Source organism: Lissotriton vulgaris, chromosome 4_1, assembly GCF_964263255.1.
Source record: "Lissotriton vulgaris chromosome 4_1, aLisVul1.2, whole genome shotgun sequence".
Classification (NCBI taxonomy): Eukaryota; Metazoa; Chordata; class Amphibia; order Caudata; family Salamandridae; genus Lissotriton; species Lissotriton vulgaris.
In genome coordinates this window covers 1,865,173,171-1,865,461,528 of record NC_141691.1, presented here as the reverse complement: position 1 = coordinate 1,865,461,528, position 288,358 = coordinate 1,865,173,171, and the positions used below count along the sequence as shown (strand labels likewise).

Below are 288,358 nucleotides of genomic sequence, written 5' to 3'. Positions count from 1 at the left end.
GATAGTTGATGCAAGAGTGTGTTGTCTTTTGTGCTTTCTGTCTGCCCTGTTGTTCTATTTTCTCTACTGTCATTCTATTTTTATTTTTCTCTATTAGTCTCTTGACGCTTTCACTTGTTTCCAATTTTCATTGTACCTTGCCTAGCATGTTCTCTCTTTTCAATTTATAGGAGGGAGATGTTGTAATATGTTGCATTATAACTTGCCTTATTAATTTCTCCCTTTTCTTTGTAAAGGAGGGAGATGTTGTAATATGATGCTCAGCATTGTGATTGTAGTTTAGAATGTTAGTATTCAGAACGTTAGTGAGAGAGTTAGGTCAGTTCTTGAAGGGGCTGAGCATGATACAGGCTGCTCCTGGTGGGGTTCAAATTTATATACTTAATTATCTAATAAACATCTTGGAAACATCTTCTACTGAATTCTACTTGTTTGTTCATCATACTACACCTAGGCTGCCCAAGGTGCTCTCCCTTTCACTTCTCCCACTCCTGGGAGCGCAGATTACAAACTGCGTAAGGGAGAAGAGAGCAAATGCAGGCCTGTCAGAGCAGCAGCGGGTGTCGGTAAGAAAGGTAAATAAATGTAAAAAATCTTTCTTCATGTGCATACGTGGTAGGTTCCCGTCTGAGTGTTTGTGCATCTGTAAGTGGTGCATGTGTATCTATGTATGCCTCGGATGCAGGTTTGTGTTTAAAAAAACGTGAATATCTGTGTGCTGGCGAGGACAGTTTTACCCTTTGCCCTCGCCTGAGAAATGCTTGGTCTGGTACAATGATGGCAGATTCTGGTAAAATGCTGACTCTAGCAGGTTGCTGGTAATCCCTGATAACGTACTGGTCCTGGCACAAGGGTGGCAATTCCTTGCGGCATACTGGACCTGGCATGACTGTGTTCATCCCTGACTTACTGTTTCTGGCATAGTGGTGGTAATGCCAGGCAAAATGCTGGTCCTGGCACAATAGTGGTAATCCATAGTACAATGCTGTCCCTAGCACAATGGTGGTAATCCCTGGGCACATGCTGGCCTTGGCACAATTATGGTAATGCTTTTTAAAATACTGGATCTGGAAAAATGTTTGCCCTGGAAAAATTATGGGGAGCCCAAGCAACATGTTCGACCTTGAACATTGAGGTTAATAGCCATCAACATGCTCTCTGTAGAATAATGGTGATCATTCCTGGTAAAAAGGTGGCCCTGTGACAAACTTTGAAATCACTAGCAACATGCTGACTCTGGCACATTAGTGGTAATTCTTAGCAATATGCTGGCTCTGCTAAAAATGGTAATAATACTCCAAAAAACAAACAGAACCTGTTTGTATATAAGGGCGCACTAGTCACATGCCCTTACGGTGCTCTTTTAAGTAAATGATAAATTCAAAATAATCTATGTTATTTGTAACCTATCAACAATACTTATGCAAATATGTGGTTGCAAATATATTTCATATGAGTTTTCACATGAAGTTTTACACAAAGTAACACAATTTAAAAAAAAAGAAAATCTATATTAAAAAAAATATATATATATATATATATATATATATATATATATATTTTTTTTTTTTTAAAGCAGGCCTCTAATAATGTTACTAGACCTGCAGGTCTAGTTACTTAAATAATCTACTCAACCATAATGCTCTTGACCCATACACTGGTTGCAAATTATGTGATCCTGGGCAAGTATTTTAATTCAATTGAGACTCTTTTTTCTTCTTTATCACACATGAGAGCACCTTTAGAATACGCGAATTCAGCAAGTCTGCTGTACAGAATTTTTTTTAACAGACTAAACTTTTCTTCGATATATCATACGATTCTAGCCACATATAGGATACACATGACCACTGACTTGACTAAATTCATACTTGTACTATTCATTTACAAGCTGTTTAAATGTTGTGTTAGAAAATAAAATCCAACATTTTACAGCCTTTTGATTCACAATTATTGCCGGATAACTCACTTGACAAAAAGCACTAACTATAAAAAAGAGAATAGAAATTAAACACCATTTTCCAGGAACAGATAAGCAACAAGTAATAAAAAGATAAACTGACATCTGACCTGACCTTGAACAGACAGCAAATGTGTCAAGACAAAAACAAGATTTAAAAGCTTCTTTAGTGCTCATTCACTTTGACGATTAAATGCTAAAAATAGCTCGACCTGATAAAATCTAACTCTGCCTAGCTATTGTGAGTGGATTTTTCGAAGCCTAAAAATAAAGATTAAAAAAAACACACACCATATAGCTGCCTTCACCTTCATGAATGCCCTCACTGCCAGTTTTAAAATGTTCGTATTGATGCGAGTTTTCTACTCAAGTATCTTGAATGAAGATAGAAATGTATTGTTTTGATGATCCCAAAAAGCAGTAAATTAATTGTTACTTTAGTGAGCATTCATGGTGGCCACTTTATCACACGTCATTGTTAAAGATTATGCTTAGCTGTTCAGAGTAACGTAGTGTTGTGACTCATCACGACCTGCTCTAGTGGTCACGATGAATTGTGGGAATTTCCCACACTTACTGGTAGTCCAGATGTGCACTCAATATAGTTAAGTGAAGTGGGCTGCAGAGCTTCAGTTTCTTAGCCAGCGGTCTCAAAAGATTGACGGGACTGAGATACTTAGTTGCCAGGCAATGCTGGAAGTTGCGAGCAGTCAGGTATATTTAATACAGTTTGTTTTTTTCTATACAGGCATGAATGGTAGCAGTTTGTTTTTGAGTGCTGCAAGAATTGAGTTATTCCTTACCCTGCTGTTACATAAGTGAGCTAACAGAGGGTAACGTGTCTGCCTAAAGACACCATTTGGCGGTAGGGCCCGGTGTTGACGGTGTGGGGCCTAAAACCCAGCAAGCATCACAGTGGATACAGCCCTTAATATGACAGAAATGGTTGTAGAGGAGACATTTGCAGCATGGGAGAGTCTTCCTTCCGCTAAAATTTCAAGACTGGTGGCACCTCATTAGGGCTCTATGGAGAAAAACATGGAGGACATTTTTCGTGCCTGTTTTTTTCAGATGTCTAAAGGCCTGCAGCATATGAGAGAATCTTTTTTGTACCTTGTGCATCAGATCCTTCTGAAGGGGAGCAATATCAAAATAAAGAACCTGAAAGTTTACAGTTACGTTTAGCAGTCACAAAAAGTTCTGGACTATGAATGGAAGGATGCGGAGAAGCAAAATATTCTGAGATCTCTTTCAAAGCATTGTGCTCTACACAAGTTGGCAGAAGAGTTTCCACTAGTTGCTAATGTGGATTCTTTGATGGCTGGGTTGTCCTTTCAAATGGTAATCATTTCCGAGGAGGCGACCACACCAGATGCCATGGATAAGAAAATGGAGGCAGAGCTGAAGAAAGCTTAAGCAGACACTAATTTTTCTATCAGAATCAGTGCTTATTCCAATTACCCGATTTGCGGGTTACTGAACTAGATTTTCAGACTCAAGCCAATCAAGTCCAGCAGCAAGTGGACTTTTCTAATACTCTTTTGATCACTGTTCAAGTCTATTTCCTATCAGATATCTCATTTGATGCTATGGAAACATGAGCAGCGTAAGGAGCTACAAATGCAGTTAGGAGGCACCTATGGATGTGATCAATAAAGGCAGATGCATCCCAAAACACCATGCAAATAAATTAGCCATCTTCAGGGGCCAAGCTTTTAGTCATTCGCCGGAGAGGCTGGTAAAAGAAGTCAGCACAAGATAAAAAGCTGTTGGCACCAGTCAAGTCTTCCTTTAAACAGAAAAGCATTGGGTTTCAAGATCCCATTTAGTTGAAACTACAGCAGAAAAAAATGGCCAGTTCTTTTGAGAAAAGAGTCCTAGTCGGGGGCCCCTATGGCCGACAAGTCTCAGATCCAGCCAATGCCTTTAACCACCAATCCTCAGCCCTCGAAAGCAAGACTCTGTTGCCAAGCCCTAGGCCAAGTAGAAGACCATTTAAAATATTAGGCAGCAATCTAGGAATTGAAAATTCTGGACAGATGGGAGGTGGAAGTGGTCTAGCGGGGGGGGGGGGACAGAATGGAGTTTGGGCCCTACACAATACTTTTTTTTTGCTGCACCAAGTCAAGTCAAGTCAGAGAATTTATATAGCGCACTACATACCCAGAGGGTCTCAAGGCGCTTAGGAAGGGGAGGAGGATTACTTGTCAAATATCCACGTTTTAAGTTGCTTTCTGAATGCTAGGTGGTTCTGGGTGAGGCGAAGGTAAGTGGGAAGTGAGTTCCATGTTTTAGCAGCCAGGTATGAGAAGGATCTGCCTCCCATGGTGGTCTTGTTGATGCGAGGTACAGTGGCGAGGGCTTGGCTGGAGGAACGTAGTTGGCGGGGGGGGGTGTAGAAGGACAGTCGTGAGTTGAGGCATTCTGGTCCAATGTCGTAGAGTGATTTGTGTGCGTGGGTTAGCAGTCGGAAAGTGATTCTCTTATTGACGGGTAGCCAGTGGAGGTCTTTCAGGTGGCCAGAGATGTGTTCGTTGCGCGGGATGTCTAATATGATCCTGGCTGAGGCGTTTTGGATTCGTTGGAGTTTCTTCTGGAGTTTAGCGGTAGTACCTGCGTAGAGGGTGTTTCCGTAGTCCAGTCGGCTCGTGACCAGAGCATGGGTGACTGTTTTCCTGGTCTCGGTGGGGATCCAGCGGAATGTTTTTTTGAGCATGCGAAGAATGTTGAAGCAGGATGAGGAGACGGCGCGGACTTGTCTGTTCATTGAGAGTGAGGAATCCAGGATAACGCCTAGGTTCCGTGCGTGGTCTGTTGGGATGGGTGCTTTTCCAAGGACTTCCGGCCACCAAGAGTCGTCCCATGTAGTGGGGGATGTACCTAGGATGAGGACTTCTGTTTTATCTGAGTTCAGTTTCAGACGGCTGTGTTTCATCCATTCAGCGACTTCTTTCATTCCTTCGTGTAGGTTAGTTTTGGCGGTGCTGGGGTCCTTGGTGAGAGAAAGGATTAGTTGAGTGTCATCCGCGTAAGAGATGATGTTGAGGTTGTGTTGGCGGGTGACCCACAATATCCAGTCCGGCAGAGAGCTCTTTAAGATGGCACTCTGACATAACTTGACAAAATTAGCAATCGTCCTGGTTCCAAGAGAGGGGCATGGATTGCTGCTCCATCATCTTCTATGTGCAAACGCGGTTCTGTGAGTTGTAACTAGTGCTAGGTCTCAAGAATGTAAACAAGTGCGTTCCCTGCCAGTAATTCAAGATGTTAACATGGCAATACTATCACTTGTAACGAGGGAGGACTTTCTCAGATCAATCTATTTGAGAGATGTTTATTTGAATGTACCAATTCACAGGAGCTCCCAATGTCGTAGCAAGGGATTCGCTCTTCCTTGCTCAGAGTCCTCAGACCAATAGTAAGAAGTTGGCACAGAACCTGGAATAGAAATCAAAGTATTTATTAAACCTCAAGAGGTGGAACCACAACCATACAACACCCTTCGGTAGTGTATGAAGTAGCACACTGACTAGAAGGAGCTTGGTCCTTTTATACCCACACAGGGGGTGAAATGAAGACGGTACAAGGCACGGTGTGTTGGTTTCAAATACATATAAGGTCGGGGGCGTGGCTAGCAGCCGATCATGGCGGCAGCATAAGGGACGAGCTCCGCGGCTGAAGCGGCCTCTTCGTCGATCCGACACAAAATCCGTCACTTCTACAAGCCCTACAGGCAGGTACCAGAACCCAGGACCGGGTGGAGTAAGCAGCGACAAGCGGCGACAAGATCCGACGTCCGCTGCCCGAGATACATCGAAGCCTCGGATCGGCCTGCCACAACCTCCTGAGCCGGGACCTCCCCTGGCTGTCGACCCAGCAGGAAGTGCACGCTGACCAGTGGATCCAGACCGGAAGTGCCCATGAGGCGGAGGAGCAGATAGACCGAGTACGTCCTGGAGAGTCGGATGCAGAGATCCGCACGGACCGAGGGAGTGGCGATTAGCGAAGTGGTCTCTGGCACCCCGACCGACTCTGCGATCGTCACCAGCAGCACCGAGAGTCCAGGAGACGGGATCGAAGTGGGCGTCCGCCATCTTTTTGATCGGAGTCGTCGCTACGCGTCTGGCGGCAATCGGCGCTTCTCGCCTCCCGGAGGACGCCGCTGAGACCTAATCTTTGCCACACCGGACTGGACAAGGGGTCCACACCGCTTCTCACATCCTGGAACGTAGGGGCACGAGGAGCACGACTTTTAGCGGCATGGCGGGGAAAGGCCCCAAGGGCGGCGTCACACAGACCCGTATTGACCGATTTACCTCCGACAAGCCTACTGTCTCCCCAGCGGGGAAGGAGCAAGGTGGCAAGGCGGCCGACTCTCCGGGAGGAAAGAAAGCGACACTAGACGACGTCATGCTCGCACTGGCCCAACTGCAAACGACCGTTGGCGGAATCTCCACAGATGTCACCCTACTTAGAGCGGACCTCCACAAAATGTCGGAGAAAGTTAAGAGCATGGAGGTGGTCACAAAATCCCTTGTAGAGGACGTTTCAGAACTTCAACGAGAAATGGGGAAGATGGCGCAGGACAATAGAATGCTCCGGGAGAAGCTGGATGAGCAGGAGGGGCGTTCTAGGCGAAACAACATCCGCATTATAGGGGTGCCTGAATCAGAAGGCGTAAAAGCTATGGATCTCTTCGTAGAGAGCCTGATAACGAATCAACTAAAGCCGAAGGGACTGTCCAACTTTTTTACAGTGGAAAGGGCCCATCGAGTCCCGGGAGGTCAACCGAAACCGGGGGCTACCCCACGACCCATAGTGGCACGCTTGTTTAATTTCCGCGACCGGGACGCAATCTTGCAGGCAGCCAGAACCTCCCCTCCTCTCAAGATTCCGAACGCCACCGTTGCCATTTTCCCCGACTACACAGCGGAAGTCGCCCGTCGGCGGCGATCGTTCTTTGAGGTGAAAAAAGAACTGAGGTCCAGAGAACTGCCTTACTCAATGCTCTTTCCTGCGAGACTGCGGGTGGTGGCGGAGAACAAAACGTGGTTCTTCGACAACCCTGAAAACGTACAGGAGTGGCTCGAGGGATGGAGACCGGGTCAGAACCACAGACGGACAAATCGTTTCAAGAAAGATCGAACTGGAGGCCAACGCCAGGACTCCCAGGCTTCGGGAGGGGGACCGGACAACAGCGACTCTTTGGGAGCGGAAGGTGGCAGGGAAGAGTTCGAGGAACAATGACCATCTGGACAACTTTCATATTTGTTTTGGTAATGAGACTTTAATGCTGCACAAGCGCTTCCCGCCATTGGACACTGGGTGAAGGGCCTCCGAGGGTGTGAATGAGAGACTGCCGGCTGCGGAGAGTCCCTCACCCCAACGCGCAAGTACACTGTTTGGGGGAATGGGGTATGCACTCTGCTCAGTTGGGGGGGCGGGCAGTTTTGAGTCCGTGCAGCAGGGGGGCAGGGAGGGGGGGGGGGGATCAGGAGTTGGGTAAGTTTGCACTACGGGACTTTTTGGTCCTGCAGGTTCAAGTTCTAAGCACACATATGTTTCTAGGCATGTTTTACGTAACTGAAAGCATCTGGTCTATTCGGGGCACTGGGGGAATGGACTGTGAGATACAGTCACGCCTGCCCTACACCTGCCTCTACCTGCCACCTCGCCAACGGCGAGGGGGCTTCATGGCAGATCACTGTTTCTCTTATGGCCGCAACGGATAGTCACACCACAGCAAACCCACTGCTTGTTATGTCCTGGAACGTCAGAGGTCTAGGGGATAAGATTAAGCGGGGGCTGGTGCTGCAGGGGATAAGGAGACGGGGGCCCGCTCTCATTCTCCTACAGGAGACACACTTGACAGGGGCGGCCACAAAGGCCCTAGATAGGAGAGGCTATCACATGATAGTACATGCTGAGTTTACTTCGGGGTCCCGTGGCACGGGTATCCTGCAGAAGAAATCGTCCCAATTTATTGTAAAGTCTACAGCAACCGATGCTCATGGCCGATTCACGGCAGTTCATGGCCAGTGGGAGGGGAAACTTCTAAACGTAGTTTCTGTTTACATACCACCAGCGCTACATTCTGAGGCTTTGCCAGATCTTGGCAAATTCTTGTTGACCCTCCCTGATAGAGACCTGATCATAGGTGGGGACTTTAACATGGCACTCACGACCACTTTAGACCGTTTCCCCCCACGCACACACACAGAAGGGCCCAACAGGCTCCAGACGTTTCTGATTGCACAGGGGTTGGTGGACATATGGCGTACACTACACCCTAACCAGCAGCAGTACACGTACTACTCGGCCACACACAACAGCCTCTCTAGGATAGATTATTTTTTCGTTTTGATTAACGGACATCTTACTGTAGCCGAGACAAGTATTCAGCCACGGGGTGTCTCAGATCATTCACCACTCACTTTGACGATCACCACCACGTCCACGAAACGACAAAGGTTATTTCCGATCTTCCTGTTAGGGGTGTTACCGGTCGTCTTAATTAGATTCAGACCCAGTTTAGGCTCAGTGTACGCCTTGTGAATAAAAGGGTTAATTTAGTTTTGAGGGTACATTTAGTTTATTATTTAAAATGTTAAACTTTAGTTAGAATCCTTTTAGTAACTTTAATTTCAATAATTGCCTTTGGCAATGCTTGTTTGTTTTTAAACTAAGTTTTGAGCAATTCCCAGATTGTGCGCTCAATTGAGACAGGCTCGTGTCAGCCCTCGCGCTTGGAGTAATGATGTGTGAGACTCGCGCTGGGTCTCGTGGCTGAAGCTATAAATACATGCTTCTGCCAACTGCCAAACGCTTTGTCTCTCGTTGTACTTGGCGAGAGCTTCTGCCCCCGCGTTGGAATTCCTCAGGTCATGTTAATTCCTGTTCGCCCCTTGGTTCATCTTGCCCCGTTATTCCTTCCCTGAAAAAACCTGTTCTGTGAGGTCCCGGAAGTCCTGGCTGTCATTGTCGCTGATGAATGTATTGAAGACGACGTGACTGGATTCTCCGAGACAGCCGGGAGGTTTGTTTACCCGCTCTCCTCTGCCGGCTGGCAGTTCGAGTCTCCTGTCAGCACATCGCTGCTACTCGAGAAAAGGAAAGTAAGGAGTTTATTTATTTTCTTTCAATTGCCACGAACATTCGGCTCTATGTGGAAGTGGCAAGGGTTATTACAGAAAGACGCTCTAGACGCTAAAAGGGATTAGCGCGTCTTGGAGAGCAGATCAAAGAACAAGCCTTTATCAAGGCAAGTCACTCTGAAAAGCGAGCTGGGACTAATATCTTTAGCGCGTGATTCACGGAGAGTTACTTAACAAGACTTGAAGAGACATTGTCAGCAAACGAACTGTGCAAAATATAGAACTGACTTATGTGCTCATTAAGCGGATTGTAGACATAAACAAGCCTTGATAAAGGCAGCGTGTTTAATAGACAATCTGAATCTATCTGAACTTTTTGGTGATAAGTTTATTTAATAATTTAATTTTTGAAGGAAGGTTTACACATTTATAAGTGTTGTCTGGAATAACAACCTTAGATAGTTTTGAGAATTTAGATAGGCTGTTATTTCCTGTCTTCCTACTGCAGAACCACCAGACAGAAGATTTATTTAAAGACTCAGGTGTCAAGACTCAGAACCAGAGCTAAACTACTTAAAGTGCGAACAAGGGTCAGACGAATTAATGGTCAGTAAGCACAATGTATTGTTAATTTGAGTAGTTAGCCTTAAAGTCGTCTGCTGAGTAATTGCTGTTAATATTGCATCACAGTGTTGCGTGAAGTCAGCGCAGAACTTTCCTAACTGAAGGTCCACGGCCCGGAGCACTTTCAAGAGAGAGAGACAACTGAAGATTTAATCTTGTATAATTTGTTGTGAGTCTCTCTGTCCACTTCCCCTTTCCCTGGGGGAGAAGTCAATCCAGTCAGTGTCAAGTTCCTGACTGGTTGGTTGATCCTTGAGGGAGTTGGGAGCTTGCAGCTCGAAAGGAAACGTCAGAAGAGTCTCGCTGGACTCCTCAACAGTAGACAAAGCCAAAACTTCTCTTTTTTTTAAAAAAAAAAATCGTTTCCTTTCGAGTCTGTAAACTCACCCTCATGGATGCTACTCAGTTGTCACAGCTGGTCCAGAAGTTGACAGTGGAAATGGAAAATTTACGTTTGGAGAATCAATCGCTTCGTCAGGAGCTAGATGAGACTAGGGCAGGTTTCTCGATTTGGAGGGATTCCTCTAAGGAGAGGAAACCGGTTTTAGCGCCAGCTAGATTTGGAGCTGACGTGGTTCAGCCTCATACCTCAGAAGATGGGTCTGAAAAACAACCAGTTCAAGTTACTGTAGTTACTCCTACACCTGTCCCTTTGGCCAACCCTGAAAGGTTTACTGGAGATAATAGCAGATTTGCAACCTTTTTTAGTCAGTGCCAATTGCATTTCATGTGTAAACCTCAAATTTTTTCTTCTGATTCTGCTAAAGTTGCATTTATTATTTATTATCTGGGAGGGGTGGCTGCGAATTGGGCCATGCCTTTAGTAGACAATAATGACCCTTTGCTTCATAATTTGCAGAATTTTAAATTGGCTATGTCCAATTTATTCGCCAAACACACTTTAATTCAGCCTTCTGATAACGAGTTATTGAGTCTTCGTCAAGGGACCAAGGATCTTATCTCTTATATGACTACCTTTAATAGACTTCTGTCCGAAACTCATTGGCCTGAAGAAAAGAGAATTTCTTTATTTTATAGAGGTCTAAAAGATGATTTAAAGGATTCTCTTGCACACATAGTGAATTTGCCTGATGGGTTTAAGGAATTTCAGGATCTAGTGGTTAGACTTGATCACAGATTAGGTGAACGTAGAAATGAAAAAACAAGGAGTGATTTTAAAAGTCCTCTAGTTAAAGTTGAGAAAAAAGAGTCTGAAGTTAAGAATGTTTTTGTTGAACCTGTTGTACCGAGTGGGTTCAAAGGGCCTTTAACTCCTGAAGAGAAAGAAAGGAGACGTAAGGGCAATTTATGTTTGTATTGTGGCAAACCTGGGCATTTTGCCAAGGATTGTTCTGTAAAACCTGCTAAAAAGAAAGTTCTAGCTATTGAAACCCTTCCTATTAAGCCGTCGGAAAACTAAAATTCTCGAGGGAAGCAGAGATCGTTTCCTCGAGTAAAATTTCTTCAAAGATCTCCAAATTTGTCACCAATGTAACTACACATATTCCCAAACATTTTACTATTCGGATGGTTTTTATCTTAACTACTCTTCAAAGACATAGTATTCCTGTACTTTTGGATTCTGGGGCTACTGGGAATTTTTTCGATATTGGATTTGCCCATAAATTGAATCTGAAATTTGTTACTAAGGAGGAACCTGAGTCTGTGAGAGCTGTTGATGGTTCAGTTTTGTCTTCTGGCATGATTCAATTTAACACTGAACCGTTGACTTTGGTAGCAGATAATGATCATACTGAGAAAGTGGTTTTTGATCTTATTGATGCACCAAGTTTTGGTGTCATCTTAGGCATTCCTTGGTTAGAATTACATAATCCCAAGATTGATTGGATTAAGAGGACGGTTACCTTGGAGTCTTCCTTTTGTAAGTTACATTGTTATCAAGAAACCCAAGATCCTGTGATGCCCCTTTTTTGTGCTGCTCTTACTGCTGAAGATAGTAAACTCCGTGTAGAGTATAGAAATTTTTCTAAGGTTTTTGATCCTGTTGAAGCAACCAAATTACCACCACACAGAATTTTTGATTGCAGGATTGATTTAGTTCCGGGTGCTATTCTACCATGTAGTAGAATTTACGCCTTAACTGAACCTGAAAATGTTTATTTAAGGAACTATTTGGATGAGCTTTTGGAATTAGGTTTTATTCGACATTCTACTTCTCCTGTTTCGTCTCCTCTTTTCTTTGTTGCGAAGAAGTCTGGGGATTTGAGGGCTTGTATTGATTATAGAGCGGTGAATAAAGCAACCATTAAGAATAGGTATCCGTTGCCCTTGATTCCAGTGCTTCTTAATCAAATTAAAGGTTCTAGTGTTTACACCAAACTGGATCTTAGAGGTGCATATCATCTAATTAGAGTCAAAGAAGGCGACGAGTGGAAGACCGCTTTTCGTACGAAATTTGGTCTTTTTGAGTATACGGTTATGCCTTTTGGTCTTTGCAACGCCCCAGCGGCCTTTCAATACTTTATTAATGAGGTCTTGCATGATCTATTGGATGTCTGTTGTATTGTTTATATTGACGACATCTTAATTTATTCTAAAAATATGGAAGAGCATATACAACATGTTCAGTTAGTATTACAGAAATTGAGAGATAATTCTCTTTATGCTAAATTGGAAAAATGCGTTTTCAATGCTTCTCAAGTGGAATTTCTTGGCTATTGTTTATCACCTGAGGGAATTCATATGGATCCAAAGAAAGTTGAAGCAATTTTAACTTGGCCAATTCCTGCTTCAATTAAAGACACACAAAGAATTCTGGGATTTGCACATTTTTATAGGCGATTCATTTCTAAGTTTTCAGAAATTGTTACTCCTATTACCCAGTTATTGAAAAAAGGGAAAGTCTTTTCTTGGACTGAGGAAGCCGACCTAGCTTTTTCTTTATTGAAGAAGGCTTTTACCTCTGCTCCTATTTTGGTTCATCCTGATCCTGACAGGCCTTTCTTTGTGGAAGCAGATGCTTCACAGACTGCTATTGGTGGTGTGTTGCTTCAAAAGGATACAAATACTGGTCACCTTCATCCAATCGCTTTTTTCTCTAGGAAATTACTTTTGGCTGAGCAGAATTATACAATTGCAGAACGAGAATTGTTAGCCATTAAAGATGTTTTTCAAGAATGGAGGCATCATCTTTTGGGGGCTAAACACACTATTACTGTTTATTCTGACCATAAAAATTTACAATTTTATTCCACTGTTAAGGCTTTTACTCCTAGACAAATGAGGTGGTTACAATTCTTTAGTGAATTTGATTTTTTGATTATGTATCGACCAGGGAAGAAGCAGCTGTTATCTGATACACTTTCACGTTTAGTTTGTGAAAAGATTTAAATTCTATGAAGGATCCTCCCAGCATTTTGCCTTTAGAAAAAATTGCTGCTGAAATCCATTCAGAAAGTTTCTTGGATTCCGTTAAAAAGGAATTAGAGAACTTTGATGTTCACGAATGGTTATTAAAGAAAGGTAATTCCATTAGAGATGGTTTTTTTTATCACAATGACAAATTGTTTATTCCCACAAGAGATTTACAGAATAAGGTCATGCGATGGAATCATGAGTTGGCAATTGCTGCACATCCAGGTATTAACAAAACCCTGGATTTATGTCAACGTCATTTTTGGTGGGAAAAAATGATTTCTATGATTCAACAATTTGTGAAAGCCTGTCCAGTTTGTTCACGTCAAAAGGCTTTACATGAAGTTCCAATGGGTTTACTTCGTCCTATGACTATTCCCCCTCATCCCTGGCATACAATCAGTTTAGATTTTATTACTGATCTCCCTAAGTCTAATGGTTTTACTACAGTTCTTGTGGTGGTGGATCTGTTATCTAAAATGGGACATTTTATCCCGTTACACAAGATTCCCTCTGCAACTGAATTCAGTACTGTATTTTTATCTAATATTGTGAAACTTCATGGTCTGCCCTCAAAAATTATTTCGGATAGGGGTCCTCAGTTCATTTCTAAATTCTGGTCACAACTCAGTAAAATGTTGGGAATCGAGTTGGCTCTGTCTTCTTCTTTTCACCCACAGACGGATGGTCAGACAGAGAGATTGAATCAGCATGTTGAACAGGGTTTAAGATGTTTGTTAACTACATCCTCTTACCCTTGGGATGAAGTGTTACCATGGGCAGAATTTTCTTATAACAACACGACTCATTCTGCTTTGGGTTGTTCTCCTTTTTATTTTCTCACTGGTCAACATCCAAGATCTATTCCTATACTCTTACCTGATGAACAATTGTCTATGCCAGCAGTTACTGATAGGTTGACTCATCTGTTGGATATCCAAGATAAGGCTAGGAAACAATGGGTCAAAAGTAAGTTATCCATGAAAAAGACTGCTGATTCTCATCGTAAAGCTGCTCCTTTGTATAAGGAAGGTCAGTTGGTATGGTTATCCACTAGAAACATTCAGTTGGAGGGTCCCAGGAAGTTGAAGCCTAGATATATTGGGCCTTTTGAAATTAAGAAAGTTTTGAACCCTGTATCTGTGAAATTAGTTTTACCCGAGGAATATGCCATTCACCCTGTTTTTCATGTTTCTCTGTTGAAACCTTTTGAACCTTCTACTCGTGCTGATAATCCACCACCGCCAGTAATTGTCGGTGACCATGTTGAGTACGAGGTTAAATCCATTCTTGATTCCAAAAGGATTCGGGGTGCCTTGTTTTATTTGGTTGACTGGAAGGGTTATGATCCTTCTGAGCGATCTTGGGAACCTGAAAAAAATGTTCATGCTCCTAGACTTGTTAGATCTTTTCATGCTCTGCATCCTGATAGATTTTAGTAACTTTAATTTCAATAATTGCCTTTGGCAATGCTTGTTTGATTTTAAACTAAGTTTTGAGCAATTCCCAGATTGTGCGCTCAATTGAGACAGGCTCGTGTCAGCCCTCGCGCTTGGAGTAATGATGTGTGAGACTCGCGCTGGGTCTCGTGGCTGAAGCTATAAATACATGCTTCTGCCAACTGCCAAACGCTTTGTCTCTCGTTGTACTTGGCGAGAGCTTCTGCCCCCGCGTTGGAATTCCTCAGGTCATGTTAATTCCTGTTCGCCCCTTGGTTCATCTTGCCCCGTTATTCCTTCCCTGAAAAAACCTGTTCTGTGAGGTCCCGGAAGTCCTGGCTGTCATCGTCGCTGATGAATGTATTGAAGACGACGTGACTGGATTCTCCGAGACAGCCGGGAGGTTTGTTTACCAGCTCTCCTCTGCCGGCTGGCAGTTCGAGTCTCCTGTCAGCACATCGCTGCTACTCGAGAAAAGGAAAGTAAGGAGTTTATTTATTTTCTTTCAATTGCCACGAACATTCGGCTCTATGTGGAAGTGGCAAGGGTTATTACAGAAAGACGCTCTAGATGCTAAAAGGGATTAGCGCGTCTTGGAGAGCAGATCAAAGAACAAGCCTTTATCAAGGCAAGTCACTCTGAAAAGCGAGCTGGGACTAATATCTTTAGCGCGTGATTCACGGAGAGTTACTTAACAAGACTTGAAGAGACATTGTCAGCAAACGAACTGTGCAAAATATAGAACTGACTTATGTGCTCATTAAGCGGATTGTAGACATAAACAAGCCTTGATAAAGGCAGCGTGTTTAATAGACAATCTGAATCTATCTGAACTTTTTGGTGATAAGTTTATTTAATAATTTAATTTTTGAAGGAAGGTTTACACATTTATAAGTGTTGTCTGGAATAACAACCTTAGATAGTTTTGAGAATTTAGATAGGCTGTTATTTCCTGTCTTCCTACTGCAGAACCACCAGACAGAAGATTTATTTAAAGACTCAGGTGTCAAGACTCAGAACCAGAGCTAAACTACTTAAAGTGCGAACAAGGGTCAGACGAATTAATGGTCAGTAAGCACAATGTATTGTTAATTTGAGTAGTTAGCCTTAAAGTCGTCTGCTGAGTAATTGCTGTTAATATTGCATCACAGTGTTGCGTGAAGTCAGCGCAGAACTTTCCTAACTGAAGGTCCACGGCCCGGAGCACTTTCAAGAGAGAGAGACAACTGAAGATTTAATCTTGTATAATTTGTTGTGAGTCTCTCTGTCCACTTCCCCTTTCCCTGGGGGAGAAGTCAATCCAGTCAGTGTCAGGTTCCTGACTGGTTGGTTGATCCTTGAGGGAGTTGGGAGCTTGCAGCTCGAAAGGAAACGTCAGAAGAGTCTCGCTGGACTCCTCAACACTTCCCTGGCTATCTAAAGGTTCCCCAGATCAATAAAGACCTGAAGAAGGCAACGCGGCTCTACTTCGAGGAAAACCGGTCCTCGGTAGACTCCCCCTCTACACTATGGGAAGCGTACAAGACAGTGTTCAGGGGTCAGGCCATAGCCGTAATTGCGAATCATAAAAAGGCGCACAGAAGAGAGGCCTTAGACATAGAATTGGGCCTCGAGAGGGCCAACACAGCCCATATGGCTAACCCCTCGGGTGACACTCTCCATGATCTCCAAATCCATCAGCGTCGCCTCACTGACCACCTGCGAAGGATCACGGTGTCGGACATTGCGGCAACGCGCCATAGGGTCTATGACATCGGGGACAAGGCCAGTAAACTGTTGGCATGGTTGGACAAGAGGCAGGGGGGAGGGAAGAACATCCTACAACTTACGGACCCACATGGCAACAACCACACCCGCCCCGACGAGATAGTGGAAGTCCTCGCGGATTATTTTACCGAGGTGTATACCCCAGAGACGGTGGTGGGAAAAGATGAGGTCCGGATTGCCCTTGAGCACGTTCCCCTGCCGGAATTAACGGCAGAAGCGTCAAAAGACATAGATGCGCCCCTGACGGTGGAGGAGATTCAGTTGGCTATCGGCGCCCTTCATCCGGGCAAGGCTATGGGCCCCAACGGGATCCCCATTGAATGGCTTAAACTTATGTCGGAGTCCCTGAGCACACCCCTACTTAACATGTACGAAGAATCTAGAGTAAAGGGCACGCTGCCGCCGGATCAACGGATGGCAACTATCGTAGCAATACCGAAACCTGGTAAACCCCCCAGCGAATGCTCGTCTTATAGACCCATTTCCCTGCTGAACCCAGAGGCCAAAATTATCGCTAAGGTGTTGGCGAGCAGACTCCTGCCGTGTTTACCCCAATTGATCCACCCGGACCAATCCGGCTTCATGCCACATCGTAGCACTGCATTGAATCTCCGCAGGGTGCATGGTGTAGTGGCACGAGTCCCACTGCTAAGGGAACCGGCCGCGATCCTTTCACTGGACGCCAAGATGGCGTTCGACATGGTGGAGTGGAACTATCTCTTTGCAGTGCTAGCACGTATGGGTTTTGGCCCGGTGTTCATTTCATGGATACGCTTGCTATACAGAGACCCCGTAGCCAAGGTGGTAGCCAATGGCCACATTTCCAGAACCATATCCCTAGGCCGAGGCACGCGACAGGGGTGCCCGCTTTCACCCCTTCTCTTCGCTTTGGTTTTGGAACCGCTGGCGGTTACGATTCGCACCACGCAACTCCTAAAAGGAATTCAATGGACCCCGCAATGGGAGGACAGAGTGTCCCTCTACACGGACGACATGCTGATTTATCTTACAGACCTGGGAGAGAGCCTCCCTAACCTCCTGGCTCTCTGTACGGCACATGGGTGAATCTCGGGATACACCATTAACTGGGCTAAGTCCATAATTTTCGAGCTACGGGGACCACTTCCGCCACTCCCGGACTCCTGCCCGTTAGAACTAGCACGCACGTCATTCAAATATCTTGGGATTCATATCACCCGGGACGAGGCCGAGTTCGCACGACTGAACTTGCAGCCTCCCTTAGTCCGTCTCCGTGGTGATGTACAACATTGGAAAGAACTCCCCCTAACACTACTAGGACGGGCAGCGCTCTTTAAAATGATGGCTCTGCCACGCTTCCTGTACGTCCTTGAAAATGCTCCGCATTTGGTGCCAGATGGCTACCTCCAGAAAATAACGGCACAGATTTCAGGCCTGCTATGGGGCAACCAGCCAGCCCGAATCTCACACGCTAAATTGAACCGGGGGTGGTATGACGGGGGCATCGCGCTACCCAACACGCAGCTGTACTACTGGGCGGCTCAGCTCAAAATCATTAATCAATGGTTACACGCCCCGCAAGAGGATCCAGCATTCAGGGCAGACAGGGCGCCACTGGGTACGAACAGTTTTCTGGCCCCACTGTACCACCGGGGTGTGGCGGCAAAACTTACTGGGCCTACGAAACACACAGTTCGAGTATGGTACAAGGCACAGGCAAAGTTGAAATGGGATGGGATCGTCACGAAGCTCACACCTCTGTGGGACGCAAAGGCGTTGGGCCACCTGCGGCGCTCCAAGGGCTTCACGCAGTGGGACAACATCGGCATCTCCACAGTGGGGGACATGTGGACGAGGGAGGGAGTAATCTCCTTTGCGACTCTGCAGGAGCAATATGAGCTGGGGGACACAGAGCTGTACAGGTACATTCAGGTCAGACATGCACTACACGCTGCGATCCCGCCCGACACATCCCCACCCGAATCCTCCCCGCTGGAGGACCGTCTACTCACTGACTACTTGCAGGAAGGGGCGACATCGATGACATACCGCAAATTGGTTAACAATATGCCTGATCCACTGGGGAAACTGAAAGACAAATGGATGCTGGAGGTGGGTGATCTAGACGAAACCGAGTGGAACGCAGCCATGGCATCCCCAGGTGAAGCAGGCATATCTTCCAAATTCCGCCTGGTGCAGTTAAAAATTCTACACAGGATTTATTACACTCGCACGACGCTACACAAACTGCACAGGGCTGATCATCCGTACTGTCTTAGAGGTTGCGGAGCGGAAGACTCTTTCCTGCACACGGTCTGGGAATGTCCACTGATTGTGAGTTACTGGCAACGGGTATTACGCACCATGGCCCAAGCACTACACACCTCCCTCACTCTAGACTCACGACTGTGCCTGTTGAATATCTGGGGGCCGTCCGACCTCACCTTTTATGCAAGAACTTGGGTTACGGTGGGGATGGTGACAGCGAAACGAGATATAACCCAGAAATGGGGGTCGGCTGAACTCCCCACACTGGCCCAGTGGATCCGCAACATGGACATGCTCATGCTGACGGAGAGGGCGGTGTACAAACTGAGGGATAATCCACGCAAATGGAACGGGGTATGGCGGCCCTGGAACTCCTATAGAGGGGATATATGTGAACCACTGGAAGAGGACGATCTCGAGGGATCTGAGAGTGACGAGGACCTCTGATTGGGTGTGTGGATGACTGCTGGGTGATGTACACGGGAGCGGGCGGGACCTACAGGGGGTTTAGGAACAACTGATTGGCCCCTTTATAGATGGACTGTGATGCGAGATACTGTTGAAACTACCTCATGTACGTGCCGAACTATGTGTGCTCTTTTTACTGTTTAAGTTTCTTAAAGGCAAAACACAGACAAAAGACGAAAAACGGAAAAAAACAAAAAATGCAAACTGTATTTTCACGATACATGTATATTCCTTTTCATCATGTCACCAAGATGGCTGGACTCGCATCAGGACCTCAGAGGGTTGTTACATCTTCTATCTTTTTACGTTTACTATGTAGTTTCAGAAGACCCTACGAATGTATATGAAAATGTGACTGATGATGATGTTGATGCTATCTCTGTTTTGCACCAAAAATAAAAATTTAAAAAAAAAATACATATAAGGTCATACAGAGAATGTGCTAGAAACAAGTGGGAAGGGCTGACAGTAAGCTAATTCTGGTGGGCACATCTTGGCAGTTACAAGTTAGGAACAGCTGTAAGCTTTACTGGGTATGTGCAAAGCAAAGGAGGATAAATATATCTTGTCTCTAGGCAGATTTCAAGAGCAGTTAACAGGAAGGCAGGACAGTGCACATGGTGAGCACATGGCGAACAAAATGGCTGACAGAAATACAAAATGGATTTCATAAACGGACAAGATAATCTCTAAATACAGAATGTCTTCTGCTAATGCTTAATTCAATAGCTGTTAATTTACAACAGACGACCCTTTCAGCATTAGCTGAAGACATTCGTCTTTCTATAGTAATTTAGATCTGCATCCTGTACATTATTGTTCATCATCTCAGTAACTTCACTATTTAGCATTTTCAGTGGCGGATCCTCCATGGGGGCGTTTGGGCGCTGCCCCCCTGCTTTCTCGCTGTGCAAGAAGGCAGAAACAATGGTGGTTATTAACTTCCATTGTTTCTGCCTGCTCGGCGAGAAAGCAGAACTTCCTGGTTTAGAGTGGGGGTGTTCCTCGAGGGCAGGGGGAGTGGCTTGCCCACTGTTGTTAATACTGACTGTTTGGGCAGCCTGAGGCCGCCCAAACAGACAGTATTAACAACAGTGGGAAAGCCACTCCCCAAAGCCACTCCCCCCTGCCCTCGAGTAACACCACCCACTCACTCTCCCTGTTCTCTCTGTATGCTGCTGCAGCAGCATACAGAGAGAAAATGACGTAGCCTGGGGCAGCCGGCTGCTGCGGTGGAGAGGGAGGCTGCCTGCCGCGCCGCCTTCCTGATGACGTGCTGCCTGCAGGACTTTAACCAGGACGGCAGGAGTCGGGACGGAGTCTCTACGGACGGTAAGTTTATTTTATTTTATATATATTTGTTGTTTTGTTTCCAAACCCCTCCAGCCTCCCCCCCCCCCCCATCCCCTCAGGTCGTCGCAACATTACCACTGTGCTGCAGCAGTAGAAGCACAAGGAAAAAGTATTCATTTGAAACGTTTCCACTGCTCCTATCCTTTCATTTCTTGCTGCCCACTCAGCATGCCCTCCACCCCTTCTTTCGCCGTTGCTCCTTGCTCGTGCACAGCCGTCTACGGAGTTTTTTACCGGCTGTGTCTGCCGTTATCTTCCAGATGAGATAAGGCTTTATCGAGCCCCACTCTTCTTTTCGTCCTCCACCCGGGGTTTCTAGGCCACTCTATCCTTGGAGCACGAAACATGGTGTCACATTTCTGTGCATCACGCGCCCCCTCCTCCGCGTCTCCAGGCACCCTCGAGCGACAGACCGCATATTATTTACCTTATCTTTCCCTTTTCGAGGACATGAAAATTATCCTCGGCTCGTCCTCTAGACCACAACCCCAAAATGTTTTGCTAGTATCAAGGTTTCCATGTATTATTTTCCGTTGTCTTCTCAAAAATCATGCTGAAAAAGTTTATATGAAGAACAAGGAGGGGTTTGGCCCAGTAGGGAAGAGGGTAGGTAGGGCCCGTTAATAGCGAAAAAAGAGAATTTACCTAAGCCTCTATGCACATATTTACAACATTTAATGTCATTAAAGAGTAAACCACACTGTTAGTCAACTCAGACAATGATTTATGTCAGTTATTTATCAAAACTCATGAAAAATTTATACTTTGTGGCAAGAGAAAAATACATAGTCAACTTGACATTGAACACACAAAAAGAGATTTTTGCAAGGGATAAAGCAAGAATAAACAACATATGAACCAAAATTGTGTAAATTATCGTGAACAAATCGACAACAAGTGCAAATACATTATACACAGTGAGTAAATATTGTCAAAGCAACAAACAACAGTTATACAAAAGTTTGTGTTAAATTCACAATAAACTACGGGGATACGTCTTATTCAATGTTTGCCCCGTTGCCTGTAAAATTGTTAATTATAAGTACTGTGTTGTTTACAGGACAGAAACTTGTTATAGAACCAAAGATAAATTGGGACTAGCCCAGAGGTTTGGGCGAATCAATGTTGATAAATGCCAACGCGTTTCGAATGCCAATGTGTGGGTCATCGGATTCTCATCAGGGCGTGGATTGAATCCATTTGTAACTGTTGGGTAAAAGGAACAAGGGGGTTTTAATTAAAAACTAGGATTTTGACTTGCGAAAGCTTGTCCCATGTCAATGCTTCTGCTGTCACATACCTTATGCGACCAAATTGTTTTGGTCGGTTGGGTCTTTATTTATGAAGCCAGTTATCCTAAGCCGTGGAAGTCAACCTGTAATTTAGTGACAATGGCATAATCAGTGTTTGTGCACTTAAGTACAAGCAAGCACGGGCATGTGCATGCATTATGAGCAAAAGTTACCTCTCTGTAAGGAGCAGCCGCTCCGAGGTTGAGGCTGGGGCTTTAATGATTTCCCTTTGATTGTAATCTGCAAACACAAAGGGATGGTGTGCTTAGCGAGGGAAAATTCTTTTTTATGTAGTGACCAGAAGAGTTTGATGAAAAAGATATTCTTACTTGTGTCCGTAGGCAAAAAAACGACTCTTGATCGAATTCTGTAAAAAAACGGGAAGGAAACGGGGAGCTGGTGAGTGCCCTGCGTTTAATTTTAATTGCAGAAACAGAGTGAGAAGGACGTGCGCCGGTTGGCGTCTTACCGTGGCCTGGGACCCTCAGCGCATCGGGTCCACCGTCTGTGAGGACGGAAGCGTCTCTTGTTTGAAATTGATTCTGAGGAAAAGACGAGAAACCGAGCGAATCAATATCGCGGTCATATTCAAAAAGAAGCGCGTGTGTATGCGCTGGTGGCAAAAAAAGGGGTCTTACCTTGTTTGTAATGAAAGCGTTTCATCTGTTTGGGTTCTGGGAAGACACAACAGCTCGCCGTTGTGATTGAGATGGACTAAGTTGAAAACTTTTGTCACATGATGCCAGGAGCCAATCGGTTCCAGGGGCCCCCTCGCTAAGGATTGTGGGACATGTAGTTCCACATGCATGAATTATATCCTGGTAACTTCACTAAGGACATTAAGTCCATTATTAACAGTGTTAAACTTCATGATCAGATAAGCCTCCTTGCGTAGTAATGCTGCCTCAATGTCCTGTACATATTGTTTAGGGTCCATCCATGCAAGGACAGTCCATTTGAAATCAAGTTCCCCATGGTTATGGCTCATGAAATGTTCTACCATGGGTGCAGAGCACACCTTTTTCTTTATTCTGGATCGGTGCTGTGTGATACGTGAATTAATAGGTTGACAGGTTTTACCTATGTACACTTTGTCACAGGGACAAACCACGGCGTAGATAACATTTTTTGTACGACAATTGGTGAAACTATCATGTTTCCACGTGACCCCGTCATGGTCAAATGTACTACCTTCCAAGGTAGAGGAACACGAAATGCAATTGCCACACTTGTGATGCCCGCTAATCGGTTTTAGTTTCCATTGTGCAAGTAAATCACTTTTGGGTTTCGGAATGTAGCTGTCTGCTCGAATCAGTTGTTGACCAATGCTTTTATTCTTGCGCATGGCGAAAATGGGCTTTTGTAATGGACTTGGTAAATCTTCCAATAGATGCCAATTGTTCAATATGATTCGTTTGAACTGGTTAGTGTGTGCTCCAAAAGTTGTGACACACACCAACTCAGCCTGTTCATTTTTATCCTTTTTCACCAGGAGGTTTTCCCTGTGAGTGCATCTGGCACGTTTTTTGGAATGGTTAAGGAGTTTTTTGGGATAGCCCCTTTTGGCCATTTCTGCGCAAAAGTTTGTGGCATGTTGATCAAAATCCGATATCTCAGTACAATTTCTTCTTATTCGTAACAGTTGCCCAAAAGGAAGGTTTTCTTTCAGGCACTGTGGGTGCGAGCTTTTAAAGTGCAGAATAGTGTTTCTGTCAGTGATTTTTTTATGTAGGGTCGTGGTTAGGGTGTTTTCGCGGACCCCCACTGTGATGTCCAAAAAAGTCATTTTGCTTGTGCTGGATTCAATAGAAAAACTGATGTCTCTATGCCTGGAATTAAGCCAATTGTAGAACTGGTCAAGTTCTGCCTGGCTCCCCTGCCACAGGAGCCAGACGTCATCAATGTATCTTAGCCATTGGGTGATCTGGCCAGAAAATGGATTGTTCTCGAATATGAATCTTTGCTCATATTGTGCCATATACAATACCGCCATCTCAGGTGCATATGGACAGCCCATGGCGATGCCCTTTATTTGGATAAAAAAAGCATTCTCAAACTTGAAATAGTTGCTGCGTAGTGTGATTTCAGCAAGTGAAAGGATGAAGGAGGTGGGAACCCGGTGCGGTCTTTCACGTTGTTCAAGATATATTTCCAAGACCTGCAATGCTTCGTCCTGAGGGATTTGAGTGTATAGTGAGGTGACATCTAGTGTCACCATCAACTGAGTTGTTTCATCAAATGGTTGTCCCTCTACCTTATTGATGAAATCTGTTGTATCCCTGAGATACGACTTGACCTGCGGTAAGAAGGGTTTGAGAAAGAAGTCAATGTATTTTGAGACCGGTTCCAGTGCGGAATCGCACCCCGACACAATGGGTCGGCCAGGCGGTGTTTTGTCATTTTTATGAATTTTTGGTAAGAAATACAGGACCGGTGTCCTTGGTGTCTTTTTGTTTAGGAACTCAAATTCCTTAGGGCCTAGGAATCCCTCATCAAGTCCTGTCTTGGTTATGCTGGCAATTTTAGATTGGATTGCATGAACAGGATCCTCTTTGAGTGGTCTGTACCAGTCTGGGTTGTTAATGTGCGCTGATCCTTCCTCAAGGTACATGGTGCGGGGCCAAATCACGACTGCCCCGCCCTTGTCTGCTTGCTTAATTAGGATGGACGTATCAGATTTAAGATTTTGAATAGCAGATATTAAGCCTTTGTGCATGTTCTTATTAACAAACTGTTTTTGTTTCTCAAGTTTTGAGAGGGAGGAAAGGACGGCTTGTTCGAAGGCCGTGACCTGTTTTGGAATATTTTGGGTCGGAGTAAACCTAGATTTGACCCTAAGCCCAGTGGTTTCTGAATTAGACATCACTTCTGAGTCCGCGAAAAACACCTTCAACCTAATCTTGCGGCAAAAGTCTAATGCCTCCAGTTTAAGTTGGGTGAAGTCTGTTCTTTTATTGGGGACAAACTTGAGGCCCAGGGATAGAAGTGTTATTTCATCCTGAGTCAATTGCTTATCTGAAAGATTAACTATGGCTGATTTCTCTAGCTCTTGTAAGTTTTGTTGCGCGTGCGCATCTCCCATGGCTGTTTGAAGCGGACCCGTGACTGTCCGCCTCTGGCTAAAAAAGGAGTTGATGCAGCAGCCCCACGTCTTTTGGGATTGTCTTGTCGAGACTCAGATGACGAGTCAGACGATGTTGTGTCTGAGAAAGTGAGGAACCTGTTCCTGGATCTACCTTGGAACGAAGTTAAAGCTCCTCGTGATTCACCTGACGTGTAAAAGTCCTCCTTCAAGAATGGATAGACTTGCTCCAATTTGAAGGATTTCGAGTCCCTTTCAAATTGGGCTACTTTAGCGTTAAGTGTGTTGTCTTTAAAGAGTTGTATTTCTTTTTCAATCTTCTCTAAAAGATTCTTAGCTTCAGTCACAGTTTGGTTGTCAGATATGGCCTTGATTAGCTCCTCTATTTCTTTTTCCTCTTGGCTGCAGATACGTTGGGCTGTCTGTATGGTGTGGACCATGAGGTCCCGACTACATTTGGTATTGATCTGACTAAATCCCTTTTTATATTCTGCGTCCTCGTTGAAAATCACCGGGATGTTCTTTACCTGGAGTCCCCAAGGAATAGTCCCAGCTTTCAGGTGTTTGAGTAAAAAGTGGCCATGTAATTCGGTTCGAATGTGTTTCTTTTGAAGACGGGTCAATTTGTCTGCCTCATTTTGTTGTTTGGCTGAGGTACTCAATGTTATGTTGGAAAAAGGAGATGATTCAATAAGACTCGCAATGTGGCTCTCCGTGAAGGACAGCGTGTCTTTCTCTGCCATACTATGCAGGAGACTTGTCCCCCGCAATGGAGTGAATCAGTTATAGATAAGGATGACGATCAATGTCAACCCCTACCCACTCGGGTAAAAACCCGCACTAGTAAATGAAGAACAAGGAGGGGTTTGGCCCAGTAGGGAAGAGGGTAGGTAGGGCCCGTTAATAGCGAAAAAAGAGAATTCCACGGCTTAGGATAACTGGCTTCATAAATAAAGACCCAACCGACCAAAACAATTTGGTCGCATAAGGTATGTGACAGCAGAAGCATTGACATGGGACAAGCTTTCGCAAGTCAAAATCCTAGTTTTTAATTAAAACCCCCTTGTTCCTTTTACCCAACAGTTACAAATGGATTCAATCCACGCCCTGATGAGAATCCGATGACCCACACATTGGCATTCGAAACGCGTTGGCATTTATCAACATTGATTCGCCCAAACCTCTGGGCTAGTCCCAATTTATCTTTGGTTCTATAACAAGTTTCTGTCCTGTAAACAACACAGTACTTATAATTCACAATTTTACAGGCAACGGGGCAAACATTGAATAAGACGTATCCCCGTAGTTTATTGTGAATTTAACACAAACTTTTGTATAACTGTTGTTTGTTGCTTTGACAATATTTACTCACTGTGTATAATGTATTTGCACTTGTTGTCGATTTGTTCACGATAATTTACACAATTTTGGTTCATATGTTGTTTATTCTTGCTTTATCCCTTGCAAAAATCTCTTTTTGTGTGTTCAATGTCAAGTTGACTATGTATTTTTCTCTTGCCACAAAGTATACATTTTTCATGAGTTTTGATAAATAACTGACATAAATCATTGTCTGAGTTGACTAACAGTGTGGTTTACTCTTTAATGACATTAAATGTTGTAAATATGTGCATAGAGGCTTAGGTAAATTCTCTTTTTTCGCGAAAAAGTTTATATAGCACGGACCAGGACCCAGGAGACCCCAAAGCGCTACAAAGGAGATATTAGAATATACTGCATAGTGCGAACACAATACAATCATTAACTCAGAAATCAACATTTAATACAGTTCCTGGACTGTTAAACTTCAGCAAGAACAGATAAATTAGTTTGAAAACAAATTTCAAATCTGGCACTTTTGAGAGTGCTTTTGTGTCCCCGGCGAGTCTATGAAACAGGCGAAGCCTTAGAGAGCAATGTAATACCTCCAGCGATTAATGGCACAAGTTTAGCTGCAGTAAAATACTTACTTTTCTCATGCACTATAGTTTTTATGCATCTGCTCTCGCTTTTTCCCATGTTTGACAGAAAAAGTAAACCATCAGAATAGAAATGGAGAGCTATTAGTTGGCCAGAAACGTGATCTGTGTTATTTTAATCTGAGTGACCTTCATGAATGTGGCTGTAGTAAGCTTGCTGCCCCATTTATTTCCAAGATCATGGATGCTTATGAGCAGTTTGCTCATGCTCCCAGTGTGGTTTACTTTTCAGGGAGTGCTTCATCGTAATTTCAAGTAATGTGTTCTGGGACTGTAGGCACCTCTATTCCATTACTCTCCGAGGGGCATACCAGACAGTATAAAACACCAGGCAGTCGAGAAGATGTTTGAGAGGTGATATACCATGAGGGCTATGGTGTTTAGGAGGTATCTCCTGGGTACCTCCCGTAGGTGGTTCAGTCTCGCGAGCTTGCCGCAGTGAAGTACGACAATTGTTTTATGCCCCAACTCTTTCAAATGTCACCAGCCGCCAACTAATCAGAGCTGCTCTCCCTAAAAAACCAAACCCAGACTTGAGGACCATGCTAAATTTTCCACCTATCCAGGGACACCACAAATGCGGTACATGTACATGCTGTGACACCACAATCGAAGGTTCTGTGTTTACCTACAACAACATCAGTTGGAAGCACGAAAAATTTTCCAACTGCAAATCACGCAATGTGGTGTATGGGATTCTGTGTCCTTGTAAATTGGCATACATTGGGAAGACTAACCAGGAAGTCCGCCTACGGATACAACAGCACAAATCCAGAATTCACAACAATGTAGCCACGGCTCCCTTGGTAAACCACTGGAAAGAGAAACAACATAATGAGACAGACCTAATCTGGACAGTCATCGCTAAAGTGGAAAGCGACACGAGAGGCGGCAATCTTGAGGCGAAACTGACAAGGATGGAAGCAATTCTAATAGTCAAATACAACACAGCATTCCATGGGTTGAACGAAATGTCAGAAATGTATAAACTCTAATTTTCCACAGTTACTCAAAACACCAGCCAGTACAATCGTATAAACCACATCAAACCAACATGACACCTAGCTCTATCATGCTAAATCTCATGCGACAACTTTCCACGCCACCTTGGACTAACGACTTTGTCCTGATAAATATCCATACAATAGAAAAAATAATCGCCCAGTGACATGTCCAGACATTGGATGACGTCCCGACTTCCTCACACCCACACACCGTCACAACGTGTGGCAAGCTGAAACTTCAAACAAATCAACCCTGTGCATACGATCGCAAAAGATCACAACTAAGCCGATTGTTCTAAACTGGAACACCTTAAACACACTATTGAAGTTCACCGTGTGCTCCCTCCAAGCCATGTCATTTCTAGCTATGCCTCACCCGGCTGCCATTCTCATAATTCTGAACTACTATGGACTTTGAGTCCGCTGATATGCATGACTATCTCGTAAACAATCGAGTAACGTGATAAGTTTGAGCGCCTAACCAACTAGCCGCTTAGCCCTTTAAAAGAACGTAAGCATTCCACATCAGGCATCCGCCCACACTCCCGGGATCCTTTGCGGACCCGGAAGCGCCGCGCAACACTGACGACCGGCTAGGGAAACGCTGCTCGCGCTCTTCACACAACTGAAAAAAGGAAACGCTGCACGGCAGCAGGGCATCTGCGACAAGGTAAGATTCACTCCAGCCACGCGCTCGCCTTTTGACGAAACTGATCGCACCCATTCTCCTTCTCTAAACAAAGTCTGCTTTCTTCGGTCCCCCAGACTCAGTCCTTACGCGCAGACGACGCGTCCCAACGAGACTTTGCATCTAATCATTGGGATAATTCTACGGATCGACGGCTACACAGGTGAGATTACTTTCTCTCCTTCCAGCCACATGTTGTGCCCTGAATATAAAATAGCACTCAGATTACTTACAATACCCCTCCGTTTTTCACAAACAGCCGGACCACATCACCTCCCATCAGTACGGAGCTCGGACCCATTCATGTAAGCATGATATGAATATTTGTGGCATGATTGTGGTGAAACATGGCTTCATATTGATAGATTTTGATGAAATTATCATCATTTTTTCAGACGTTTTTTGGTGTCAAGACAACTTTACTTGTACTTCTGGTCCCTCCAGTGACTGAGAGGTAAGAGATGGAAGCTAGCAGTAGGGGTAGTCAGTGAGGTCATAATAAATAGCATACCAATAAGTTTCCCCTTCTCTCTTCACAGACCTTGGTCCTGACGAGAACTCATCCATCTATATGAGTTCGAAACGCGTAGACTTTTCAAGCCTTTAAAAAAACAAAAAACCGGTGTTATCTATTTTTGAAATGTTTTGAAAAATATGATTGCTCTCTAGGCTTCTTTGTAAATCAAAGTGATTACATTGTAGATACGATTTATATGTTCTTTGTTGTGTATGTATAAATGTAAATAGTGTGGTTTGTGAGTGGTATGATTGAATGTATGTTGTATATATTGTCCAAAAAAGTCAAAAAAATTTCATTCATGACAAAAAAAGTTTTTTCCTTGTTTGAATAGTAAATCTTTTGTTGTTGTACATAAGGTCTTAAAAAAAGTTTTTCATTAAATTTCCAAATGGGTGAGATCTAAAAATATAAAATAACTATTTCTAAATAAAAGAACTCAAATCAAAAGGACACATCTTGGTCTTTTGCAACATTTGCTTTATGGTCAGATGTTCAAATTAAAATAAGAGAGTAAGTGATAGGCAGCACCTGTAATTTCTGTTGTTGTTTATATAAACTTTTTCAGCATGATTTTTGAGAAGAGAACGGAAAATAATACATGGAAACCTTGATACTAGCAAAACATTTTGGGGTTGTGGTCTAGAGGACGAGCCGAGGATAATTTTCATGCCCTGTGAAAGATAACGAGGTAAATAATATGCTGTCTGTCGCTCGAGGGTGCCTGGAGACGCAGAGGAGGGGGCGTGTGATGCACAGAAACGTGACGCCATGTTTCGTGCTCCAAGGATAGAGTGGCCTAGAAACCCCGGGTGGAATGGAATGGAATGAGGATTTGTAGAGCACGTTGGCTACCCAGGGGCGTCCCAGCGCTGTAGGGAACTTGAGCTAATCCGGAGGGGTAGGAAGAGGGAGGCTAGTTTTCGTTTTAAACAGAGGTTTTGCTGAATAACCAGGTTTTGAGAGTTTTTCGGAAGGTGAGGAGGTTGGGTTCGGATATGAGATTGAGAGGGAGGGAGTTCCAGATCTTGGCCAGGTTGTAGGAGAGCGAACGATCACCACATCTGGCCTTCCTGATGCGTGGTACTGAGGCGAGGTAGGAGGTCGCAGATCTGAGAGAACGAGTGGGCTGGTAGGTTTTCACAAGGGGAGAGTTAATGGGGGGCCTGTTCCCCAGTAAGAGCGGTGTGCGATGCACATGCTCTTAAACTCAATTCTAGATCTCACCGGGAGCCAGTGAAGATCTCTCAGTCTGGCTCTTACTGACGTTCCGCGGGGGATGTCCAGAAAATTTATGCTGCGCAGTTTTGAATAACCTGGAGTCTGTTGATTGTGGATTGGGGTGCTCCAAGATATAAGGCATTTCCACAGTCGAGGCGGGAGAGGATCAGTCCTTGAACCACGATTCATCTCGAGTGGAATGGAAGCAAAGGGAGAATTTTGCGGAGCAGTCTCATCAGGCCAAAACAGGTCGCAGCTAGCTTAGTGGCCTGATGGTTGAAGGACAGAGTGTGGTCAAGCCAGATGCCAAGGCTCTTGATTTGCTCCTTGGGTTGTGGGAGTTTGCCTAAGCAAGAAGGCCAGATGGGGTCAATGGTTTTGGCGATGTTATTACCCAGGAGCATTATCTATTTTTTCCCCGTTAAGCCTAAGACAAGAGCTGGACATCCAGGTGGCGACTGCTTCCAGACATTTGTGTAGGCTGTGTTGAGAGTTTAGGGGGGGGGGGGGGTCCAGAGATACCACTAGCTGCGTGTCGTCCGCATAGGAGACGATCTTCAGGACGAAAAGAAGAGTGGGGCTCGATAAAGCCTTCTCATCTGGAAGATAACGGCAGACACAGCCGGTAAAAAACTCCGTAGACGGCTGTTCACGGAGCAATGGGGAAAGAAGGGGGGGAGGGCATGCTGAGTGGGCAACAAGAAAGGAAAGGATAGGAGCAGTGGAAACGTTTCAAATGAATACTTTTTACTTGTGCTTCTACTGCTGCAGCACAGTGGTAATGTCGCGACGACCTGAGGGGATGAGGGGGGATGAGGGTTTAGGAAACAAAACAACAAATATATATATAAAATAAAATAAACTTACCGTCCGTAGAGACTCCGTCCCGACTCCCGCCATCCTGGTTCAAGTCCTGCAGGCAGCACGTCATCAGGAATGCGGCGTGGCAGGCAGCCTCCCTCTCTACCGCTGCGTTTTTTATTGGTGCAGCCGGCTGCCCCAGGCTACGTCATTTTCTCTCTGTATGCTGCTACAGCAGCATACAGAGAGAACAGGGAGAGTGAGTGGGTGGTGTTACTCGAGGGCAGGGGGGAGTGGCTTGGGGGAGTGGCTTTCCCACTGTTGTTAATACTGTCTGTTTGGGTGGCCTCAGGCTGCCCAAACAGTCAGTATTAACAACAGTGGGCAAGCCACTCCCCCCTGCCCTCGAGCAACACCCCCACTCTAAACCAGGAATTTCTGCTTTCTCGCCAAGTGAGAAGTCAGAAACAATGGTAGTTAATAACTACCATTTGTTTCTGCCTTCTTGCACGGTGAGAAAGCAGGGGGCGGCGCCCAAACGCCCCCATGGAGGATCCGCCACTGCCCCTGACCAACCAACAGGTAATTGGTAATATCCAAATGTATTACCGCACACAAAATAGGTGTTGTGCGAAGATATAAAACTACTATTATTTATGCCCTCAATGTTCAGTACAGAAATACATTCACTTCATCCTACGGGAATTCTCCCAACACTGCCAATACATAAATCTGCTTTTGCTTCGGTTACAGAAATCACAAAAGGTCCAATGTTCTTCATATTCCTCACATTTGTGAAGACATATGGTGTCGAAATATTGTCCGGTTGGTATTCATCCCATTCCCATTTAGTCCCTTTAGCTTGAGGGTAACCATCTTTATCTTGGTAACATTCTTTATTTAATTTGAAAAGTATTCCACCTACTGAAGGTTTTCCATAAGCAAACAACAGGGCATACCAAGCTTGACATGAGCCATTATGGGAAAACGGTAGAGGAGTAAAAGGCGTTCCTCCTTTCTTTTGGTGTGCAGGTATCATCCCACACACCCAACAATTGGTGGTATTCGTGGCATTATGTGTATGATGCAACATCTGGATATAGGTGTTACTTAGGTAGGATTGTCGATGCTTCTGTTCATGATAGAGAACCGTAAAATAGTTATGCTCCACTGGAATGGGCGTAGTGGCAACAAAAAGCTGTCGAGCAGGAGCCACTTTCTCAACAAACCAGGTGATTATCGCCATAACCACCAAAGCAACAAAAACCCTACAGCACAAATGATTCGCTTGTTGAGCAGTGATAATTTTAATATTTCTGCAAACTCGTTGAAACACTCGCTGGAGCTCTTATCCCGTGGGCAGCCTCTGATTTCTTCACCGAAGATCAAGACGGGTGTCACTACACTGCGCAGGGCTGATTCGCCCCCCCCTCCCTTGTCATATCGGCATTCCGTTTCCGCTAGCCCAGGGCAGTAGATCAACCTGTCTTTTTCAAAACTGCAGAGTCTTTTCTTGGTCTCAAGTCATATCGCGATGCTCCAGGAATCGTGTGGTCTGGGAAGACCTCCGCAGATTCGTACGGTGAGATAGCTTGACCTTTCTCCGTCTCCAAAATCTCTCGATGATCAGTCAGCACAGCAGGTTCCACCAAGGCGGGCGATACACGCTTGCAGTGCGTGGTATGGAGCTAATTCTTTCTGTTCATCACTCGAACAGCAGTCCTTGTAGCCAACAGCACCTGCTCCGGACCTCGTCACCAAGCTGTTCGATCTGTCGAAGGCTTTGATCATCACCAGGACGGAGGTCATGGGTCTCACCTGTAGATCTGTCTGGAAGAGCTTCTCGAACCTGTTGATGAATAGAGATCAAACTGTCCGTTAATTGTGCCAAATAATCATTCAACAGAACACAAGGTACATCATGTATGGGGCGCAGCTTAGGAACTCCCCAAATGTTCATTGGTCTTCCAAATACCACTCAGCTTGTGATTTTACTACGTACATAGATGTAGAGTTTCGCTGTATTGCAGTTTCACTAGCTACACGATCTGCAAAGGCATTCCGTTGTCCTATCTTGTCAGTGATCTTCTTTTGTGCGCTACACTTCATAATGGCAATTTTCTTCGGATATGTAAGTGCAGTCAAAAGATTATATACTAATTCTCTGTGCATTATCTGCATCCCATGGGATGTAAGAAAGCCTCTTTCCTTCCAGAGTAGGCCAAAATCATGAACCACTCCAAAAGCATAGCGGCTCTCTGTGTAAATGTTCACACATAAATCAGTACTAAGCTCACACGCTCATGTCAAAGCTATTAGTTCAGCTGCTTGAGCAGACTTCTGTGGAATGCAAGCTGTTTCCACTACCATTTCAAGAGTGGTGATAGCATATGCAGCTGAGGTTGTGCCATCCGGTAACTTTAAACAGGACCCATCAACCCACAGCTCCCCATCTACATCGGTCAGGGGTGTATCTTGCAAGTCAATGCGACCCTTTGTCTGTTCCTCAGTTAGGAATATACAATCATGAGGCTCCTTTGATTGAGATTGAGTCGCAGGATATGACAACAAAGTGGCTGGGTTTAATGTTGCACACCTCTTCAATGTAATATGAGGTGCTAACAGTGTCAATTTGTATCCTGTCAGGAGAGCACTAGTTAAATGTTGCGTTCTAGTCTGATTCAAAAGGGCATCTACTGCATGGGGTACTAGCACCAACAGTTTGTGTTACAAAACTATCCCTTCACTCTGACGTATGGACACAGCTGTCGCTGCAACTGAACGGAAACATCCAGGCAACGCACGAGCAACAGGGTCAAGAACTACAGAGAAATATGCACAGGGACGCTGCTTGTCACCATGTGTCTGTACTAAAACTGACAATGCACATCCATCTTTCTCGTGTACACAGAGTGTAAAGGCCTTCATATAATCTGGTGTGCCTAACACTGGTGCAGAGCAAAGAGCTTGTTTCAACTGACGAAAAGCTTTTTTACATTCATCTGTCCAAGGAAGAGGAATCGGAGTGTTCTTAGTCAAGAGTGCTAGCAATGGTTTAACAATGGGTGAAAAACCCAATATCCATTGCCTACAAAATGAAGTTAAACCAATAAATGCACGGACATCTTTCTGTGTGGACGGTACTGGAGTGTCTAGAATTGCTTGAATTCGATCTGATGTCAATGCACAGCCCTCCTTAGACAGAAGGTGTCCTAAGTAGGTCACCTTCGGTCTACAATATAGTAATTTCTTCCATGATACTTTATGGTTATATGTGGCAAGGAAAGAAAGTAAGGACAAGGTACATTGTTCACACTGCTCAGGTGTATCAGCTGCCAACAATATGTCATCGACATATTGTATGAGGGCCACTCCTTCAGTCAAAGTAAAGGAATCAAGTTGTCGTTTCAAGGCTTGACTATAAATACTAGGACTCTCAGTATAGCCTTGAGGAACTCTACAAAATCTGTATGATCGATAATTCAAAGTAAAACCGAACAAATATCGGCTATCGGGATGAATAGGAATTGAGAAGAAAGCGTTCTTTAAATCCACTACTGAAAATTTAGTGGCTGTTGGAGGGACCAAGGTAAGCAATGTTGTTATGTCAGACACTACAGGGTACTGTGGTACTACAATCTTATTGACTTCTCTCAAATCAATGATAAATCTATACATTTTAGTGTCAGTATCTTTTTCCAAAATGGGAAGAATCGGACTAATGCAGACATTATAAGGAACTTCTTCCACCACCCCCACTTCAATCAGGTCTTGTACAATATGTATAAGTGTTTCTTCTCCTTCTCGAGAAATGTTATACTGAGGCAATCTCTGCAGTATAGCACCCTCCTTGACACTAATATGTACTGGCGGAATAACCATTTGTCCTACATCAGTATGTGAAGAAGCCCACAGAGTTCTAGGGAGTGAAGCTAGGGCAATGTCCTCTTTAACAATACAAGATCTCTCAATCATGGGGTGGTTGTCATTTAAAATAACCCGTACTCCTTCCGGAGAACATCGTATTTTGGCCCTGAAATCTTTGAGCATGTCAAGACCCACAATATTGTCTGGTGTATTTAGATAAAGCAAAAACGGACATGGAGCAGTAAACTTATCAACATGAAGTGGTAGTGGCTGTGACAATGGGCTAAGGAGTGATGTTCCATCGAAACCTATTGATGTAAAAGTTAAGCCAGACAGGGGAGCCCTTGGAATCAAGTGTTTAGACAAGGCGCTACGAGTAGCTCCTGTATCAACCAGAAACTGATCAGCAAAACCCAAAACATGTGCTGTAACATAGGGACCCTTCTGATCTACTGGAACTTCAACTGATTCCTTACCTTATCATTGGCAATCCTATGCATAAGCAGAATCTTGCAAATTAGACGGCTCATAGTCGTACATTTGATATTGATTCTGTCTGTCAAAAGTATTAGCCCCCTCTTGTCCACGTGTATTGGCATCAAACCTAGCACGATCATTTGTATTTCCTCTAGGTCCTGAATATCCTGACCGATTTCTCACTTGTCCCCGACCACGTAAACTCTGCTGAGCACGTAGCACTGGACAATTAGAAATCTAATGTCCGAATTGTCTACAATATGCACACTGATCAATAGACAAATCTACACAAGGATAGGGTGGAAAAGACGAACCATAAGATCCACGTCCTCCTCTATTATTACCTCTAGATGGTGGGCCATAAGCTTGAGCCATCATAACCTTTGTTTTTAACTCTTTAGATTTTTTATCCTCTTTACCTTAAGCTTCTAATTCTTGTAGTTCATAATACTGAGCCATAGTTAAGAGAAACCGGAGAGGAGGTAGTCCATGAACTTTCACTCGCCTTTAGGCGACTAGCTATTTTTGGCAAAAGGTTTGTGACATATTTATCGACAAACAGATGCCTACCCGTGTCATCTGTCAATGTCTGACCACTAAAATCGTGGAATGCTTCTTCAAAGCATGTGAAGAAGTCTGAAACTGATTCATCTATTTTTTGCTTACAAGACGCTAACATAGTCCAATCTATCTTTTTAGGGGGAATAATCGTCTTTAATTTAACCAAGATAGCTGCTGGAAGATCTAAAATTAGCTGACATGGTTTCTGTGCAGGTCTCCTATCTTTATCTAATTGTTCTATATCTGACCACAATGCCCCAAATACCGCACAATCATCGACTTTACACACAGTTCTCCACATATCAGGCGGTAAAATTAACCTAAAAAACAAATCAATGTCAGACAAAGACATTGTACAAGAACTAATGGCACCCTCAATTTCTTCATAAAAGGCTGTCGGATTCTTTCGCGGATCAGGCAATGCATTTTTAAGAGCCATGACATCTGCTTTATTCCATGGAGTGTAAACCCAATTATAAATGAAATACCCTTTTGCGTCAGCAGAAGTCTCTTCGTCACTCATACCCGCTCCTTTAGGAGGAACTTATAAAGGCGCTGCTTCCCGCATGGGTTTCACATTTACAACTTTATCTGTTTGAGCGTCGGAGCTCGTGCCATGTTGACTCGAGATGTTTGTGCAGCTGCGTCGGCTGCCTTTTTCTCCTCCCGCAAACGGACTGCCTCATCACGTTGTTTAACCAGGCGTCTGATCGTGTCAGCCACCTGGGAAAAGACAAAAGAACCTTCACGTAATTGCTTACAATCAGCTGCTATATCATCTGGCTCTAGGTCCACCAAATGTTTCCTAAATCGCTCAACAACCTCTGTAGCCAATATCTCCGTAAAATATTTTAGTTTTTCCACCCAATTCTTAATAGTATCTAGAAGTTCAGAAGCAGTGAGAGTACCACAAACTGCTTTTCTCGCCGCAGATCTAATCTCAGAGGAACGTTCGGTAGTTAACATTGAGCGAGTGTCTCAGGCTTTATCCTGATCTGTAGGAGAGTCCTCATCTGACTCATTAGGAGCAAAAGGGAAAATATATGGAGGTGGAGAACGCTCTAATAACAAGAACGGTACAAAAGGGGGTGGTAATGGACGGAGCATCTGAACCAAGGGTCAGACTGATTTGCATATAGCCATGTCTGAACTGGGGTGGCAGAGTGGGCTAAAGAATGGTGATGGATTAAACCCAGATCTTTTGACTGGGTGTGAGTGTTTGATTGTTTCAGATGCTCCGTCCATCACCACCCCCTTTTGTACCGCTTTTGGCCGCCATAAGTGTGACAGGGTATGCTCAGACGTGAGTCCCTTGCTCACTTTGCCACTGGTTTCAAGCAAGCCGGGCTGAAGACGGCTGGAATGCCAGAAACCGGTCCTCGGAAGCTTGTTTCCGGTCCAGGGAAGACATGGCTTGGCAGTTCGGGCTGGACTGTTCCCATGAGGCACAGGGTCAGACTGATTTGCATATAGCCATGTCTGAACTGGGGTGGCAGAGTGGGCTAAAGAACGGTGATGGATTAAACCCAGATCTTTTGACTGGGTGTGAGTGTTTGATTGTTTCAGAGGCTCCGTCCATCACCACCCCCTTTTGTACCGCTTTTGGCCGCCATAAGTGTGGCAGGGTATGCTCAGACGTGAGTCCCTTGCTCACTTTGCCACTGGATTCAAGCAAGCCGGGCTGAAGACGGCTGGAATGCCAGAAAATGGTCCTCGGAAGCTTGTTTCCGGTCCAGGGAAGACATGGCTTGACAGTTCGGGCTGGACTGTTCCCATGAGGCTCAGGGTCAGACTGATTTGCATATAGCCATGTCTGAACTGGGGTGGCAGAGTGGGCTAAAGAACGGTGATGGATTAAACCCAGATCTTTTGACTGGGTGTGAGTGTTTGATTGTTTCAGATGCTCCGTCCATCACCACCCCCTTTTGTACCGCTAATAACAAGAAATCATCTTGAGGTTTATTAAGGCTAGGATAAAGAGGCCTACGAGTAGCGTATTGGAGCTCCCTATCTTCCCTTTCTTTAATTTCTTTAATCTCTTTATCTTTCATTTCTAATGCTTTTGCAGGCACACTTTTACGCTGTTCTTTTTCAATCAAAGCCTGTTCATGCTTCATTCGCTCACGCACTTCTTTCTCCCACTTTCGCACACAGTCAAACATGTCTTGCCTAGCCTTCCGCTTGAACATCCGTTGCTCCACATACTGAATCTTTCACAAATCAAATGACCCATGCATAGGCCAACGCAACTCAGGATCCTTACGGGTGTATTTATTCCACAATGTGCTGTACCTTTTGGACGAAATACCATAATTAATATACATATCCCTATTAGGGGTCCCCTCCGGGGGGGGTGGGGGGGCGGTTGTCTTTCATAGAGTTTAAAACTGGTACCACTACAAAAGCAACACATCTTACGAAGTGTGCTGGAAACAGGCATGCCAAAAATAGTGCAAAATATGCAGTATTATAATCAAAGTAATGCTTAAAGTACTCTTCGTACGTTGCGCCATTCAAATATTCTTAGAAGTAGAGAAAAATCTCCTCATTACCTGCCTATATGTATTGCAACACATATATGTTCATAATCATAGAACAAGTTAAATATTTGGCCAATACAAATACCACAGTGTTTCTAAACTACCTTACCAATCCAAGGCTTCAAACTTACAACAAATGCCGTAAAACGGCTTTTGCCAATCAAATGGTGTCCAGGTTCCTACTGCCAAGTTCTCAAATCAACCAAACGGTCACTGCACGGCGAATCAACAGAAGAGATCTCAGTCGAGGACCGGCACCACCTGGATGGTCAGATCAGAAAGAAAGGAAAAACGCCGTGGGTACCAAGATTTGGGTCTCCTCAGGCAGCGATCGCGTCCAAAGTGAGATTCCAATCCTTCGTCGCGACCAGTCATTCGGACATCCGAGTCGCCGATGAGCACCACGTTGGAGCGCCAATTTGTCGTAGCAAGCCTCAGCAAGGCCTGCCAGTGCTAGGGATTCGCCCTTCTTTGCTCAGAGTCCTCAGACCAATAGTAAGAAGTTAGCACAGAAACTGGAATAGAAAACAAAGTATTTATTAAACCTCATGAGGTGGAACCACAACCATACAACACCCTTCGGTAGTGTAAGAAGTAGCACACTGACTAGAAGGAGCTTGGTCCTTTTATACCCACAAAGGGGCTGAAATGAAGGAGGTACAAGGCACAGAGTGCTGGTTTCAAATACATATAAGGTCATCCAGAGAGTGTGCTAGCAACAAGTGGGAAGGGGTGACAGTAAGCTAATTCTGGTGGGCACATCTTGACAGTTACAAGTTAGGAACAGCTGTAAGCGTTACTGGGCATGTGCAGAGCAAAGGAGGATAAATATATCTCGTCTCTAGGCAGATTTCAATGCAGTTAACAGGAAGGTAGAACAGTGCACATGGTGAGCACATGGCAAACAAAATGGCTGACAAATACAAAATGAATTCCATAAACGGACAAGATAATCTCTAAATACAGGATGTCTTCTGCTAATGCGTAATTTAATCGCTGTTAATTTACAACACCAAAGGTACATATGTTTCTGCATGGAAAACAAATCTTATTTTCAGGTTCTACCCCTTGGTTGGCATCGGCTCCAAGAGTTTTCACGAAGCTGGTGGCTTCTATAATGGGTAAAGTTAATTCCAGGGGGATTTGGAGTTTTTGTGTATTTGGGCGATTGGTTAATTGCCTCTCCTTTTCTTAAAGGATTTTTATTTATTTATTTTATTTATTTATTTGAAGGGTTTTATATAGCACTAGCTTCCTCCGGGGTATCAGAGCGCTTTACATCAACAACGGTAATAAACAAGAAAACCAACATAGCTGTAGAAGAAACAAGTTAAACAAATGTTCATACATAAATAAAAGGAATAATTAAGATAACAGATTGAGAGAAGTGCATATAAGATAAGCAGGAATCCAACTGAAAGAACCAGAAAAGTTATACATAGTATTTTTACAGTATGCCAAGGAGGACTTTGTGGACATAGTATGGAGAGGGAGGGTATGGTGGTGGGGGGGGGGGGGGGGAGGTGGTGTGAAGGGTGTCGGGAGGGGGGTGATAGGGGTAGGTAGGGCTGTCTAAAGAAGGGGGTGTATTCAGAGAGGAGAACAGGGTTTAATTGCCCCAAATGTGGAGAAAAGGTGAATTTTAAGGTTACTTTTGAAGCTGTCAAAGGAGGGGTTGCATCGAAGGTCTTTGAGGAGGGCATTCCAGATGGTTGGGGCCGTGCCAGAGAAGGAGCGGGATTTCAAGGTTTTTTTTTTTTTTTTAAGAAGAGGGGGTATGGGAAGAAGAGTGTTGGTGCTTCTCAGCGTTCGGGCACAGCCCGCTTTTTTGAGTTTAGTTGTGAGGTAGGTTGGAGTGTTCTGATAGAGGGCTTTGTGAGTAATACATGCAATTTTATAGGAGGATCTGCCTTCGATGGGGAGTCATTTGAGGGTCTTAAGGGCAGGGAGATGCGGTCAAAGCGTTTACAATTTGTAGTTTGTCTAGCTGCGAGGTTGAGGATGGATTTGATGGGGGCAAGGTGGATTTTGGGAGTACAAGAGAGAAGGGCATTTCCGTAGTCTATTTTGAAAGGACCAGCGATTGGATAATTATTTTGAAATCATCAGCTGGGATAAAAGGTTTGATTTTTTTGAGATGCCGGAGTGTGAAAAGTGCACTTTTTGCTGAGTTTTTTTACATGGGAGTGTGTGTTTATTGTTGATGGTGATGCCGAGTGATTTGACAGATTCGGGGAGGGAAAGAGAGCAGTTTAGGGCATTAAGGTCATTGATCCATGTTTGAATGGGGAGAGTGTTGTTTTTGGGAGAGAAGAGGATGATCTCAGTTTTGTTAGGGTTAAGTTTAAGATAGTTGTTTTGGAACCAGGTTTGGTTCTTGGTTAGTGCAGTGTTAAGATGCAGGATATCGGCATGGGATTTTATTTTATAGTGTAAGTTAGTCAGTCATTGCACACCCTCTTTTTAAAGAAAATCTATAACCTCAATCTATTGTTTAATTAAGAAGCGTGCAGCTCAGTTGTAAGGCAGCCAGCCTATGAAATGCACAATGTATCTGGAGAACAATCACCAGTATACCGAGCGCACAGCAAAAATTAAAGTATATGTTTTTTACAATGCTCACTCAAATTTAAGCAAAACGTACTCAAATGTTCAAAAATGAATTTACTTTTCAATTTGTTGACTCCGTAAGATGCCAAATGTACTCATAAAAAACACAAAAATTTCAACAATGCATTAGCTTGAACATGAGATCAAAAATGAAGATAATACAGAATGTTATGAACAATGCATGTTAAAACGAGCACTACGTATTCATATCCATGCCCAATGCATTTCGGGATCGAAAACAAATCCCTTCAGGGGCCACTGTAAAAAAAATTTTTTTTTAAAAAAATCAATATGCTGTTCATTCGAAAATGTATCCAAAACATTACTCGATACACCGTCAGTGTTGGACTTGGCCCTTCTGGCAGGTTCACCCCTGAACTTTTTGCTTTTTATATGTGAATTGGTGGTAGTGATTTTTGGTTTCTGCGCACTTTCACTGTGTCCCAGGGGAAAGTACGTGCGCACTCTGAGTGCGTGGAGTAAGGTTGGCCTGTCCTCCTGTAGGAATGCATGGGGAATGTCTGTGTCCCTGGTTGTTCCTGATGAGTGAGGTGTGCAGGCTCGAGTTTGGTATGTGCGGACTCGTGTGATTGAATGCTGCGCAATGATATGTGTGGCGTGAATGCGTCTAGTGTGGAAGTGCTGCTTCTAGACATGGGTGTGCGTGTGTAGTGAGTGTGCTGGCACATGATTGGCTGGAGCTGGCTGATGAGCCTGGCTCCAGGAGTCTGGATGGGTCTGCCCGGTGGTGAGTGTGGAGATTAGCATGTTGATGGCTGGGGAGGAGTGCACCTGGGTCCTGAATAGGGCTGGGCTTTCCCCACACAATGCTGACTCTGCCCCCTGTGGTGCGACTGATGTCCCTAGCCCTGCCAGTGAATAGAGTGAGGGGCTGAGCCCATCACAGTGCTCACAAACCAGCTGAGACTGGTTTTTCCCCTCACCCGGAATCCAGACAAAGGATTTTCTAGTATAAGAAGGGTCTGTGTCCCCTTACAATTTGTTCTCTTCCCCTCACCCTGAATCCAGACAAAGGATTTTCTAGTATAAGAAGGGGCTGTGTCCCCTTACAATTTGTTCTCTTATTGATCCTATCTAGAGGGGGGCTGCTGCTGTGGCTGGGTGCCAGGAGGACCGCCACTAGGGATTGCCTTCCTGCCTGGAGGGCCCAGTGAGCTGGCTCTGGTCCCAGCCTTGCCCCCCTGCCTACCTGAAGGACTTTGCTGCTGACTTTTTGGCCTAATAGCGCCTGGGAGCGCTTTCTTTTGGCCCCTAGCGCTTGAGAGCGCTTTATTTGTACCTCTAGCGCCTGGAAGCGCTATATATATATTCCTCTGGCGCTGGGAGCGCTTTTAGTTGCCTCTAAGCGCAGGGAGCGCTTCATCTGCTAAAAGCCGGTGCCCACCCGGCATTGCCCCGTGTCTGCGAGCGAAATCACACCCGCCGCAAGTCAGGCAGGCCGAGGGCGGGGCAAAGGGACATCCGGAAGCCCAGGCAGGAGCCTACCCCGCACTGGGAAGTGCTGCGAGAGGAGTCCGGGACCTAGCGAGGCTCCCCTGAGGAAGGAGCCCCGCCCGCGGCACCAGGGGAAGCGAGAAGAGCCGCCGCAGAGCCGGAGACGAGACCTGCCTCCACAGCCTCGTCACCGGAGAGGGAGCCCCGCCTCCGCCTTGAAGAGGAGCCGGGAGAGAAGCGAAGTCCCCGGAGAGAACAGCCCGGTGAGTGACCCGGGCTAGGGGGAGTTCTGGGCGTGAGCCTGAGTGACTAAAGAAGGCACAGTTCTTTCTCGAGTTCCCCAGAGGGGGAGGCTCCAATGGCTGGCCTCCTTTCTTCTAGAAGCCAGAGAGGCTTTCAGCGGCATCAGCATTTTGAGTCCCCGGAGAGGGAGACTCCAACAAAGGCTTCCGGGCACATTTCGTTATGAGCCCATGAGGCTCGCAGGGGCGCATTCTTGCAGAGAGCCCAGAGAGGCAGCAGGTTGCTCGAGCCCACGAGGCTCACAGGGCCACGAGTGTTCCTGGCCAGAGCCTGCAAGGCTCCCACGTATCTTGCCCATTGGATTCAGCTGCCCAGCACTTAGTGGGCAGCTGCCACGTGTAGGCTTGGCACATTTCTTCTTGGCTGCCTACAGCCTGCCCCAACTTTGGGACACAGGGCGTCCTAGCCCTAGAGAGGCCAGTTGGCCTAGGGACTGCCAAATGTTGTGGCTCATGTGAGTTTTGCGCAATTGTGATCTTTCCCTGCACCTCTGAATGTGTTTTGATGCGTCATGTGCCTGGTTCTTACACCGCTGAATGTATGTTATCCATCATCCTTTTAATTTTTCGCGCACAATCAAGACTTCACATGCACAAGGGTGGCTTCTATCAATCACGTGATCATCTGTGTCTTTATTTGCCTTCAGTAAGATGTATATAAGGTATTTCACCATAAAGTCCTTTGTTTACAACCAAGTAGTTATGATGACATTCTGACGGTGTATCGAGTAATGTTTTGGATACATTTTCGAATGTACAGCATATTGATTTTTGTCTTTTTTTACAGTGGACCCTGAAGAAGGGATTTGTTTTTGATCCCGAAATACATTGGGCATTGATATGAAGGGCATGGATATGAATATGTAGTGCTCGTTTTAACATGCATTGTTCATAAAATTCTGTATTATCTTCATTTTTGATCTCATGTTCAAGCTAATACATTGTTGAAATTTGTGTTTTTATGAGTACATTTGGCATCTTAACCCCTTCCATGCTCATGACGAGCTCAGCTCGTCATGCAGCACAGTGCTTCTATGCTCATGACAAGCTGAGCTTGTCAGGACCACACCAGCTTTTATTGCTGTCCAGCACAGCAGGGGAAAATCTCTAGCAGCGATGTGGTTAAGGAGTCAACAAATTGAAAAGTAAATTCATTTTTTAACATTTGAGTAAGTTTTGCTTAAATTTGAGTGAGCATTGTAAAAAACATATACTTTAATTTTTGCTGTGCGCTCGGTATACTGGTGATGGTTCTCCAGATTCATTGTGCATTTTATTATATATTACAGTTGGGTGTCGTTAGCGTACAAGTGATAGTTGATTTTAGCTTGTTTAAGTATAAGGGTAAGGGGTTCCATAAAGAGGTTGAAAAGGGCGGGAGGATGGATCCTTAAGGGACACCTATGGAGACAGAAGTGGGTCTAGAGAGGGTGTTTTGAATTTTAATTTGTTGGGTTCTATGTTGGAAGTAGGATGTGAACCAGTTAAGGACAGTGCCATTAATGCTGAAGCGATCTTTGAGTGCATTGAATAAGGATGGGTGGTAGACAGTGTCAAAAGCAGCGGAAAGGTCGAGGAGGACGAGTAGGTAGGTCTCGCCCTTGTCCATGGCTAAGCGGATATCGTCAACTATGTTAAGCATTTCCATTTCAGTGCTGCTACTTTTGCGGAAGCCAGATTGAAGGGGATCTAGAAGGTCGAATGTGTTAATGTGTTTGTCCAATTGTTGTTGTGGTGCTGTATCTGAAGCTCTGGTAGCATTTGGGTTTCTGATAAATACAGAGAACTCCAACCACATTATTTCACAGTACCATCAATTAATCAGAGGCAAGCTAGACACCTCTGTGGGGGAAAGTATTTTTGACGGAGCACAGGAGATATATGAATCCGAGTAATCAAGAATACTGGATGTAACCGAATCATTCAAGAGAACATACTATTTCTTAAGCTTACCAGACTCCCCACAACACTTTAAACATCTTACTGCCCACCTGCGCATGGGCATCCGCAGAAATGTTTCGAGGGGAGGGGGGGGGGGAACTAACCTGGCAAATGAAGGGGCGTGGCTGTTAATCAATAGGGGTGGGGCTAAAATGGCAGACAATCAGGATCAGGTAATACTCAGGCCAAGCTGGGGGAAAAAAAGTGGTGAATTTTGCATTGGAAACTGGACAACAATTAGAGCACATTTATGAACCCTAATATTACCCCACTGGCCCCTTAAATCTCATACATTCCCTGATCCCTAAAATTAGCCCCCTGGCACCCCAAAGCCCATACCCGCCCTGACCCCCAAAACCCATACTCGCCCTGAACCCTAAAATGTCCTCCCTTGCAACCCAAAACCCATACCCACCCTGAACCTTAAAATTACCCCTGCCCCCCAAAAACCCATACCTGCCCTGTACCCTAACATTACCCCTGGCACCCCAAAACTCATACCCACCTTGAACCCTAAACTTATCACTGCCACCCCAAAACCCATACCCACCCTGAACCCTAAAATTACCCCACTGAAATCCCAAAAGCTGAACATTACGGGGCAGATTTACAAGCCCTTTCCGCCACTTTTGCGTCACTTTTAACACGGGAAAAGTGAAGCAAAAGTGGCCCAAGGGGCTTGTAAATCTGCCTCAACAAGCTTACACTACATTTGCATATTCGGAGGGGACTGTCGTCCTTGACGTTTCCATGCATGTAAGTCTAAAACACCGTAACCTAGATATCCCGCCAGTAGGTAATGCTGTAGAATGCATTAAAGTTACTGGAACTTACTTAAAAAACTGCTGCCTGCTCTTCTGATACTATTCAGTGGAGTCGGACTGATCAGCAGCACTGTCGTCCTGGCATCCAGCCCCTCCTGAAGGTCTCACTTTCTAGATAGATGTGGGTAAAATGTTTCCTGGATTCTCCTTGACTGGGCCTCCTCTGCTTCTTCATCAGTGCCCTTGGATGCAAAAAGAGACAGATCCTTGGCCCTGTTCACCATTTATCTAGGGACGAGCTGCTCGGGTGCTTTTCTTCCTTCATGTGGTGGTGATGAGTGGGTTGCAGGGTGCCTGCACTTGTTGCCTCGGTCATTGGTAGCCCCATGCTTCCATCTGATTGCAGAGGATCACCGCCTCCCCCTCCTCAACCACGGCACCTGGAGGGGTTACCGTGATGTCTAGGGTGGCCAACTGACATGGGTGCAAATTCAGGACAGTGAGTGTAAAAATTCAGGACAAAAATTCAGGACAGCGTGTCAAAATTCAGGAAAAGGTAAGGTTTACAGACACGTCGGAGAAGGTTGCGCAATAGTATATAAGTAAGTAAATAGACAACCACTAAAGTACAAGTGAAAATAAGTTTATTTTAGGTTGAGACAATTGTGCACTTTATGGTTTATCAGTATACACGCAGCTTTAAGCAAATGTGCAGGTTTTTTGTGGTAACAAAACCACCCCCACCTTTCCAGCACACAGAAAAAACACCTGATGCCCGGTCCGGCCAGTCTGGCCTTGATACCACCCTCCAATGGCGCCCCCATCTTCACATAGAACCTCTCTCATGTGTATTTAATTTCTTCTATAGTGCTACTCATCCCAAGTATGTGGGGCAGAGTTTTGAGTGTGTTACAACACACTCATATCATAAAGAGACAATCACTCATATAAATGGGAAAGTCAATGTATAGGAAATGTTGCTTAAGATAATGGGGCTTACAATGTGTAATCATACTTTCATCCATCATTCAGTCTTTCACCATTCATTCTGTCCTTCCATCTGTGTGCCCATCCATGTCCATATTCACCCATTTACAAACCTATCCATCATGTTTCCTTCCATCCATCATTTCACTTATCTATCCCTCAATCCACCCTTTTACTCATCCATCATCCATCCACTGTATCCATCCATACTCATCCATCCACTCTTCCACCCATTCATCCATTAACACATCCATCCATTCACCCGTTCACCCATCCCCCTTTCAATTCCTCTTTCACTTAGCCATCCATCCTTCCATCCACCCATCCATCTACTCATGAATCCATCCACTGAACCTATCATTCATCCATCCATCCTTTCACTCCTTCACTCATCCATCTGTCCATCTACCCGCCCTTTCACTCTCATCCAGCCTCACATCCACCCTTTCACTCATCCATCCACCCTTTAACTTATCAATTCATCAATCATTTCACTCATCCACCCACCCATTCACTCGCCCGTCATCCACCCTTTCACTCATCTATCCAGCATTCCATCCACCCATCCCTTCACTTACTTACTCACCTTTTCACATTAATTATGAGACCTATCAAGAACTCCACCCTCGCTGTAGTTCCTAAAGCAAGGGGTAGGGTGGAGCAGGGTTCACTATGCCCCTGCACATAGGCAATCTGAAAAAGTGGAAGGCATGAGTCATGCATGATGCACAGTGCCTTGACGTGGGGCGACTATGACATGGTGTTGTTTCCAGAGCTTTAAGTGGGATGAAACAACTAGGGGGGGGGGGGGGGTCCTCTCCAAAACGGTGTTTGATGTAATAAAATACGTGGCTTAAAACACATGAGCTAAAAATCTGTGCTTCATATAATGTGCCGCCCGACTGGTATTTTTGTTGCTTCTGTCATTGCGTCCAGATATATAATACAACAAGTAACGTTACACTTAGAACAAGTAATTTTACACCTACAACAAGCCAGAACTATTGGCTTTGTCAATGGTTGTTAGTTGAATAAATAAAAAACACCAACCATGTCTGCTATTCTAGAACTATTATCCGTTCCTTTGAACTTCTTTCACTGCCTTCCTTTGGCTAACTGTGACAGAATGCCCTGCCCTGAGGCTGTAGGCCGCCACCACATGTTGTGCCAGCCCAGACTGACCCATTGTCATTCTGTATGTGGCAATCAGCCCCACACAGAACGATAATGGGCGGGGTGGGCTGCTCTCGTGCTCAGAGGAGTGCGAGGTGGCCCCATCAGGGAGCTGAGGGTGAGGCCTTTTGCAGGGGGGAACACCTCTGTTCCCTGCAATGGCTAAAATTAAGGCGGATGAGCCCGGTGTCAGGCCTTTCTCCGAAATGCTTTTGCGCACATGGGCGTGCACGGGGGGCAAGAAGAGGAGCTCCAGGGGCGGGGGGGGCGGGAAGCACCCCTCCTTGCCCCCCCCCCCCCCCGCGGACGCCCATGCGGTGACCTGCGTATTACCGCAACTGTGCTAACTTGCATCTCTCAACGTTAAGAAACAATACAAAATCAATCAAGCTAACGCAAGATACCAACCTTTTGCTACTTGCCGACCTGCTGCCATTCTTTGCTTGTGGAGCACCTGGGATTGAGAGCAACACCTGTGGACGTCTCGCTGCTTGTCTCCCGCCGCCCTGCGCTCTCCTACCATCAGAGCGGGGCCGCCGAGCGGAGACGAGCGCGGTCCAAACTACAATCCCCAGCAGCCCCAGTGTCCTGCCTCGTCACCTGCAAGCGCCAGGAGGCGCTCAAAAGCAGCAACCCCACGATCGAGTGGGGGAAACCTTTTGCTACTTGCCGACCTGCTGCCATTCTTTGCTTGTGGAGCACCTGGGATTGAGAGCAACACCTGTGGACGTCTCGCTGCTTGTCTCCCGCCGCCCTGCGCTCTCCTACCATCAGAGCGGGGCCGCCGAGCGGAGACGAGCGCGGTCCAAACTACAATCCCCAGCAGCCCCAGTGTCCTTCCTCGTCACCTGCAAGCGCCAGGAGGCGCTCAAAAGCAGCAACCCCACGATCGAGTGGGGGAAACCTTTTGCTACTTGCCGACCTGCTGCCATTCTTTGCTTGTGGAGCACCTGGGATTGAGAGCAACACCTGTGGACGTCTCGCTGCTTGTCTCCCGCCGCCCTGCGCTCTCCTACCATCAGAGCGGGGCCGCCGAGCGGAGACGAGCGCGGTCCAAACTACAATCCCCAGCAGCCCCAGTGTCCTGCCTCATCACCTGCAAGCGCCAGGAGGCGCTCAAAAGCAGCAACCCCACGATCGAGTGGGGGAAACCTTTTGCTACTTGCCGACCTGCTGCCATTCTTTGCTTGTGGAGCACCTGGGATTGAGAGCAACACCTGTGGACGTCTCGCTGCTTGTCTCCCGCCGCCCTGCGCTCTCCTACCATCAGAGCGGGGCCGCCGAGCGGAGACGAGCGCGGTCCAAACTACAATCCCCAGCAGCCCCAGTGTCCTGCCTCGTCACCTGCAAGCGCCAGGAGGCGCTCAAAAGCAGCAACCCCACGATCGAGTGGGGGAAACCTTTTGCTACTTGCCGACCTGCTGCCATTCTTTGCTTGTGGAGCACCTGGGATTGAGAGCAACACCTGTGGACGTCTCGCTGCTTGTCTCCCGCCGCCCTGCGCTCTCCTACCATCAGAGCGGGGCCGCCGAGCGGAGACGAGCGCGGTCCAAACTACAATCCCCAGCAGCCCCAGTGTCCTGCCTCGTCACCTGCAAGCGCCAGGAGGCGCTCAAAAGCAGCAACCCCACCATCTCACGGGACGCCGGGCGAAGCCCGGGCCAAGGGCGGGCCCGTTTTAGCCCGTTCTAGACTGTGATAGACTGGACTAGGCCATCCCTCTTCGCCCTCAACCCCAAATGCACCTGTGGTAAGGCGATATATACATCTGTGGACACTTCATAAGTTGTGTACTACCTCTGTTGTAATTCTATTCAGTGCTGTGTTACACAGAGCTTTGATCGGTTACTATGTCGAGACAAAAAACCCCTGTCACCCCGGCCAATACAATGGACAATTATTTAGTCCAGGTGGTGGCCAAAATCAATAATGAACGGAGGTCTTCCCTGGGACTTATGGACTCTCCACCTTGTGCTCAAATTGATCCACTAGGTGTATTCCATCCTGCCTGTGATGATACAAACATTACTGACCTTATCGGGGAATCTAATGATTGTTCTTCGACAAATGTTTCCATGGTATCTATTGTTCACCAACCCGATCCTGTTGCCGACCTCTTAACCGTAGAAGAATTAAATAATTCTGATACAATCGTAGAGTTAGACACAGAGTATTTCCCCTCCTACTCCTGTCCCCGCACCAAGAGTTAAAAGAGGGACCACTAAGGTTCCGCCTAAAAGAGATGGATTGCGTTCCAGCAAGAATAAACCCGCAACCCCACCTAGAAGAGCAAATAGAAGGGCGGTAGAAGGAATAAGGGAGGAAGAGAATGATAGTATAGCCTGGGAGGACATGTTTTCAAACAAGCTTATGGGTATGCTGGAGTCCAAAATATCAGGGTTAATGAAACCCCTTATATCCAAAATAGACCAGCTTTCTAATAAAGTCAATAAATTAGAGACCCTCCTGAAAAAAACAAATGAGGGTGTGGGGGTAATACCAAATCTAATAATAAATAAACTTGAGGAAATGCATGCCACAGGAAACATGCTTGGGGGGAACCCGAATGATGGAACAGTAGACATACCTGCCCCATCCCAGCAAGCTAGCTCCAGACCCGGTGATATCCCTAATATCCCTCCAATCACAGAATCAGTGCAAATTCCAGGCAACACTACAAGAGATAATTTCAATTCAGAAACCAGTCCTGTCGAATTAATTGTCGAAGCTTCACCACTGATTCTAGTGCTTGCTAATACTCCTCCACTGAAAATAGGGCAGATTGAGTCTCCAGATTCTTTACGAAACAAGGCTCTACAGTGGCTGAGTAATAATATGCATATATCTCCCTGGGGCAAAGAAAAGTTATCAGACGATCTGCTTACAGCGAGACGGGTAAAGTGGATAGGGACTAAAACAAAGAAATTCCAAGGGGATTGTGTGGTTTTAAATTTCAAAGGCCCCGAGGTATTACCAGATGTCTTGCGGAATATCTTTCCACCCCAGCATAGAACAGCAGAAATTATACCACTGACACTGGACTTCTTTTATAGTAGAAGAGGTCTTGTGGCAAAACCAAGCATACTGAGAACCAAGTGGACAGTTGTGGGAAACAGAAGGGCTAGGAATGGCCCAATATGCGAGTGGGGGCTAAACTTGGAAAACCACTATTCTGCCCTATCCGACCTAAACGAGTGCGACTGACTCGTGGGCTGTGTTTCTGCCCCCCCTTAAAGCCAGTTGCTCCTTGGGTATGGTAGGACAGAAAATCTACATGAGCACCTATCAGGAAATCTGATCTTGGCCCCTAAGGAATCCTAAACCCCGGTTCCTGAAGAACTAAACACAGTTTTAGAGGGTCAAACTAGAGCATTAAAGGCGACCGAGAAGATCCCAATCCCGAGGGAAGGACTAATATTAAGCGTAGAAACTGAAGAAGTAGTAAAAACACCTGAAAAGGGCCAGTTACATCACCAACAAGAGACGCCATCAATGTCACTTGTTTCTTGGAACATAGCCGGTATTGTAAACAAGCTAAGTATTCCAGAATGGGTCGATTTCATTGACCATTATGATATTATTATGTTGCAAGAAACTTGGTCACTCACCCCAACTTTCCTGCAAGGGTATTTGAATTTCCATGTGCCTGCAGTTAGAAATCGAGTGGGCCGCCCCTCTGGGGGCCTGCTAATTTGGATACGCCAGACATTGAATTGCACAATCAAGCAAAGGTCCATACCTTCTAATGACATCTTAGCCCTTGATATCAGCTGGCAAAATGGACAACAACTTGCCCTGTTTAATGTCTACGCCAGGGGAGTTGGTGGGGGTAAATCGTCAGAGGCTATATCAACTTTAGAGCATCATATTGAAATGTTACCTCATGTAATAGTAGGCAGGGATTTTAATACCACCTTTGAATCCTTGGGCGAAGAGGATAGGATCCTGGCCGAAGAGGAGGATGCCAAGTGGAGAATTCCTCACCTAGAGGTACCAGCCATTAGGAAATGGAGCACAGTAGCAATCCAGTTAAAGAGTCTTTGCCTCTCAAGAGGGCTTAGAGCAGTAAATGGACGGACACCCTCTGATTTAATGGGGAAAAACACTTTTTTTTTAATTTTTTTAAATTTTTATTTTTGTTGTTGCTATCACATGTTAAACAATGGCAAGCAATCGTTCTGTAGAGCAGCGTCAACATTCAGCTGTCTACTATCAATAGAGCAACTTTTTACATTTTACCCCCCCCCCAACATAAAACTTGCTACTTCAAGGGTTGTAATGCATGATCATGAGTTGTATTCTAGTGCAACATCGGTGTGTATCTAGGCGTTCAGCAGCCCTAAGGACATTCTCTGGTGATTACATTCTCTCCATCATTTATGTTCCCCAGGTCCCGGGTCAAACTGCGCATCTGGGCCTCCCCCCGCCCTTCGCTCATTACTCCAGCTCCTCGTCTTCCCCTGAGCTGTCCCCATCTTCCTCTTCGGGCAAAGGCTCACAAATGTCCCCCCTGTATGTGTTCCATGGAGTCCAAATTCTGTTCCATTTACGTGGATTACGTCTCTGTTGATACACTGCCCTCTCTGTCACCATGAGCACATCCATATTCCTGCACCATAGCGCTAGCGTCGGTGCCTCTAGTGCCCCCCAGTTTTTCGCGATATCACGTTTTGCCATCATTACGCCAATGGTCACCCAGCCTTTTGCATGCAATGACAAATCTGTTGGGCCCCATATATTTAGGAGACATGTTCTGGGGTCAGGCGTAAACGGGTTCTGGAGGGCCTGACTGATCGTGCGTGTGACACGCCTCCAGTATTCCTGAATGATTGGGCAGGTCCAAATAGTGTGGAACAGTGTACCCTCCTCCCCACAGTTTCTCAGGCAATACGGGTGTTCTGCTCTGTGTATTTTGTATAGTGTGGTGCGGGTGTAGTAGACCCTATGAAGTACTTTGAGTTGTATCAGCCTAAATCGGGTGGAAATACCTGCCTCCCTGGGCGATGCTAGGGCTGCGTTCCAGTCCGCCTCATCTAGGTCTCCTATCTCGTCCTCCCAGTAGCCCTTCAGCTTTCCAAGGGGATCCGGTAGGTTGTTCATCAGCTTGCGGTAAGTGAGGGAGGTTGCACTGGACTCCATATAGTCCGTAAGCAAACGGTCCTCTAACGGGGCCGATTCCGGAAGCGCCACACCTGGTTCCAACACTGACAAGAGTGCGTGCCTAATTTGAATATATCTGTACGTTTCGGTCACCTCCATGTTATACTGCTCCCTCAGGGTCGCAAAGGAGAGCACGCCCTCTCCTGTCCATAGGTCGCCCACCGAGGAGATCCCAATGGTATCCCATTGATCAAACCCCTTGGAGCTGCGCAGGTTGCCGAGGGCTTTGGTGTCCCATAGTGGCGTGAGTTTAGTGATCACTCCCTCCCAGGCCAGTCGCCTTTGCGCTTTGTGCCAGATGGCTACCGTGTGTTTGGTGGGTCCCTCCAATTTTCTCACTATTCCTTTGTTGTAGAGTGGGGCCAGAAGGGTGGACGTGCCCAGCTGGTGCCTATCTGCCTCATACGCCGGGTCGTCGTGTGCCGCGTGTACCCATTGGTTGATCACCTTGAGGTGAGCGGCCCAGTAGTACAGTTCGAGGTTGGGGAGGGCTATCCCCCCACTGTACCAGTCTCTGGTTAACTTCGATTGGGCAACCCTAGCCGGTTTGTCACCCCACAGTAGGCCAGACAATTGTGCTGACACGTGGCGGAAGAATGATACGGGGACCACTGCCGGCGTGTTTTCCAAGACATAGAGGAAGCGAGGCAGCGCCATCATCTTAAAGAGCGCTGCTCTACCTAATAGAGTTAAGGGGAGATTTTTCCAGTGGCGCACGTCCGCCTTCAGCCTGTCTAGCTGGGGTTTAAGATTCAGGTCGAGGAAGGTTGAGTGATCTCTCGTGATCCGTATCCCTAGGTATTTAAAGGAGACGCGTTCTATGAGTAAGTGGCAATCCTCAGGCAAGGCTGGGGGGTCACCCTGGACCATGAAGAGTATGGACTTGGACCAGTTAAGTTTATATCCCGAGGCTGTACCGTGGGTTTCGCACAGTGCCAGTAGGACCGGGATGCTGTTCGTGAGGTCCATGAGGTAGACGAGCATGTCGTCGGCGTATAGGGACACTCTATCTTCCCAGCCACCTCCCCATTGTATGCCTTTCAACAGCTGGGTGGTTCTGATAATTGTGGCTAGGGGTTCCAACACCAGGGCGAACAGTAGTGGCGAGAGTGGGCACCCTTGCCTCGTGCCCCGTGCCAGCGGAAACTCCCTGGATACGTAGCCGTTTGCGGTTACCCGCGCCATGGGTTCGATATACAGTAATCTGACCCACGAAATAAACTTCGGGCCCATACCCATGTGTTCCAGGACCGCAAAGAGATAGCGCCACTCCACCATGTCAAACGCCATTTTGGCATCTAATGAAAGTACCGCCGCTGGTTCCTCCAACCGCGGGGCTCGGGCCAGCACCCCGTTCAGCCGTCTCAGGTTCAGCGCCGTACTCCGGTGCGGCATGAAGCCCGATTGGTCCGGGTGTATCAAATACGACAGGTGAGGCAGGAGTCTGGTGGCCAACAGTTTTTCCAGGATTTTGCTCTCGGCGTTAAGGAGGGAGATCGGGCGGTACGATGCGCAATCCTCAGGGGGTTTGCCGGGCTTGGGTATCGCGACAATTGTGGCCGTGCGTTGATCAGGAGGCAGTCGCCCCTGTTCCCGACATTCCCGGAACATATCGAGCAATGGTGTGGATAGTGTTTCGGACATAGTCTTGTACCACTCTATCGGCACACCATTGGGGCCCAGTGCTTTCCCCGGGTGTAGTGCTGCTATGGCTAACTGTATTTCTTCCGCTGTCAGGTCGGAGTCAAGCTCATCCCGTTGGTCGGGGGCGAGAGTGCGAGTCGGCACTCCGTTGAGCGAGCTCTCTGCCATCTCCCGTGTGACCTCATATTCGGGGGTGTACACGGAGTGGAAGTGGTCTGCCAGGAGTTCCACTATTCTTGCCGGACTGGTATGCATCTCGCCAGTAGGGTCTTTCAGCTGGAGTATGGCCCTCTGACCTCCCCTTGCTTTCTCCAGCCATGCCAGGAGTTTCCCTGCTTTGTCGCCTATGTCATACACCCTACTCGTGGTTGCCGACATGTGTTCCCTCACTTGGCGGCGCAGAAAATCGGTATGGCGTTGCTGGGCCATTCGGAGCGCGTGCTGTGTGTCCCCGGTTGGGTTCCTTTCGTGGTCCTGTGTCGCCTCAAGTTGTCCCTCCAGACCTGTCAGTTCCTGACGCTGTGTGTGTTTGTGTCGTGCGATCACTGAAATCGCCTGTCCGCGGAGCACCGTTTTATAGGCCTCCCACAGGATCGTAGGCGACGCCACTGAGCCCACATTTTCGGTGAGGTAGGATCGTGTAGTTCTTTTCAAGGCCTTGGCTATGACAGGCTCCCTAAGGTAGCCCGGGTAGATAGGGAAGAGTCGCCTACGGGTCCGTTCCTGACTGGAGAGAGTCAGTGTTAGTGGGGAGTGGTCGGAGACCCCTCGTGGTCTAATCTGAGAGTCAGTGTAAGTGAGGAGACCCCCTGCCAATGTCAGGAAATAGTCAATCCGCGACATGCTGTCGTGGACCGCTGAGTAGTATGTGTATTGCCGGTCCACCGGGTGGAGCCGCCTCCATATGTCCACTAAGCCCTGCGCTTCCACGAAGTTCTGCAATTTGGAGTGTGCCTGTGTTTGTGTACGCATTGGGTATCGGTCTAGAGAGTCTTGAGCCACTGCATTAAAATCCCCTCCCATTACGAGCGCCCCCTCTGGAAGGTCCAATAGGAATTTACCTAGTTCCGGGAAGGCTATGGTGTGCAGTGCCGGCGGGATGTATACTGATACTACATTAAGTGGTTTTCCCTCCCACTGTCCATGCACCGCTGCGAAGCGGCCCTGTGTGTCCACTGCTACTGATTGGACTACAAACCTGGATGAGCGGTGAATTAGTATCCCAGTGCCCCGGGATCCCCTTGTGAACTCAGAGTGGGCCACCATGCTATAGCCCTTCCTGTCTAGGGCCTTTGTGGCCGTGCCTGTGAGGTGTGTTTCTTGTAGTAGGACCAGGGCGGGATTCAGTCTTTTTATACTGTGCAGGACCAACCCTCGTTTAATTTTGTCGCCCAGACCCTTCACATTCCAGGACATAAGGCTCAACGGGGACGCCCGCCCTACATCAGTGCCCTCCCCCATTGTGTTCGGGTATGCGGAATGAAAAGTCGTGCTCGCGGAGGACCCGGAGGTCTGTGTATTGACTCCGCGTGCAGTATCGTAACATTACCATTCTGTGTTCATGCGCCCCTATGTAGCAATCTTGACCCCGAGTAGAAACTAAGAACCATAACCCCATCCTACCCCCAACTCCCCCCCTCCCTGCCCCCCTGCTCGACGGACTCAACACTGCCCGCCCCCCCAACTCAGCAGAGTGCTTGATCCCAACCCATAACATAGTACTTGCTCGCTGGAGTGAAGGTGTCTCCGTGGTCGGCGGCTCCCTTCCTCAGTTGCGGAGGCCCTTCCGCCCAGTGTCCAAAGCGGCCTTGTCAGTCTATGTTGTTCATCGATTCTTCCATTCAGCAGCCGCGATTCATAGCCCTCCGTCAGCACTGTCCTCATGATGATCGGTCAAAGGAGAATGTATCTCTGCGTCTTCGTCGTTGGCTTGTGGGCCCTGTCGAGAGCCGGCAGTACGGTGCTTGTTCTGTCTGTTGGACCGACGGGGGAGGCCTGTCGTTCTCCATCCCTCCAACCAATCCTGCGCCACCTCCGGGGAATCAAAAAACCAGGTCTTGTTGTCCGCCACGACCCGGAGCTTGGCCGGGAAGAGCATGGAGTACGGGATTTCCCTGGCCCTCAGTTCTTTTTTGACTTCAAAGAAGGTTCTTCTCCTCCGTGCAACCTCGGCCGTGTAGTCAGGAAAGAATGCCAGCGTCGCGTTTTGGATCTTAATGGGAGGTGAGTTCCTCGCCGCCTGTAGGATGGCGTCCCGATCCCTGAAATTGAAGAGTCTAGCTATTATCGGTCTGGGGTTGGCGCCCGTCTTATGACGTCCTCCCGGTACCCGGTGTGCCCTTTCCACTGTGAAGAAGGCAGAGAGTCCTTTGGGCTTCAGAGTCTCTTTGATCAAGTTTTCCACGTATAGGTCCATCGCCCTCGTGTCTTCCGATTCTGGCACACCTATTATACGGATGTTGTTCCGCCTCGAGCGCCCTTCCTGGTCATCCAGCTTGTCGCGAAGTTCTTTATTTTCTTTTGAGATGCGCTCCATGCTGATTTGTAGTTCTGACACGTCTTCAACCAAGGATTTGGTCACCACCTCCATATTATTCACCTTCTCCGTCATTTTATGAAAGTCCGCCCTTATAAGTGTAATCTCAGCTGAGATCGACCCCACCGTGGCTTGCACCTGTGTGAGGGCCCGCATGACGTCGTCAATTGTCGCCTTCTTGCCACTGGGCACGTCGGCCGTCTTGCTTAATTGCGATTTGGGTTCTTGCGAGGGAGAGCCGGGCTTTTCATACGCAAACCGGTCCAGGCGTGATTGGGCCGCTCCGTTTTTAGGCCCTTTGCCGGCCATTTTGGCGTCCCTTGGGCCGGCCTGATGTCGTGAGGTCGCTTCACCCCAAGTTCCACTGGGGGCCGTGCCTGCCTGACCTCCTCAGACAGGTATTCGGGGATTGCCTCGGGGTTTTGAGGGCCAAGCTAGGTGCTGCGTCCCTTAGGGGTACCAGGCTGGTCAGTGCTTCGGGCGGTCGATAGTGTGAGGCTGCCAGTAGGGTTTCGGGCTAGTTTGCGTGATAGGCAGTCAATCGGCGGCGCCCTGAGGGAACTGTCTCTGCCCTCCGTTATGTCCACGTGTGCCACCTCCTGCTCGTGGCCGTCGGACCCACTGCTCGGGACCTCTGATGTAGGTGTGGGGCCCCGGGCGCCCGACCCCACCGGGTAAAAGATGAGCGCCTCGTGTAAATGTCCGTCAGGTGTCAGGGCCCCAGCCTTGCGGGGGTGTCTCGACGTCCCTCCTGCACGCGGGCTCTTCGCCGCTCACTGCGCCTTCGGCGGCGGGGGGGAGTCACTGGATGGTGCGGTTTCCCGATCTCCTGCCCCAGCGCTCAGGCCGCCGCCGGCCAAGATGGCGGTTGCCGGCTCTGTGCGCCTGTCTCCACCCTCGTCGGGTGCCCGCAATTGTGTCTCTCTCACCTCTGATGCGTCCCACTTCAGGAGTCGCGGGCCCCCGATGTCCGGTGCAGGCGACTGGGTGCTCCGGTTCGTCAATCGCTGTTCTCCGCAGCCGTGCACTTCCGGTGGATTTGGTGCCCACGACAGGTCACTTCCTCCCGGGCCCGTCGCTCACTGTGGTCCCCGGTCTGTATGCCACGTACAGGCCCCTCCTGGATTTTGTCGGAACCGTACTTCCCGACCTCGGATTGAGGTCCCGCTGGTTCGGTTCGTTGCCGCTTGGTCCTGGGTGTCTGTGCCTTCCCGCCCGGGAAGTTTTGAAACACGGATAGTTGATCGGATTGATCCGGGAGCCGCCTCAAGCACGGAGCTCTCCTTCTAGGCTGCCGCCATCGCCGGCTGCTAGCCACGCCCCTGGGGAAAAACACTTTTGACAATGGCCGAGCAGTCAGCAGAATAGACTACCTACTACTGGATGTAAGGGCTTGGAGCAAATTGGTAGATATGGAAGTGAAAGACAAAATAGAAAGCGACCATAATCCCTTATGCCTGACACTCCACTCCTACCAAGAAGTCTCCGAGCACTCAAGCAAAAATGAAATGGTGACGCAAGATGTTGTGTGCTCAAATAACCATCGCCACCTGAAGTGGAATATGCTTCTAGAAGATCTATCTAAATTAGAGGTTCTTAAAGAATTAGTAGTGGATGAAGTCTCTAAGATCAAGTCCTACTGTGGGAAGTCTGACTTTAAACACTACATGATCGAGGCCCATGAGAAGCTATTCTGTAAAATCCAAAGCTTCTTTATTAAAACTGTAGATCCTAATAAAAAGAAAAAGGTTCAAGAGAGCCAAAGATGGTACGATAAGAGTTGCAGGATAGCACAACATAATCTTAGTACGGAGTTGAGAAATGGAAACGCAATAACAGTTAGGTTGGCGAGAAATCAGTATAGGCAGACCCAAAAACAGGCCAAGAAGCGATGGGACGAGGACTGCTGGCATGAACTTAAAGAGGCCTGTGCTGCAAAGGACTCCAAACGTTTCTGGGCTACAGTAAAATGGGAAAAGGGGGGGTATAGCTGCCCAGCCTCTAAACCATGTTCCGAAGAATAACTGGATAGAATTTTTCCAACCGCAGTATGCCCGAAATCCAGCCTTCACCCATGATCGCCCCCCCCCCCAAATGTTTATTACAAATTTCCAATATTTGTTGAAAAGGATGTATGCAATGTATTGGATTGTGTAGCAGGGGGCAAAGCACCGGGTATGGATGGAATTCCGGCTGACATATTCCTATCAGACCGGAGCTCCTGGTGTAGTTATTTTACAATGTTGGCCAATGCGGTGGCAATGGGAGGGGAAGTACCTGCCTCATGGAAGGGAGCTGAAATTATTCCCATATTCAAAAAAGGCGATAGAACTCTGGCTAAAAACTATAGACCCATTAGTCTGATTGACACAGCGCAAAAACTAATGGGCCGTCTAGTCCAAAATAAACTGCAACAATGGATTGATGAAAAGAATATACTGTCATCATACCAAGCAGGGTTTCGCCCTTTAACTAGTAGCGTTGATCAAGTTTTGCATTTCTTAACCATCTACTGGAGAAACGTTACACTAAAGAAGGGGACATTGTATGCAGTTTTTGTGGACCTAAAAGCCGCTTTCGACCTGGTCCCCAGAGAAAAACTCTGGCAGACTCTGGCGGATGCAGGCCTAAGCCAGGAACTCCTTACCCTCCTTGTTCGTCTCCACGAAAATAATTTTGCCAGAATCAGATGGGGCAAGCAAGGAGAAGTAACCGATCCATTTCCGATAGAACGTGGGGTGAGACAAGGGTGCGTCCTAGCCCCGACTCTATTCTCAATCTATATAAATGGTATTGTGGAATATCTACAGAAAATTCCTAGTGACGCCCCAATTATTGCAGGTTCCCGTGTCCCCGTCCTGATGTTCGCGGACGACACGCTTTTACTTTCTCGCACCCCCAGCGGTCTCCAAAAAGTGGTTGATGCCTTTGGTGAATTCTGTGATGGTAGGGGCCTTGAATTGAATACCACCAAAACCAAATTCATGTGCCTTAACCAGCAGTCCACCTTCAAAGGTGTAATAAAATATAAAGGCACTCCCCTAGAAAGGGTGGACTCTTTTTCTTACCTAGGCATCATCCTTCAGGAAAATATGAGCTGGAAATCGCACATTAATACAACCATACTGAAGTTTAGACAGCTAGCAGGTGCAATTGCCTTAAAACATCGAGCCTCGCTAACTAAGCCGGTAAACTGTGCACTGGAAATTTACAATATGAAAGTACTGGGGGCCTGTTTATATGGATCTGAACTATGGGGGTTTTCCAACCTGAGAGAACTGGGACGTGCAGAAAATAGGTTTCTGCGAGGGCTCGTAATGGTCCCTCAAAGCACACCTACAACTCCACTAAAACTGGACCTCGGTAGAAAAAGTATAGAGGACATAGCTAGGCTGCGGCCTCTTCTATACTGGAGACGGCTCATGGTGACCCCAGAACTAAGCCACTATGCGGCGGCTTTGATGGACGTTATTAAGTTCGATTGTTTTCATTGTATCCCATGGTTAAAGGAACTCCGGAAACTTCTTGTAAAACTGAACTTGGAATATCTATGGGATACTAAAGATGTGGCTAGTTTCCCCACGAAAACAAAGCTGAAAGAACTATACTGGGAAATGGTGTATCTTACAATGTTTTGTGAAGGCTCCAGTTCTAGACTAACAACTCGCTTTTTGGATGTAAAAATGTACCCTTTATGCGAACCATTTTGGGACGTTATTGAACGACCATATGATAGAAAATTATATTTCCAATTTCGCATAGGTACACTTCCGGTGAATGCCTTCAAGAAACACTAGTCCCCAGCTTGGGACGAACATTGCCACCATTGCAATGAACAAACTGAGCACATTTCCCATTTGTTGTTCTGTTGTCCATTGTATTCGAGTCCAAGACGCAAATGGCTAAAACCAGTGTGCCTAAATATGGGCACTCGTAGTCAATCTGTAGCCCTTAGGATACTTGAATCCGATTGTTCCACTGTGTTTGTGGTTGGTGTAGCAAAATTTCTGGCCTGGGCATGGTTAATTCGTACTCGTTCGCTAATGGCAATTACACCTTAATGAATTATGTTTATTACTACTCCTGCACCTCGCTACATGAATTATCATATTATATATTTTTTAAGATCAATATTTTATATGAATTGCACTAATGCTTTGTATTTTACTATGTATTTATTCGACAACCCATGTTTAATATGTTTTTTAGAAAGTATTTTTATCTGTAGTATTTATTGTATTAGGGTTAGGTGAATGCTTTTATGACAAATGTCGAATAAAGCTTTGAAACAACGATACCATGCCTCACACTCTCTGTGTACGGTACATTACACTGCACAACCTAGTAAACTTTAGGATCACTGTTCTTTAAAGATCAACACTTAATCTTGAATCTCAGTCACTGACAACTTAGCGTAGGAATTGGTTAACGTTCTAACAAACAAACATGTATCAGAACAAAGAAGCTAGGGCGAGACCGTTCTGTAAACCTTGGACACAAATATGCTTTTTTATGAGGCTTTATTGGTCTCATACCTTAAAATAACATTAGTAAACAATGCTAACATGAAGCACATCTAAACTAACGTATTGGCCAATTAAGATGCTCTAAGCACAGGCACGTTCTAGCTCAGAATGTAAAACATTTACTTTCTCACACTGGTCTGGTGATTGCCATTCCGGCACAAATTAGCCTGTTCGCGCTACTGTGTGAATTTGCGGCGTGCACCTTTTCCCCCTAAGGCAGCAGTTCCCAAACTGTGCGCCGCGGCGCCCTGGTGCGCCATCAAAACTAGCCTGGTGCGCCGCAAGCACTAATTGGAACTCAGTGCTTTGACGTTTGAAGGGGTTATTGAGGCGCGTGCATGACTGAAAAGAAATGGCCTAGCAACAGTTCTGAGACGGCAGCAACTGAAAACTCAATAAAACCACAGGAAAGGACTGGGTGCCTGGAGCCGGCAAACATAATCTGAATTCCTGGACTAGAAAAATCGCCGAGTCGTCTGCTCATCGACGAGGCCACACACATAGAATCTGCTCGTATACTTGCGGAGACACACTGCAGAGCAGCAGATACCCCAGCAGTCGTGGAAAAGCACAAGTAGTCCCTCATCTCAGGACGCCAGGTGAAAGGAAGACCTTCACCCTTGCCACATGCCCTCAGGCATCAGTGTATGTCAAACGGCATGAGTCATTCGTCTAACAAAGTCATTTAAATCCCGGTAACAAATGTTTGCAAAATAAAAGGGCAACATAGGACACTGAAGCTTTGCTTCCTTCAATAACAGAAATAAGGAAGTGCGAGCTCTTTGAAGTGTGCACAGGTGGTAGAGTTCAGGGGAAGGCAGGGTATAAATGCATTTGAAGTGTGGCCAAGCAGAGAGTGGCCATATTTTACTCAAAGGCTGCTAGCCTGTCTGGCACACAGTAAGTACAAGAAACCTTTTTCTTTTTTTGCAGTTTTTTTTATATAGTGCTTTACATGGAGTACCAGTTATGCTAAACAAGGATACATTTATTTTTCGATAGGCACAGGGAAATTAAGTGATTTGCCCAGGTAAGGAATGGACTATTGCTGTGCCTCCTTCAAACGTAATGCATTAACAACCCTTCTCATCAGCACGTAGTGATGGCACAACTCTAGCCAGAGCAGCCAGTAATCAAATATGCCTCATAACCAATAGAGCGTACTGCAGTACCTTAACTGAGGAGACCACATTCCCCGGCTTACAAAGAGAACATAATGAGGACTTATACGAGACCACTTACAGATGGGCCACAAGCTGAGTCAAGGTATGTGTGCAGCCACCTTTTATCTTCCAACTACTACTTGCTACATCACCCAGCGCTCATCTACCCAGACACTCGATGCGCGTTTCACCCAACACACAGACATCTCAATAATTTTCAGGGAGAACATTTGAGGTCTCTTGAGGCTGGGCTTACACCCCACTACCCACCCACAAAAAGTAACGTAATGGGGAGTCACGGCCAACGTCCAATAAGTCTAGGGAGCCGCTGGTCTAAAACGTTTGGGAACCACTGCCCTAAGGTACAGCAGCGGTCGGGGAATATTCAGTCCATCCTCTCTTTAGTCTCGAGCACTGCACATGGCGCATTCGTCCACTTTAACCAATGAAACAGGCTAGCGGCTGTACACTCAGTCTCCTTTGTTCAGCCCAGTTAAGTCTCGTTGAACTATTTCATATAATAACCGGCAATTGATCAACAGAGAGTTAATGTGCTGTCGCCGCCCGCTAGGATTCAGCGCCTTCGGCCGCTTCGGTGTCCTCCTCGGGGTCTCCCGGCAGCAGGGTGCTGGCGGTCTCGATGAGCTGCTCAATCTGCTCCTCCGTCAGCCGCTCCTCGCTCTCTTCCACCATCAGCTGGATCTCCACCGCGGTGCGCGGCCGGTGGTTGAGCAGCTGCAGTTTCTCGGCCTTGGTGAGCCGGTGCGGCCGCAAGCCTCCCAGGAAGTCTCGCACCACGGCCGGGCTCTGCAGCCGGCAGGGAGTCCCGGACAGATACTTGAGCGTCTCGTACATGACGGTATTGAGGTTCTGCTGCCCAGCCCGGGGCTTGTGTTTGCCGCTCTCCTGGCGCTGCTCTTTCAGGTCCGTCAGCAGCTGGAATACCTCGTAGTTACTCAGCATTGCTGCGTTCGCGTCTTTCACCTCCATGGTTGCTAGAGCTCTGCTTCAATGCTTTCCTGTTCCTGCCGTTGGTCCTTTTTTGATACCAACTACCACGACACAGATACTAGAACATTACCAAATTCGCACAAAAAAGCAAGACCCATGTCCTCTAAAAATACGTCGAAACAAGTCCAACACCACACAACAATAACAGTAGTTAGCAAAAAATACAAATTCCCCCTTCATTTAAAACACTAGCCAATGCCTTTAAAAACCTTTACCGAGTAACCGTTAAGAGGAAATTGATGACCCTACAACAGGGGTCTCAAAACCGGTGCCCTACAATATCTTTTTTGAACGATGAAGTAGGCGTTTGTAGTTTCTTTAATCCGTGATTTCTTTGTTTTATTTAAAAAGTGAATGTTGTCCATTTGAAAACGATGTCGACGTCGTTATGAAGCTGTTCGGATATTTTTTACAACAGCTTTGGCTTATATTTGGGGCAGGATCCGAGCACGCTGCGCAATGGAGATCTTGGGTGGGGAGTTTGAGGACTCTGTGTTCATCCAAAGCAGGGACCGGAATGCTACCAAGTCCGAGCCATACAGCGCCAAACAGTGCGAACCCCAGGTACCGCCCACTAGGGTGTTCCATTTGCGTGCATATGAGAAATTCTTAATTGTTAGAGGGGGACGAGCCACCAAAAACATAATAATGAGAACTGAGACAGAGCCGAGCCAAGGCAATGGGTTGGTTGTTAGAACAAGTGCATAAGCCAAGTATTAACATTTTGGTACGCACATCTTGCAGGCAAAGTCACGTAAAATATGATAACATAGGAGATAATGATCTATCTTTAACTCTTGGAGCATGCATGCCGTTAGAGCTTTGGTAAAAGACACGAAATTGATGAGGGGAATGCAGCACAAATCAAAACATTCACCCCCAGTCAAGAGATCTGGGTTAAATCCATTATTCTTTTGCTCACCATCTCACCCCAGTTTAGACCTTGCTATATGCAAATCAGTCTTGACCCTGTGCCTCATGGGAACAGTCCAGCATGAACTGCAAAGCCAACCGGTTTTGGGGTTTCACCCCTCATCAGCCAGGATAGCTTGAATCAAGTGGCACAGTGAGCCCATGACCCACGTCTGGGCATACATGGCGCACTTTGGGCGAGAAAGCAAAAAACACACACAGTTGATGGATGGAATGCAGAACAAATCATAATATTCTCCCCCAGTCAAGAGATCTGGGTTAAATCCATTATTCTTTTGCTCACCATGCCACCCCAGTTTAGACCTGACCACATGGCTTTAAGTGGGATGAAAAAACTGGGGGTATCTTAAAGGGGCAGGTCAATGTAATTAAGGGCGCTGCTTAAAAACACGTAAGCTAAAAATCTGTGTTTAGCACAGTGTGCCTCCCGACTTGTATTTTGCTGTTCCTGCGTCCAGATATATGATACAAGTCACATCATACCTACAAGTCAGAACTATTGGCTTTGTCAATGGTTGCTAGTTGCATAAGATAAATAAGCAGCAACTATGGATTGTATATAATATCGAAAAAACTTCCACTTAAAGCCCTGGTGACACCACAACAATGTTGCTGCTCCTGAGTTTCAAAAAGAGAAGGGAAATCCAGTGAGAAAATGACTCTCTTTAAAGGATTTCCCTTCCTTTACAACGCTCACCACACACACATTATGTGCCTCCTGTCACCGCAGTCCGGAAAAAAAAAACGGACCGCCTGTGCCAGGGCACAAAGCAGAGCCTGATAGAGACCCATTTAGAGGCCCCCTTAAAAAAACTATTGGTGCACAGACCCAGCAAGACCCGGCTGACTTAAAGCTGTGCCTGGCTATATGCAAATCAGTCTTGACCCTGTGCCTCACGGGAACAGTCCAACCCGAACTTCCAAGCCAGGTTCTCCCTGGACCAGAAACAAGCCTTCTAGGACCAGTTTCGGGGTTTCGCGACTCCTCAGCCAGAATAGCTTGAATCCAGTGGCACAGTGAGCCCGGTGACCCACGTCTGGCATACCCGGTGCACTTAGGGCGAGAAAGCAAAAGACACACAGTTGATGGACGGAATGGAGAACAAATCAAAACATTCACCCTCAGTCAAGAGATCTGGGTTAAATCTATCATTCTTTTGCTCACCATGCCACCCCTGTTTAGACATGGCCATATGCAAATAAGTGTTGACCCTGTGCCTCATGGAAACAGTCCAGCCCGAACTGCCAAGCCAGGTCCTCCCTGGACCGGAAAAAAGCATCCTAGGACCAGTTTCGGGGTTTCACCTCTCATTACTCATTAGCCAGGATAGCTTGAGCTTTGGTGGTAGGTAGAAACCATAGTGTTCAAGGGCACAAAAGACATCAAGATGAGCCACAGCCAGATAACTGGCTCCAGCCTTCAGTGGCTCGCTCACCTCTACTAATTGCGCAGACCCTTCTTGCTGAAGAGACACAGCATATATTTAAGGAAAACATGAATTCAAATTACTTGTTTAAAATCAGGTGAATTTGTATTTAATAAGTTGAAATTGGAATATAATATTAAAGTTTAAAGTCTTTTTTCTTAAAGCCGTGCTACACTGATTTTCAGATTGACATATTGGCGCGCCGACGCTTGCATGTTATTATGCAGGATTTTTTATTTAACCTAAATAGCGAAGGCCACAATTAACTACACTAGTGTAGCTCACTTCACAAAAAGAAGATGGGCACAAATATCTAAAAGTTATATGTCAGAATGAGCGGGGCCACTGGAATTATGTGATTGAGCGGCTGTAGCAAATTTCACATAATCCGTCATCTGCCACATAATCTGCAGATTTTAACTACACATTTTTTTCGTTTGAAGCTCAAACGGTTCAGAAGTTACTAAAAATGCAGCAACATGTGTTGCCGCTCAGTGGCAGGCCGTTTGCAAAGCTGGGCTGGTAAACTTACTACTGCTTATTGCCATATCTCCAGACAGTGTTACCAAGTTTAAAAATACCAAATAATGAAGTACAACTGTTACAAAATGTGCTGTATTATGCCACATAATTTAATCAACCCGGACGCATAATTTAGCCCTCTGCTGCTGCATAATTCTAGTGGCCCTGACAATGAGCTACAGTCCCTCTATACTAACATTCTGCTTAATACTTACGTTCGTTCTGTACTAACAATCTGCTAATACTTTGAACATAATAGTGTTTATATTGGTATTTCATAACAATAAAGTAGATTAACCCCTCCCATGCTGGTGACGAACCCCAGCCGTCACGCCCCGCGGTGGGCGTGTGCTGATGATGGCTGGGGTTCGTCACGGGCCGCCCTGTTCTTTTGTTTACCGCACAGCGGTAAAATCGCAGCTGCAGCGAAGGGGTTAATATGGAAATCATAATGATTTTCATAAATAGAGACATAAACATTTTAGTATATTTTCTATATCCCATGTTGAGAGTAGCTTAAAAGCAACAAAACAAAAGAATGAAATCATTTTTTTCCTATCTTCATAACATATTTGATAGTTGATCATCTAAATAGATGCATTATTGTATTCTTCATGTTGGAAAGGAGGTTCAGTTGTTGAATTTAGTCCCCTTCTGATTCTGAAGGGCCCTGTATAGTGTTGTTGTTCGTAGCGCTAGTGAGATGGTGTTCCATAGTTTTGGTTCAGCTTCCAGGAAGGACCGGTTAAAGGTTTTTGGTTTTTGGTTTCTTAAATTTAGGTACGTTAGAAAGCATTTCTTTGTTCTAGAGTTTCAGTTTTTCCCAAGAATTTTTAATTTCTGAGTTGCATAAACATGTTGTGATGGGGCTGGGGCTATGATACAGGCAGTGCTATTTTTAGGTCCCAACTACCAGACAGCTTGTGACAGTTTGGTTGCAAAAGACCTATTGTGGGTTTATCAAAACCATGTAGTGGACTTAAAGGTCACCCATTGCTTACCATTGGTTGGCTTTATTGTTCGTTTCATTTGCTTGTTTCTTAAGTGATGGCTTGTCTTGTCCATTGTGTGTTTGTCCCTCCCCTGGAGCATAGCGTCTGTCCCATGTTTTTGATAGACTGACTTGTATTCTTCCTCTACCCACTTTTAGGAAACTACATAATTACTTTTTTTCTTTCAGCACTCCATTTAAAAAAAAATATATATCCTTTATTTGGTTCACAGGATAAAACAAGCATGTATCATACAGTATTTTGTTACATTAAGGCTCAGAAAAAGAAGAAGTGTGTCCATGGATCACGGAGCGAAACATAAAATACATTGTAATCTTACACAGAGAAATACAAAGGCTGAAGCATTGCTCAATCATGCCGCCCATGTTATCTTGTCGTGTTGGATATGTAAGGATAATAACAACAGGGAGGAACAGGGTTACCAAACTTGGGGGTGTATGGCGTGCGGTGAGATGGTCATGGGATCCTGCAGGGGGGAGGGGGTGGGGGGGGGGCCCAGTGGTGGTGTCATGATTGGTCCGTGCCCATCTCCGCAGGACGGAGAGGGCGGCACGGGGCCAGCGGTGGGCGCAGTGCACAGGCGAAGCGGGGGGAGAGGGGGGGGAGGGCGCGCAGGGGGCAGTGCCCGTCTCTACTATGCGTCGGGTGCATTGGCAACCTGTCTAACTTCTGCGGTGTCTGGTGTGGGGCATCGATCTCTGTGTTCTCCGCCTGGGGAGGCTTGTCCCTCGGATGCTTCTGGCGTCTGGAGTCCGTTGTGGAAGGAGTGTAGAATTTCGTCCCAGAGCGCCGCTATGGGGAATTTACGCAGCCCTGCCGTTTCCTCATTATGGAGGGATATGCTTTCTGCCTTTGCCTAGTTGTCCAGTGAGGTGCGCCAGTGCTCTACCCTGGGCGGTTCTGCACGCTTCCAGTGTTTAGTAATGAGTCGCTTTGCAGTGATGAGCCCGAGGTCCCAGAAGCGGGAGGGCACCCTATTGTGTTTAGTTCTGTGGAAGAGGCCCAGCAGGCACGCCTCCCACGTGAGTGGGATCGGCATCGCTGTGCTACGCTCCAGTAGCGGCAACACCGACTGCCAGTATGTCCGGATCTGCGGACATTGCCACAGCACGTGTAGGAGGTCCGCTCCCTCTGTGTTGCATCTCGGGCACCCAGCTGCCGCACCTGGAAAGTATTCTTTCAGCACTCCATGAGTGCATATTTTTCCTAGCTCTGTTATTCATATGCTGCTTTCCTGCCCCTAACACCCAACCCACACGCAATCTCATTGTGGGAAGGGGTAAGGTGCAGGACCTTGAAGGTGCTGGAAATAACGGTAGATTCCACACCGCAGTTGGTGGCCCTGAGAAACTGGGAGGAGCAAACATTGGTCAGATACACAATGATTTTCTGTATTGCTGCTCTCATGGTAGCTAGCCAAGATTTGATCCACAAGTGGAGTAGCGATATACTCCGACAGCCCAGAAATGGGAATCCAATATGGATTGATGCATGAGAGCTGAATGATTAGTGTGTAAAACCAGAGATTGTCCCGAAAAATTGACAAAGTGTGGGGCCCCTGGAGGGTGACTGCGGAAGCAGACTTGTAATGCAAGACAAGAGCAGCTGAACATGAGTGGGGGTGAGGGACGCAGGGAGGGAAGCGTTAAACTAATTCTGATAGTTTGATATGTAGAGGTTAAAGTTCACCAGATAATGTATTCATGATAATGCAAACATGTGATTTATTGACAATGGGATCATTATGTCTGAAGTTTTTTGTTTCTGGTTCCAAGGTTATGTGGGGTTTGATGTATTAAAATGTACTATAAAAGTATGTATAAAAAAACACACGCAATCCATGTTTTTCTCGCTTGTGTATGTTTCTCTCTCTCTCTCTCTCTCTCTCTCTCTCTCTCTCTTGTGCTCTCCACTCATCTCCTGTGCACTCTGTGTTGCTTTCTCTCGTGTATGCTGCTCTCTCTCACACATGTGCTTCTCCCCCATGCTCTATATTCCTCTCCTTCTTTTTTGCTGTCCATCCATCACTTTGATCACTTTTTTGATCACCTTTCTTTTGACAAATCTAAGTGGCGCCTGCTATCTTTGATCGGTCAATTAAAATAAACCAAAAATAAAAATCCACCGTGGCGCCCATAGCATCCTGTAGACATGCGCCTGCTTTGTGAGACATGTGCACAACTACAGAATGATTGCAACCACGACTGCATCATTTCACTTTTGTTTCTTTTTGTTTTTTGTCTGATATATTGAGTTTTGAAAATAGCACTGGCAAAGCAAATAAGCAAAAAAGGCGAGACTTATTGATTTCAACAATATTTGTCTCCATTGGGAGCCAGTTCAGAGATGTTAAAACTTTATAGATATGCTCTAGGGAGAGTATATATCAAAATATGCATCCCAAGTCAAGACGTTACTGGTGATTTCTACATGCAAATTACTTATAATCCAACATATATCTTTCAGTTGGCAAAGAAAATAAATGCTTCCATTGCAATACTTGGAGTTCGGCATTCGATGTAACGGAGTGTGCGTTGATGCACTTTGTGCATGAGAAGTGATGAGCTGAGTAGCACAGTGCTGAATGGTTGTCTGCTGTCTCCTCTGTCCTCTCTATCCCACTCCATTTACTAAATACTTTGGGCACCTCCCACCTAAGCCTTTGTCAAGATGGGTCAAACTACCTTTCCTATTGTGTCCCAGCTTTCCTTTCTGTGTCTCATTCGGCATTTCCGTACCTCTGCTCCACTCGGCCTGTGTCTCTTGTGCCATTTCTGTATGCCCCCATTTCTTTTGACAGGCCCTTTTCGTCTCGCTGGCACTATGCCCCTTCTCATGTCAGGCGTTCACATTAGCCTTCTCTGACCCGACTCTGTGCTGCCCAGCATTTCCATCCTCCTCATGTGCTGATTGCCTTGTTCAGCACCTTATTTGAAGTCCTCTGTCTTCTTGTTGTGACGGTTTTAAAAACCCCACCCTCCTGCATCATATGTCTCATTTAGCAGTCTTTTAATTCCTGCTTGTGTCCAGTTAGCCCTCCCTGACCACGCCCTCCCTTATTCTGTTCTATTTTGAGACATTCACCCTACCGTCAGCACAGTGCTGCTCTAAACTCACCTGTAAACTGCAAATTGAAGAAACTCTCCAGGACTTCTCGGCTGTCCTTTTTAGGTTTTGCCTGGCGAAAGCTGCGCACTGCGCAGCTTTTTCGCGCAGGCGAAAACCTAATCAGTATAGTATGGGGCTTGGAATCCGCCCCCGTCTTCCATTGGCTAGCTCCATAAATGGAGGCTAGCCATTGGAAGACACGTTTGTCCGTCAATGCAGGACCAGATTCGGGGGCGTTCCCGAGAATTTTTGGCTTTTGGCTACGTCACGCTACGTCAGCCGAAAGCCAATTCTCGGGAACGCCCCTGAATCTGGTCCGGCATTGACGGCACCTGCCTTCGGCTACTAGATCCCTTGCCGACCACACCCACAGACTCCGACAGAGTGGATTTCAGCTCTTGTCTAACACTCGGGCTTTAAAACATTTCTCTACAAACTGGGGTAACGTAATATGGATTTAGCAGGGGGAGGTGAGCGAACAACGCTAGCCGGAGAGGACAGGGGGAGGAGACCAGAGCAGCAGCCGGAAACAGGAGCCCCGAGGGAGCCGAGAGCAGGGGGAGGGGACGAGCAACAGCACCAGCCGGGCCAAGGCCGCGGGAGGCGGAGGCAGCCGTACTGAGGAAGCGGCTTGCAGGGGAAGCAGAGCAACCGAAGCGAGGACGGGAGGGGAGGCGGCTTCAGCAGGCTGAAATACGGAGGGACGAGAACCGACCACAACAACAGACAGGGGAAAGAAAAGCACGAGTTACGGAGAAACGGGAGAAGGTGGCAGCCAGAACGACTGGATGACCGAGGGAGACCAGGCAGCCGTAGCCGTCGAGGGCACACCGAGGGGCTGTGCTTCACTGAGGTAAGGAGACCGCTGCGCATGGAAGGGCAGAGGGGGCCGCGGGCAAGGGTTGAGGGGGCCGCGGGCAAGGGTTGAGGGGTGCGCATAGACGGGCTGAGGGGCCGCGGGCAAGGGTTGGGCTGAGGGAACCGTGGGCAAGGGTTGAGGGGTGCGCATGGACGGGTTGAAGGGCCACGGGGAAGGGTGGTTCTGTGAGGTAATGAGCTCCGTGAGCAGGGGAACGGGAAGCCCCGGGGACGGCGCTCGGGGAGGCCTCGTGGGATGTAAACGAAGCCGTTGCGTGCTGCGTGAGGCAGCCGCGGGCGCGAGGCTGTGCTCTGGCGGGTCGCTCTACCGGTCCCACGATGCAGGCCTCGGCCCGACTCGCTCTCTCTTACACCGCGCCTCTCTTCTTCACTTTGTATATTTTTTTGGCTCCCTGGGCCATATCTCTTTGGTGCCAGCACACCAGAGCTGCTGGGTAGACTTTACGCTCCCTTGCTTAGGCTTGCCCACACTCGTCGCTTGCACGGTTTCCTCTTGCCCACAGACCGGACCTCTGAAGACGGGTTCGCACTAGGAGTCGGTGTTCTGCCGGTATCCGCACCCCGGCTGTATGTGTAACACCGGCGTCCACCCGTGCCCCTCTCATTTCCCCGCGGAAGGTGTTTCCGCCCAGGTCCCTGCCTTTCACACAGAATCGTCCTCTTCTGAAGTACATGACGTTCAACCGTCGTTAGAGGGGAGGAGGCGTCCCTCCCTCTCTTTAAATGTACCAGAAGCACCGCGGTTTCCGTCTACCACGACCCCCCGGGTCTCCCACTGACAAGCCTCCCTGTTGGGCCCCGGTCGGGACCAAGCGCAGCTCAATCCTGGCAACGAATACGGAGCGCCGCTGTTCCCGGTCGACGCCCGGCCCTCTCCTCCACAGCCCGGTTGAGACTTCGCCCCTTTCTTCGGTCGACATTTCCTTCCCGTACCCCAACCATCCCTAACCCCGGGCTGTGCAACGGGCTGGGCCGGAGACGGGGTTTGTCCCGCCCCCGCCTGGCAGAGCCTGTACGGATAGGGGACGAGGACCGGGCGGGAGGCGCGTCGAAGAGGCCTTACCCCTACCGGGACCTTTAACCCTGCAGGGCCCAGAGAAGGGACATGGGGCACCCAACTCCAGGGGTCAAGAGCGGGCTAAACACACCTAGGTTAGACGAGAGTGCAGAACAGCCGCTTCACTGAATACCCATGAGGCAGGGGCAGATTGGCAATGGAGAAACGGGGCTTCTCAGAGCACAAGTTAATAGGCTGGCGCTCATTGTGGCAAAGGCTAAGTAAGAGTATAGCATCCAGCTCACCATAGGCCCACGACAAACCATACCACCATTCCCGAAGCCATTGAACCTCCGAGTCACGACCCAGCACAGGAGCCATAAGCTAGACAAGGAGACGCTCTTTAGGAGAGGCCAGGAGAGAGGTCGCCCATCTTCCGGGCAAGGGGATAAGGTACCCATGGCAAAGACTAGGCGAGACCCAGACAAAAATAACACCGGCACTACTAAAGAACTACTCCGCATAGGAACGAGTAGAGAGATCAATGCACGCAGGTCATGTTCAGCACAGGAGCCACACGAGAGACTTCGGCTCTTCTCCCAGCACAGGAGACATAAGAGAGGTTAAGGCACCCACCCAGAACAGGGAGGAGAAGTGGCTAGAATAAATACCAAAGATATTCACCTTACGGACCAGAAGAAGGTCATTCTATACAGGTCAATGAGAGAACAGAGGCAAGCAGTGGTTCCAGATTAAAAGAGAGGCCATGCATGTTTGAGCATGGAGAAAATTAGAAGACTGGTGACACTCGAAGCAGGAGTGGCATGGACCTGAGTCATACCAAACACAGCCAACTAGGGACCAAAATATCCAGCCCAGGAACTATGAGACACAAGGGACGTCTATCTCAGATGGCAGATGCATTAGTGCCCAAGCAACGCAAAACTGGCCTGGAAAGACAGTAGGGACTACTGAAAAAGCCAGAAGGGCATCCGCAAGCACAACTCTTTCAGGGACACTTGGCACAGGGGTCAGAGGAGAGGTTCACAAGAGGACAGCAGCTTGGATAGTACATCAGCGAAAGCATATAGACATCTGAAGTGCTCTGATGAGAGTTTAGTACCCCATAAAGGGCTGGAAGAGAGGGTGGCCAATGACACCCTGACGCTCATGGAACCCAAATAAAGTCTGAGTACTGAGCTTGTGGCCCAAAGAAATATGAGGCACTCCGCTTGGGGACCCTGATGAGACCTCCAGCTTAGGGTCCCAACAAGATATTGGGGACATGCGATAGTATGTCTCAGAAGTGTCCCAAGAGCCCAACTCGGCCTAATCAGAAAATCCATTTAAGGAGTCGAAAAAGATGGTGTAGGGACAATCCTAAATCAGTTACCCAGCTCAACGGCCAGAAGATGTTAGGGGCCCAGAAGACCAGATGGACAAAATACCTGGGGACCCAGAAGAGACCAGCTCAATGTAAATAAACAAGCTATGACCAAGCAGCCTGGTGCCCAGAAGAAGCAGCTGCTCAAGGGCCTAGAAGAGATGATTGTGACACTAAGATTAATTGATTAAGAGGGGCTAGGAACACCAGAGTAAGGGGCACAGGAGATCAAATTTTGAGGTCGAGAAGAGATGGTATGGATGAGGTCTAGAAGTTACTGCAGCCATCCAGCTAGGAGGACCAGAGTGCTTAGTGTCATCCAGCTCAAGGGACCAGAAGTCCTGAAATAATTTTGGGGTAGTTAAAAGAAACAACATTTCCAGATTGGGGGGGCGGGGGGGGGGTCGGGGAGGTGTTGAAAGGTGCATTATTTAGCATTGACCAGTGCTGTGCTGAGAGCATCAGTGCTGGCCAAAAACAAGTGATACTTTCCTTGACTCTCTGCAGCAATTTGTATTTCGTGAAACCAAACTGGTGTCAGTCTATTTAGCATTTCATGTGTTTCTTTTTTACAAATCGGCGTCCATGTCAAAAACTAAATTCAACTTCTCCGGCTTGTGTTTCATACCACAACATTTCGGGCTCCGGTGTAGTGAGGGCTGCCGCGCTGCAAATCCTACAGAAAGTGGGGGGCATGTAGGCTTGCTGGCAAGGCCTGGCGGACTTTATTTTGCGGGGGGGCTTTCATGTTTCACGACCGGCACCCGTTTCAGAGGGCGGTCCCCTTTCCCCCTCCTCTACCCTATCGGGTATGGACAGTTGTGCCAGGTATGCGCCTGCCTGTCCTTCCCGGGGACCCGTGCATCTCAGGCTGCTAGTGAGGTCCGCATGGGGTGCCCCGGTCCTTCATCAGCGGATAGTGGCCATCTTGTGGGGCCGCCATTGCTGGCCACCTGGGTCATTTGCCTGTGCGGCCATTTTTGGGGGTCTCGACCTGCTCGGATAAGGGGGAGGGGCGGTGGGAGCAGCCATTTTGGTCACCTCCACCTCTGGCCTTCCAACTGTTTTTCAATCTAGTGAAGTCACTGTGCAAGATTGTGCCTATGCATGCTTCTGTGTGTCATCCTCATGTGCCTTATTGATGTCTTACAACAATACGTGCACTCGCATTCTAGGACCTTGACCTCACTGTGTATGTGGTTTAAAGAAGTTTCTAAGCAGCTGCCTGCGTCCATCTGAGAGTGGCTTGTATGAGATATATTGTCCCCCATAACATTTGTAATATGAGCAATTCAAGTCACCAAGGAGCATTGTGACCTTCTAGAGGAAAGAGTCCGAAAGCGGGTTACTTAAAAAGGTCTTGGAACTGCAGGTATCTTGCAATATCATTTTAATGTATAGTTGTGAACGAATATATTCTTTATAATGAACAGTTGCAGAATAACTCTCTCCAAAGCTGTATAGAACTCTGAGGGCCTGATGTACATTGCCAGACAAGGGGGGGCTCTCTGCGTGTGGGCGGGGGGGCTCTCTGTGTGTGGGGGGGCTTTCAGTGTGTGGGGGAGGGGCTCTCAGTGTGTGGGGGAGGCTCTCAGTGTGTGGGGGAGGCTCTCAGTGTGTGGGGGGGGCTCTCAGTGTGTGGGGGGGCTCTCAGTGTGTGAGGGGCTCTCAGTGTGTGTGTGGTGCTCTGTGTGTGGAGAAGGCTCGCAGTGTGTGGAGAAGGCTCGCAGTGTGTGGAGGGAGCTTGCAGTGTGTGTGGGGGGCTCGCAGTGTGTGTGGGGGCTCGCAGTGTGTGGGGGGGCTCGCAGTGTGTGGGGGGGCTCTGTGTGGGTGTGTGTTGGGGGGCTCTCTGTAGGTGTTTGTGGGTGTCATTTGCGAAAGATAAAGCTAGTGGCATTGCAAATGACAATGCCATTTATTTATGTTAAAAAAAACATATATAAAAATAATGTCAAGAGCCTTGCCAATAGCTCAAACTTTAACAAAGGCAAAACCATTGCATTGTAAATGCTTGTCTTTGAGAGCAACAGAGAAAAAGTGCTATCAGTAGTTCAACCAATCAATCAATCAATCAGGGAATTGTATGCGCACTACTCACCCATGAGGGTCTCAAGGGGCGAGTGGGGGGGTGGTTGGACGACACAGTAGTTCTGTTCAGTCGAACGGCTAGGACTTGAGCACCTAAGCTTGCTGTGTGCTGTGGAAACATGGTTCCAATATTTGCTGCCCTTCTACTCCGATTTTGTGACACTGAGCAAACTATGTTGCTTATTAGCCCTCGTTAACTGTAAAAAATAGACACTGCTCAGAAAAGAGCCAACCCCATTGAGTGCAGTTTAAAAACTGCGTTTTATATTTAACGCTGTTTATTTGATGAAAATTGTGTCTATATTCTTGTTTCTTTTTCTTATTGATACTTACCCATATTTATTTGTGAAAATATTTAGTTGAAACTAATTTATTTCCATATTTATTTAACCGATAATAACTGATTAGATTTCAGTGTGCTAAGTAGCTACATTCACCCGAAAATATATGCCTTGTAGTGCTAGCACATGTTCCTATCTGCAGCTTGTGCATCTCATGCCCTAAAGAAGAAACTATTTAGTCTCTTTCTTGTTTTAGACATAAAGACTGGAAAACAGATTGTTTGCCATCTAGATTTGTATGTAAATGTCAGTAAACATGGAAACTGAAAGATCTATTTATACTAAACCCAATGTCTTTGATCTTCCTGGCCTGAATTGTTCACCGTTTGATTTCTCTTTTTTTTAACATTTGTTCAGTAACTTAGAAGAGTTTACAGATATGCACAAAAGAGTGTACATAAAAGAGTGTATATATAAGAGTGTACAGATATGCAAATATCCAGGCAAATTCAAATTTTCTCCATCGTGTGCAGAGTGGCATTACAACACAGGGCAGGACTAGCCCTCAGCAAGATTAGTTAAATCATTCAGCTTTAGATTTTGGTCTCTCCCATGATTTTTCAATTTTAACCCACTTACTAACTTCGATTTTAGGGAAGAAGTTTCTCTGGTACTTTTCTATAGAAATAGCTTCTTCTACACTTTGCAAAGATACATGCACATTTTTTAGAGGCTAAATTACAAGGAAAAATATATTCCACAATTAATGGAATCTATTTTCTTCTATAATTTATGCAGGATAAATAAAAGTGCACATATACCTGTGTAAAGTGAAAGCAAAGCCACTTCTGTAGAAAATAATCAGCAAAGTTCCTTCACTAAAACCCAAGTTAGTAATCATGTTAATACAAATAATATGAGAAATAAAATAAAAATAGCTAGCAGAAATCCCTCAGTCAGTCATTCATTCAAGGATGCAATATTTCTTAAAGAGGTTTTTAGGTCTTACCAAGTCAGCGCTTGCTCTGTCTCCACGAGACATGCTGTATTCAGAATATGGGCTTTATGCTCCGCCCATCTTCTGCCCATGTTTTTAATTGGCCTCTTTGTCTATCTTTTGGAAATGCTTAGTTTTCTTTGCTTAATGTGTTTAGTAGTCCATGCTTTTCTGCTGTTGTAACCTCCCATGAGTACTGCCCCTGTTACATGTGACCTTACTCTGTACGTTTTATTTACAGTTTCAAGTACTTTTTAGTTAATGAGTTTTTCGTCGTAGGAACGACAGTTAGCACTTCCCTGACCCGGACTCATCAGATGCTTCCGAGAACGTCTGTTCCGTGTACTTCCCCCTCCCGCTTGTTTTTATTTGCTTCAGGATGGTTTGTTCAGCGATCGTGTAATTGTACATATTCAACCATTGTTTAATTATATTTATTATGACTTAATAATTTTTTTTTTACCATTGGCATGTTTTTTGTACAGTTTTCGCCGAGACTCAAACCCAGCTCCCCAGGCCCAAAGTCAACATCTCTGTTTGTTACGCCACATCGCTAAGGGTCTCCTGTCTATCAGGTGCATTAGGCCACGCCCAGTGTCCTGGCAAAGCGCCTGCTTCATGGACACCATCCTTGCATTTCTTTTTTTATTATCAGTGCGACTGCCGCCGCGCTTTATCTTTAAGTTCCAGTCCACATGTAGATCCTTTCCAGACTCACTGGTCTACCCATGATATATGTCTTTACGTTTAAATAAAACCATTGCGTGCGGCGTGACTCTGTGCTCTTTAAGCTTTAATAAAACCATTGTGTGCAGCATGACTGTTTTCTTCCCCTCTTTTCCTTCACTCATTCCCTGGGGGTTCCTAGCTCCTCTTCTTCTCCTGATTACCTACGGTCTAGCTCTTGACTGTCGGGTCACACCACTTAACTTCCAGGTTTGTTCCCCAGCTGGGACGCTCCCGGGGCAGCCATGCGCTATATAAATCCCGCTTTCATTTCATTTCATTTCATTTCATTTCATTTCAAGTGTGAGTCATAACGCTTTCGGCAGTGACTTCCTACACGCCTGATGACCGGCCAAATGTGCCCTCTACTCGAAGATTGGTTTCCTTCATAGTATGCCCTTCCCCACACAATTGCACTCCTCCTGCTCTCCCCCTTGTAACTTCCTTACATGAATGCACTACTATAGACCTCCCTGGGAAAACCCTCCCATCTTCCAAGAGCCCTGGCATGAATTCTTAATGCCTCTGCAGATGTAGGCACTGCGCACATCTTCATCAGTGCCTCACAGGACTGCACCCGCACCGGTCAGATTATGGTGTTGCAGCCTTCAGGTACCTTGCTCGCTCTCCTAGGGTTCGTGAGCCCCTGGCATTGGATCTTGTCGCTAGATATCAGATGGAATAATAGTGCCCGACGCAAATACACATGCACCGGTTGGATTATGGTGCCACTACCATGAGATACCTTGGTCACTCACCAGGGAGGGGGCGGAGCGGGGAGAGGGAACAGACAGAGGGAAGGCCAGATAAGGGGAGGGGGGAGGAGAAATGCGACACGGCGGGCAGGGGAGGGGGCGGAGCGGGGAGAGGGAACAGACGAAGGGAAGGCCAGATAAGGGGAGGGGGGAGGAGAAATGCGACACAGCGGGCAGGGGAGGGGGCGGAGCGGGGAGAGGGAACAGACGAAGGGAAGACAGATAAGGGGAGGAGAAATGCGACACGGCGGGCAGGGGAGGGGGCGGAGCGGGGAGAGGGAACAGACGAAGGGAAGACAGATAAGGGGAGGGGGGAGGAGAAATGCGACACGGCGGGCAGGGGAGGGGGTGAGGGGGGAGGAGAAATGCGACGTGCGGATGAGGGAACTGATGTGCACGCGCTTTTAAGCTCAATGCGCATGCGCTTTGAGCTTAAAAGTCACGGGCACTGCAAGGAATCGCCACGATTCCTTGCAAGTTGGATAAAGAGTGGATAAGCCCCCATAGTCTCGCTTGCTCAATGCGCATGCGCATCGACAGGCGAGACCTAAAAAAGTAGTGCTGGAAAATGTAGCAGTGGAATGACCCCCGTTATGCGTCCATGCTCCAGGGGAGGGACAAACCCAGAATAGGAGAGAATTCTACTACAGCTGAGCAATAGCAAAAAAACAAATCAAAAGGAAGCCAACTAATGGTAAGTAATGGGCTCCTCTAAGCCCACTGTCAGTTAACAATATGTCTTGAATAGGCAGCGCGGGCTCTCAAGTCAAGACCTAAAAAGAAAGCTGTACGCAAAATGCCTGAAGTGCTTTGTTTTTCTACATCTTTGTATTGCAAAATACAGCTTGCTGCTTCTTGTCAAAGCCAAGTTACCACTAACCTATAAATCCAAATATTGCTGCACCCACCAACCTCCTTCCCATTAACAGTGCTGAACATGTCTCAGCGCCAGGAAGCCGTTTGGCCACCGTGCGCTCTATAAATACTTTCATTCATTCATTCATTCATTCATTCATTCATTCATTCATTCATTCATTCATTCATTCATTCAATGTGCTTGAAACTGATGGCAAAGAGGGGCTAAAGGCAATAGGGATGTGAGAGGAGGCACAAAAGTAACATTGTCTGATTGTAAACACTCATTTCGTCTTATCAAATGGAGGCACTGTCACATGTACTGCAGTCTCTCACGAGTGACTGCTCTTTTATAGTAAACAAAACACAAGACTTCTGTTAGTCTATGCTATTACATCAATTTCACTTGTATGCAGATCTTTCTTTGACACGGATTTCACAGAACAGTAACATTCTACAGAAACTGAAACAGAAACGGAAAAATACCAAAGAAAGTCTAGCACCAGGTGTATTGTTCAAATTCTGAAGATATCGATGCCACAGTACCTTTTTCTTACTATCTTATTATTGTGATACTGGTACTTTTCTGATGTCCTTAAGACTGTTGTCATGACTGGAGGCACGCAGGATTTGTAAATAACTCTGTGACGGTAGATGAGAGAATTGTTACAATGCAGTGTACAAGGTAAGGCAGAGGTCCGCTATGTAGTCTCATGGTACCAACTGTAGTTTCACAATACAAACAAATGTAACTCTGCCTAGGTAATCAGTGCTGAAAGAGGTCGAAGAATTCCAAGAATAGTATGGAATTCTCAGAAAAATTCCAAGGATGCTAGGAAATTCTTTCACGTGATACTGTACAAGAAGTCCCAAGATGCACCACAAGCCGAAAACTTAGAAGATAAACTTACTGTCCAGCTTGAAGATCGTCTCAGTTAGAACCAGGAACCCATGTGGAAACGGATCCGAAGCAGAGGCTTCATTTCAGCAACAGGGAGGAAAGTCAGGCTCCTGCCACATCCTGGGTGTGGCTTTTATAGACTCCAGGGACCTTGAGTCTTGGAATATATTGTCAAATCCCGGGATCCTTGAAGCCCTGTGGTGGATCCTCGAATCCCACCGATGCCTGCCTCCTACGACGTGGGTTATATTGTCATAGCTTTTGGGGTACCAACAGGATTGGCGGTGCTGTGGATTTGGGGAAAAGGAGGTATAGCAGATGGGCAGCACACATGTGTCAGTCTCTATTCTGGGAGGCATGACTTCTGGCTCCCCAGCATGGTTAACATCATGACTGACACAGTCCTGAGCACGGGGTGGAACGGGCGGCAATTAATGCTCAGGACTTGAGGTTTATGGGAGTGGGTGGCGCATCTTTTGGCAAGCCATTTCACTTGTAGTTTAGACACTTTATTACTAGATTGGCCAATAAAAGAGGGGTTAAACTAGATCCCTGGGTACCGTAAAGACCCTGGGGAATGTGATCAGACCCTGAGAACAATCTTTATGAATTGAGATCACCAGTCCAGGAAGGAAGAACACTTCCAGAATTCGATCTTACTGGATAAGATTTGAGGGCCCCCATATCAACAATAACAAAAGTAGCTACTTCATTCAAAGGAACTTGGAGATAAACCCTTTCACCTATTAGTGTCTTGGTGTTTCAACTCGATCGGAACCCAGATAGATAGGAGCTTGCTTAGTGGGAGATGGGTTAGGTCCTTTCCGTTTCATATTAGGGCACGAGTTTGCAAGATCAAGTAGGTAAAGAGCATACTATTTCAGAATTGGTTGAATGATGCATTCTGAAACACAATACGACTATTTTAATCACTAATTGTATAGGCAATCAATAGACTGTTGGGTGATTTACCAGCTGTCTGTCTGACTGACGATCATCCGAACTGTCGAGATGGTTGTATGTTTTACCTAAAACGTTAGTTGCAAGAGCAGTGTTTCCCAAACTGTGGGAAAGCAAGGAATAAAGATGCCTTTATTTGCTGCATTTCAGACACCGAGGTCAAACATCATGCAATGTCTTCCTACAAATTGCTGCACCATGAGGATTGGTGTTTACAAACTCCTCTCACTTTGCAGTCAGAGAAAGAAAATTAAAGTGATTTATAGTTCAAATCTGTTTAATTGCTTTTCAGTAGCACAAACAAGAAGAGACCACACAACTAGAAGTGAGAAATCGCTCAAAAATAGTGCCAAACCAAAACACAGAGAGGAACAACCAACCCCCTCCCACCTAAACCCTTCCCCTGGGTACTCACTCCAGAAGTCTACGCCTAAGAAAATCTAGCGCCCCCTGCTTGTAAGCCTTGGGTCTGCACCCCGTTCCTCTGTGAGGTGTCAGGCGCTGTCATGCGCAATAAGTGGAGGTACCAAGGGCAGGGCAGTTCGTGGAATTCGGTAAAGACAACAGCAATGTATGTGTGTCAAAGCTCCCGGTATAAGTCCATATGGTTAATCAGTGTAAGGGTTACCCGCTCCATCCCTATGATATGCCAAAGTCTGTGGAACCATTCAGTGTGTGACTGGAGTTTCTCCGTGCCCCCGTTGGAGAGGATGGTGTTAAGGGCCGCTTCTAGCGCTAGACCAGTCTGGCGCCCCTTGCAAGATTCAAGTAGGAATGTTAGGACATTCGGTAAGACCAGGATAACGTATGCCTGAAAGCGCTGTAGCTGCGTGTCAAAGTGGGTGTCAATGTCCAACAGGATTGTGTCCCAGTAGCGTGTACGCTTTGGACAGTCCCACAGGAGATGAAGTAGAGTCCCAGGGGATCCACACCCTCTCCAGCAGTCAGTACAACGCAAAAGATTTCCCCGGTGAAGTCGTGCAGGGCGAGGTACCAATAGGTAGCTATTTTAGTAGCGGTTTCAGTGCTTGCAGTGTTGGGCACCATATGTTTTGCTCTGTATCAAACCTCTTCCCGTTCTCTTTGGGACAATGTCTGCCCCAGTTCTAGCTCCCATCTTTTCTGTCCTGCTGTTTAACCGCTGGTTTGGCCACTGTAGGATAGCGTATAGATTTGTCATAAAGCAGTGGTCATTACTTTTGGATGCAAGTAATTTTTCAAAGGGTGTAAGTGGCTGATGTGCCCCCTTGCGAGTGTTTGGATGGGTAATCCATTGGTAGACATGAAGATAATGCATCCTCTTCGGCAGCTCAAAATCCCTCTGGAGCTGCCCAAAAGAGACCGGGCCTGTGGCGCCAAAAAGGTGGCGTATAGATTGGCAGCCTGCCGTTTGCCAGGCCACAAAAGTGGTCTGAATCATCCCTGGGGCCAATTCTGTATTGCCTACAGTGCTCGAAGTGGGGCAAAAAAAGTAGGGGAACTGTGGGTGGAGAATCAAAGGGTGGGAATAACCCAAGAATTGGATCAGTGGGCGGAGCCAGTGGTGTGGTCAGAAAGTGCAAACATCCCAATTTTTAGTATTTGTTTGGCATTCCACCGCCCAGTTTAATCAACCAATGGATACACATGATTATTTAAGATCATATTGAGTTATTGACATTAAAACACATTCACAAAGTGGGATATGCTTCTAATCGCAGAATGTCCTAAATACGATAAAATGTGGAAGCACAAGCCATTTGTCGCCAAGTCATGGAGTTTGTCATCAGCACTTCTCCCTATTTCCACAACAGCAGTTCAAACACGAATGGCAAAATATCCTAGTTTGCAAATGTTTTCTATATAATTATGGCTCTGCCATATTTGCCTCATAATGCAAGATTTGCTGCATGATCTGACCATTTAAACTAATAAATTGTTTATAGCTCAAACGTATCAAAAGTTAATACCAAATGTGACTTGTTTTGCTGCGGTGTGGATGGCTTATTGGAAAGGTTGACTTATCACCTTACTCACTGTTGCATTTGTATGTTAAACTGGTACTAATAAGGCAAAATCTTTCCAGAGACTGTTAGCATGTATACGCATGTCAAAATAATAAAATATCAGAAAATATACTACATTACGAACAGCCTTTTTTTAATGCATAATTTAATCAACACTGCGGCAAAATTTTGTCCTCCTTTGCTGCATAATTAATTCCAGTGGCCCCACAGCAAGCATCACATGTTAAAAGTGCTTGTGAATGAAGCAGAGAGACTGTGAAGTTTGCGAACTTAGTTCGGTGTGCTTGCAAATCCTGCATTGCCAATCCCTGGTGAGTTGCAGCTACTACTTCTGAAACAAGGCGAATGGAGGTACATATGGGTGTGGCAGACTGGCCTCAAGGGCAGGGTTGGCCTTAGCAGTGATGGTGCCCTGTGCATTAATGTTTGTTATTGCCCCCCAATGACCACCTCTGCCATGGATTGCCTCACTACCACCCTTTAACAGTGCCCCTCAAGTCTCCATAACCACACTCTCTCTCAGATGCATTTAATTTGATTTACAGCACCACTCATACCAGTGTAGGGTGTCAGAGGACTTTACATCACACACATTACTCAGAGACAATCAATATGTGTGTAAATCACTGTATAAAAAATGTTACATAAGACAAAGGACTACAAGGTGTAGGAGTCACATGACAACCATACTAGTAGGCCGTATAGTTTAATAGTGATTGGTCTGGAGAAACACAAACTCAGAATTTAAAACGTAATACCTATGGTTGGGGGTTCTCTATAATAATCAGAATTGATTTATGTGCAAAAGAACACTTTTTACAACATTAGGATAATCAAAGACTGGGGGAAAAAACAGAACTCTCTAATTTATACCTTGCAGATTGTATGTAGCTCTTAGATGAAAGTTATTAGCTCACTGTTCTATGTTAGGATTTTAACTTATAAACTGCAAGTAACAAAAGAATCTCTCTGACAAAAGCAGTAGCCCACTGACCTATTTACATTATGTGCACTTTGTGATCTGCATGGTACATGTTCATTGCAGCAGGCACATTAACCCTCTGAGCTACCTTCACATGAATCAAAACTTCCACTAGACAAAATGATCTCTCTATAAAGAACATTAAACACCAGAGTCATCATGGCATTTTTATTAGTGCGGAAAATTGCTGGAGGCCAGAAGGAGGCATCGAGCGATTTTAAAACCTTAATATACTTGCAAACATAATGCCTCCACCCAAAGTCAGCACCCGGTGCGGTCACACCTGTTGCACTGCCCTAGAGCTGGCCCTTCTCAAGTGTCCTGTGACCACAGTGACCGAGTCACTGTTCTGGCTGTGCTGCTTCATAGGCCTGTCCACAAGACTGGAGGTGAGCTTCATTATGGATTGTGGTGTTCAAAACCCACACTTGCCACTGCTAGGGTCCAGCAGCTGGTGCCACGATACCAGGGCTTCTAAGGTCTTGCGAAGCCTTCTAAGGTCTAGCATGGGATTGTGCTCTCAGGAGAGTGGTCTGGTGGACTGGTTATTAAGGCTGAACCTGGTTCCCCAGATCGAAATCCGGCAGCTCTGTCCATAGTGCCACATCTCCCCCCCCTCCCCCCCCCCCACCGAACACCATACTGCCCCTCTAAGAAAAACTCACACTGCCTTCAACTACAACCCAATTGTTGCCGGCTATAAACACCTGGATGTGGTTCAATTTAAATGACGCACTAGACGAGCAATATGCGGCCTACAAAAAAAAGTAACATCATCATGGAAAAAGCAAACGCTCCTAGGGAATGCAAAAATTAGAAAACCATGTGAAATGTTAGCAGGAACAACATGGTTACCTTAACGCTTTTACACTCACTATTCAGAAATCAGTGAGTGCTTTTGCCTGAAAAGTTAAGGACATGACTACGGGGCTCTGAATGGACCCATTCCAATGTCCATTGCTTCTATTCTTACAAAACGTAAGCAGTATGGTAAAAATACCACATCACTGGACACAGAGCAATGTGTGGATTGGAAAGCAAAATGTGTACTGCGGCTCTGCGTCCAGGGATGTGGTCTTTTTACCATACTACTTACGTTTTGTAAGGATAGAAGCAATGGACATTGAAATGGGTCCATGCAGGGCACTAATTGCAAGCCCAGGAAAAATAAAGACAAGAAAACAAAAATAGCGCTTCACTGGCAAACTCTGTAAAAGTGGTGCTAATGTGTTTGGGTGTGAATAAAATCAATCTTTGCTACCACTCTGTCTTACTTTATTTAGTTATTTTTCATAATTTTAACCTTTTATTCCTGATGCTGCAATGTCAGAAAAATAAGGCATTTCCAGCAACAATGTTTATCTTTTTTGGATCTGTTTGAGGGGAGCAAATAAAAATAAGGTGAGGAAAGAGAGCGAGAACCCCGTCTTGAAGTCACAGTTTTCAGTATGAGAAGAACAGCTAGACAGAAAGAGGGAAGAAGGAAAGAGTGGGGTGGGGGAGCGCAGCTGAAGAGGCAGAGCAGAAGTGGACACTGTTTTTTTCTTCTCTGGGCATGAAGGAAAAGACAGAGTCCTGTTACTTCTCTGCCGCCGTCCTTGGACGCCAGGAACGCCCAGCTTTATTTATAGGTGATGGCGATTTCTTCGACCTGGGACGCATTTTCAAAATAATAAAGTAGGGGAACGGAATCATTGGAATTGAAGAAGTAGGGGCACGCCGTGCCCTGACGATCCCACCCACTTTGACCACTGATTGCCTAGAATTGGGGTCAGCGGTCATGGAAGTGATGTCACGGCCGTTCGTGTAGCCACCCAGTCCCAGACATCGAGGATGGCCCTAGTGAAGGGGGAAATTAAGTGAATTATGGGACAGTCTTGCTGAAGTACAGGCAGTGTTTAAGGGAAGGCTGTAAGATGTAATGTTTTATGCACAAGAAAATGTAAATATCTGTAAACAAGCATTTGCAATGCAATAGGTCTCGCATTAGGAAAGTTTGAGCTATTGGTATTGTAAATGACAATTTTTTTATTTATGTGTTTTTGAAAATAGCAAAATTAATAGCTTTGTCATTTACAATGCCAATAGTTATAACTTTCGCAAATGTGACACCTATAGCATTTGTAATGCAACATGTTTTGTATTTACGTGACTTAGATATAATTGATATTACAAATAACAATGGCTTTTAATTTTTTAAAATAATTAATACTTAAATAAAAGTGATTGTGATTTATAATGGCAATAGCTTAAAGTTTTGTAAACAACTTTTGTGAAGATATGTTCAGTGTTTTTTTATTGTGACGAAAATCAAAGAACAGAAGTGAAATATTAACATCTTTTTGTGACATTTGTAATAAAGCTTGAAACATTGAGAGAACATATTTGAGCCAGTGATGCTGTGGGGGTGCTGAGTGATGCTATGGTTGCGCTGAGTGATGCTGTGGTTGCGCTGAGTTGATGCTGTGGTTGCGCTGAGTGGATGCTGTGGTTTCGCTGAGTGGATGCTGTGGTTGCGCTGGGTGGATGCTGTGGTTGCGCTGAGTGGATGCTGTGGTTGCGCTGAGTGGATGCTGTGGTTGCGCTGAGTGGATGCTGTGGTTGCGCTGAGTGGATGCTGTGGTTGCGCTGAGTGGATGCTGTGGTTGCGCTGAGTGGATGCTGTGGTTGCGCTGAGTTGATGCTGTGGTTGCGCTAAGTGGATGCTGTGGTTGCGCTGAGTGGATGCTGTGGTTGCGCGGAGTGGATGCTGTGGTTGCGCTGAGTGGATGCTGTGGTTGCGCTGAGTGGATGCTGTGGTTGCGCTGAGTGGATGCTGTGGTTGCGCTGAGTGGATGCTGTGGTTGCGCTGAGTGGATGCTGTGGTTGCGCTGAGTGGATGCTGTGGTTGCGCTGAGTGGATGCTGTGGTTGCGCTGAGTGGATGCTGTGGTTGCGCTGAGTGGAGGCTGTGGTTGCGCTGAGTGGAGGCTGTGGTTGCGCTGATTGGATGCTGTGGTTGCTCTGAGTGGATGCTGTGGTTTCACTGAGTGGATGCTGTGGTTGCGCTGAGTGGATGCTGTGGTTGCGCTGAGTGGATGCTGTGGTTGCGCTGAGTGATGGCAACAGGGGAAACAGCAGACCTTATAACACGTGGGAAAAGAGTCCAACTAGTGTGGAAACGAGCGTGATGTGCATGCGGATGAAAGGCTACATGTATTTTGCAAAACATTACTATTTGATAATATCCAAGTTTTTCATGCCCTTGTTTTTACAATGTTGCTCCTTAACATTTGCGCTCATGCACTTCCAGATCAAACACTGCAATTAGTACAAAAGCCCCCAGAGCGCCACTGCGGGATTGGGGGCTCAGGAATCCTACCACCATCCCGGGTTTGCACCTGCCACAGACCATGGATTCTGTAGTTTTAGTCTGGTCTGACAGTTGGTAAGTGTCCCACTTACACTATGACTTTGTTTACACCATCGATCACTGGCATAATCATTGGCGCTGCTCGCCCATCTGGGATGGCATTTTGCGGACCACATCTACTTGAAAGGCTGGGCGTTGGGGGGGGGGTGGGGTGGCGGGCGTAAGCATTTTTAATTTGCTACTTTCAGACCTTCGGTTTCCAAGCAACTGGGCTACTATATTAAGGCAACTTTTTTTTCGTTTTTAAAATACACATTCGCAACAGTCGATCGAGTACAACACTAACAGCTTGGCAAGGTCCAGTGAACGCTTGATTACAGTCTCAAGTATGTGCCAATTACATTTTTGGTGTGGGGGGTGGGGCGGGCAGAGAATCGAATGCCTAACATGGTTTGAGGCTGTCTGAGCCCGGTATAGCATAAGCACCTTGGGGGTAGACTCTTTAGGGCTCTACAAGTACCAGAATGCTTGGTGTTACATGAAACCCTAGCCTGCATATCGTCCCCTTTACAGGGTTGATCGATTGCTAGGCCATTGTAATATTAGACTGGCTCAGCAGACTCCGTATGGAGCAGGGAGGGGTGCGTTAACAAGGACCCACACAACCCACTAAATTAGTTTTTTAAAATCCAACAGCACCTTTGCCAAATACGAGAAGTGGGAATAAAATGAGGCATAACTCATTATGCACAGATCTAGATCGGTTTTGCAGGTGGAGTTTACGAGTTTTGTTGTTGTGCCCCCGGGTGACATGCAAGGTAGAGAGGCACGTGGAGCACCGCAGGCTGCCTGTTTACGGACACAGACACACGCCCACAAACATCTGTATACAGACAAACGCACACAAACACATCTACATACTGAGACACGCACACAAACACTTCTATATACGGACACAGACAGGCTCACGGAAACACATTAGTATACTGACACACTCACACAAACACATCCGTATACTGACACAGACACGCTCACACAGATTATCAGATGCACACATCAACACGTTCAGTCTGACACTCAAGCACATCTGTACCACTTCCAAACCAGCATCCACGCATAATCATATCTACACACCTACAATCTGATAGGCACGTGCCGAAAAATACACCTAGATTAAAAAAAACACTCCTTGACGCTGAAACCTAGACAAAAGCACATGTGTAATGTCACTGAGAATTACAGTTTCCAAAAGACACACACACTCATCTGCACACAGATATCTGTTTGGACACAGACACTCACAACTCCACGCACTAACACACCACACAGTGCTAAGAGGGTACACAGAAACACACAGTGACAGACACGCCCTGGTGCGGACAGGCGTCTGCTGCCTGTCACCCATCTGTTCACACACACATGCTACAGTCATATGTGCTCACGCTCTGGCTGCGAGGTGAAAGCTTGCTGTCGGCATCCGTGCCAGAGGGGGCTGCTCCCTGGCACCTACAGCCAGTGAGCCCCGAACTGCATGCACTACACAGAGGCTCCCGTGAAGGAGACGCGCGCGCACGCAGGTCTGGATGTAACGACAGAGCTGCAGAATTGCGGAGGGGAAGGGAGGGCTCTATGCTAAGCACAGGGTTGTAGCTTAGGTGTTTTATGACATGCCCTTATTAAATCAGCCACGCCCCTTTGAGAGACTCCGAAGTTTTTTCATCCCACTTAAAGCCCTACCTTTACTGATTACTGACGCCGCATTTCTTCACAGATGAAATGCTGAGTCTCTGGCCTGTAACTAGACAAGGACGGAAGAAGCGCAGCCCAGTGCTAGTCTGCTTCTGCTACGGCTGCCCCCCACAGAAATGAAGAGCAGAAGCGAGGCACAGTTTGATTTGCCCGTTCTCCCTCGAACACAGTGAGGCCGGTCTGCGCCCCAGCCCCTCGATTTAAAAAAGAAATTAAAAAAAAAGCTCACTGAAAGTCTGTGCTTTTGATTCTGCGACTGTCCGCAAACCAAAAACAAAGAACAGCAAAGTTTAAGACTTATGGGAGTAACAGCATGCTATCAGACAAACACCGGGACCGGGTAGCGTGTTCAGAGCGTTCGGGACTTCGGGTTGAAAGAAATGTTAAAACCAATTTAAACAAGTACTCTGCTGTATTTTATTTATTAACTTAATCCAAATGTTCTTGTAACGTGAGGTTTGTGACGTACTTTCCAGAAGGCAGTCAGAATTTTAGCTCCGAGGCGTGGAACGCAGGCGAGAGAGGCGGGCTCTACTTCGATAGGCAGGAGCCTGCGAAGTTCCGGCAGATTCCCCGCCTCTGTAGCAGGGTAGCGGTGACGTAGGTCGTCCGGAGCGCGGCACCTTGGAGGCAGAGGGAGCCCACAAGCAAACCGGGATTCCGGGAGAAGAAAGCATGGATTCCAGGAGTATTGCGGTTCTCGGTAGGAAATGCATAACGGTGCGAGGAAGCAAGAAGAGCCCGGTGAGTGGGGGGGTGGGGCGCGTGTGTGGGTGTAACTGTGTGTGTGCGCGTGTGTAGCTGTGCGTGTGTATGTATATGTGTGGCTGTGTGTCTGTTAGCTGTGCGTGTGTATATGTGTGTCTGTGTGTCCCGATGGATTGTGCCTGCGTGGGTGTATGTGTGTGTGCGCATGCGTGAGTGTGGCTGTGTGTGATTGAGAGAGGCTGTGAATCGGAGGCAGGCAATGTGCACGGCGCCGTGCGCGCCCACGACGACAAATGTGAGACAGGAGAGGCGCGTGGCCGAACGCTGTCTCAGATTCCCAAGAAACTGAATGCAATAGTTGTCGAGCTAGACCGCATGCTACGCATGTGCAACTCTAGCTCGACCTAATAAACTGTACACACTCAGCACTTAGGAAAGCACAAATGAAGTCATTTTTTTGTAATTCTGAAGTCTGAGAGAAACAAAGATTTTAAAAGGTCAAAACAAATTAAGACACTTTATCTGGTGATGCACAAATGATAAATATTTAAGAAAACCTAATTTCCACACATTGTAATTTGTGTGCAATAAAGTTTTAGCAGTAAAACTGTATGTCTGTAAAAAGTTATTGCCTATTTGAATATAAAATGTGCTGACTGTAAATTACAGTGTGCTGCTACACAATGCTTTTGTTACATTACAAAAATCGCTCTCCTCATGTCCATTAAAGCTAGGTGGGCCGCCAAAGTTTGTTGTTCTAAAAATGTGTTTGTTGTTCTAAAAAGTTTGGGAAGCAGTGTGCTAGAGTAATGGTGGACGTTTTTGTAGAAATAGATAACGCATAGTCTGTACCAATGTGGCATATAACAGGCATACATTGAGTATCACAGTTTAAACCAGTTCCTATCGACAGAATTAATTTGTTTTTCCAATGTGAGAAAGGAATCATCCCATGCTCTTACTCTTATTTCAAGTATTTCCTAAGAGGTGTGAATTTATTGCCCCACACCACGTAGAGTGATTGTAACGCAACAATGTAATTTATGAAAAAAGTTATTTACGGATATTATATTTTCATAAAATTAATGAAAAACTTATCTGAAGCAATGGATTTTAACATGAAGCTGAATTTGTTTTATAAATTCTCTTTATTTGCATTATACCGCCATCTAGTGGGTGCAGTCGGATTAGCAGTCTATTTATTGTACGTTAAACATTTTGGTATCTGCAAATAGTGAAGTCGAAGTGGCTCGTGGGAAACTACACTGCCTCATACTGTAGATGCGATCTTCAGGTTTTATTTTCCGTGCCACTGTGTATTTAGTTTTTTTAACAAACAAGGGAACCCGTTAGGTCACTGAGGACCACGGGTATTAAGTATTTTTTAGAAAACAATGGTCCTAAGTAAACAATTATATTCAGAAAAAAATCGATATAGACCTTGTTGGGTGCTATATATATTCAATGCCCAGCCGGACAAAGACTTTTTAATGTGACAATGTATCAAAATGGTAAAGAATACACAAAAAGAGCATTATATCGGCACGCAGTCCTGCACCCAACATAAGAGGGGAAGTGAGGGGAAACAAAATACAATTACACAAGTAAACAAAAAGATGTTACAGGCAAAAACTAGGAGCTTTGGTAGCTTGCATTTAATATTACAATAAGGCAAGCTTAACCAAATAGTAACCACAATAATTGCACACATTGGACCATAGTGGTACTATTTTGAAATGTCGACGACGTTTCGATCCCAAGCTCCTTAATTGGAGGGATCATCATCAGGACTGGAATTAAACAATTGCCTGGTGTATAACAATGACGCCACAATGCGGATGAAGATTGTGACACGTAGGTTTAACGCTGAGTTAAGGAACGGCAGGTTCTCCAAGGCTGTCAATGTTACTTGTTTCCTGAACACACCATGAAACAAAACACTTCCAGTTCACGGAATAACAACTTCTGGCTTATTTCGAAATGTGGACCTTTCAAACAAGAATACTCTAAAACCTCAAGAGCCCCCCACTAAGGTTTACTGAATATGGGGGTCTAACTTTTTTTTCTAGTTAAAGACTGGTGGACTGTTAGGAACATCCTACATGTTTGCCTTACATGTCCTCCAAGTGTAAAAACGATTTCTGTCTGGCACGTGTCTGTGGTAACAAAACAAGTGTCATGTGGCAGTGGCTGCCATTCTTGATGACTTGTGGTATACTTGAGAGTAGGGGAAAAGTTAAGGCAAATGTCCAATAACAAGTCATTTGTATCCATGTGATCCAGAAAGTGCTTTCCTTGAGGCACAGCCTGAGCTTTTTTTGCTTTCTTCTGTTGCAAATAAGTTGACCTCTGTAGATCCTCACCATGAATATATTGTGAATGGCTGTATCTAACTTCCACTTTTCAGTATTGCCCTTTTCCCTGCCAAGTGTATCTACAATGTTATGCTCTGCTGGCGTGCAAGTAAGTGCCACTTATTCTTGATTGCCTGCTGCTAAATTATGTAATGCGGAACAGAAGAATCGATCTTATGTTTTGCTTTTTGAATTAAATAATATAATTGCCGTATTGTCTCTCTTTTTATCTAAGATGGTGCCAACCCCACCATCTTCAGGTCAAGGACATCAGTGTGCATTTCTTTGCTGTTATTGTCCTCTGATTGTCATTTCTTTGCTGTTATTGGCCTCTGATTGTCATTTCTAACTGTCGACGATTGCACTATCTGGCAAAGAGAAATTGTATTTTGCGATGACGGATTTCTCACTGTTCGATTTGACACCATTTTCACAATATCTGCCTTGGCATATACAAGTGTCAATTGCTGTTACAGGGCTTGGGAGGACTCCTGCAAACTCACTGGAAGCCAAGCAGCACTAGAAGCTCAATATATATCTCTTTGCTGAGCTAACCTGGTTGAAAATGATTCTTATTCACGAAGATTGCTGAGGTGGAGATACACTTGTATGGCCCCTTTCAGCATAAACAGTTACTACTCTAGAGGGTCTGTTTACTAATATTTAACTCAGTGGTTGCATTACAAAAGTGACGCAAAGCGATGCTAAAGCTTTTTTTAAACTAATTTACTTTCCAGTGCTAAACTTGTTTATGCTGGAAAAGACAGGAAAGTAGCGGATAGCACTGCTTTGCATTACTTAGTGCCAAAGGGGCGTACTATGGGTGGTGCACAGGCATTCCCATGCAACCATCCAAGGTTTCTGATGCTAAACCCGGTTTACTTAAAAAAACAGGCAGACTTTAGCATGAGAAAATAGCACCCATTTCAAATAGGCACTGGGAAGGAGAAATGCTCTCATATCTCCTTTTTGTTCCTACTTTGTATGTGTGCTGCACTGTAGAGCATGCATACAAAGTGGGGAAAGGTTTCATGTTCGTCTAAGCATGGTATTTTGTACTGGAATTGTTTCCTTCCAGTACAAAATATCTACTAGACTCATGGAGACAACCTTGCACTGTAGTGCAATGGTTAGTCCGTGGCGCACGGCAGCATATTTCTGTCCAGGCCCAAGTGAGAGGGGATGGAGATTGCCATATTTCTGTAAATATGGTTCTCTCCTGCTCTCTCCTCATGCCGTGCAGCAGTTGCGGCTACTGCACTGCGCCGCATGAGAAACTGGAAAATCTACCCCTTGGTGTTGATTTGATACGAAAGGCAGCACAATGAATTGGTAATATCTGCTTCTTATGGATTTGGAAATATGCATTGTAGAGATTGATTGTGCAAAGGAAATCCCCACTGCCTAAGTGTAGGATTACCTCCTCCTTTGTGGATAGATCTGTGATGATCTTATCAGATTCAATTATGGCCCCTTCCCAATGGCCAATGAAATGTTTAATGCTCACATCTCTGTTGCGTTCTTGAATCTGTATATATTTCAGTTTGCTTTTTCAGCTGTTACAGTAGGTTCATTCCGCAAAAAAATGTAAAAAAAGTGCTTTATTGTAAAAAAAAAAGTGCAGTACAAATGGAGCACCCGTGCAATTCAAACAGCCTAAGACCAAGGTGCAGTAGAAACAGTGACCTTTCAAAGCACGGATGAGGATACACCACAAGAGGTGTCAGGCCTTCGAAGCTTGTGACCACTTTACTTTGTCTCCTCTTAACCGTCTGTTGGCGAAGGACTGAGAAGATGTGATAAAAAATAGGACGTAACCTCAGGCAAGTGGTTCCCTAAGGAAGCGCAAAACTCGCAGGCCAAAACACTCGAACCAGGAGGGAAGATCGTCTAGTCCTGTTGAATGCGTTGCAAGCGTTACTGAAGCTGGGGAAGTGGTGGTTCAAGAAATGGACAAGGAATGCACACTTGCTGTGTTGAGTAATCACACAATTCTGATTCAAATCGCTCATGGGAAAGAGTGCATACTTCAGAAGAAACTTAGGTCCTTGATATGGAATTCAAGAATAGATAGTGCGCATGGTCGAAAAATCAAGTCACTGACAAACACATTATATAAGGTTTTCATCTGCAAGAATATTTGTGTGAAATGAAAAACGAAATTGATTAAATTTTTAGTGTACATACTCCAGAGTTTAATTAAGTATATTTATGATGGGCGTTTTCACTTATTTGGCCTGGTAATCTGAGGCAAAATCTGTCCACAAAACAACTGTGCAATTTAGTCACTTTATTTAAATGTCTCCTCCCCAAAACTGAAAAGAACTACACCCAAGTTCCCTTAATTGTCTTCATTGACTACACCAGCTCCAACATATATCAAGCGGTTTACCGCACCATTGGAGCACTATTCCTATCTAACATCCTGAGGGAAGGGCAGCCTTTATATCAATTCTTAAGAGGACTGTTTCCTTGCAAGGATGACATATTCCTGGGAACTGTACTAGTCCAGCCAGGCTGCCTCACCTCGCTGCTGCTGTTTTCTGGGAAAGTTTGCTGAATTTTAATATAAAAAGAACAATTGATGGACAGAATGCAGAACAATGTCATACATTCACCCCAGTACAGAGATCTGGGCCTAAATCCATCGTTTTTTTGCTCACTCTGCCATTCCAATTTGGACCTAACCGTATGCAAATCAGTCTTGACAATTCGCCCAAGGGGAACAGTCCAGCCCGAACTGCCAGGCCAGGTCCTCCCTGGAAAGTGGAAACAAACATCCTAGGACCGGTTTCGGGCTTTTAGCCCTCATCAGCCAGGATAGCTTGACTCCAGTGGCATGGAGAGCACAGGACTCACGTCTGGGCATACCCGTCCCGCTCGGGGTAACAATTGATGGACAGAATGCAGAACAATGTCATACATTCACCCCAGTACAGAGATCTGGGCCTAAATCCATTGTTTTTTTGCTCACTCTGCCATTCCAATTTGGACCTAACCATATGCAAATCAGTCTTGACAATTCGCCCAAGGGGAACAGTCCAGCCCGAACTGCCAGGCCAGGTCCTCCCTGGAAAGTGGAAACAAACATCCTAGGACCGGTTTCGGGCTTTTAGCCCTCATCAGCCAGGATAGCTTGACTCCAGTGGCATGGAGAGCACAGGACTCACGTCTGGGCATACCCGTCCTGCTCGGGGTAACAATTGATGGACAGAATGCAGAACAATGTCATACATTCACCCCTGTACAGAGCTTTGGGCCTAAATCCATCGTTTTTTTGCTCACCATGCCATTCCAGTTTGGACCCAGTCATATGCAAATCAGTCTTGTCCCTAGGCCCAATAGGAACAGTCCAGCCCGAACTCCCTAAATCAGCCTTGACCCTGTGCCTCATAGAAACAGTCCAGCCGAACTGCCAAGCCATGTTTTCCCTGGACCAGAATCAAGCATCCTAGGACTGGTTTCTGGCTATCAGCCGTCATAGCTTAACTCCAGTGGTGTGGAGAGCACAGGACTCCCGTCTGAACATACCCGTCCCACTCGGGGTGACAAATGCAAAAACAACAGTTGTATGACATTGTTCTGCATTCTGTCCATCAATTGTTGATTTTGAATTTTAATATAGGTTCCATAGTGTGTTGTTGGCCGACGCTGTGTGCACCTGCATAGTCTTCATGGATAGGTGTGTTTGTGATGCGGCATCTTGCTGGTCTGTTGTAGCAGGGTTGGGGTGGTGGTGTTATATGATCATAGTCTTCTTGTCAGCCTCCATTATGTGGATTCTTAGCAACCCCGCTCATGGGACCATCTGTCGGGGTTGGGCATACCAAAGTCCTGAGTTGATTAGTTTTAACTTGTTTCACTTATTAAATCAAGCATAAAGTTGCCAACACCCCAACATGTGTTACATTTCTGTTTGATTATTGAAAATAAAGAAGGATGTTAGTATTTGTCCTTCTCTTTCCATTACCAACCCTTACTTACTCAGTAGCTCTCTTTTAAATCTAGTTCACCTCTTAGCCTTCTCTCCTCCTTCCAGATCTCTACTAGGGATAGGATGGGAAGTGTTACTAGGAAGTGCTGGACCAGTCATCCTCAGAGGTGTGCCTGGGTTAGGGAATCACTGAAGTCTCTGCTTCTTCCTCGAGCACGCTCACCTGGAAACATACAGAAACAACACAAGTTAACCTGAAAGTTCACCCTAAAAGCTGTTTGTTCCCAAGGATTCTGTTGATATGGCACCTGACCAGACAGGTGAAGCCTGTGTGAGTGGCCTGGGACCAGAAAGAAGCACAAGAATTCTCATAACACAAGAAGCCTCTTGGGCTTGACTCACTTATAAATGCATTGAAATTTACCAACAGGCTGATGGTACTCACCTCACTGACAGTCTCCTCCACTCCAGACGTACAATGCCTCAAATACTACCTGCACTTCATTCAGTCCTGGAAGTCAGCACCTAACTGAAGCTCAAACCCATCAAGATTAAATTTGTTATTTGCCAAGAACAGCAAGCAATAGATAGACCAAACCTGGCTCAAAGTGATGTCAATGTCATGTCTTTAAACCACAATTTTCAACCAATTTATCCTGGATACCAACCTCACACTCAAGGGACACATTGAAAAAAATGCAAAGACAACTTCGTTTCCGCCCTATCAACTGAAGGCAAGCCTCGACAAATCTACTTGCCCACTCTTTCTGGCGAGTTAGTTTTTATCAGTGCGAGCTATATTTAAGGCCTACTCGCCTCTTCTGGCGAGTTGACACCCAGCAGGCATTTGTTCACTCACAAAGTGAATGAGCATTAGAAATGCCTTTAAATCTTGTTCTTATCTTGTCACATTTATTCTGTGTTTAGAGACTGAGGTTAAAAGTCAGTTCACATCTACAATTCCTTAATTTTTCTGACTGCAAAGTTTGAGTATTTTGTAAAGTGAACCGTCTGACAAATATGCTGTACAAAAGGTGTAAAACGATAGGCTGTAGGCTATCATGTATTATTCTAACAAACATTTCTCATTTAAATAGCCAAAAAATTAACTTTACAAACATTTCAATATACATTTCAGTGGTTATGAAAGCCCTTGTTTTGTTAATCTGCATGGTGCAAAAAAATATTTGAATAGGATGAAAATAAATTAGAACACTTTACCTGGTAATTTGCAGATGATAAATATGTTTACTGAAACACAATTTCCTCTGAAACACAATTCCCACAGACTGATTAAACACTATGAGCCTGATTATGATATCGGTCGGAGTTGCCTCCGACCGACATCTCTGCAGTTTTCAAATAGACCGACCTCCAGTCGGCTTTCCAAAACCGCAATTGCGATCGCAAATGGTGTAGTTGCAAACTCCCATTTCCCTATGGGAGCTTGTGCGGTGGTCAGACACTGGCCGCAGCACAAGCTCCCATAGTGAAAGTGGAGTTACTGTAAATCCCTGCACCGTATGGCAGGCACCTCATGGTTTACAAGGGGGCACCATAGGTGCTCCCCTGGCCCACAACTGGAGACCGCAGAAGGAGGGGGACCCTGCTAGGGGCCCCCAAAGTCGCTTCTCGGCAGGCTTTCCATGTCGAAAAGACTAACATGGAAAGCCTGTGGGAAGCTGACATCATAATCCCGTTGGCGGAAACACCGTCCGTAAGAGATTATGTGGCGGGTCCAACTGGCCAACGGGCTGCTTGAGCCAGTCGGCAGCCTGTCGGATTGACCGCCTGGTTTAAAATCGGACCGCCGTCATTGAAATATGGCGGTCGGACATCAAACCAATGATGTCGGTCGGAATCCTCCAACAAGCGGTCGGAGGCTTACCGGCCGACATCCTAATCAAGGCCAATATAGTTTTATACGTAAAACTGCATTTTAGTGGGAAAGCTTGGTGCCATTTTAATGGAAACTAAGAGGCAAGTCAGGGGTCATGTGTACCCTATACGAGGTCTAGATTCTTATTATGCTTAGAGCAAACATTTAGTCTATTAAATCATACCAAATATTTTTTTTATGTTGAGCAGGAATGCTGAACGTACACACATTGGAAGGTGCTCTCATATGTGATAATGAAGAAAAAGGTGATTGCAACACAAATTTTTTCCTGGGATGACATAATGAGAACAGTTTATGGGTCAAGTACATTACAGTTAGGTCGAGTAGATTATTCAACTGCTAGACCTACAGGTCTAGTAACATTTTAATGATTTTTCAAGGCCTGTAAAGTGCAACCGTTCTTCCCAGAAAGCGAATTCTCCTCTCTACACAACTCTCCTCCCCTTTTTTCTCTCTTTGCTCTTTGATACTTTATTTCTCCCTCTCATTTTCCTTTCTTCCCATCTATCGTCCCTTTCCTCCTCCACTTTTTTCTCATTCCCTCTCACTTCTGTTCTCTCTTTATCCATTTCTGCTCCTCTCTATTCCTCTGACTTTTATTCTCTTTTGTTTGCTCCTGTCTCTCTTCTTTTCTTACCCTCCTTTCTTCCCTTATTCTCTCACACCTATTTCTTTTTTCTTTTGATTTTCTCCCAAACTCTTGTGCGTTTCACCCTTCCCACCTATTCTCTCTCCCATGTTTATCTTTCCCTTGTTTCATCTTATTTCTTCTCCTCCACTTGATCTCACATCTTCACTACTCCCCTCACCTCTTCTTTTTGTCTCTCCCCCCCCCCCTCTTTTGGCTCATTTTACCAATTTTACTCTTCTTCTTTTTCTTTTTCTTCTGTCTTCTCCTCCTGCTTTCTTTTGAAAGTGACTGAAGATCTGTGGAGATTGTTATTCATTAGAAGAAATAATGCGAAATAATTGTGTTAATGTGCTTTTTAATTTATTTACATTAATAGACTGAAGTGAAGTAAACCCGAGTGATTTATAATTAAGTGGCAGTTTATATTAACCTGTTTAAATACCTTCATTTTGTTTGTTGCCTACAACTCATTTTTCTGTCATTTTGCTTGCGTCTTAAAGCCAAGGTAGTCAGCTCAAGCTGAGATCTTTTTTCAAGTAGTAGATTCTTTCCAACATAAACTCTTGCTTTCGTCGAAACCTGTTGACTGCCTTTGATACCTTTTTAAAACCCTGTTAAAAGGTATTTTGACACAGTGTCACTGCTCTGCCTTTGAAGGATATTAGTGGTATTAGTATCTGGCCTTCCAGCTATGCTATTATCACTCGTCTATTTTCATGTTTTTACAGATCATAAGTTGAAAGGAAGTGGAAGACTTTTGACTGCAGTTTAACTCTTCTGTATGTTAATACACCAGTCTTTCAACTGATGTAGAACCATGCACAGAGACAAAGCTGATAAGTTTGTTTACCTTCGTATTTTTCCAGCTCCACGCTGTGACATACCTTATTGTTCTTTCGTTGGGAGAAACTTGCCACAGCTCAATTTCTTTACTTGAAGGAATGTGCATCAGACAGTGTCTTTTGTTAATACTGAGAGACCCCTAACTCAGGAAGTGCTAATTTATTTAATACCCAAGATCACTGTGGTCCTTGGGTCGTGGGTTGTGCTGGAGCTGCGAAGGACTCAACTGGTCTAGAAGGATGAGGGCGGCCTATGCTGCAAAACAGACTCGGATTAATAATGAATTAAACAAGCATTGGCATAACCAATGGGTCTCGCCTTTGGGACCTTATAAGTGTTTAGTTATCTAGCACAATATCCTTGGTGCAACAACATCAAGTGTTGCCTGACTAAGCACTTATAAGGTCCCAAAGGCGAGACCTATTGGCTATGGCAATGCTTGTTTTGAGTGAGTGGCTCGTGCAGGTATGCCACTGTGAGGTAGAGATACTGCGAGTGCTTTTACAGGAGCCCCTGTGACATTACGCCTCTTTAAAATGTATCTTGGGTCTGGTGTAATACTTCTAGCTCCTATTCCCGTCTTCTCGCATCCAATGCATTCTTAAATGTCCTACGTACAGCCGGTATGGACACTCCTATTACCCCTGCCCTCCAGTGACACTTTACCTGTCACAGGTAGTGGTGGTGGTGGTGCTGGACGTGGTGGTGCTGGACGTGGTGGTGGTGGACATGGTGGTGTTGGATGACGTGGTGGTGGTGGATGTGGTAGTGATGGATGACGTGGTGGTGGTGGACGTGGTAGTGGTGGACGTGGTGGTGGGGTGGACGTGGTGGTGGGGTGGATGTGGTAGTGGTAGACGTGGTGGGGGTGGACGTGGTGGTGGACGTGGTGGTGGTGGACGTGGTGGTGGTGGACGTGGTGGACGTGGTGGTGGTGGACGTGGTAGTGATGGACGTGGTAGTGATGGACGTGGTAGTGGTGGACGTGGTGGTGGTGGTGGTGGACGTGGTGGTGGTGATGGACGTGGTGGTGGATGTTGTGGTGGTGGACGGGCTGGTGGTGGTTGTGCTGGACGTGGTGGTGGACGTGGTGGTGGTGGACGCAGTGGTGGTGGATGTGGTGGTGGTGGTGATGGACGTGGTGGTGGATGTTGTGGTGGTGGACGGGCTGGTGGAACTGCTGATGGTGGTTGTGCTGGACGTGGTGGTGGACTTGGTGGTGGTGGACATAGTGGTGGTGGGTGTGGTGGCACATCTTTTCTTATACCTCTTCTAACCTCCCTAACACCTGAAGCGCAGTTGAAAGGTTGTCATTATTTGCAAATATTTGAATCCCATACTATTAAGCTTTCAATTATTGAATTGTTGCACTTCTATCATATCCTATCCCATATGAATAGCTGAACAGTCATGGCGCCACACATCAGGGAATGTTTAGTTGAAAAGATGTTGGATTGTAATGTGATGTATGGATGAAGAGTTTTGATATTGTGTATTACGACTAGAGTGGTGCTCTTATGCTGTCATCTCTTGATGTAGTGGAGAAAAGGGAGCTGAGGAACAAATCTCTTCAACTTAATTTTATTGTTGTGTCCAGTTGGATGTGATCCCAGGCCATATGAAGCCTACGCTTACCTTATGTGTAATATGGAGCCTTGTTAAGTGGTTGGTATGAACCTACATAATCTATTTGGGAAAAAAACTGGACTTAAATTCTTTCCTGCATTCCAAGACTTTTTGGATATTTTTTTTCCAGGGCTAGTGTAATTTAGTACTTGTATGAAGAATATTTCCCCGATGGGTTTAACCGATCAATAGTCTAGAGCAGATGGCTGTGTTCTGTAAGTATCTTTAGAGCCTTTATTGACTGATGCATGGGCCCTTGCCATGGATGGCCCAGTGTACAATGCAGAGTGTTAAAGGCTGAGCTTTTGAAGCACTAATGTGATGCATTCTTATACACAAATGTTTGAGAACTGTTTTACTGGCACGTTTTTGATCCTTTGCAATCGATCGTTATATAAAGAGCAGGGCCATATGAAAAATCTAGTTAGTACATAGCAAAGGTCATGCTGGCCTGTAGAAATTATGGAAATGTAGATGAGGGATGATGTGTCAAACAGTATACATGGTGTAGAATACATTTCTTGTTAGTAGAGAGAGGCTGGAGTCCATGTTTACTCTCAAACTTTAAATTGAAAGCTGATTTTGCTGGCAGAGTCAAGTTCTTGTGCCAAGATGGTTCTTGGTTGGTAGTTCGAATTAAAGTTACATTTAGGGTGCTTACTCTATATTTGATGATTGTCTCCTGTAAGGAAGTGGTCACATTCTCAGCATGTAGATTCTTCAGGCTGTGCAACTTTAGGGTGAACTACATATTGTTGGCTTAGTTAAGCAAATTCGTTTTGAAGACTTGTTGAGATCTGATAGCAGGATGAAGTAGATGTTGAAAAGGAGTGATGAGATGAACATGGGTGAGATATGTTGAAGTTGGTGCTGGAAGGAGCTGACATTCAGATGGGCAGAGAGATGACGCTGGACCTTCTGTATATGTAGGAGACCAGTTGAATGTTTCCTCTGACGGCAAGTTCATCTAGTATCAGTAGTGTGCATAAGTAGTGTTTAAGTGTGGGAAAAGGCCCCACCACCCCAGGTAGGATTCAGGCATGTGGAAAAATGTTTACTGTATGGGGTGGAAAAAAGAGAATCGTGCTCATGTACATCATCCCGACTTGCCGCCACTGGATTGAACATTCTGCAGAAGTGTTGGGGGAAACAGGACTGCACAACAGAAACCTTAAGTCTTAAGCTTTCCCGGGCTGTGTCTCGAACTATGATTTGTTTCCTGCAGCTCACCCCAAAATACCTTTTAGAGATGACAGTAGCTCATGCATCAGTGGTCGCTGGGAAGGCGTTCGTGTTCAACAACATGGAAACGATAGTAAGGATTTGAAAACTAGAACGATGCATCTCCTTTGAAGTCTTACAAAAAACTAAGACATTAGTTACAAAATTAAAACTAGGTGAACCATTTGAAACCTCTTGTAAGTCATCTTTACTAGTTAAGACGTCTAAGCTGTATAAGCCTGGTTGCTCATGGATATCATTTATGCTTGTTACTTTATACAAAATCTACTTGTGCATGAATCAGGACTGTATCATTGATACTTATTTTGTTTTTGAATGTTTTGTTGTTTTGGATTGTGTATTTTTGTTTCTGTAAATTTGAACTATTGAACTTCACGTGGCTCCTCTAGGAACTCAGTCCCACAACAAGTTAACTGTGATGCTTCAAATAGTAAAGCTATATTTCCAAATGTTTATGAAAAATAAGATGATCTGATTTCTTCTTATATTAAGATGAAGATTGTAGTCAACGTGCTTGCTTCAATCGCGTATTGTACTGACAGACAACCTAAAGCACAGTTTACTTGCATGTCAATATTTTCAATGTTTACCACAGTTGTTACCTCAATCTTAATTTTCAGTGGTTCTGCGAAGAAATTAGCAGCAAAGACTGCACAGAGATAAAGTTTTGTGGAGATCTGGCATACCGGCAAAAGGACTTTCAGGTACCAAAATATCTTTGCCCTACTAAATAATTTGCCTGTAAAATGGTGGAGGATGTGCACTGCGGGTTAACTGTTCCTTTTGGTGAATTAAATGCTTGAACACCAACTCTGTGACGTTGCTGTGGTAAGAAAGCGATGTGGTATCCACAAACGGAGGTTAAATAGGCTCTGCACATAGGTCCTATAGTCCTCTATTTTTCAGCTATTTAAATTATAGCCCTTCCAACAACAGCGCTTTTTGAGCACTGAGGCTGCTATTTAAACCTCTAAAATTAGTAACCGCAAAAGGTTTGCGAATGGCCCTGTATATTGATAGCCAAAGCTTAATTTGCTAGTATAATAACAATAAAAAATTGCATCCCTTTGGGACACGAGTATTTAATAGATATGTCGATATGTAGCAAATGTTCTAGTGAAATATTTAATAAGGGAAGAAATTCAATGCTACACATCAATCAATTTCAGCCTTTTCAAATAGTTTAGAACACGCAAAATTTCACATATGAATGCGCGAAGCGCCCATATCGCACTACAGCTCAACCAGGCAGGGAATGCCCCTAAAGTCCTATATCAGATTCTCAAATCCTTCACCAACCCAAAGGCTTGCGACGATGAGAAGGCTCCCTCTCAAGTACTCTGTGATAAAATAGCAATGCATTTTACACAGAAAATTGAGCTGATCAATGTTAAAATCACCTCAGCTGGGAGCTCTCGGCAGGTTCTTACATCTTATACCCCACTTACACTCACATTTAAAGGCCCCTACAGAGGAGTTATTCGACTTCCGACTTATTTTTCTACTACCCCTCCTGAGCAAGTTACTGGAAAAACACATTAATACACACCTGTCTGACCATGTCGAATCTACTGGAAGCCTTGATCTTTCTCAATCTGGATTTAGGCCCAGGCATAGCACTAAGTCAGCCCTGATTGCTGTCACTGACAACATTATGCTATCCCTGGACAGCAGACAATCATTATTACTCGTGCTGCTTGACCTCTCTGCGGCATTCGACACGGTCTCCCACCAAATCTTGCTCAGGTAGACTGAAGGAAATTGGACTCTGAGGATTGGCTCTTCAGTGGATGGCGAGCTTTCTCTCCCTCCACTTCCAGACCATTAACCTAGGTGCTTTTCTTTCAAAGACCATGGCTCTGACCAAGGGAGTGCCCCAGGGCCCTTGCCTCAGCCCTACCTTGTTCAACATTTATGTCGCTCCCCTGGCAGACCTACTTAGGACATTAGGTTTCACACCCATTTTATACGCTGGTGATACTCAGCTTTTATTCTCGTTTAATAAGTCCACTCTTAAGGCCCAGTCCACCTTCTCAGAAGGTATGATAGCCATATGAAACTGGATGAGGAGCAATTTCCTTCAGCTTAACTCAGGGAAGACCGAGATTATGCTCTTCGGAGATGCACCATTGTTGTGGTCACCAGATTGGTGGTTGGTGGATCTAGGTGACTCCCCTGTAGCTAAGACTGTTGTCAAGAACCTTGGCATATACCTAGACCAGGCACTGACTATGAAAGAACATGTGGCCAACACTGCTGGCTCCTGCTTCCATGTGGTAGGACTTTTACTGCGAGTCATTAATTTTTTCCCCTTGTCTACACCGAAACCTCTTATTCAGGCATTGATTGGTACTAAGCCGCCTAGACTACTGCAACGCCCTTCTGGTCTCGGCTAATAAGTCCTCACTGAGCAGACTGCAGGTAGTACAAAACACTGTGGCGCGCCTTGTCTCGAATGCTCCACCCAGAACGGCCTCCCTTGCCCTCCGACAACAGCTTCACTGGCTCCCGGTACGCTAGCCAATCAAGTTTAAAATTTGCTGCATCGTCCACAAGGCCGTGAATGGCAAGGGCCCCATCTATCTTGCAAGAAAATTCAACCACTATACACCTACTAGGTCTCTTCACTCCGGAACTAAATCTCTTCTACTTGTTCCTCGGTTCAAAAAATCGAGGATGGGTAGGAAAGCTTTCTCTCACCCTGCCCCCCTCTACTGGAACCAGCTCCCTACCTACCTGCGGCAAAGCCTTAACCACTTCAATTCAGAATGCACTGAATGTATGCACCTTCAGGATTGTGGTAATACTTTTGTGCCCCTGCAACATTTCTCAGAGACTGAAACCTCTCTTTCCACTCTTTTATGGTATGCACATCTGCCTGAAAGCTTCTTTCCAGGAGGCCACTTCTCCTTGATCTCCTTGAACCTTGCCTACATCGAATAACTGAGAAGCCTCCTTATTTACTTACTTCTCGTTATGCTAACAGGAATGTAGGCCAGCATTGAATTATTCCACTTCCATCTTTCTTGGGCACATTTCTGTACTAGCTGTGGTTCAGTGTATTCATTTCCATTTCCTCAGTTCACATCGCCAGGATGTTCTTTGGCCTGCTTTTGTTCCATTTGCCTTCTGGGGTTTCTTGGAGAGCTGTTCTTGTGATGGAGCCATCTCCACTTGTAACTTGGTCCCACACCTGCAGACCATGCCAAGAACATTGGAATCATCCTGGACACCAAACTCTCCATGAGCAGACAGATCAACTCTGTCTCCTCATCATGGTTCCCCATCGTGTGAATGCTACACAAGATTTTCGAATGGATCCCACTAAACACCAGATGGCTGTAAATCCCTGAGTAACATAACCAGATGCAGGCGGTGTAACTATAGGGCAGAATTGTTGGCACATCTAATATGTGCTGCCCTGCTCTACTCCAACACCCCTGTAAATTGTTAAAACCAATATTTCTAAGGCATGGTATCAGAAAATACATTGATTCAGTTGCCTTGCTCCAGTCCCGCACAGTGCCCTCGGACCTGGCCGAATTTGGCAAATCCATGAACATGGATCGAAGGGATTTAATAGAAGGCAATACAGACGCAAACTGTGTGGCCACAACTGCGTGGAATCCTGTTGGCTTAGAGTACAAACATTGAGGCTTCCCACAACTCCCAGAAACAGAAACATGAGGGGCCCATGAAAACTAACACATTACGTTGAATCTTTCGCTCACAGTCAATGATCATATAAGGGACCCGGACAATTTTTTATCCGCAATTTTAACCCACTCATTTTGTAGGGCAAAACCCCATTTCACAAAAGGTTTGAGACCAGTTTAAATGTTATTTTTGATACAGGATTTGGTACATGAATAACAAAGGTGTGAGGCATGTTTTTAAATATTAACTTTGACACTGTATGACAATTTTGCAATGATTTTAAGTAATTATGTAATAAATTATTTAATTAATTCATACTTGCAGATTGATGAGGTCGGGATAAGTAACGGGCCCCCATCCATGTTGTCTCTAATGCAGTAGCACATGTGGAGATACTTCCAGTTTTGTGATTGCACTAGGCAGTATACCAAACTTCGATCATGGAATGACTTAAAAGTGGCCCCCATGTGTATCTGTTGATTGTCTGGATGGCACTTTGCTTCCACTCCAGCCATTTAACCCAAAACCCCTTGATTTATAACCCTGCATTGTTCCAAACTGGCACTGAAACATATAACCATAGGTCTACCTTCAATATAGTTTAAGCTGTTTCCATATTTGGTGATGGGAGGCTGCTTGCAATAAGTCTAATCACTGGCATTCTCTCAGTATAGAACTCCAACCCATCGTTCTTTTGTTCACCATGCCACCTTGGTTTGGACCCAGCCATGTACAAATCAGTCTTGACCCTGTTGCTCATGGAAACGGTCCAGCCTGAACTGCAAAAGCCAGGTTCTCCCTGAAACGAAACATTAGCAGCCAACGACCAGTTTCGCCCTAGTTATGGTCTCATCAGCTGAGTACACATTAGTTCTAGTGAAACAGTGAGCATGGCACCCACGTATGGGCAGACCCATGCCACTTAGGCCGGTTCATGAAACACACAAAGGGTGATGGGAGGCTACTTGCAATACGTTTAACCACTGGCAATCGAATTGCTCCTGGTAGCACTCCAACCCATTGTTCTTTTGCTCACCATGCCCCCTCAGTTTGGGCCCAGCCATATGCAAATCAGTCCTCATGGAAACAATAGAGCCTGTACTACAAGCCAGGTCCTCCCTGAACCGTAACATAAGCAATCCATGACTGGTTTCACCCTAGTTATGGGTCCATCAAACCGGTACAGCCTGGTTCCAGTGACACAGTGAGCATGGGACCCACCTGATGGGAGTCAGTGGCGGAGATTAATTCAAGCATGCCATCCATCACCCTTTTGTTTTTGTGTTTTCATTTTTGAAGCATGGTAAGAACTATCGGGTTACTGACTGGCCGGTGGTCAGTCCTGTAATTTTGCCACAGTAGTGTCATCCTGATCTTTTGATGTATTTCTGAGCTTCGGCCTCACAAGAGCGGTCAGCAGATGGTGATCACTGCCGACATTCACTCCCCTCCTCATTCATCTTGCATTGAGCGTCTCCAGGTGCTGCTCATCACCATGTGGTCAATTTGGTTCCTGTCTCTGCCATTGGGTGAGCCCCAAGCTAGTTTGTGAATATAACAGTGGAGAAAGAGGGTACCTCTTTGAGTCTTCTAATGACCCTACAAAAGAAAATCCTTATTTTCTGTATTTTGCTTCTCCTGTGGTCTAACCTGCACCCTCTCCCACCCCTTTTCCGCCCAACACCCACTTTCATTTGGCTCCTAAGGCAAGAATAATGTGTCTAACTCGAGAGCAACCTGAGCGAAGAATGTCTTTTGCCAACTATTAAAAGGGGGAATGAGGTTGAGGGCTTTGGGATGCTGTTACTTTTGTATTGGGATCGTTGCAGAGGACTACCAAGAGCTTACCAAAGACCTTTTTGTTCAGAAGGTAACAAAAAGCTAATCTCTCCTGGGTGTAACCAAATTTACCTCAGTATAGGCTCAACAATAGTGGCACTGCTCACTATTGGAACTTGAATTGTCTTTGTAAAGCATACAAGCCCAAGTTCTCATAGGGTTATTAAGTTTTCCCCCTACTTTATTGCATGGGTTCCGACAGAGAAGCAGCGTTCTATATGATCTCCATCACTCCGTTATCTGGCATTGCGCTCAGTCTGAAGTGTCGTGTGAAACGAGTTTTTGGCGTTTCCTCACTTGTTGTGACATGTATGGGATTTCCGTGAGCCGCCTGGAGCTCGAAGGTTGGGCATGCAGTATGTCAAAATTGGACTTCTTCATATCCAAGCTCCATGATCTGGAAAGGGGCCGAAACAAACTTTGCCATTATGGTGATCTGTCCATTGGAGAATGTCTGTGTATTCCACTCCAAACTATTGCAAAGTCTTTTACTATGATGTCCGTTCCTGTTTGAACAATATATGTACAGGAAGCTATGTTGCACTGCATTAAATTCCCTGGCACTTCATCTCTGCTACTATTTTTGTTTCTGATTTTTGCTTGTAGCAGGTCGGATCATTTTCCTTCTGGATAACCTGGGATTTTTCTTATTTCATTTTAGGAGGATTTAGAATGGTTTGCTGTTTTTGCCAACACTATTTTAATCTACAGTCAGAAATAACAAAATTGCAAAAGGAGATTTTTGTTCCACTTTGTGAGGTTTTATTCCTACCTTTGTCCATCGAAAAGAGATACTTGACACCATTCACATATGTTATTCTTTGCTGGGTGGCGTTCCACTTTCCTTGGGCAATCTAAAAGACAGACTTTATCACTTTTCAGTCGTTGACCAATATAAGGGAAGCTCATGCACAGGGAAAAAGGTTACAGTGAAAGACTTGGTAGGAATGCAAAACATTCAATAGGATGGGCCTTCCAGTAGGTGGAGGAAGATGTTGAACAGGAGGTACCGAAATGGGAGTAATACCCCAAAAGAAGGGCATGGGGTTTAGAATCATCCAAAAAACAAAAACTAAAAAACAGGAGTAATAAGCATGCAGTATTTGGCAGAATACCTACCAAGATCAATCTAAAGTAGAAGTCGCAGACAAAACCAGAGGGTAAAAAACCAATAGCAGATGTTTTTCAGCAAAAAAAGCTTTCAGCAGGTTGATTTAGTCAGCCTGGTTATTGTAATGGTGAAAATTATGAACAGACTAGATCCATGAAAATAGATAGTTGAAGCCGGTTTAACCGGGTTTCTTTTTTTCGCATTTCATGTGCATCCATTATCAAGAGTTTTTACATGCAACATTTCGGCCCTCCTTTCTTAAAAATAGGGGCCCAGATAGTTCCTATCTTTGGGGATTTTCATTACTGTTTCCTTCTCTAAAAATCATAGTCTTGGGATGTATTAAGCTATGTAGTTCTTTTTTTACTTGATAACTCTCTTGACTCTTGTTTAAATTCCTGTTGTGCAGTGAGATAGACCTGGCCTCTCTATCCTATTCTGACAAAGCTAGGACATGGTTCCGTTCCTCCCAACCCCACAATGTTGAACCTATACTCAATGATTGGTAAGATTTAGTCAAATTGTTGAAGTAAATACACATACCATAATACTGTGCAGTAATACCAGAATAGTCAACGATGAATTCATATTTCCCACCTAAACCATATAGTTTTCCTGGAATATCACCCATTTCTCTCCATTTAAGCACCACAAGGTGATAACAATAAAAGCAGCAAAGAATTGCCAATCAAAAAGTACGTGGAAGACTTGATTCCATTCTTCAAACGTGATAACCTGTGCATTGTATACTGAACATTTAGCTTTTGTGTCCCAAGATTAGTGCCACCTAAAGCAAAAAATAAAATTCACCAATTGTACTGTGATCCTGCTATTTCCTTCACTGCTGGAATCAGTTTAAGGCTGTCTTGGGGAGAGGCATACACAGTAACTAAATAAAATGCAACCTAGAGGGGGAGGAGACACGCCAGCGACCAAGATGGCCGCTTAGAGACCGGCTCCGGCCGACCTCGTCCACCTGACTCGCCATCCTGTCAATAATCCTTGGCCCCGTCCCACCCTCCGGGTGGGGGAACTGATACAGCGCCTTCGGGCGAAACCCCGGATCGTTTTGGGGCTTCGGTGGCCGAGTTACGCCGCCCAAGGGTTTGCGGCCTACTGAGATCATAAGCCGGGACCTCGGCTCAAGTGCGTAAACATCGGCCGCCATGCAGTCTCGAGTCTTTCCGGTCGGAGGTTGTGGGAGACGCGGACTGGAGCTGAGGCGGGCGCTCCACTGGTGATTGTCGGCCCCTCCTTGCCTGCCGATTTGCAGGGGGCGGCGCCCTGCTGTGTACATCCTGCCGCTTCCTGGTTCTGCCTGTCGGTCGAGGGGGAGACCAGGCGGCCATACAGACAGAGAGGTGTCTCCCTAGGAGCAAGAGGAGGGCCCCACTGGTTGCACACGCTGGCGCACATATAAACAGCAGTGACAGAGGCGCGGTGGCGTTGGGGGAGCAGCTCAGTGCTGGGAACATACTGGGGTCCCTCTTAGCGCCCCTGTGCAGTGGACTTGCCGGAAGCACCACAATAAGAAGAGGTGAGGTTTGACTATATTGCTGCCTGCCACAGCGGCCTGCCTGACGGTGTCTCGTGTCCCAGGGGGTGCAGAGGAAAGTCATGACTGCCCCGCGGAGACAGGTGGACCCATGGACGCAACAACAGGGCCGGGTAGCTACGGTGAGGCTCCTAGGCTGTGTAGACTTCTGGAGCTGTGAGACCGAGGCTCCCGGAAGCACCCCAATAAGAAGAGGTGAGGCTTGAATATATCACCACCTGCCACGGCGTGTCGTGTCCCCGGGGGTGCAGATGGGAGCCGGGGCTGTGTGACTGGGGCTCCTGGTGGATTTCAGACATCCTGGGCACCGTCCAACTGGTTCACGAAGAGGTCTGTTGCCTGCGCCCTATTGCAATTGCCTGTCGGACGGAGCGCAGCTCTTTAGGGGACGAGATGGCGGCGAAGGTGGATCCGGATAAATCTCTGCCTAAATTGACTAGAGGTGCCAGGCAAGTCCAGTCAAATAAATTGGATAGATACACGCTGCCTATAGAGTCTCCGATTGATTCGAGGAGGGGCCCAAGGGGAATTTCCGAGGACCCACCTGCAGGGTAAGAGCAGACGCTGAAGGACCTTATGGTGGCCATAATTGGGGTTCGGACCTCCCTAGGCCAGAAAATGGAGGCCTTGGACGGCAAACTGGACACTGTCACGATTGAAATGGGACTGATCAGAGCGGATCTCACAAAAGCAAGTGAGAAAGTCAAATCGCTGGAGGTCAAAACGACTAGCCTCATAGATGATGTCAATTTTCTGCAGCAGGAAGTGAGTGATCTTAAGGCCTCCAGGGAATCTACTGAGCGGCGGCTCGAGGAATATGAAGGGCGGTCACAACGCAATAACATCCACATCCTGGGAGTGCGGGAGAAGACGGAGGGTCCGGCGCCGGATCTGTTTGTCGAAAACCTTATCCTTAACCACCTCAAGCCTAAGGGTCGCAGCAACTTTTTTACAGTTGAATGGGCCCACAGAGTCCCGGGAGGTAGGCCTCGGCCGGGGGCGAACCCCCGCCCAATGATCGCTCGGGTCCTCAATTTCCGGGACCGGGAGGTAATCCTCCAGGCGGCTTGGGCTGCGGATCCCTTGGAGTTCGAGAATGCGACCCTTTTGTTCTTCCCAGACTTTACCCAGGCGGTGCATAAGCAACAACAGCTGTTTTTCGCGGTTAAAAAGATGCTGCGGGACAAGGTTATAAGATATGCTATGATATTTCCGGCTTGCCTGCGAGTGTAGCTCGACGGGAAAGCCTTGTTTTTTGATAAGCCTGAAGTGCGGCGGACTGGTTGGATGGGGTCCAGCAGCCGGACTCTGAGACTCGAGACCAAGGGGAGGTGGATAAACAATGACGTTGCTGAGTGTGGGATCGATTGGGGGCAGTGACTTGTGGGGTTTGGAAAGCGGTCCAAAGGGGGGCAAGTAATGGGTTTCCCTGCCTGGATACGTTTATAATGCTTATTGTTGTGACTGGGAATGCGCAGGGATATCCTCATTGAGTCGGGGGGGGAGGGGTGGTGGGCCCACGGATAGGTCCTCCTCTGTTTTCTACTTTTAGTTAATTGTAGACTAGTTGGGGGCGACAGGCACACTGCTAGTTGGGGATGATAGTAAGCTACACGCAGGGGTGCAGGGAGCGAGTGCGGGGGTTTCAGTATTCGGATTGTTTATTTTTTATTGTGTGTGTTTTTCTTTTGCATTGGGTGCCATCACTTGCTTTGGAAATGTCGCATTATCACAATGTCTATTGGTAAGCGGGGATTGGGGATTTCCGATCTCAGTTGGAATGTGAACGGGCTGGGGGATAAGATAAAAAGAGGTATGGTTGTCCAGTTTAACCGGAGGCATTCACCGGATGTGGTCTTATTACAGGAGACGCATCTCATGGGTAAGCGTTGTATGGCACTACACAAAGGGGGGTACAAACTGGTGGCGCATGCTGGCTTCACTACTGGATCGAAAGGGGGGCGTATTCTGGTCAAGAACTCCTTTCCTCTAGCCGTACAGGCCACATGGGCTGACAATAGAGGTAGATATGTTGGTATTTCGGGGCTGTGGGAAGGGAGAATCGTTACCTTTTTGTCTATTTATGTTCCACCGGCTCTTCAGATTGACACCTTTCATGATTTGTGCAAGATTTATTTGACGTTGCCTGTTGGGGTGCTGATTGTGGGGGACTTTAATGCGGTGATGAATGGGGACACGGACAGACACCCAGCCCGGGCTCTGCCGCCGTCCCGCAGGTGGTTGTCTGATTTTGTGTAAACTACTGGCCTGGTTGATGGGTGGAGGTTGAAAAATCCTGGCGAACATCAGTACACACATACTTCGGCGGCTCATAATTCCCTCTCGAGGATAGATTATGTCTTGGTGCCAGTGTAACAGGCGGTATGGGTCCGGGAAGTGCGACATTTGGCTAGAGGAGTCTCTGATCACTCGCCGGTCTGGCTTGGCTTGGAGCTTGGTGGGGGGGATGTGGCTAGGATGGCCCCGATTAGTGCTTGGCGATTGAGGGACCCGGATACTAAGAACGAGATTGTACAGATTGCTGACAGGTACTTCCAAGATAACATGGGCACAGTGGACTCACAATGTTCCCTATGGGAAGCTTACAAAACTGTTGTTAGAGGGGAATTGCTGTCCATCATTTCAGGGAAAAAGAGGAAGAGTATGGCCGAGGTCGGTAGGGTGGAGGCTGACTTGCTGGCCTTGGAGAGGGAGGTGTTGACAAATGCCACTTCGGAGGCAATGCACCGCCTCCGACTCCTTAGAGACGAGTATAAAATCTGGCCAGGGATAGGGCCAAGATGCAACACGCAGATACCCAGAGTAGGGTCTATGAACACGGTGATAAGGCTGGGAAATTGATCGCGTGGCTGGGGAAAGGGGAGTGGTCGTCGCGATTAGTGCCGGTTTTGCAGACTGCTGGCTCGGGTAGAATAACGGATCCGTAACAAACAGTGGAAGAATTTGCAGACTATTATAAGGCGGTGTATACAGCCGAAAGCAGGTTCACTGAGTCTGAAAACGCAGACATGATACGTGATATTCCGATGCCCACCCTATCAGATGAGGACAGGGTTTACCTGGATTCCCCATTCACGATCGACGAGGTGGCGCAGGCCATCAGAGGGGTCCATTCCGGGAAGGCCTCTGGCCCAAACGGGCTCCCCATTGAGCTCTATAAGGTTAATGTAATGCTAATAAACTGGCACCCTACATTAGAGCAATGTTTCTTGAGAGTAGAGAGAGGGGTTGGCTTCCTTACGATCAGCGAGTCGCCAATATTGTAGTTATACACAAGGACGGTAAACCAAAGGTGGCGTGTTCCTCTTATCGGTATGGAGGTATGGAGAAATGCCACAACTGTGGCCATTGCAGCAATGTTATGGTTGGGAATGTTTTCCCACACCCACACACAGGCAAACAAATACAATTGAGGCGCACGTCCGACTGCAACACCAGTATGGTAGTGTATGCCATTAAATGCCCCTGTGGGCTGGTATACGTGGGGAAAACCACTAGGAAGGTAAAAGTCCGTATCACGGAGCATAAGAGCATGATTAGAACTAGCAACCCTAAGTCCAGCCTGGCTATGCACTGGAAAGAGAGACAGCACACCATTCCACAATTGCGATTCACTGTATTGGAGAGTATAGATGAAATGTTACATGTTGACACTAACCGCCAATTGTCTCAAAGAGAAACATATTGGATTCGGAGTCTGAATACGCTTGAACCATGTGGTCTTAACAATAAAATGGAATTTACGTGTTTTTTATAATCTGTTAGAATTATTAGTGATGTAATGTGTACAATTCAGATATTGTATTCAATTTGGTCATGTAATGTAACTTTGTCAAAATCAGTACCGATTGAAATGTGCTAGTCAGACATCATCACTCACAGCCACTGTCTACACTTATCATTATGGGCCAGTCAGTAGTTTCACATAACCATCATTACAGGGGGGTGAGTCCACCCTGATTATCACCTGAACAGTTTACCACACAATAGTCCAGTTTTCATTTTCCCTAGCCGGCACGGTCGTGGAAGAACCACACTGTTTTTTCACGATCAGGTCATTTTAAGATGGCGCTCGCCACTAGACCAGAAGATTAGTCCGTTTACAGTGTCTAGTAAGAGGGAGATGGCCACATATAGGAAATAGGGAGCTGTTCTACGACAACGCGGGACGGAGAGAGGCCGGGCGGAGCTGGTGAAGCTAGGTAAGCGGCGGCTGTCGCGTTACTGCACCAAGCGCCGATGTGAATTTGGGCGTTTCAGAATAGGGTTTAACACAGTTTCTTGGCTTGTAGGACACAGAAGAATTAGCGGCGAGTGGAAATTAAGACACAGGGCAAACGGGACATCTAAGGACAGTGGGCTCGACAGGTAGGCGGTACATTGATACCATAGTTTACTTCAGAAACGGTAATCACTGTCAGCATATATTGCTACCATTTTGTTTTCCAGATAGGAACTTAATATATCGCATAGAGTGGCCCGCAACCGACTCAGCTGTTCAGGTATGAAAACCTGTGATATTGACCGGCATGAGGTAGTATGGTGACACTGGGCAGGTTGGCATGCTAATAGTCACAGAGATTGCACAATAGGAGCACAGATACATAAGCACGTATTCTGATTCGGGACTTGTTATGACAAAATTACACAACGTTTGCATGTACACGGGGTTGGTTCCAAAACTTCCTAATTTCTAAGTTTAGATAATTTTCGTTATGTTGGTTTTAATTACAGTATTCCCCTGACGAAGGTATTTCTATACCGAAATGCATTGGGAGTGACTGGATATGTTGCCGTGACGAACATATGTACATGATGTAATGTACACAAGAGAAATATTCAAGAAAGAAAATTGTCATTAAAATATGACATCTTCAAGGATTTGAATTTTTGAATTTTCGATTTTGTGGTTACAACAGATTGTTGCACGAACATTGAGTTTGAAAGTGAACATTTGGTTTATCTTTGTATCGATTGTGAATTTAATAAGCTGTGCTTAACATTAGCATCCCACGGGGGCTTGTGAATAGTGCACCACTCTCAAACAGTATCTGTTTGTTAGTTTAGTAACTTGATGCCCCCATTGGCTAGGCTCCGGAGGGATGTGGTAAGATGGAAATCCTTGCCTCTCTCCCTGGTGGAACGCGCCGTTCTGTTTAAAATGATGGCCCTTCCCCGCTTCCTGTTTGCCCTTCATAACTCCTTAGATCCGGTACCCTTATCATATTTTAATAAAATTGAGTCCCTCCAGAGGCAGCTTCTTTGGGATGGCAGGCCGCGTATTGCGTTTTCAAAGCTTGTGCTGCCATGGTATGATGGGGGGATCGGCCTGCCAAATATCCAGAAGTATTATTGGGCGTCCCAGCTGGCGGGGATCAATCAAGGAATTTATGGATCACAGCTTGACCCCGGATACGCCATGGACCGTGGCCAGATGCCCGGCGGTGAATATATGAGGGCTTTGTACGCCAGAAAGGGGCGCTTAACCCTGGTTGGACCTAAGTCGGTTGCAGTGCAGGGGTGGCATGAGGCTAATCGCTCTCTTAACTGGGATGGGAAAATAACCTTGGCTACGCCACTGTGGAGCGCTGAATGTCTGGAAGGCCTATGGAAGACAAAAGGTTTTGACAGGTGGGATCTCATCGGGATTTCACAGGTCAAGGATATGTGGGGGAAGGACGGGCTCCTAACATTTGAGGCTCTGCAGGAAAGGCATCAATTGCGGGAGAGCGAGCGATTTCGGTACATGCAGATTAGGCACGCGTTGCTGGCCAAAATCCCCCGTGGAGTTACGCCCCCTGAGGCCTCCCCTTTGGAAGATCGAGTGTTGGACGGACATCTTCCGACTAAAACAATTTCCCTGATTTATACAAAACTCATTAACCATACGGAGGATCCACTAGTAACTCTTAGGGCACAATGGGGAGCAGATGGCCTGGTTTTGGATGACGAAGACTGGAGGGAGGCCTTATCCTCCCCAAGAGTGATCGCAATCCAGATGAGACTCAGGTTGGTGCAGTTGAAGGTCCTTCATCGCTCTTATGTTACGGGACCGCGGCTGGTGCGAATGGGTCTTGCTGTGAGTGGAGAGTGTCGGAGGGGATGTGGTGAGGCCGGAACGTTCATGCATATGTTGTGGGAATGTACTGATATACGGAGTTATTGGGTCAAAGTCCATGACAAGATGCGTGAAGTGTGGGGTGTGGACCTGGGGTTGGAGGCACGCCTTTTGTCTCCTGAATGTTTGGGAGCCCGCCGACCTCACCGCACATGGGAAGATATGGGTTACACTGGCGTGTGCTGTGGCCAAGCGCAATATCGCTCAGCTGTGGGGGGCCAGTCAGACCCCCCAGATTAGGAAATGGATGGAGGATTTACACTGAGCGTTCTCCAAACATGCACCAGTCTATGTTGCCAGGGGGAAGCCCGGAAATGGGGGAAAATTTGGGGTGCCTCGAACGGATACAGAGGTGATATTTTTGCTCCCCCAGTAGCAAGGGAGGACGTTGTTGTGTCGGAAATGCCCTGAACTCTATTATTATAGTCTGTTTATTATTCCGCAATTTGGAAGTTGTATTAACAAATATTGTATGCTTGGATGTCACCCATGCCTCTTTTTCTTTTTTGTTGTTGTATGTGTTAATACATTTTTATTTTTTTTAAACTGCAACCCAGAATGTTTCGTACTAACATGCAATATAGAGACCAATAAATACTTACTAAAAAAAGAAGTACTGGACACAAATCTAAACAGGAGCTTGTGGAGAGATGGGTTAAAAGAGCATCACTTGGTAAATGTATGCATTCTTTAGACGTAGTTTTAAGTCATAAGCTTGCCTTTTTCTCAAGTTTCATGGAGAAGCATCGCCTTTAAAAACCAGCAAAGGCTTTTCACCATCTGATACTGGTACATGATGAATTAATTCAGTAACATTCCAGAAAAACAAGGAACAGAAAATCTACTCCTGTGTCGAGGTCTAACTAACCGTGGTTGAAATGTCCCTGTAACTGAGGAACACTGGTGATATTCACTCAAAGAACCATGGACCTCTCATTCAGGAACATCTTTTCATCCCTGCTCTAGAATTTAAGCTTCAAAATCCTTCTGGCAACTGATTGAATAGTGGATACCCAGGCTGTTTCTCTTTGTTGCCACAATCTTTATCCTGACAAAAACAGCACTAGTTTCCTGTACTGGTTTTAGAGTTGTGTCGGATGTGGATTGTTATTTTTATATTCTGGATCCCTAATTTTTTTTTTAAAGGATTGAGCTTTACGGGAAGAATATGAATCCCAAGAACCAGTAGTCTGTCCTGGAATTTAACTCACGGAATCCATGACATGGTCTCTTGTGAAATCAGTCCTGGTCATCTGTCCTTTGCCCTTTAGATCAGGAGTCACAAACGCAATCTGGCCAATATCCGTAGGTGCAATTGCTTTTAGTTTTTGACCTTGGCGTAACATTTGCGTAGCAGTGACATTTAAATCATGATCATTTGGAGAGTAAAAGACAGAACTCAAAAACACTACCTTGAGTCTACTGTTTGAGGCTTCAAGAACTTTGAAATTGTCTTCATCAGTCATGATTTTATCATTAAAAGCTTCGATTTGATACCTATCCCCTTCCAAATGAATGATATGCTCTAAAGAAGCCAAGTTGTTTACATTTTACAGCATTCTAGGTTGGGACACTGTTCTCTTTTTGGTCTTGGATTCCTTTTCTCACTGTTTCCAGAGATCAGAATAAAGCGAGTCTTCCTTCTTATTCTCCTTCTTATTTTGCTTTTTTCTTCTCTCCTATTTGCCTTGTCTAGGTCCAAGAGGCTATTACTACTAATTTCTGCATTGCCACTATACTCCTTTGCCACCCTGTTCAGGGTTCACCTCGGATGCCTTCCACAACCTTACGTTTCCTATTACTTTCGTCAAGTGGTGGCTTTCACTGTGTTTGCTGCTACAATTTACATTTTATTTCATTCTCTTTATAGAAAGCCCTCCAGGAGTACACGACCTGCATTATGCTGTTGGCCTCGAATAATCTTGCCATGAGAAGAGATGTACAGGAGAGCCAGGCTAGATGTTTGTGTCATCTTGGAAGACATGGGGAAGCACTCGATATTGCCCAGAAATTGGTTAGTTTTCTCCATGCTTCACTTTGCTTAATGTCCATCTCACATATCAGAATAGATTCATTCTTTATTTCCATACACTGATACTACCAGCATGGGGGTAAACTCTTTAGGATTGGGGGTTCTTTCACTCACTTTACATTCACTGCTCAACCCCATATATTATTGGAAATTCTTGGGAGAAATGCTACATGTTAAGTACATTAATCCAATAGCATAGCATCCTTCCATTAGTACTTCTAGGAAGTCATCAACAAAGTAGCCACAAAATGTAACACTGCATAAAACACAAAACATTGTAAAAACACAAACAGTAAGTCTGGTCCTGTGCTAAGCATAGGATGTGTAAGATGGAGCAGAGTCCCTGAGTGGTGCACTTGAGGGTGGGGCCAACTGATCTAATAAGTCCAATGGGTCCAGGAATGTTTGAAGGGGATTGCTAGCTGAAAGGTGCATACAAAACTGTGGTATGCTGTGTAAGTGCCACGCTATGGTGGTCTTGTATCCTTACTGGCATTGCATTGGAATGCAAGATGCAGATCATCCCAGGCGGCTGCAATGGGGTGTTTCTGGAATCCTCGTATTTCCGCTAGGCGCAATGCCACAGACTCTGTTGCAGCCCAGTTGAGAACTGTAGCTTGCCACTGAGGCTGCCAGCAGCGATGAGGCTTTCCATTTCATTGCAATTGCGTGCCTGTCCAACAATAGCGCCAAGTCTATAAAGGAATTGGTTGCTCACCCAGCCTTCTGGCACCTATAGAGTCCCAGTATACAGCTGTTGACTCGACATTTAGATCCTGACCACTTGTGGTGCATGAGAGAATCATGCATACTTCATCCCAGAATGCACATGCGATTAGGCAGTCCCAAAACATGTGAAGCGTGTCCTCCCATGAAGTGCGGCATCTAGGGCAATCTAGCAACGCCACAGGGAAGGTTTTGTGGAGTCTAGGCAGTGTCAAGTAGGCTCTGTAGTGGATATTTTGCTGTACGTACTGAAATTGAGCGTTGCAGGAGACCTTACATGGGTATTTGAGTGCCCATTCCCTTTCCTTGGGGGATCAGGGGCTTTCCAATGTCTAGCTTTCAGTTCTGTCTTATCTGGTATGGCTTTAGCAATCCATGAGACGAGTCTCCGCTCAGAACCCATTGTGTACATGACTTGGGAAACTTAGAACTGAGCAGTGGACCTGAGCACAGCTGAGACACTTGCACCGTAATTTCCTTTTTAGTCTCAATAGCGAGTAGATAATATTCTATATCCTGTCTGCACTAGTCTGTATGCACTTTCTGCCCACAAAGTGCTTCCCACCGTGGTGGAAAAATTCATACAGATACAAGGAACATAGATGCACCACATACAAATGAAAGAACAGTGTTAACAAATCAATGTTTCATAATAACAATAAGTCTCGAGTGGTTCAGTGGTATTCTTAATTTAATATTGTTTCATATAAAAAGTTCATAGTAAACCAGCCAACGCATTTGGTCCAATAAACAATAGACTTCTTCAGGGCAGAAATTCATTGGCATTGGATAATTCCAATCATGTCATAGTTGTAAAGGCAATAATGTTTCCTACATGTGAGCCTTTTCTGGTGTGGCAACTCTATAAAATAAATTATTAGATGTGCACTTTAAGAGCAAGGTTTTCAAGTAGACCCCCAGGTATGGAGCTCGGATTATCACAATGGTTAGTTAGTGTATCTATAGATGGATGCATGAGTACAAAGGTCAGTGAAGAGTGCATGTATGAGGACTTATGGAGTGTCTAAAGATATCAATGAACAAAATAAATTTTCATTGATAAGCCAGAAAGAACAAGTAGCATTACCAATGCTTTTTATGTTTTTAATAGCACTCGTTAAAAGGTAATAGAATTAAACAAAACTGCATAGGGACTAGTCCTCAATAAATATTTATGGAAAGAAATTTCACAGAAATCAAAGCTTAGCAGCATAGTAGTGCTTGTCAAATACATTGGGTGGAATTGGGCTGGGAATGGTTCCTTTTGCAATGTACAAGAAAGCTCCAACTTGGGCTTGATTGTCACAAGTCTAACTATTGCCCCTGTTCACAAATTCCTCTATAACAAAGTTAGCATACTTTACAACTTTCCATATGGTCTCAGTGATTATGGATTGGACTTTTAAGTATTCTTCCACATGCTCTTGCATCCAAGTTAGCATATATTTCAGCTTCCATGATGCCTTTTCCAGTCTGCACAGTTTCCTGGTTTAAACATCTCACCTGAATCCTGTAACTTCTGAAGTTTCCTTATGCCAGTGGCCTTCACCCAGCTAGCATAATTTCCATGTACCAACATGCCCGAGCCCCAGGCTCGATCAAAATGCATACCTAAATTGTGTGAACCTTGTGAGCAGATCTGGAGTCCTCTTTGGTCTTCCTTTATAAGTCGACTGCCACTTTTCCATAATATTTATGGCAGTCCTCTTTGGTCTTCCTTTATAAGTCGACTGCCACTTTTACATGATATTTATGGCAATGTAGCTGCTTGCTGGTGTGCACCATTTTTAGGAACACCGTCGGCCAGTGATAACCATCTGACTTGGTATTTCTTTTGTTGGAGCATTGTTTTCATCACATCATAAATTGCTTATAGAGATCAAGCTCATCTGTCTCTTTGGTGAAAGCTTGGTGAAATAGTCTGGCACTGGTTAAGGCACCTAATACAGGAGCTAGCAGCTTGTGACACCTCTGATATGACAAAGTGAAACAGATATAAGGTTTAAACCTTTTACTGAGGCACTCATCAGTAGACAGTGCCGCAGAAAGGCTTGGGCAAGCGGCTGCTGACCAACTGCCACCACATGGAATTAGGTATATGAGGTTGCTCTTGTGCACAGTGCTAGCATTCCAAGCCTATCTGTGCAAAACAAACTTCACAACAGGCACATTGATCTCCTAGCTGAACATAGTGGAGGCAACACCCCACTTGGTCGTCCTCCCGGATCGCACAAACTCAGACCACACCGGTTATTCGTTTTGGAAGAATTGAGGCTGAAGTTTATTAGGCAATTTCCAACTTACAAGAGATTTCTTTTCTTTACTCACTGAGCCTGTGCGTTCCTTAACATACCCATGAGCACTGTGTCGTACATTCAGTGCTTCTTACCATACTCATAAACACTGTGCCCTACATTTAGTGCTCTTTAATTGCCTTGGCCCACATGCCAAGGGCAAGCATATCATCTGCTTCCAGTCATGTCAGATGACCTTTTACCTCTGATCTAACCTTTTTACCTTCTACTTTTGGGCAAGTGTCTGCTTCCAGCCCATTAAGTGACCATTCAATTCCAATGTACCATTTTACCTTCTTGTTCCAAACAAACATATGCTTCCATTCCTTCCAGCCGGTGGGTGTCCTTTCACTTCTAGCATAACCTTTTAACCTCTACTTCTGGGCAAGCGCTTGCTTTCAACCCAAAAGATAGCCAAAGGGGTATTTTTTTTATCATTTATTCGGCCAGTGCTGTACCGGGGCAGGAATTAAAGAATGTGTATACCATTGTTTAATCCTGACTTTTCAATTTTTCTATTTGTATAAAACAATGTTATTTTGTATTACATAGAAACTGTTAAAACTCTACAGCATTTTTCATGCCACAGAAAGACTTTAATGTGTATGTCCTTTAAAAAAAAAATATTTATATATAACTGTACTCTCTTTTTGTTTCTTAACTAGAGATATGGCTCAACAAATACAGATCATTTGACATCTGTACTAAACTTGCAGATTTCTATTTATCATAGTACGAAGAATGTGCAAAGGGTCAGCTCTTGCCTACAGCAGCTAATAACTTTGCACCCTTTTAATCCATGGTATTGGAAGATGCTCGCCGAGGCATACATGGACATCCTGCAAGCTACCCAGGCACCTTTTAATGCAAAGAGTAACTTTGAGGATACAGTAGGCCAGACTGAGAGCAGCCAAGGCGAAAACATTATGTCAGTTGGATTATGTAATGGCGAAAGGACTGATTCCCAATCTCATAAAGAGCACCTCAGTAAGGAATCCTCTGGCTCAAGCACCTCCTTCTCGACCTCTAGTTGTAAGAATGACCAGCAAGCACCAGAAGCTCCATTCCATCCTTCTTCGAAGAATGAAAGTACTCCTCTACCTTTAGAAGCCTGTGCACAGAAGGATGGTAAAGAACTGCGGATGAAAGCTTGTGCTTCTTTAATCAGGACAAGGTAATATTATTTAGATTTCATTAAGCAAATAATAGTCTTAATGGCATTTTGGCTTGTTAATAATGAAAGTGAGCCGGTACCTACCAGTTGGTTTTAGTTGGTCTTACCAGAAACTTTAATTTTGTATATTTTATTTTTTGCCTGCTTAAAAAAACACGCATTGGCGTAGACTGGAGTGTGTGTTGAGAAGGGTAGAATGGAGTGGGGTGGATTGCAGCAGATAGGAGTGGGGTAGATTGGAGTGGGAGAGTTGGATAGATTAACATGGAAGATTGGGGTCATCTTTGTTCGCAACACTATGGACACTTCTAATGTCTAGTATCATGTCTTTAATTTTTTCACAGTCAACTTTAACATTAACCTTTTCACCCACCTGTGCCACTTGTGTTTTGGGATTATACTTTGTATTCTTACATTTTTGGCAAAATAACCAAGATTACCACACACTTTGCATTAATTGCCGACAGTCGAACAGTTCTTGAAAAATGCAACGTGAAATGAACTGCCACATCGATAACAAGCTAACCTACTTCCACTATTCCTTTCACCACTCATGTCTTTTTTCGATCCCTCAACAGACACGGTGCATATATCCAGTATTTCCCCCCCCCCTTTGTCTTCATTAGCTTCTCTGACCCTTGCATGACATTGATTTTTCAATGACTTTTGCTGTTTTAATAGTCACCTCTAATTTAGGATCACCCAAAATCCACAACTGTTACTGAATCCTTCTATAATTAGTATTGACTATTAACTGATCTCTAATCATTTCTTCCTCTGCAAAAACCAACATTATATGACTTGGCCAGGACCCTCAAAGCAGTGAGAAACTCATCAAAAGATTATCTGTGCTTTAGTATAAAAGTGGCACCTTTATAATGTCACACTACTTCTGTGTTTTACCATTTCTTTCTAATCTTTGCATGATTTCATCATACTCATAAAATCTGTTTCATCTGCTGGCGCACTGGGAGGTAGTGGTCTAAAAACTGCTTGACCACCTGAACCGAGGCAATGTAATAAAATGCATTTTTCTGTCACCATCATGACAAATAGTGCTCCTTCCGCATCTTCCAAGGAACAGGTGGATCACCTTTTGATTGGAGGATTTTTTAAGGTGGGTCAATTGGCATGTTGACAGGGAACTACAATTTTGCCATGAAATTATAATAATTAAATGATGAAAAATATATTAAATTAACAGTGTGAATGAGTAATACACAACCTCAAATAGGTAAGTGTATCAAATTAAAGAACATTGTACAAAATTGCATGTAGATATTGAAATAATAATAAAGCACTTAATGTTCAAGATATGAATGACCCTTATAAATGTGTATATATCAACAAAGGAAGAGTGTCCGTCAGTGTGGCGTTAATATAGTGGAGATAGCACGTAAAAATATGAAGCCAGCTGTGGTTGTTCACAAAGCTGGCCCAGCTTTCAAGAAAAAATTCATGTTTTTTTCAGGAAACCCTCACTCACCCTAGTGGTGACATGCTTCATCATCGGGTCCACTAGGGAGATCGAGTACCTCCCCAGTGTGCTACGACGCCAGGAGACTGCGGAGCAGGTTTTGTGAGAGTGAAGAGTGAAAAAGGTGTGGTTAAAAATGTCAGAGGTTGTCCCAAAAAATCATTTATTCGCTGGTCAACTTGACATATTAAAATTAAGAACTATGTGCAGGGAAACTATCCAAAAGAAATACTGGTGTTTCCCTGTTAGGGGAAGGTCAACATGTTTCTGCCATTTAAGTGTGTGAATTTACAGGGCTTTCGTCAGGACCAGTAAGCGAGTGTTGCCTCAACAGGTATAGGCGCGCTAAGGCCTACCCTGCCGTAGGCAGTGAAAGTTAAAAAGTTGTACTATGTGTAAAAATTGGTGCGTGAAATACAAACCAAAAGGCTAGGGGATTTACCTCTATTGCGAGGAGCCCAGAAGTTTGTATTCAATGTGAGCCACGCCCCATAGATTCAGGGGGGGGGGGGGGTGGGAGCGACAATGGCACACCGCCCGCAACGCTCTGCACCCTCTCGGCACCTAGCTGTCCCCCGCTGGATCTCGTGGATAAATGTGTGACAATGATGATGATGATGATATTAGTGTGTGTGTCCGTTATAAATAAAATGTGTACATTGATGAAGAAAACTCGAAACTAAGTCGAAAATTAAATCATATATTAATGTACATAAATTATAGAAATGTCTTCAAATGCCAATTATTAAGCAAGTGAGCACATCGCTGAAAAAAATAATTGGAGGCACAGGGAGAATTTAATAAACAACCTAAAAAGGGTGGAGGGTACAACATGGGTGTGGAGCTGGGAGGATAGCTCTCAGGGCTATGAAACACCCAAATTGTTTAATAAGCCAGCTTGTCGCCATTTGTAATGATAGATCTGAGAAGAAAAGCAATAGATTCATTCAGAAAATTATATATAGCTCTATCCTTCCCCTGACATACATCAGTATCCTTCTCCAACTGGCTTACAATCCCCATCACCAACAATTCATCAGATGGTGTAAACTAAACAGACTCGAATGAGAGTTGCGTGGAATTGCTCAAAACAAAACTTAAAGTGAACGGGAAACAACCTTTACATCCCGGATTTTACACCGTAATACATTCACAACGCGGTCGTTACAACGACTCCGTTGTTACAACGCAGTTCCATTACAACGCAAGTCGTTATAACGACTTGCGCTAGATGGCGCTCTAGACTAAGGAATAGTATGATTTACTATTCCAACACCTTCCCTACTGTTGCACACACTGGAGTTGGAATAGTAAATCATACTATTTCTAAGTCCTGCACACCATCTAGCGCAAGTCGTTCTAACGGCTTGCGTTGTAATGGCACTGCATTGTGAATGTATTGCGGTGTAAAATCTGTGTTGTAGAGTGCTATATTCAAAATGAACACTGTTTTTATACATTTAAAGGATTACATATAAATATTAACAAATAATGCTTCCCTGGTTGCCAGTTGAACTGTGGTAAATTAAATTTACTTATTACCTCATTTCTGAATTTCTATGCTTAATAAATCATAATTTCTTGTCTATGCAAAGCGAGGAGTCCGTGGTGCTCAAATGAAGGAGGAGGAGACCAATAACTCGAGTTAAGGGGAGCGCTTCCAGCACCAAGCGGGCACAGGAGCAATCTCTCAAGTCCCTCTCTTGAAGTGGGGGTTTTATTTTTAACAGCAGAACATTTTATACAGTCTTGGTCACGAGGCAAAATAGAGGAACAAACAGGGCGTGGCAGATAGAGGAACAAAGATCAGCAAGAGGAGCAGAGTGTGAAGAAATGGGGGCGTGTCTTAGGCTTCGTGAGGGGACTTGCGATGTGAAGTAGTCTGACAGTTGGAAGGGGGAGGCTTCCTCATTTGGGGTTTGTGCTCGTGCTTCATGTCAAGAACAGGAACCATCTTGTGTAAAACTGTAGCTATCTTGCTGGTTCTGGGAATTGGCTGAACCACAAGAGTCAAAAAGAGGAACTATCTTGTGTAAAACAGAGACCATCTGCTCTCTGGCTTGCAGTAACTATTTCTTAAAACAGGAACTATCTGCTGGTTCTGGGAATTGGCTGAAGCACAGGAAGGGGTGGTCAATGAACTAAGATGCCAGGTGCAGGGTGTCTTACAGTTAAGAACAGGAACTATCTGCTGCTGGTTCCCAGAATTGGCAGAACCACAGAAATGTGTGGTCAATGAAGGGGGTGCCAGAGGCAGGGTGTCTTGCTTGTGGGTCTGAAGACAAAATGGAGGATACACACAAAATGGGTGCTTGTCTGAATGAGAAAAATGGCTGTGAGGCAGAAACAGGGAAATGATGGGGCACAATTGTCAATTTTATTTCCACATTCCCTCCTTGCCCCAGAGTGTACCTACATTATATCTCAATTTGCATGAGATCATTTATACATTCTTGTAACATGATTCTTTCCCTTTCTCTCTGCTGGACAAGTGGTTTAGGAATGCATTTTGCAGCGCATAGACCGCACAGGGCAGGGCCACATTGGATGCAAAGGCAGCATCCAGTTATTATCAGGAATATTATACCTGCTGCTGACAGCAGTTGCCATCCCCAGGACGAGATTATCTTCCAGAACCAGTCAGACCACGTCCAAGTGCCAGGTTCTTGATGTAAACGTACGGCTATCTTTTGTAATTTTGTTATGGCCGTGTATACAGATGGGGAATTATCAGGAATAAATATACAGCAGCTAGAGCCTATAATTTTACAGGCTCCGCCTCTGTCGGCCAAGATGATGTCAAGGACAAGGCGATTTTGGAGAGTAACCAATCGTATGGCAGACTGCTCCTGGGTTAAGCTCCCCAGGGCAGACGCCATCTGGTTTACAACAGCCTCTAAGGTCCTTGTCAACCTGCGTATAAGCTTGCTGTTCTGTACAGGGCCAACAAAGAAGAAGAACCCTTTGTTAAAATCTGTATACTGTTCCCATGAGGTTTCCGTTTGGTCAACCAAGGAGGTATCGATCGTTCTTTTATGTCTGACATGGGGCACTAGGAGGTCTCGGTGGTAAGTGGATAGTGCCACAAAGACAGGGGGTAACAGAAATGCTATATAGCAAGTTCCCCCCCAGTTCAAGGGCAGCTGCACATAGGCCGTTTGGCCACAGACGAAATAAGTATGGCGAGATGCTAGAAATGAGGACTTTCCTCTGTCTTCAAAACTTATAGTGGTATGACAGTCACTGTGTCCTAATGGAACAGAGCCATTTTTCTGGATGCACAGGTGTCCTTTTACTGGTGAGACCGAGATGGAAGGGGGACCAGCATTCTTTTTAGGTTTGGTATTTAACATCTTGTAGGACATGGTCATGTTCCCTTGCTTGTATTCTTTACTTTCTAGGACTGTACCTGTTGCCTGAGGATCTCCCTCCTTATTAGGGTAACAGGCAGTATTGAGTACCTTGTTTAAATCCCCCCAAGGCCACTCATTCTTGCATGAAATATTTCAGTCAGGGCAGGAGGTGGGGGTAGTATCGTCAGCTGTTATTAGGGTGAACCAGGCTTCACAAGTTCCATTATAAGAGAATGGGAAAGGAAAAAGAGGCATCCCTCCCTTTTTCTGACGAGGTGGGATGCGGCCACATATCCAACAATTGGTGCTATTACTGGCCTGCTGAGTGTGGTGTGACTTTGGACATCCTGGATGTCAGAAAAGGGGTCTCGTATTGTATATTGGCTGGGTGGTATACTTAATTCTGTGTTTGCTGCTAACTTGGCTGCACTGTCTGCAGAATCATTTCCTTTTGATATTTCATCTGTTCCTTTTGTGTGCGCTTTACATTTTAGCACGGCGATTTTCTCTGGTAACTGACTGGCCTCTAATATGGCAGTGATGAGTGTAGCATGCTGTATTCTGGACCCATGTGATGTGAGAAATCCTCTCTCTTTCCACAATGTACCGAAGTTGTGTACAATTCCAAAGGCATATCGTGAATCAGTGCAGATGTTAACTGACTTTCCTTTTGCTAAGTGACATGCTCGTGTTAGGGCTATGAGTTCTGCTGCCTGTGCCGACAGTATCTCTATCTTGTGTGCTTCTAAAGTATCTGTACCATTTGTGACGGCATAGGCTGCTGCTAATTCTCCTGTGGGGAGTCTCATACATGAACCATCAACAAAGAGTGTCATTTCTGCCTTAGCAAGGGAAGTATCTTGTAAATCTGGTCTTGGTTTGGTCACTAAATCAATTATGTCAATGCAATCGTGAATTTCTTCAGTAGGAGAGGTCAGTGGCAACAGTGTTGCTGGGTTTAAAATGTTGCAGCGTCTAATCTCAATGTGTGGCTGAAAAAGTGTCATCTCATATCCGGTGAGTCTGGCTATTGTCAGATGCTGTGTTTGTGTTCTGTTTAACAGAAGTTCTACAGCGTGTGGGACCTGAACTATCAGATGATGTCCCAATACAATAGAATCGCTTTGTCTAATAGCTTGTGCAGTAGCTGCTACTGATTTTAGACATGCAGGCAATGCTTGTGCTACTGGATCTATTGTGCTTGAAAAATAACCATATGGTTTATGTTTGTCTGCTTGAAGTTGGGTCAGAACTGATAGTGCTGTACCTGAGTTTTCTGTTACAAATAATGTAAAATCTTTGGTGTAATTAGGTGTTGCCAGCACTGGGGCTTGACACATAGCTTTTTTAAGAGACTGAAAGGCTTGCGTGTGTTCATCTGTCCAGGGTAATTGTGGAGTAGCGCCAGCTTCGAGTGTTGTCAGCTGCACTAACGGTTTGGAAATGAGTGCAAATTGTGGGATCCACTGTCTACAATATGAGGTGAGACCAACAAAGGCTCGAACTTGTTTCTGTGTTGTTGGTTGTAGTATGAGCTGGATGCATTCCTGTGTAAGCTGCCTACCCTCCTTTGACAGCAAGTGCCCTAAGTATGCCACTTGCTGTAAACAAAATTGGAGCTTACCAGGGGAAACTTTATGGCCATTTACAGCTAGGAATTCTAGTACTAGTAGTGATGCTTCAGCACATGCTGCGTCAGATCTGGCCGTAATGAGGATATCATCAACATATTGTAGTATGGCTGTATCCGTGGGCATTTGAACAGTATCTAGTTGTCTTTTTAATGCTTGGCTATATACGCTTGGACTCTCTGTGAAACCTTGAGGAGCTCTTGTGAATTGGAAACTTCGTCCTTGTAAGGAGAAGCCAAAAAGGTATTGACTGTCTGGGTGAATAGGTATGCTAAAGAATGCGTTTTTTAAGTCAATGACTGAAAAATGCGTTGCTTCCGCATCTATGGCTGTGAGTAGGGTGGAGATGTCTGGAACCACAGGGTGTTGTGGAACAACACATTTATTGAGCTCTCTCAAATCCACCACTAGTCGGTAGACAGGTGGTGTTCCTGGTTCCACTTTTTTATGGACTGGTAAAACAGGGAAATTGCAAATGTTAGAAGTTGTTTCTTTAATCACACCTGACTGTATTAGGTCCTGAATAATTAACATTAATGCTTGTTCAGCCTGAGGTGGAATTTTGTATTGCCTTATGCGTGGTAGTTGGGCTCCCTCTTTCAGTGTAACCTTGTGAGGTGTTATTTCCATACATCCTACTGTGGTGGAATCAGTGGCCCAAAGGGTGTGTGGCAAATCTTTCAAACGCTCGTCTAATTCTCTACTTGTGTAGTGGCCCTTGAAATCTCGCAGAAATAGTCTGACATCTGTAGGTGAGCACTCAAACACAAAAGGAGCTAAGAGGGAATATGGACAGGGTCGCCCTCCACTCACAGTCAACAATACACAATTAGACCCAGTCCAATGGCGAACTCATAAATCAGTGACTCAAGGGGGGTCCAACAAGTCCTACTCCCCACTACTCTCCTATCCACATTATAGTGAGGTAATGCACTGTACTCCGCCGTATTTAAAATACCTGTTCTCCTAGACAACACGCCAGAACAAAGCACTCAGAGTGACCCAAATTGTAGTGGTTCACAATAGTCCACACTCCACATTGGACCTTACTCTAAATAGAGGAGAAATTGTGCGAGAAACAAGTGACCCCTCACGGAAACACCACCAACGGGGTAACTGGTATGCAATTTCCAGACAGGCCCCTGTCTCATCATCGGTGGTCACCCGCTTCTCGGAGAAAAATAAGATGAAAGGAAAGAAGAAGTGTCCAAAACAAACAACATATAAAGTGGCAAAGTGAATTGCAGAAAAGGCTGCTAGTGACAAACACACACAAAAATAATAACTGAGTGCCTAAAAACACACACAGTCCACCGATCCCTTAGCCAATTTTATTCGTAGGGTGGTGATCGTGTGCTATTGATAATTAAAAAGGCTGGTAGCTAGTCATGCATACCATTACCTACAGTGCCGACATGTTTCACTGCTGTATTGCGTAGAGCAGTTTCATCAGGGCTGCACTCAAGTGCTGCCACTTCACTCTCTTTGGACACTTAGGTCTGTTTCGTGCTGCCAAGGGAGGACAGGTACGTAATTAAAAACATGTAGACTCAAGGATGGCCAGAGACATACTAGTAGGGGATACATAGAATGGTAATGTGTGGAAAATTACCCGGGAGCAGCAAAGCTATGCATACCAGCCACTCCGGTATCAACAAGGCCACTAGGTACTCCTAACGTGAGTTTGCCCCTTGTTTTTTGGTAAAGATATTTTATCTGCAGAGGGAGGAAGCATATAAGTACATGTAAATTGCATTGAACTGCTGATTTCCAACATACCCCGTCGCACTTTATATGAGATACACAGGTGCCCCATGTGAAGCACACAGTGGCATGTATATTCAATGCTGCCCCCACAAAACAATGTCTGAGATTGTTGTTCCCTAGGACAGGAACCAACTACAGCGCTAGTTGTAAATACCGCTGTGCAGTACACATAGTACACTGAACCCGAACAGACCATAGACAGTATAGTCCAAACGGTCAAAACTTCCCTTGCATCGATCGTGACAAACTACGCTCAGGGGATGTGACCCAACGAGGAGATTGCGGCCATACACATGTAGCAAACAGCCCAACAGCAAAGGTTAGCACAATACTTCCCGGGCGCGTGGTTAAAAAACACCGCCTCACCGTGACAGGCTCGGAAGACGCCTTTCCTCAGCCGTGCCGGTAGCCCCGTCCCTGTGCAGTGAAATGCGGAACGCCGGAGAAGCCACGCCCATGACGTTACGTCATGTGATCACGCCACCAAAATCAGGCAGCATTGAATATACATGCCACTGTGTGATTCACATGGGGCACCTGTGTATCTCATATAAAGTGCGACGGGGTATGTTGGAAATCAGCAGTTCAATGCAATTTACATGTACTTATATGCTTCCTCCCTCTGCAGATAAAATATCTTTACCAAAAAACAAGGGGCAAACTCACGTTAGGAGTACCTAGTGGCCTTGTTGATACCGGAGCGGCTGGTATGCATAGCTTTGCTGCTCCTGGGTAATTTTCCACACATTACCATTCTATGTATCCCCTACTAGTATGTCTCTGGCCATCCTTGAGTCTACATGTTTTTAATTACGTACCTGTTCTCCCTTGGCAGCACGAAACAGAACTAAGTGTCCAAAGAGAGTGAAGTGGCAGCACTTGAGTGCAGCCCTGATGAAACTGCTCTACGCAATACAGCAGTGAAACATGTCGGCACTGTAGGTAATGGTATGCATGACTAGCTACCAGCCTTTTTAATTATCAATAGCACGCGATCACCACCCTACGAATAAAATTGGCTAAGGGATCGGTGGACTGTGTGTTTTTAGGCACTCAGTTATTATTTTTGTGTGTGTTTGTCACAGCAGCCTTTTCTGCAATTCACTTTGCCACTTTATATGTTGTTTGTTTTGGACACTTCTTCTTTCCTTTCATCTTATTTTTCTCCGAGAAGCGGGTGACCACCGATGATGAGACAGGGGCCTGTCTGGAAATTGCATACCAGTTACCCCGTTGGTGGTGTTTCCGTGAGGGGTCACTTGTTTCTCGCACAATTTCTCCTCTATTTAGAGTAAGGTCCAATGTGGAGTGTGGACTATTGTGAACCACTACAATTTGGGTCACTCTGAGTGCTTTGTTCTGGCGTGTTGTCTAGGAGAACAGGTATTTTAAATACGGCGGAGTACAGTGCATTACCTCACTATAATGTGGATAGGAGAGTAGTGGGGAGTAGGACTTGTTGGACCCCCCTTGAGTCATCTGTAGGTGAGCAAACAATGACAGCTCCTAATTCTTTGAATGTTTTTATACCAAGCAAGTTTTCTGGACATGATTTTGTCAATATAAGATCTGTAGTTGTCGTGAGGGGACCAACCTGCAAGGGCAGTGGTTTTGACGTGGCGTTTGTCACAGGTTGACCCGAGAAACCCAGAGAAATACTTTTTGAACCCGAGAGAGGAGCCTCTGGGACCTCTTGATGGCTTATTGTTGTTTTACTGGCCCCAGTGTCTAGTAGAAATTTCCTATCCTCCCCAAGAAGTCGGACCTCTATAAATGGACCCGTCTGATCTACTGGAATGGGGATTAGGGGCAGTTTGTCATCTTCTCTCTCTGGGCAAAATCATGAGAAATCTGGGTAATATTCAGTGTAGTCGCTGTCTATAATGTTCATTTGGGCCATTTGTGTTGTCGGTGGAACTGAAGGTGTTGAACTGTCTTGGGAAACATTCTGTTTTGGCTGATATGGGCGTGGCTGGGTCTTACCAGTAGCCAAATTGTGCTTTAAGACTGGGCAATCTTTAACAAAGTGTCCCATCTTCTTGCAATAATTACAAGTGCTTTTTATATTTGTCTGGCTACTTGGTGTCTGTTGACGCTGGGGTGCAGTTTGGGCCACTAATGCTTTCATCTTTGTGTCTTTCATGCGTTTCTTATCATTTTGTTCTTCATCCCTAATGCGATTTTGGTGATATTGGAGCATTTGTAACACCTGTGGTGGTGTACGTGCTTGCCAGGTACTTTCTACTTTTAGTACTCTGTCCTTAATGGCTGGCAAGGCGTTATCTACTAATTTGGAAACAAACAGATGCGGGTAAGCTTCACTTGTCGACGTAAGGCCGCTATTTACCGCAAAACATTTTTCAAGTCTGGTGTAATAATCTCCTATGTCTTCACCATGTTTCTGTTTGCAGGAGGAAATGGCATCCCAGTCCTCCTTTTTCACTGTTAGTAACTGGTAGCACCTTTGAAATAGTGCCAGGAAGTGCTTTTAGTCTGTCTCCTATACCTTGACCTGCTACTCTAGTATTTTCGTCATTCTGAAGTTCAGTCCATCTAATGTGTTCACCTGCTACTTCCCAATCCTTTTCTCTTAGTTCGTCATATATACCTGATGGCAACAATAATTTCAGAATTGCTGTGATATCAGAAAGAGTATATGTTCCCATCATTAATACATCTCCTAATTCCTTAAAGAATCCAGCAGGATCCTTTGAGTGGGAGGGAACCATCTCTTTCATCCTTAGTAACTCAAGTTTTGTCAAGGGTACATAAATGAAGACGCGTTGTAGCGCTCCATTTGTGTCAGTTCTGGGGTGGACCTCTCTCATGGGGAACTGGCGTGTTTGAGGAAGTCTATTAGTTGATCCACACGTATTATGGGGAGATCTATATCCAGTCACTTTCTGGTATTTCTGTCTGAAATCTATAAATGTGTTGAGAAAAACTGAACTATTGTGGAGGAACATGTTATCAGCGCAGTCAGACAGAAAATCTTCTAGTCTTTGATCATGTTTAAAATGAGTGTCATTGATTGTGATGAGATGTTGTACCATGTAGAGACTTGCTAATCTTTGATGTGAGCGTGGTAATGCTAGAAAACAGCTGGGCTATGAGATCATTGTCATATATCTTATATTGAGAGACCCATTGGGTCGCAGTTCTGGCTATTTCCTCCTCCTCTGGTGTAAGCGGAGGTTCCTGGTCTAACCAGTAGTCTAATGCATTGGATGTATTTTCAAATAACTCATCTGGAGATGACCGTTCAGAGTGACCTTGGAGGAATGTAGGCGGGGGTGTTCGTGAATTAGGGGCGGAAGAACGAACGGGTAGGACTTTTTCAGTAGGTTCAGTAATTTCCTCCTCAAGTTCCTTATTCTCTTCATTTGTTTGCAAGTTTTGTAGAATGCGGGTCACGTTACGGGTGAACCTGTCTAGTGCATCATTTATAAGTTCTAGACTAGTGTGGTTGGATGCGGAATCTAATAAGTCAAAATGTGAAACTGGTACATTTCTTTCCTCTGCTTGTATGTGTTTTATGAAACAGCAAAGGAGGAACCTATACGTGTGCATTTTTACAGGGTGTGATCTTCTTGTAGTCATAGCGTTAATGGCTCGTGAGTTCTCTCCAGTACGAAGAAACTCAGAGGCCGCTTGAAGAAACGTGTCAATTGCTGGTAGATGTCTTATTTCTTCCCAGGAGTCATGAAGTATTTTACTTATTCGGCCCGCCTCCCCTGTGTTGCTCAGAGTCGGGTCATAGGGGCAGTCGGGAATTGTTTTACCTGGGTCTGGACCTACGGCACCCACTTCTGGAGTGAGAGGTGGTGCGTTATGTTTTAAAAGGGGTGGCCGAGGCAGAGGGTGTTGAATTACTGGAACCTCATATGGAGGTGGAGTATCTAAGAGGAAATTGGTGAAAGCATCCTCTGGTAGTGGGGCTGTAGGCTGTGCTGATGCAATGTTAAGGTTTTCAGGTGCAGATGGCAATACAGGATAAAAACCAGTAGAAATGGCTGATTGTTCCCTTTTATTCCTTTCACTAACTACTTCTTTCCCTATTTCTTGTAACTGTTCTTTCTTGGCCTGCTCTGACATTCTCTTACCCTTTTCAACTTTATGCAATTCCTTCTGTTGCCTCCTATGGGCTTCTTTTCTCCATAACTCTACTGAGTCACTCTGTGACTGGCGGACTCTCTTTTTCTTCCACAACTGTTCCTCTAATTTCATAATACACTCCGTATCAAAACTACCATTTTCAGGCCATCTATATCTGAGTTCTAGATCTTTAGTATATTCTACCCATAGATCACAATAAATAAGTGCACCGACACCATGTTTTGCATACATGAAGTGTCCTGGAGTATCCCGAGGAGGAAGGGGAATTTCCTTCTCAAGAATACTCCTTTTTGTTGCCATCTTACGTATTTTCGAGAAAATAGGCATGATGGCAAGACTTTCAAAGATTTTAGAAGTGAGAAAAACACAAACAGAACAAATATCTTTATCGTACCCACGAAAGAGGTGAGTCAGTCTTTTATACTAGTTTAGTAGTCCTCACAAAATAAGTGAGAAACCCACAAAAACATGTATCTTTACCGTGCCCACAAGGTAGTGAGTCCGTCTTTTATACTAGTTTTAGTAGTCCTCACCAAAGATAGGTGAGAAACCAACAAAACGCGTATCTTTACCGCCCCCACAAAAGCTGTGGGTTCGTTTTTATACTTTTCAGCAGTACTCACCGAAAAATAACTGGAAGGCCTCTTGAAGATTTTGGAAAAACGTGGCGCGCAGTTTCAAGGTGGGATTTGTAGAACCTCGGACTCGTCTGCTTCGCAGGTTGGGCTTTGGTTCAGGACATTCCGCTATTTCCTCACCGCCTCGTGTGGATGCTGGGCCGCAGTCGGTCCCCCTCTTCGCCTCGAGGGAGTTAGCGGGAATTCCCCGCGTTGTGCACTTTTGAAGTCCGTCAGCGGTCAGGAGGGGACAGTACCGGGTCCAATATCGCCGGTGCGTGGGGGAAAGGGAATGTCCCTGTTCCGGGCACCAATTAATGTGGTAAATTAAATTTACTTATTACCTCATTTCTGAATTTCTATGATTAATAAATCATAATTTCTTGTCAATGCAAAGCGAGGAGTCCGTGGTGCTCAAATGAAGGAGGAGGAGACCAATAACTTGAGTTAAGGGGAGCGCTTCCAGCACCAAGCGGGCACAGGAGCAATCTCTCAAGTCACTCTCTTGAAGTGGGGGGTTTATTTTTAACAGCAGAACATTTTATACAGTCTTGGTCACGAGGCAAAATAGAGGAACAAACAGGTCGTGGCAGATAGAGGAACAAAGATCAGCAAGAGGAGCAGAGTGTGAAGAAATGGGGGCGTGTCTTAGGCTTCGTGAGGGGACTTGCGATGTGAAATAGTCTGACAGTTGGAAGGGGGAGGCTTCCTCATTTGGGGTTTGTGCTCGTGCTTCATGTCAAGAACAGGAACCATCTTGTGTAAAACTGTAGCTACCTTGCTTGTTCTGGGAATTGGCTGAACCACAAGAGTCAAAAAGAGGAACTATCTTGTGTAAAACAGAGACCATCTGCTCTCTGGCTTGCAGTAACTATTTCTTAAAACGGGAACTATCTGCTGGTTCTGGGAATTGGCTGAAGCACAGGAAGGGGTGGTCAATGAACTAAGATGCCAGGTGCAGGGTGTCTTACAGTTAAGAACAGGAACTATCTGCTGCTGGTTCCCAGAATTGGCAGAACCACAGAAATGTGTGGTCAATGAAGGGGGTGCCAGAGGCAGGGTGTCTTGCTTGTGGGTCTGAAGACAAAATGGAGGATACACACAAAATGGGTGCTTGTCTGAATGAGAAAAATGGCTGTCAGGCAGAAACAGGGAAATGATGGGGCACAATTGTCAATTTTATTTCCACAGAACTATGGTCTAATATCCACAGCTCCCCAAATTGGATAAAAAAAGATTTGTTTTTCAGTAGAAAATGTTGTTCTATCCATGTTGCATTTGGGCCCTTTCCTACTGCGAGCGTTAGGCCCACCAAGAAAAGTGGAGTATCGGGGTTATCGGGAGACATTTGGGAATGTTAGATGGTAGGAAATTTGTAGATCCACATTAATTTTGGAATACAAATGTGAGGAAGTGAGTAGTTTTTTTTTGCCAAAGGTTGAGGTTTGCAATGGCTTCAGGGTAAAAACAAAACATGAGATCCACACAAGTCACACCACCCTGTCTAGTTTTAGAAATGTCAGGGTTTTGTAGGCTTTCCTGTGTGTGGCTGAGCAGCTACCTACATTGCAAAAGAGGGTTGGTTTTGAGTGTAAAAACTTGATCTGTCTAAGTTCCGTTTTGGGCCCTTTCTTGTACCTTGTAGTATCTTTACCTACACAAGTGGCATACCATTTTTATTGAGAGACTTGTTGGAATGCTGTCTGGTAGTAAATTTGTGGATCCCTAAAGATTCTGGAATTTTTCTTCACGGAAATGTGAGAAAAATGTGTGTTTGTAGTAATTGTGAGGTTTGTAAGAGTGTCTCGGTAACAAAACTTCATGAGACGCTTACAAGTCACACCACTCTGGACTCCCCTGTTTGTTTACTTTTCAGAAATGTCTGGGTGTTCTAGGTTTCCTTGAGTGGTGGCTAAGCTAAAGCCCAAAATCCTCAGCTACGAACACTCTGAAACAAAATATTAATTTTGCTGGGTGAAATTGTATGTCTCCAGGTCATGTTTTGGGACATTTTGTGTCGCAGGCGCTAGACTGAGCCATTGAAGTGGTATACTATTTGGAACTCAGAATAGTAGAGCATTTGTGATTACAATCAGATTTAGTAACATTCATGGCTCCCAAAAGTAAGCCAGTGTCCAAGAAAGAAGAAACTTTTCAAAATGCCCGCTTGAGGCACATAAACTTATTGGTCACTACAAATTCAGTGATGTACAAATAACTACTGTTTCTAAACTCAGTATCTTGTGTACATTTCAGAAATACATATGTTTTCTTCATTTTTGTTAATGCTATTCAAGTTTAAGCAATCATGGATAATATACAACAATAACTTGATGTTTTATTGGAACAAACAGAGATCCATAAAGCAAGAGATGGCACCTGGATAATGCCCTTCAGATACTTCAGATCACGTTCCTTGTTTAAAAGTGAGATGCACTCTGAGAGCGTCCAAGCAGTCTTTCTTCTCTTTGCTGAGGGCTCGCATCAACTACGTGCCATACACCTGCACCATAAGACATAACAGAAATACATTTAGGTTACTAAAATCCAGTTCAGAGGTTTTCTGTCTATTTATATTGAAAAAGTATAGACTGTCTGCATGGACCTAATAAATTGCAGTCATATTTAATGGATCTGAGAAGCCCAGTTGATTACGTTAACAAAACATACACCAGAGTATGCCAAATTTGGTTCTTTTCAGACCCCCATCGCAGGCTGGTTTCCAAATGTTTACGGCTACATGATAACATTTTGGCCAAAATTGGTGATATTTTGCCTCAAGGGCACAATGAGTCGGTCTCAAAAATACTGTGGCCCAACCATCAAACCAGCATCGTGCAGCAATCCCAAGCTGGAAAGAGTGACTTTTGTTGCCAGAGAGTGCAGATTTCAATTTAAAACTTGTGGTCTCTGGCACCTTTCTGAATGTCTCTTACCAGCGTCAAATACATTCTATTGGAGGGAGCTGTTAATGTGGCTTCCTCCATCCCCTCATTTTATTGTAAAGTGGGAGGAGGGCGGAGGGACTATTTAACAGCTTCCTGCAGTTGCATATAGTTCATGTTGCCCAGAGGATGAGGGTGGTGCAGGAGGGGAAAGAGTGGGAAGGAGGCTAGAAATGGTGAGATACTGCTGGCCATTTTCTGGTTTGTCATAACTTCAATTTATAAGCCTTTCAGGCTTCCCTTTTGCATCAACTTTTTAAAATGTTTTTATTGACATTATCAAGAAATAGGCACACTCTGCTACCAAGTGGTTGCTATTACATGCTTAATCATAACTGGTCTTACAAATACATAATTTGCGAGGTAGGATTGAAATGACAGTCTGCTTAAGAGACTTGGAGGAGGCTGGATTTGCTCTGACTTTTTGCAGATGTGTAGAAGTGTCAACACCGGTGTATGAGTCCAAGACATTCACCATATCCACTAGCCATATAAATGATAACCATTTACATTAATCTGAAGGTGATTTATCTCATTTGGGTATCCTGAATATGTAACCCAATCAGGGAAATTCTGGGGAAAAAGGTGATGGGGATGGGGTGAGAAAGAACACAAATGCAGACTGGTGCAAGGGCGAAGTGGTGAGTGCAGGTAAGTGGTGGTTCGTTTAAGCCTCTTCGAGGCTGGGTCTGCCTCTAGGAGTGCCGTTATTCGCTCTGCACAGCAAGCGAGAGAATTAAAACACCGCTTTCCTGCCCACCAGCCTTTTACTGACCCAGTACGACAGCCAAGGGTCATGAAAAGGTTGTTATAAAAATGTTTTTTTGAAGATTTTTGTGGGGAATTTTGTACAAGTTGCAGGATTTTTACAAAGTCCCAATGCTGTGATTTGTTTGCAAATCGCAGAATCATGGAGGGTGTGTCTTTTGTTAACACATGGCCCTTGACAGAAATCACCCTAGACTTAGTGGCATAAGGACCCGGAGTAAATTCAAAAGACGTATTAAAGTTGGTAGACAAGTTTAGGTCATCCATAAAGCCTACTATCAGATGCTTTAGACCTTTGGCCATTCTGGCCTATAATTAAGTGTCATCTGCATTGGGAAGTACTGGGATAGTTCTGTTATTTATTCTCTGAGTATTGTGGTCTAAAATCTTCAACAAGACTTCTAAGTGGTTGGCATATAATGCAAACAATAATGAGCCAACATACATCCGTGGCGTACCCCCTCTTAGAACAGGTACTGAGAGCATATCTCATTCTAGAATACATTCCACAGAGAATCTTCTGTAGAAGCTTCACAGTGGGCTCTTTTACTACCATAGTCTGTAGGATTTCCCACAGCTTTAAGTGGTTCACTCTATCAAACACAGTTGTTGGGCCAATAAAGGCTAGAGGTAACAAGTCACGTAAAGCATTGGTATATTTAATTGAAAGCAGATATAAATTGAAAGCCACCAGTTTATATTTCCCATACCCTGGTGAAAGCCATAATGGCAATTGTGTCCGCCCAATTATTAATCCTATTCATTAAAACCCTTCCCAATACCTTCATTGATGAGTTACTAAGTGACATTGGGCAATAGCATTTAGGATTGCACCTTTCACCCTTCTTGAGCACAGGAATTATAATTGAAGCTAACCATGATTGGTGTACATAGTTAAATGAAACAAATAATCTAGTGTATTTAATAACAAGAATTTGCAATCCATAGATCTCGCATTACTGAAAGTTTGAGCTACTGGCATTGCATTATTATTTGCAATGCCAATAGCTCAAACTTTCAGTAATGCAAGACCAATTGCATTGCAAATGTTTGTTCTACTCGGTTTTGTGGAAAGGCTTGATACCCATGGGGTGAAGTGTTTTCTTTTGTCAAGGAAGGCTATGTGTCCAGGGCATTGTTGCTCTTATGCAGTGAGAACTTTGTTATTATAGACCAAGATGTATTATTTGTGTATGTTTGCCCCATTTTTCATGGGCCATCTTGTGCACAGGCTTCTGGAACCAAAACCGGATTATTGGCTGGACTCTCTTTGTTAGTTTGTTGGCTTGCCCACCTCTACAAGAATCTAGAGCGACGAAAGAAGTAAGCCCAATGTATCCCACACCCATTTACTAGAGAAACCGATCACGTATCTTTATCGAGGAAGGTAGTATGGAGTGTAGGGATGGGGAAGCACTATTTTGCAAGTCATGGAGTAATGTTCAACTTTAAAAGCAAAACAGGCAATGACCTTACTGTCATTATGAAGGGCCATTAAACTGTAACTAATAGCTTTACTAGGTTTCTAAGAGTAAGAGACATGCACACCAAAACATTTTGCCTTGGTGTGGGATAATATTCATGCTGGAGTAATCGGTCTATAGTCGATAAAAATGTATATACTACTAAGGTATGTTGCTGGTTTAAATAACATGCAAGGATGCTGAATTAGGCAAGGACACATGAAGGTGAAATTAGTTCAAAGTTTACATTTGTTATTATTTACCAAGTATTTCACCTTATTTTTCAAAATATTTATGAGTTTTTGTGATACTTCATGTGCAGTTACTACAAATATCATCTTTTTACAGTTGTATTCACCAATGTGACATAACTTCGATACCTCGTCAGGGGTATTAAACATTATTTAAATCCAATTATAATCACAATAACAGTATTCACCTTTGTAGTCCATGATTTATTTCACCTATTCTCTAACCTAGTGACCGAGCTAGGAGCAGCTTGCAAAACCAGGCTCTATGGCTCTACAGTTGAACTGGTGAGATAAACAGACGAGAGGCTTCTCCTTTGTTTTTTTATTTTTTTATAATTCTTTTTATTAAATCAAGGCATCAAAGAAAAGGACACAATACAGATGAATCACATTATAATCTGCAATACATTAGAAGAACAGGAGGAAGGGGGACGAGGGAGAGGAGCAAATCCCAAAATATATACATACATATTAGAGGCATCACGGGGAAGGGGGAACATCAAACACTGAATCTCTAGGTGGTGTACAAATTTCTCCCCTATACTGATTCCATTGAGTCCAGATTGAGGCCCATTTTCGGGGACGCCCTCTCGCAATATACACAGTTTTTTCTCAGAAGATACTAGGCTTCTCCTTTTAAAAGGCATCTTTGTTTTCTCGTAAACGAACACAGGTCCTTGAATGAATGAATATTCAATTTATAAAACGCTAAATTAGCCCAAGGGCGTCAAGGCACTACAGAGGACGATTGTACAACCGGATAAAAATGCTCATACTAAAGTCTGTGTAAAAAGCCAGGTTGTCAAAGCCTTGCGGAAAAGAGAATGAGACCCAAGACCAGATAAACCAACCAGGAGAGAGTTTCACAACCTAGCAGCGGCAGTGGAAAAGGCCCTGCCTCCCCACCTGACCCTTTTATACCTGGGAACTACTAGCAAATTCTTGCTAGCAGACCTGAGTTGCTTGGTCGGGGTATAGCGCTGGAACATCGCTTTCATGGCATCAGGGCCTAGGCCGTAATAGGCATTGTGGGTCAGGCATAAAGTTTTGATAAGGATTCTTTGATCCAGGGGTAGCCAGTGCAGCGAGATGAGGGAAGCCAAAACTGAATGGTACTTCGACAGGTCCATCACCAGTCGCACTGCAGCATTCTGCACAAACTGCAATCGTCGCACCAAGCATTTGTTAATGCCCAGATAAAGGGCATTACAATAATCAAGTCTGGACATTATCAAGGCGATCACTGTCTGTTTTCGTGATGCAAACGAGAGGAACTGGGAGATTTTTCTAAGAAGCCTGATTAATCCAAAACAGGTGGACACTGTTGTGCTATTCTGAAGGTTTAGAGACAAAGATGTGTCTATTATAACCCCCAGATTCTTCCCATGGGGTACAGGAGATGGGCAGCTGGCCAAGGTATCAGGCCAGCAGTCATTCAAACAGATGTCATGTTGGTTCCCAAAAATCAAAATCTCAGTCTTTTCCCCCATTCAGTTTCAGATAGTTTTCCACCATCCAGGATGATACTGCCTGCATGCAAATTTTTAAAATTTGCGGCAGATTCCCTAATGCTGTTGGTAATGGACACCATGACAATACCTCAAATCCAAAGGATCTCACTACCTTGGCTAGTGGGGCAACGTAGATATTAAAAAGTGTTGGGCTTAAGGAGGAGCCCTGCGGAACTCCACATATCAAAGGGTTTAAAGCTGAATAGTATTGACCCATTTTAACTATCTGTGCCTGCTCACTAAGGAAAGAGGCAAGTTGTTCAAGGGCCGTGCCTCCGATCCCTATCTCCTTGAGACGCTTCACCAGCCTCAAAGGAGACCGGGTATCAAAAGCTGTTGTAAGGTCAAGAAGAACCTGCATCAACCTGGACCCGGATGTTGTAAAAAACACTGTTATCGCCGACTCAGTGCTATGATGGCTTCTAAAGCCATGCTGCGAGCCATCAAGCAACTGATAGTCCAACAGATAGGAGCTAAGATCTGAGTTCAGGTACCTTTCCATGATCTTGGCTGGAATTGGTAACAGAGAAATGGGGCAATAGTTTTTTAATTCCGTAGGATCCAGAGAGGGATTTTTTAAAAGCGGTTTGACCACAGCGGTTTTCCAAGAGGTGGGATAGGGCCCCTCTAAAATAGCCATATTCAGTACTGAGGTAAGGTGGGGGCCAATAACGTCACTACCTATTTTTAAAACCTTTAAGGGGCAAGCATTCAAGGGGGACCCAGAGGTGACTCCTTCTAGCAGGCGATGCGTCATTTCAAGTGATATGCAAGGGAAGGTAAGAAGCCCCGGTACATCTTCCATGGTTTCTGAAATATTTGTGTCAAATTTAGGAAGAGTAGTTATAGCAATTTCCGCATTATATTCCTCCAAGGTGGAATATATATCAGTAATTTTTGTGCACGAAAAAGTCTGCCATTTTGTTACAAAGATCTTGAGAGAAATCAGATGAATCAGCAACAGGAGGGGAAATAAGAGAGCTGATAACATTAAAAAGTTCTCTAGAAGATTTAATTGATTCAGTAACCTTAGAATAATACAAGCTTTTTTTCTTCAGTAATGGCAGCTTTGTAGTCCCTCAAGCATTGTTTATGTAGCTCTCTGCCTGCCGGCGCCAGATCTGTGCGCAATCACCTTTCCTGTTTGTGGCAAGATTGTCTCCGTTTTCTTAGTCTATCCGAGTACCATGGAGCAGAGGGTTTTTTCCTCGCTATATAATGTTTTGTAACAGGAGCCAAAGTATCCATGGCTCCTAGCAACCATTTAGAAAGTTCATCTGCTGCTAAATTAGCATCCAGGTGTTCAGAAAATTAAAAATTCAAACAATATTTAGCAAGAGCACCCTTACTAATACGGCTCAGATTTCTCTTTTCCCCCCTCACTCTTTAACAGCTAAGACAGTGCTTAGTGCTGAGGACTGAAGTGTAAAGGGGATGGCATAATGATCAGACCATGAGAGAAGTATAGGCACTCCCACCTTGATCCGTGAATTGTTGGAAAATATAGCATCCAATGTATGTCCAGCAGTATGGGTGGGACTAGAAACTAACTGGGGAAACCCACAGCAGCCTAAGGTATTCAGAAGAGTTTGAGTGTCTTTACATAAAAATGTATCTAAATGAAAATTTAAATCCCCCAACAAGGTAAGCTTAGGTCTTGACAAGTAGGGTTCTAAGAGATTGCTAAAATCTTGGCTGAAATGAGATCTGGAGCTGGGCTGCCGGTAAGATAGGACCCCAGAACAGAAAAACTTTCAGAGGGAAGAGTATTTATAGAGAAATATAGTGCCTGGTACAGGTCAGAAGGTGTAGTAAGAGGCTTGGTGCGACAGGTATAGACCTCCCTATAAAGAATACCCAACCCCTCTCCCATTTTGCCTACTCTATCTAGTCTGGCTAAACTATATTCGGAAGGGATTGCTTACACAAGATCAGGACCAGAACAATCCCCGGCCCATGTCTATGTGATAAACATCCTATCTGGTTTACGAAGTGAGACAAAGTCCCTGAAAGCAATTTTGTTCTTAATCGGGGATCTGGCATTAATGAGATGCTCCTGGGGAGGTGATATAGGTTTCTGTTCCTCCAGTGGGGTGCAACCACCACCTACCTGTGCAGAGCAAAAACTGCACAAGGAACAGGCAAAGGGCGGATTCAGAATTTGGATCTCAGGGTCAACACTATGGTGGCAAAGGGCTCTGCCCTGCCGTAGCTCCAGATAACAATTTTAGACTGTTCTATCGTAAAATCACCAGCCTCCCTGCCACAAGGCACACTCTTGTCGTGGACAGGTCCATAAAACAACCGCACAGGCAAACAGAAAAACTTGTGTTGTGACAAATCCAACAGATTTGCACCTCGTTGCTTTCTACACCTGCGATGAGTACCTCGCCATGGCAGCAGAGAGCGAGACCCAGCAGAAGTGCTGGTACCAGGCTGCTGCTTCTATCCTGTGCCATTTCGCAGGCTAGTGATGGGGCACTGGGAGGCCTTGGTTTGTTGATAAAAAAAACAATAATGATCATTGTGGGCGCCGTGCTACAACATCAAGCACAGCGCCCGTGCATATTACATTTATTTGCATGTTGATGCAAATAGGCGAGGAGACGCCAAGCACTGGTACCTCGTCTCTCTCTACACTCGAATGAGTACATCATGATGGCAGCAGAGAGCGCGGTGGAGCAGGAGGGCTGGTACAAGGCTAGTACCAATCGCAGTGTCCATATCAGTTGTGCGGTCACGGAAAGAAGTCATTTAAAAGAATCAAGCATACCTAAGGTGTTAGCTAAACTGCTGGCGACCAGGCTGGTCAAGGTCATATCGGCCCTGGTCCTCCCGGATCAGTCTGGACTTCTGCCGCGCCGGAATACAGCCCTCAATCTGAGGAGACTGCATGGGATTCTGGGCGGCGCGTCGAGCATACATGAACCAGCAGTCCTGTTGTCATTAGATGCGACCATGGCCTTCGATAGGGTCGAATGGCCCTACTTGTTCGCAGTCCTAGAGAAGATGGGTATCGGTAAGGAGTTTATCGACTGGGTCCGTCTCTTATATGCTAGTCTCTTTGCCAGGGTTGTGGTAAACAACCATAAATCGGTAGACTTCCCTTTGGAAAAAGGCACATAGACTTCCCTTTGGAAAAAGGCACAAGACAGTGATGTCCTCTATCCCCATTGCTATTTGCGTTGGCGCTTGAACCGCTGGCGGCATGGGTCCGTTGGGACCGGTCGATTCGTGGGCTGCGCTGGACACCCGAGTGGGAAGACAAGATCTCGCTCTACGCAGATGACATCCTGCTCTACCTTACCAATCACCGGGCATCTTTGATAACCTTTATGGACGTCCTGGCCATATTTGGGAGATATTCTGGTTTCGCCATTTTTTGAGTGAAATCGGTGCTTTTTAGGGCTCGCCTGCTGTGCGCATGCGCACAGCTGGAAGCTCTATAGGGGCTTATCCAGTGTTTAACCACCACTGGCGATTCCACTGGCGATTCCTTTGAGTGCACGTGCTTTTTAGGTCATTGCGCAAGCGCAAGCCCTAAAAAGCGCGTGCACAATGCCACCAGCCATCTGCCTGCCTGCCTCGCATTACCACATCAAAGGCAGCCGTCCCAGGTCATTTGTCACCTCCTAATTATTCACTGCCTGCCGTATTTTCAGTTTCGTCTCCTAATCTTCCCGCCCCTTGCTGCAACAACTGTTTATGCTCTGCTTGAAAAGAAACATGGAATGCATGCTGTATCCAGGACCACGAATTCCATGCTTCTTAAGAGGGCTTTTCGGAGTTTTGGTTTAAGTACTGAGTGCACTGTGTAGTAGCTAGCTAAGGCGCAGTTATGTTGCCATGTGCTGTTGCCGTGCCCAGACAACATTCATATATATTTTCTTTCCTTTCTGCACACATTGTTGCGATTTATTTTGCCCTGCTACTTATCATTTTCTAAGCAGACCTTTAAAATTCGTCATTCCTTAAAATATAGTGTAGCTTCGGTATTAATTAAACACCGACAGGTTTAACAAAACCTTCTCCCAATGCAGATGTTAACAAACAAACCTCTCTCATTTACGGTTCGTACTCTTTTCTTTTCTGTGATTTAGTTTTCCTTCCAGAATAACGTCCTACATATTTTTCTGCATGTATCTGTTGGAACAGTAGCAAGCACTTGTCATAATTTATCCAGCATCGTTAAAGGATAGATTTTTTTTGTTTTGAGAGTTGTAATTTCCGTTAAGGCTCCCACCACACAGCTTCACCTACACAGCTCCACCGAGGCACCCACCACACAGCTCCACCGAGGCACCCACCACACAGCTCCACTGATGCACCCACCACACAGCTCCACCGACACAGCTCCACCGATGCACCCACCACCCAACTCCACCTACACAGCTCCACCGATGCACCCACCACACAGCTCCACCGATGCACCCACCACACAGCTCCACCGATGCACCCACCACACAGCTCCACCGAGGCACCCACCACACAGCTCCACCGAGGCACCCACCACACAGCTCCACCGAGGCACCCACCACACAGCTCCACAGATGCACCCACCACACAGCTCCACCGATGCACCCACCACACAGCTCCACCGATGCACCCACCACACAGCTCCACCTATGCACCCACCTCACAGCTCCACCGATGCACCCACCACACAGCTCCACCGATGCACCCCCCACACACCTCCCCCGATGCACCCACCACACACCTCCACCGATGCACCCTCCACACACCTCCACCGATGCACCCACCACACACCTCCACCGATGCACCCACCACACAGCTCCACCGATGCACCCACCACACCGCTCCACTGATGCACACAGCTCCACCGATGCACCCACCACACAGCTCCACCGATGCACCCACCACACAGCTCCACCTATACAGCTCCACCGATGCACCTACCACACAGCTCCACTGATGCACCCACCACACAGCTCCACCGACACAGCTCCACCGATGCACCCACCACACAGCTCCACCGATGCACCCACCACACAGCTCCACCGATGCACCCACCACACAGCTCCACCGATGCACCCACCACACAGCTCCACCGACACAGCTGCAGCGATGCACCCATCACACAGTTCTAGCGATGCAGCCATCACACAGCTCCACCGACACAGCTCCACCGATGCACCCACCATACAGCTCCACCGTTGCACCCACCATACAGCTCCACCGTTGCACCCACCATACAGCTCCACCGATGCACCCACCACACAGCTCCGCCGAGGCAACCACCACACAGCTCCGCCGAGGCACCCACCACACAGCTCCGCCGAGGCACCCACCACACAGCTTCGCCGAGGCACCCACCACACAGCTCTGCCGATGCACCCACCACACAGCTCTGCCGATGCACCCACCACACAGCTCCACCGATGCACCCACCACACAGCTCCACCGATGCACCCACCTCCACAGATGCACCCACCACCCAGCTCCACAGATGCACCCACCACCCAGCTCCTCAGAGCCACCCACCACCCAGCTCCATCGATGCTCCAACTAAGCTCCACCAATGCACCCACCACACAGCTCCACCAATGCATCCACTAAGCTTCACCGATGCACCCACCACACAGCTCCACCGATGCACCCACCACACAGCTCCACCGATGCACCCACCACACAGCTCCACCGATGCATCCACCACACAGCTCCACCGATGCATCCACCACACAGCTCCACCGATGCACCCACCACCCAACTCCACCGATGCACCCACCACACAGCTCCACCGATGCACCCACCACACAGCTCCACCGATGCATCCACCACACAGCTCCACCGATGCATCCACCACACAGCTCCACCGATGCACCCACCACCCAACTCCACCGATGCACCCACCACACAGCTCCACCGACACAGCTCCACCGACGCACCCACCACACAGCTCCACCTACACAGCTCCACCGATGCACCCACCACACAGCTCCACTGATGCACCCACCACACAGCTCCACTGATGCACCCACCACACAGCTCCACTGATGCACCCACCACACAGCTCCACTGATGCACCCACCACACAGCTCCACCGACACAGCTCCACCGACACAGCTCCACCGATGCACCCACCACCCAACTCCACCGATGCACCCACCACACAGCTCCACCGACACAGCTCCACCGACGCACCCACCACACAGCTCCACCGACACAGCTCCACCGATGCACCCACCACACAGCTCCACCGATGCACCCACCACACAGCTCCACCTACACAGCTGCAGCGATGCACCCATCACACAGCTCCAGCGATGCAGACACCACACAGCTCCACTGACAGAGCTCCACCGATGCACCCACCACACAGCTCCACCGATGCACCCACCACACAGCTCCACCGATGCACCCACCACACAGCTCCACCGATGCATCCACCACACAGCTCCACCGATGCACCCACCACACAGCTCCACCGACACAGCTCCACCGATGCACCCACCACACAGCTCCACCTACACAGCTCCACCGATGCACCCACCACACAGCTCCACTGATGCACCCACCACACAGCTCCACCGACACAGCTCCACCGATGCACCCACCACACAGCTCCACCGACACAGCTCCACCGATGCACCCACCACACAGCTCCACCGATGCACCCACCACACAGCTCCACCGATGCACCCACCACACAGCTCCACCTACACAGCTGCTGCGATGCACCCATCACACAGCTCCAGCGATGCAGCCACCACACAGCTCCACCGACACAGCTCCACCAATGCAGCCACCACACAGCTCCACCGATTCAGCCACCACACAGCTCCACCGATGCAGCCACCACACAGCTCCACCGATGCAACCACCACACAGCTCCACCGATGCAACCACCATACAGCTCCACTGATGCAACCACCACACAGCTCCACCGAGGCACCCACCACACAGCTCCACCGATGCACCCACTACACAGCTCCACAGATGCACCCACCACACAGCTCCACAGCTGCACCCACCACACAGCTTCTCTGGGAGGGCAGACCCCGTATTGCTTTCTCCAAGCCTACTCTTCCCTGGTACGATGGAGGGATCGGTTTACTGGACCTCCGGAAGTACTATTGGGCTTCCCAGCTGGCGGCAATAAATCACGCTATTTATGGGTCTCCCTTGGACCCTGGATATGCGATTGACCATCGTCAGATGCCTGGGGGAGATTTCACTAGGGCACTGAATGTTAGAAAAGGTCGGGCCGGAGGCTCTTGCGATTCACGTATGGCAAGCTGTTAATCGATGTCTTCAGTGGGAATGGAGACTTACTATGGTGATCCCACTGTGGAGCTCGTAGAGGCTAGGTAGCTTGTGGAAAACGAAGGGCTTTGATAGATGGGACCTCATTTGAATCTCGCAAATAAAGGACATGTGGGGGGACGGATGGGATACTTACGTTTGCCGCCTTACAGGAAAGACACCAGATGCAGGAGTGCGAGCGTTTCCGATACCTCCAGGTCAGACACGCCCTGCTCGCGAATGTTCCCAGGGACACTGAACTCCCGGAGGCCTCCCCACTTGAGGACCGGCTACTGGATGGTATTCTTCCAACAAAAACTATTTCATTGATATATAAAAAACTGATCAACCACATGAGCGACCCCCTGGTGATTGTTAGGGAGCAGTGGGGCGCAGATGGCCTGGTTTTGGATGATGAAGATTGGAGAGAGGCAGTTTCCTTCCTGAAAGTATTAGCCATCCAAATGCGACTCAGATTGGTGCAATTGAAGATTCTACACAGAACCTACATTACAGGTCCACGGTGGATACATATGGGCTTGGCGGAAAGCGGGGAATGTAGGAGGGGATGTAGGGAGATTGGAACGTTCATGCATGTTTTGTGGCATTGTGTGACAATACTGGAATATTAGGTCAAGATTCACGAGAAAATCCGAGAAGCGATGGGGGTGGATTTGGTGATAGATACCCGACGTTGTATATTGAATGTCTGGGAGCCAACTGATCTGAATTCACACGGGAAACAGTGGGTGACCCTGGCGTGTATGATTGCCAAGTGTAACATAGCTCAGAAGTGGGGTGCCAGTCAGGTGCCGCAGATTGGGAAATGGATGGAAGATCTAGACTGGTGCATGTTCAGGGAACGATCTGTGTACGTTGCCAGGGGGCGACCCCGGAAATGGGGGAAGATTTGGGGAGCTTGGAATGGCTACAGAGGGGATATATGTACTCCACCGAAGGTTGGCGAAGAAACACCAGCGTTGGAATCCCAGTGACCCTTACTGTCATCCTAAATGCATTCTGATACATGGAAATGTATAATTGATCACTGTGAAAGAGATGTATGTCACCTGATGCTTTTTCTTTTGCTTATGTTAATAAAAAGAATAAATAAAAAAAAAGAATCAAGCGCAGCGGGTGGACGTGAAGCAGCAAAGCAAGTGCCGGAGTGCTGCGCTGTGCAAAAGTAAACAAAGGCTCGTGATTGCTTAAAGAGAAAGCAACTAATGTAAAAGCCTTATCAAATATAAAATGCTGCGGCTGTCCGCGAAGGGGGAAGAGGCATCTTTCAAAGATGATGCTCACAGTCCATGATCGGGCACCAAGCTGTGAGGCAAACGGGACGTGTTGGGGCGGCCGGTCACGTCTGCAACAGCAGCTAGAAGAAAAATTTAAGGGACTAGTGATCAAAAAACGTAAATAAAACATACTGAGTAACAAGACCTGTAACAGGGACAGTTCTTATGGGAGTTTACCACAAGAGATAAGGAGGGACTACTAAGCCTATTGACCAATGAAAAGCCACCATTTACAAAGTGCAGTAACAGGAGCCAATTAAAAAGATGGGTGGAAAGTGGGCAAAGCTTCCTGCCCATATCCTCAATACTGCATGTCTCGAAGGGACAGCGCAAGTGCTGCCGAGACAAGACCTAAAAAGGGAGCCCCAAGTGTGGAGGAGGTATGCTTACAGTTTCCGTTGCTGACAAAATTCCCATTACTCTTTTGCCAGTTCTGAGAAGGGTTTAGATGGCAGACTCTCTAGCTGATTTATGTGGTTGTATGTGATTTAATGGAAAAACAATTTGATGGCATACCATTACTGAGAAACCATTTCAACTGAATGGTTTAATGGAAAATTTCAGGATAAATGGCATTTACTCATAACCTATCCTGAAAGGAGCGCCTCGGTTCCCAATGTTCACAAATCTATTATTCAAGTAATGGTTTTGTGCAAAAAAAGGGGCTCATAGGCAGTCTTTGATGAATTTCAAACTTTGTGGTTTATTTGAAAAAACCTTTCAAATTGTTAGATTCACACAATATAGTATCAAATCAATCAGCCAACGCGTTTCGTCCACACTTGGACATCATCCGGGCTCTTATGTATTGATGATCTGCTCCAAATTTCCAGTTCCTTCCATCCCATTAAAGAAGACGTTTTCTGGCTAGTAGCCCATTCAAATCCAGCACGCCTTCTCTCTCGGCTGGATCGATTAATCCCGCCATGACATGAATGGCATTTACCATTTCATAGAAACTAATTAATTAAATACCTGGTTTTTTAATGGCCTTTAAAAAAAAAAAAATTTTAAGGTGTATATTAAATGGTTGCTGGTCTTATTTTCAGAAACATTTTTGTCAAACGTATTTATTTCAATCCTTTATGTCGGGGCATTTTTTCGGATTTATATCTTTTTCATTGTCAAACAATTACTGAACCCTCACCACTCCTAAACATCATCCATCTCTGCCTCCTAAAAATGTCTCCACATAAATGAACGCCCTTTCTAACCCAATCTCCACCCATCCCAGAACCCTAAAACACCCTGACCACACTTAAATGACACCCACATCAGACCTCTAAACTCCACCCATTCCTGAACCTTAAAACCCCTTGCTACTCCTGAACTCGACCCATCTCTTTACCTAAATCGCCGTCACTACCCCTAAACTCCACCCATTCCTGACCCCTAACAAACCCTTTCTGCCCCTAAATCCTACCCATCCCTGATCCATTCAAAGCCCCTCACCACCCGTAAACACCACTCATCCCTGAACCCTAAAAAAAACTAACACCACCCATGAAAGCCACCCATTCATTACCCCTACAACTTCTCACTACCGCTATACTCCCCAACCATAAACCCTAAAAACCCTTACTACATATTAGCATCAATTATCCCTGAAACCTCAAACACCCACACCACCCTAAACTCCACGCATTTCTGAACACTAAAATCCCTGCACTACACCAAAACTCTAGCCATCACTGAACCTTAAAAGCACTACCCTGCCCTAAACTCAACCCATCAGTAAACACTAAAGAACCTCAACACCCCTACACGCCACCCATCCCTGAACCCTAAAGACCCTCGCCACCCTAAACTCACTCATCTGTGAACCCTAAAATCCCCATCACCTCCCTAACCTTCCCCTGATCCCGAACAAAACCCTCATCAACCCTAAACTCCATCCATACATGAACACTAAAAACCCTAAAAGTCCCTCATAGCCCCTAAACATCACCCATCCCTGATCCATAAACACTTGCTACCCCTAACCTTTACCCAAGTGTGTAAATTTGGATACTTCATTTAAAATTATCTTTCCTTTAGAACTTTTCCTCTAATATTTGATTTATTTGTATTTCCTTAAAATCATCTTCACTTAATATTGTTTTTCCATCATTTGGTTTTTCAGTTTTCGTTTTTTATCCATAATTCACTTTCATCAGATTTATGTACCTGACTTCTATTATTTGTCAAACCTCTAAATCATTTAAAAAGAATGATGGATTTAACCCAGATCTCTTGACTGGCATGAATGTTTTGATTTGTTCTGCATTCTGTCCATCCATTGTGTGTCTTTTTGCTAAATAATTAATATGCAAAGATGATTTATTTGAGGGCAATGTGCTTCATGTCAAGTACCGCTCACATTTGGTGCTCTGCTCAGTGAGAGTTGCACTTAATTCTAATACTAGATCTGAGACTGAAGCAAGAATAGTTCTTCCATTTCAGGCATCTAGTTGATCTTGCCACTATTAAAGCTTCTGCTGCGAGTCCTGATCCAAATTAATTACATCTGAATAACTGGTATTTTGAACTTTGCATCCTTCTCAGTTGCTTTGTTATTGAAATCTAATATATTTTTGTTAAATCAAAGGAATTACTCCTCAAAAAGAAAGACCTTTTCAGATAGAACAAATCTTGAACCTCCTGTATTGAAGAGACCGCTTATATTGAAGACAGAAGGCCTACAATCTTTTCCAGAAGTTTGAGGGAAATTACAGATTTGTGCAAGATTTGCTTTATTTTGGACTTTATAGCCAAAACCTTGGATTGAGGTAGTTGAAGGATAGACTCCTTCGAATTGATCAGGAAGCCCAAAATTTCAATTTGGCTTGAAGAGTGAATTTCTCTGAATTGAGAATGAAACATAGATTTTTCATTAAGTTAGTCACTATTCTTAAATGCTGGCAAAAGATCACAGGTTTCTGGACCATTAACAACATATAGTCCTGTATTGTAAAAAATAGAAGAGCAGAAGAGCAGAAACACAATAATAAATACCACAAAAACTCCCGCCCAGTATATATAGAGGGAGCAAACAAACCAATTAGCCGCCATGGAGGAAGGTAACCGAATAGGCCGAAATAAATTTCAAAACGACCAATCCCAACGCCGGAAAAAACTCCCAGGGAAGGACAGGCTTGAAAACCTCAACCGGAAAATGAACCCGGTAACGTGCAGAGAGAAACCAAGCCGCCGGCCAATCACAAGGGAGGCCGTAGCAAACCAGGAAACCTACGTGAGAGTAAGGGGCGTCGACCAAAAGAAATCCGTGGCCACGGAATAACAGCAAGCATGGGCCGCCAAGGCATCCCGCTGCAGGAAGAGTGCCCATTGTAATGACAGGCGTGCCGGAGCCCACCAAGGCGCCCGTTGGAAAGGCAGTGAGTAACGACACAGGGGGAGGAAACTGATCGAAAGCACGCCCAAGACACGGCCAAGCGCTAAGACAGTAACCGCCTACCTTCACCTTTACTTGCAGCAGGACCGGCACATTCACTCAAGAGTTACTGGCCTCCAGATGAAAACGGAGGATCACCACGTAGCACGAAACCGGGCATCAGGAACATGGAGACCTGTGGAGCCACGCAACACAGGTCTCCTGAGCCCAGGAAGAGATGGGGAAGCTCTGCAGCCCCCATGACGGTCCAGGGGAGCCCCCAGAGCCCAGCAGAGGAGGAAGCCATAGGACAAGCAAAGCAGGTAAGTGCCCGGCACTCAGCCAAGCGTCTCCCATCAAGTAAACCACCAACAGGAAACAAAACAGGATGTGCTTCTAGTGGTTGGGAGTAATATAGCACCTGGCAGAAGGGGGGGGTGGAGCCTTAAAATCGTTTCCTGTTTTGTTTCCTGTCTTGTGGGATACCTCATGAGTGATGACTGGGTCGAGGACGAGTAGGACTAAGAGTAATGGGGATTACCGAAAGTAATCATAGCATGCCCCTGCTGCAGGACGCTAGCTGCAGTCTGCAGGAAAAGGAGTAGAGATTTGGAAGCACGCGGCCTGGGCGAGGAGGGGCAAGGATCAAAGCAAACCAGCAGGATTACGCTAATGTGGAACAAAAGCATATCAGATGTCCGTTCAGTAGCGATGTCATGCCTCTGAACCTCGGGAGTGGCACAAAATGGCGCCCGCTCAGAAGACCAGACCTGACATAGCCTGCCTACAAAGGAAGGACAGCAAATGCACACGAACGCGCTTGAAGGAAAGAAACCGGATTATGTGCAACGGATAAAAATAATAAGGCCAGAAAAGCAGAAAGGGGCATAAATATTCATCAATAAAATACTAAGCAAGCAATACTTATCTTGACAGTGAGCAGAAAGAAAAGAGGGCTGCTTGCTCACAGTTAAGGATATTGTTTAACTTGGAGCTATCGGAGTGGCCTATCTACTGTTTGTTCCACTGTGACCTGGTTTTTTTCTAGGCTTTATAGAAACTAATGTGCATTTTCTTGGCTGCTATGGTAATTTACGATAGAAAAGGAACAGACTAATATGAGCTTCCATTATTATTGTTCTAAAGTTCTGTATCTTTACCCGGAAAGTGACTTATATAGTAACTCTGTCTTTGAATGACGTATGGGAAGTTTTTAGACTCAAGTTTGTCAGCATTTTTTCCCCTATAATTGGTGAAATTTAAGTTCTTGACTAGATATTTCCATTGCACGTATGCCAAACCGCCTCGCCGAAGCCCTTGTGGGTAACAGACGCCCTCAGTTCATTCAGCACGCGTACCTGTGTAGGGTGGCCTTACAGATTGCTAATGGGAGTCAAAGTGACATAATTATAGTGTACGGAAAATTCACACCTACTTGTTTGTGGGAGGATGAGAAAGCGCATTTGTTGTAAGTGACCGTGAGAATGAAGGTATGATAAGAAGGTTAGAGTGAACATAAGGGATGGGAAAGCAATGTTGTGGTGCTCTGCGAACGAAGTTAATACAGGACATGACATCACGGAGTCTGAGGCTGAGCTTTTGAGGTACATGGTGGTAGAATGTACCTCTAAGAACAGCCGAGCCGGCACAGTCCAGTTCTTAGGGCTTCAGATGCTTGTGCTGGTGTTTGTTAGGTTGCAGTGGTGTTTGGTTTGCATTCTTCTCTGGTTACTCTGGATAATTTGAACACTGCACATATCTGTACTCGGTATCACCGAACTCAGCTTAAATAGGAAATCACAGGTATAATATTTCCTTCTGCACTGAGCCTGCTTTTCATGGTATTTTTGGACTGAGTGCACAAGTGATAGTTCATATCCAAGGTGCCTTGAATGAGTGTGACCTCACGGCTAACACAAGTCGAATCGCGGCGCTCACTCACATTAACCTGTGTTGCAGTCGAAACGGATTTACATACATGACTGTATATGGCTTTGAGTTTAATTGGATGCCCACCCTAAAGAAACATCTGTGTGCTTGAAGCATTGCCATCTTCTGAACATGCGAGCTTTTAATTCGTTACAAGTTTACCTTATTAAAAATGTACATGTGTTTGTTTTGTATGCAGGTGAGTCTTAATGTCTGAGAAAGGCTTCGCCCTGGATACGTACTTTGTGCCGTTCCGCTATTATTCTTTTTTCCAGCTTAATTACTTGTCCAAAGTGCGGTAGATATTTTTTTTATTTCCGTATTTATAGAGCGTGGATCCAGCCAACTAGGGCCGTGGGGCGCTTTACATAGTTTACATGCTGAGATTTGACAGAGGTTGAAGCAATATTGATACCCTACTACACCAGACCTGCCAACTTTAACGAGGTTTTCACCAGGTGAGAGAGCAGGGGAGGGGCGGCCTATTGTGAGGGGCTGTTGCACTATACTGGGCACGGACTGAGACCCACTCCCACCTCTAAAACACAAACAAACTGAGATGACAACATTGTTGCTGGCCAGTAGTTGTGCATCGCCACTTCACATGAGCTGGAAATCCACTCTTGGAAGAGGTTTCATTCTCACCTGGTGTTGCACCGTGTGATGAGGGTGCTTCACCAGGAGACTGCTGATATCATGTGACACACGGTGGCACTGTATGAGCTGCAGCTCTGCTATGCAATTGTGGTCCTCTGAGTGGCGGAAGCGTCCTATTTCATAAGCAAAGTGGGATATCTGAAGCTCAAGCCAGGACGAGTCCATGTATGCAGACAGATCAGGTGGAGAGGGTGATGTTGGGAGGAGGAGAGATGATTGTAGAAGAGGAGGGTCCTGAAGCTCAGGAGTGGAGGAGGCAGAATCCCCGGCCAGTGTGTCTACAGGCTGGGGACGAAAGTAAAGCATATGGTTGTGTTATAATTAAACTGTGTTGATATGTTTCCATATCTGTCTTTACCTTTTATTTTCTTTCATGTACTTCTCTTCTAGCAAACGCGTAGTTATCCCCCAGAATATGAAACTCTCTTCCTTATGACTTAAAATTCACAAACACCAAGACTTTTTTAATGAATAAATAAATACTCTCCTGTTGTCTTTGGATAAATAGACCGCTAATTGATTCTGTCTATTGCTTTTGTTTAGTGCAGTGTATCAGCTGTGCCTCGTTAAACATGGCTTAAAGCATTATTGCTGGATGTTCTTCTTTTTTTAGGCTGCGGCCTAGTGGTGCTTTAGTGCCACTGAGCATTTTTTAGGTCGAACCTAGACACCGAATGCGCTGTCTGGAAGACATGCTTTATTCACTCTGTGGGCTTAGACCATGCCTCCAGCTTCTCCAACTTTGGACTGGCTTTTGTCAGTGTCCATTAAAAACGTTGCGTCTAATTTGATAATAGTTCCTGCTTGTCCTTACTTTCTGCCACTTGTCGACTCCCCTGGAATATTGCCCCAGGATTTGTATGCTTCCGCTTTTTGATTTTACAATCTGTTCCAGAACTTCTTATATACATTCTGAACAGCTCTTCACATATGTGATCGTGTTTAAGTGCTTGCCTTTTTAAAATTATGCGCAGCACCCATGTGCAGCACAGCAGTGTGCTACTTGCATTTTTTTTCAACGCGGCCCCATGTGCAATGCCACCGACACTGCCACAACTAACCCCCCTACATTTCAGGAGCAGAGCCCCGCCTCCAGCACCACAAGCTCTGTGCCTGGCTCACCAATGGCAGGAGCATCAGCTCCCATCTCCGGTTCATCTGGATGCCACTCACTGTGCCGAAATTCTCTAGAACCACAGAAGCACATATTCGCTACTTGCTTGCCCCTCCCAGGTCGTTGCTTGAACAACTCCCCTCACATCACTGCTTGCCCACATCCCCCAGCATTGCTTCTACCTGAAAGAGACTATTTGTTACATATTCCTTACCGTAGAATTACCCCTAGGTGTCAGACTAGATCTGGAAATGGTTTTCTAAGCAGTACCCCTGCGCGTCGGTAGGTGGCGTCAGTCGACGCTACGTCCAGCGTCGTGGTCGTCAGTTCTTTCTTTTTCCACGCAGGCAAGCACAGATCCAGAGAGAGTTTGCCCCTTAGTCGCTTTGTGACAAACCTTTTTTCGAATTTTTGTTGACGTCTTTTGAGTCTTCCGACTCCTGGTGCACGAAAGATGTCCACCCGTTGGCCCGGTTTCAAGCCTTGTGACTCATGTCACAAGTTGATGTCGGTCACTGATCCGCACCTTATGTGTCTTTGGTGTCTGGAGCACGACCACGACACAAAGTCGTGCTCTGACTGCTGTCCCTGAACCCAAAGTCTTTGCGGGAGCGGTGTCGAAAGCTTCTGGCGTCCCGGCATGCCGCTTGAGGTGCTGGTCGAGGGGAAGGTAGCGGGACAGGTTGCGGAGCTATCACCATTCCTCATCGAAGTCTTCCCACTCCTCGGGTAAGTCGAAGCACATAAAAGAAGACGAAGAAGCACCATTACTTTTTGCCTTCTCCCCGTCAGTCGGCCGATGAGACACGGGACCCGTAGCGGCGTCGCTCTCCGGCTTCTTCCTCGGAGCCAGCTGTGACGGCTCCGTGCTTCCCTCCTTTTCTCAGAGCTGGAGCGTTCCCTGCCCAGCTTCGTCAGTGTTACGAAGCGCTGCACAGCATCTTTGGGTAGCCCGACTCTGCAGGCGTGCCTTCGAGCCCCACGGAGTTGGCCGGGGGCCCTGGGCCTTCGATGCCTGCGGCTCTGGCACCACAGGGTCCTGTGAGGATCCAGACCTGGATCCGGATCGGTGCCGGCCGACCTCATGGTACCTTTCCCGTTGCCGATTCTAGTGACAACGCCCCCGACGTCGGTTGTGAAGATGTTTTCTTCCGCCAGCTTAGGACTGCGGTCGGTGAACACCGCCTGTCTTCAGGGCCGTTACACACACACGGTCTGGGAGACGGTTGCACAAGTGCTGCCACAGTGCCCGGAGGAGGCCCGGGCCGTGCTCACCCGCGTAGTGGCTGAGTGTTGAGACAGCGCAAAGTTCACCATCCGGTGTGGGCTGGATACCGCCGACTCACTGGGTAGAACGGTTTGCACGGCGGTAGCCCTGAGGCTCTGCGCCTAGCTGAGAACCTCTGGCTTCTCTGGGAATGTCAAATCTACCCTTTTGGACATGCCCTTTGATGGCCGTCGCCTGCTTGGTGACAAGGTGAACAATGCGCTTGAGCATTTCAGGATCTCTAGGGCTAAGGCCAGATCCTTGGGCCTCGCAGCAACTTCTCGCCCCATGCAGTCTGCCTTTTGCCCCTTTCGTGGCTACGGAAGGGGTGCCCCACCACATTCAACCCAGAGCCACAGCTCTGCGTGGCGCGCCTCTGCGTGGCCGGGAATGTAGGACCCAGCATCGTGGGTCTAGGGACCAGTGGGTGGGCCAGTCCACCAAAACCCCCTTCTGCAGCCTCCAAACCTTCCTAGTCCGACCTTCAGGGCCACCAGTTGCTAGTAGGCGGCAGAATTCGCCATCACCTCTCCCACTGGCGCAACATCACATCGGACAGGTGGGTTTTGCAAATAGTCCGAAGGGGCTACTCCCTCCTCTTCAAGACTGCCCCACACTCCATGCCACCTAAATTCCATTGCATGTCGGAGGATCATTTGACCCTTCTCTGTCAGGAAGTTATGGCTCTCTTGGCCAAGGGAGCTATCGAACGCGTCCCTGTGCCAGAAGTAGGTTGTGGTTGCTACTCCCACTACTTCCTGTTACCCAAGAAGGACAAAGGCCTGCGTCCTATCTTAGACCCTAGGGACGTCAACCACTTCCTCCAGAAGGAGAACTCAGGATATTAACCTTGGGTCAGGTCTTGCCTGCCCTCGACCCTAGAGACTGGATGGTAGCGTTGGACTTGCAAGACGCATACTTTCACATCCCTGTCTTGCCTGCCCACCAGCGTTACCTACGGTTCGTGGTAGGCCACGAGCACTTTCAGTTTACCATGCTCCCCTGTGCCCTTACCAGCGCCCCTTCGGGTGTTCGCGAAAGTGATGGTGGTGGCCGCAGCTCAGGTGCGCAGATCAGGTCTTTCCCTAGCTCTATACCTGGCTATAAAAGGCGGGCTCGCCCCAGGCTGTCGTCACCCACCTCCAGACTACGGCAGACCTCCTGCATTCGCTGAGGTTCTCAGTCAACGTGCCGAAGTCACACCTCATTTCCTTTCAGAAGCTCTTTTTCATCGGAGCAGTTCTAGCCAAAGTGCTGTTTCGAGTCTATCCTCCCGAGCTGCGAGTCCGGGATATTCGGGCTATGATACCGATGTTTCAGCCTCCTTCCCGGATTTTGGTGAGAATGACCCTGAGGCTGCTGGGCCTCATGGCATCCTGCATCCTGCTGGTGTATCATGCCAGATGGCATACGCAGGCTCTGCAGTGGGACCTTAAGTTGTAGTGGGCGCAGCATCAGGGGAATCTTTCTAATGTCATTCAGATCTCGGAGGGGCCTGCAAGTCAGTTGCAGTGGTGGCTCACGAATCAGGATTGGGTCAACGGCAGATCCCACTCCCTTCCCCAACCAGAGTTCACAGTAGTGACAGAAGCATCCCTTCTGGGATTGGCCGGCCACATAGAAGAGGCGAAGATCAGAGGTCTCTGGTCTCCGACGGAGTCCGGGCTCCACATCAACCTTCTGGAGTTCCGGGCAATTTGTCTTGCACTGAAAGCTTTCCTTCCTTCTGTCAAAGGAAGAGTAGTGAAGGTGTTCACGGACAACACCACCGCCATGTGGTACTGCAACAAACTGGGCGGGGTGGGGTCGTGGACTATGTCAAGAGGCTCTTCGCCTTTGGACATGGCTGGAACATCAGGGCATGACCCTGGTGGTTTAACACCTGGCAGGTTCCCTGAACACCAGGGCGGACAAAATCAGGTGCTGGTGCATGATGGATCACGAATGGGGTCTTCACTCGGAGGTGGTGCAAGGTCTCTTTCAGCAGTGGGGAAGAGCCTTGGTTACATCATATATTCACCAGCAAAGAGAACGCGCAATGTCAGCAGTTCTGCGTGTTGGAGTTTCCAAGGTGGCACTCGCTCGGTAACACCTTTTGTCGTAAGTGGAATAGCGGCCTCCTGTACACCTTTCCGCCTGTACCATTTCTGCCCAGAATGCTGAAGAAGATTCAGTGTGACTAGGCCCAAGTCATTCTTGTGGCTCCGGACTGGGCACGAAGAGTCTTGTACCCTGAACTCCTGAGCATTGTCATCGATTATCCGATCCGACTGCCTCTTCTTCTGCCATAGCAGCAGGGGACGGTCCGCCACCGGAACCTGTCCAGCCTCCACCTCCTTGCATGAAGATTGAGGGACAACAGTTGACAGCTTTTGACCTTCCTCCCGAAGTCTGTAATGTCATCTTGGCAGCCCGGCGTCCCTCCACTAAAACGTCTGTAGATGGAATACATTTGTGGCATGGTGCACAGCAAAGGCCGTGGATCCCCTTTCTGCCCCTCTTTCAAAGGTTCTGCTCTTCATTCTTTCTTTGGCCCAGCAGGGCTCTGCTCTGGGCGCTCTTAAAGGCTATATTTTTGCCATTTCCACCATGCTTCGCCTTCCTGATCAGACCTCTCTTTTCAAGTCCCCTATTGTAAACAGATTTCTGAAGGGCATTACTCATCTCTTTCCTCCTTCTCCCTTGCGTAATGCACCAGCGGGACTTGAATCTTAGCCTTACTTATCTTATGTGTGCTCCCTTTGAGCCACTACATAATTGTCCTCTATGTCTTCTTACTTTAAAGACTGCTTTCCTGCTTGCCATCACCTCTGCTCGCATGTCTTCTAAACTTCCCTTTCTTGCTGTCCATCCTGACAAAGTGGTCCTTCGTATTAGGCCCTCTTTTCTGCCCAAAGTGGTTACCTCTTTCCACATAGGTCAGACCATCACATTGCCCACCTTCTTCCCGCCTCCAGACCCTTCCAAAGAGGAGGAGAGACTCCACTGTCTGGACCCAAAATGTGCGCTGTTCTTCTACCTTAACCGCACTAAAGATTTTCGGCTGGATGGTCAACTCTTCGTGGGTTATGTGGGCGCCAAGAAAGGTCGGGCAGTGCACAAACGTTCCATCTCTTGATGGGTTGTCCTATGCATTAAGATCTGCTATCCTTTAGCTAAAAAGGTACCTCCAGTAGGATTGTTCGGCCATCTACCAGGGCGACAGCAGCCACTACTGCTTTGGGACGTGGAGTTCTGTTACTTGACATCTGCCAGGTTGCTACGTGGGCATCCTTGCACACGTTTACACTGCATTACTGCCTGGACAGCCAAGTCCAAAGAGACAGCTTTTTCAGCTGTTCTGTTCTCCAGGACTTCATAGTGTGTTCTTGATTCGCTGACCCACCTCTGGGGTTGGTATTGCTGTGGTATCTATCCTAAGGTAAGGAATCTATAACTAATAGTCTGTTTTAGATGAACAAGTTGCTTACCTTCGGTAACAATGTATCTGTAAGAGACATATATTAGTTATAGATTCCTTACCGCTCCACCCATCCTCCCCGTTCTGAGAACTGACTTCTAGGGAGGCCAATCTTTTAGCCTTCAGGAAAAATCTCAAGTCGTGGCTCTTTGTTCAGTAAGAGTGTCACCATCCCCGCCACGCTCCTTTTTGGGTTTTTGTTAGCGCTGGGACACTCTTCGGAGTAGCTGAGCGCTATATAAAGCATTTCAATAACATAACCTAACATAACAGGGATAGGGATTCCCCTTTCAGGGCCCAAGTTTTGTACTAGTGGTCAGTGTCTTGCATGGCTCTGCGCTTCTGGCGTGGAAAGTCGTGTCAAAACTGATGTCAGCGTGCAGGGGCTGCGTCTAAGTAGACACCATGACGTCATCCTGGCGACCACGACGCAGACGACGGACGCGGAGTCAACCGACGTGCAGAGGTACAGCTAAGAAAAAATTTCTTTGGATCCAGTATGACGCCTGGGGGTAATTCTAAGGTAAGGGATCTATAACTAATATATGTCTCTTACAGATACGTTACCGAAGGTAAGCAACTTGTTCTTTAATGCACCTTGACCACATCGCTGGTTGCCATATCCCTCTCGCGCTTTTGAGCCAGGAGACAGCGTCAGTGATTTCATGCAGTGAGTCTAGGGCCTTTTGGGGCATTTTCTCTCGCCTCCTGGCGGCATCCTTTAGGGCAGACTGCTCATGCCTTTGTGTTTTTAAGTTGATCTGGCTTATCATTGAGCAAAAACATCCATGGCAGGGACGACAGCAAATTACTTCACTCCCTTACTTTTCCTAATGTTCTTTAAATGCTCCCTTCGGGGCGCGGGGCACATGATTTATTTAATTACAATGTCTTTGCCCGGCTCCCCTCGCTCTAGCTTAACTGTAGCACGACCTCGGAGGGGAGGAAACAGGAGGGTTTAACTTGTGCTTGTTGCCTGGCATATTCAAGCAGGCCAATTGTTTGAATGCCACATGCGTAATCACACTCCCCACTCGCATTCCTGTTTCTCCCGCCTCCCAATCACCCTCCTCCCGTTGTTCCTTGCCTCCCCCCACCGTGCTCTTTTCCTCCCCCCTCCTGCTGCCCGTCCTGTTCCCAAATAGCCTCACGTCGTTTCTTACTGTCCTCCCAACTAGCTAGAAAACATCACAATGCTTTTACATTTATTTTGTAGCTTTATATAATGTCTATACGATCAGAACGTATTGGACCACTTTACGTGATCATCAGTTACTTGTACATGGTCCCTCCCTCTCACGCCTGCTTGAGATGAGTTTATAGCAGTCCTCGCACTGTCATTGTTTTTAATTCTCCTCACCCTCCCATTGTTTACAATTCTTAATCCACCCTCCCACCGTTGTTTTAAGTTCTCGCACCTACCGTGCCATTGTTTTCAATTCTCCCCCTCCAGTGGGAGAGCCAGCTTGACCCCAATAGCTATAGCACAAGCCGAGCCTGGAAAGCATCGCTGTGTAATACGCTACTTCCCACGCATAAGCTGAGATCGGTCCTGGACCAGGGTTCAATTCCCCGCCTCGGCGGGTCTTGGGCTAAAAATTCCACTGACTCGATAATTCTCGCTCCGGTGCCTTCTCGACTCAGGGGTTCACACTCTGCGACTCTGGGCAATAGCTTGCTTAATCTCCACAACGGCCCCTCGCGGCGGGATGCCTGACTTTCACCTTGTGGATACCCACTGGGGCTATCACACAGGGGAATATCAGGACGGGTTCCCTAAGCAAGCGCCGGGACACCCACTGCGGGTAGCTGTGCGCTATATAAGCTCAACTACATCTACATTTACATTTATTAACATTAATAATGCAGCCACAAATCTTTACCAGAAGTTGAGTTTTACACCTCTGGCTGTTAACATCTATCCAGCGCTCACTGGCAAACAAAACCGGCTCAACTGGGCACAGCACTGCTCCTCCAACAGAATTAACACCATAGAAGGGTATCAACAATTTGAACAGATGTCAAGACATGGATAAATAACAGGCTCCATCTCCTTTCACAAATACAAGTAAGTATGGCTCTTAAAAGGCCACGAACAAGGTGGGAGGAATCCGTAGCTGTTACAGTCACATGAAAAGGGACTTTAGTATTTAAAAAAAACAAACAAACATGCTTTCCGGGCACGTTCATGTATAATTTTTGTGATATAACAGACAGTGCACACAACTGTTAAAACAGACTCTTGCAGCCCCACTATTGCCTTTCGTGACGCTGTCAGAATACATCTCATCATCCCAAGGGCTCTCACTAAAGTATCATTCAGTTGCCATTTACATTGGGTGTCCCTGTTGGCAGCTTTCAATACGCATTCATTTAATACTCCAATAATGTTTCATCGTAGTATGCAGACTGTCAGACTGGTTTGCCTCCCTGCTCCCAGGGGAGAAGCTGCATTCAGCGAGACCGTGCCATTGCCTAGCCCTAAGCTCTCATCTTTTGCTAATAAATCTACCTGTAATTCATAATGGTAGAAGTTTGCCACGTAACAGGAGAACTCACACACAAATAGGACTGTTGCCATGGTGACCACTGATAGCTTTTAAATTAAGTATGTTTTTTTGATAACATAACATGAACACATTGGCAGAGCCAACTGTGCTGCCTAAACACTTACAAGGTTCCAAAGGCGAGACCGATTGCATTGCAAATGCTTTTTTTAATTTAAGTTGCTTGAAGGGCATATGTTGTTGGTGCTTAAATACCTTATACCTGAGCGCTAAGGTTAGATGGACTAAACATTAGGGGGAAAAACAGTATGATACAGCGCATCATAGTGTTTTTATTCTGGTGGGATGGGCGGGGATAAGGGATAAGTAACAGTGAGGGAGAAAGACCGATTCTTCATTCATTCCAGTCACAAATAAAAGTGGGGGACTGTCTCAGGCGAGACCTAAAAATTGTTGCCTGTGCAACTTTTTGACCTGTCACTTTCTGAGACCAGTATAGTGTGTTGAAGTACCCCAGCTTTTCCAGCTTTTCTGTCCTCCTTTTCAATCTCACATTGATCTGAAAGGGATTTTGTTACACTTCGAAATTTTACCAAAAAAGATCATATGCTGAAGGTATTATTGTCCTGAGAATCCAGTGCTTTACTTTTGTGCCTGCACACTACCCTTGGGATATATATTGACCTCTTTAGGGGGCCTCCATCTTGAAGTCTTTCAGACTTTTTATTTGTAGCATTACAATAGTTGTTTTAGGTGGATGGAGATATTTGGGATAAAAGGGAAATCTAGCAAGTCTCGTTAGTTCTTAATGTTGATCTACTAGCTTCAAAACTTAGGTCTTTGCTCACTTGAAGGTCTGTGTTTTTGAACACAGACGTTGACTTTATTTAAAACATATTTTAAAATAATCTATATCTCCCATGAGTGGCATAACCACGCGGTAGCCATTCGTGACTAGAAGAAGGATAAAATGTTATGAATGGGACTCGGGAGTAAGAACCAGTCTCCATACTCGTTCTTGTACTGCTAGTGCTTTAGTATCTGCTTCTCCAGTGGACCCATCTGCAATCCTACCTCTTTGTTGGCATTTCGTTGATTGCGTTCCAAAAAAGGACAAAGGAACTGATCCGAGTGGAAGTAGACTAGCAAGTAAGGAAATGTGGTACTCTTGTCCCTCCCACCTACCAGATGTACTTGTGCACAGGCGCTTCCAATTTACGACTCGAACACAGCAAGAAGTTGTGTAAATCCTCTTAAAGTCGAGAGCACGGACCCTTACCATTCTTTTGGGCCGTTACTCTGACAGGTTGTCACGCGGTCCAAGTCTTTTGGGTAAGCCAAAATCCCCCCCAAAAACTACAAGAAGTCCTGGCAGGCGATATTCCAGTCTCACCACTCTACTTTTTTGTTTTCTTTTCGTGAAATTAACTTAATTCTATTTTTCTGTATCTTTCTGAAATATTTCAAAAAAGTTTTGATTACACCTGGAATGTCAGTCTCCCCTTCTCTTCGTGCACACAATTTTGTACCCCTAATTTCTCTTTCCATGTGGTTTGTGATGTGGTGATCTGGTTTCCAGAATGACTTCATATTATTCTAAACTTTCAAGTAGCTGCCCTCTTCTTATGGAGATCTTCTGACTGAGTCTCTCTGTTTGGTAGGTTTTCAGGGAGTGATTCTCATGTCTTTGGGCCTTGATTGGTCGGGGAGTAGCGTAAAGTACACCTCATGACAGTTGTAACAATATATCATGTCTTTTATCCAACTTTTAACATCAGGGCGTCTTCTCTCTACATTTTGCAACTATTCTTTTGACTAGCAGTAGTGATATTGCTGTGTATTTCCTTTTCTTTATCGTTTCCGTTTGCAGAGATTTCTGTAGTTTGTTCCTACAGTATCTCCATTGTTATATCAGTTGTGTGTGTGCCAGGATCTCTATCACAGCTGCCTCTGATTCCAAAAGGGCATCGCAGTTCACTGGCTTGGGACAGATTATATAGTTTAGCTGCGCTATGGGAGTGGTCCTCTATTGTCCATACATATTCCAAAGGCAGGAGAGTATATGGCTTCCAAAGTTAAGGTTTATGGTATCAAAATTCACCCACCGGCAGTACAGAGTCCTTTAGGAGATGAATTGGTTTCTGTGAAACCTATATTTGCCATCTTAACTTTTTTATTTTCCTAATGGTTAGACCTCCTTAGGCTCCATAGTAGGGGGGGGGGGGTTGCTGTGTTATTGTTCAGTGGCATATACAGTGTATGGTGCCTCCAGTACCATACTTTTACGTGGCATGTCCCATGTCTTATCCATGTAGTTTCCTGTATTGATATGTTTTGTGTCACTATTGCTCAGGCACGCTCTGGAGTCGCGCTAAATAAACTTCTTGCATCCTTCGGGACTTTTATGTCATCTTTGGACATGAAAATTAACACAGACAAATCACATGTAATGATTGCTGGCCCCGCAGGAAGGAAAAAAAAGTCACTAACTTTCTCCTGTGCAGGAAAGGAGGTAAAGAGAGTTTCCTCCTTCCCATACTTAGGTGTCATTTTTGACGATAGGGGTACTTGGGGCCCTCAGCTTTTGGCCAAAAGTAGCGCTGTCGCTAGAGCGGCCGCAGGGCTGCTGGGCTTTGCCAAAAAGCTGGGTGCTCGCCCAATGGAAAGCATCATTAAAGTTTATAATTCCAAATGTTTGTCAGTTGCCCAGTATGGCTCGGTAATCTGGGGATATACCAGCCCAGCTAAAATACAGATCGTAGAGAATAAATTTTTGAGATCCTTGCTCTCTGTCCCCCAATCAACTTCGACCTTTGCAATACACACAGAGCTAGGTGTGGGCTATATCTCAGACTTGTTAAAACTAGCTCCAGTGATTGGTTGGATAAAAATATGGCTCAACCAGGAGCTAACTTTAAATCATACCATCCTAAAAGATTGTTTAGCCCTGGATAGAGCCCTCCACATTCCCTGGTTGAGATATGTTAAAATGCAGCTTACCCTGGCAGGTCGTCCGGAGCTTTTTTGTTCTCCAGAAGGAATAACTTATGGCGATATAAAACTAGTTAAAAACACCCTGACAAATTTATACGCCATGGAAAGGGAAGAAGCAGAGCTAAAAAAGACTATGGTAAGGAAACATTGCACGCTCTCTTTAGCCCCAGGAATGGAACCTTATCTCCTCTTTACCACAAATTCCTATCACCGCTTTCTCTTAACGAGATTTCGCTTCGATTTAATTCATTTTGTACTGGGCAACTTCAAATCTTGGTCGCGACCCGAGGACGCCGATCCATGCGACTGTGATCACTTCTCGACACAGGACACGATGCACTTTATTATGTTCTGCGGACATTACACTGAGCTCAGGAAAAGTTATCTGCTCCCTATTTTACGCCACCAGGGCTTCATCCAGGTTAAACCAGCCCTGTTGTTCTTGCAGCTCCTCCCCAATGTAAATGTAGCTTTTTCAGTGGCTAGTTTTTTGGTTGCAGGCGCACGTAAAAATAAGCACCGCACAAGGCACAGGCACTTTATCTTTGACAAATGAATTTCCTCTCTTCCTCATTTCTTAAATGAATTGTGCTTAATAAACCCTTCTTTTTTTAGCTTTTTTTAGATATTTATGTATGTTGCATCGTGGCTTATCTGTTTTATAATATTGATTGAATGTTTCAAATTTGATAAATTGTTTCTGTGCTTCATTGAAATGTACTGTAACCAGGATATGCAAAATGCTTGCTCTTTTATGATTTTAAATAATCGAATAAAGAAAATTGACTGACTGACTGGCCATCTTAACTTTTTTATTTTCCTAATGGTTAGACCTCCTTAGGCTCCATAGTAGGGGGGGGGGGGTTGCTGTGTTATTGTTCAGTGGCATATACAGTGTATGGTGCCTCCAGTACCATACTTTTACGTGGCATGTCCCATGTCTTATCCATGTAGTTTCCTGTATTGATATGTTTTGTGTCACTATTGCTCAGGTAAGTTAGTATGCCCTTAACTGTGACTTAACAGCGATGTCCGTTTTAACGTGTGGTGCCAAGTGCATTCGGGTGAAACCAGTAATGGACAATCTGTACCTGCACTCTTAGATAATATAATTCGAAATACAACTGGAATTTCAAGCCCTCCCTCAGCACATGGTTTCGTCCATTTTATTCTGGGTTGTCCGACTCCCCACCTTCACTCTATACTCCTCTACTTAGTGTATTTTGCAAAGTTACATAGAATGGGTGTGAAGATTAAAAAGGGATATTATGAAAAAAACTAACAAATTCAGGAGAACCGCCGTTTTTGTCAGGGCAATTCTACCTCCCATTGTAGGTTAATCCTCCAGTCTGTCCGATACGTTTTGGCATAGCTACTCCATACTTTTCCCTCAATATTATCCTTGGATCCTGGTGAATTTTAATTTCCAGATATTTCAGTTCCCAGTTCCCAGTTCCCAGTTGCCAGGCCAGTGAAATCTCTAGCTGACATTTCGAGTTTCCGCCTTGACAGGGAAAAGAAGGTAATATTGAGGCCTGAAATCCCTCCAAACCACAGAAACACTCTAGTGGTGGAACGTTGAATAAGGGATCTCTAACAAATCGCAAAATGTCACGAGGATATATGATACGAGCAGACAGCGAGAAGTGAAGTACAGTCCCGACTGTGAGTAGTGCTGTTGGAGCCTGCACGCCAAAGGCTTGATTCCAGTCTCAAATATAAGTGTGGATACTGTGCATCAATGTCTAGTGCTGCAAGCTATTTTCAGTGAATGAGTGTTAGAACATGGGGTGTATTTTATCGCTATTTCCAGTAAATGGGGTGTATTATATGGTGTATCAGTGCAACCTCACTGTGTAATACAATCACCAACCCCTTTAGGACCAGTATGTTTCGTTTACCAAATCCTTAGCTCAACTGGGTAACTATGGCTCTGAGCACTCAGGCTTACTCAGAGGAACGAGTGTATAGCATTTAAACAGCACCAAAACAATTAAAGAAGAAATACATGACACTCAGGAAATCCAACACCAGTTTATAAAAATAGACTGTATTTGAATTTTTTAGAAAAAGATCCACTGGAGGTTTCCAGAGATACCGTCAGCTACAGTAAATATGTACTTTTTACTTAACCCCCAAATAAGCATTTGTAAATTCAACTAATCTGACACAAAAACTTTTTCAAGAAAAACGTAGGTAAGCATCAATGTAGTTACTTTGAGTTAATTTAGGTGACCAACTCCGGTAGGGAGCCAGTCAAGGGGACCATGTAAGCCCTCAGAAGCTGTTAATTTTGAAAGAAGAAACAGTCTTCAGTTAGCTCCAGGCACTTTTATCTCCTTGCCGACGACTCCAATGGAAATGGTGCTAATGCAAGGGATACAGTATGCGGAGGATGCTCAAGGATGCTGTGAATGTGATGCAGTTGATATGGGTCTTCTTGAGGTCTTCTTGAGGCTACTCCTCAGTCCACAACTTGTTGAGGTGGTCCTGGCCACTGGGGGGAGGGAAGTGGGGTGAATGTGGATGTCCCTTGAAGTCCTCTCGAGCCTGTTGAAGTCCAATCGACACTGGGCAATCAGTCGCCCACTCTACTGGTCATGGGCAAATACTTCCTTGGGCAGTAACTCACCTTCTGGGCAACCAAGCTGCACTGCAAGGACTCTCCTCGGTCTAGAAGATTCAGGAGCAACTTTGAGTATTGGTTCTTGGCCCCTGGTGTTCCACGGCCATAAGGAGCAGGGATATGAAGATGTATGCTACCAACTCGCCCCAGCAGGTTTCTTCAGTTGTTGTGGCCTTGTACTGCAGGAGGTCAGCCAACTGATCCTTGGAGTCTTTTGCTTTGGCTGGGCTCGGGGACGACTTCTCCACTAGCAGCAAACAGCAAGCACAGTCCCCTCTCCTTTGCTAGCCACTAGGTTAAGCAGGTGCAGTCCATGCTGGTGCGGCCTGTCTTCCCCGGTCCTTGGTGCAGCAGGGCAGTCCTCCTTCAATCATCTTCTCTTATCTGAGTTCTGGGTGCCAGAGATGCCCCTTTTGTATCCTAAAAACGCTGTCAGCGAAGGTTGGAGTCAGTAGCCAATGGACTACTAGGTTCCCTCCCTCCTGATGACCACTTCCTGCAAAGTGTGGCATCTGGCTATCCCAGAATTCTCCATTCTGCTCACTTCCAGTATGGCAGAACCCTTTCTTGGCATGTGGAGCTCCTTAGCACAACCGAGAGGTGTGGCTCTCAAGGGGCCAACACGTCCCTGAAAAAGTGGTTTAGTACTGGTTTTCCCTCTCCTTCCCAAGTGCCAACCTGTCTACATAAACAATGGAGCATCCACTCTCCCAAGTGTTCACCACATACCCTTAAGAAGAGGCTTCTCCTTCGAAGCTCGCCTTTAAGGCTAATACTCTGTAGCTTTCTGCCAGGTAGAACTAACCCCTCTCTCCCACGCAGGCTTTTATTGTCTCCTCTCCTATGAGTCATTTACACGTCTCCCCAAGAGGGCAGACAGCAGTATCGGGTGCAGACCCCATATGCAACTGTGGATGTGCCTCTTGAACTCGCTTGGTATTCAGCACTGACTCTGGAGCTGACTCTATGTCCGGCACCAGGATCCATGCCCATTCCTGTCACCTCGATGCTGCAAGACGCCAATCCTATTGTCTAATCTAACTTCTAAATCAGTCTCAACGGGCTACCAAAAGCACATCCCAGGACAGTTCCAATGTGCTTCTGAGTCTGATGAAACAGTGCTATACCTAGGAGCTGCCCTTCAGTGCTCCAACAAATTTTCAGATTAGACTCTAACGAGAGTCAGCCGGCTGGTAACAATGGAGATGAATCTTTCCCGCAATATGATGATCACAATACTTTTTGGGAATCTACAAGAGGACAGTGGATTGGACACTTCCCCTGACATGGTGATGGTTTCGCTCCCCTGGCCCTGCAAAAGAAGAGAGAGCCTAATTCACTCTAGTCATAAGATGTGTGGCTGATTACAATTACCGTCTATTGAGATGAAAACCTGCAACCTGGGCAGACCTCATCCGAGCCCTTGCTGCTGTTCAACGAAGCCCTGACTGATTAAGCCGTGTTCATACCTGCCTGTGAATAGACCAGTAGCACAACGCCACAGACCTGCTGCAGTGGACCCTGCTTTCCTAAAAATCTTAAATCAGCACCCTTCTCCTGAGAGCCTGGTAGTTTATGCATTGACTAGCAGGATCCATCCCAATATTCGACCCATCCTCAACCCTCCGTCCCTGACAGAGAGTAGAAAAGAATCGAGGAATTAGACAAAAGGATATTCTCATCAGTTAGCCTCTTCTTTTGGTCAGTCAACCCCTGTTTTTTCCTGGGTTTATGCTCCCATGCATTATGGGACATAGTCATGAAGTTGTCTTGTCAGCAGTACTAGAAGTTGCGCCTATTTGGGAAGAAGACTGACTCCACTCTAGAGAGCTTTAAAGAAGGTAGAGCCACAACGTGCTACCTCGGTCTTTCTACACCGGCAAGGCACTATCCCCAACAGCTCTAGCAGTTTTACCTCTTTTGAGACATCACCAGGTACTTCCCACACAGACAGTGCAAAAGCAGACCAATACAACAAATGCTGAATACTTGAATTGGTTATGGCGACAGCCTCTAGGCTTCATTGATTCATTGGAAGTAGTTACGGTATGTCACATGCCATTTGACTGATCAGTTTATTTTGAAATGTTGTGACAACAGTTGTATGCCCAACATATTTATTGTGAAAATTATATATTAAACCAAGAAACCTTTAAACGTGGATCGTAATTACACAGTGTAAACCTCATAGACGGGTATAATACAAAGGAGAATGCAATGCCTGCATAAAACCTTTTCTCTGATTTCCTTATTGCAATTAAATTAAGATCACAATATCTTTTTGCAACAACTTACTAACTGCTCTTTGATGTTTATAATTTTACATTACATGTTCTGCTTTTATTCGTCATGTCTGCAATCATTCAAAAATGAAAAAAAAATACATCAAGGATTGAAGCTCTTTGTGAGAAGCGGGATGATATTACGATTTATTGTAAGGAATTAAGTATCCTCTGCCGTTCATTAAAAAGATATTTAAAGCTCCATCGAGCCAATGACCCTATAAAGAGACTCTCCCTTCTGCCTCTTCTTCTGTATTGTTATGGCATTTTTCAGTCTCTTGCAATATCCTTATAAAGTACAGCAGGGGATAATTTATCACATAGTTTTGTTAAATGGAAGCTCAAGATTAATTTAGTAGTAGGTAAGGGTTTTTATATTGTTTATCTCCTCTGACAAACCCTGGGGGTAGACGATTTGCACTCTGAAAATCATTGTTAGGCTTTTGTATTTTGTTTTTCCAATTGTAATTTTGCGTACGACTGTAATTTAAGGATTATATACCTGATAGCTGCCTTTTGGGGAAGGTAATTCTCAATATTGTAGCCTGGATTTGTTATGGCGAGAAGAAAACAATAAAATCATTAGGCCAGATTGGTTCATTGGGGAAAGTTCTGTAGGATCACATAAGTCTGATTTGTTTGTTATGGAAAGTTATGACAAACACAGTGGCCTGACTTATTTATTGCGAAAAACATTTATTATTAGCTATAGGCCTTTAAGGATGAATTGGTAGTACGCTGTGGTGTATACTGCAGAAAGGTGGTTTGTTACATGGAATCACATAGATGACTCTAATAGGTAATAATGTTGGTTACTCCCCTTTCAAAATGGTTAGGAATGGTAGACTTGAACTCTAATAATCCTAGTTAGGTCCTCTTAGGAGGGATTTGATTTTTGTGCGAAATTTAACTTTGGACATATTTGGAAATGTATATTATATTTTATATTTGTAACATTTCCAACACCAATGGGTTGCTTATGACAAGAATGAGAGCTAACATCTCAACAGAAGCCTAAGCGTTTTCTCTTGCTAATTGCATGTATATGTTTGACTGTTGAGCCCAGTTCGTGTTTTTTATGGGGATGTACATTTGTGTGTGTAGGTCTGGGCTTACCATGACAGACTGACATTTGATGGGTTACCTCAGTAAAGACCTGGATATCTGATCACACAATGGCAGTGGTGATGGCGATATCTGAATATGTGAAGGCAGTGTCCAACACATAATGAGTGTAGACTGGCATGGTGGCATGTGATGGTGGCAACCAGGCGCCTGATTAAAATGAATGAGGTGGTACTAGGGCAAAGGATGACATTGAATGGCAAATTTTGTGGAACCTGGTAATTTACTGGCATTGAAAGCCATATATTTGTTTACTAAAATGAAAGAATTGTAGCTGGGGTCATTAGTGTGTTTAAAAAACATGATTGTTATCAAATGCTGGTATTTGGGGGAAAATATGCATATTTTAAGAACATGACAAGATGAGATTGCAAATAACACGAATGCATTTGCTGAAAAAATTAAAAATGCACTTGTGTACACAATAAGCATATTGACTGAGAACTCATGTTGACAATTTGCCATAACAAAGTATTATTTTAGAAAGCTACAAGTTGATGATGAGGATCAGTGTTCGTTTATTTACTAAAATAATTAAAGAATGGTATGCTGTTATAAATGTAAGGAATTTACTGAAAATGAGAACATTGCGTTTGGGGACGAAGTTAATGTTTTTCACGAACGAGGATAAATTCAATCTGTCAGGAAATGACAAGCGAATGTTTTGGCCACCCTGAATTATTTTCCAAAATATTTCAGGTTCATAGTTGAGTGATAACTAATGCTCATTTTGGAAAACCTGTTTCTAATGTTAAATCATAATGTATTGCCCTTAAAGCTTCTTTTCTCGATGCCTCCATGCCAGTTCCATGGCTCTTGCAGAGGGAGACATTTCATGGTCGAGCTCGATATAGCTGTATTTTAAGGTGCTGTCTTGGGTTTGGACAAGAAAGATTGTTGGCTGATTAAAAGGAGAAATACGTCTGTGCCCTGAGCCGTAATACTGCTCTCTGCTGGATTCTTATCTAACCATTTTGCCCCCTCTTTGTAGGTTCCTAGTCATGCTACTATTAATCTCTGCAGCATGTGAAATGAAAACATAATGTAAGGTACAAATGAAGAGAAATGCTTTATATTATTTAAAAGTTATTGCAGCTCATTGAACTGACTGTACAATTTGGGTCACATTTCTTCCATTTTTTTTGGGTGGGGTGAGGAGGACTAAACCATGCACCTTGTGCCATGGCCTTGCTCACTCGACAGACTATGAAAAATACCAATATTTTCACTTACGCCTCTGCAGAACTGCCTGTAAAACAATGACAATTTTAGCCAATTTGCTTAGAAGTGGGTTCCATAATGCACTATTCTAGCCGTTTCTTTGAAATACTGTTTTTAATTTGGCCCATAGATCTCAACAAACATTTCCTCTGTGGGTCCAACTGTCACTTGGTACTCATTGTACCAGGATTTTAATTTGATGAACAACGATTTGTTTTCAGTTTAGTTCGTACAAATTGAATGTTCAAGGACACATATCATATTTCACAAGTGCAGAGCTATGGATTCTCCATTCATTAACAAATTTAGAGTATCTCAACTCTAAGGCATTTGCTGTGTTGTATACTAAGCTACACAAACCTTTGCTCTCACAGTAAGAAACACCCGTACTTGCACTCTACACTATCACAACAGCAGTAGGTATAATTTGACTAGCTTGTAGAACTAATACTAAAACTCCTTGATAGTGTCTACCCGTCGTACCTTGCCCAAACCAAAGTTTGATTCATTGCCTTGGCTGCTTAAAGCCCCAAAAGCTCATCTCTTCATTCTGACTCCCTGCTGGGTAGAGTGACCAACTCTGTGCTACAAGGCAAGAGATGATAGAAAAAATAACACCTAGAAGTCTTCACCACAAGTGTAAGACACAGTACATTCCCCAGAAGCATCCCCTACCGTCAGCATCACAGCGTGACAGCCATTTACAAGAATAGATACCTTTCAGAAACCTTAAATACTCTCCAGGAATTTATTTCACTCCTCGGGCAATAAAACAGACTAGAACTCTACACTTGCATGAAAGTTCAAGCTTGCAGAGTATCTAACAATGTTTTTATCCCTCCCCCGCCCCCCTCCACCACAGGTAGATAGATGTTCATCAGATATCGTCTAGGTGGCAGCAAACGAACTAGAGATTGGCTGACTGAGATCACTCAGAAGGCCATAGAGGGCAGGGTCTGCCTACTGTATGACCCTAGACCTTTCTCGTACACTGCCCTGTAAATTGAGTAACTCGGGACACTCCGCTCTAAGCATTCTACAAGGAAACCGACCTCGAAAAAAGTTAATATGCAAAACTCTGCCTCAGTCATTTGGGGAATCCTTGACAAAAGCAGAAAGGGCAGCCTAGTAAGTGTTGACGTGCTGGCAAAAGGGATGTGACAGAAAAAGCAGGATTTCAACAGGAAAAGCCTGAACAGGCAATGCACACGTGTCACGTATTTATACTTGCAATGTAATCCGTTTACCTGCTTTCCTATTATTTTCTCCCTTGGCATAATAATAAGGCATATTTGTATTGTCTTGTATAACAGTCAGCATATGCAGAAATAAGGACATGAAAAATGTAAAGATTCAAACAGAAGCGTTATGGTCTTGCCAAAAAGGTTTAGGCAAGCTGGTGTAACCTTATCTCGTGAACTTAATTAATCTGTGACCACACAAAAAAAATTGTTTTACCTTCTTCATAAAAGGAAGGGACTATTGTCCTTTTCTGAAACTCGGTCCTCCACTGGTACTAGGTTGGGGCTGTGACCGTCATGGTCCTTCTAACTGCTTCTTCTAGATCGCAGCATAAGGCTTCACAATCCAAGAGAGGTCCAGTCCATCCAATTCTAAATGTGCAATGGATTTGCCTATTGAACTTATTCCCCACATCCAACTCCTTGGTAGACTCAAAGAACAGAATCAGCAGGCCTCCCATATGGGTGAATGTCAGAGTACTTGTCAGTGTGGAGGCATGCCTACTGGGAACCATGGGTACTTTCTGTATTTGGTGCGAGCTATCAGCTTCAGATTCCTCCCGGCCTCATCCTCTTGCTGCCATTTGTTCTCCATTGAGCTGTTGAAAGACATCCAAATGAATCTAGGTCTGACAGCCATCCGGCTAGTCCATTGAATAAAAGTGAATAATGGGGCTTTACTTTTTCTTTTTTGTGGTATAGAAAAATTTAGGTATCTGCACTCTTCTAGGCCTTTGACTGTCTGACTTAGTCATGCCTAAAGGGGCATTCATAATCCAGTCCCTGGTCCATATTCTTGCCATTCTTCAGTCTGGAGATGCTTGCATGTCCTAGCCCTAACTACACTTACTTCCACATTGCTGCCTGGTCTCCTGACAAGAAGCTCTCGATGGGGGAATAGGCCTATCCATATAGGGTGCTGTCATTCAGCCTGAATTTAACACGTAGGTGTCTACCTTCACCTAGTTCATTGGCTGGCGAGGACACCATTCCCTCAGGCCTCCCTTGCGTTTGAGCTTTGCTTATCAGTGAACGTTGAGATGTTCCCCTCGCTTCTCATGAATCTGTCAAGAGACCCTGCTTTTTTGGAGTTCTTATGGATTCAGGGGAGTGTGGTGATGAGAGCGGCAGTGTACTCCTTTCGAGTATCAAAAAGTGTTGTCTGTTCCAAAGACTGATATGTGCCTCTTATCTCATAGAGAGGCTTCCTTGTGAACTATCCAGAGGATGGTTCAGCTTCATTGCCTCTTGTGGATGGCCGATAATTGTACGTTGGTTGCATATTAAGGCTGTATAGCTGGTTCTAGCCCTGTGAAGAGCGTAGATTGATTTGGGATGTGGGAACAGATTTCAAATGTTACTTGTTCACAAGGCATGCATCTTGACACACCAGTATTATGCTCAATGACCCTCATACCTCTACCAACATAGAAACAGACAAAGTTGATCCAGCACTTCCACAGGGTCCGGAGACAAAGAAAAGCAATAACCCAGCAGAGGGTATCCGTCAATGAACGCAGGAGTATATTGTTTGAATCAGTTAGAAATATAAAGGAAGCAGTTGAGGTGGGCAATTGTAGGTTGGGGCTAAGACGGGAGTTGACGGAGGTAGTACCCCAGTGTCTCTAGACACCTTTGGAAGCACACTGGATCAATGATGAGGGGTGCACGGGGGTTAGTCCAAGAAACGTTAGATCTGTTGACACTTCTACAGGTCATCAACAGCTTCCTAGAGGATGGTCCGGCTTTGTTGCCTCCTGGGGATAGCAGGTAATTTATAGGTAGGTTGCATGTTAAGACTACATAGGTGGTTCTAGGCTCCCTGTAGAGAGTGTAGATGGATTTGGGATGTAGGAACGGATCTCAAATATTACTTGCCCACAAGGCATGTATGTGGACACCAGTATTTTGTTCAAGGACCCTCATGCCCCTACCAACACAGATTCTTTAGAATACTGTGTTGGTGCTACCATGGACAGTGTATGAACTGTGGTCTCTTCAAGGTGGAGTTTTGCACTTGGAGGTCCTAAAAATAAAGGCAATATTCTTAGTGGTGAGATCCCCACTCTCTACTTTAGATTGGAAGCGTGTGTTGCTATGTTTTACATAAACTATCTGGGTGGACGTATTAGCCACAGTTGCGAGTTGGTGGTTGAGTCCTTGCAATGGCCTTTATCACAAAGTGTTACCCATTCACCTACTTGCGTGAATTCACAGTAAACAGACAGACTGCATGTGTGGGCTTGTTTACTCCCTATACCACTGAGAAGCCTATTTCTAAATAACCTGCATATTGAATATTACTTAAGCATGTTGTAATGTAGCCTCTAGGCATGTTGTAATGTAGCCTCTCTCAAAGAGACCCAGTCACTTCTGGGACTTGAGCTTGAGGAGGAAAATAACTACCATCAGACAGACCACAGAGAAATGACACAGATGAGGGCGAGAGATATGGAGATGCATTACGTAAAGACACAGGGACACTCAATCCAATACCTCCAAAGGGTCAGCAGGGAGACAAAGGAACATAAATTGGGGGGCGCACCTAAGTTAACACTAGGGGGAAAAACCTGGCTCGAGGACTCGGGCTTGGTAGAGATACTGACGCCCCGAATGATAGATCATTCCCTCATCAACGTAGAACATCAAAATACACAGAAAGTGACTATTCCCTGCCAGCTAAGCATCTTTTACACTTAATAGACAGGGTAGCTCAGAGTCCCCAGACACTCTCTGACAGCATGCCCAGTGTCTCTTAAATAGCAAGCAGGAGATAGCTCGTGACGCCTACACAATTTCTCATCATTGTACATGTAGAGACATTTCTTATCTTGTACTCACACAGGTGCACTGCTCTGTCTTTGCTCATACGAGCACACTATTTGGAACAACCTCCCCATTAGGAAGGATATAGCAGCCACTTTTTAAGAATCGGTGATGAAGAGTTGTTTGTTTTTTAGTTGGCAAATCTCTTTCAGTGAAGGCGCACTGTCATCTTGATGCATGGAAAGCGTAGCTCCTACTCCCACCCAGCTGTTGTCCCTTTTTAGTGTCTCACCGGTAGTCTTACACAAGCTTCACAGAGATGGTGATCTGGTGCGCAGCCATCAACTGCTCCAACCACCAGCGGCAAGGTATTCAGGGATCCACCTCATTTCACAGGGTGACTCTTGTTGCTGGAAAATAGATGACTGAAAATTATACATTCTAATAAGTAATCTTGGAAACATATCGTGCTCTGAAGAAGTCCTATTGTGTAAGGGACAAGACATGTTTGCGGTGTTCATATTGTATTCACAATAGTCAAATGAAAATAAAGAACAACCTTTTTTCTGTTCAAAAGATATTTGACTCATGTTCTAAATAGATTGTACATTGTATTAATATATATGACATACTTCTCCCGCACCTTCGAGCTATAGGTCTCTTTCTTATTTTCACTTCCAGCTTGACCCAAAAGAAAGGCCTCACTTAAAGGACCATCGACCCTCCTTTTGTTGAGGCTGGCAGCTAGCTGTAGCCTAACACCATAACACCAATGTAGTGGGGGGAAACAAAGGAACTCAATGTGTAATCACTTCACACAAGCTTAAAAAAAACGTCCTTATGTTAGCAGAATTGTTGACTTTGTTCATTCTCTTTATGTTAAAGATATGCGTGCACTATAAGAATGTCAAATGTATTGGTCTATATGAGCCACAACACATAACAATGTAAATAGGTCTTACTAATTTAGGTACTATTATAGCACTACTCATCATAGTGTAGGGTGTCGGAGGGCTTTACATCACACACATAGGGGCCAATTACGATGTCAGTAGGATGTGTCGGTCCCACCAACTTTTCTAACCGCGGTCAGACTGCCACATTTGTTCAAGCAGCCAAACTATGGAATTCATTACCCCCAAACAATAAGTGCCAAGGATATATATCTTATGAAGACTGTTCAAGAGTTGGCTCGTTATATATATATATATATATATATATATATATATATATATATATATATAACGAGCCAACTCTTGAACAGTCTTCATAAGATATATATCCTTGGCACTTATTGTTTGGTATTAATACCACACCAAACTTCACCATCCAAGAAGGCACTGACTCCGTGTATCTTAGTTCAAGGGTCTTTATTTTACATCAACTTCTGCTCATATATATATATATATATAAACATATAGTTATTCTGTAGGTCTGCTTAACAAAGTGTGTGTGTGTCGCCATGTTGAGTCCCATAGTGACAATATCTCAATAATTTTTTTATATATATTGATGCCAAGTCATTTCATATGCATCTAACAGTCCATATAGAGTTCACTTTGCTACAGTCTTTGAGGTGTACATGCCAAATCATTTCTTTTGTATAGTGTGTTGCACTTACATTCTTCTTAACAATTTTATAAATATCCACAGAATGTACATAGATATCTCATAAGGTGCAAATGCGTATTCAAATATGCCATAATGATCAATTTGTGTGAAGACACTGATATTAGGACATTATGTCTTCATATGCTTCAGTTTTTTGGTCACTCACCAAATGTATATATAGAGATAACTCATAAAGTGCAAGTGCATAGATGTGAACAACCATGCTCATTTGCCCTGTGCTCCATGAAAAAAGTTTAACAAAAAAGTGTTGATGCATAGAGGAGTTTACCTTAAGCCAACAGCATCATTATAGCACCATATCCGAATATATACACATGCCGCCAGGGTTGGTATCTCATTGGCTGCCTGCAGTTTATTCCACATCCAATTATCCACAGAAAGGCACAAAGATGTTGTAAAGTGCAAATGCCAAATACAAATATATGTCAATTGACTCCATATCCCAATTAAATATAGTATATTTGGTCATAATAAATATAGCTATCTAAAGTGCAAGTGCATATGTGCAATCCTTATTCATATGGCTAGGTGAGACTCCTCATGGTCATATGGAACATATTGTGTGTCTGTTGTTTCTAATACGGTCATACAGATAAAGTGCAATTGCAGAATAGGGATTTCATCTCAATAAAATGACACTGTTGAAGGCTACTCCCAAAACAAGTTAGTCTTTACTGCACTCTTGCACTTTGATTATGTGGAAAAACGAATAAAAGGACAATCTTGGAAACACAGAGCTGAGCTGCTTGCTTTCTTCCGGTGCTGTCAGTGGAGGTATGTGAAGCTTCAATTGCAAAATATATATATTCACTGAAAAAAACAAAGGTTAAAGCAATGTTGTGGATGAATTTGCCTATTTCATCATTAACGTTTTGATCTAAAAAAAACACAGAAATTCACCAGTTACATTTTACAGCACTAACTGGAACTTGTGCTGCTGCCATGCACTGCTTGCGACTTCACGTATGACATCACTCATGACATGTTCTACGACTTCTATTATGACTCCACTGATGACATCTCGGGGGGAGGAGGGCACGCGGCCCCCATTCCTCTGCCGATTTAGGGCCCAGGGACCCCATCCCCCGGGGCCCTCACTTACATTGTCATTGGGGGTTGCCGGTAGACCACCATGGCCCCTGCCAGCTCCCCGTATACAGCAGGAGCCGGCATTACTCCTGCCCGCAAGGAGTAGCTACTAATGCTGATCCCTACGGGCAGGAGCAATATATTCATCTATTTCCCTACCTGCTTTAGTGCAGGCAGGTAAATAGATCAGAAGTCTGCTCCCCAGAAGCCGGAGCGGATTTGGTATTTAGTTCCGCTTGGCTGGAGTTTTGAAAATGCTCCAGTCAAGTGAGAGCAAATATAGGTTTCCTTGCCCATGCCGCTGCGGGCAGGGAAACAACTATATCCTCTGGATCAGTGTGGCCTCCCCAGGACATAGTCTGTGAGCCAGCCTGGGGCCATTAATGTCTCAGGGAGGGGCAACCATATTCCCCTCTACCTTTAAGGAATCAGGCCCGGGCGGTGAGCTCCCTGGGGCCTTTAGATGCTCGAGGAGGTGGCTGCGTGGCCCCTTCTCCCTATTTTAGAAAACTTCGGTCCTTGGAGGGGTGAACTTCCTTGGGCCTCCCATGGCTCAGGGAGGGAGGGGCGTGCAGCACCATCCCCATAAATAAAATGTTTGGCCCCGGGGTGGGCTCCTCTGGGCCTTTGGACACTCGTGGAGGGGGGGCATGTGTTCACCCTCTCCATAAACATTGTTTTTGGCCCGGAGGGTGGGCTCCCTGGGGCCTCTGCAGGCTCAAGGAGGGGGGCCATGCAGCCCTCTTCCCTTTTCGAACACAGCCCTTGCAGCTTATAAAAAATAAATGAAGCCCAGCTGCCATTTTTTTCCCCAATCTTGCGAGTATCTCATGGGTTTGCAGCTTTTTGTGTCATTTTTTGGGTCCCCCATGGGGCCTAGGGGGAAAGGGTATCCCGTATTCCTACCATGCCTCCATATATCTTTATTATGTTTATAACTTCAGAGCAGGGGACTCAGTCCTTGAATCCTGTAACGGCTGGCAGCAGCATTTTTCTAATTTTGCAGGCAGCCAGTCAGAACGCTTGTTCTTGCAGGAGCAAGATGGACCTTAGGGAAATAAAGCTCCTTGGGCCAATCAGATCACTTTATTTTTAAATGTGCGCTCCCGTGAGCCAAAATGTAGAATTATTTTTTTACCCTAGTTTTCTCAAAAACAGCTAAACAAATTTACACTAAATCACAATCTGTGGACCAAGATCTGGCTTCCGGATGAATTTGGTGTAATTCTGTTTAGTAGTTTTTGCTGTAGCCTGTCTTAAAGAAGTCTGTGGAAAAATGCATGGTGATTTTGTGTTTTTGGACCCGCCCTTTTCTTTTTTGGCCTCCGATTGATGGATCACCCCAAAACTTTCCAAGAAGAAGCTGAGGTGGATGAACTTTTTTGATTTTTGGGGAGTTTTGTGAAGATTCTTCAAATGGGCCAAAGTTATTAGCAAACCAAAAAACACTCTTTCTATGTAAAAGCAGACCTAACTATAACTACCTAGTGGCAACCCCCACTAGGTAATAACATTATTTTATACTTAACATGTTTATAGGTCACTGGATAGTTTTCATATAAGTTATTTGATTAGTTGCTTATTGGTCTCTGTTTATTTTATTTATCAATCACAATATGGAAATATAATCATTACAATTGTATTTATAAGTGCTTCACTATTAAAATATTGAGAACAATATTTAAAAAATATATATTATAAAAATACACAAATTAATAAGCTTTACGTACAGCAACAACTGAATAGTCTGGATTTCTAACACTCCAACCCTACATGCACATATGGAACTTTATGCAATACAATTTTATATCTCTGTTATTTTCCTAATACATGTATACATTTTCTATGTAGTTATGTATCCATATAGTTATTACTTTACTTCTACTGTAGAAAGAAAGAAAAGAAAGCCCTTCACCTCCTTCCAATGCACTACTGTCTCATCCTATACCTCTCTCTAATTATCTTCTATCTCCACTCTGACTCATCTCAACCTCATTCTCCTACAAAGATCTCCCTAAGGACCCCTTCTTGACTGTAACCTCCTCCATCCCTCCTTGACTACCCCTAACCTCATTCTACTACTGTGGTCTTCCATATAACCCTTTCTAGATTCATCCATTCCCTATCTCTTTGTGACTCACCCCAACCCTCATTTACTAGTATGATCTCCAAAATAACACTTCTAGACTCTTTTCTCCGGTATCCCTCCTTTGTCTCATCCCCTACCTAATTTTACTACTATGACCTCCCCTATCTCCCCTTTATCCTATTCAATCAAACTAACAATCTCACATGTCCACCGCTCAAATTAACAACTTGTATTTCCCTATACTAATCCATCTCTAATCCTTTGGGTTCCGGGGTATCATGCTACTCACCAAAAAGCGATTTAACGCTTCATCAGGGGTAGTAAGCGCTATATAAATACAATTACAATAACAAATATATTCCCGTGCCTGAAAAAACATTTGAGGGGCAAATCCGCTATGTTTTGTTGGTTTGTAGATTTGACTTTCATAAACATTTGTGTGAACAGTCCTCACAGTCTTTGTGAGAAACTTCTATTTTTCTCTTTTTTACCTGCAAGGATATGGTGCCACATTTAGGGAGCGGCTTGTTTTCTTTTTATTTTTTGCAGTATTAGTTTACAAAAAAATATTTGCAAAAAAACAGAAACATTGCACACTTGTGCCAAGTTTCAGACATATAGGCTTCCCCAGGGCTTGTTTTCTTTGTAATGGCCATTGTAAATTATATAGGTATGATTTGAAGTATGTTGCCATGTAAATCTAAGAAAGAAAAAAATGTAGTTGAATTTGCATACCAACTTATCCAAATAAAACATTTTTTTCCCTGAATAAAAGAGGTTGCCTGTCCCACCGCCTCCCCTTAATGCAGTATATTTTTGAATGTTTAGAAGAAGCTTTAACAGCGGTGCTTTCTTGAATAAGTCAGTTTCTCACAGCTTTTTCTCTTTCAGGCTTCTCCTCCAGCTGGTGCAACCTCAACAGGCCTCTTTCATTCTGGAGAAAAACCTGAAGGAACAATCGGCCATTGAAGAGAAGTTAAAAGGCTTCGGGTTGAATGAAGCCTCTTTGATCCTGACTGCTGAGGTATGTGTGCAGCTGGCGTTTTCCAAATACACATTCATTGAACTCTACATCTCGTTTTGAAAGTGAGTGTGGCAGTGTTTTCACCCTCTCAGCTCCTAACACTTTGCCCAGCTCTGGCTTAGGGAAGGTGAAAAGCTTCTGATGCATTCGGTCTGAACTCAGGTGCGGCCCCTCTCGCTCGGTTTACACTTATCCTTCTCTCCCATAACCCCAGTATAGATTACTTCCCAGACTGTCACATTTTCTGTTCTTTTGGGTCTCACCTATGCTTATCTCTGCACAATACCCTCCAAAGTTCTCTCATTAACCCCTCCAAGGCTCTCACCCCCTCCTGCCTTTTGCCACTGTTGAGTCTCTCTCTCTCTCAACTTCCCTTTTACTCCAGCTTCTTTGAACGTCAAATCTTCATCAATCCGGAGTCTTATGGCTCCGCTTGCAATATAAATAAGCCTGTGGAGGCTCCCCTGTTTGAGCGGAGGAGCATCACTCCACAGGCCAGAGCTAAAAAATGAAATTGTAATAAAGTGTATTTATTACCATTTTTTTTTGCAATCGCCCCGTCCTGAACTGAGTGACAGGACGTGGCGGGCCAGTGCTGCCATGCCTGTGACAGCAGCAGGGGGCTGTGCGCTTTAAAATGCACATGTCTCCTTCGCCGGCCATCTTGCGACGGCCAGCCAGACACGCGCATTTTAAAGTTCTCTAACATAGCTGCCAAGTTAGAGAAAGGGCAGGCCTCCAGTGCTCTTAGGAGCATCGAGAGAAACTTCTCTAGCCAATCCTGGCGCTGCTCTCATGCTGTGAGAGCATTGCCAGGATTGGTTAGTGCAGTTTCCTGGTCTCACTGGAAGAGAGACGACCGGTAGAGGAGGACGTCGCATCGTGCCTTAAGGAAAGTGTTTTATTTATTTTTTCACCCCCCTTGGTACACCAGTGCCAGTTTAAAGCTTTGTATTCCACTGGCACTGCCCTTTTTTTTACGTGTCACTTTGCTAATTATGTCAGCCTGTGCTGACTACACATTCTGCTTGATATTTCGCAGCTTCCAATACAGTTTACCTCCCCACACTACTTTAAGCAACCTTGGCATCTCCAGCATTGCCGTCAACCAGGTTGCCTTCTACTTGCCTTATAGGTAGTTCTTTCCCATTGATTCCATCTTTTCATCTGCTCCGCTATCTGTTGGTCTTCTCAGTGCTTAGTTCTGTTTCCTTCCTCTTCCATTTGTGAACTTTATCCCTGGTTGACATGATATCCGCTTTTGATTTCTCTTTGCTAATGCTCAATTCTGTCATTCTTTCTCATCTTTCCTTTTACCTCAGATTTTTCTTTCTGGTTGCCTAACAGCAAGCCAACATTAACCCCCTTCCACGCGGGGCTAATTCCCCCGGGATACGGGGGGAAGGAGGGCCGCGCGCGGCGCAGCAGTACTCATGACTAGCCCAGCTCTTCATGCTGCACAGCGGAGCTGTGCTCATGACGAGCTGAGCTCGTCATGACTCCACCCCTCCTGTGGAACACCCGCACAGGAGGCGAATTAGCCCTGCGTGGACGTTCAGCAGCAGTTATGACGAGCTCAGCTCATCATAAGCGCCAAAGGGGTTAAATGGTTTTCTGGTCACTAATGCTAAACATGGTGATACCAGCTGCACCCCACATCATCATGCATACTTTCTGTGGGAAATTACTTGCCATCGTGAATTCAAGTATACAATAAGCCTGTTCGTGTTTGTGGGTGTTTCCTTGCATCGCGGCCGGGATTAGCTCCGACCCCGCCCTCACCGAACGGCCGGGCTTTGCTCCGCCAGTCCAGTGCCAGAGACCACTTGCCAGACTGCAAGCCACAGGGGCTCATTGCGCATTTCCCACGCGCCAGGAGGCGCATAAAGACTCGCCTGCAGCAGAGTCCATCGGTGTTCGTGTTTGTGGGTGTTTCCTTGCATCGCGGCCGGGCTTAGCTCCGCCCTCACCGACCGGCCGGGCTTTGCTCCGCCGGTCCAGCGCCACAGACCACTTGCCAGACTGCAAGCCCCAGGAGCCACAGGGGCTCATTGCGCATTTCCCACGCGCCAGGAGGCGCATAAAGACTCGCCTGCACCCTCGTCCCGCGAGGACGCGCGCGGGACGCGCCGGGCTAAGCCCGGGCAAAGGGCGGGCCCTCTGTGGCCTGAGGAGGCCTGAGGAGGACGGGACGGGCCACCCCCCTTGGTTCCTCGACAAGAGGAGGTACATCAATTTGAACTATACATTGACACTCTATGGACAGTTTATTTTCCCCTTAAAGCCATCATCATCGTTTATATAGTACCACACTGCATTATGACACGCAAGGGGACCAATAAGAAACCCAGGTCAGGGGACCTTAAATTTTACCGTGACCAGTAGAACATTGTCCACCTCTAGCGAAGCTGAGAATGACCCGCGCCAATCCATAGATACTAGGCAATCTCCCCCACTGATCCCTGATAGTCCGCAGAACTTGCCTTTTTGGGAGGAAATAAATGCTTTGTGTGGCACTAAGTATGCCCCAGTGGTATCACCATCCCCCGTAAAAGGCATCAGCACCATTACCCCAATTAGGAAACCTTGTGACTCATCTTTACCATCTCAAAAAGACAATACCCAAGGTATTGCATTGTTTCAGGGCCCAAACGCTAAAAGGAAGCATGACGGGACTAATGACAGTCGGAATCATCCTAAAATACTAAAACTGTGCGCTGGTCCTACATCACCAGTCACTAGCCCCACCTTAACTACGGTGGAGGCTGGAAAATGTGACGACCAAGTATCTTCTCCCCGTTTCCCTTTATTGTCTCAGTTAGAGCTATTGTTAAATTCTATCGTATCACCATTGGTAGAAAAAATTAACGCCCTGGGTGATAGACTAACAGGTATTGAGAAAACCATTCAAGCCAACTCTCCACCAACCACTAAAGATCTATCTAGTGGGGGAAGAGCCCCTTCGCCAACTACCATAAGAAAAGAGAAAACCACTAAAATCAACTCTCCGTCCACTTCTAAGAAGGTAATACCCAACGGTTCTGACTTATTTATTGCCCCCAATGCTCCTTTGCCTATTAACATAAGTAAATATGCCCAAACCCCTCCACAATCTCCTAACAAAACCGCTACAACTGCCCCTAAAGTCGCCCCTAAATCTGGGTTTACTAAGTATACTGCTGCCAGAGTGGACCCAAACAGAGCAGCATCCATACACTTACCCCCAGAAGCCGCCCCATTTGTCCTCGTTCTCTCAGGAATACCGGCACCCTCCCACGGGAAACCCGAAAGACGGCAGGAACTTTTAAATAAGGTCATATTCTGGATATCTAATAACAGACCACTCACACCCAATCACGACGGTGGAATCCTGTGTGTTAGAAGAGTGGGCTGGCTAGGGTCTCTAACCAAAGACATCAGCGGGGACCTGGTTCTAGTGAAATTTAGAAATAGGAACATTGTCCCCTATCTACGATCCAACCCACCCCAAAAAGGAGACGGCCCCATATCTGTGTGGGACTTACATGATTTCTACCCAAGTACCCCATATATCCCGCCAATAAGATCAAAGGCAGACCATACCTATCTGCTGGGAAGGGGTCCTCATGCTCTCAGTGGTAGTAACTTTTTTGCATCTAAGAGACTTGATTCGCGGTATAATAACTGTAACTGCTGATGAAATTGTATAAAGGGACAGCCTCATGTATTAGCTTAGTTGGCAATCCCAATTTTAAACACAGCACGTTTTTAAATTTGGATAGTACTTCAAAAGTCTGGGCACATGTTTTTTAACTTGTAGTTATTTTAACCTGTAGATATTTGACTGCATTGTATCACTGTCTGTATGTTTGCTGCCTTTTTAAGTATGATTGTCTTTTATTTGTACGCTTTTATGATTTTTGAAACAAAATCGAATAAAGCATTATCTGATCTGAATAAGCCTGCGCAATGCAATAGGTGTTGCATTAGTGAAAGCTTGAGCTATTTGCGTTGCAAGTGATGTTTGTTCTTTTTTTTAAAAAAATATCACAGCAGTAGCATAAGTAATAAACGAAAATCCACGAAGAAAGGAAAGGGTGCGGTACCACAGGCTGTTACGAACCTCTATTAGCCACGTTAGGTACTGCAGCCTTAATGCAATTATAAACAGAACAAAATGCAGCTGAACATACGTTTCCTTTTCCATGTTTCTTATTTTAATTGGGGGAAGGTGGATGCGAAGCCAGTGGAAATGGAAGGCACAGACTTAAGTTTCCCATCAGTTACCACTAAATGGAAGTGGTGCCTGGTTTTGGAATCAGGAGATAAGTCCGACAGAATTTAGGTATTCATACTGGAGACAAAGATTGAGAAGCAACAAATTAAACCTGCAGGAAGCGCTGACACAGCAGTGGCAAAATACTAGACACTCTCCATGCCTCCTGGCACCTAATAAAATCCAGATATAAAAGCAAGTATCTCTCAAGCTACAGAAACAGCGGACCTTTTAAAACCTTCTAGATCACCAGTATAAGTGATGCTGTACTTTATGGTTTTTTTTTTTTTTTTTTTAATTTTTGAAAACCTTTATTGCACAATAGAATCATACAAATTCGGGCCTACAACCATCCGGCCGGCCTCGGCAACATCTGAAGCGCAATAGCAACTGGTAAATGCGTCCCGGCAACATAGGAGCACAAGCAGGATAATACTAAGTTACACTGGAGACATATGTGCCACCGGGAAGCAGGAGAGGTGAGGTTTAATTTTAAAGTTTTTAGTATGTCCATAAAAAGGGGCTAGAAAGGATCTGAGGCAAGATAGACCATCCAGGACATAAGTGGGCAAGTATCAGCATCATGATTAGGCAAACAATATCCGCTCAGCAATTGACCGCAGAAGACCGGACAGGAGAAAATGTAAGCTAGCATTACTACGGTCGGCAGTTACCACCCACACCATATCGATCCACCCAAAAACCCCAGGAAAAAGTGGGAGAGAAAGAGTAGAAGTAGGAGAATGAAAACCAAGGCCCATAGTAACAAAAAAGAACATAAGAACACCCGCCCCACCCTACACACATGCAAAGGCTACGGCCTACCCCCCCCCCTCGCAGAGTGTCTGTCGCCCCAAAAGAGTACCCGAAATGCAGAAGAGAAGAAAAGAGAGAAAGGAAATCACAGAAGACCGGGGGAGGGCCCAGGCAAAGGAAACATACAATCAACAGATCCACCCTCGGCCATCCCTCCTCGGATCCCGACCCGACACCGTAATAGCATATACCATCCCAACAGTTCCAATTTTCCGTCAATCATGTAGCATCCGACCACATTCAAAACATAAAGATAGTGTCAGCCTTGTCCCCGTCGATCCAGCCGAATAATGAAGTCCAGGCGGGCAGCGGCCATCTTGGACAAGAGGTGCAGATGTAAAGACCACCACCAGTTCAAAAGCCCCTCGCAGAAATCTGTCCCACGTAGTGCCGAACAGTCAGTAGCTACCCAGTAAAGGTGGAAACCCAGCAGCAGTACCTGAAGGCCGACTGGCCAGGGCCGTAGCAACAATCTCCTGGCAGAGCAGGGGGGCCCTCCGGGGGACCCCAAGGTGGGCACAGGGCAGGTCGACCAGCAAGAGCTCTCCAGCCGGTGGGCAGGGTCCAGCGTCCCACTCCCCAGCATCTCCAGAGTAGAGGGCCCAGCAGCCGAGTCGTCCGGGGTGTTCCGAGTCTCGACACACGGCGGGATACGCAGGTCCCCACCGCCGGCCACCGGGTGCAGTAGGTCGGCGGGGAACAGCAAGCAGCACAGTCTTCCGGGAGCTCACCAGGCAACACTCCATCTAGTCGATCTTTCAGGTCTCGGGCGCACGCCCGCATAGATGACCGCAGGTCGTGCAGGGCAATTAAAACATCTGCAAGGACAATGGGCTCCACAGCAGCAGAGTCCCGCACCCAGAGGGCGTCGCCATGTTGTCGTCCCCTGTAGTGTCTGCCAGAGCCCATCTCAAAGGCAAGCCGATAGTGTGAGCAATGAGCGCAATCACCACGAAGCCACGGTGCAAGTTGATCTCCCGCTGTTCGGATCCTGCCGTAAGCAACTTGCGTTATGGAGAGCGTCTCATGGAAGCCCCCGGGGACTGCCAACCGAGGTGCAGGGCGCCTGGTAAAATGGCGTCTACCGCAGCGCCAAAGGATAGATAAGTCACCCAGCGCCGAACCTGGGACGGATGAGGGATACAATGTAGCGCCTGCTACAGTATTCAAGCAAATGTGGAAGCGCGGAGGGCCGGGCGGCACACTGTAGCAATTGTTGCAACAGTATCACAGCAGCCTCCGGCCCCTCCCGCTGCAGGCGTCCGCTGCTGCCGAGTCAAGGGGCAGCCTCTCCGGAGAACAAAGACCCGGTCCCTCACACGCCGCGGTGGGGCTGGACGAGGGCGAATCTCCGGCTCCACAGCGAGCTGGCCGACGGGGAACACAGCATCCGGGTCGGAAGCCCAGCCCGGTTCCGAAGCGCCGACTTTCGTTCAGGATAGAGATCAGGATCCGCTGCGCTTCGGACAGAAAGCGGGCGGGTCAGCGGAGCCGAGGAGTCAGGCGGCCATCGTGGTTGCTGGCTTGGCTCCTCCCCACTTTATGGTTTTAAGAGTTGTTACAAGAGGTATGTTCGAAGGGATTAAAGCAATTATAATTATTACCAAGTTTTGCTCTGATGGATGGCAATGGCAATTTCTAGTGAAACACGTGCTACTCTTTTGCACTTTTTCCAGTTACTCATCACACATTTACTTAAATGTAAATGTAAATGTGCTGGACTTGTAAAGCGCACAGCTGCCCGTAAGCGTCCCGGCGCTTGCTTAGGGAACCCGTCCTGGTATTCCCCTGTGAGAAACCACGGCAGGGTGTCCACAAGGTGAAAGCCAGGCATCCCGCCGCGAGGGGCCGTAGTGGAGATTAAGCAAGCTATTGCCCAGAGTCGCAGAGTGTGACGCCATGAGTTGAGTAGGCACCAGAGCGAGAATTGTCGAGTCCGTGGAATTTTGAGCCTGAGACCCGCCGAGGCGGGGAATTGAACCCTGGTCCACGGTCGATCTCAGCTTCCGGGTCTGCCGCCTCTAACCACTGAGCCACGCTTCTCCACTTAAACCTCCAGGATGGAATTTTTCTTTAAATATTAAAGAGCTGTGTTTTGGCTTTAAGAGTGTCACGTTCTACAAAAAAGTACAAATAAATGCCAATGCAAGAACAGACACAGATTAAATTCATAAATATTTGCCTTGTTAAGGCATTATGTGCCTGCCTCCAGTAAGCTGAATTGCATTTTCTGAGTGGAACATTGCCAAAACTTTATTTTGCAGTGTAAGCAACAAAATGGTAACTAGAACACAAATAATGGCCACTGAATAACTAAAGGATGAATAATCGCTTAGGCAACATAAACTGGGTGTACCGATGAAGAAGAAAGAACAAGCAGTGTTGTGAGGGTGCAGTACCACCGGCTGTCATTAGGTGTCCCTTGAGACCTCTTTTGGCCACATATGGTACTGCACCCTGCAACATGGCTAGAGAAAGGAGAAGGCGCAGAAGTGAGAGCTGCTGACTGGTGAGCTGGGGATCAGTGTTCAAGTGTGGTGTTGGCTCAATATCCTGTGATATTGGACTGATTGTTTAATTTCCCCCGAGACCATGGCTAGGTGCGCTACATAAATAAAAGTAACACATGCAATATAACCTATTATATAATAAGAATTTAATGCAGCGATCTCAGAGGCGTGCAGGGGGTGGAGGTGGGGGTAGGGGTAGGGGTATATGGCAAAGAGATATTAAATAAGGGCACTGCACTGCAAAGTATGCCTAAAGTAATGAAAACAAAAAAAAAAGCAAAACAGAGGTGGCCTCGAGGGGTGGTGGGGACCTGCGAGCAGTGTTGTGGGAGGGGGAGGCACAGGGAGATTAAGGGACATGAAGGGACCGAAGCAGTGTTGTGGGAGGGGGGAGGGCGAGGCATAACAGGATGGCAAGCAAATTATTGACCAAAGTTTCATTGCACAAGTAAACACAACAGTTAATGAGCAAAGAGGCAGGCTAACTAAAAAAAGAGTTCTCTCTAAGTATAAATAACCTGAACAGTAAGAACACATGTAAGAGGGGCAGTCCTCATGGGGAGATACACACATTTCAAAAGGAGTGTCTACTAAGTGTATTCACCAATGAAAAGCCAGTATTTCCAATGGACAGCAAAATGAACCAATGAAAAAGAGGGGCGTTTTTTCAAGCCCATATCCCAGATACCGCATATATAGCGCAAGAGCTGCCTAGGCAAGATCAAAAAAGTATGTGAGTGGGATGCTTGAATTAAACTCGCCCACTGTTAATTGCTAGGGCTACAGTCACATGATTGTTTTTACCCAGCATGCCACCTCTGTTTGGACCTTGCCATATACAAAAACGTCTTGACCCAGCTCCATTAGGAGCATTTTATCCCAAACTGCCGAGCCAGGTACTCCCTGACAAGAAACACATGCAACCGAAGACTGGTTTCGCTCTAGCTGGGACTATTCAGTCAGGTGCAGTTGGATTCCAGTAGCAAAGTGAGCATGGGACCCATGTTTATGCATACCCATAACACTTGTGGCATCGCACTGAAATAAATAAAAAAAAGCGCTGGGTGGGTATCTTTAAGTAATCTCAGCCACTTGTAATTGCTCTGTATGCATCCCAGTTCAGAGTTTTTTGCATCATGCCACCTCTGATTAGACCTAACAATGTGCATATCAGCCTCGATCCTGCTGTAGGAAAGCCCTGCCTGAACTGCAAGGTTAGGTCCTGTTAAATAACAGGAAAGGTCTATCCAGTCCAGATAAATGGGGTCCCTTGTCTCCATCATGTCTGGGACATGTAGGCAGATTTTGCATATGTATGTGGTTCACGGATCAACTGGTGATTGACTGGGTTTATTTGATTCTGTGTGCATACTACCAAAAATAGCAGTAATTTTATTTAAGCTGGCTATGTCCATCTCGGATATACCAGCAGGCACATATTCCTTTCCTGTACCTCCTATTCGAAATCTGTGTGCCTGTTGGGTGAATTCGGTTTCCAGCCAGTTTCCTTTGTCTAGGGAAGGTTCCTCTTTGTCCAGAGTAGTTTTCCCTGGTTCTGGATAGCTTGTGAACCGGTTCACGGAGGACGCTGCTTGGCAGTTTGGGCTGGACTGTTCCAATTGGAGCAGGATCAAGACTGATTTGAATATAGCTGTGTCCAAACTGAGGTGAAATGGTGTGCAAATAATGATGGATTGGGATGCAGCCCAGAGTAATTACAAGTGACTGAGATTAATTCAAGAATTCAATCCATAACTTTTTTGTATACTTTTCTGGGTGATATTTGATCATCTCACTTGGCAATGGGGCCAGATTCCCAGCTGAGTCTAAACCTGACATACATAACACATGTGAATAACCGATGAACAGTCACAGCTGGTCTGACTTTGGACACGGGGCTCAGGCGTCCACACAGAGTGAACAGCAAAAAAGATAGGATGCCGGCAGAACTGGAGGCTTCCAGAAATGTTCGAATGTGACACCTCCTGAGGTTGGCTTTGCGTTCCCTCTTCCACCACCAGAGAAGTTGAAGTACTGGACCCTACAGCCAATACTGGGTTTGTTACTCATTGTCAGGACACTGAGTAAGCCTGTGCTCTCCAATGCCGCAGCAGAGAAGACATCGGGGCAGCTGAGGGACCTCCGTGTAGTTGTCCTTCTACCTCTAGAAAGGGCCCGAGTCCAGGCAGTCTGCAGACTCTCGTTGATACCGTGGTCTGTGGAAAGAGGGCCTACCTGCACGAAGCTTCACTGCATAGGCTTGAATGTGCCAATATGATTCATGGCAAAGTATGCACAAGGACCCGTTGACTGGAAGGCCTTTTGGGAACATCTTGCTGGACGAGTGCTTAGTAGTTGTAAGGTCATCGCAGCCCTGCTGTCTAGAAGGAGCTGTGACCCAAAGAAGAGCATCACGATGGTTGAGGAGCTTTTACAAAGCCTGTCTGCCACCCAAGGGTGGGTCGGCACTGCTGTTGGCTCATCTAGTACTGTATGGCTGCAATTGTTGAAGTCTAACGCTATCACCGGGTCCTTTTTGGTCCTGGTTGAATTAGTGACTCCTATATGTGGCCCTGTTCCAGTCGCCCCCCCCCCCCTACTGGAAAAAACTCACCTGTGACCTGTAGTCCCCACAGACCCCCATATTGGATGTCAGGGGCACTACCTTGCGGGAGGGGAGTTTATCTCTCATTGAGTCTGTGCTAATGTGGGTGTCCGTTTGATGTCCTTTATAGTGTTTTTTTGTGTACCTGTAAAATAAAAAAAATATAAAAAAAGAAATTCAGACCCCAGAAAGAAACATGCATTTGATAAGCAGTGGCGGGGTAGTCCATCTAGTCCTATCCAAACCTAGAACTATCAGCTGGGCACTTATCTGTTGGCTGAACTTCAAAATCTTTGGACTTGTGGCTGTGCACTTTACCTTGCTGTGGTGACCGAACAGTGGTGTCTTCATGACATTACCAATAGAACTCCGCAGAGCAGCAGAGAATTTGCTGGGTGTGTTCTAGTTGTTTGTACGAAGGGCTTTTAGGTAACCAGATTTGGGGGGATGCCACATTTTAATCTGACCCATACGCTTTTTTAAGGGTAACAGCTGACATTACAATTGTTGTCCCTTGGTGGTACCCACATTTGGCTCAAGAGAAGAGTGTGGTCTAGAGTCCTTTCATTTGTTCCCCTTGCCCACTTTTTCAAATTGTTTTGAGGTAGGTTAGCTCTCTAAAACCCAAGGACCCGGACAAACCAAATGTTCCCTGAGTAGTCCAGAAACAAGAACTTTGGGATAACATTGATCATGTGACCAACATTGTCAGAAACATTGTGTTTGCTCTGAGGACACTAATAAATTAGGGTTTTTTCAAAGCCCCAGAAGGTGTCATCTTCTGTGTTTTACTATCGTGTTTTCAACTGGACTACTCGCTTTTTGATGAAATTGTCCTTTTCTTTTTCTAAATTAAAGCACTGACCACACATTGCAAATATTGAGTTATGATCACTGTGTTATACTACATCTCATTTTCCAACCCCCGCCGCCTCTTGGCATAAGCCCTGAGCGTCCTGGCTACCCTGGAGGGCCAAGTTCCCAAAGAGATTAACTTGTGTATCCCATTGGTGCCCCTAGGACACTGGTGGTAAACAACATTACGTACACGGAGTCCTACCCTGTAACCACTGACTGCCCCAGGAACCAGCAAAAGGCCCCTCACAGAGCAGCAGCTACGTGTGCCCCTTGTGTACTCCAGTGACGCTTTACTTGAAGTCTGATATTGGCTCCTCTGACTACTGTCTTTTCATACCGGGCAGTGGGTTTGATATGGAAATTATTGAATGGCAAGGCGCAGCTCTTGTGGACACTAAAGCGTCATTTTGATCATACACGGACATAGTCTGCGCAGAACTGCGCGTGCATGCAGGCTGTCGCATTTCTTGGAGCGGGGGATTATTTTTCTTGCAGATCGTGTTTGTGAAATATACTCCAATAAATCCTTGCTCCAGCAGCAGAAGTGTGCCAGTCTGTAAGGAACTCATATGTAGGAATCTGAACTTTATTGAACTACGAATGAAAGTTCTGAATGGAAAACCTCCACAGAAGAGTGACCTCAAAACAAAACCACTGAACAGGTACAAATAAAACCTAAATGACTCTGTGCCCGAATTCTCACCCTGAGCTGTCACTGTGATGAATGGGCTGTCACCAACAGAATCCTGCTGTGGGAAAGGGCTGTGCTCGCTGCATTTGATTGCTCGTCAAGTTTAAGTTACAGAGGTGACTACAAAGGAATCCATTGTGCCCTCGTGCTAAGAATAGGTGGCCATTCTGATCCGTATGTACCAAAGTTGTCATGTTTTTCTGTTTACATGTGTGGTTGCCATGGAAAGCATTCTTTTCAACCCTTGCTCCATCCTGTTTGCCCCGCAGGTGACATGCGTGAAACATAGTTGTCATGTGTTTTTTCTTCTGCATTCCAGATTATGGGAGAAGATCTTGCGCAAGAAAAGCTGAAAGAAGAGAGTCAGGCCGAGGGGAAAGTGGGTGTTACCGCCGCACTCGCATCTTTTGTTGCGACCTCCGAGTCCGAATTTGAAGGCAGATGGTTCCAGAAGGCGAAGAACATTCGGGAAGACTTTGCACCTTGTTTGGAATGAGACTTACCGGTGCTCACAGGTGTTCCAGGCCGAAACAGCATCTTTGTTTTTGTTTGTTCAGCCACAGGCATGGTCCTGTGACGTCAAGGAGCACCTCCATCTTGTAAAAGAGTCGGTAGTGCGGTCTCCGTGACCTTTCCCATTGAGAGGTCGTGAGCAGACATTGCGTTCTGCATTCCAGCCCTTCCCCGCCTTACATTTGGCGCAACGAGCACGTAGTGTGGCCTACACGACACCCCACTCCCCGATACGCTGTAATGGCTGCACCAGGTAGTCTGTCCCCATGTCATTTATTGGAATGAGTATGTTGTGTAGCCCACCTGCTTTCGCTCCTTATTTAGAGGAATAGTCGAGCAGTGGTGTGTCTGCGTGTCCATTTTACTACGTTTATATTCACGATAATAAAGTATGTTTCAACCACACTTTTCTCGCTCTCGCTCTCCCATGTACTGATATTTCGATCTTCAAACAATTTTGCGACTTTTTGAGCAGATCAAGATAAAAACCTAAAGAAAGTTGTCAAGGAACTAGAGGAGTCATCATTTCTCTCTGGTTTGCGCGGTTTTGCTTTTTGACAAATTGAATTTCAGGTGGTAAATGGTTGACGATACTGGAAAGAAACTAGAGTGTAAATACTTTCATGTCGTGCTCCAACAAAACGCTTGCAAATACTCACTAAAGAGACTGCAACTGATGAATAGTATTGCTTTCATCATGAAAAGCTTCATGGCATTTGCAAACACCTATTATCTCAACTATGATGTGGAGTCTCAGAGCATTTCTATAAAGAGAACGATCTTCTAAATAAAACATTTTAAAGGAAACATTAAATTAACTACATTTAGTTTTCTTTCTAAAACAACTGCTAAGAATTTGAAAATAAACTCTCTCCACCAAGATCGGCTAAACCCTCCTCAATTCCTTTTTTTCAGCTTTTTAAAAAAAAATAAATCTGTTTTCTTGAAGAAAACTGAAGCGGATAGATGCAATCCAAAGAGGCGTTAAGTTGTTGTATGCGTTGCCAAACATCCAGTGACAACACCATACTTTCTTAATAGCATTTTAATTAGATTACTACCATTGTATACATCCGATACCAATTTCTTCTTTACATCGGCTGTAGTGTTTACCAAACCCACAATGAGGAGGGAAAAACGGAACAAAAGTAAGCCTCCACTTTAAATGCTTTTCTAGCCGTATGATATATTGAGCTCGTCAAAAGGGGTTTCTTATTCATTTATTACTTAAAATAGAGCCATAACTTTTAAAAATAATCTTGACCTTGCTGAGCCCATCCTACCACTTCTATCAAAATAACAGCACAAATACGGACTATTTTCACACTACTTGTCTTTCCAGTCCTGTCCAATTGCACTGCAGTATTGGCAGCTCTTCTAACAAGCATTGGCTAAGCCCAAAAATGTTGCCTTGGTGATCTATTGGCTTTGTCAATGCATTTTTCAATGCTCTATTGCATTGCATGACTGTGCCGCTGTATGCGCATGCAAAGAACGGCATGAGTGACATTTTCTGTTTGTCAATCTAATATACTATTTAGGGTAGTATATAAGATATTGGTAAATAAAAAAAAAAAAACCTGGGGAATGTGTTTGCAAAAAAGCACTTTTGGATAGAGGAGCAACCAAGCAGCAACTGGCAGCTACTAAAATTGCCCCCCCACCCCCAAATGTCTAGTAAAAAGAAAAAACAGTCAGTCAGTCAATCAAAGCTTTTATTTCGGTTAAAAACCATAAAAAGACATATTCCAAATTCATACGTTGATATAAAAAATACAAGTTAAAAACATTTAAAAAGACTTCATGATAAAAGCTATGTCGCGGAATAAACAACAGGACAAGTGGGGACAATATAGAAACACACACCCGTATCGTAATGTCAAGCATGGAAAGTGTGGATAGGGCCCCACACAGGTTTCCCAAAAGGAGAATGCCCCCACCATAATCGAGATGAGCACCCTTAGCTAGTGGGGCGTGTTCTAGAACTTCCTTTTAAGGTTGCACACCTAATATACCACATGGATAAAAGGAATCTTGATGTTGCGAACACCGCCAGGGCCGAGGTGTCCGTTTTTAGATTTCTCAGCAGTTCCCTAAAATCTCTGAGACCCCTGGACCTGCAGTACTGTACTATCCACTTGGCCCTCGCCCCCTGGTACGTGGGGCAGAAGAGCAGAACGTGCTGATCTGTCTCCTCTGCCCCCCCCCCCCACCCGGGGCATGAGCTCACGAGGTGTGAGGTCCCAGACCACCTGTGCGTGAGGCCCCTAAGGGGCAGTGCGCCGTTCCTGAACTGGATGTACAGTTTTCTGGCCAGGGGCGGCTGGATGTCGTCCAGGAATTTCTCAACTCTGGGGAGAGCCTTAAAATCCAGGAAGTACTCAGTCAACCTACCCATGGAAGGATTTGTGACAACACTAGCAAGACGATGTTGATTTAAAGCTAGACTCAAAGATTTTTTGGAGATCTGAGGGCAGGCCACCTCCGGGGATGACCACAAATCCCCCATTCCTAGTGCTAGAGTGAGGTGTTTAATGTGGCTCAGCCATGATATCTTTCCCACACCACTTCTAGACAGGAGATCGCGCAGGCCCTCTCTGTAACTCTCTAATTCTAGAGTGGACCAGAGTCTTCTCCAGTATAGGAGCGGGCCATTCTAAACAATTTCCTGTATGGGGGCTAGGCCAAGGTCAAACCTTAAAGGGGTTAGGGGGGTGCTCCTAGGGAGTCGCAAAATGCGTCTAATGAAGCTGTTCTCCGTGTGGGAAAGCGAAGGAGTGTTGACATGCCCCCAGAGATCAGCTCCATAGATCGCACCCCCTTGCGCCTGCACTTTGTATATTTCAACCGGCGGAACTGCCAGTTTCTGGGGCGTTTCATTAAAAACTTTTAAAATGCCACCGAGGATTGTGACAGTTTCAGATTAGCCCTAGCTACGTGGGAGGTCCAATCCATTTTATCATTAAGGGTAACCCCCAAATAGTCAAATGTGGACACTCGGTCCAAAGACAATCCATCCATTTGAGGGTGGGGACAATTTGTTTTCTTTGGATAATACACCATGTATTTGGTTTTGGAGATGTTAATCTCCAGGTCCTTCTTCTTACAGAAGCCGCAGAAAGCCTCCAATGTTCGCTGGACACCCCCGAATGATTTAGACAATAAGAGGTTGTCATCAGCGAACATTAGGGCCGGTATCCTTCGCCCTGCTAGGCGAGGGGAATCCAGGTCCCTAGCCCCAGCTAGATGCGCCTAATGTGGACCAGCTTGCCTTCCTCTCCAGGTTATCGGGTTCGTTGGCCCATTTCCTCTCGGGAACCCTCCTCCTCGGTGGCGATTTCAACTCGGTAGTGGACGTAGAGGCCGACCGCTCCCACCCCCCCCCCCCCCCCGGACTCCCCGGTCCGTCGGGTGGCGAAGGGGCGGCAGAAATGGCAGTCACACTGGGGGCTCACGGATGTTTGGAGGGCACAGCACCCGGGTACTAGGGACTACTCCTTTTTCTCTAGCTTGCATGAGTTGCACGTGCGGCTGGATGGGTTTCTGGGATCGGCGGAGGTGGTTTCCGCTGCGGTCCGTTCTGAGTATTTAGCCAGGACCATATCGGACCACAACCCCCTCCTGATGGACCTTCGTTGGTTTCCCGGGGTTCCGGCTGTGCCCACCTGGAAAATGCGCCCGGAGATCCTAGAGGATATAGTCTTTAAGGCGGACTTGGGGGACAGAATCTCGGAGTACTTCGGGCCAACGGGGGTACTGCGGGATCGAGAGCGTTGGAGTGGGACGCCTTTAAGGTGGTGGTCAGAGGCTATTGCATTTCTAAAAAAGTGGGCATGCGGCGAGTCATCCTTGATGACCTAGCTACGGCTGATCGGAAGCTCCGCGAGATGGAACTCCGCCGCCCCGGTCATCCGGAGCTCCAGGAGCGCACGGCGGCGGCGGCGGCGAGGGAGTCGGTGGCGGTGGCGGTTGAACGGCTGCGCTGCTTTGACTATAAGGCCTATACTACTAGGTCGCTTGCGGAGGGGGATAGGTCGAGCGCGTTGTTGGCGTGGCTGGCCAATCCTACGCGCCAGACATCTTTGACGACGTCCATGCGCACCGCGGAGGGTGCAGAAGTGCACACTCAACCGGAGATTTTGAGCTGCTTCCTGCGCTACTATGAACAATTGTACCGCAGTGGCTCTGCCAGGGACCCCGACCTGATTGGAGAATACCTGCAACCCCTAGAGCTGCCAACGCTGGAGCCGGACGTGGCGAAGGCGCTGGGCTCCGACGTTGAACTGGGTGAAATTCGCAGCGCCATTAAAGGGATGGCTAGTAACAAGACCCCGGGCCTGGATGGCCTCCCAATTGAATTTTACTCCGCTTACGTTGACCTCTTGGCGCCTCGGCTACTAGTGGTATACAGAGAGGCGAAGCGGTTGGGTCGCCTCCCCAGCTCGATGTGTGAGGCTTTAGTGGTTCCCCTCCTTAAACCTGGGAGAGAATCGGCTGACCCGGCGTCCTACCGACCTCTATCGATGCTGACGGTCGATTATAAGATCCTGAGCAGCATATTGGCTTTGAGGCTGTTAGGGCACATGCGCTCATTGGTGCACAAGGACCAGGCGGGATTCATTCCCAAGCGGAACACAACCATGAACATTCGCAGGCTGTTTCGCTTACTGGGGGATTTGCATTCGGACGCCCCGTGCCCGGTGGTCCTTTCAGTAGACTTGGAAAAGGCCTTTGATAGCCTGGAATGGGACTACCTGCGCAGTGTCCTGCTGCAATTCGGCCTGGGTGAGGGCTTTGTCAGGTGGACCACGGTATTGTATGCCTCGGCGTCGGCCAGGGTGAGGGCGGGCCCACTGATCTCCTCACAGTATCCGGTGGAGAGAGGCACGAGACAGGGGTGCTCACTGTCCCCGCTGCTCTTCGCGCTAGCGGTGGAGCCCCTGGCGCTGCTGCTCCGGTCTGAGGTTTACTACAACGGCTTGCGGACGCCTTCTGGCTCGCACCATGTCTCCCTATATGCCGATGACCTGTTGCTCTTCCTTGAGAACCCGGTTGCTGCCTTGAGGGGGGCCGCGTCGGCGCTGACAGCTTTCGGAGAGGTCTCGGTCCTTCGGGTCAACTGGGCCAAAACTTGCCTATTCCCGGTTCGCAGAGGAACGCCCAATCCAGACGTCAGTGGGGGGATTAGGTGGGAACCCGACTGTTTCAAGTACCTGGGGGTTTACATATACCACGACCCAATTGACCTCCTGGATGGGAACATAGCCTGTTGCACTCGCGCGTTGCGCGGTAGCATGGACTTCTGGGCTACCTTGCCGCTCTCGTTGGCAGGGCGGATCGCCCTGTTGAAAATGGTGGCACTCCCCCGGCTGCTCTACTACTTTCGTGCTTTACCGATTTGGATCCCGCCGGCCACCTTTCGCTTATTGCGATACTTGGTGGTGGGATTCCTCTGGGGTTCAGGCCGCCGGAGAGTGGCTCTCAAGACCCTGATGAGGCCAAAAACTGAGGGTGGCCTGGCGGTACCGGATTTCGAAAAATACTATTTGGCGGCGCAGTTACAGACCTTCACCCAGGAGGTCGCGAGAGAGTTTCGCGGCCCGGAGACTGGGAGAGGTACGGGGATGCCTAGGCATGTTATCTCCTTCATCACACTGCGACAACGTCTGGCCTTGCAGGACCTGACACTCGAGGAAAAGACCATTCGTTTGTGTTGGAATCGAGCCCACGCCCGGGGACAGCTGAGGTTGCCTTATGCACCTGAGATACCACTGGGTATGTTGACGGCCCTCCCTCACGGGGGAGACTGGTCGCGCCTGGGACTCTGGGAGGACACGGGACTGCAGCTGGTGGGGGACCTTTACGAGGACGGGGCGTTATTGCCCTTCCAAGAGATCATAGACCGCTTTGACGTTCCTCGGGGTGATTTCCTTTTGCACGCAGCTCTGGTCCGAGCGATACAGACGCACAGGAAAAGCGGGCTGGAGGAACCGCCTACATCCCCGGTGTGCCAATACGTCATGATGTCCGTGGGGACGGTCAAAACGGTCACATGCCTGTATAGCAGATTGATTGGCGAGGGGTTGCCCCCCCTCACCACTTTACGAACCCGATGGGAGGCAGACATAGGGAAGGAGATACCGGAAACGACCTGGTCACAACTCATGAGGCGGGCCTGGAAGGGCACGCGCCATGCCCGCTTCCAACTGGTCCACTTCTATGTGCTCCACAGGGCCTATTTGACCCCGGCGAAGATCCAACAGTACTTTGCCGCGGACTCTGCAGAGTGCCCAAGATGCCGGGCGTCTGAGGCGGATCTCCTCCATATGCTGTGGTCTTGCCCGGCGCTGTCCTCCTATTGGCTTGGAGTAGGAGACACCCTGAATAGGGTGACGGGGAGGTCCCTGTCGGTCGACGCGGCGGTGGGGCTCCTACACTGGTTCCCACATACCCCCAAGAATAAAATCTCAAGCAAATTCATCGATCTGGGGCTTCTCCTCGCTAAGCGTGAGGTAACCAGGAATTGGAAGGCAAGGTCTGGTCCAACAGAGGTTAGGTGGCGCGGCGAGCTGTTGAAATGGGCGGCGGGTGAGAGTACACTGCGATACCAATTGGCTAGGCGACAGCAAAACGAGAGAGCGCTAGAATCGGCACTGGAATGGGAGACGTTAGTGCAAGCCCTCAGAGACGATTGCGCTTCCAGCGATTCCGAGAGTGAGGATGCGACACGTCCCGAGTCCCGATAGATAACTTTATTTCAAAGGTCTATTGGCTACTCCGGGGTACTTCACATAGGCCTTCCTACATACACTACCACACACACTGATGGCGGGGGTTGGGGGGGGTACATGTAGAACCACTAGATTTTTGGGGAGGGTTTCTTTTACTTTTTGTAGGATGATTTAGAAAAGCAGACGAAGACCCTTAGATCGTCCAGACCAGCTTTGACCTTATACCGGATCCCCTTTGGTGTTCGCCGCCCGGCCCTCGGGTTGTGGGCTGAATGGCTGTGTACTCTTGTCGCTGGCCAGGGGAATGTGGACAATACTAAATGTTTTATGATTACGATTATTTTGCTGGCCTGATATGTAATTTTCACTAATTCCTGCAATAAAAATATATTTAAAAAAAAAAAAAAAATCAATCTCAAGGGCCAGGGAGGATTTCACCATTATACCCACTCCCCGGGACCCGGAGGTGAAACCTGCGTGAGCGACCAATCGATAGCCCCGACGGTCAAGAGCTTTACAGGCATTACCGATCAAGTGCGTTTCTTGAAGGAACACGACATCAGGGGCATGACGCCTTAGAAATTGTAACACAATGCCACGTTTAATCCTATCACCCAAACCGTTGACGTTCCAAGAAAGAACCTGCATCTCACCCCCCCCCCCCCCCCCATCCCAGGAAAAGCGACCCGATCCAACCCCCTCCCACAACCACAGATCCAGAATACTTACAATCAGTGACATACCATGAAAAAAGAGAAATAACAGAAAACATGAAACACAACCAAGTCCCCAGAAACCACCCCCAACCAAGAACCCGTTACAACACCCCCCACCCTGCACCCCTGCTGACTAAAAAGCCACCCCAAACTGCAGTGTGCCTGTCGCCCCATCTGATCTACACAAAGAACCCCCCAAGGAGGAAGGGAGAAATCACCCGTACCCGCACCACCACGGGCATCACCATAAAGCATACAGTAAAAATTACTCTGTAAAGTTCATAGTCTCAAGTCGGACCTCCGGGGGCCCACGGTAATCCTGGGCCGTCGCACCACCAGGGCCTCCACTCTCGGTGTCATCTTTCGGCAACGAGTCCAACCAGTCACTAGCACGATCCGGCTGATCGAAAAAATAAGCTCGTTCTCTGAACTCAATCCGCAAGCGAGCTGGAAACAGCATGGCGTACTTCAGTCCCAGATCTCTCAGACTACGCTTCACTTCAAGGAACCCTGAACGTTGTCGTTGCACTTGGGGAGTGAAGTCAGGATAGATAGAGACAGAGTTATTATCGTACTTCAACGGGCCGTGTTTACGAGCGGCCTGCAGGATAGTGTCTCTGTCCCGATAGTGAAACAGCCTAGCGATGATAGGCCTCGGAGGGCCTCCTGGCTTCACCTGACCACCTGGGAAGCGATAGGCACGCTCTACCGCAAAGAACTTGCTGAGACCTGCGGGAGCGAGTTTAGCGACAATAAGTTCCTCGACCAGTAGATCGATCGAGGCGGCACCATTGCCTTCCGGCACTCCGACCGAGCGTATGTTGTTCCGCCTGGCCCTATTATCGTATTCTTCCATGCGTTTGAGCAAGAGGTCGTGTGAGGAACGCAGATTCCCTATCTCGGCTTGCGCCTCCGCCATGTCAGTCACCAAACTCGATGCCTTTAAGTCCAGTGCCTTTACCCTCTCGTTCGTCTTGGCCAAGTCGGCTCGAATAAGAGTAACATCCACCGCCACTGTGTCTAACTTGAACACGATGGCTTCGTATTGTTGACTCATATCGGCCTTGAGTCCAGAAATGGCGGCCAAAAGATCCTGAAGGGACACTTCTGAGGAAGACGACATGTCGGTCTTCGGGTCCCCCAAGCCAACACTGGTAGCACCGGGGGAGCCTCTCGGTTGGGTGTAGCGCTCGATCATATTGGACTGGATCGACCCCCCGCGAGTAACGTTCTTCCTGCGTTTCTCAGCCTCAGGTTTCGTCGCCATGTTGCATTCAGCGTCGGCCGGGGACACCCAGGTGTAGCGGGACGGTGTCAAGTCCCAAAGCTCAAAAGTCTAGTTTCACGAGAGGATGCCACGGGCCTCCTTGCCAGCACAAAGAAAGAAAGCGTGCGCTGTGAGAGTGGCAGGCCAAGACAAAGTAGGAGGTCCCAAGGAGTCAGAGACGAGAGGGCCGGAAACCGAAAGTGAAAGTGGCACACCACCGGTGGGCCAGATGCCAGGCAGCCGTTGTTGTTGCATTACAGCTCGGCCATACTAGGCAGTTGAGACCCCGGTCGACTCGGGGGTTAGGCCAGAAAGTTGGAGACGATATAAAAATGGTCCCCGAGGTCCGATTTCGACCAAAAAAGGATCGACAGCATCAGTGAGAGTAGCACTCCAAAAGCCCGTCGAAGTGACCAGGATATCTGCAGGATAGATAAAGAAGGGCGGCGCGGGTCTCAGGAGCTCTCTGCTCACGCAACCATCTTGGATGCCCGCGTAGCTCCTCCTCCGGACTTGGCCTCCTTGACTATATTTTTATAAATTAGTCTTGCCTTCCTAATCCGTGTGGGTGACCCAGTTTTTACCTCTTTTACCAGTGCAGTTTTTACCGCCCTGCAAGTTTTGTTAAACCAGTGCTTATCGTTCTTCCAGGCCCCAGACCTACCAGGCTTAGTAGTGTAGAAGTAGTCTGCCAGTACGGTAAGGAGCTCGTTATGAGTGTGCTGGAGGGCCAGAAGGCTTGATGGATCTAAGTTAGACCCTGACAAGTCACTGGCCACTGATCGAGCCCCAGCTACATGATTGTAGATTTCAGCTAGCGTATCCGGGGCTAGTGCCACCTTCGCCCAACGGATTTGTCTGCCTCCCGCGGTTTGCAGGTAGTTCTCATTATGTGAGGGTTCCACTGCAGTCTGGGTTTCATGCGCCCCTAGGTAGGTAACCAGTTCCAGCGATAAGAGATTGTGGTCACTCTCAACCCTGGGGATAACCTTAAACGTTTTTACTTTTGCACAGAATTCCACATTAACCAAAATGTAATCTATTGTTGTATTTCTGTCTGGTCTGTTCAAGGTGTGGGCTCCCAGTATATCTGGTAGCAGTCTGCCATTACATGCACTGAGGGAGTTAGATACCACCAAGTTGTTAATGGCAAGAGCTAGTGGCGATAATCGCTTTACTGGATACATATGACATTCAGAGATTGACCAAATTTCGTCCTCCTCGGCAGTTACCGAGGGGATCCCCCCCAAGTGGCTCAAAGTGACAGTTGAGATCTGCACCTATCACCGTGTTATAGGAAGAGGGGAAGGATGAGAGTAGTGCATCCAGGGCCTCTAGAGTTGATAATCTTATCTTAAGTGGGATCGGGCGTAAATAGATGTTAATCACAGCCACCACTGAAGCGTCCTTAAACGTAAGGAGAATACAGAGTATGTCTGGGCTGAAAGTCTCAACTACCTTAGCTGAGCACCTCAGGTGCACTGCCACCCAGGTGCACAATCCACCTGATGGTCTTCCTCTGGGCCCCTGCACTGCCGGTATATGGTAGGACGCGAATCCTATCCTTGATGGAGCAAGCAGGAGCCAAGTTTCCTTAAATAGGCAGAGGTCGTAGCCATCCATCAAATCTCCCCACTCCGGGATCATCAGTTTTACCCCAGACCTGCGATATTCCAGGACCCAATTAAAGAGTGGCCATGGGATTCCTGCCCAACAGGAGTTTCCGGTAGTATGTCTAAGGGTGGGAAAGGGCCACCCTGACAAATGCCCGGCTCTGGCCCCCCCTCCAAGACCGTTCAGGGTCAATTATGACAATGGGGGTGAGACACCAGCTACTGTGGGGCACTGGTTTAAGTTCTCAGGCACAGTCTCGCCACTTAGGCCTCCCTTAATCAGCCTCTCTGGGGGATGTCTAACCTTGGGGTCATCAATCTTGTGTGGTGATAGTCAATCAGCATGGCTCAGGACCCTAAACCTATTGCCCACTGGGAGATTGTACTCCAGGTCATACCCACCAAAGGAAGGGGGAGGCTGCACCATTGTCTGTGGATAGAAGTACCCCAAGTGGTGAGTACGGATTTTACTTGTGTTTTCCAGTCCCCTATTGCCTAAAATGTGTTTGACCACCTTTCTGTCCCTAAAATTGACGATCACACAGTCGCCTCCTATGTCCTTGTGTCTAGTGCTCCGCCAGCTGACTCTACGAGCAGATAGAATCTCCCCCTGCCCAGGTCCCTCTATAAGCCTATGCCGGTTTAGCCAAAATATGACTTTATTTTTTAGCTCTGGGTAGGATTCGGTGGTGCTTGTTTCTAGGGGCGGAACTCCCGTGAGCACTACCACGTAAGGCATGGCCTCAGGCGGTAGCTGAGGTCGAGGAGCAGATTTAGTTGTGCTCTCTACCTGCCGTTTCTGGGGGGCAGTGGGCATAGGTTTGCCGTCTGCGCATGGCTGGTTCGCAGAAGCTACCAGAGGTGGAGGCGGGGCACAGGTTGGTGGGACAGTTGTGTTGGGGACATCTGGGGGACAAGGAGAGCCTGCAGGTTTGTTCAATACGGAAGTAGATTTGTGCACTACTACACGGGCCATAACATGCGTTGGTTTGGCTGCTTGTGTACAGTTCTCCAGACTCTTGCCCACAGTAGCATTCAAGATGGAGACTGGGCCCTCTCCCTTATCGTGGTTCCCCTGTGTGCTGGCTAGGTGGGGATTCCCTGGGCATTTGTTAGTGATAAGGGAAAGGATTCTGTCTAATCTTGATGAAAGGGCTTTTACATGGGTACTAATGGTTTGTTCTATATGTGCCTGCAGATCAATCATAAGATGTGTGACCCAGAGGGGTGGAGCAAAGGAGGGGTGGGAATGTACTAGCTCAGACTGCACACCGGTAGGTGGGTCTTTTTTCTTTTTCGCATATTTTCTTGTAGGTTTAAGTTTTTTCCTTTTAGGACTAGGCTTGGGGTCACTAGTTTTAGAAGAATGTGGGGCCAATGGGGAGGGTGGGGCAGAGACGATCACCTCCGGTATCATCTGGGCGCACGGTAACCCAAAGAAGGAGGGCATTTGGAATGCAGTCGATTCAAACGGGTTGACAGTTACCATGGAGGCATCCGTTTCTAGCTTGGGGAGGGTTAATGCAGGGGTTGAGGATAGGCGCCTTGCCGTGTCTTCAATGGCCGTTGCTACTGTTCCTATAGTTTTCTGGAGCATTAGATCAATAGCTGTGAGGGTTGGGAGTGGTTGGGACATAGCGGCCTGTTGCCTGGTCCTAGGGCGTGGGAGGGAGGGCTTGGTGTTTTTCCCCATGCTGGTCATGACCAGTAATGGAATGCCTCAATCACTTCCAAAGCTGCAGTTAGGAAGTGGGATGGGAGGGACTATAGTTTTGGTTAAACCCCTTTCTACACAAAGCCTAAAGAAATAAAAATATTGAAACTAAAGCTTGACTGTATATGACAGAGCCCAGTTTGTACACAGGGCCGATAGTAAGGCTAAACTTTTGACTTGGAATTAGCAGCGGTTAATAAAAAATAAAAGTTAAGAGACCAAAAGTTTATAGCCTTTAAGTCTTACAGTTCTGTGATGAAGTGACAGGGGGGGTGGCCCAGCCCAGCCTTGTCCTGCCCCGGACTGCCTCAGACTGTCCCGCCCTTGTCCCGGGCTTCTCCCGGCGCTGCCCGCGCGCCGGGCGGGAGGCGTTCCGCTGTTTAGTAGCGCCCCTGGGCGCAGACTGTGATGTCACTGGTGCGCCGGTGAACCCAGGGGCACCTGGGAAATGGAGTCTTTGGCCGCGGTGTTTCAGCCGTTTCCCTCACGGCGGTCGGTAAGTGAGCTGAAGTAATTAGGCCGTTGCCCTCACGGTGCGGTCTCCAGGAAATGCAGACAGGCGTGCCTCGCCCCCCTCTGAGCACTCGGCGCTCCGCTGTTTAGTAGCGCCCCCGGGCGCAGGCTGTGATGTAACCGGTGCGCTGGTTAACCCTGGGGCACCTGGGAAATGGAGTCTTTGGCCGCGGTGTTTCAGCCGTTTCCCTCACGGCGGTCGGTAAGTGAGCTGAAGTAATTAGGCCGTTGCCCTCACGGCGCGGTCTCCAGGAACTGCAGACAGGCGTGCCTCGCCCCCCCTTGGAGCACTCGGCGCTCCGCTGTTTAGTAGTGCCCCCGGGTGCAGGCTGTGATGTCACCGGTGCGCCGGTGAACCCCGGTGCACCTGGGAAATGGAGTCTATGGCCGCGGTGTTTCAGCCGTTTCCCTCACGGCGGTCGGTAAGTGAGCTGAAGTAATTAGGCCATTGCCCTCACAGCGCGGTCTCCAGGAACTGCAGACAGGCGTGCCTCGCCTAAAAAACTAAAATGGCCGCTAGAGGTGGGAGAGCAACAGACAAGGGGGAGATATTTTGGGGTATTGGGTAGCGGGAGCAACCAAGGCACTCAAAACCAGTTTTTTTTTTAATTTTGAGATGCTGTTGGGCCCTCCAAAAAAAGTAAAAACATGATTTAAGGTATTTATTTTGGGACTATGAGGGATACAGGAGCACCAGAGGGTTAAGGGAAAGGAAGGGTTGTAGGAAGTATATCACAGAGAGCACGAAACTCATATTCACAATCATTGAGCGATTTATGAAAAAGAAAAAAAGTAGTTTCCAAAATGTGAGTAGTGGAACGATACAACTCAGCCGTTCAAAAGAATGGAAAAGAGACTATGCTCCATTAGAAGACCAAACACAGGAAGAGGAAGGCAAACCATTGAATCAAAAGGAAGCAAATGAGAGTGGCAATAAAGCCAAACAATAGTAAGCAGTGGGCGGGCTTGAAGCGTACTGTAAGTTTGGAATGATTCACAACAAGCTTTCTCCTACAGACAGGTGTCTGTAGGCAAGTCTTAAAAATGACAATTTGGGGGGCGTGGCTTGGCGGCTGAAGATGGCGGTCGCATAGCTGTAGGGCTCCGTGAGTGAGGCAGCGACCCCACCACAATCCGACCACTAATCCGACCACAAGTAACCTCTGTTCGGAGGAACCCGGCTCCAGGACTGAGCGGGAATCACCCGGAGGACAAACGGCCAAAATCGGACGTCGGGAGGCAGACTTCCGGCATCCGTCGTCAGGGGGCCTATATCGACCCAGCAACACCGGGCTCAGATAGATTTGGAGGCCGGGCGGAAGTGAGAGGGACGCAGCAGAGGGCGACCGGAAGGACGGGTTACCCGGCCCCCCCCCCCCAGCAACACTCCGAAACCACTGACCGAAGCGCTCCCCTGGCTCCCCCGAATGACTGCGCTCCCAATAGCCCACTGATGATAAGGGGCGCCGAACGGTGGCGGAGCAGGAACAGCATTGGCGCATTCAGGCGGTGAACACTGACGACGGTAGGGGGAGGGCGGAGTTCCCGTTTGGCGGGGGCCCCTATGGGACGGCTCTCCGTCTCCCCCCCCCCCCCACCCACCCCCCGGACTACGAGGACCTGCACACACGCGAATCGCGGCATCCGCCGCTGCAAACAGTGAGTTGGCGCCACTTTGAAAACGCACGTATTTTGAAAGGAGGCGGACTTTGCCGTGTACACGGCTGGGGGGGAGGGTGGAGCTGAGGAGCGGCAGTGGAGGGTGCGAAGGCCCGGGAATAAACGCAGGCACGGGCGAGGAGCCCCATAAACGGCATAAAGCCCCATAAACTGCCGGTGGTCAGGGAGAGACTTTCACTCCACATCACTCAGACACAGCAGGCACTGGAGTGGTGGTTTGGCGAAGCATCACCAGATACCACAGATTGAAGCGGAGGGCGGCGACCGAGGGCAGGGTGGCACAAAGAGTGTCAGGCAGGCAGCACGGTGCACTAGGACTGACTCGGGCCTGCCCTTGGACTAAAGCCTTCTCCTAACGGAGTTCCTTGTCCAGGATTTCGCAAGATACATTGCCGTCCATGGATTACCCGCTCACCAAGTAGTGGAAGTGAGTGAGCGAAGCTACCGAGGTCCACCTTTCACCTGTTGGACACTGACACCCCCCATCTGGGATCACTGGCCTCTGGGGGCAATTATAGACCACAAGGGAGCCGGGATGGAACATGGCTGGCAAGGGCCCGAAAAACGCCACGTCACAGTCTAAACTGGACAAATTTGCATATGAAAGACAGGTGCACTCTCAGGCAGAACCGGGCACATCAACGGGAAAGACGCCGGAGACCGATGGGACGAAAAAAGCAACGCTTGAAGACGTGATGAGGGCGCTGGCACAAGTACACGCAAAAGTGGGATCCACGGCCACTGAAGTCTCGCTCCTAAGGGCGGACTTTCAAAAAATGGGAGAAAGAGTGAAACAGGTCGAAGTGGTCACTAAATCTCTGGTGGAGGACGTATCCGACCTACAATTGGCAATGGAACGGGTGGCGGCTGAGAACAAGACACTGAAAGAGAGGCTGGACGATCAGGAGGGGCGCTCAAGGCGCAACAACGTAAGAATTCTTGGGGTCCCGGAATCGGAAGGAACTAAAGCCATGGATCTGTACGTGGAGGACCTGGTCAAGACACAGCTCAAACCCAAGGGTTTATCGCAATTCTTCTCCGTTGAAAGGGCACACAGAGTTCCAGGGGGACAGCCCAAGCCTGGAGCCGCCCCTAGACCCATAATAGCGAGACTCTTTAACTTTCGGGACCGGGATGCGATCCTACAGGCTGCTAGGATGGCAACGCCACTGCAAGTTCAGAACTCTACGATAGCCTTTTTCCCGGACTATACGGCGGAGGTGGCGCGCCGAAGGAGGACCTTCCTTGATATCAAGAGGGAACTGAGAACTAAGGAACTGCCGTACTCGATGCTGTTCCCGGCCCGGCTGCGAGTGGTCGCGGACGGTAAGGCTTGGTTTTTTGACACGCCAGAGTCAGCGCGTGAATGGCTGGATGGCTGGCGTCAAGTAGGATTACCCCGCCGCTCTCAGAGAACGAACCAGAGCCAACGAGGAGACAGCCAGCCGAGATCCCAAGCGTCAGGTGGATTTGAATCAACACACTCCCAGGCGCAGGACAACACCACCACACTGGAAGAAGTGGAGGAATAGTCCCCCGACAACGAACGGAATGGACATTGCCATGACTTCGTGGGTGAGACCCGGCTTAGACACTGGCCCGGGGGAGACCGGAGAGGGCAGGGGTCATGTCTACTCCGGAGGACACTTCACCCCAGCAAGCAAGTACTGTTTAGGGGTTGGGTAAAGCACTCTGCTGAGTTGGGGAGGAGGACAGTTCTAAGCCCGTCTGGCAGGGAGGCAGGGAGGGGGGGTGAATGGGGGGGTAGTTTAACTGTTCAATGTGAACCGCAACTTGTATTAAGCTACACGTTTCTCCAGGATCAGATGGGGAAGGGAGAAGGGGAGTTAGTTGAGTTTTTTAGAGATCTACAGGATTGGTCGGGTTGTGCTGGCGGATACCCGCGATGCTTCATTGGGTGGGAAGGGTGGGTCACAATGACCGCAGGACACACTGGTCACATGAACAACCACGCGATGGACTATGGCAGATTGCTCACAACGTAGGGGGGAAGAGGGTGCACCTAGATCCCTGGGAGCACCCCTTCGCATACTAACATGGAACGTACGGGGCCTGGGAGACAAGGTAAAACGAGGGCTGGTACTCACTGCACTGAAAAGACAGGGGCCGGCTCTAGCACTCCTACAAGAAACTCATTTACAGGGTGGGACTGCTAAGGCGCTTGATAGAAGAGGCTATCGAATGATGGCGCATTCAGAGTTCACGTCTGGATCCCGGGGGACTGGGATTTTACTTAAGAAATCCTCACAATTTATACCACTGAGCACGAAGATAGATGGGCAGGGTTGCTTTGCGGCCCTACAGGGACAGTGGGAAGGAATGCTTATTAATGTGGTCTCGATATATATCCCACCGGCACTTCATTCAGTCATGCTTCCAGCTCTGGGTGAGTTTCTACTGGCCCTGCCAGAGGGAGACGTTATACTTGGGGGGGATTTTAATGCCACTGTAGACGGTACACTTGATAGATTCCCGATCATGGGCCCGTCCGGGGGTCCCTCACGCTTCCAGCGTTTTTTGACTACTATGGGCCTGGTGGATATATGGCGGCATGCCCACCCTAACATGAATCAATACACTTTCCACTCTGCTGTCCACAACAGTCTTTCGAGGATAGACTACTTCTTGGCACTGGGAGAATGCATACAACACGTGGACACCATAGACATTCAACCCAGGGGCATTTCAGACCACTCCCCGATTCTCTTACACTCTCCACCCAGGTGAAAACACGCAAACGGCTCTACCCCATACAGGCAGCATACCTCAAGGTGCCTAAAGTCAGGAAAGCACTTAAGACGGCGACGAAGCTTTACTTCGAAGAGAATCTAGAGTCAGTACAATCAGCAGCGACCCTGTGGGAAGCGTACAAGACAGTGTTAAGGGGGCACGCAATAACTACACTTACAGGCTATAGGAGGGAAAAGGCGCTCGAATTGGCCGAAATAGAGCTGGCACTGCGAGAAGCGACAGTAAGACACAAAACACACCCCATGCCGGACACGGCCCACACACTGCACCTCCAACAACACACATATACGGAATATCTGCGGCATCAAGTCAGAGGGCAGATAACGGAAACTAAGAGCAGAATTTATGATATAGGAGACAAGGCGGGCAGGATGCTGGCCTGGTTAGACAAGAAGGGAGGGAGCTCAAGAGGTATCCAACAAGTGAAAGACAGGAGAGGTACACTACACACGAGCCCGGAGCGAATCGTAGACATACTCGCTGACCATTTTGAGGGTGTTTACACGTCTGACAGGGAGGTGACAGTAGAAATGGCCAGGGCAGCACTAGAACCGATCCACACACCGAGGCTGCAGCCGGAGGCTTCAGCGGAACTAGAGGCAGACCTAACTGTGGACGAAATCCACATGGCGATACGAGCGATAAAACCCGGCAAGGCGATCGGCCCCAATGGCATCCCGATAGTGGTACCAGGCCACGTCGGAAAGGCTCAGTGAACACCTACTGGCCATGTATACGGAATGCCTAACGAAGGGCGAGCTCCCACCAGACCAAAGACTGGCAACCATCATCGCGATACCTAAACCCGGGAAACCACCGGAAGACTGCAATTCATATCGCCCCATATCCCTGCTCAATGCAGAAGTTAAAATACTAGCCAAACTCCTAGCTACCCGATTACTGGCACACCTGCCGGACCTCATACATCCCGATCAGTCCGGGTTCATGCCGCATAGAAACACGCAAACACAATAGAAACACGGCATTGAATCTGAGAAGAGTGCACGGAGTGTTGGCGGGAGCGGAGTCGATTCTCGAACCAGCGGTTATATTGGCCCTCGATGCGAAAATGGCATTCGATCTGGTCGAGTGGACTTACCTGTTCGAGGTCCTGGCACACTTAGGGTTTGGACCCAAATTCATAGCATGGGTCCGGTTGTTGTATGCGGGGCCAATGGCACAGGTGGTAGCGAATGGCCATATCTCGCACACATTTCCCTTGGGAAGAGGGACCCGACAGGGCTGCCCCCTGTCGCCACTGCTCTTGGCGATCGCCCTAGAACCGCTGGCACACCTGATACGTTCCACCCCACTGATTAGAGGGATTTCCTGGGCTGGGGGAGGGGAGGACCGCGTCTCACTATACGCGGACGACATGCTTGTTTACCTCACTGACCCGGAGCATAGCATTCCAGCGCTTCTGACTCTGTGTGATGATCACGGGAAAGTCTCGGGATATACGCTGAACTGGAATAAGTCGGTACTATATGTGCTGAAGGGACCAGGCCCGACACTGGATGCTCGTTGCCCCTTGACCGAAGCCGGTTCATCCTTCAAATACCTGGGCATACATGTCACCAAGGACCCGATAGAATTTGCGCGGAAAAACCTGACGCCACCTATAGAACGGCTTAAACAAGAGGTTGGGTTCTGGGCCGGACTGCCCCTCACGATGCTGGGTAAGGCAGCATTGTACAAAATGATGTCACTGCCCCGTTTCCTGTACATCCTGGAGAATACGCCGTACCCGGTGGAACCAGGTTACTTTAGGAAAGTGTCAGCGTTGGTGGCGAGTCTCCTGTGGAGTAACCGCCCGGACCGCATCGCGCAGGCCAAGCTGCACAAAGGGTGGTACGACGGAGGGATTGCGCTACCAGACCTGAAACTGTATTACTGGGCGGCGCAGCTGAAAATCATAAATCAGTGGATCCACGCCCCCCAAAATGACCCAGCATTCAGAGCAGACAGGACACAGTTAGGAGCTAGTACCCTACTGGCCCCCTTGTACGACCAACGTATGATACGCACACTTCAGGGACCCACAAAACTCACAGCAGCGATATGGCACAGGGCGCAGGCGACACTAGGGTGGAAAGGGAGAATAACGAAACTTACTTCCCTATGAGACTCCCGGATGCTAGGGAACTTACGGAACAGTAAGGGCTTCTCCCATTGGGATATGTTAGGCCTGTCCACGGTGGGGGACTTGTGGGAACGGGGCACCGTGATTCCATTTGCACAACTGAGAGAACAATACGAGCTAGGGCCACAAGAAGCATTCTGATATGCCCAGATTCGACACGCACTACTTACAGCCATCCCCCCAGAAACGGAGGTGTCAGAGGCCTCACCACTTGAAGACCGTCTCCTTACGGACTATATGCCAGAGCGAGCAACCTCGCTCACATATCGTAAGTTGAGCAACAATTTGCCGGACCCCATGATCAAACTTAAGGAAAAGTGTAAGGGGGACGTGGCAGCTATGGATGAAACCTAGTGGAACGAGGCAGTGGCTTCACCAAAGGAAGTAGGTATCTCAGCTAAATTCCGGCTCATACAGCTCAAAATACTACATAGAGTATATTATACTAGAACGACACTACACCTCATACACCGCGCGCAGCACCCATTTTGTCTCCGAGGGTGTGGGGAGGAAGGGACTTTCTTCCACACAATATGGGACTGCCCACGCACTCAAGAATACTGGAGAAGTATACTACGCACTATATCACAAACTGTGGGGACCTCCCTGATCCCTGAACCACGTAAATGCTTACTTAATGTGTGGGAACCCAATGATTTGTCCAGGTACGGATTGCAATGGGTCACCTTGGGAATGGTCATAGCTAAAAGAGACATAGCACAGAAATGGGGGGCCATAGAGGTACCAACGAGATCACAATGGTGTGAGAATATGGACAGGGTAATGATCACAGAAAGGGAGGTGTATACTAGCAGGGCTTGCCCGAGAAAATGGAATAAGATCTGGACCCCGTGGAACTCGTACCGGAGGGACATCTGTGAACCCTTACCAGAGGACGAACCAATATCATCTGATGAGGAAGGAGAGGACGATTAGCGTTCCCAAGAAGAGGTAGAGTGGGGGAGGGGTAGGGATAGTGGGAGACCGTGGGAGACGGGAGGGATGAAACGGATGGGCTAACAGGGCGAGTACCCCGTAGGACTTCCATGTACACTTATCATTAGTACTACTTAATATGTGTAACCGTGAGAACCTAACTGCAGACCAATTTGCCAGGAACTTTGCAAGGCACAATGTATGCGGATTCACTTCAGCACGTGATGACCTACCTGTGATTTCTTTGTTGATTTTTAAGGTTGTTTATTGTTTAAAACGCAAAAACCTAAACCTCTGTAAATCAGGACATTACTTGTGAATAATGCGCCTTTCCTAAAGAGCGAAATAACCTGACCACGGACACAGCATCTAATGTACAGGTTTTTCCGATAATGAGGCTCATTCAGCCATGTTGTAGCGGCCGGCCCGCTGGGTTGTGGGCCAATTGCTGTGTAAGACTAAAAGGTGCAATAAAGGTTTTGGGGGAAAAAAAAAATGACAATTTGTATTTACCCCTCCATAACCAGCTCATCAAGATTTCCAAGCTACATAGTTCCTGCAAGAGCTGGGACTCGACATCAACCTCAATATGTCTACCATGGTGCTAGCACCGAAAATTCAGTGCTTAGGAGCTACTCTAGATTTTCAAGAGTGTTTCACTCAGAAAAGGGCCTTTTTTTCCATCCAAAATATATTTTCTTCAAGCACACCAGATATTCTCCGTCTATGTTCACTGGCATCCTTTGTATTCATAGTCATGTGAGATTTTTGGTTGTTAGTTTTGGAAAAAGGGGACCCCTACAAAACTAGTATACTCGCTATACATAGGGCTTAAATATTAGTAGGTAAAGAATTTATAGCAATCATCAGTTGCATGTGCCAACTTATTCTAGATAAACAAAAGTCAACAGTAGTAACCACATGTTAAATTTCACAAAATAGGCCAAGGCTATCATTTGGTTTTAAAAATATATTCATACTTTTAATGATAATTATAACTCATTTTTTTGGGTATATATTCACGTTTTTCTTTATCTTTTTAGTCGTTTCATCTTTTTTTATAGAAATATAAGAGAATATTGAAAACAGTACAATATCAATAAATATAGACAATGCGGAAGCTTCCATCTACCGCATTGCCTGCATCAACGATACATCGACCATATTTTCAACACCCTTTTTTTGAATTAGATAATATGTTTTGTTATAATGGCTAAGGATATATGTGACCTAATATTTTCTTTTTCTGTCTATATTTATTGATATTGTACTGTTTTCAATATTCTCTTATATAGAAAAGGCTTCGGTCCCATCCACCGGCTCAGATTGAGTCGACCCAAGACTGGTACCGAGACAAAACGGTCAGGCTTGAAGACGAAAACTGCTTTGAAGCCGAAATCCTTGACGCTAAAGTCAAAGCCTCCTTCGGCATCAAAACCTTCAGCACCGAAAAGCGATTCCACCCCGGCACTGAAATCCTCGGCGCCGATATCTAAATCTGTGCCTCCAAAGCGGCAGGATCTGAATTTCGATGCCCCAATACCCAAATCAGACACAAAACAGAAGGAACTCCACATAAATCCTAATACAGGAAATGTTCCTACTAAGTCACCTCAAAAGCGCAAACCTGAGTTAGAAGAAGAACCTTTCTTCATTCCTTTCAAGAAAAAGAATGTGGGTACTAACCTTCCTCCACCTCCTCTTTCACCACATTCCCCTACACCAACCACTCCACCTTTGGGTCATTTACTAATTACACCAACTAACTCTCCACCACCTGATGATGATGTGGATGGGGGCGGACAATATTCTACTGATAGATGCCTAAAAGGATTATCACACAGATTCTCCTACAGATAACATCCCAGATCTTTACTTCCCCTCCTGACGACAATGAAGGACATATAGAAATACTTTAGAGAGCTGCAGAATATCACGGGGTGCAGTTACACAAGGAATCCTTGGAGAAAGATATCCTATTTGAAACCCTCAGTACTACACATAGGGCTACTCACACACTGCCTATGCTGAAAGGTATGATGAGACATGCCGATGACATCTTCAGAGATCCAGAGATCTGCAGTCTCCCTCTAATCGGGGCTCCTTTCGTTGCTCCTTCTACGGTGGGGGGTCCAAAAGGATGTCCTCCGACAATACTGCCACCTCTTTCAAGGGTAACAATCGATCTTCCTCTACAAGAGGCTTCTTTAGAGGAGGATATAGATGTAACAATAACAAAGGTCAAGGCAGGGGTTCCGCACCACGTAATTCTCCCTCCCAAAACAAGCAGTGACTTCCCTACACTTCCACCCGATCATTTAACACCTGTCGAGGGACGTCTTCTACAATTCCTCCCCATTTGGCATTCTATCACCACAGACAAATGGGTGTTAGGAATTATCCAACATGGTTATTGCCTGGAGCTTACCAACAATCCTCCAAACATACCACCGCCTTCTCTCAAAATGTCAACAGAATATTTACATCTACTTTAGTAAGAAGTACAGTCTCTCCTCCCCAAAGTAGCTATAGAATCTGTGCCGTTGTCACTTCAAGGGACAGATGTGTACTCCCTGTACTTTGTCATCCACAAAAAGGACAGCTCCTTAAGACCTATTCTGGATCTCAGAGAACAAAACCTCGACGTACTGTCAGAGCATTTCCACGTGGTAACACTTCAACAAGTGTTCCAGCTTCTACAGCAGGGTGATTTTTACTCTACACCAGGGGGCTCCAAACCGGTCCTGGAGGGCCGGATCCATGCCAGATTTTTTGGATATCCCCATTGAGATACATGTAGTTATTTTAAAAATCTGGCATGGATCCGGCCCTCCAGGACCGGTTTGGAGACCCCTGCTCTACACTTAAAAAATGCATATTCCCATATTCCAATTCCTCCTGCTCATCGCAAATACCTCAGATTCATCATAGCAAGTCACCATCACCAATTCAAAGTGCTTCCGTTTGGAGTCACCACTGCTCCCAGGGTATTTACTAAATGCCTGTCAGTAGTCGCAGCACATCTGAGAAGACAACACATCCATGTCTTCCCATATCTGGACGACCGGCTCATCAAAGTCAGTACTTATCAAATGTGTCTCCACAAACCACTATTCAAACCACTATTCACTTACTTCACCAACTAGGGTTTACAGTGAATGCGTTGAAGTCTCATCTACAGCCTTACAACACGCAAACGTATCTTGGAGCCACAATCGATGCTCACAAAGCTTTAGCCTCTCACAATACAGCCAGCATTCACAGTATTCAGTCCCTTCCCACTCAATTTCAGCCCAACCAATCGTTGCCAGCAAGTCACTGTGCAACTACTAGGCATGCATTACAATTGTTCCCCACGCAAACCTTCACATGTCTTGTCTTGCGTGGTCAGTGGAACCAGTCGCTGGGTTGATTTACCCATCTAGTGTTGGTAGATGGCCACACCCATCGCTCTCTGCAGTGGTGGAACCTTTAAAATTCATCCAGAGGATGGTTCTTTTTCGACCCTGCTCCACAAACCGTGCTAACAGCACATGTATCGCTCACTGGTTGGGGCGCTCGCCTACAAAGTCACACAATCCAAGGATTATGGACTCTAAAGTACAGGAGCCTTCATATCAATCACCCAGAGTTACTAGCAGTGTTTCTAGCGCTCAAAGCCTTTCAAACTCACCTAATAGGTAAAACTGTCCTAGCCCGCACATACAACATGACAGCTATGTATTACATACAAAAATAGGGGCGGGCATACTCTTTCCAGCTGTCACGCCTAGCACAAACCATTTGGAAGTGGGTCATACATCACAACATTTATCACCAAGCAGAACACCTTCCAGGAGTAAACAATAAAATTGCAGACCTTCCCAGCAGATAGAGGCAGCAAATTTACGAGTGGGAACTTAATACCAAGTTTATAATATTAGTAGTAAGTCTCACCAAAGCTGTATGATTTTTCATTCAAATATCCGCTTTAAATTCAACCATTCTTCTTTAAACATCAGCTTATAAAGTCTAAAAAGACTTACATTTTAGTCTAAAATTCATACTTCTCAATTTTGGTATACATATATTAATTAATTCAACCAAGCAAAAGCTTCTAATATAGTAGGCTGGTCTGTACTCAGGAGAGCTACTTACAGGTAGCGGAAGAGCTTCCATTCGTTAACAGTCTCTTGTTGGAAAAGCCTGATGTGCATTACGCCAATGCGGGTCAGCCTCTTTTTGAAACACACAAAGGATAGGTTCATTCTTGCTTTCCCTATAAGTTTGTTTTCTAATTACATTTGTTTTCAAAGAAAAATAAATATGTTTGGTGGTGCTGGCATTACACTGTCATGAAATCAAGAATATAAGTTTTGAGAACAGTCATTTCTCTTATTAAGAGTGCTATGAAGTCCCTCAGTTGTGTGGAATGTTCAACAGTTTATAATTCATTTAAGCTACCTATGAACTATGATTAAACATAAGTAAATATTTTGTCGATTATGAACCAAATGAATCATGAAAGTAATAACACCCATTTTAAAATATGTTAAAACTTTATACATGGAATAAATTCAAATGGAACTGTCTGTTAAGGTATGGCAATAAAAGATCTTGCTCAATTCGTGCTTTTTAGATTTCAGTTGCTTGAAATTAAAGCTTACAAATTACTTTGCTTTGTTTGAACTTGCAGTGTGTTTTAAGGCATTCCAACTTCCTGTCACATACCAATTAATTTAGTATTGTTGCTAAACAAATGACTGGGTGGTGCAAAATACATTATGATCCTGATCAAATTTTCTTTGAACAGAGGTTCTTTTGTTTACTTTCCCAAAATTTCCCTTTCCAGGAATAATACAACTAGAATCGTACGTGTAGTATGTTGATATATTGAAAGACTGTCTAAAATATCGTAACACATGACAGAATTATAACTAAATTATTATATTCTGGCAACTATTGGCGTTAACCTCCTCATTGCTGTACACTACCCATCATTTATCAGGCACTTCCCTACAGCCTCGCTTTCGTTACCCGGACAATTGATATTATTGCTTTCTACATTGAAATTAGTAGCCCACTGTAACTCTTTACACTATTGCAGGATTTGATAGCAATCTAATCTACCCTCACCTTTTATTTGCTAAATGTCAGTTACTGACGATTACTTTTTACCTGGCAATTCCTCACTTCAATTGCAGATTCTACATTGCATGTTTTACCCAGCCTTAGCTAAAATTTCCTAAACCTGCAATCACAATTGGAGCCCTACTCAAGAAAACTATATCCCTTCTTTCTGTCCCTCACTTTTTAAAATGTTACAAACTGTTCAATTGCTTATTTTAGGAGGCACTGAAACAACTGAGCTCTGCTGACAGGGCACCCTTGCTACCTAATTTACAACCTTTTTTTACCAGTTGGGTTCCAACACCAAAATCTAGCTTTTCTCACAATCCCCCCTAATCTTCAACATGTCTTTAGTGTTTACACTGAGTGTGTTTTATTTCAGGGTGCCCTTGCCAGTCAAACCTTGCCTCTCTCTTCCCTGGTGCGTTTTCTCGCCTATGTTCATTCATTTTAACTTGCATGTGAAAAAAAGTATATATGAAAAATGCAAGGATCAGAGCAGTATTGTGACAGAAGATGGCGTACGCACTATTAATATTATATCATTTCTGTCCTCATTTTCCTTTTATGTTCTTGACTAATCATCTATCACTTGCTTGTAACTCTTCGCTCTCTTGTATCTTTATTCATCTTCATCTTACCTCCATTTTTGATCATGTTGGACATACTATTCTACTACTGTGCGTATCTCTGTGTTTCCACATCTGTCTTCTAAATTATGTTACTGCTTTTATGTAGTGCAAAGCTCTCAGTCTTCATTTACGCTTTTTATAGTGCACATATTTCTCGAAAATATTAAAGTAACAGAACATTTAGCAATAAATCTCAGTAGATGTAAAAAGAGCAGGAGGGCTTGAACCCCTCAAATTCACTCTGTCTTCAAAGTCTAGTCTGTTTAGGCCATCATCCCATTTATTCTTGTCATCCAGCCTTCTTCGTGGTCACACATAGCCTCTGAAGTTAGGCTCTCTTATGCCCATCAACCACCACACCTACCAGTAGGAAGCCTTCCGTACCATTGATGCCATACCTGGTTACACGTTGGACACCAGAATATAGGGAAAGCAGGCCAGAAAAGATTAGGTTGGAGTACAAGCACAGATAACGGAGCGAAAAGAGAGAAAACAAGGGTAGGATCAAAAAGGTGGGGGAGGGCAGAAAAAGGTAAGGCTAATTGTTTTGAAAAGTCTGGACATAATGGTTACGTCCCTAAGTGCATATCACAGTTACTCTAAACCTTTGTGGTGTAGAATCCCTTCAGCACCAAGAGAGTGTTCTTTTTATTGCATTAACAGGCCTAGAAAAATCTACTTGCCCACTCGCAATTGGGAGTAAAAGTTTATCAGGTTGAGCTATTTCTAGCACCTACTAGTTCCATTTGGGGAGTAAACTTAGTCTGGAAAGGAACAGGTGTTCTGTTCATTCAGAAAGCCAATGAGCAATAAAGATGCTATTAAATCTTGGTTTTATCTTGACACATTTGCTATCTGTTCAAGGAAAGAGTTTCAATGTCAGTTTGTCCTTTAGCCAACTGCTGCTTGGAAAATTAGGTTTATTTTTCTCTTACTAGAGTTAGAGGTTTTTGTCAAGTGAGCTGTCTGAAGATGTCACTCTTGTTGTTTGCGGTGGCCAATTACATTTATGGGCAGGGGCTCTTCATCCCGCTGGCAGCCTTCACTCATTCAACTTCAGATCTTCTGGCTCCCTTTGTCATGGAGGCCGGTGGCAGTGCCTTTTACCGCTGTGGCTCTCCAAGGCCCTCCCTCCTTTAAAGGGCCTCCAGAATCGCCTTGATGCGTCAACTCTCTCTCTCATCAGGTTTGACATTGCCAACCGCTGTGGCAATGTCACACATTTCCACTGGTATCACCGCATTCGTGCCAGCGGACCAGGTCCAGCAGCCCCTCTATCACCACCGGGAGGTCCTCATCTATCAGTTCTTCATGGACACATGACCTGCTCATCTGCCATTTCTGCCACTCCTTACTTCCTTTCCCTGTTTGAAGCATTTTAATGTTCTTCTGTTCTTAGTCCTTTGATGCTCTCTATCTGAATCATTTCTTTCTTCTGTGACACTGTATCCCATTCCTTGCTTTAAGTCTAAGATCTTTCTTTTCTCCTTCCTTTACTTTGATTCATGCACTCGTTGCTGGAAGCCTCTCTCTTCCATTCATCCTTGAATGGGCAGACAGTACTCTTGCCTTATCCGCTTGAAAACAAATCCTTGTCTTCCTGACGTTGCTCCTTGACTGCTATCTTATTTTCTTAATTCTCATATCCTTCCTTTGTCCTCTTCTTTATCATGCAACTAATCCAAAAGCCAATATAAAATGTAAAGGATTGTCTGATACATGAATGTTGCACATGTATGCCCATGTTGCTGGAGCTGTTTGAGGTCCTGATTTGCCCTACAGCACCAGCATATTCTAAATGCATCTGTAGGGCAATGCATTCTGGAAGACCAGTTGTTTCAGTGCGTGGGAGACCCACACAACAACGTAAGAGACCGAGAATTTTTCAGGTGTTTTCTCACTGTTCTAAGTAAAAGCTGGGAGAAGGTAGAACAGGGCGCTCCCCTCAATAACCATGTATTTTGAGCTCCAACTGCGATAACACTTTGCCTGCCGCCATCTTTCAACTGTGTTGCGAAACAGTGCCTGAATATAAAGATATTAAAACTGCTTTCAGCATCATCCATGAAAAAAATGATTTTTATTTTTTTAAAAGAACTCTCACCCACTAACCTAGTCTATGATATGCTTTATCATCGGGTTCCCACCTAGGGTGCTGAGTGCATCCTAGGTTTGCTTTGACGCCTGATTACAGAAGAGCAGGATTTTTCTTCTTTTGTGTGTCAATTTGTGAAAAGGGTAAGTTAAAACTGTCTCCAGGCTACCCCACCTAGCCAGCAGAAATGTCATAATGGGTACCTGTGGCAGGGTTAAAAGCAACACGTGGATGTGAAGGAGATAAAAATGGTCTTGCACAGCAAGAAATTGGTCTACATGTTACAGCCATATGTATTTGATTAAAAAGGCTTTTTTCTGGACCAACCGTGATGTGCCACAAAAAAGAGGCCCCAGAGGTGTATGTGCACATGCGCGAAGGTGTGCGGTTTTAACCCAACACATCGTACTGTTGTCGCTATGGAATTTAGTGACATGGATCCTGGTGGTGGTCAGTGCCTATAGTCACCCTTTCATCAAGGTCAGCCGCCTGTGTGGATAATCTACTGCGTCCCTCCTCGTATTTGTTGTTTATTATGATTGTCGCGGGGAGAAGGACGAGCACGTTTTTTCCTTGCTCGCTCTATTAGTTTAAAAACATTATTTATTTATTCATTATTTTGGTAGAGTGAACCTAACCACGTGGTCAGCAGAGCACTTCACATACAAGCAGGCAAGCGATGTACAGAATTTTGTGGACTTCACCGGTAGTGGTATAAAAGAGGAAGGCGCAAGAAAAAGGAGGCACTCAAACTTACCACAACTTGGTACGTTTCCAGGGCCGTCTGAGATACATAACCGGTCTGCAATACATAACCGGTCTGCAATATTTCGGAGTTATCAAGATAAAATATTTCAGATTCTTGATGCAGTGAAGGATTCGCCTTTTGCAGTCTTTCATTTTAGGTAGGCAGAGCTTATTCAGTGTATTTGCTTCTTGAGGAACTTTTTCGCCATCGAGGTGTCTGGCACGTTTGAAACTGTAATGTATAGTTATGTGGCATCTGCATGTTGAAAGGCGAGGATGCCATTTTCTGTCCACATCCGAGCCAGTGGCTTCATGTATCCTTTAAATCGATAGCTAGATAGGGTGATGGTTTTAAGCATAGAGGCGATATGCATTTTTAGGGTAGAGTGGTAGACCTTAAGGAATATTGTATCACATTATCCTTTAAAACGGAAAGGATTGCAAAAATATCTAATGACCCATATATTTTTACAGGCCTAATTTGGAGTGGTGAGGGATCAACATTTCTGTAGATGTAGCTGTAATTGAACATGTATAACATGACGTGCAAAAATGTAAATTTTTATACCTAGGCATATTACATTTAGTTCAATTCCATGCACAATGAGGGTAAATTGCTTCCTGCTTTTTGTGCCTTCAGCAGAGCTATCCAAGCATCTTCCATAACTTGGCTTGCATGGCTGGAGTGTTTGAGCGTACCTGAGCCGGGGAAGTGAGTCGGATTTCGTGAGAGCAAAAACCTCTAGCATCGCTTCGCTGTAGAATTTGACTTCCTTACAGGCAATGTTTCTGTTCCAAAACAGTTGGTTTCTCTATGGCGTTGAACAGAAAGTAAACAAGGCTAGTAGTCCAACAGCATTTGCTTTTTGTTGCTCCCACTCTACCCATCATCTGTTCTTTAAGTAGGAAATAGGCTCTTGAAGGGCTAAGGATGGGGCGGACGGACAACCCAATGAAGTCCTCTTGTCAAGGGGTGCATGATGTCTCATCCTCATCCGTTGGTATTTCAGTGAATCAGCGCCCACGCTTGAAACTTCCATAAAGTCAGACTTTTGCAGGGCCATTCACTGTCTGGAAACACAAGTAAATCTACTTCCAAAAGGTAAGATTTAATGTGTTTCCATGGTGGTAACAATTGAGGAACATACCCATATTTACTTGGGGTTTAAGGGAAAGGCTTTCTCCAACAGTACAATTAATGAATAGTCCTCAGGTGTTAAGCATAGGGTAGTAGATTTACACAATTAAATTTATAATTTGCGTAGATCTCCATCCACAAACTCCTACCTTGAATCCTACCCATCCAGTCTAGCACTGATCTGGTTTGGCTTTCAGACCTTACCCTGGCACGGTATGCAGAAACATTGAGGCCAGGTGAGGTGAGGGAAGCCCATTTCCTGGCACGAGGATTAGGCTTTTTAAGTGAAGCCTGAAAGTTCAACCTCTAAAACTAGAATAGTCTGTTTGAGTAAAATATTAAATTACTTTATGTTTGAAATGTAATGTAACATTTTGTTGCAATAAAGTTTCAAGCTAAGTATTTTCGAAATTGTTTCCATTTCACCAACAGTAAATGTATATTTTTTTACAGCCACTGCCCATACTGTAGGGTATACACTTTCTGTAACCCTTTAGTTAAACCCATCATGTACACACTGCTTTTATATACTCTATTCCACAACACCTAACCCCCAAGATTAGCTAACGTTTTCATCTCACCTCGCCCTAATTCCACCCAACTCAAATGATAATCCTCCATCCCATCCTTTAAATAAAAAATAAAAAGTCCAAACATTTGGCTCGAGCTTTAGACCCAACACCGGCTTTTGACATTGTGCGTTATACACCGCCTGTCACAAGGTGTGTAGTATTTTCTTCGAAGTGAGCCTTTCTGTTGTGATGGCAGAAGAGACACCCCTAGAAGCAAATCCATCTCCCGCCAAATGGACAATTGATCGACACAGATACCATTCGATGCAAGCAATGTACCAGATCATGTAGGAGCTCATCATTGAACAGCCAACTAATCATTCCTCAGATGATTCAATGACCCACTTTCAGATGTGTTTATCATCTAGGAAACAGGCTGTGCTCTTATGTGAAAGGTTGACTAAGTTTCTGATGCAGAAAGTTTGTTTCTTGAGTTTGGTGTTTTGCCTGCCCAGTGTCCTCCCTACAGTTATTTCCTGCACCCCATTAAGCCTTTGGGCAATCTTGGTTTTGGCAAGTTGTTGCAGCAGGTGGTGCTTGGATTCAGCAGGAATCTATCAAGTTGATTTATCCCACAGTTCTAAAGTCACTATCAATTCTGTCACTCAGCAGCCCGCGCACAGGAAGTGTGGGCGTTGCACGTCTGTTTTTTTAACCCTGAGGAAGGCAGGATTTGCTTGCTCTACTGACTACATAGCTTGCGCGTGGTTGCTTGGTGGGCACATAGATTTGCTGGGCAGGCTGGCTCGTCACCAAAGGAACAACTCTCTTAGCTCTGTGGTCAGGGTATTTATTAGACGATTCAACTGATAAAAGAAAAAAACTGTGCCCGCCTTTTTACTTGGCTTGACGTATACAAGTATTGTGCGGCAAACAGAATAGATTTATCACAACAACTTGCGTTTGACAGACTAATTGGCCGGATTATAATTACCAACCTTCTTTGCAGTTTCCAAGCTTCAACGTTTTCCTTGAAATCATTACTTGGCCGCTGCTGCTCTAAGAAAAATGCTTTATAGTTTAATGCAAATGGCATATTTGAAGAATGATTGCCTTTAGGAGGTTCCAATCATGAGCTTTACACTCGGAGGGGGTCTCTTTTAAGAACCCAAATTCTTTTTAACTAACTTTAAGTCCTGTCAGATAGCAATTCGCTTGAGCATTAAGCCAAAAAAAGCCACAGGATTCGAAAAAATATTAATCCTAAATTAACTTGCACTCAGCTTTCATTATTGCTGGCATTAAACCCAGTCCCATGATACCATTTCACCCTGCCTAAAGACAGGCCAGTACAGTGGGGTCGATGGACTTGTTAAGTGCCAATGATGTGCTGTGCATTTTTCGGAAACCCACAGCAGCATCCTCTCATGTTTCATACTCCTCACCTCTGCAACCTGCAGTTACTTCAGGCACATAGTTCTGTCGTCGAAGGCAGCAGACGCTCACAGACCTCGTCCAGCACCAACTTGACCAAAAGCATAAGGAGGGTTGTTAGTAGGGCACACATTTCAGCCTCTATACATTTTATTCAAGAATGGAAGAGGTGATGAGTAACTAGCCACAACCTGCTGTTTCCTTCAAAACAAGATCACAATAGAAACAAGTGAACATAGTGACAGAGATAATAAGGATGTAGAAAACATAACAAAATACAGGATGAAGAAGAAAGTAATGCAAGTGGAGGTGGCCCGTCATGGGAAGAGTAATAGGAGAAGATGCGTGGCACAATTCAAATGTGCCACAGTATTGGAAGTGAGTATTGCATCAGTCAGGTGCCTTGCAACGTGTCTTGTAAAATGTAACATCACATAAACAAATGACACAAGTTTCTGTTTGATCCTGTTAAATACACTTGCTGTTCAAGGGAAGGACAAGGTTCCCACTGTACAAGTACTTTGAAGTCACAGGCATCTGCATTGTATGTCTACATGGATCATGTTAGTACTAGCATGTTTAAGTTTCCTTTTTGCACGTTTTGCGAATCGCAATACATGGAAAGAACACTACCGTGCTTAGTTGGTGGTTACATTCTCGCAGGACTAGAAAAGGCAGAGACCATCCAGTGGTACATACTGAATTATTATATGGACCATGAGCAAATACGTCAAGGGCCCCATTAGGAAGGCAGGCGCCAAAGGGACGGTCCGCCATAAGGGCGGGGGTCCCATGGCTGCCATTAGGATGCGACCGCCACAGTGGCAGGCGCATCCTGCATTTCTAACATTGTGGCGGGCGGTGCACTCAGCAACGCCCGCCACAGTGCCAGGAAGGCATGTTGTGCATTTCCATGCACAACATGGCAGGCACCGCGCAGTGCCTGCCATGTTGTGCAGGAACTGCTGGGGGGTACCATAGGTACCCCCATGTGCACCCCCCATCCCCCAGAGTCCCTGGGGGCCGGCAACAGGCCCCCGCAGTCTATTCCTGCATGCCTTTCCGTGGCAGCATTGCCCCCACGGAAAGACATCTTTCCGCACCCATGGTAATACGGCTGGCGGTGTCTAGCAGACACCGCCACATATTAAACCCTTTTCCTCCCGGTCAGCTCGTTGACCAGGCAGAAAAGCGGCGGTCGGTCTTTCCGTCCGCCACGGTCCCCCCGCCATAGTAATATGGCAGGGGGCAAATGGGTGGAGGGCGAGGAAGGATTTTGGGCGGATCACCACCGCCATGCGGGCGGTGGCGATCCGCCCGAGATCCTAATGGGCCTCTTAGTGTTTAGGTGCTGTCATCAAAGAATCACATTATAGATCAGAGGACTTCAAACTTTTTGATGCTGAGACCCCCTTGTAAAAACTTTTTAGGCATAAGGACCCCTTCCAACAAAAGTTTCTAGAAACTGGTACTCCTCATCATCAACAACTATCGACAACCATAAATGCGCCTGTTAGACCTCATCACATCCATCTATCCATCATTTATCCACCCACACTTTCACACATCCATCCATCCATCCTTCATACATCCACCCTTTCATCCTTCCATCCATCCTTTACCCATCCACCCTTCCATCCATCCGCCCTTCCATCCATCCACCCATCATTCATCCACCCACCTTTTCACACATCCATCCATCCATCATTCATCCATGCAACCTTTTATCCATCCATACATCCTTCATCCATCCACCCATTCATCCTTCCATCCATACATCCATCCTTCATCCATCCACCCTTTCATCCATCCTTCATCCACCCACCCTTTCATCCATCCACCCATCATTCATCCCCCCACCTTTTCACACATCCATCCATGCATCATACATCCATGCAACCTTTTATCCATCCATGCATTCATCCTTCATCCGTCCACCCTTTCATCCTTCCATCCATCCATCCTTCATCCATTCACCCTTTCATCCATCCACCCACCTTTTCACACATCATCCATCATTCATCCATGCAACCTTTTATCCATCCATACATCCTTCATCCATCTACCCTTTCATCCTTCCATCCATACATACATCCGTCATCCATCCACCCTTTCATCCATCCATCCTTCAACCATCCACCCTTTCATCCATCCATCCACCCATCATTCATCCACCCACCTTTTCTGTGACTCTCTCATGGGGGGGTCAGTATCTCTCCGCGTTTTCTTCCTACTTCTTCCTCTCTCATGGGAGGGCATCTTTGTGCCTCCCTGCTGGGGGCGGATAGACAGGCTGTAACAACATCTCACCGTGAAGAAAAGACTCTCAGGCACATTTCTCCCGCACAGGTGCCAGGTATGAGGGCTCGTGGGACTTGAGCCAATGATTTATTGGACGTGTCGGAGGGGGGGAGAGGACCTTTCACATGCTTTACTGGCGGGACCCTCAACTCCAGGCGCGCAACTTCCATTGATGATTTTCCAGGATTAATTTCCATTCTTTCCAGATCGTAGTAGGGAGGACAGAGACATTTTTGTTTTCAGTGAAGTTTCTTTATTTTTATTTTTATTCATAGGACAAGGACAGCCGACACGTGTTTCGCCCCCTCTTAGCGATTTGCACCGGGGCTTTCTCAAGGCTAGGTTAGTTTAATCCCATAAGCAGTTTGTCACTTCCAAATATTTACAGTGTCCAAAATACGAAAATATAGTTCTTCATAGGTAAAACATATTTTTCTTAGGCTATTGCCCCTGAGCCTACAGTCCTTCCGACGTGGTGGTTCTTGGGTTGAATCCCAGCCATAGCTCAAGCAGTGTCACACACAGCTGAATGGGAACAACTGACAGAACTCAAGCGTGACAGAATAAGAACCATACTCCATGGCACAATACTTAAACAATACCTCACATCTAACTCAGCCCCAAAAGGGTTGTTGGTCACTAATGCTCCAAGGATATTTTTAAATGATGCCATATTCAGAAGGGATTGGGCCATGATTGCATGGCATTGCACAAGAGATTGGCTAGTGCTGATCATAAAAACAGCCCTCCGCCTATCAGAAACTCTGCAGGTTGAAATCCAACAAACAGAAGCCCAGTTCAAAGCCACGATAACTGGTTATAAGAAAAAGTTGGACGAAATTAATAGAGACCTCGTAGAGTACAAAGACAATCTGATGCAGGCCAAACTGACAATTTCAGAAAGATCTAAAAAAAATTAAATTTGAAAATGTTTACCCCTACTCTGATCCTAACTATAGTGCACCAAAAAAGGATACTAACAAATCTAATGACTCAGACAGCCACTCTTCAAGTGGGAGCACTACGAGCAATCAAAGCCCCAAACAAAAAGGACGTAGAGGAGGGAGAGGCAGATTTAATTATCCAACACAACAACCAAGATGGCAGAATTATGGTCATCCAAACAACGGTCCCCCACCTTTGTTTTACCAACAACCCCAGTTCCCGATGATGAACTGGAACCCTTACATGCAACCTCTTTTTCCCCAAAATCACCCACCTATGCCTTTTTTAGGGAGAGGCGGGCGGGGACGGGGACGGAGCAGAGGCAACACACAAGTGACCTGGGAGGACGAAGACGCAGTGGGGAAACACACTCGCAGCCGAACAGCAACAGCCAGCACGAGTGCGGTTTAAGTCTTGTGACAAACCTTTCAAAGAAAATTCTAACGTCGGAAGAGACTAAAGTCCTGGAGAAGGGTTTGGGTTTTGTCCCTACCTCACGTCCGGACAAATTTTGACTCCATTGTGAGCTCGCACAATTTTTTAGAAAACTCAAACTCAAGGCGTTTTTTGAGTCAAAAGAACAGTCTGAAACTAATGAACAAGAGTTTGACACTAAATTCAGACCTAAATCTACTTTCATGCCACCACCACATACAATACCCGCAGCAATCACTACTTTCGAACAGGCTGTCACTAAAGATCTGGAAACCTTTGAAAATCCTAAACGGTTCAACAATTTTTCAGCGGCAGAACACAAAGCCCTTGAGAACTTAAAAATGACAAAGATATTACTATAAAACCAGCCGACAAGGGCGGCGGGATTGTTATCCAGGACACTGCGGATTATGATAAAGTATGCCTGACACTTCTGAATGACAGAACCAACTACACTCCTCTTACTACAGACCCAACTGCTGAAATGAAAGCACGAATAGCCACGTTTGTACGAGAGGCAGAGCTGAACGAGCATATTTCCCCTCACGAGGCGGCATACCTTATGGCAGGGGGTCCAACTATCCCGTATTTTTATACACTGCCAAAAACACACAAAAATGTATTGCCGCCACCAGGTCGCCCCATCGTATCTGGTATTGGCTCCGTGCTGGAACCCCTATCCACTTTCTGAGACCACTACCTAAAACCTATAGTGCAGAAATCCAGCACTTATTTGAAGGACACAAAAAGCCTTCTCAGGCTATTCAATGACATCTCTTTTGCACCAGACTCTGTCATCCGGGTCACTATGGACATAGAGAGTCTGTACACCAGTATCCCGCAGGAAGAAACACTACGGGTACTGGCACAAGCACTTGACACAGTTAGCTGGGAATACACCACACCAAAGGCTTTCATTCTACAATATGCTAGGATGGCGCTCAGAGAAAACTACTTTGAATACAAGGGACAACTGTACCTCCAATGCACAGGGACTTCAATGGGCAGCACCTTCGCTCCTAGCGTAGCGGGGTTGTACGTCTATGACTTCGAAACCAAGCACATCCTGCCTGCATCCAACCCCTTTGCCTCCTCCATAGGATTATGGAGGAGGTATATTGATGACATTCTCATACTGTGGACCGGTAATGAAAATAGTCTCATCGAGTTCCTGAGCTGGGTCAATACCCTTGACCCTTATCTAAAATTCACTCACAACCACAGTAAAGAATCAATTGTCTTCTTGGATGTAGTGATAAGGATCGAGGGAACATCTCTCACTACTGTGACCCATCATAAACCTACGGCAAGGAACAATCTTCTGCAATTCAGCAGCTTCCATCCTAGGCCACTGCGCGAAAACCTGCCCTATGGGCAATACCTGCGCTTGAGAAGAAACTGCAGCAGCACTACTGACTACAAAACACAGGCAAAGGACCTGACCGTTAAATTGAGGCAAAGAGGCTACCCTCAAGGAATTCTTAACAAAGGCCAGACCAGGGCCCGGAATCAACCTCGGGATGCCCTCCTCGAAGAAAATGTGAAAACAGACACTGATGTACCATTAACATGTGTGACCACCTATAGCACGCTCTCAGACAATGTCAAAAAGTCTATAAATAAGAACTGGAGAATCATCACCAGTAGTATGGGCAATTGGGAAAAAACGCTTTTTTCCTTTAAAAAGGGCAGGAGTCTTAAGGATGCCCTGGTTCATACAAGACCTTCCTGATCGTTGCGGACCCCCGGCGTTTTGCACGGAAAGATTTTACCGTCTAAAAGATAAACTTATACTACCAATAAAGAATATCGGAAGGCCATTGATCGTATATCATGTAAAAAAAGACAATAGAACCGTGCACGACCGAATAAAATATAAGAGGACCTCAACAGAATGATGGCTTCCTTCTGAAAGGAGATACCACGCAGATAACACTATTCCCTATACAAGGACGTGATCGTTACATCCTTCCCTTCTTATACCAATACAATTGAGAGTATCTAACTGGAACATCACAGAAACTAAGGACTGACTCCATGAGTCCAATAGACTTCCTGCTTTTGGATTGGATAGAATAAAAGGCACCATAGAAGAACGGAATTCTTTTTCCACCCTATGGCACAGAACAGACCAGACATTAATTATTCAAGATTTTAAATATAAATACCTCAATAATTTACGTTGTATTATGTCAAGTTTTGTGTTTTTTTGTCAATGACGGGCACCTGACGAAGGCTACTGGCCGAAACGCGCGTAGTTGCTATATTCCACCGCTTTGCCTACTTCACTGCTACATCGACCGGAGATTTTGTGTTTGGTTTTGTATAGTGTATTTTTGTATTGAATATTGTATATATATATCAATGTATGGAATGTATGTATATGTTACAATGAATTATTTAAAAGATGCAATATATTTATAAAAAGAAAATAGGAAATATCTAAAATCAAAATAAAAATAATCTAATCAAACAACAACTTTTTTTATCAATTGATGTTACTATTGAGAAAGGTCACTTTGATTGTCACGCATTTTATGGGCAGTTAATAACTTCAAGCTTTGCTAGTGGGAGTGTTGTGTCACTCTCATTTTTTCATAAATGTTCATACAAGACCTTTATCATACCCGTCATCACTCACCAGATCTGTCACTGAACCATGGCACCTACCCCCTATCTCTGGGCATTTTCCATGTACTGACTGCAGTGTCTGTCATTTGACCACCCACACCAAACAGTTAAATCTGGAACCGGGCAAAGTATGGATCCAAAAATCTCATACTAACTGTAACTCCACCAATGTAATATATCTGATTACCTGCCTGTGCGCTAAGAGATATGTGGGCATGACAACCCGGAAAGTCAAGACACGCATTGGTGAACATTGCAGCAATGTTCGCTGCAAAAAAGTAACCACTAAACTCAGTGAACATTTTCTGCAGGCACATCATACCCCCAATGACATGACCTGGACAGTGATCGAACAGGTCAATAATCCCAGGAACAGAGAGAACATCCTGTTTGAAAAAGAGCAGCGCTGGGTCTATAGACTCAATACACACATCCTGGGATTAAATGATCAAATACCTTGGGCCAGTGTTCTAAAACAGTAATAATGATCAAAAGAAGGTGTTTTTGACCAGAAGCACTTGATAGCTGCTTACCTGTAAGCACCTATTCTGCAGCTCTTCTATGTGAAAATAATATGCCACATCTCTACTACTATAGAGATTATTAAGCTTTGAATCTGAAAATATTCCTGGTGTAATACTAACATAGTGATCCAAACAAGATATTGTTGAAATTATCTACCAGCTATGGGCTTTGATTGCTTTAAAGACTTGTCTTGCAACTCAAAAACGGACTCCGTTATAAACCTTTTCTTTTCTGCAGTCTCTTAGGCTTGCTTGTCAAGCCTCGCTTCCAATATGCATAAAATAAACCCTGCCTCGAGCCTTGCGCGCGCATGCGCGCGGAGCTTGTATTCCAAGCCTCGCTTTCGATTCACCACTCCGAGCCTACCGCTCGCGTGAGTACAGAGCTTGCTGTTCAAGCCTCGCTGTTAATCCAGCGTCTCCGATTGGCGGACGCCCTACGCCTCCCCCTCTTAGCGCCCGGCTTGCCCCTCGCTCAGGATCCACGAGATCCAGCGGGGGACAGCTAGGTGCCGAGTGGGTGCTGAGCGTTGCGGGCGTAAGATTAACTCTTTGGACATCTCCTTAAGATAAGTTTTTGTTTGTGAGACCCTGCCAGGTCCCTAATACTCTCCGGTCTGTTGTTTGTTTTACCCTTACCTCAATAGGGTGTGCCATTGTCGCTCCCACCCCCCCCCCCTGCATCTATGGGGCGTGGTTCACTTTAAGTACAAGTGAGGATTGTTTAACTTTTATGTTTGATTACTTTGCGTGCTTAATCAGTACTCAATATCCACGGCCAGCAGGGCTACGAGTATCTACTACGTAGCTCTGTTTTTTGCGCTACACCTCGGGGAGTAATTCTCCGCCGCCATACCACAGGTAGTGTTATTATTACGGGCAGCCGTCTGGCTTCCCACACGGATGGACTTAGCACTGCAAGCCTCCATTTAAATTGCCTCACCAATTGTGCAACGCCCTGTGCCAGATTACACTTATTTGGCTCTAGTTGAGGCCCATCACCTTGGTTTTTGGGCACAACTACTTTTCTGCATTGTCATCCATCTCGGCCACGGCCATTGATAGGTTTGTCAGCACGTATCACGCCACAATATGAGTTGTATGGCCATAAAACTTGATCAATAGTGATTGATTTTTTTGTCTATATGTTTTGTGTGTCTTTGTATGTCTGTTTATTATTTGTTTACAGACATCTAGGCTCCTCGCAACAGAGGAAAATCCCCTAGCCTTTTGGTTTGTATTTTTAACGCACCATTTTTACACATAGTGCTATTTTTAACTTTCACAGCCTTTGGCAGGGTGGGCCTTAGCGCGCCCTCACCTGTTGAGGCAACACTCGCATACTGGTCCTGATGAAAGCCCTGTAAATTCACACACTTAAAGGGCAGAAACATGTTGACCTTCCCCTAACAGGGAAACACCTGTATTTCTTTTGGTTAGTTTCCCTGCACATAGTTAATCTAATTTTAATATGTCGGGTTGACCAGCTAATAAAATGATTTTTTGGAACAACCTTAGACATTTTTAATCACACTTAACTTTTTTCACCCTTCACTCTCACAAAACCTGCTCCGCAGTCTCCTGGCGTCGCAGCACACTGGGGAGGTACTCGATCTCCCTAGTGGACCCGATGATGAAGCATGTCACCACTAGGGTGAGTGAGGGTTTCCTGAAAAAATCAAGTATTTTTTCTTGAAAGTTGGTCCATACTCCAATCCAAACTTTTTATTTATTTATTTATTTAAGTTTTGTATAGCCCTAGCTGGACCCGAAGGTATCAGAGCGCTTCACATCGAATACAAATAAGCATCAACAAGACAAGTAGGTCGAAAGCATGGCAGGGAGAACAGGGGGAAGTAAAAGTCTATACAATATCAGCAAGAGCGCACAACATGGCGGAGATCAAGGGTGAGTCATCCGGTTCTCTTTGGGAGCATAGAGATAGTGATCTATCAAAGACAGGCGAGGGGTTCTCGTTACGGAATCACTGACAGAATTTCAACTACAGAAATATCGAACTACAAGAATATCGAGTCAACAATATCGAGGGCAAAAATATCGACATCCTATCTACAACATGGTAAGTACAAAAATATCGAGAAAAAAAATATCGATGTTAAAAATATTGTTTTTTTAAAAATATAAATGTAAAATTAAGTCTATAAGACTAATAAATAAAATAAACATATTTAAAAGTATCTAATAATGTTTAAAAGTAATAAATAATACATATATTTTAAGAATACATTAATTAAATATATACAGTAAATATGTAATATATATGCACTGAACAATAAGTATTAATAATTATTTTACAAATTTATAAATTAATGAAATATATTCTAATTTACTAACACATTTACAAACGTAAAAGAGTAACATAAATAAAATGTAAGTAATATAAAAAATAAAATAAACATTTGATATTTTAACAATTAATTAAATAAAACGTTGGATAGCGTAAGGGTAAAAATTTCTATTCCTACTCCAGAGAGTGCAACAGTAGGGAAAACTGACCCTGAACTCAAAAAACACCCCTTTACCCAAGAACTGAAACTGACCCTGAACCCTAAAAATACCCCTTTACCCAAGAACTGAAAACTGACCCTGAACCCAAAAAATACCCCTTTAACCAAAAACTGAAAACTGAGCCTGAACCCAAAAAATACCCCTTTACCCAAGAACTGAAAACTGACCCTGAACCCTAAAAATACCCCTTTACCCAAAAACTGAAAACTGACCCTGAACCCTAAAAATAACCCTTTACCCAAAAACTGAAAACTGACCCTAAACCCTCAAAATACCCCTTTACCCAAAAACTGAAAACTGACCCTGAACCCTAAAAAAAACCCTTTACCCAAGAACTGAAAACTGACCCTGAACCCTAAAAATACCCCTTTACCCAAAAACTGAATACTGACCCTGAACCCAAAAAATACCCCTTTACCCAAAAACTGAAAACTGACCCTGAACACTAAAAATACCCCTTTACCCAAAAACTGAAAACTGACCCTGAACACTAAAAATACCCCTTTACCCAAAAACTGAAAACTGACCCTGAACCCAAAAAATACCCCTTTACCCAAGAACTGAAAACTGACCCTGAACCCAAAAAATACCCCTTTACCCAAGAACTGAAAACTGACCCTGAACCCTAAAAAAACCCCTTTACCCAAAAACTCAAAACTGACCCTGAACACAAAAAATACCCCTTTACCCAAAAACCCAAAACTGACCCTGAACCCAAAAAATACTCCTTTACCCAAACTTAATTAATATTATTTAATTAGCAATTAATTATTAATGAACAATAACAAATAAAGTAAATATATTAGCACATTAGCTGTAATTAATATAATTTAATAATTAATATTATTTTTCCCCAATTAATTAATTAACAGTAACTAAAAATTATTTATAAATAAATTACTCTAATTATTGTAACTAATTAATATTATTTAATTACCAATTAATTAATAATTTTAAATATGTACAAAATTATAATAATTAATTAACTAATTAATATTAATTATTTCCCAATAAATTAAATATAAATTTTTAAAAACATATATTAATTAATTAATTATTATTAAATTACTCCCCACCCCATTCCCCTATAAACCCACATCCCGCTACAGAAAATATATATCAATTAATCAATTAATTTTTTCCCCAATTAATCAATATTAATTAGCAATTAATTATAATTAATTAATCCTACTAATTATTAATCAACTTACCATAATTAAATTACTTCCCACCCTATTCCCCTATAAACCCACAACCCGCTACAGAACATATATATCAATTAATAAATTAATTAAAATGATTTTCCTATTATTTTCACATAATTACCAATTAATTATAATTTATTAATAAATCCTACTAATTACTCATCAATTTACCATAATTAAATTACTTCCCACCCTATTCCCCTATAAACCCACAACCCGCTCCGGTACAAAAACATAAAATTTACTTATAAATTTATTTATTAATATATAAAATGTATACACATATAATAGTAATTATTTTAAATACTTAAATTAAACATATAACACATACATAATAAAAAACTATACAATAATACAAATATCGATATTAGTGTCATCGAAATTAGTAACATCGATATATATGCTATCGATATTACTAACTTCGATATTACTTACATCGATATTAAGTATTTCGATATTATTTACCTTGGGTCGATATTCTATCCTACGATATTCTTGCCTTCGATATTATGCACCTTCGATATTTCAGACTCGATATTATGGTAGGTCGATATTTCCTACTCGATATTTTGACTGTGTACCCTCGTTACGATCTAGCCCGTTCAAGAAAGAGAGCTTTGAGTAGTATCTTGAATTTCGGGAATGAGGCGGTCATCCTGATGTGGGGGGGGGATGGAGTTCCATATCTTGGGAGCATTACCCGTAAAGAACCTGCAAGATGTTTTACGTTTCTGGGATTTCTGAGGATGAGAAGCAGCGTGTTAGAGCTTCTGAGGTTCCTAGACTGACCGGCTCTATTGAGTTTGTTGGGCAGATATTCCGGTTTTCCTGTATGCAGGGCTTTGCGTGTGGGGCAAGCTGTGCGGAAGCTGGCTCGTAGGTTAATAGGAAGCCATCTCAGATCCTTAAGAGCCGGGGTGATGTGCTCATATTTCTTAGTTCCCGTGACCATTCTTGCTGCTGCATTTAGGGTAGCGGTCAGAGGTCCCAGGTGAGATTTGGCTGTTCCAGTCAGAGTAGCAATGCCATAGTCAATCCTGGAGAGTACCGGTGCCTGATTGGCCTGTTTAGGTCTTTCGAGGGGAGGAAGGGTTTTAGTTTGTGGAGAAGTTTCAGGCTAAGGAAAGCACTTTTGGCAGTTTTAGAGATGTGTTCTTTCATGTCCAGTTTGGGGTCCAGAGTGATCCCCAGTGATTTGGCGGAGGTTGTAGATACAAGAGGAACATTGAGGGCGTTTAGGGCTTTGAGCCATGCAAGTATTTGGGGATTTTCATCTTTGTTTGAGATGAAGAGCACTTCTGTCTTTTCTTCATTAAGTTTGAGGTGGTTAGATGAGAGCCAATGTTGGACCTCTGTGAGTGTGCCATTTAGTCTGTGGATGTCTGCGATCTAAGTGGTTTCCAGGTAGAGTTGTGTGTCATCCGCATAGACATGAAAGGGGATATTGGAGTTCCTTAGAATTGTAGTGAGGGGCTCCATGTAGATGTTGAAAAGTTGTGGAGAGAGTACTGACCCCTGTGGGACTCCTCTAGTAATGGGGAGGGGGTCAGATTCGAAGTTTTTAATTTTGATTAATTGTGTGGGGTTGTTGAGAAAGGAAGCAAACCATTTGAGAACTGTCTTTTCCAAACCCGCTCTCTTCTGGAGGACATTGAGTAGTAGGGTGTGATCCAAGGTGTCAAACGCCGCCGAGAGGTCTAAGAGGATGAGGAGGCTACATTGGTTGGAGTCGAGCGACATGTGAAGGTCATCCATCACATTGAGGATTGCGGTTCTGTGCTGCAGCCCTTTCAGAACCCTGATTGGTGTGGGTCAAGAAGATTCAAGATTTCTAGGTGATGGGTAAGCTGAGACAACACACATTTTTCCATAATTTTCGATAAGAGCGGAAGGTTTGAAACGGGTCTGAAGTTGTTCATGACCTTAGGGTCGAGGCAGGTTTTTTTTAGGAGTGGCGTGACTTGACCTAGTTTAAGGCAGTCAGGAATTGAGCCATCGCTCAAAGAGCTGTTGATGATCTTGGCCCAGATAGGGTCTAGAGTAAGTTTCAGGTCTTTGGTCAGTCTCGAGGGTAGCTGATCAAGGGAGGGTGACGAGGGATTAGCGGTGGAAATGAGATCGCTTATCACTTCAATTTGGATGGGTCTGAAGGAAGACCAGCGAGTGGCTGCGGTTGTTGGTCTTGAGTGGGTAGAAGCAGTGGGGAGCAACTCTGTGAGGGCGGAGGGCATGACGCTAAAAGATCGGTCAATTGAGGCAATTGTTTCGTTGAAGAAGTTAGCAAAGTCATTGCACTGGGATTTGGACGCTGTTAAGCTCTCTGTCATAGGAATGGAGGTTTGGTTCCTTATGATATTAAAGAGTTATATGGGGCGGTTTTTAGCAAAATTCTGAAGAGAGGGTAGAGAAAAGAAACAGCTATGACTGCCTCCTAGTAATTTTAAGGCCACTGGACTGTTTTAGACCTGTACAATTCAATTAGGAGCGGAGTGTCTCTTGGGGAGCCGCCATCTTGAAGTCAGGCAGCACGTGAGGACATCAGCGTTAGGAAGTAGCATTGTGAGTGGTCTCTGAGCCGGTTCACAAATTCCGCAGCTTGGTTGAGCGTGTGAGATACACATCGCACATTGCAGGTAATCGTATGCTGACTTACTTGGTCATTTCTGTTTGATGATCAATGCGCTATTGCCTGTTCTTGTTTGGGACCGTCGGCTATTTTGTGAGCCGCTTCTTCCCAGGCACTCGCTTCCACAATGTTGATGCAATTAACTTTTCCTCAAGTAGTTGAGGATTGATGAGGCACTATTCCTGTTCCTCCATACTTCCGATCGCAGGAACGGTGTCTTGCGCTGCGATCGTGATGCTTATTGACCATAATTTCTTGGATAAAGGTCCACAACTGCAGGAGCAGCCAGTTCAAGCTGCCATTCACCATGCCGACCAAGCCAAAAATTATAGGCCAATACCATTAATTAACCTAGATGCAAACATTTACGCTAAAATACTATGTAAAAGATTGGAACCCCCTACTGCCACATCTGATTAGCCACTCGCTGGTGGGCTTCTTGAAAAACAGACTTTCTAACTGCAACACGTCTTGTGTGTCACATCCTTGAAAGAGCAAAATGTTCAGGGTCAGATACTGTGGCGATAACTTTGGATGCCAAAAAAGCTTTTGAACGTTCTTACCCGAAGTTCTCCTCAAATTCAACCTGGGAAAAACATTCACAAGAATAGTCATGGCGCTTTATAGTGGCCCTTCTGCCAAGGTTCATGCAGGCGGATTACTATTCTCAGATCTAAACTTAGGTAGGGGAACCAGACAAGGCTGTCTGCTTGCTCCCTCCCCCTTCTCATCTCATCACTGGAACCCCTCAATTCATAATATCCAGAATAATAGATGGATCTCTGGAGTCACCTTTGACAACACCTCTATCAAGCTGCCGGCTTATGCCTAAGACATCTTGATCACCAATGAGAATGCCAAAGACTCAATTCCGGCATTACTTGAAATGAGTGATAATTATGCTCAGGTGTCTGGATACAAACTAAATAAAGATAAGTCTGAAGTCAAAGGCCTAAATTATCTATGCACCAGCAGCATTGTATCAGACTCTGGCGTCACATTGCAACCTCTTTTTATAAAATATTTTGCCCTTGAGTTTGGGTCGAACCTGTTGGACACTCTTCATCAGAATGAAAAGGTGATCTTTAAGAAAATAGAAAACTTTTCTTGACAGCTGGCATCACAAATGCCTTTCAAGGTGGGGCCGCATAGAAAAGATTAAAATGATGGTACCTTCAATAGTTAATTACCTCATATGTATGCTGCCATTTGTCCTGTCTGAAGGCTTCCATCAAAAGCTTGACAAATTATTAAAAAATGTTTTATGCCAAAATAAAAGACCAAGCATATCTATCAAGACACTAAGCCTCCCTACGAGTTGTGGCGGGGTCAATCTAGCTAATTTCAGAAAGTACCAAACCACATTTCTGGCTAAACGGCAGGGTACTGCATGGCTATATCACGACCTGGCTTACATTCCCACATGAATTTCTGTATAAAGAGAACTCCTTGGGGACTTGCACCACATAACTTTACTTCCCAGTTAAGTACATCTTTAATAACACAAAAGGGCCCTCCTAAAAATAGGCAGCCTCCGTGAGACCTCAATGGCGCACTCTAATATGACCTCACCTTGGAACAACCCTAAAATCAAAATTCATAGCTCCCCAATATATTGGCAGTCCTGGGCATCTGAGGCTATACACTAGGTTCATATAAGTCCCCCCTCCTCCAGGGAACTGCAACAGCAATGCAATCTGTCAGATATCGACTTTTACAATTTCTTTTAAATTCAAATCCTGCCTCTCAAAGTTGTACGGCTGCAATGCAGACCCGTCGCTCCCTACAATCATCTCCCCATTCAACAAACTCGTACACCAAGCACCGAAGATATACCATCTCCTGCAACCAAAATCCACATGCTTAATATCTAACACTTCAAATAAGTGGAATGCAAATGAGAACATCACACCAGACGCCTGGCGTCTAACCTGGAAATTAGTATTGTCACACAAAATCACCCCAACTCTATCCCAAACAAAATACTGGCTTCTCCGCAGGACATTTTGGACTCCCTCGCACCTACATAAATTGTCGCTGAGTGAGAGCCCAACATGCTGGAACTATAACGGTGACCTCCCACACCTCTTATTCTATTGTGAATCCATCTCCCTTTTTTGGAAACAAGTATTAGATTTCATTTGTTCCCTACTGGGAATTCAGCTAAAGTTTGACGTCACTACACTTGTTGAAGGATTCCTAGATCCACAACTCAGTTCATCCAATGATAGGCTACTTGTGTATATTTTACTGACTGCGGCCTGTAAATCCGTCCTAACTAATTGGAAAAATACTGCAGCTACTACTTTCAAGTCATAGATAAATTGGATACTTTACCAACAAAATTCTCCCTGTAAGCCTCAATCTAGACGTGTTTGGAAATTAGACGTCTATTTCGCCCATATTAAGCCCGCGTGAACCACGTACTCCAGTAATACTCGGTGACATAACACGTCATTGCCAGAACTTTAAAAGCTCTCTTCCACCGATTTGCATCCTCTCCAGTTAGATATTACATTATTCTAGCTCTAAAATTGTCTTGCCTTCTATTTCAGCTCCTTTCTTTAATCTCACTTGAGTTGGCTGAGTCGACATGATCTGTCATATTATATCTAGATATGACCTGTTACTAAGAAACTGTTCTGCATCAAGACCATATTTTGTCTAATTGGGTGTTTATTTATTTATTTTATATTATGTTATTCTCTTTTCATCATGTTATTTTCTTTTCATCATTTTCCATAAGATACAATGTGAATTATTACAAAAGCATAGTACATTTTACCTGTTGAATCCACATGCGCTCTGTACAACTGTACCATGAAACCTTCTGTTTGTCTCTCTTTTGTCATAAAAGTTTACAGTCTTTGAAATAAAAAAAATTAAATTATGTCTAACTGTCAAGCTGCCCCAACAATGGGAGCCGTTATTGAAGACATTGAGGATTTTTGAGCTGCTTACAGATTTTAAGTAACCTTGCAGAACTATGGTCAGCTTCTTCGACCAGTTTGGTATAGCAGGTTTTCTTACTGCAGCATTGTACAGCTTCATAAGTTGTCGCTGGGCCTGGCTGTCTTACTGCGTTGTACAGCTTTGGCTTTCTTGCTGCAGTGTATAGTGGTGGCTTTCCTACACTGGGTTGTGGCTTTCTTACTGGAGTGTGTAGCTTTCATAAGCTGTCACGGGGCTGTGGCTTCCTAACTGTGGTGTATAACTTAATTAAGCTGTCATGGGCTGTGGCTGTCTTACTACAGTGTATAGCTTTCATAAGATGTCACGGGGATCTGACGTTCTTATTGCAGTGTGTAGCATTCATAAGCTGTCAAAGGGCTGTGGCTTTCTTACTAAGGGGTATGGCTTTCATAAGCTGTCATGCGGACCTGACTTTCGTACTGTAGTGCATAGCTTTCATAAGCTGTCATGCGGATGTGACTTTCGTACTGTAGTGCATAGCTTTCATAAGCTGTAAAAGGACTGTGGCTTTCTTATTGTGGTGTATAGCTTTCATAGGGCTGTGGATTTCTTACTGCGGTGTGTACCGTTCATAAACTGTCACGGGACTGTGGCTTTCTTACTGCAGTGTATAGCTTTCATACGCTGTCATAGGCTGTGGCTTTCTTACTGCGGTATATAGCTTTCATACGCTGTCATAGGCTGTGGCTTTCTTACTGCGGTATATAGCTTTCATACGCTGTCATAGGCTGTGGCTTTCTTACTGCGGTATATAGCGTTCATAAGTTACAAAAGGACTGTGGCTATCCTACTGTGGTGTATAGCTTTCATAAGCTGCCACAGGGCGGTGGCTTTCTTACTGCTGTGTACAGTGGGGGCTTTCTTGCTGCAATGTATAGTGGTGGCTTTCTTACTGCGGTGTACAGCTGTAGCTTTCTTACTGTGGTTTACGGCTGTGGCTTTCTTACTGTGGTGTACAGCGGTGGCTTTCTGATTCCAGGGTACAGCATTGGCTTTCATACTGCGATGTACAGCGGTGGCTTTCTTACTGATGTGTACAGTGGTGGCTTTCTTGCTGCAGTGTATAGTGGTGGCTTTCTTACTGCGGTGTACAGCTGTGGCTTTCCTACTGTGGTTTACGGCTGTGGCTTTCTTACTGTGGTGTACAGCGGTGGCTTTCTAACTCCAGGGTACAGCATTGGCTTTCATACTGCGATGTACAGCGGTGGCTTTCTTACTGATGTGTACAGTGGTGGCTTTCTTGCTGCAGTGTATAGTGGTGGCTTTCTTACTGCGGTGTACAGCTGTGGCTTTCTTACTGTGGTTTACGGCTGTGGCTTTCTTACTGTGGTGTACAGCGGTGGCTTTCTAACTCCAGGGTACAGCATTGGCTTTCATACTGCGATGTACAGCGGTGGCTTTCTTACTGATGTGTACAGTGGTGGCTTTCTTGCTGCAGTGTATAGTGGTGGCTTTCTTACTGCGGTGTACAGCTGTGGCTTTCTTACTGTGGTTTACGGCTGTGGCTTTCTTACTGTGGTGTACAGCGGTGGCTTTCTAACTCCAGGGTACATCATTGGCTTTCATACTGCGATGTACAGCGGTGGCTTTCTTACTGATGTGTACAGTGGTGGCTTTCTTGCTGCAGTGTATAGCGGTGGCTTTCTTATTGCAGTGTATAGCGTTGGCTTTCTTACTGCAGCATTTAGCTTTCATTAGCTGTCACAGGGCTGTTGCACACAGTGATTAAGCCTTCTTTGCTCTGACTTTCAACTTTTAACAAGACCCTCCTGCACACTGTTCTATTTGTTTCAAGTGGGAGCTGCAAATTCAGCACAGTAGAGTTTTGCCAAAGCAACCTACTATACGATATCCGCAGACTTACCTCAGCAAATTGGGATTTCCTACTATATTTACGTGAGGGCTGATTTTGTTCTATCATGGATTAAATAAGCCATAATTAAGCATCTGTAAAACCTTTGCTACATCTAGGTACTCATGGACTGCTACAATGGTTGGTATCTTAGGAAGCTACCCTCCATAAACGCTGCTCTGGCGCTAGAGGAATGAACCCCTTTCACTGGGTGTCCATGAGGGAGCCCCTTGGGTCTATCACCTAAGTGGTGTGAGATCTTAAAAAAGTGAAAGCCTTTTTAAGCACAGTACAGTTAAGACTTTCCAGAAGTGTTAAAATCATGTTTAGTCTTTCTTCAGTCTAAAGAACTCTTGAGGGCTATAGTGCATAAAATCAAGGACACATATTGTTAGATCCTTTTTTTTTCTTCACACAGATTTTATTGACGTTTATTGCATCAACAAAAACAGACTACAATCTTATCCGCATCATTAATACCTTGCAATACATCATAGTTGTCCTCAGTAATTCAGAGTTCAAACGTCCCAAACTCCCCACCCTCACCTCCCCTCCCCTCCCCTCCGCTCCATAAGCTGTGCACTATGTTGAGAACATATAAGCATTTGCAAATTCTAATTGCAGCTACAACCATATTCAAGGGGGAGCCTCAGTGGGTGAGCTTCCTGGTGTCATCAATGATGACGAATGGTCTGGATCCTTCAGGCAATCTACTAGAGCTTCCCATGCCCGTATCCATTGAGCCTAGGTCCCATCTAGCCTCTCGCAGCAATACCTCCTCCTCATATTCAGCCCTATTTGCAAGCTCCCTGCACCAAATTATACTTTTGGGACCCCCACGAATCTTCCAGTGTCTAGTGATTTCCCTTTTCACCAATATGTAAGCCAAGTCTTGGAATCTACTGGTGACCTTAGTCCTAAAAGTATGTGGTAACCAGTGCAGGAGACAATGTCCAGGAGAGCATTGAACTGCCCTCGATATGACATACGCTACCACTCTTTTTACCTCCTCCCAGTAAGTAGTTAGAGAAGGACAAGTCCACATCATGTGCATGAGTTCAGCTCCCACCTCCCCACATCTCAGACAGAATGCCCTGGTCAGATTACTATATCTATTAATGTGCCCTGTTTTCAAATATGCCCTATGTAGGACAATAAAATTGATTAACTAAAACATTTCTTGATACCTTTGGTATTTTCTGTAAAATTGTCTCCCAGTCTCCGTCCGGTATGGAAATCACCAACTCCTCCGCTCCCCAATTGATTCTCAAGGGGTTGACGTATATCTTCCCGTATTGCACTATATAGGTATGCGACTTCTTTAACGGTGCCCAATGATGTTGAAATATACTAACAGGATTTATGAAAACGTGGTTCCAACGGGCCCAATCTCCAGTGTTCGTGGATCGCTGTTGTTACGACCCTATGAAGCAGGAAGTGGCCCTGTATTAAGTCAAACTCTGTATGAAAATCTTTATGTGGGAGTAGCTCCCCCTTCTAAATAAATCCCCCATGATCATTGTCCCAGCTACAGACCAATCTCTCAGCTTTTCCCAGTTGCCTCCATGAGGTAACATCTTCCGCATGGTTATGGGTATATCTGGGGAATATCTGTTGCATCCTGACTCAAAAATGTAATTCCTTGGGCGCCCTCTGTTGCATGAGGTGAAATATTATTTAAAAAACGGAATCTAGCTCATAGTCACAGGAGAGTTATCCTCGGGAGCTATTAGATATTTCAATTAAACAGCCTCCCTTTCATCTTTCAGTTGAGCTGTTGTTTTATGAAGTTGAGACAGATCTCTTTGGCTGTAGAGCACTGGCTCCCTTGCCCTGTGTTTTTCCCTGTGTGCAGTCGCTGTGTATTTGAAGACTGCTGTTTTCCAGGCTATTATCTCTAATTGCTAGCTCTCATATCAAGTTGGTAACTGAACCAACACGGAGAGCTATTGGTCTTCGTCGTTGAGTTTCTTCAGCCCAGATGTCTGAAGATTTCATTGAGTTGCCATAGAATTCATCCCTAAGGCACTGGTGTGCTCTGGGTGATTCTTCAGTGTAATACATCCCACCCGGGAAGCCTCTCTACTTCCAGCATCAGCTGTTCTCTCTGACCACATGGCCTCCTTTGAAGAGACCTGGGCGAAAGCGTGCACTTCACTCTTGGGGTTCACAAATGGATCTACATGGGAGCTCATGAGCTCCACAGGATAACACGTGGCCATAGTAAATATTAACCCAAATATTGTTGGAAGTATCTGTATTGTTGAACATTCTGCTGAATATCATATGAAAGTGTTGTGCATTATGAACCTTGACACATTGGGAGATGTCTTTTTGTGCAGATCTCCATCCCGAATGATCAGTTTTCCACTACATCACTCTCACTGGTGTAACGAAAATTCAGGAGGCCTCCCTGCAAGGTACCCTGGAGCTTGGAGTCCCCAGCACTGCGGGGGCCTGGATTATGCCCCTGATCACTCTTTATTTTATTGCTTAGTTGTGGGTGAATTTAAAGTAGGTTTTTTTTTCAAAGTAAAACACTCTGCCGCACAATTCTGTGCTAAAGGGGTGTACATCGGCATTGGTACAATAGGAGGGAGACTCCAGTACTCCTTGACAGCCCTGTACCCTCAACCCCCTTGCAAGTTGCCACACATGGGCTTTCTGAATTACACAACTTTTCTTGACACAAACTGGCAACCTAAGGAGCCTAAAACCTAGATGAGGCGTGTAGCCTAGGCTGACTGTCCCCCTGCGCCTGTGACACAGGTCATGGAGCAAGCTATTCAGGGCTTCCAGCAACCAGCCTTTTCTAACTCAGCACTAATTTTGGAAATTGTAAAACATCGTTTTTTGATGGTATTCAAAGCTATTGGGTCAAGGCTCATGTAAAAGAGAGAGTTTGCACGTAACCAGCCTTCTTAATCATAGTCGTCTGTGGTCTCAACATGTTCCATGGGGCTTAATCCTCTTCTTCGACACCCAGACAAAATTGCTAACAACAGTAAATATTTAGAGCAATAGGATAACCGTCTTGTGAATTATGACTAAATGTAGTTTGTAACAGTGGTAGGGGTTACACCCCCCTTAAAGGATACACTCCGTAGATCATGGTGATGGCTAGGAAATGCCTGATGGCTTAGAGTTTGGTAGGGAACTTCTGAAGTCCACCAGTGATGCTATGTCTATCGCAGCAAGTGTCATGGCTCATCAGGAAACATGCTTGCCTGAAGACATGCAAGCCGGCACAGGTGGAAGGTACAGGACTCAGTGCCCGTTTGAGTATTTTTTCTGAAACCACGATTAATGCCCTTAAAGCTTTTTGTTTTTCAATGATCTTCCAGCAAGATGGGCCAGCCCATGTTTTTGGGTGTCATAGGGAAGGTACAATATTTGAATCAATGTCTACATTTTTGCTATGTGTTCTTTATCATGGGCAACAGGATTTGCGATCTGTGTATGCAATTCTGGGTTTGTTTACATTGAGCTCCTCTTTTCTGTGGAACAAGATGGTGACATTGATAAAAGTCCTCTCCTTCCTTCAAGCTGGTTTCGTCAAGGTACCTAGATATTTGTTTATTTCACAATTAAGAAATGCCGTAGCATTATGATAAGCTAGGCTTGGATTCAGCCTTTCTTGAGAATCCTTTCCATGGTTATCATATAGTACTGTAACTGCACTTCATATTCCTAATGAGGGACCACACTACATTAGTAGATGGATAGTACTCTACACCATGACGATTGCTTGGCTGGAAAAGTGTTGACTTGCAGTCTGGCCTATGTGGTAAGCATTTTAGCGTCATGCTTGATTGACTTGATTGATGATCTTACCCTGACAAAGGTAGCTGATTTAAGTGGGTCTCTATACAGTTGCCCCTATACTCAACTGAGGAAAACCCTTCAGTATACACAGGATGCACAAAGCCATGATATATGCTCTATATCAGATATCCTCACAAACATTTCCTAAGAGGTCAAAACTTTTTTTTGGGTTTGACCAAGGACCGCATTGATTATTAAGGAAAATAAGACTGAAAATATCATAAATTAGGTACTTCTACTGAAACCTTCCTAAAGCGAAAAAAAGAGTTTGAAGGCAAGTTCTTTTTCCAAGAAGTGCTTGAGGCTTGTTAGTCATATAATGCATCGTATAAGTACCAACAGCTTGTTCCAAGAAGCACAAGCTTGAAGCGAATTCCAGTGAGGGGTTCTAGGAACACTCTGTGAAAAACACTGGTTAATGATTTATAAGAAAATTGAGTATTTTATTTGTATATTTATTTTATTTTGAGAGTTTTATATAGTGCTAGCTAGACCAAAGGGTATCAGAGCGCTTTACAAGACGTGAGAACAGGTTCCAAACAGCGATAAGAGGGTTCTTAAGAGTCAACATACTATAATCAGAGGAAGTAAAACAATACATCAGTATAGGTACATTCAGAGAGTATAGGATAATACAGTGATATAGATCAGTGGCGTAAGCGAAGTATTTAGCCACTGAGTGTTGGAGCGATTGTGACGAGTGATCCTGTCTGTGTGGTGGGAGCATAGTTACGGCAAATCAGGTTGGCAGCGGTCTGTTCAGCAGTAGAGATTTGAGATTCCATTTGAAATAAGTTAAAAGTTGATCTTGCCTACCACTTTCATGCATAGTGCATACGTTTCAAAGATTACCACAAAGGGGACCTTAGGAATCCACCCCAATTTTTCTTTTTTTTAAAAAAAATACAGCAAAATGTATTTTAAAGTAGAAATCGCCGACAAGTTGGTCAAAAGATCTTAGATTCCAGTATCACCTAACTTTTAGAGGTCAACTAAGAAACTTTTTTTTAATTAACCCTGGTAGCTCTCACCTTATCTGGAAGGATTATAATTTTATAAAAGCTGTGCTGGCATGACCCTGTTGTTTTCACTTTATACATTTCATTAAATACTAATAAAACACTTATTCACAACTCCAAAGTACACATTTCAGCCAAACATCTTTGCTAATACCTCTTTTCTTAAGCTCCTTCACTGACACCATGGAGGCAGCCTGAGCCCTATGCATAAGGACCCAGTTTAACAATCACTCCCTCCAACAGGAGCATGTGTAAGAGAATCCCAGCCTAGACTCCAGTGTCAGAGATCTTTCAGGAGCCCTTTCTAAGGGATCACAAGATGCGTAGGATCCATATATAAGGAATGCAACATGCACATTTAGGGAATTGAACCAGCCCATTGAGCAGGTGTCCTCTCTCCTTGATGTCCATGCCCTGGTTATAGAAGAATACTATGTTGTAAGTAATAAGCACAGACAACCAGGTTAGAAAGGGAAGGGGCAGGCTTTGGGAAGCACTCCCATTCCCTGGGCAATAATTGTGCTGTCTGTCCTGGCCCAGAGAAGGGATGAGCTTCAAATTCCATCTGCCCCTGAAACCCATACAGCAGCTTACTGCATCTGGAGCTCTGATCACAGATCCAATCACTGAAGCACCGACAGTGACATGATCACCTGCACACAAACAGCAACACCTTGCGTCTCTGCTAAATCTGCATCCAAGACATAACGCAAAAGCAGCCCGCCACTACTCTTTGCACACCAGGAGCAGTAATGAGAGTCTGCACTTAGAACCTACTGTTAGTGAGCACAGCATCTTCTACTCAGGTTCCAGTTTCAGCATCCTAGCCCATGGTCTATATATGTATGTATCTTCAGCAGCACACTCCATTTCCCTTTGTGTCTTTTCCAACTTCCAACGAGTGCCCATCACTTATCTGCACTGGAAATAACATCTCTGGATTATCTGCACAGGGAGTGACATCACCGATTTATCCCCTCATCCATCAGCACAGGAAGTGACATTTCTGTTTTCCCTTTTAACCTGTCTTTGAAACAAGAAGCAAAGCAAGAGGACTTCATTTACTATCGTCTATCTGCAAAGAAAGTGACATCAATGAATTTACCATAACTCATCTGCTTAGGAAGTGACAACACTGTTCCCACTCACTGCACCCTGCCCTCCTCCCGCCTCCCAGGACCTACTAAATGGTGGCTGCAAGATGGGTGTGCCAAAGACAAGCTAATCTACAACAATCTACACCTAGACTGTGCCCAGCGCCGGCAACCCTGGTCTGCCCCCTAACCATCTCTATTCTGCTGCTCTCCTCTGCAATTCTCAACCCCTTCTGCCGCTTGCCACACTGCTTACACACCACACAACATGGAAGAAGCATTCACATACACCATCTGCACGTTCTCATGCACTCTCCCACATTCTACACCCACCACACCCATGCTAACAGCTCCCAGCACCCCATTCATTCACACACGCAAACAGGCCAAATGCTCAGGCTCACATAGGCCAAACACCACCCACACAACACATCACACTCTCATGCAAGTTCCTTAACACCCACTTGCTCACCAAAAACATCATGAAAAAATAGGACGTACTGCACTGCCACGCTTTGAACCTGCTCTTCCTCACCGAAACATGGCTCAGCCCAGCCTGTGCACCAGACATCACTACAGCCATCTCCTATGCCTAGAAAATCGCTGGTCAAAACTGTCAGCATAAGCCCAGAGGAATTGCTATTATATTCAAAAATACCATCAGCTGCACAACCTTCACTCCTACCAGCTCAATAGAACACCTAACATTCAAGATATGCATCACAGCCAACTTCTTCTTGGGCTGAACCCTCATGTACAGACCACCAGGATCCCATACTAATTTCCCAGGGAATATCACAGACCAAGTCATCATCAATCCCAGCACCTTTATCCTCTTAGAAGACCTTAACTTTCACCTAGAAGACCACACGAACTCAAAAAGCAAGCTAGCAACTTGCGGAAAGCCACCAAGAACTGCATCAGCTGGATCACAGGCATGTGCCGACACCCTAGCTTGCCTCAATCGCAACCTAATGACAAGAACCCGACCACAGGCCAGCTTATATAGAGGAGGAACTCAAGCTGACGAAATGCCATTGCGAGCAACTGGAGCGCAAATGGAGAACAAGTCAAGATATCACGGGTAAAGACATCTTCAAATAAGCCCTAAGATGCTACCACCAGCTGATATGGAATACCAACTACACAGTTCTTGCAGATTGTATTGATGCAGGCACTAACAGCAGCAAGGAAATCTTCGCTACCATCAAAGATTTCTCCCTGACTCCAGCAACATTACCCCTTCACACAACCTTTTCAACAAGTTCTTGGAATTCCTCTGTAACAAAATCACCTCCTTAAGCAGCAACTTTGACCCTCAACTAGACCGCATCACTGTTGCAACTCAAATGGCCGAAAGCGAACCCTGACCTTGTGGCCCACCATCCCCACCATCAAAATTGCTTCTACCAGGAAGGGCATTCACTCAGGGGCCTCATCTGACCCTTGTCACCACCACTACACCAAAGGACTCCTACCCATCAGCGAAGCACTAACACCCATTTTCAATGCCTCCATCAACTCAGCCATGCTCTCAGACACCTGGAAACATGCCACTGTCATGCGACTGCTCAAGAAGCCATCCGCTGACCCAGCCATGGTTTCTTTCTACCAGACCCAGCAAAAGTCTTAGAGAAACTAATCAACTGATGCCTCACTGACCACCTGAGCAACCACCAGCTCCTCAATGCCATTTAGTCCGGATACACGGCCAACCATTGCGCAGATGCAGCACACATTGCCGCCACAGATGACATCTGCATGATCCTTGACAGAGCAGTCCTCATTCTCATGAGCCTCTATGCAGCATTTGGCATGGTCTCACGTTCCATCCTCATCAAGCACCTACATGAGATTGTCATCCTAGGACATGCTCTCTGTTGGATCTGCTCCTTTTTAACCACATGGCTGCTGGCCGTTTCCCCCCCCCCCCCCCCCCCTGTGCTGGAAAATGCCATTTTAGTGGCACCATGACGAGCTCAGCTCGTCATCAGCACACGACACCCGTGGGTGATGACGAGCTGAGCTCGTCATCAGCATCGAAAGGGTTAACAGATAAAACACAAGTTGTTGGGCTGGCCCTTTACACCTCACCAGGGGACTCCAAATGGTGGCTGACCAAACTCGGATCAGGATCCACACCAGCACCCATGCCAGGAACCTCAGAATAATCATAAATTGTTTTTTTTTTAACTCTTTATTCAAGACTGATTACATCAAGGTGACAATAGCTCATATTAACATATGTTACTTTCATCAGTCCCATTTTCTCTTTTCACCCTCCCCAGGAACTGCATAGTTAGTCATCTGCAAACAAATCAAGGAAATAACAGCTTCCATCTCCCTCCCTCCCCTCCCCAACACGCCCACCCCGTCCCACCCTCGTCTCCTGGTCGCAGTGATACAGCTATAGTATAGTGTCTTCTGATTCCTCACAATACTAAGCAAATTCGAACGTAGGCCTATGTGTGTTCTGTGCGCTGCCCTGGGTGCCAGACTAACGTGTCCCTCCAACTTCACTCTCATTGTAGGCATCACTCCCCACCTCCTTGCGACTGTATAAGATCAACCCTCTCCAGATCCATCAACATCACCTCCCAGCCCTGTGCAATGAGATATTTCCTCTGTCCCTTCTCGTCCTCCCTTCGTAGGGCCGACCCCTCCGCCCGGCCCCATTTCACTAGGTCTGTCTGCCATACGGACGTTTGGGGTATCCGGGGGGATTTCCATCTCATTGTCAAGGCCCTGACCGCTAATAGGAGCGCCAGATTTAGGAATTTCAATTTGGCCTTCAACTGTTTAGGTCTTTTACGGAGTCCCACTAAGCAGTATAGGGCGTCTTCTGGTACCAACATCTGAGTAACTGTCCCCAGCACCTTACAGATTCCTGCCCAATAACCCCGTAGACGTGCGCAGGCCCAGAGCATGTGGAGGAGTCCGGCCTCTTCTTCTCCGCAACGTGGACATGTATGTAGGGAGTTCGGGAACATCCTGTGCAATCTCTTCGGGGTTAAATACGCCCTATGCAGCACCATTGATTGTATGAACCTAAATTTAACATTCCGAGACAAACGCCTGGGGTGCTCTACGATAATTTGCCAAGCCTTATCAGTCAGTGCTTCATCCGTGGCCCGGGCCCACGTGTCTCTCAGTGTGTTGAGTGGGATGGCTGCATGTTCCCTGATCACTGTGTACAACCATCGCACCAAGTGTCCCCCTGTTCCCATGTAGTATATTAAGTGAACCAACTCATGTTGTGTGGGCTGGTGTCGCTGTGGCGCCCAAGTGATCGGATATAATGGGAAACCGCAGCATGCCGTAAATACAGTCTGGGGGAGCACCAGTGATCTGTCGGAAGGACTCATGATCCAGCAGGGTCCCGTCCCCAAAGAATGCTCCTAAATCCTCAATCCCATTCTCTGACCATGGGTGTAGTATCTGCCTGGTAATCCTACCTTGCGGTATCAAGATACCCAGCAGAGGAATGTTCGTCGCATATGGCTTTATCGACGAGGTGTATGCCAGTGCTCTTCTCCAGCATATTAGGGCTGTGTGGAGAAGCGGGTGACTGTCCAAAGGGATCCTGCTTTTTGGCAGCAACAGTGATTGTAACTCTCCACGCGCCAGTCTCTCCGGCGTGAATTCAGTCTCATGTAGGTTCCTGCCGGCTACCCAGTAGGAGAGCCATTGGAGTTGGCTGGCATGATAATACCCCCTGAAATCAGGGACTCCCAGGCCCCCTGCCCTGGTTCCCAATTGCAGCTTCCGGAGACTGATACGTTGTCGCCCAGAGCCCCATATAAGATAAAGCAGAATGGTGTTGAGCATGGTAAATATCTGTTGCGGGACTACCACGGGCAAATTTACAAAGTAATACAGTAAGCGGGGAAGCATGACCATCTTGGAAAGTGCGACTCTCCCCATAACAGACAGCGGCAAGGACGTCCAGAATCCTACACTGCTCTTAAGACGTGTTATAGCTCGCCTAAGATTACCATCTAAGGTATCCTCTGGCGTCCTGTATACCTACATCCCCAGATACTTAAACGTGGTCTGGGCCACCGGTATGTAGTACCCACCAAAGCTTATTGTTGCGGGTCAAAAAAATAGAAGCCGTCCGACTTTGCAGAGTTAATTGCCAAACCGGATAGCACTTCAAATCGGTGGAGTATTTCAGAAAGTACCTCCAGGTCTTTCAGGTACAATAAGATGTCATCTGGAGCCACAACATGTTACCCCCCGCACTGATCCGTACGGTCTTCCATCCTGAACACAGATTACTGCCTTTGAATTTGGACGCACCCACCCTGATTCACCCTTCGTGTGTTTTTACACAACTACTAAGGCTCGGCAAGTTCCAAACCCGTCCCCCCCCCCCCCCCCCCGTTTTTTTCACTAGCAGCGGGTATAGATGATTACGCCGCCACTTCGATCTACATCTCAATAGGAATATACAGCCTTGATGAGTCACATCTTTTACACGGTGTGACAAAACATGTGTCGGCTGGCTATTGTCACATGATCAAGATTGACTCATAAATCTTAGAACTTAGCACTGGGTAGAATTAGCACTTGGAACATAGAATATAAAATCACTGTAGCACAAATTAGCACACAACCAGTAACTACTGGTAACAGGTAAGTACCACCTACGCAACCCTAACCACTTTAGGAAAATGTCACGCAGGGAACCAGGACCTCACTAGCAACACCTGTACTAGCAAGAACAACCACCTAAGTATCACAATACATGTAGGGGTATAGGCACATTACACATGATGCATTACAACACATTCAGAGGTGTAGGGAAGGAAAACACATGATGCATAACATACATTCAGCGGTGTAAAAACAAGGCACATGACGCATAAAAACACATTCAGAGGAGCAGCACAGGAGAATACATGATGTATAACCAACACATTCAGAGGTGTAAGAAAACACAATTGCGCCAAACTCTCATAAGTCACCGCCTGTGACTGTCCCTAGGCCCTCTGGCCTTGCAGGGGCTAGGACGCCCTGTGTCCCAAAGTCAGGGGCCCAAACGGAGCAGCTTCCCACTAAGAGCTGGGCAGCTGTGGAGATAATGAGGGGGCCAACTTGGGAGCCTCGCAGGCTCTTCGCCACTGACTGGGCCCTCAAGAGCCTCTCTGGGCTCTAAACACAATGTGGGCTGTGAGCCTCTCTGGGCTCTAAAACAACAATGGGGCCCCGGAGTCCCGGGCTCCTAATTACAAATGCCCCCCTAGAGCTTCTGTGGCTCTGACAACAAATCTGGCGCCTTGAGCCTCTCGTGGGCTTCGCAGAGCAACTCGAACTGCCCCCTGAGCCCTCCGGGCTCTTAGTAAATGAAAATGCCCCCTGAGATCGTGGGAGCGGCCCGCTGCCAACCGGGGCCGCTCTGAGGACACTACACGTTTCCCCCACTCGTTAGAGCCCCCCCTCCTGGGGCTCGAAATCGACTCCTGCCACTTAGAGCCTCCATGGCTCTGGAGAAGAGGATTGTGCTTGTTGTCGTTAGAGTCCCGCCTCTGGGGACTCTGCAAAACAAGGGTGCTGCCCGGGACTCGGAGCTCCCGCCCAGCCGGCTACACTTACTGGCACTTCTGCAGGCGGGGGCTCCTTCCGGCGGTCACGGTCCTCTTCGCCGGGGACTGCGGGGCTCTCCTACACCACAGGAGCCTCGCTGCAGGACAGGCGGCTCCTTCTCCTCGCGCCGCGGCTGCAGGGCTCTCTTACGCCACGGGAGCCTCGCTGGCCGCCGCCTCTTTGCTTCTCTTAGGCTGCGGCTCCTCTGTCAGGCGGCGGGGCGGGACTTCCGCCTTTGCACAGTATTCCTTCCGGGTCGCCGCGGGCAGCGCGGCGGCCTTCCCCCAGCACACACAGGCGGCGCTTCGACCTAATGAGGGGTGGGCACCCTCGAGGCAGCAATCCAGCAGGGCAATGCCGGGTGGGCACCGGCTGTGAAAGATAAAGCACCCCCAGGCGCTAACAGAAAATAAAGCGCTCATAGGCGCTAGCATAAATTAAAGCGCTCCCAAGCACTGTAGGGGATAAGGAAAGCGCTCCCACGAGCTACAACAGCAAACAAAGCGCTTCCAGGTGCAAGAAGCAAAGTAAATCGCTATTAAACGCTGGGGGCCAAAAAAACGCTCCCAGGCGCGAGTTGGCTCAAAAGACAGCAAAGGTCCACCAGTAGGTGGGGGGGGGAGGCTGGGCCCAGAGCCAGCTCACAGGGTTCTCCTAGGCAGGGAGGCAATCCCTAGTGGCGGTCCACCTGGCACCCAGCCACAGCAGCAGCCCCCCTCTAGATAGGATCAAGAAGAGAACAGTTTGTAAGGGGACACAGCCCCTTTTTATACACAGTATTCCTTTGTCTTTGCTCAGGGTGAGGTGAAAAACCAGTCGCAGCTGGTTTGTGAGCACCCTTGATGTTCTCAGCCCCTCACTCTACTCACTGGCAGGGCTAGGGTCATTAGACGCACCACAGGGGGCGGAGCCAGCATTGTGTGGGGAAAGCCCAGCCCTATTCAGGACCCAGGTGCACTCCTCCCCAGCCATCAGCATGCTAATCTCCACACTCACCACCGGGCAGACCCATCCAGACTCCTGGAGCCAGGCTCACCAGCCAGCTCCAGCCAATCACGTGCCAGCACACTCACTGCACACGCACACCCATGTCTTGAAGCGGCACTTCCACACTAGACACATATACGCCGCATACATCATTGCGCAGCATTCAATCACACAAGTCTGCACATACCAGACTCGAGCCTGCACACCTCACTCATCAGGAACTACCAGGGACACAGACATTCCCCATGCATTCCTATGGGAGGGCAGGCCAACCTTACTCCACGCACATTCCACTGGGACACAGTGAAAGTGCGCAGAAACCAAAAATCACTACCACCAAATCACATAATAAAAGCAAAAAGTTTTAGGGGTGAACCTGCCAGAAAGGCCAAGTCCAACAGCGTGTGCACAGGAAGTTCTTAACATCAGAGGAACTGACACACAAGCCCTAGTCACTAACCTGCTGGACTAAGGCAACCCACTCTACTCAGCAATCAACTCGCACCTCCTGAAGAGACTTCAGACCATAAAGAAATTCTGCGGCCAGACTCATCCTCAACCTCGCCAAACGGACCCCCACCCCCCCACCTTAAGAAACTCTATTGGCTCCCCATTCAGAAGAGATGCAACTTCAAGATACTGATCAACACATACAGAGTCCTGCACAACAAAGGACCAGTATACATCAACCATCACCTGAATTACCACCAACCCACCAGACAACTTCACTCCGCCTCCCTTCACCTCACTCACCCCCCCCCCCCCCCCCATGCATCTAAGCTGAAGCAGAGGTTGTTCCTTCCCCTGTCTTGCAGTCAAGTCCTGAAATGACTTGCCTCTCCACCTCTTGACCTAACCCTTGCTACTGGAATTCAAGAAGGGACTATAGACCTGGCTGTTCGACTGAGCCTCCGCAGCAATATACTGAGTGCCTGGATACCCACACAAGTGAGTAGCTGCGCTTTACAAGTCTCGATTGATAACTGCTTCATTTCGATAGCACCATTAATATGTTTAATGACTGACGGATAGGGTTGAATTGCCAATGTGCATAAGTCGAAAGTATAATTGAGGATGTGGATGAGTGGTGATGTCTTAGGACCACCTATGCAGGGTTTTCTGTTAAGATGAATATGTCTATGCTGAAGAGAATCCAAAGAAGAAAACATAGAGCAGTATGGGTGAGCATCTAGTTATCAGTGGGTTCTGGACACTAATCCTGGTAGCAAGCATGGTGTAATTATAGACGGATCATTTAATAGGAGTCTCAGTACTCGATTCTTTAGTCATTCCCATACAAGACACTCATATAGTAAAGTGTTATGCCAGAATACATTGCCTAGTGTAAGAAATAACCCCCGGAACAAGGTGGTGGTCCATAGTCCCATTGCCCTGATCCTGTATGTGGAGATGTCCAGAAACAGTGGGAGGCTCACCATAAAAATGTTTGGATTTTGAAACCCAAGACTGGTCTTGGGTGGCTTGAGTGGGCCTTATCTCCCTCATAACAATCCCACATTAGGTAACCAGTGTCTGAATTTTTGAGGTAGAATGAGATGTACTTCTTGAACTGCCACAGTCCAAGTGGAGACTCCAGAATATGTTCTCTTGGGACTGGAGAAATTCGCACTTGTTAACCTACACTGGTTGGGACACCTTATCTCACTTATAGAGGCACGGAAGTATGAGGCAACATTTTCTCTCTAAATACATTCACGAGATGATGATTTGGATGAAATGAGGAGCATGTGTGTAACTAGATGTCTGTCCCTGGTCATGTCCTTGACTCCAATGTTCGCCCTGCTAGGAAGGAGCCAGAATAGAACCTTCTAAGTTAATGTGTGTCATTTGTGTGGCTACCCGCTGGGAACAGGGTTTCACAATTTTTGCAAACTATGTCACATGTGCTCTACATTTTTGCATGTTGTTCCTGGAAGCAAACTGTGTGTGTTTTACCTGCAACTGAATGTGGAACGGGAAGTGTGGCTGCCCCCTTATGTAGCACACAACTGACAAGTTCACTACCTACTTGCAGAGGCCTTAAATCCATCTTGAAGGATGTGATGATCCTGTACCTTCTCTAATAACATTATTTCTGGAACCCATTCAAAGTCATTGGGTGTGGATATCCATCTTCGACCTATGTGGTGTTAACACAGTGCACTCTTTTTGTGAACAAGTCAACTAGTGCACGAAAACAAGCATAACCCACACATTTGAGGCTGAGCACCATTTGATAAAGCAGCAACCTTAGTTCAGGTTCTCACTTATTCCCAGAGGCACATAATAGGGACCCAAAGTGCACTAGATATGAGCAGGCTGCTGCCAGGCCATGCATCAGTTGCTATGAGAGTCTACTGTATGTGCTGGATATTACAATTGGTGCCTGATTGCCACATTTGAGATGTATGCATGGACACCATCAGTGTAGACTGATGCAAACAACCCCGGCATCAACCGGAGGCACCTCACAATCGTAGATCAAGTCTTTGCCTGGGTCCAGTGCTGGTAGCGTGGGCGATTGACAAACCCTTCTCCTACTTATGCATACAGATCTATGACGGCAATTTTGAGAATTTGAGACCCATCGCGGGGTATACGGATCACGATTGAGAATTAGTTGAATGTCTACAGTAGAGAACCGGAAGGATCGAATGAATTGTTGCAAAGATTTATCATAAACATGAAACAGTATTAGAGCGCATAAGGATCCCTGAGAGACCCGACATTGAACCACAGAACTGGTAGACACGTAGGGCGGCAAAATCAAAGATGGATTGGGACCAGTATGCCACTGTTTCCAAAATCCCCACCTCCCTAAGTCTGGCAATAAGAATACCATGATCAACAGTGTCAAGCACAGAGGATGTCTAACAATGTAACTCTATTGTGCGTATGAGGGGGGGGGGGGGGGGGGATTTCGGGTGGACTTGGGGGGTCCAGAAGGGGGGGAGTTTTGTAATGTACTTCGGTGACAGTGTCGCAGTTAGTTGTTCCTGTTACTGTTTTGTTGCATATGATCATTATTAGGACTGGGATGCACATGTAAGGCCTGTTCCCTCGTGCAGGGAGATGGGGTGTATTGAATCTTACTCACCATTTAAGGACACACCTGGCCGCTCATGATTCTCCTGCGGACTAATTGCTTGTATTACTACGGCGCCTCTATTTTTTTTTTTTTATTTGTTTTTATTGCAGAATTAGAAACCACAGCTTACAATTGCTCAACCAGTCCACTCATGGTGTCCCCCCGCATCAATCGTGAGAGCGTGTACCATACACAGCCATTCAGCCCGCATCCCGGAGGCCGGGTGGCGCAGTGTCCTAAATAACAGTAAGACATCATGGTGAGCATCCCTATGGGACAATGGTCGAAAAAACGTTTTACGTATCTGCATTTTACCCCCCCAACCACAACCAATAACAACATCAGCCATCCTACATGTGCAGTTCAATGCTACAAAGCCGCTACCGTTCCACCCCCGTGCTCTGTGAGGCCCATCATGTCTGTCCCGTACCCCTCTGCTACCTCCCGCTGTCCACCTATGCCCCACAGGCCCATTCTCAGTCCCAGAATCGCCACCACGGTCAATCTACCTCCTGGCTCCTAACCCACCCCGAACACCCTCTAAACAACCCCCTAGTGCCCCCTCCCCGGCAACCGCTAATGGCGTGTGTCATGTTCCTGATTGTAGTATGGGTCCCGCTACAGTGTCAATGGTAACTCTGAACTAGTATGCCTCGCGGCGTCCTCAGGTCCCATCCACTCAGTCCTCATCCTCTACTAATGAATCACGCAAGGCCTGCACCACCAATTCCCACGCACGCGCTGTATCCAAGGCTTTTTCATTATCAAGCTTGACAGCCTGCTTCATTCGGAGCACACTCTCACACTCGGACCACCGCAGCAAGCCATTCTTCCACCTCCTTACTGACGGCCCTCCCTTGTACTTCCAATGCCACGAAATCTCTCTTTGTGCCAGTATCAACCCCAGGTCAATGAATTTGCTCGTCACCTTAGTGTGTTTGGTGTGCGGGAACCAGAGCAACAGACACGACGCCATATCAAAATCCACCTCCCTGTCAGTCACTTCGTTTAGAAGGTCCCCCACCTCTGCCCAATAGGCCTCCAGATTCGGGCAACCCCAGAACAGGTGATCCATGTCCGCCTCCGGTGACAAGCACCTCGGGCACCGTGCGTCCTGCACCTGGAAGTACCGTCGTATCTTTTCCGTAGAGGGGGGGGTATTGGTATACAAGGGAACCCGTAAAAATTGGCCAAGGACCTACGGGTGGAACTACGTATTTTTGTTATACAAAGGTCCTAGGTTTTGGTTGCTAGTCCGAGAAATAATTTACACAGGCTCAAGATAAAGGCTGTGTTTTTCCTTTTCTTCCGAGTCCAGCCGGACCTGGAAGTGTTTATTTTGGAAAACAATTTATAAATATAAATAAGATAGGCGAAACCAAGTCGCACATGAGTAACTGGGCACACGCCTGTACCTAGTCAGGAAAAGACAATACAGGGGAAAAGGAGAAAGAATAAACAGGCAAACAAGGAGAACGGGGTGGCTTATAATACAGTGTATACAAATTTGCATAAGCACAAACCCACAGTATCTGCCGTAAAAATTGCAAATCATAAAACAAGCAGTACTGCAAAACAGTCGACGAACGTTTCGATCCCTATCTCCAGAAATAGTGGGATCATCTTCAGGACTAAAATAGATTTTGCCTGATCGTTTTGAGTGAGCCTGCAGGGTTTAAACAGGGAGGAAAGAAAGGGAAATGAAAACCATTCGTTTGAAAAAATAGTCAGTCATCACTCTTTTCATGCAGGGTGCAACGCGTGCACATGCAGTTGTATGTTCCAAAGGGCACGGGTGGGTATGTGCGCATATTTGGAGTGTTGATGGCCAAGTGGGACATACCGCGTTTGTTCATTAAAAAAGTGCTCGGAGACGTGATAACCGTGTGTTTGATACGGAAAATTGGACAAGGTGAGGGAGTGTTGGACAAGTGGGTCACAAGTTGTGTGGAGAGGACCCAATATTTGGAGAATCTAGTTACCACGAGCGAGGCACGGTGGGCTGTGCGTGGTCAAGAACACTTCAATGGGTATTCAGTTCCTGAGCGGCCGATGCCTAGAAAATTAATTTCAATCAACCGTTTGAAGTTAAGGGGTCAGAGTCAATGGAAATTGGTAACCATATTTACCGTTTATCGCCTAGCACAGTGTGCGCGGCGTCAGGGAGGGTATCGGTATCTGTCCAGTTGGATCAGTTCAGAAAGGGCCTACAAAAGAAATGTTTAGGTCAGAGAATATTGGGTGTGGCAGTGGTGGTAAATTGCTGTGAAAGGTGGTGGACATTTACCGTCGCAGTCCTGCGTGTCTTGCATGGACTTTGTGAGAAACTTCAGTTGAGTTGAACCTGTGAAAAAAGATGATCGATAAGTGGGCTAGGCGTGCTAAAGGGTGACAGTGAGGGCGGCGGGTGCACGCAGATAATTACCGTTAATTACGGTTCGTTATGTCCATAGGTCGCTCAATGGCGTTGGCCTTTTCCGTGCGAGCCTGTATAGGAGAAATGAATGCCATGAGGCATGTTGGGCTGGACCCGTGCCACGAGGGGGCCAAAGGGTTGTATCCAGTCAAGGCTTACCGCAATCTGCTCGTAGTGGGGCCGAAATGGGGTCCCGTCTGGAGGCTCAATGGCCTGGTGCTGAGTGTCTGCATGCAGCGGCGTTTTTTTATAGTCCGTGAATTGGTGATGGAAAGTGAGAATGGACTAGTTTGGCGTGATAGTGTACGTTAAAAGTGGGTGCCATCTTGGAGTGGAGGAGTGAAAGCCGTGTGAATGATGACTTGGGTTATAGTGCGGTTCTCTGTCTCACAAGGACTCAAGCTACATAAAAGACAACTGCAAATGGAGAAAATTAATTTGCGGACATAGACGATTAAAAGCTCATTTCAGAAGAACATTATATTAGACTAGTCCAATCCTCTGTTCTGTTGAGGTCGTCCTGGATAGAGTTGAACTGTATGATGGACTTCAGCTCTTCTTTGTTGAGTAATTGTCCCATGTTGCCACCTCTTGGTGGGAGTCTTAACACTTTCAGGACAGTCCATTTCAGATCGTTGTCAGAATGTTTCTGGTCCGCAAAATGTTCCACCAAAGGGGCATTCAGGGTCCCGCACCGAATGCGACTTTTGTGTTGCCCAATGCAAATTTTTACCTTCTGACTGGTTTGTCCAATGTACACTTTTTGGCATGGGCATAGGATTAGATAGATGACGTTGCAGGTGTTACAGTTGGAAAAGGAACGACATTGTACAGTAACATTGTTAAAGGTAAAGCTTTTTCCTTCCATAGTACTGTCACAATTATTACATCCACCACATTTAGCATGCCCAACAATGGGGGACAGACCCCATACATTATCAAGTGTTGCGGAAGGTAGAGAATTGGGCAAAGCGGCCCTCACAAGGTGGTCTCTGAGGTTTTTACTTTTCTTGAAAGCAAAAACTGGTTTTTCAATAGTCAGGACACCGGTGTTGAGTATTGGCCAGTGCTTCAGAATTGTCTTTCTCAATTTGTTGGAAATTGGTGAGAAAGTAGAGACACATGCTATGCGCTTCGATTCAGTTTTTTCTTTAGGTGTGAGTAAGGCTTCCCTAGGACAATACCAAGCCCGCTTGGTAGCGTTTTTGATTAATTTTTTAGGGTATCCCCTTTCCTTGAGTTTGGATGCCAAGGTAGCAGCTTCTCGGAAGTAATCATCTTTACAAGAGCAATTCCGTCTGATTCGCAAAACACAAAGAAGTGCACTTGCTGGAAACGCGCATTCCTCGTGCCTTTCCACGTACGCTGTAGAATATGGCTCCATGCCGTGTCCGGAATGGGCCTACCCACACTCTCCTCCCACTTCGCCTTGAGCCCCAGGAGCGGTTCCAGTCCCTCGTGCAACATCCTATTATGGAGGCAGGTCACCGCCTTAAAGGTGCCCGCTGCCATTACTACGTACTGGCATGCCATAGTCGTGTCCGGTTCGATGAGCCCTCCCCTCCTGTGCTTATGTATAGCCGCCACCACCGCCGCGTGTAAAAGGAAACCCCCTTCAGGTAGCCCGAACTGTTCCTGTAGTACTCCGAAGGGCACCAAGGTCCCATCGACATACAGGTCCCTCACCACTTGAAGTCCCGCCTCTTCCCATTCCAGCAATGGGGACCAATCGCCCCCATGTGGTAGGGCTGTCAGCATACCAATCGGTATCTCCGGCGCATACGGTCGAGTCGCCTTCGCCCTCCTGAGACTCCTCTGCCAGCATAACCTGAGCGTCCGTTCCTCCATAGTGAGGCCTCGCAACTCCAGTTTCTGCTGCATGACGATATAGGCCAGCACATGGCGCTGTATCCCCAACTCTCGATCACACTCCGGTCCCCTAAACACCCGAGCCACGTGCTGCGTAAGAACCTGGAGCTGCGCCGCCAAGTAATACAGTTCAAAATCGGGGACGGCCATCCCCCCTTCAATCTTGGGGCGTAGCAACGTGCTCAGTGCCACTCTACGGCGGCCATGTCCCCACAGGAAACCGATAACCATCGTCCTTAGGTCCCTAAAGATCCTCTGAGGAATCCAAATGGGCAGCGTCCGAAAGTAGTACAGGAGCCGGGGGAGCGCCACCATTTTCAAAAGAGCAATCCTTCCCAGTACCGTCAGTGGAAGGGTTGCCCAAAAAGACATACTACCTCTCAGCGCCCGTACGCACCGTCCAATGTTGCCCTCTAATAGGTCCGCGGTCACGTGGTAGATGCGGACTCCCAAATAAGTGAAGCAAAATGGCTCCCAAACCACCCCCAAGTCACGTGCAGGGCAGGGCGACTCCGCTTGCAGCGGAAACACACAGGTCTTCGCCCAATTGACCTTGAGGCCCGACAACTGGCCAAACTCCGACAACAGGTCCATCGCCCCTTCTAACGCCCGCTCCGTGTCGTCCAAATACAGCAACAGATCATCCGCATACAGCGAAATGTGGTGTAGCCACCCGCCGCTTTCTATCCCCGCGTATCTATCTCCCGACCTAGCATGGACCGCCAAGGGTTCCATCGCCAGGGCGAACAGAAGGGGGGAAAGGGAGCACCCCTGCCGCGTGCCTCTACCGACCGGATAAGCCGCGGACACCAAGCCACCCAGGCGTACTCGCGCCGTCGCCGAGGAATACAGCACCTTCGTCCATCTGCGGAACCCCTCACCAATACCAAACCTCTCTAGCACTCCATCCAGAAAAACCCACTCCAAACTATCGAAAGCCTTCTCAATGTCCACCGATAGTACCGCCTGGGCCCCGTTCTCATCCACCACAGCGTCCATTATCCCAACCAGGCGACGAATATTCAACGCCGTACTCCTCGTGGGGATAAACCCCGCCTGATCCCTGTGCACCAGGCCAGTCATATGTGGAGCCAGCCTGGTGGCCAAGATCCGGCTCAGTATTTTGTAGTCCACCGTTAGCATGGACAACGGTCGATAGGACCTCACATCCGTCGCATCCCTGCCGGGTTTTAGCAGCGGCACTATCAATGCTTCCCTCATGGATCCGGGCAAACCCCCTGACTCATAAGCTTCCATGTACACCATCAGCAGTCTGGGTGCCAAACTATCTACAAACTTCTGGTAGAACTCTATCGGCAACCCATCCACACCGGGTGTTTTATTCCGCGCCATATGCTTAATGGCCGCCCTTATTTCAGCTAGTGTGATCGGTCCGCCCAGATCTTTCGCGTCCTCATCGTCAAGGACCGGAAGCTGCCTCGCCTCTAGGTACTCTGCAATTTCGTGGGCCTCTACTCCCAACTGACTCTGGTACAATTCCTCATAATACACACGAAAGCACTCCAGCACCGCTGCCTGAGAATACACCGTTTCCCCCAGTGCGTTGTTGATGCTAAGGACCGGGAAGCCCCTAATTTCAGGATTAGCAAGTCTGGCCAGGAGCGTGCCCACCTTATCCCGTTCAGCATGCGCTCTGATGGCGTATTGCCTATAGTCGTAGCTCCTCAACCGTTCCGTTTCGGTAGCGACCACCTCCTTCGCTTCCAGCAACCGGGCCTGCAAGTCCGGTCGGGCCGGCCTGCGCCGCTCCAGGTCTCTCAGTTTCTCTTCCGCATTGGCAAGTGCATTCAACACAGACGTACGAGCATTCGAAAACCTACCCAGGCACACCCCTCTCACCACCACTTTCATCGCATCCCACTCAGTGGACCTACACGTAGCAGTACCCTCATTCTCACTGAAATAATGATCGATGCCCTGCTGGACCACTTCACTGAACACTGAGTCCTCCAACGTTTCTGGCCGGAGCCGCCATGTTGGAATCGCCGAGCGCTCCCGTTGCCACTGGACATGTACCAATAGGGGATTATGATCCGATATGGTTCTGGCCAAATATTCCGTATGAGAGATCAATGGGGACAGGGACCCGCCACAGAGCACTGAATCAATTCTCACATGTAGTGCATGGAGGGCTGAGAAAAAGGAATAATCCCTGGCATCCCTGTGCTGTTCCCGCCATACATCCAGCAACCCCCACCTATCCTGCCAATCCTTCCTGTGCATGGCTAACTTGCGTACCGGGGAATCAACAAGGGGAGGGTGAGACCTGTCCAAGACCACATCCGTAATCGAATTAAAATCCCCTCCCAGTATCACCGGGCCCGCCAGGAAAGAGGCCAAGGACCCGGAAAGGCCATTGAAGAATCGGGCCTGATCAGCATTTGGCGCATACACACAACAGAGAACCACATCCCGACCATACAACCGTCCCTCCACCGCCACAAACCTGCCCTCAGGATCCACCACTTGGTTCAGTACCTGAAACGGTATCCCCGCTCTCACCCATATCAGTACCCCCCTAGCATATGCTGAGTAAGTGGTGCCAAACACCTGACCCCGCCATCTTTTTTGCAGTGCAGCACATTCCTTTTTCGTCAAATGGGTCTCCTGCAGCATGGCAACCTGCACCCCCCTTCGCACCAAATACGCATGTACCTTGTGGCGCTTGACCATAGTTCGCAGCCCCCGGACATTCCACGTCAGGCATTTTAAGTTAGGTAACGTCCCCATACCAGCAGTGAACAATCAAAGTCAAACATTGCCAGTTCGTGCCCACACCATAGCAGTTGCCCCCCCGAAACAAACTTTGGAAAAGAAAACGCCCCAAACCCCACTCCCCAGGACAGAGCCTACAAACCCAGTGTCAGCCCCGATCCAAACCTCAAACCAAACACACATCCGTCTAACCTGTGGTCGCCACCACAGAAGGCCTTAAGGGCCCTGGGGGGGTGAGTTATTGCCGACCCCAGCGAGCGGAGCCCACGCCCCGCGCTCCCCATCCCATCATGCCAACGCGGCGCCCTACCCGGCAACCCACCCATCTCCAACAGGATACCACCCTAGCAAAAACCGTGTCCAAGTCCCAATGAAGCATCAACCATGAAAAATCCCATCAGATGTCTGGGGGGTGACCACCGGCCCCTTCGAACTCTCCGCCTCCGAAAGGTCCTCCCCAGTCCTGCCGCCTTCGTCGCCAGAGTCCGTCTCCGCCAGTTCACTTTCCTGCTGCGACCTCGTAATGGCCACCGTCGCTGCAAGCGCCTCTCTCTTGCCGCAGCCATTTGGGCCTCCCGTTTCTCCCGCTGGCGCCTATTGCGGGACCGGATCCGTTGTGATTGTCTGACCTGAGGTGGTTTAGGCCGATCTCGTCTACTTTTGTGAGACCTATCCGTCCCAGCCCTGTACGATTCCAGCCACTGCCATGCTTCGTCCGGGGACTGAAAGAAGTGCGTGGTCTCATCCAGGATGACCCGCAGCTTGGCCGGGAAGAGCAAGGAGTACTGGATGCCCTCCTCTCGCAGCTCCTTCTTCACTGCCAGAAACGATGCCCTATTCTTCTGGACCGCCTGGGTGTAATCCGGGAAGATTGTAACCCTGCTGTTCTCCACCTCATACGGGCCCGATGCCCGAGCCCTCTGGATGAGGAGGTCCCGGTCCTTATAATGGAGGAGCCGCACCACCATCGGTCGGGGAGGGCGGCCAAGCGCTGGCGGGCGAGCCGGCACCCTGTGGGCTCGTTCCAGGGTAAAGAAAGGAGTAAGCCCCTCTGGTGCCACCACAGTTCAAAACCAGTCCTCCATGTAGGCCACCGCATCCTCCCCCTCAATTCGTTCCGGCAGGCCTACAACCCGCACATTGTTCCGCCTATTGCGGCTTTCAGCATCCTCCGCTCGTCGTTCCAGCGAATCCAACCGGGCCAGGATGTCTGTTATCTTATGTTCCGCGGTCACCACCGATGGTTTCAGGTCCAATAGGAGTTGATCATGGTCCTTGACCTTATCCGCCAGCTTCGCATGGTCCGCTCGCAATAGCCCCAGCCCCGTGGCGACTTGTGCAATGTCCTGCTGCAACGCCTCCTTGGTCGAGGTGATAGCGTCCAGTATGGCATCCAAGCGCCGATTCAGTCGCTGCTCCTGGTCCAACATCGGCGGGGGGGCCTCGCCCGCCTGGGACAGCGCAGCCAAGTCCTCCTGTCCCTGCTCCATGGTCGCCGTTCCTCCTGCAGCCGCCATCTTAGGTTACTGCGTCATAGGCAAAGAGACTCGCCTAGTCCCGGCAGTCGCCTTGTGATGGGGCAAACGTCTCAATAATGTACAGGATCAAGTGCCACCTCTGATGCCCGCAACTCCAAGGACCAAATGGGCTAGCACCGTCCGACTTGCCCCCTCCAGATCCGGAGGGAGGAGGGGAAGGAGGAGGGATAGCGGTGAGCAATCGTCCCCGATGTCCGAACAGCGCCGGTTTCCCGGTCCCCCAATCTTCAGGACCGTCGCCACAGCCCCCACAGCGTCGATCTCACAGCAGCGGGTCCCCCCACCAGTCGGCGCCAAGACTGCTCAATGTCGTCGTCCGGAGCCGTCGGTCCGCTCCGCCGCCATTTTCTTCGCACTCTCGGCGACACCTCGGCCGTCGTTCATCGAGGTCTCCCCGGGGCCAGCGGTCCCCCAGCAGCTTTCCACCGATGCCTAGTGGCTCCCCTACACTTCGTAGGGCAGGATTATCGACCACGGGTCGCTCAGGGTGCAGGAATCAGGAGAATTAGCGGGATTCCGCGCGGAGCTGCAAGCTCACGCCGCCATCCCGATCGGCGTCCAAGCCACGCCCCCTACTACGGCGCCTCTAGTCATGTCATTTTGTCGGTGCACTTCTACCCAGGAACAGCCGCTAAGATGAAATGTGTGAAATGGAATACCTAATGTAATGTTCATCTTTATAAATGATAATAAAAAATATTTGACAAAAAAAAACCAATGTAACTCCAACTGCATCCCATTCATCGAGAGGCTTTCCATGGTCACCGACTGCTGTGACAAAGAGTCTCCATGCCTTTCCATGGTCAGAAGCCCAGGAAGTTGGGGTCCTCCGGGCAGGGAGCAAGCTGCCTGACTGTCTTCTGCTGGCCAGAAAATGAAGAAGGGTGATGGGATGATCATTCTGGAGCAGATGTTGAACTTTAGACTCAATCATATCCAATGTCCTTTGCAATCTGTTGGGAAACGTTATGGGCCGCATAATCTTGAAGGCACCTACTGGTGCTATTTTCACAGTTTTGCTATTTTTAAGTCATTATTTTTGCTTGCAACTTCTATAGTGTGGGAGGTTAGAGTTAATAATGGAATTAAACCAATCTGTGCGTGTAGTAAACACATACGGGCTACCAAGGGTAAATAGCTGTGCTGAGATATTTCCAGATTTTCATTGCTGATTTTGCAATCCCGACTTTGATCTTCCCACCCACTATGAGCAGGTCTGTGAGTACGTGACTGCAGAGGTGCAAGCTCGGTGCCGCTGCAGCGCGTGCAGGTCCTAGCCTGTAGCGTGAACAGTCAATCATTATTTCCTTAAGGCAAAATGTAAAATACATGCTAGGAGAAGCCACCCTGGTTTTCCCATGAGTATGTTCAACAGTGGCCAAACTGATGAACAGTTTTTATAATTTTGTAAGTAAAATCTGAAATTTTACCAGTGAGAAGGAGGTACCAGAAAAAAACATATCGAGGCAAGATAGGCTGATGTTTAAATGCTCCCTGGATTTGCTCGCATAATTAATACCAGATTGATCCTAAAGCAACCCTCTCTCAGAGTGACACACATGCATCTACTTTACACTTCTCTCACCCTCTGTGACCCTTTTCCTGATCTCTTGGCTCCCTGCCTTTCTCGGTGGTAGAATTTCTACCTCTAACACGTGGACCCTTGCAAGCCTATGATATATGAATGCCGTCAGGGATTTTAAAACATTAAAGTGGAGCACTCCTAAAATATGACATCCTTACCATGGGCTCACAGAATATTCTTAAAACTTGGTGAAACGGCAGAATTTAAAAACACAATGTCCTGGCTTCATTTCTAAAAACAGTAATAGTTTTTCATACAAAGCTTGTATGGATGAAGGTACTTTTGTGGGGCTTGGAAGTTGTTTTTCTCTACAGTATAGTCGACTGTATGCAGTTTATTGGAGGTGCGTGTACCACGTTTGTTCTGTGTAATTTGTCAGCAGAGATGGGTTTTGCCGATTGTGGGACAACCAAAGTGAACCCCCAAATTTAGTGGAGGGGACTACTGCCCCCTTTACCCCGGTTATGAAGATGCTCTGAATCCCTCAAAGGCCTCCTTGAATTGCATCCAGGGTTTACCTTCTAGCAACCGACTCATTCCCTCTGGCAGTGACTGAAACCACTAGGCTATTGGTATCAGTGAAGATTTAATTTAATAAATGGGTTTGAAACAAATGTTGACTTTGTCTCCACCAACTGCATGATTATAAAATAATGTATTTATTTTATAGTGGTTATACACTGTGTTGTCGCTGTGCTATTAGCCGTGCACTTTGGTGGATTTTCTGTTAATAGTTTGCACAGATTTCATCATTTCTTCGTGAGTTATGAAACTTGCTTCAGTCATTTGGGATTTTAGACTACCTTTATGTCACATTATGAAGTACTTTGTGGATAATCTGATGGACTGCATAAGTATATTTATACAGTTCACTACCCATACCTCAGCGTTCTCGTGTGTTATGTTCAAATCACTTATTGTGGTTTGCAGATGTCATTGACTGTATCTGCACATATATTAAACTGAATGCATGCTTGGCTTTTACAGAGAGAACTGTGGTGTGCATGAGTGCACAAGGAGGTGGTCTGCTTGAAGGTAGGGCTTTGGCTGGGTAGACATGACAGAGGTACAGGCCCTTACCCTCAGGACACAACTTTCCAAAAACTTACACTATCTTTAGCTACCACTCCTTGTCTTATACACTTTAGAAAGGAGTTTAGAACCCTTTCTGTTCATGTGGGGCTCCCTCATTGCACATTACCTGCAGCATATATTCTCTGGTCTTTCAAGGGGTCTTGGGGAAATAATGGGACCTTCTCCACGTGTGTTTTTCTGGCTTTTTATAGGATTTTGGGTGAGTCTGAAGGGATTGTACTCCTTCTTACTGGAATCGAAATTGTGCTGTCCAAAAGACACATTGCCAAACACTGAAATTCTTCCACACCTCCGTCCATGGCTAGTTGGAGGGCAACATTGGACAGATGCACAAAACAAGAAGAACCAATATATGTGTCCAGGGGTTGTCTTCAGAAACACAAGAACGTGTGGGGTAAGCAATTGCCATATCATGGTCTCGGCTGACGATTCCCTGAGTTTCTCTAGATTGTGCCTTATTGTGGATACTTCGCATTACGATGGCGGTGTGTTTACTGTGTTGCCATTGACGATCAATGAACAGTGGTTATAAAAAATATTCCTGTTCCAAAGACATTTTGGTTGAAACTAAGAATAATATGTACACAATTTATTAGGACAGAACATGCTCTAATTATTGCGTGTCATCACAGTTTAATATCCCTAAACCTCGGATGGATCCAGGTACTCTTGAAATATCACTAGATGCAGCCTTTAAACCCGCAGTAAAATGTCATTGCCGGGAAAGCTGTGCTCTGGTGATTAGAGATATCATGCTAAGTATGGCCCGCGGCACACGGCAAACTCTGTTTTTGGAAGTGTCTGAAAATTTGTGTGTCGAGTTTGACATGTGGGGGAAATGTTTGGGGTGGGGGAAATGTTTGGGGTAGGGAAGTCTTAGGGCTCCATAGACATTGTTTCCTACTTCTAAACCGAGCTTGGGTGTGCAAAAAAGCAACTGCAGTGTACTTCCCAAATCCTGATACACAGACTCAGTGTCCTTGAGCCCTTAAATCCGCACATGGGCCTCATTTATGAGGCTGTGCGTCACTTTTACGCCGCCGGTGCGTCACTTTTTGTGACGCACCAGTGGCGTAAAAAATGCACCTTGTTGCGCCGTATTTACAAAGTGACGCATCTAGGTAGATGCGTCACTTTGTAAACCCCTGCGCCACATTATACCTGCGCCAGGTATAATGTATACAAGGAGGGCGTATTGACGCAAGAAAGGTCGTAGAAGTGACGCAGTGGAATCTATGAGATTTCACTGCGTCACTTCTAGGCCTCACAGCAGGCGTAAGACTCACGCAGGCCCTTTCACATGGGGCTTGCCCCAAGTGAAAGGACGCATTGCTGGAGTTGCGTCACTTTTGTGACACACTCCAGCAATGCGTCACTACTGCTCTTACAGATACGTCAGAAATACTGACGTATCTGTAAGTCCTTGCGCAATGATGCGGCATATTGTAAATATGACGCATCATTGGGGTCGCAAGGAGGGTGCAATGAAAAGTGACGCATCGCTGTTTTCTCGCAGCGATGCGTCACTTCTCATAAATGAGGCGTTTACTAGCAGTCTGCTGAATTTTTGGCTGTAGTAAGTGCAGGGTTAGGGGCAGAAACTTGAATGTTCCAGGGGATCGCAGTCAGTTATGGGAAGGCTGCTCAAAAGGTTGTTATTGTGTGGGCTCCCTATGCACACACGCACAGACACGTCCAAAAAAGGTTGGAGTCGGTGTGTAAATCAGGAAGAAAAGTTCTCCAAAGATACTCATGTTTGATGAGGAAAATATGATCCTAGCCCCCCTTTACTACTCGCAACTATCTAGAAAGCAATTCTGCAATAGTTTGCCACCCCACCTTTCTCCACAACATAAACATCTCAATACATTTTCGCACACAATAGGTACAAACGAGGTAAAAGAGATTTGAAAGGGAAATGTACTTGTTCTTGTTACTATAGAACATAGAATCTACGAAGAGCATTTTTCTGAAATAGACTTCGGAACAGGAGATTGTCTCTCGAGGTCAGAGGGGGTGGTGGAGGTTAATGGCTGAGAGCATGTTTTCTGGCTCTTCACAATGCCTTGACATTAGAGCTGTCACACAGGCTATGATTTTCAAAGAATCATCAGCTCTCCCATCTATCAGTGTCAAGCTTACAGTAATGCAAGTGAGGCAATGTGGGTGTTAGATTACAGTAGTGTGAAGAAATCCACAGAGGGATTTTTACAACTCTCAAGAGAGTTTTTTTTACCTGCGGGCAAAACAACCCTAGCTACGAGTGTTGCGCAAATTCTACATGTGAGGCTTATAGGCAGCGTCCTGGTGTTGAGATGTGTGCAGGGGTGTCAACGCCTGTGATGCTGCACGTTCCACTAATGGGTGGACATAAAGTAAGATCCCTATTATTCCAAGCCCCCAAACTACTGCTGGAGATGACAGTGTGCCCGAATTCAAGGGGTCCTCAAAAGACGAAAGAGGGGGTTGTAGACAACGCACAGCCCTAAAACCAAGAAGCGGATTACAAATAGGGCGCAGACCTGGCTAATGCCAGTGTCCACAACACCCACACTTGATGCTTCCAGTGCTGACCGGCCCCATACACCAGATTACAAAAAAACGGTGCTTTCTCCTGTGTATGCGTGGCTCAAGTTGGTGATTGGTCTTTCACTGCAGGAGGACCTGACCTGACTTTAGGAAACGAGGAAGACTCAGCAGCACTGGTGGATTTCTGAATGTGGCCCCTGGAGATCCAAAGTGGCACAGGGAGCCACCCATATTCTCTCCCCAAAAGGCCTGTTTTGCTTATGCATACATATTTAAACTACAGGCAGGCACATGGCCAAATACACTCCAAATACACTCCCGGTGTGCGGCGGGCCCGGGGCCACATTCTGTGGGGGCCCGCTGCACATGGGGCACGCGGCGGGCCCCGGGGGCATATATTTTTTAAAAGTCCATTTTTCTTTCTTTCCGGTGCTTTTTGTCACAGGGTTGCCCACAGATTAATTTATTAATTCATATTTTATCTGTGCAGGTTTTGTCAGCATTATTTCTCCACCACTTTCAACTGTAGATGTTAGGTGGATTGATTTTGAAGCACTTGACTTGTATTTACCACATCTTGAAATGTGCTGCATGATCTTGGTATGTTTTCTCTAATTTGTGCAGGTTTTGCAATGTACTCTGGGTGTGCATTCGTTTCTATTGACTACAAATTTAAATTGATTTGATATATATATATATATTTCAATTGCTGTCCAAAATATGTGGGCCATGCAGTGAAAGGCATGGGAGGCTATCTATAGAAATTGGTGAAAATCTGAAAGTAGCTGTGACTTGATATTCTAAGTCCTGCATAAGAAATTGTATTGTAAACTGATGGGCAAGCTGTGCCAAAATTATTGTTCTGAATTTGGACCTTATCTACAGAATCTTGACCCTTTGGCATGAATTTTTACTTTCACTGTACTGAGAATTTTTATCCTGAATCTTGACCCTTTGTCATGAATTTTTACTTGCACTGTACTGAATTTTTGTCCTGAATCTTGACCCTTTGGCATGAATTTTTACTTGCCATTGGGCCAGCTGCCGCAGCGCACTGGTAATTTTGGGGTTCTGAGCACCTGTGGGGAATTTCATAATTGTTTGTTTTGGTTTGGGGCAATTGTTGTGTTCTCTGTGGGGAAAGGAACTGCAGTTTCACGAGCCATTGGGCCAGCTGCCGCAGCGCACTGGTAAGTTTGGGGTTCTGGGCACCTGGTGTTTCCTAACTCTTTATTTTGGTTCTTTTGCAGAGCATCACGGGGAAGAATCTGCTGTTGCAAGAGCCAAATGGGCCAGCTGCCGCAGTGCACTGGTAAGTTTGGGGTTCTGAGCACCTGTGGGGAATTTCATAATTGTTTGTTTTGGTTTTGGGCAATAGTTGTGTTCTCTGTGGGGAAAGGAACTGCAGTTTCAAGAGCCATTGGGCCAGGTGCCGCAGCGCACTGGTAAGTTTGGGGTTCTGGGCACCTGTGGGGAATTTCATAATTGTTTGTTTTGGTTTTGGGCAATTCTTTCACTTTCTTTGCACGTGGCTGACTGGGCACGTTTTGGTCCAATTTGTCTGTCTGTTTGCTCAACGCCGTTCGGGGACTGGCATTTACCATTGCAGTCATGGCCCAACAAGTTTGTCACTTTACTTGTGCTTCAGGGTTGCATGCATTTCTTATCATTGAGCACCGGCGGTTTCTGAACTTCCCATTCAACAATTGCCTTTCCCCCTTTGAGATGCATTTAGTAATACCAACTATCTTTGTAGGTGAGATAACTGACTGCGCCACAACAGCGAGATCTTCTGTATTCTAAGGGAGCAACAAGCCACCACAAGAAAAGCAGAATGGAGAAGTTTCTGAAGCCTGCAAATGGTGTGAAGCACAGATCACATCTGCCCAACCTGTGTTGCGCAAGTTTCTATGCGAGCGAGTACGGAATGGTGGAGCGATACCTGGGAGTCATCAGCTGCAAGAACGTTATCTCCCAGAGAGATATATAAGTGCCAAGAATGAGCTGAAAGAGCTATTGAAAGATCAGAAGATCAGTGTCATCTTTGATGAAACACCAGATGTCGAAGGGCGGTGTGTTTTGAATGTGCTAGTTGCAGTAGTCTCTCCGCAGATTGCCCGTCAGATCCATACCCACCTGGTGGACACAGTCTTTCTATCACAGTGCAACCATGGGACTGTAGCGCAAGCTGTTGTAAAGGTGCTCACAGAGTACAGCATAGACTTCCAGAACGTTATTTCCTTTAACACTGACAACGCGGCATACATGCTCAAGGCCTACAACACGGTGTTGAGGAATCTGTATACAAATTCCATACACATCACCTGCTTGGCACACATCATGAATCTTGTTGGAGAGTCATTTAGGAAGCCTTTTGTGGAGCTAAATGCTTTCCTTCTGTACTTCTCCCGCATTTTTTACATGGCTGGTAGCAGAAAGAGAAGGTACCTGCACCATCTTGCTGAGAACCATGGGATGAAAGCACGGGTGGCACCTGACCCTTGCAGTAACCACGGGAATTCTTGGTTCGCAGCTGTCCAGTACCACTGCAAGCACTTTGAGGCCTATGCTGGGTTTGTGGAGTCTGAGATGCAACTCAGCAAGTCGCCCCCAGATTCCCTTGAAAATCTACAGAAGATTTTGCATAGCGACCAAAGGGAGTGCATTAAAGTCCAATTGGACATTGTGGCAGAAAAATGCCAAACCATTTTAAACCTGATGGAGTTATTCCAGAGTCAGACACCAGTGACCATGAAGGTATATGATTATTTGGAGTACCTCCACATGAACCTAACCAACAATTCAGTCCTCACTGTGGAGTCACTACAGCCATTTCTACAGACCACTGCAGGGGCAAAATTAAGTCTGGCACAGAAAAAAAGGATAACCGCCCAGCTTAATGACGCTTTTAAACATTCACTAGAAAAGGTGGGCAAATACATGGGGGAGGCCCAGCCAGGCATACAATTCTTGAAACAAGTGCGCATTTTTAATCCTGCGCGAAACTGCATCCTGCCTAATGAGAAAAAGTGCCTATTCAGCCATCCCTGGTTTGAGCGAAGTTCCGATCAGGAGCTTCGCCTCTACTGTAGGCCCAGAAGCAGTGCAGGCATCTGTTTCTGGAGTGATTGACACTGACCTCTTATGGCGTGGGCTGGCTGACCGCATTCCAGTTCTTTCCCAACTTGCAGCTGTGTACAAGGACTGTGTGACCAGTTCTGCAGATGCTGAAAGGAGCAACAGCATCTACAAAATTATTCTCTCATCCAGACGACAGTCCCTTTCAGAGCAATCGATCCGGGCCTTATTGTTTTTACATTATAACCAGCAGCACAATACTGGTATAGATTTGGAGTGCTCAGAAGAACTGAACATACATGGTCAAGATTAACATGCCTTTTAACCAAAACAAATGGACTGAATTGTAAATAAACAAAATGTACATAGCTCCATGTTGTAAAATAACTCAAACAATAAGATATCTATGTTTGTTGTAAAAAAAAAAAACAAAATAAAATGCCGCTAAATGCCGCTAAATTTCCATTTTTGTTCCGCTAAATTTTCATTTTTGTGCCGCTAAATTTGCCAATCCATGCCGCTATATCCTGGGGGGTCTGTAATTTGTCACACTGTGCTCCCGAGGTATCAGGGATAGCTGGTGGGGGGGAACTTTGGAAAGAGTTTTACCAATGCTAAAGATCTCACGGGCGGTGTTGGATGCTGCAAAAAAATTATTTTCCTAGTAGGCTGCCTGTGCTGCCCTAATTCCAGCTTTGTAAAGATTAATACTTCCACTCTATTTTTTTCTTTTCCATTGTGAAGCTTTTCTTCCAGTCTCTCGCGAGTTTTTTGCAATTTTGTTTTAATACCCATATTGTAGCTGAGTACCAAGGTTTTTGGATATTTCCTATTTTGACTTTTATTCTTTTTACGGGAACGCGGACATCTAAAGATTTGTGGAGCCAGTTGTTGAAGTTATCATTGGCTGTGACTGCATCTAAAGAAGATGAAGGTATAGTTTCTTCTAATACTGTGGCCCAGTGTTCAGTTGAAAGTTTTGACCAAAGGCGTGTTTTTGAATAAATGAGAATCGTATGTGGAACTATATGAGGTGATGACCAAGTAACAGGTATAAGGAAGTTGTCTGACCACAGGACAGGGATGGGTTTCCCTCCTAAGTCCTCCAAATTTGAGAAGATGGGGTCTAATAAATGACCCCTTATATGGGTGAGCTCACTATTTTTTTGTAATGAGTTGGAAGGCTGCTAGGTCCTTAGTAGGTTCGGTAGCCGATGCCTGTATGGGGTCGTCAAAATGAAGATTGAAGTTCCCCAGTAGAGTAAAGTTAGCCAATGAACTAACTAGATTTGCAGCCAGGTCTGGTAATGAATTACATAATTCTTCTTAGGTACCCGGGGTTTGGTATATTAGAATCCCCGAGTAAGTAAGGGTTGGAGAGAATTCAATAGAGAAGGCAGCGTTCTCACAGTCTGGGACAGGGCTATCAGTCATTCGGCTGGTTAAACCAAGTTTGTAGATAATAGCTATCGCCCCCTTTCCCTATGGGCTGGTCCAGCCTCAGAATGGTATCATGAGTCAAGCCTTATTCTTCAAAACCATTGCCGCTCAGAACTGATAGCAGTTAAAGCTTCAGCAGTATTAGTAGCAAGACGGCACTTGATCCGCGCCAGGGCACCCTCCAGGGAGATCGTGCACTCCACAAATTTACATAACATGCCACCTACTACTTGTACAGAACTACGTTAATCTCGTCCATGAGTCACTTTCTCCTTATCATTGGCCTCATCTACATGATACATCTTGGGAAACACTAAAGCTAAGTAGCAGCTGCCAATCCAATTCACCGGAAGTTGAAAATAAGCGTTCTTCCACACACGTAAAAAACTCCTGAAATAACAGGAACCTTTCCTGAAAATATTTGCTGATCTAAAACTTCTGATCTCTGTACACATTCATTCCAATCCACCACCTGCGGTCTCTGAACTTGTTCTTTCTGTCTCATAAAGCACAACTTTCCCTCCAGTTTGCAAGTCCAAGTTTAACCTCGGATGTATTCCTGACTTTCATCATTTCCTCCTCCTTTTCCAGACCCATCGTTACTCCTTTCTTTAACCTTCTCTCAGTCTCCTAACTTCTTTCCTCCCACTTCCTCTACGAAATCCTTCTCAGCTCTAGTCAGTTTACAGTGTAACTGGTATCTTTACACAAAGCCCTAGCTTTGAAAAATGTGTGAATGTTAATTTCTGAGACAGTCTTCAAATAATGACCCCTCCTTTCTACAAACTTGGCTCCAGCATTTGGATGTCAATGTATAAACACAGGCACATAATCTAAAAACAAATCAAAGTCAGAGAAATAATATTCAAAATGACCTTGTTGTAAGAATACAAACTCACAGGTAAGCTATGTGTGAGAGAATAGGCAAGTGGTAAATAGTGATATCTCACACCAGCTGCAGTTGAGGAAGGTAAGTAGTAATCTTTCCCGGACAGCACTTTGGGATATTTATGAAGCAATTTGAATAACACATTCTCAGTGAAGTTTACTTAAAAAACATCTTTATGTAAAATGTTAATGTTAAGACTCACTAGTAAAACATTCATCGGTATAACTAAGGCAATTGCAACTACTGCAATTGACAAGTTACAACTTTTTTGTGTTTTCTATACCACGCCTTTCTCTCAAGTCAGATCGAAAAGAAAAAGGACATTAAGAATCGACTAGGTGATTCTACTGTGAAAATGTGCAAAACTTTCAGTTTGTTTCAATATAAATCTTCAGTTCAATTCAAAACTGGAAACCTAAAATCTCCAGCTGGATTCTCTAAAATGACAAAAGTCCCACTCTTCTACCAGAGCCCGAAGCCTAATTTCTTCACAGCATACTTAGGTTTCAGAACACGAATCTTCAGCACCTGGAATTCAGCAATTAAAAATCAAAATATCAATCAACTTTCACTATGGCAGGACTATTCATGTTATTTTTTTCTCGAAAAAGCTACAATGAGCCTCCATCTCATGTGTTTATAGATCAGACTCGCTTTCAACAAAGTAAATCCATTCAGGAGATGGGTACTTTCAACTAGGCACCCATTGTCTCTTTGATTTTGTGACTATGAGTTCTTCTGTCACTTTGTTCGAGTGACTCATTTCTGGGAGGAATTTCTTTGCCACAACAGCTCTGAGTCTCTCACCACTTTTGGGCCACCTTTCTGTTCTGTTCTCTTCTGGTCGAGGTGCTTGCATTTTCTTCTAGTTCAGGGTGCACATACTCGGTTTCAACTGCTTGGTATACTGTGGTTACTCTTGGTTCGTTCACTGCAGGCTCTGCACTTGTCTTGGCCTGACTTTGAGACACTTGTTTGCAGTCTTCTCCTCTCTCTGAATCAGTGGTGGCTGGTGAGATTTGAAAGTGGTGAGGTGTAAACTTTCTGTCACAGTGCACCGTGGCGAGCAAGCAAAGCGAGCGAGCCTGAACATCCTAAGGGGGGCTCGGGTGTTTCTTCCTCCTAGAAAATTTTGAAAAAAGAGTGGGTAAATGGTGCATTTTCAAGCAAATTTGAGAAGCCAGAAGGTTAATAAAGCAATTGTGAAAGTACCCTTGTTTGTTCTGTACAATCCACTGATGAACCCCCATAGGCCTCTCCTGTCCTACTTCACATGTTTCTGTACCACTACTGAAGTGTCTACAGCCCTTCCTACAAGCAGCAATGGTATTATTTGCATTGTGTACTGGTCTCCAGGTATGGAGACATCCAAGTGTACATTTGGACCGAAGCATTGAGACAACCAGGGCCACAGACGTCTCAGTTAATCAGTTAAGGTTGTTGTGTAAGAACTGGTGGCAACAAAGTGAAGGACTTACATAAGCATGCTTCCATGGCGCCATGACTCAGACGACTGAATCAGGTCAAAGCCAGACATCTAGCTGGGGAACATGCTGCACAATACCACAGCAATACTTTCTTTACTAGTGTGAAATATTACAAACAACAATAAGAATGAAACTTTGCTAGCTAGCTATGATAAGAGCGAGGTCTTCAAATATATATCGTATAAGACGTGCAAAATGTTGCTGTCTCAGATTGAAACCCCTTCCAACTCTGCATTTCATCCTTTTGTAAGTCAAGAAAACATGTACCACTGCTTATTAATAATATCACTGTTAATCTACTAAATAACCCACATTCAACTGCCTGACGTCTCCATGCACACTGGAGATACTCGACAGAAGCCAGAGAAGAGACTGTCCAGCAGCTCAACAGCAACACACATATCATCACCCAGCTGCGCACCACGGCACTTAGAGGCTTTTCATCATTCCATCATCAATCAATTTCCCGCTCATTAGCCTATCTCCAAATGAGGATTACTGTGGCTTGGTGATAGGCAAATTTCCAAAACAAACATCACACGCTGAATAATCATTACACAAATAAACAAAACTGCACAGGTCATTAAGCACTAGCAGGTTGCAGAATTTAAACTACTGGCAGTTTCCTGATATCAATAACCACAAGAGAGAGAAGTAGGGTCACAGGGATATTTAACCCCTTCACTGCGGCGGCTATTCCGCCACAGTGCTAAGGGGGCGGGGGGCCGCGCAGCGGGCGCATGCTGGTGACGGAACCGCTCTGTCACCAGCCTCGGTTGCGCTGTGCTCATGACGGAGCGGTTCCGTCACGGCCCCGCCCGCTCAATGGAACGCTCAGCGCAGGTGCGGAATCTGCACCGCGCAGGCGTTCCGAGCAGGCCGTGACGGAACCGCTCCGCCATCAGCACAGCGTGACCGGGGCTGATGACGGAGTGGTTCCGTCACCAGCAGGGGAGGGGTTAAAGACCAGCCCTGGTTCTTATCCCCATTTACTATAATACCAACAAAAAGTAGAACCTAGGGTCTAAAATCGACAATATAGCCGACTGACTTCCAATACTCCAACCAGTGAGCAAAAAGGAGTCACAGAAAAAAGGAAAACAAGGAGAGAAACAAACATGGAGCTAGAAATAATTAGTCAATAGTGAGATCCTGGAGCAACTATTTGGATTCCCATCAATATTAACATTGTGATCAATCTTATCATTTGGTAATCCACCTGTGAGGATGGTGTGTCTCTTGATCATAGAGACTATCTACCATCCATAGGCAGGGGGCGGTGGGTGACATTTCAAAGTGGTGCGGCGCAAAGTGATTTGCATCCAGCACCGTAGCGAGCGAGCGCAGCGAGCGAGCCCGAACCCCAAAAGGGAGGTTTGGGGGGATAACCCACCCCAAGAAAATTTTGAAAAAAAAGAAGAAAAATCGTGCATTTTCAAGCAAATTTGAGAAAGCAGGAAGGTTAATAAAGCAATTGTGAAAGTGCAGTTATTACATTAATAGATGGCATAACATAGGTAGCTGCTTATTCAGTATAACCACAGAGCTTCATACATTTCGTCCTATTACGCTCAGGTGCTGAATTCAGACTATAAGACTTTCATGAAAATCTCAGCTCTAAGAGTAGAAGAAGTTGCACGCAGTTGGGAAACAGCCTTCACAAAGCTTTGGGAAAATGAGAGGCAATTACTTTAAAGCAAACTGAAAGCAATGCATCAAGTAGTAACTTAAAGCAATGCATCCAGCAAAACAGTGTATGCAGTCAACCATACAAAAGTAAACTAAAGCAAGTGTGAACCTGTGAACCTTCACTTTGAAAGCAGGGTGCTAGTCAACAGGCCAGTCACATACATTTAAACTGAAGAAGAGTACACCTCAGCATGCAGGCACCAACATAAAAGCACCAAGCATGTCAAACAGTTTAATGAAAGAAAAATGAAAGCAATACATCCAGCAAACTAGACAGTGACTCAAAAGTAAACTGAAGCAAGTGCACACTGAAAGGAATGCACAGTCATAAGTCAGACATTCACATAAAAGCAACTTACCAAGACACCCAATCAATTACATGGGAAAAAACTTGAGTCAATGCACCCAGAAAACCAGACCAGCACACCAAAGCATCCCACCCCTGATAGGATGGCAGCTGTGCTCTTAGGGTCACCCCTCAGTTTTTTGGCAGGGTTGAGAACCCCCCAGTTTTATGCCCTGTGCGCCTGAAGAACAAGTTACTTACCTTCGGTAACGCTTTTTCTGGTAGATACAATATCTGCCTGTGGATTCCTCACCTTGTGAATATCCCCCTTGCGTCAGCAACGTTCGGAAAATTCTTCGTAGCACGCCGGCGTGGACGACGTCATAGGAGCACGGCTTCGCGCGCGACTCCGTCTGACGTCACCGACTCCACACAAGGCCCACGTGGGCGTGATGACGTCAGTTCCGCCCTTTTTTCCGTGCCTTCGAGGCACCCGGACGGACCAACAAGTACATATATATATATATACACAATGTACACAGTACATGCAAAACAAATGCAATCAAAGTGCAAAACTATACAAAGTCAGATAAAACCATAATTACATTTGCACATAACATCAGGTATAGCAGAGTGGACAACGGGGAGGCGGGTGGGTCAGTGAGGAATCCACAGGCAGATATTGTATCTACCAGAAAAAGCGTTACCGAAGGTAAGTAACTTGTTCTTCTGATAGATACATCTGCCGTGTGGATTCCTCACCTTGTGAATAGAGTCCCACAGCAGTCCCCACTCCCGGAGGAGGGTGTCCACTCTGCTACACCAGGAAGTCTTGGAGAACAGAGCGCGCGAAGTGGCCATCCCTCCTCACCTCAGCATCCAAGCAGTAGTGCTTTGCAAAAGTGTGGAGGGAGGCCCAAGTCGCGGCCCTGCAAATGTCCTCAACAGGAACACCTCTAGACAATGCAGAAGTAGCAGACTTTGCTCTAGTTGAATGAGCTCTAATACCCTCAGGAGGGTCCTTACCCGCCAGAGAGTAGCAAATCTTGATGCAGAGAATAATCCATCTGGAAAGTGTGCGCTTGTGCACCGATCTGCCCTTCTTGCAGCCAGCAAAACCCACGAAGAGCTGATCGTCTATTCGATAGTCTTTAGTCCTATCAAGATAGAAACTAACCGCTCTCTTCGGGTCCAGGCGATGAAGCCTCTCCTCCTCCTTGGAAGGGTGTGGGGGAGGATAAAAGGTAGGAAGGGTAATGGATTGACCTAGGTGGAAGGGAGTAACCACCTTAGGCAGAAAAGCAGCCCCGGTCCTAAGAACCATTCTTTCAGCATGGATGGACAAAAACGGGGGCTTGGAACTAAGAGCTTGAAGCTCACTTACCCTCCTTGCCGAGGTAATTGCAACTAAGAAGACCGTCTTAAAAGAAAGAAGCCTCATTGGACACTTGTGTAAGGGTTCAAACGGCGAACCCATCAGATAGGTTAACACAAGATTCAAGTCCCAATGTGGAACAATAAAGGGAGAAGGAGGGAACTTATTAGTGAGCCCCTTCAAAAATCTTAAAACCACAGGTGATTTAAAAAGAGAGGGCTGATCCGGCAAGCAGAGGAATGCCGATAAGGCCGAAAGGTAACCTTTGACAGTGGCAACAGCAAACCCCTGCCGTGCCAGAGAAAGAGCAAATAACAAAATATCAGATAAATGAGCCTTTAGCGGGTCAACATCCCTCTCCCTACACCAAGGCACAAACTTAGTCCACCTATACGAATAAATGGACTTGGTGGAGTCACGCCTGGCAGAAAGTATGACATCCACCACATCGTTAGGGAGAGAGAAAGAGTTCAGATTGCCCCGTTCAATCTCCAGGCATGAAGGTGTAATGTCTGGAGGTGGGGGTGTAGAACCTGCCCCTCCATCTGAGAGAGGAGGTC

General features: G+C 46.0%; 2 protein-coding genes across 2 annotated transcripts; one reads left to right on the top strand and one right to left on the bottom strand.

Moving 5' to 3' along the window:
• Positions 1–62,183: 62,183 nt before the first annotated feature.
• Positions 62,184–63,661, bottom strand: CRCP (CGRP receptor component). The gene has a single exon (XM_086966175.1). The coding sequence runs from the start codon at positions 63,605–63,607 to the stop codon at positions 63,185–63,187; it is 423 nt and encodes a 140-aa protein (XP_086822301.1). The 5' UTR covers positions 63,608–63,661; the 3' UTR covers positions 62,184–63,184.
• Positions 63,662–64,067: 406 nt separating this feature from the next.
• Positions 64,068–198,918, top strand: C4_1H8orf76 (chromosome 4_1 C8orf76 homolog). Its single transcript, XM_086966174.1, has 6 exons — positions 64,068–64,192; positions 103,401–103,484; positions 118,952–119,095; positions 122,799–123,307; positions 186,031–186,163; positions 198,218–198,918. Exons 1-6 carry the CDS (start codon positions 64,088–64,090, stop codon positions 198,392–198,394), a joined length of 1,152 nt encoding a protein of 383 aa, XP_086822300.1. The 5' UTR covers positions 64,068–64,087; the 3' UTR covers positions 198,395–198,918.
• The last annotated feature ends 89,440 nt before the right edge of the window (positions 198,919–288,358 follow it).

Bases quoted from the DNA above. Each gene is read 5' to 3' on its own strand.
- CRCP (XM_086966175.1), bottom strand. From the start codon at position 63,607: ATGGAGGTGAAAGACGCGAACGCAGCAATGCTGAGTAACTACGAGGTA.
- C4_1H8orf76 (XM_086966174.1), top strand. From the start codon at position 64,088: ATGGAGATCTTGGGTGGGGAGTTTGAGGACTCTGTGTTCATCCAAAGC. The intron at 64,193-103,400 runs GTACCGCCCACT...CTTAATTTTCAG, and splicing joins CCAAACAGTGCGAACCCCAG to TGGTTCTGCGAAGAAATTAG. The intron at 186,164-198,217 runs GTATGTGTGCAG...TCTGCATTCCAG, and splicing joins CTTTGATCCTGACTGCTGAG to ATTATGGGAGAAGATCTTGC.